Below are 215,276 nucleotides of genomic sequence, written 5' to 3'. Positions count from 1 at the left end.
CTCTCCTGGGCACGGTCCTCAGTGCAGCCACACGCTCAGGAGTCCTCCGCTCCGTCCTCCCCTCGCCAAGCCCCCGTGTTGTGCTTTCTCTTTCTCTCTCCTCCTTTCCCCCTGCCCCTTTCCCTGTCTCCTCCTCCCGGCTATTGTGCTGTCCTCCGGGCGCACACGCTCTCCGGAGCCTCCGCGCAGAACAGCGAGGCGGCGGCGCGTCCCGCGGCGAGCTCTGCCGCTACCCCTCGGTGCCCGAGCGCCCCGCGGCCCCGCGGGAGCCCCCTCGGCGCGGCGGCTGCCCGCGGCTGCCCATCGCTCGGCCCGGCTCTGGCGGCGGCGGCGCCCCGAATCGCAGCGCTGCGGAAGGGGAGGAGAGGAAAGGAGCCAGGCGCGGCGATTGACACGGCGCTGGGGCCTCTTAAAGGGGCAGCCCGGGCCGGCTAAGGGAGGCCTTGCCCACGGGACCCAGCGGGGCCGGGGGGCGCCTGGCCCCGTGCCCTTCCCCACCGCGCCCTCGGAGGCGGCTGCCGGTGAGACAAAGGCAAAACTCGTGTTTGTAAACTCGTGTACGTTCCCGGCTGCTCACGCATGCAGCCACAGGCCTGGGCATCACCACAGATAGACACGAATATGCCTGAGCCTGGGCAAGAACATAGCCTACACACAACCCTGCGTGCACAGGGAGGTATCTATTCTTGTCCATACATCCACACCCTCATATATTATGTACAAACACCAGCAAGTCTTTGCACTCTGTCGTGTTCACAGCAACGCTCTCCCCCAGGCACTGATACAGCTCACCTTCAAAGGTCACGTTTTCCCCCACTATTGTAAGCACTGTTTAGTAGTAAGTTTGTAATTCACTCAATCCATCCTTCCTTGCATATAAATGACAAGCTGGATTCTGAGATGGGCAACTGATGCTCCAAAATCCTATGATGTCAACAGTAAAGGCTGCTTTGGTCAGGCATTAGTCTCACTTTTGTCCTGTATATTATTCTAGCCACAATAACTCAAGAGTTCCACTCCTCAGCTCTGGGTAAAGGGTGGCAAATGACTTAAAAATCTGGCTGCTGAGTATCACTCCTGAAATCACATTACACAATCTTGCTTAAGCCCTGTATCCTTTCCATAGACTAATTCAACCTCTGAAAATGTGGTAACAAATACACCTGAAGTTCCATCTTGCCTGTTTGGATGACAGAAAAGTGACATATGTATGTCTCATATCCCCCACAAACCTGCTTCTTTTCATGTCTGCAGTGAGGTATATCTTTTCTGGTGTGTGTTACTAGAAAAGAGGGTGGGATATAGCCCCAAAAAGAACTAGTAAAATCCTATAAGAATGAAAAGCATAAGTCCACAGGGGTAGCTTTCTTACCTTTGAAATATGTAATGTTTCATAATCCATTAAATAGGTTTTCTCTTCACGCTTTTTATATATGCCAAAAAACACTTTTTTTTATATTTTCGAACATATCACAAATGGCTATTCAGGTATTCAGTTCTGCATAGTTCATCCCTCTTTGTTTTTGTTTCCTGGCTTTAATGTCTTTTCCTCCACTTGTTTCCTCAGCTTTTAACACATAACAGACATTGGCTGACCTATATGGAAAACAGATATAATGTAAATCATGATAAAATCTATATGTTTAGTAAATACTTCTATAAATCTTTCAAGGAATTTCAGCCTTTCACAGAAATAAAATAAAATGGATTTTCACCATTGATACTGTTTGCTATTTGCTTCAGTGCCAGTTTCAACACCAAAATTCTGACACGCAATGTATTTCTATTAACATGAAGCTTAAGACTGTACTGGCATGGTTATAACAACAACAGGTATATTACATCATAGGGATACGTTCTGCAATCACACATTACTTCTACTGAAGTCTCATAGTTCTGATTTTTATGTCTAGAGTTTTTTTCTGACATTTGTGCCCTTTCTGGAAGGAGAAAGAATTCTGATGAGTCAGAACATGGATTTCTCTATGCACACAACTTTTAGTGAATAATACTATTAAACAACTGCACTTTCTTTATCTATTGAGGTACTAACATCAGAAATTCCAGTGGGAATCTCTGAGTTTTTCCTGATACTTTATGCATTCAACTGAGTATTATTTTAATAGGATACAAAATTTCCCTGAGGCTATGGTGGCAGACACATATTTGTGATTTGAGACTGAGAATCCTGTAATAAGTGGGCTAAGCCAGGGACAGACAGCCCAGCACATACCCTCTGCTGGCCTGCGAGAGATTGCAAAGCCATTCTCAGTCGAAACGGAACTAGTACTACAGTGACCACAGAGCACCCTCTTGTGGGAAAGAGGAGCCCGTCGGCCTAGTCTTAAAAGCTCTTGAGCTGTCACTTATGAATTGTTTCTTCTGCGTGATCCCACACGAGAGAATCAGAGGTTTTATAAGAAGAAAAAAACTGTAGCACTTAAGCAGAGCCTTTTTAAAGAGAAATAAAACATGATTTCTGATTAATCTGTGGCTGAAAGTAAGAAACCATGTTTTTGTAGCACATAGCAGCACTCTGGTAGTTTGACAAGGCCAGTAAGTCTTGAGAAGTCCCATCCAGACTAAATCATTCTAGGAACCCAGGAAAATGGGAACTCCCCTTCTTAGAATTCAGAGAATGGCAATTTCTCCCTGTGAGAACAACATTCTGGCCAAAAATACAGGAAACTGATCAACCATCTCCACTACCAAATGCAGACTTGGCTACAACTTCAACTTGCTAAACGCTTTGTTTTAACTTGCGTGCTCACAGGGTGCAATAGAGAGCATTAACTCACCAGTGCATTACATCGTACGCCCTAGAACAACCTCTAACTATTGATGAAAACCTGAAAAGACAGAGCAGGACAGATTTATTAATGAGGAATGGAGTCCAGTCGTACCACAGCAAGACAAGCCTGAGCTGAGAACCAACGGGAAAGATCTGAACCACATGACCTATAAGAATATAAATAATAATATCCTAAGTGTCAAATAATCACTCAAAAGGCAGAAACATCATCACTAAACATTAAAAGGAAAGACTTTTATAGTAACAAATTAACTTTGCCTGTCAAGAGATTGTTTCTTGAATGGCTTCTTATCCATTACCAGTTATTTTGCTCAAAGAAATATGCGTACTTATTTAAACAGGCACTCATTAACACATTAGCTTCTACTTATTAAGACAACAAAAAGCATAACATTAGTACTTCTTTGGGGACATTGATTTTTACAACTGCTCTTTAGCTTTGCTTCGAACTCCCTCCAAATTTTACTTCTCCAGTTTCTCAGCTGCAAATTCCACAAGGAAGCTGGCACTGCAACTGTTGCCATGATTGCTGTGAGGACTTCAACCAGTATAAAAATCAATCTACCTATGTTTAGTGTTAATGCAGTTGGTCCAACACTGTTTTCCACAATATTAGGGCATCTTCAAAGCCAATTACATTGTTGATGAAATGGATTAAATGCCTAGATAAAACATAAACCAATATAAACATTTAAAAACTTGCAAATTTATGTTTATTTTTCCAAAGTTAGTTTCCTTTGTGCTTTCCTAAGCAATTCATCATTTGCAACATGATCCAAGATTCATTTTAGATGATCAGTTATTAATACTGAGTTCTTTGCAGGGGAAGTCTCAGTGGGGCTAAAAAACACTCCCCGAAACCAACCAACCCAAAAAAAAAAACAAAAAACAAACCAACCCACCAGTCTCAAAGCATCCATCACAAAATAGCTCGAATCAGGCCATTCAAGTGATATTGCATTTGTATGTGAAGTTTTTGAAGCTCCAGAAGATACAAACCAGTAACTACATCCAGCAATGTACTGAATCACTAGAAAAAAACCTGTCCCAGTTGATTTTCCAAAAAACATGATTGCATTTGTACAATAATTGAACTCGGCAATGAAAGAAACATTTAGGAGATATATTTTCGGGGGGGGGTGTGGGGTGGGGGGGGTGGGGGGTGGAACCAACCTAGAATCCTCATCTTTTTTTAGATTTGTTACCGAGTTATTTTGCAGCTGTAAACACTAACAACATGTCGGCACTGAAACCTAGCACCTAGCCTAGACAACGTGATTTGCTGCAGTAGAGTGAGCCATATTTCCTACTCATTCAAACTCAGTAAACATGAAGACCATGGCTATGCTGCCCACTCAGTGCAGCACGTGGTAGAAGTGGAGTATATATTCATCATCCTCATGAAACAGATTTGGGAGATGAACAAATACATAGAACATCATAAGGTCAAAATATTACACATTTGGATAAATAACTCCTTACATACCCACACACATTCATTTTCCCCACCAAATGCTACATTTGCATCTTTGCCAACAGAATCTGCACAATTGCCAAAGTGAAGATTGTCTGATAAAAAAAAAGACACAGAGTTCCTAGATCTCTATTCTTCATATTCTATGGAGCTACAACTTATGTCACAAGAAAATAAAATAAAAAGGATGTTTGAGTCCTCTTTACCCACTTTTTCCTATTTTTTATCAAACAATTTGGGGAGAAAATGGGAAAGAATCTAGAATATTTTCAGTTTGATTAACAGTGATTAAGTTTTATTAACAAACATCTTTATTTTCTCAGCAGCTCAAATATGAAAGGTCCCGTTACAATAATTTTTCCAGATACTGTTGTTTCTGTAATGACTGAATGAGCACCTGAAGAAACTAACTTGTAACTGTCCATAGGTTTTCTTCTTTCTCTCCATTTAAAATAGTTGCAGTATGAAATTTAGAGCACTATAGAAGATTTCCCCCCCCCCCCCATGCCAGCATAGCATGTAATGCTGGATTTGAATCTTAGAAGTATGGAGTTATAAGCTGCTGATAGATTTCTGGAGAAGCAGTGTTTCTGCTGTCCTGCTTCGATTCCCTCGTTAATGCTTTCTTTTGAGTGCTTATAGGAGTTTTGAAGGACCATAAGTTTGTATGGTTTAGTGCAAACAAAAAGATTTACAGCATCTCATTTATCTTTAGAGAAACATCACTAACTAGATAGTCAGAACTGAATATTAAAATTCAGCGAGATACTAGAAAAATTAGAGGGAAATAAAATTAGCGTCTTTCCCTTTCACATTTTTTTTGCATTTTTGCAGTTTAAATTTAATTATCATGATTAATCATACTAATACAATTTCACAAACACTGACCAAATATTTGTTACAGTAATTTCAGGCAACATTATTTGTCATTCAAATTTCTGGCAATGTCATTTGTCAGCAGGAATGACTTTTAAAACAGGAGTATCTTCTGGCCTCAGTCATTGTTCCCCCAAAGAGCATTGTAAAGCCACTTTACTTCGATGAAATTCAGTGGTACCCAGAGATAATCTCTCCCCATTAAACAATGGCTGTAATTTCTAAAGAACTAATTGCACAAGGTTATGTCAAAGGGTATTTGAAAAGGGCAAAACTGCAGTAATGGTTTTTTGATCCAGACAGCACACCAAGTCACAGCAACATGTCCAGAAAGCAGGTTCTACCATAAGCATTCAGTAATGACATCTTCATATGGCAAGCGCTTTGGTGCTTAAACAAGCATGCGTCTACTTGGGACAACTCCATCTTTTCCCATCCCTCTAAACCCACATACACTTGCAAGTCTTTTCACAAAATGGCAAAACTATTTGTCTACAATTACTGCTTCTATTAAGCAGTGGAGCCAATTGCCCCCAGCATCTAGTGATCAAATTATCCTGTCCAATAAAAGCAGATAGAGTGACTAGAGTTTAGCAGCAGTATTGAATCTAAATTTACCCACTCAAAGTTCCTACCACAGACAGGGATGAATAAGTTCACAACTGAGACTGCATATGGTTCCAGAATAATTTACATTACTACAAACAAAAAACCTGGTTGGAATAAAATGAAAATGTCATTGCTCTTCGCAACAAAGCAGAACTGCAGTGTAGGCAATATTTGCAAAGTCACAAAGGACTCTGCATCCTTTTTGGAAAATGGAATACATGAAATCTAATTTTTCTATGCCATGCACCTATGTGACATTCTTTCTTATACAAGAGAGTGGAAGAGAATAGCATTCTTATCTGGTAAGAATTTCAAAATATTAGACAGCTGGGATAAAACAACAAAGTTCCTACCTGAACTTCTCCTAGGCTTGGAAATATTTAAACACTGGGCTCTGATTCTCAAGTGGAAAATGAAAAATAATATAGATTTTATGTAACTTTTGACTACAAGTGTTTCTGGCAGACAGGTGAGCACGTGGCACTGGCAATGTCTTCTTGCATTAAGACAAGGATGTCATGTTTCCACTACACAGAGAAAGGTTTATGTAACAATTGTACCATCCTGCACAAGCAAACCTGCAGCAGCAAGGGAACTCGCAGAAAGAAAGTTTTGATAAAATTTTCCTCCCTCACTTCTAAAAATACAACTTTTTATTTCTGGTTTAAGAGCTTTCATTGTTGCAGGAGCTCTATGACATGGCGCCAGCAGAAACAGTTGACACTTAGCAGCAACTCAGGCTGATTTGAGTGTTGCTGTCTGGGATTTCCATCATGTTCTTTTCCAGTTCTGCAGAAACAAAAAAGTTATAAAATCAAATCACAAGAAATGATACCATTCAATACTAAGGGTAACAAAAGCTGAATGCAGCCCCAGTCACTCCTGTATGCTTGAACTCAAGGAGACACTGACACAAATGTGCTGGCAGGTGTTTGAAATAGGCTTTAATGCTTGAAAAACCTCCCCAATCCTTCAGACTGTAAACAAGGAAAATACATTCAAAAAGAAAAACTTAACATACTGATGAGGCTTCCTGCCCCAATTTGGGCCATGTGCCCAGCAGTTTTCTCCACCTCCTTTATCATGGACTGTTCAAAGGCCAAGGCAGCAACTCGGGAAAAGAACTCTTTGACATTTTCCCCTAGGACACAGGACAGAAATTATGTGTTTTTACAACTGCACATCAACACACGATCAAGCATAACAAGCATATCTGTGAACACATCACTGCTCAATACTGGAAGAGAACCGGCCTCTTCAACAACCTGTCCTCCATTCTGATCACTGCAGAGAGAATTTCTCATTTTCTTACTCTGGAATACTGTACCCTGTACCGTACTTTTATTTTTAGTCAGCAAAGGGAGAGAATTAAGTTTGTGGTATAACCTTTTTCATTGCTAATGTTGAGTAGCAGTGCACATGTGTATTTATGTAACTACCTATGAATTAAACATGTTTAGACATTGCCACAGCAGCTGGAGTACTCACAGAAACACGGAATTATCAGAGTTGGAAGGGACCTCTAGATATCATCTAGTCCAACTCCCCTGCTAAAGCAGGATTGCCTAGAGCACACCTAGTCAGCCACCCCACCCAGTTTGGTATCATCAGCAAACTTGCTGAGGATACACTGTCCCCTCATCCAGGTCATTAATGAATATATTGAACAAAATTGGACCGAGTATTGACCCCTGGGGGACACCACTGGTTACAGGCCTCCAACTAGACTCTGTGCTGCTGATCACAACCCTCTGAGTTCTGTCCCGCAGCCAACTCTCAATCCACCTCACTGTCACCTCATCTAGCCCATACTTCCTCAGCTTCCTAATGAGGATGTCATGGGAGACAGTGTCAAAAGCCTTGCTGAAGTCAAGGTAGATGACATCCACGACTTCCCCTCATCCAGCCAACCAGTTATAACATCATAGAAAGCTATCAGATTGGTCAAGCATGATTTACCCTTGGTAAATCCATGTTGACCACTTCCAATAACTTCCTGTTCCTCAACGTGTTTGGAGATGACATCCAGAATGAGTCGCTCCATTACCTTCCCAGGGACAGAGGTTAGACTAACCGGTCTGTAGTTCCCTGGGTCCTCCTTCTTGCCTTTTTTGAAGATTGGAGTGATGTCAGCCTTCCTCCAGTCCTCAGGTACCTCTCCTGTTCTCCATGACCGTTCAAAGACGATGGAGAGTGGTCTAGCAATAACATCCGCCAGCTCTCTCAGCACTCGCAGATGCATGCCATCAGGGCCCATGGACTTGTGAATGTCCAGCTTGGCCAAGTGGTCTCTGACACGGTCCTCCTCAACTGAGGGAAAAATCTTCCTCCCTCCAGACCTTCCCCTTTGCCTTCAGAGCGTGGGATTCATGAGGGACAGCTTTAGCAGTGAAGACCGAAGAAAAGGCGGCATTCAGTAACTCTGCCTTCTCTGCATCCTCCACCACTAGGGCACCTGTCTCATTCACCAGTGGGCCTACATTTTCCCTAGTCTTCCTTTTTCTATTGATATACTCAAAGAATCTCTTCTTATTGTCTTTAACTGCAGTGGCCAAGCTGAGTTCTGATTGAGCTTTGGCCCTTCTCATTTTCCCCCTACATAGCTTTGTTATATCTTGATAGTCCTCGTAAGTTGCCAACCCCCTTTTCCAGAGAATGTAAACTTTCCTTTTTTTCCTGAGGTCCAGCCAAAGTTCTCTATTTAGCCAGGCTGGTCGTCTTCCCCGTCTGCTCGTTTTTCGAGACTAGGGGATGGCCTTCTCCTGCGCTTTTAAGAGCGCCTGCTTGAAGTATGCCCAGCCTTCCTGGGCACCTTTGCTCTTCAAAACTGCCTCCCAAGGGACACTCTCGACCATGCTCCTAAACAGGCTAAAGTCTGCCCTTCGGAAATCCAAGGTGGCAGTTCTGCTGGCTTCCCACCTTACGTGATCAAGAATTGAAAATTCTATTATTTCGTGATCACTCTGCCCAAGGCGACCTCCAACCTTTACATCCCCCACAAGACCTTCTCTGTTAACAAACAGTAGGTCCAGTAGTGCACTTCCCCTAGTTGGTTCCTTCACCAGCTGTGTTAGGAAGTTGTCTTCCACACACTCCAGGAACCTCCATGACTGTTCCCTCTCTGCTGCGTAGTATTTCCAGCAGACGTCTGGGAAGTTGAAGTCCCCCACAAGAATAAGGGCAGATGATTGTGAGACCTCTGCCAGCTGCTTATAGAATACTTCATCGGCTTCTACATCCTGATTAGGAGGTCTATAACAAACTCCCATCACGATGTCTGCCTCCTTTCTGTAAACACAACAGTGCAAGCACACATACAAATGTTCAAATAAAATCAACCATTAATAAACCTGAAGTTTCCAATAGCAACAAATGCAAAAGCAAAAACAACTGCATGGGAATGAGGGCATAAGGAACTAACTTCCTCCCACCTTAACTTAAGCCTTCGTGGTTATGCTAATTTACATCTTTTGCAGTAACTTACCTGTTTTGGCTGAAACCGACCAGTATTCTGCCTGCATCTCATTGGCAAAGCGGATGGCATCTAGCTCTGTCCTTTCACACACAGCATCTGACTGAGTAAGTAACATGGAATAACTTTAACATAAGAAGTGTATCTGGGCTGGAAATAACAGAGGTACTGCTAGCACCTATACTGTGATGCTTCCAGTTTTCACAGTGGCCTTTCTGGCCTTGCCTTAGAGCTTGTGCATCACACATGATTGCAAGAATATTCAAGTACTTAGTACTACTGTTTTTAAAATGGAAGTCTACATTCACCTCCCACAGCACTGAAACAAAACAACAGTTAACAAGTGTGACCATTGTATATAACTATATAGTGTGGTAGGGAGCTACAAAGACAACAGCCCAGTTACTGGTATTTAAATTCTTGTCGCCCCATCACTCTCAGCAGAGAAGTTGCAGGACGGACTAATCACAATAATTCTTTGAGTTTAATCTTTCTTCTCTTTGTCTCAGATCCTTTCTTCTACTCCATCTATTTTTACTATGTTGTATTACAACGGCCTTTCACCTTTTTTATGTTTGCTTTTTCTTATCCCTTTTTAAGCCTAAAATTTCTTGCCCTTTCAATGGATTTTGCTTTCTTGCATTTAATTTTCAGGTCTTCTTCCCCTCTCATTTGTTCTTTATCATCAACCATATCAGTATATTGCTATTTGCTTTCAATTTCTAGCCCATTTGTGATGGATGATATCAGTTTTTTTTTGTCTGTACAGTTTTCTGTGCACTGTCTTACAACGGGGAACCCCTGCACAACTGAGAAGAATTCTAAAAATCTGGAAAGAATGACGTGACATCAGGATGAGAAATAGAGCGAACCCAAATAGGAAGATACTGACTTCATACTGAAGTAATACCTAGAACCCACAATCCTTTGCTTTGCTCTTGTCTCCCTTTCAGTTGAAAGTGCTATCATGCTAAAAACAGAAATGAACTTACAGTAAGGAATTCTAGCTTAGACAAGACTTCAGATCTGCATCCTCAGAGGTCTGGCACATTTAGCTTTTACAGCATCTCAGAAAAGGCAGCATAAGTAATACAAAGTACCAGAAAAAGTCACAGACATGCAGAAAGGACTTTTTTCAGTGAATCACAGAATCACGGAATTATCAAAGTTGGAAGGGACCTCTAGAGATCACCTAGTCCAACTCCCCTGCTAAAGCAGGATTGCCTAGAACACATTACTCAGGACTGCATCCAGGCGGTTCTTGAAAATCTCCAGAGAAGGGGACTCCACAACCTCCCTGGGCAGCCTGTTCCAGTGCTCTGTCACCCTCACCGTAAAGAACTGTTTCCGTGTATTTGAATGGAACTTCCTGTGTTCTAACTTGTGCCCATTACCCCTCGTCCTGTTACTGGGAACCATTGAAAAGAGCCTGGCTCCATCCTCCTTCAACCCACCCTTTAGATACTTGTACGCCATAATAAGGTCTCCCCTCAGCCTTCTCTTCTCCAGGCTAAAGAGTCCCAGCTCTCTCAGCCTTTCCTCATACGGGAGATGCTCCAAGCCCTTAATCATCTTAGCTGCCCTTCACTGGACTCGCTCCAGCAGTTCCCTGTCCCTCTTGAACTGGGGAGCCCAAAACTGGACACAGTATTCCAGTTGTGGCCTCACCAGTGCAGAGTAGAGGGGGAGAATGACCTCCCTCGACCTACTGGCCACACTCTTCCCTATGCAGCCCAGGATTCCATTGGCCTTTTTGGCGACAAGGGCACATTGCTGGGCCATGGATAATTTACTGTCTACCACGACCCCCAGATCCTTCTCCTCAGAGCTACTTCCCAGCAGGTCCGCCCCTAACCTGTACTGGTGCCTAGCATTCTTCCTCCCCAGGTGCAGGACCTTGCACTTGGTTTTGTTGAACCTCATTAGGTTCTTCTCTGCCCAGCTCTCCAGTCTGTCCAGGTCACGCTGGATGGCAGCACGGCCCTCTGGGGTGTCAGCCACCCCACCCAGTTTGGTATCATCAGCAAACTTGCCAAGGATACACTCTGTCCCCTCATCCAGGTCATTAATGAATATATTGAACAAAATTGGACCGAGTATTGACCCCTGGGGGACACCACTGGTTACAGGCCTTCAACTAGACTCTGTGCTGCTGATCACAACCCTCTGAGTTCTGTCACACAGCCAACTCTCAATCCACCTCACTGTCACCTCATCTAGCCCATACTTCCTCAGCTTCCTAATGAGGATGTCATGGGAGACAGTGTCAAAAGCCTTGCTAAAGTCAAGGTAGATGACATCTACGACTCTCCCCTCATCCAGCCAACCAGTTATAACATCATAGAAAGCTATCAGATTGGTCAAGCACGTATTAATAGCTAGAGAAAGACAAACACAAGACTCGGAATGGTACAGGGTGAGCATTATAGCCTGTTCTTCTGAAAAATGACATCACATTCAATTAAGTAAGAATTCTTCCCTGTTTCTGAATAATGAACACACTGTCCCTAAAAAAAAAAAAAAAAAAAAAAAAAACCACAACACACAAAAACAAAAAACCAAACCCACCAACATTCAAGATCATTATGTACTCCATTATTTCGTGCAACCAACTTTTCTCTGCCTTTCCAGTTATTTGTATGTGCTTGGAAAATGTCATGCAAGGAATGGAAATAGGGATGTTTCACTACCTATCCATTTTTTCAGAAAGCGTCTTCTTAAATTGGTTCTGTATGTGCTATTTTTTACCTGTGATCTTTCTTTCTGTTTAAGTTTTCCCCACAAGGCTTTTATCTCAACAACACTGTGTACAACTTGTAAGGGAAATCACTTAAGGAACTAGGGGAAATCTAATTTCCTACCTGCATTTTATTTACTCACCACCAAATCTTTTTTTGTTCCAACCAGAAATATGAAGCTGGAATCTGGCTCATTCTCCCTCAATGCATCTTCTAGCCACTGTCTAAAATACAAAAGAGAAATGACAGAATCACTCAGAGGGACTGAGGAATATAGGAGTAAGTGACAGGTAACAGGGTCGCAAGAAAAGTGAGAGGATGAACTTATGTGGGAGTATCAAAAGCTTTTTTGTCTAGATAGAAGGAGACCAGGAGTTATTCCAACTCCTTTGAATACGTGCCTTCCACTAATGAAAGGTTCAAACATGCCCGCTGTAGAGTGCAAATTCAGCAGTGATTTTAGGACAGAGAGAGTATTTATCAGTATAGGGAAGGGGTCAGAGTTTTGAATGAGCTAAGGAACAAGAAAACAAGAAGCAGAAGAAAAGATAAGAACAACATAGCAGATCAGATACAAATGGGAATAAAGAAGGGTGAAATAATCTATTCAGCATTATAAAACCAGCTCCTTATGAAGGCTGCATGATTCCTGTCTCATATGCTTTTGTATTTTTGTTACTCTGGCAATCAACTTCTTGAGTCATCCAACAAAAGTCAAGGAGGGAAGGGAGTGTGTGTGTGGGGAAATCAGGTTCACAGGCTTCAATTATTTTCAGCCAAGCAGAGACACTAATATATATATTATTTTACAAAGTCCTATGTAAATGAGCTAAGTACCACAGCAGTACTCTAAGGGAATAGTCTAATACACATTCAAATAAGACAGACTACAGATTGTAAAGAAACATGTACCTGCATTACAGTCACAACGGTATGTTAGAAATATATATGCTCTGAGCGGTAACAACAATGTGGATCGTAGATCCATGTAGGGTTTTGCAGCGTGCACTAAAAGCAGAACAAGTTTACTCCTAACAATTAGCGTGCTATTGTAACCAAACCATTACAAGTATTTGAGCCAGTAAGTTTAGCTGTATCTAAGTTTAGCTGTATCTACGTATACTTTGAGTTTTTAATTTTCTCACCTTTTTTTGACAGCCTATCTCCCAACAGAATCACTACAGAAACTAGAGAAAGAAAATAATTTTGAGCTAGCAGCACACCTAGAAAACGAGAGGTTCTTGAGACATTATGCATAAGATGTAAATGGTGAAATTTATAAGGTACATCAGATGCCAGCCTGTTATTCTGTTTATAGCAAATGGAGGGGAGGGGGAGAAAGGATGCTCTTAGGGTACACTTCATCTCTTCCCGCATACCTAGTTTTGAAAGCTCTTACTGAAGTACCTTTTTCTCTCCATTTACTATAAAGGAAGTCAAGGGTAAGTAGTTCAAATTTATGCTCTGTATTTTCTTCACAAAAATCCCACCCTATGTAATCCAAACAAGTGACTGTCATACTTCATTTCTTAGCTCAATAGAAAATACTCACAATCCAGCAAGTTTTCAGCAACGATGGGCTATTCAAGGTAATTAAACCTGCTGTAAAAGCTTTAAAGGCTAAGCCAATATACAGAAACTTACTTGGTGTGATCCAGAGTCTGGATATCAGCCAGATCAAACACTGTTATTATAACTGCAATAAAAGACAATAACAGAAAAAAGTAATTAAGTTATAAAGTCTGTCAGAAGTCTCTGCAACTCATCTTGTTAAACAGAGAGAATGTTTACGTACAAAGTGCATGAGCAGATTTAACACAGAGGAGATGGAAGACTATTTCATTTGCTCATTCCTCTTCCTTCTCTAGCACCCAGTAAGACTGTCCAAGTGGAGCGCAGTGATGAGTGGCGTTTCTCAGGGGTCAGTACTGGGACCTGTACTGTTCAAACATCTTTGTCAGCGACAAGGACAGTGGGGTTGAGTGCACCCTCAGCAAGTATGCCGATGATACCAAGCTGTTTGGTGAGGTAGACACGCTAGAGGGGAAGGATGCCATCCAGAGGGACCTGGACAGGCTGGAGAGGTGGGCCCAAGGCAACCTCGTGCAGTTCAACAAGGCCAAGTGCAAGATCCTACATCTGGGTCAGGGCAATCCCAAGCACAACTCCAGGCTGGGCGGGGAATGGCTGGAGAGCTGCCCTGAGGAGAAGGACCTGGTGTCCTGATTGACGAGAAGCTCAACTTGAACCCGCAATGTACGATCACAGACCAGAAGGCCAACCGTATCCTGGGCTGCATCAAGTGTGGCCAGCAGGTCAAAGGAGGGGATTCTGCCCCTCTACTCCACTCTCATGAGACCCCACCTGGAGTACTGCTCTGGAGTCCCCAACATATGAAGGACATGGACCTGCTGGAGTGTGTCCAGAGGAGAGCCACAAGGATGACCTGAGGGCTGGAGCACCTCTCCTATGAGGAGAGGCTGAAAGAGTTGGGGCTGTTCAGCCTGGAGAAGAGAAGGCTCTGGGGAGATCTTATTGCAGCCTTCCAGTACCTAAAGGGGGCCTACAGGAGAGCTGGGGAAGGACTTTTTATTAGGGCATGTAGTGATAGGATGAGGTGGAATGGCTTTAAACTGGAAGAGGGCAGGTTCAGATTAAACATTGGAAGAAGTTTTTCACTTTGAGGGTGGTAAGGCACTGGAACAGGTTGCCCAGAGAGGTTGTTGAGGCCCCATCCCTGGAGGTGTTCAAGGCCAGGCTGGACATGGCCTTGGGCAACATGGTCTAGTGGGAGGTGTCCCTGCCTATGGCAGGGGGGTTGGAACTCTATGATCTTCAAGGTCCTTTCCTACCTAAACAATTATATGATTCCATGAAGTCCTCAGTGTTCAATCTTATTTAGTCTTTACCTGTAGTCTGCAATGCTATTACTCCTTTTATCTTGAGACCACTTTAATCCCTGCAGAAATTGTCTCTTACCAAAGGGAATGTGAGAAGAATTTACTTCTGACTTCAACAATAACCTTAACCCAAACTAAGTTACTTCCCCCTAGACACAAATGCCAATTTTTATCACTGCATCATCAGAACATTCAGAGCTTGCAGGTGTGACAACATATCAATTAATGAGCTTTTTAGTGCTTTCTTCTACCCAATAACAGACAATCCATTCTACCACACTGTGTCTACAGGTACCTTTTCAAGGAGCACATATGCATATACGTTTCCATATAAAGTACAACCTCTTGTCACAGCCAGGATCAAATTAATGTTGTTCTCACCCTCTGCTCCTCGGTAGTAAGCAGATGCAATGCACTTGAACTTTTCTTGACCTGCTGTGTCCCATCTGTGCAATGAGGGAAAAAAAGAAGTTTCAGGTAAATGAAACCCAGTGTCACCTGGGTAAACATGCTAATGAAGCAGTAAACTGGTAGAAGGTGGAGAAGAAAGTGATACCAGAGAAGTGTTACCATCTGGAACATGTTATTAATTAACTATTGATAGAAATACAGTAAAGCTCTATTATTTAATGAGGACATTTGAACTCTGTTTTTATCTTTTTTTTTTTTTTTTTAATACCAGTCATTTTCGAGACACAAGTCAAATATTCATGTTCCGCATGGTAATACCATTTTCTTAAAATATTTTTTCCTCATCTATGAGACTTACATGTATTTCTAGTGCAAACTAATTTTGAAAGTTTTCTGTGCTAATACTAGCTAAATCATATATTAGCCCATATCTTGCAACTGTTGGATATGACATCTGTCCATACATTACAAATTAGAGACCTACAGCTCAGTCCACCAGGTACTAATGACACCATTACAGGAAATAAAGTGCTTCTTATTAATGAACATGATATGCAGTCCTCTCAGCTACTGCCAGTGCTACAGAGATTTGGTTTTTTGTTATAGCCTAGTACTGCCAGTCATGGATACTTGCAAATTTATCTTGTATAGAAATTTCTCAGCAAAAGGGGGCGCTAGTGCTTATCATATGGAAATGTTCTACCCAGACACTGAAGATTCTGCAGATCATACACCTTGATGTTTAGTGGCTCATGAACCTCATTACTTCAGCTGGCAAAAGGATAGTGCCTGGCAGAATTTTCAAGAACACAATGGCACTGAAATCAGTGGGAAATGGATTTCTAAGTATTTTTCAATAAATCCAACTAGCCACCTACTTACATCAATAATATCTCAGAAAAAGCGTGTTCCTAAGTGAATAGGTTTAAGATTTATGCACTAAAATACTTTATGCAAAGCTTCTTATTTCTGTTCTAGGTCACATTACAGCATAGATGATCCAATAATGCCCTCTAGAGAACAATACTGTTAGCCACTGGAAATACCAATTCATTCAGCAGAACCAAAGCAGGTGACAGAAGGATAGGATTCCCACTAGTCTGAAATAAAGCTGAGACTCAAAGATTTTAGATTCCTATTCTAGTAAAAACACTCGAGTCTTTCCATGATTTGGGGAAAATCAGTTAGTCCCTAATCAAGTGGTGCTGAAATCACTGGACACCTTACCAGTAATTCCAATGACTGCAGGAATGAAACCCCCAGTAAAGCCAAATTCAGTGCTCATTGTGCCTACTAAACTTAAATGACAGAATGGTGTAACAGTAGAAGTATATAAGCATTGCACTTTTCTTTCAAGAAACTTGAGTAAAAACCACAGAACTCCACTGAAATGGCGCGAGACATCCAAGATGAATTTTCATTGACAAACTTATAACATTTTTTAGGGAAGAGAAATCCAGGAGAGTGAAATTTTAATGAAACTGCAAGTCCAGCTACAGAATATGTTTTTCAGATCACATTATTCTTTGTGCAGTTTTATTATTTAAAAAAAAGTATCTTTATTCCATTAGTGCCTGCAGCAGTTCAAGCTTTGCTGAGATTGTACTCTGTGCAATACTTAACCATGCTGTTTCAACTTACATTTGGAGATTGTATGGTATTCCAATTATTTCAAAACGTTCAATTTCAAAATCCACTCCAATAGTCGCCTTGTAGTCTCGGTCAAAATTATCTTTACAAAATCTGCAATAAAAAAAAATAATAATGAGATTAAGTACTAGTAACACCCAGCTACAAATAACTGCAAAACTAACACTATCTAGGGTAGGTCTATGGGTAACTCTAAGACGCACTATCTAGGGTCTAGTGGAAGGTGTCCCTGCCCATGGGAACTAGATGGTCTTTAAGGTCCCTCCCAACCCAAACCATTCTATTATTCTATGATTCTAAATTATGAAGAAAAAAAAATAACTTACTGTATATTGCAAAAGCATATATAAAACCACCGAGAAACTAATTTAAAAAAAAAAAAGGAGATAGTGGATAACAAACTAGAACACGTTTGGATTTCTTAAGGAAACACAGTATCATATATGACTGGATAAAAATAGTTCAGAATATAACATATACTGATTGAAATGCAAAAGTGTGACTTTTTGTGTTGGTATATCAAGCCTGTTTTGTCTTTTATTTAATAACAAAACCATGGTTTAAAGCAGAACCATGAAGTACTACCCTGAACAAACAGGAATGGAAACATTTATTTGAGAAAGAGCAGAAACAAACCACCTGCTGAGATATACTGTACCTGTTGATAAGGCTGGTTTTTCCAACATACAGGTCTCCTACCACAACCACTTTGGATATTTTCAGCCTGTTGTAAATATTTGAAAATATTACATGTTTTTAGTCGCAATTTCAAAACTCTCTCTTTAAAAATTATGATTTAGATCCTTAAATTGCAAGTGATGAGCACATGCACCTGTGACTCCAGTTACCTAAATGCCACTGTGCAGCAGGATCAGTCTTAAATTGTAAGAAAGAAAAAGAAGGTCACCAAAAAAACCTCTGGAGCAGAAATAGTCCGTTTCTTACTCTGGATTTTTTTTCTTAAATATAATCCAGTGGGACATAAATTCTATTCTATTCAAACTGCATTCACTACAAGTATATATATTTGGCCACTTGCACATAAGACCATAGAGTATCTGCATCCTTTTCATTAAAATTAATTACAAGTTTTTCATTGACTTTAATAGTACAAACCAAGTTCTAAGTGAAGAAACAAGAAATTTCTAATACTAAAATAACTCACTGCAGAATTTGTCTCTGGAAAAAAAAACCCACATGGTTAGAGGCAATACATTTTCTGACTATCTGGAATAATATTAATCTGAAGCTGGCTTCATGCAAATAATCCTCTTTGCTCTGGGTCCTCCCACAGAATGAAGCAGATGGGCTTTAGATGACTCAGTCTGCGTTCTTAAAATTGAAATGTAGTGTATCTTTTAGGAGATACAGGTGGATAAGTGAATGTAAGTGTATTTGTTGACCTAAACTTGGATTCGCATCTCCCGTTCACATGCTACAAAAATGTCTTAAGAGGTTTAATGTTCTTTTGTATCAAAGAATGGCATTTTAAACAAAGTAATTAATCTTCTGTCAAATACTATTTCTGATTATGTGATGCTGATTCCAAGTCATCTATTCTAAACAGTGTAAATCTTGACTGCATTACTATTATTTCTGAAAAAGGAAGGCATTTTGTGTGCCAGCCAATGGAAGTAGGTGCCCACAGGCCCCTAAACTGCTGACGTCTCTGCCTGATTAACTGTTACTGATAAAATACTGAATAAAATCAATGACCTCAAGGGAAGAGCAAAAAAGTAAGTGATGGTTTAGAGGTGTGTGTTCCATTAACTCATATTGGGGGAAAAAACTTCCTAGATTAGACGATTTAACACATTGATGGAATATCAAAAGAGTCTTAAATACAGCCATTAGCTACTGAATTTCTCAGACTATCTTCGCAAATGACAATGAAATATTTCATTACTTGGAATAATGGAAGAGGAAGACAATGTTTTTTCCTGTCAAACTTTACAATTACTGTACAAAACACTCAGTTGTCTGTCCCTCCTACTTCCGCCCCATCGAAAAATGACCTAATAAAATCATATCTAGACAGCAGTGACAGTAAAGTCGTCTAATTTTATTCACAAAGCCAAAATGTAAAGCTTTTTAGCTATACTGTTACCACAATAAATGAACTGGAGAGTTGGTTTACTCTGGAAGTAAAAAAAAAGCACCAAACAGATCTTGGTTATGGAGGGGAAAAATGCCTCAATTCACTAAAGCATGTCTTGCCAGCAATTTGTCTGGACACTTGTAACAAATTTACATGAAACTAAGACAGTGACTGTGCTTCTAAAAAGCAATAAGCTCACTGGTGTCTCAAGGAGACATATTTTGGCTTTAAATTTTTTTTTAGAAAGATTTGTGCTTAAAGATGGCTATCATGACAAGTCTTGTAATCAACAACTCTAGATTTGAAAGAATAGTGAACTAATTGTCAGTATTCATAGAAGCTCCACTTTATGAAACAACCTTCACACTGCAACACAGGAGTATTTATCTCCAAGACGTACAACTACTTATTTTAATTGAAAAGTGATGATTTCTAACACAGTTTAGCTTTCTTGCCTTGCTTCAGGAACTAAATCAGTACTAGTAACAGTTCTGGGAGAGAGATGATGGGGGGGGGGGGGGGAACCAAAAAAAAAAAAAAAAAAAAAAAAACCACACAACGAACCACAAACAACCCACCCAAACAACTTCAAGATTACTACTAGGGCATAAAACAGTTTATTTGGATTTTTCAATGCTATATATTTACCAGAATTTTGCTCCAGTTTTAAGGAAACATTTGAGAGAACTTCTCAGCACATATACTTCTACAAGACTAAAGCTACATTCTTAAGAGTGTCAAGCAACTTAGAACAAGAGAATACAGCAAGGTTAGATCTGCCCTATTCCTTATAACCACTCTAGAATTTGGTTGCCATACTGATTTGCATGTACAAAATTCAACACTAATTTTAAACTGTCAATTAATCTTTTGAACTATGAGTTTAGTTCAAAGTTGTTTAGCAACAAGGGGTTGTTCAGCAACTCCACTATTTTTCCAATGCTACTTATGCCAGAAAAAGTATCTTTGAATAAAATGCCTCTTCCTGTAAGCATCATTTATGGTCAAACAGGTCAGAGAACTGCCACATGCATGGGCTTAGCTGCCTTAAAACATGCTGGAGCGAGGAAGATGAGGAATAAGGAAGGAAAGGCCTGTGAAGGAAGCAGGCTATAAAGAGTTTAAAATACTTTCTTCATTGCATACTTGGTTTATTATAAACTTACCCAACTGTTCCAGTGCTCTGCTGACAAGCAGTCCTCACCTGCGCATGGAAGTGCTCTTTGAACTGCAGACAGGCCTCAGGTGTGTACCACTGAAAATAGGAGAGAACAGCTACTGGGATAAACTGTGTGATGCCTACTTTGCAAGTCATCAAATCAGCAAGGAAAAAATAGGTAAGAAGATTAATTCAAAAAGTTCGTCAAGCACAGGGATACCCTGGCACAAGAAAAGGGATAGCTTGGGTCAGAAGGCAGTAAGGTTTCCCTACAGTTGTTTGTGAAAATCCTTTGGGCAGCATCATCATCTGACCACCTTTCTGAGTGTCAGCATCCAAGCACTAGCTAAACTTCCACAGCGAAATACATTTGCTCATCATTCTGTACAATAGCAAGTACCTTAAATTATCCCAGTAATCTAAGACACACAAGACAAACATAGATGGGCACACGCTATCAGCAAGTCATTGTTACTATGAAGTTTTTTAGATCTCTTATATGTGTGAAGCACTGTTTTTATTACTAATTTTTAATTAGACATTAGTTAAGAATGAGGAAAATTTTACCTTATATTTGCTTAAAATAACTGTGGTGGTTTCAATAAAATTAAAGGCAAAATATGTAGCTGAGATCAAGCATGGAAAAAATGCTAACACCCTTAAAAGAATCTTTTGAACAACTGACAAAACAGAATGGTAATTTGTTGTCCTTCCCTGTCCTCCTCTTCCATTATACTTCAAGTACAAAACTCTTTGGGGACATGAATGATCTTTTCTGACTGTGCTTCTACAGTGCCTACTACATTTGATCTACTGTATGACTATGGTTCCTATACAAATAGAAAATGAAAATTGCCTCCAATTTCAAATTCTTCAACCAAAACCTCCATATAGATGTAATTAAACCTTTTACATATTTAATATCAGCTATGGTTCTTATTTCCCCTTGGTGTAGGAACTCTTTAAGAACGTAATTATTAATGTTTGGCTGAAATAACAAGACAGATATTACAAGATCACACTTTTGTGGCAAGAGTCGCTTTCTGTAAAGGTTAAAAAAAAGAAATGGAGATTATTATTATTAAAGACATCAGCACTGAATGGGAACACAAAGTCACATTCACCTTTGAAAGAAATCCTTAACCAATTTGTAATTTTAGCAGAAGACAACAACTGTACATTAAAATAAAGTACTATTAGCACAAGCGAAAGATAGCTCAACGTGGTAGGTGATACATACAGTGACCAGAGGGATAAAGAATTCTCACCTTCGGAAAATGGGAGATTATTCTGTCCCTACTCACTGGGGGAACCAAATGCATTAGGTTGGACTTCATCCTCCAAATTCAATTAAATTCTACCAGACAGGAAATATGTAAAGAGAAACATAGTATTCAGGAATATACAGGAAAAACATGATAAAAAAAAATTAACAGTTCTTACAGACTCATCATCTTTCCTTTCAGTACAATTGGCAGTTCTTTGATTTTATTTGCACTAAAGAAAACCTGTTTCTGACATAAAAGGGACTAACACTTAAGTGCACGTAGCTGTAGTAGCAAAAAGTAGCTTTCTGAAACTACAGGGCACCAACTCTAATTCCATGGGAGGGCAGAGAATTGTTCACTTAATTCAACATAAGTGCTTGCAGTTTAGCCCTCAAAGGATTTTGCAGTGTTTAATTTAAAAATCTTGCTCATCATTGTTTGAAATACCTCTGCACTAAGCATATTAATAAATGTTAGGGGACACTAGATTTCATTCGGTCAGAAGAAGAAAGGAGGAAAGGTGAAGTTGCCACATTTCTTGGTACATCAAACTTTCACCCAAGATCAGCTCAGAAAGAATGAAATCAGTAGGTAGTCTGACTTGGGAAAAAAAAAAATGTTCACATGAAAATCACAAATGCATTTAGATATCCCACTTGAGACATATCAATTTGGTTATGCAATGAAACCTCGTGGGTTGTTGGGGGAGGGGACCCTTAATAGGGTACTGATTTCTTACTGGCATTCAAAAGAATGTTTCTAATAAGAATGTTCATCGTGTAGCAAAGTGTAAGGAAGGACTCACCGTGCAGCAGCTGATGCAGCAGGATCCCGGTCACACAAACAGCTCAGCTTGCTGCTTCGTGGCCATAGCAACAGGCTTGCAACAGTTCCCTTCCACCCTTACAGATTGGGAAGGCGGAGTTGGAGTAATTTAACTGTGCATAGGGCCCTAGTCTTAAAAGAACACACTGGTTTCAGAGGCCATACAGATTCCTTTGATCAGAAACTGCTCCTTAATGAACCATATGGTCCCCTAGTACTGTATAAGAAAATAATTCTGTTTTCTTCAAAGATATTTGTATATATGGACACAAAGAGCAGGATTAACTCAGCAGACAAGGAACTAAGACTGGGGAACTGTTGCAGTGCTAATATTAAGCATAGTAGCAATTATAGAGAAATTCCTGAGGGATTTTTTTCAGAATTTCAACTTGATTTCATCTCAGCTTTAGAGTCAGGATGTGCATGCCACCAATGAGACATTCAGAATTATATAAATGTCTTTCTAGCCATTAGTTATCTTGATTTCTAACATAAAAAACACTAAAGACAAGGAATGCAAAATCACACAGCTCTTTTGTATTGCTTAAATATTGTTAATCAGCTTGTTAATTTCAACAGCATTCAGTATGTTAGACTGTAATTTAGGATGCTAAAAGATTTTTGCTATTTATTTCATTAGGATGTAAATTTTCAAATTTCAGGACAAAAGAACGCTCTCACATTCTAATAGTCATATTTTGATAATGCTGGAACACGCTTCAACCTTAGCATCCAGGAGAAAAGCCTCTCCTTTTCCTGCAGCATACTAAAAATGTTAAAGGGCAAATCAATGTAGGCAAGTAATTTTAAACAATGACTAAGCATATAACAAACTACCATTGTGTTTTACAACCCTGCACTAAGAATAATGCTCAACAAAATTGCTAGTTCACTACTTAGAAGTAATGTTTTATTCTCTTTTGTGAGGAATTGCTTTTAAATCACTTCAGGCGCTCATGTGATCTCAACCATACTGAAACACCCACTTCCCCCAAAAGAATCCAGATTTGCAGCTGGCGGATTATTCACTAAAGAAGGTGACATTACAATATTTATTACCATATGCATAGTTCTATTTATCACACTACTTGTGACCCTATAAAACTAGAGAGATCTAGACCCTTTTTATGGTCTGCTCCTGCCCTTTTGGCAAGTTTGAATGATATTATGACAATGTTAATGTCTTAAAATAATAGTTCTGAAAACAAAAAGGAAAACCTTGCCAGCTGGTAAGAGTTTGAAACACTAACTTGCTTTGTCCATATTCTCCTAGTTCTAGTTCAACACATTCTAAGCATATAAAAATGTCATGTGTACACAAGCTGACTCACTGTTCGTCTCCTAGAGCTCAGCTCTTTCACAAACTAAGTTACAAAAAAAAAAAAAAAAAAAAAAAAAAAAAAATCAATTCAACAATCTCAGTGAATCCAAAGTACAGGAGGGACCAAGGCAACCAAACAGAAACATTAAAACTGAGAGGCCACCTTCACTTACGTTTAGTGTATTTAATCTAAGTAATCTAAATCTCACACACACTTAAATATAACCCAATTTACAAAATCAACAAATTAGCCACAGCACTAGAGGAAAAAGATCAATGATTTAAGAAACGCAAAGCTGATAAAAATACTGAGAATGATCGGTACCGAGATCCATATTTTCTTTTCTTACAGAGCTGAAGGGGATTCAGTCACCAGGGAGGTCTGGGAATATAGTGTCTCCATGGCATCAAAACCCTCTTTACATCAATGTTGCAGGAATAGTATCACCAACAGATTCTGTGGATAGACAAAGGATTTGAGGAAGGCATTCAGAAGCTGTACATAACATAAATTAATGCCATGACCACAAACCAAAATCAGTATTCCAGGCTATGATGAAGGACAAGACAGAACAACCCATGCCAAAAGGATGAGAGCAGAGTTAATACTAAAGGACAAGAGGAGTCTCTGATCTTCTCTCGCCCCTTCTACATTGAGAAAAGTTCAGGTTCTTCTTATTGAAATAGTGTGAAACTTTATATAGTCAGGGAAATCTAACATAATTCAGGAAAATAACTTCTACTTTAAATAATCTGCTCTAAAATGTTTCAGAAAAATGAAACCTTTCCAGAAAATGCTTTTTAAAGTAGTAATTTTTCTTTTATCAGCAAACCAGAATCTATTCCTGTGTTTTATTTTAATCCGGCTGATCTGAACTACTTTGGCTTTGTAAAATCCAGTTTAAGAACTTTGATTATTATAATTGTTACTCAAAAATAATGAAAAACAACTCAATGGCTCCTCTATTTGCAGAGAGCTAACCTTTTATAGAAGCTGTTCAGAGTTTTCCTGATACCAGATTACATCTGACAATCCAGAGCACCCTTAAGTTGTGCTAGCAACATTGCAATCTCCCTGTGTACCATCCTCTGAACACTAGACTTATTAGCAGAACCATACTGAAAAAGATGGCTGTCTTGAATACAGTTACATGAAACTACCTAATGATAATGGAAACCCCTGTTACACATTCTACCTGTTTACAGTGACATTCTGCAAAAAAAATAGGAAAGAAAACTTAGTCCAGAGCTACTGAGCTCCCTTCAGCCCTTGTACCTCAAGGCACTCACCTGCTCCATCTCTAACTCAACCACCATTTTGTTCAATCTGAATTTTTTTCAATTCTGTTCAAACGAAACTACTTTAAAAACAGGGGGTGAGGAGGCAGCCTCCCTCCACACTTTAGCAGAGAAGCGAGATAAACAGGCCTCCGCACTGCAACCCCATGGCGGCGTTTCTCCCCTTTCCTCACACGCTCCCCTCCCTGAGGGGCCGCGCCTCAGCTCAACCGCCCGCGGCGCTCCGCAGACTCCCGCGCTAGCAGCGTGCCGGTTTCCAATTCGTCAACTACGCCATTGACGTTACTCTCTCACAGCAGACACCGTCAAGCGCGGCGCTTACGCTCTTGACGCAGGAGCAGACTCGCTATGCTTGGATCCGTAGCTTTTATTCACGGAGCGGGGCGTACGCAAAAAGCTGGTTGCTGTGGCAACCAGAGCACGCGGGCGCGAAAGGCGGTGGCGTAGCTGAGAGGAGCTGTGGAGCGGGAAGCGGGGACGGGCTGAGGCGGCGACATATTGGCGGGACAGGGCCACTTTGATTATTTAGTCTATTTGCTTTGTTTGGAAGAGAGAAGTGCAGTTGTTTAGCAGGTGTTTTAACTTTGCAGCTGGCTGTTTTTGTTGAGCAGATTTCAATACTGGAGGTTGTATGCTTCTGTCAGCTGAGGCATTTTCCTTACTGAGGAAAAGGGGGAGGTCAGCCATCACCGATTCTTTCAAACGTTAATGAATTTCAAGGGCGGGTTTAAAATAGACCCCTTTTAAAAGAATGATTTTTTTGAAAAATGATATTTTGTTTGCCTTTGCTTTAATATTATTTAAGCCAATTCTTTGGTTTCAGGTCATTGGATCATCACTTTAACCCTTTGAAAAACATTCCCTACCTCACCTTGCAATTTTAAACTTTCCCTCTGGTTTTTTTTTTTTTTTTTTTTGGTTTGTTTGTTTTTTTAAGGTGTTCAGTAGAGAATTAAATCAGGTAAGACAATTCAGCTGATCATGAACCATCGTAGCCTCTTCTTTCATAGTTTCCTAACAATGAATGTGCACTGAAATAGCTCTTCTGGGGCACAGAGCACTGTTTAAAGTCTTTTTGTAGTAGTCTTTTTGGTACATTATCTGTCCAGTCACCAGGTACAGTCATTTTGGAATATTTTTAGGGATAAAGGAGAATCCTCCCCAGGAAAATTTGGGATGGCACATGCTCATATCTCAGCCAACCTGCCCCCTGATATAGATCCCACAAAAGCTCCTATTGCATTTGGAAAGAGGGCCCTTCCTAAACTCAATGAGGAGTTACAGTCTCCTGAGCTGCTGACTCAGCAGCGGGCATTGATGGCACTCTGCGATCTGGTCCACGACCCACAAAATATCTACCAGGCAATAGAAGTAGGTAAGTGATCTGTTGTAATAAGTTTTGACACAGAGGGAGAGGGAAAAACCCACTATACTTTTGTGTGCTACTTTTTTCCTTGCAATAGCTTTGATGACACAAAATGACCATGAAGATTTTTTGGTTTTAATCTCTACTTATTTTAATTTTAAAAGGTAAAAAATATTATAATCCTATTATTCATTAACCTTTCAGGAAAAAACCCTAAAGCAGTGAATTTATGAATTTCTAATAACCTAAAACTACTAAATATATTTTGTTTAGAAAAGGGAAAAGAAAAAGCTTTTAGTTTTCCTAGAGCAGGAAAAAAAGGCAAAATCCCTTTTTTTTCCCCCTTCGGTATGACATATGACAGTGGTACTTTCGTGGATTTTTCGTGCTTGAGGTGTTCAAAATACTCATATCTTAGTTCCCACCATAATAACAGGCAAAAAACTCTGATGAACCTTTTAAATAATAATTAATAAAATAATATTTAAATAAGGTTTACAAGTTCATTTGCAAAATCCATGAAGTCATCTTTTGCCATTGATTCCTTCAGCAGTGGATAGCATAGCACATCCAGATATAACTTTACCAGAGAGACAAAACATCAGAGCTTTTTATGCAGAACTCCTCAGAAGTATCTTAGTGATTGTAGAATGAGACTATAACAACAAAAAAAAACCCAACATCAAAACCTGGAACTTCATGAGAAATTAAGATACAAGACAATATAACCAAATTTATTATACTCATCAGGATTATATCTGGCCACCACAATTTTCAAAAGTTGGAAGAATCCTGTGTTTGGCTTTTGGGAAAAAAACACCCATGGAAGCTTATCTTCACAATTTTTAGCAGTCTGTTGTGTATCTACATAGCTCATTATGTAACACTGAAGAAGTCCTTCAGTTTGCCACTGCTTTTTTCTCCATTTACTTCCTTCATGTTTTTTCCTTGTAAGAGATACCGATAATCATGTTCAAAATTTATTCTATTTTTTGATTAACAGTAACTGCTGAAGCAAGGCGAGATTGTTGTTTGGTTGGTTGTTTTTTTTGTTTGTTCAGTGCTATGTGTGTATCCACATAATCATTAAAGGTTCAACAATTTTATTTCTACATGTGAAAAGCAAAGCTGTGTGGTTTTACATATCCCACGCTACACCTAAAGACAGTTTAAAAAAATGTAGGCATCAATCCTGCAAAAACATGGTTTTCCAAAAACATCAATAGCTCCACTGACATTTTTAGAGTTATGTCACTTCTTAAATATTTGCAAGATTAGGATTTAACTTGATACAGAAATCAGCAGCTTGTTTGTAGCATGGCATTTTTGGCAGTAGGCTTTGAAACTTGAAAGTTTCTTCCCTACTTCAGATATGACAATGAGAATTTCACCATCAGGACAAGATAAAAATTCCATTGTTTGCACTTCAGATTGTGAGATAAAACTGGTTATTGCTATTGTGTCTTATAGGATTCCTGGATAACCTGAAGACTTTGCTGCTACATCATGACAGTACTGTCCGTCAAAAGACAACACAAATCCTCTATATAATGGCTATGCATAATGTTGGCAGGTAGGTGTAATTAGAGAGTTTACTGAATGGTATGGGAAGCAATAAAGATGTTTCAGTGAGTATTAAGAACAGAATTTCTAAGTGTTGGCAAGATATGAGCAATGTAAATAAGAGTATTTGGTTGAGTATGTAATTAAGATTAAGCGTCTTGCTAATACATATGAGTTTTATTATGCTTAGTTAAATCTGTCCTACAATGTTGTTTGTAGGCAAGGGTTGATCCAAAATGGAGTAATTTCTGTCCTCGCTGAGTTCTTGGATGATCCAGTGGAAATCTGTCAGAAGAACACGCATCAGATTTTTGAAATGATGGCAAGATTACCTGAAGGTAGGGATTTTTTCAGTAGTTAAGTAATCAAATAGGCAAAGCAAATAGGCGAATTTTCCTGATTCCCTATGTAATATCTTCCAGATTTATTTTATTCCATTAAAACCAGTATCTTTTCTATTTTTGCTTATCTTAATTTTCTTTAGTTAATTATCCTATGAGAATTTATTCTTTGGGTTCTATGAGGAAACTTTGAAAGGTATTACTCATCATCTTTATTGGTGTAGACAACTATTTACTGGAGCTGTTTTTGCACTTATAAAAATTTGCGAATTGCGTAATAATAGTGAGAAATACAGAAAAATGCTTTACATAGATAACAAGTGAAATGCCCTGTGTTAACATAATACATCTGTGAATAGTCCTGGCTATGTACTGGGGGTCTGATCCTGCTACATCTGTTTCTTTTGTTTGGTCTTATGCAACTTACTGCTACCTGCTCAAGATACAGGTTGTGTGGACTGCATGCTTAAATTTGTATTTCAGAATCTTGCATAAAAAATTCACTTTGTCCTCTTCTGCTTGAAATGATGATCAGCTGTTCATCATGGTGTTCTAATTTAACAGCACACAGGGTTTGTTGAAAGTTTTTCTGGTGTTAGGAGATACAAATCTTGTGAAAATTTTTATGCTCTCCCCGCTCCTTGCAAGCACTGGTATAGGAGAAAACAAATGAGCAAGTAAGGGCACCATCCATATAGTGCTCATAGGCACTGTTTCTTAAATGTACATTTTGACATTGCTTTCAGGTGTTGAATTTAAAAATAACCAAACCTGGGGCTGAGGCAAGGAACAATGAAGAAGTTTGCTTTATACAAATATTGTTTGCCCTTAGCTAAAATTGTTAAATGGACTTGGTAAGATATGAAGTTAAAAATGTGATAAACTACACCTAACTTCAGATGTCAAATTGAGCTACTCATCATATACTCTCTGTATAGCAGGAGACAAATCAGTATCTCCATGGGCAAAAAGTCTGCACCTATGGGTGCTTAGTTTATGATGAGATGAGTTTTGCTCTGGTGGTGTCCATTTATCTCCAGTGAGATAAACAGAAGCTGGATTGCTTACATCAGTCAGGCATCTAACTTTTAAATGCGACAATCCAAGTAGAGGAATCCAAGCTGAGAATTTGTCTTTGACTTGCCGTGAGAATAAGTTGTTGTACCTTTTACATGCTTTCTTTATATTTACTATGTTTATTTATAGTTTTCTAAATTTTTTATACACTAAGGGAATTTATGTTGATTTGTTACTTTTATTTCCAGATTCTATGATTATAATTTCAATAGTTTTGTAATATGAACATTAGTATTAAACTTTACTCTTCCAGTTGATGAAAATTATGATTTTGAAATTAAAACTTAAGTAGATAAAAATTATCAATTATAAAGCCATACTACTTAAATTTGTGGGAAAGTATCTTGCCTGAGGAATTATGTTACATTACTGGTGCTTAAAAAAGAATTAAATGAATGCTTGAAGCCTTGCTGAGTGTACATGAATTCTGAAAAAATAAAGATGTATTTTTACATTCATGCAATCCTTTTTAAAGTCCTAAATAATTGAATACATATGAAGGATATTAATATGGTGGGTTAAAAAAAACACACAACACCTAGCCATTTTATAGATTTTCAAATCAAATGAGACAGGGACTTGGCTTAAGTAAATTTTGACCTGTCTGACTGCCTTTAAAGAATTCTGTCCCTTACCTCTGTAGACAGATAGATACCATCCTGTGAGTATGTGGATCATAACAGAAACTTACAGGAGAAGAAAACTTAACAGAAGCAAATAAATGTTGCCAAATTTTTGCAGATCACTATTAATCATTCATCCATACTGGCTAAGGCCTTCTTCTTACCCTTCTGCATAATTCAGTAATAAGCCTTGCTGTTCAGTCCCTGCTGTACTGAGCTTTATTATTAACTCTAACCTTCAGATGTGGCAGATCCCTAGTAGGCTAATGCAGGAGCTTACCACTTGTCTCCTTTTGCTGATGCAGTTTGCAGATGTGTGTGTGATGCGTAACTTGAGTTAAGGAAACTGAATCAGGGTTTAGTGGATGCTGTATGTACCATTTTAGATATGGATTTGAGACTTACAGATGTAAAGTACAACTAATGTTACATGTTACCACCTGCCTGCTTTTAAGTTCTATCTTACAACTCAGAGCATTTACTAAGTAGGTTGGAAGTTTAGCTACATAAACAGGAAACTTTCACTGGAGGGTGAATAAAAGTTCGGGGGGGGGGGAAAGCAATTAAAAAAAAAAAAAACAAACCTGACATGAAGTGAGGGTTTGGGTTGTTTTTTTTTTTCCTCAGTGTTTGCAGTTAGATACTGTCTAAAAAGCAGGGGCTGAAACCAAGGGTTATATAGAAAGCATTTTATTAGAACCATCATTTCTACTTAGAAACTTAGTGTAGCAGAAAGCAATGTTAGCTCTTAGTGGTGCTAAAACATAAAGTGTTGCTTATTAAGAATTCCACATAAATCAAGATACATTGCCCAAACAAGAGGATATGTAATTATTAATATAATTAATAATAATATGTAACATACTGCCACTCAGGTCAACTACCATTGTTCCATCTTTGTCCCTGCAGGCATCTGAATATATCATCTTAGGTCAGGAGCCACTGGGGAACTGTCACAACTGTGAAAACAGTTTGGTGATAAGCAGGAAATGCGAGATTATACTATACAAGGAGAAATCAAGTTGCCTGCTGGAGTGGAAGGATTATCCAACCCCTCCTGAGCTGAGAGCTCAGCAAAAGCTGAGAACCAGCTGCAGCAGTGTCTCTCCTCAAAGCCTTGCCTCTGATTGAAGGCAAAGGATTCACAGCAGCTCTGAAGTGAGCAGGAGCTTCTGCCAGACAAAGACCAAATTCTGAATCATGTTACAGTCCCAACTTAGTGAAAGTTGCCTATATTTACAAGAAAGACTACAATCCTCTGAGTGGTAGCTGCTTTTCAGTGAGGCTTCTCTTGAGCTAAGACTGATACACATTTCTTCACTTTACCTCTCCCACTTCAGGTACTGGTTGCAGATAAGAATCAGGTTTTCCAAATCAAATTAACATTGAGACTTGTGGGGAATGGTTCTGGAATTTCGTCTCCAAAGAGCAGAAAAGGGCAATTGGTAGTATGAATATTTAAATAATTGTAAAACTAGTTATTTGGCAAATTCTGTGCATCAGTGCCTTCATTGGAATTTCCTTTTAAATATAAGTAAGGAGAGTTACTTTATTAGAAATCTGATATTATGTCTCTCCTGAATAAATTGTTTTCCATTCATTAATTCTCAGCATTTAGTGTAATCCTAATATATTTGCACTGATCATGCTCTGTATACATGTAGGCCAACTTTTTTCCTATTTTACCCCCGTCTTCTATTTATAATAAATTAAAAATTAATGTAGAGGAACTGTTTACATCTGTGAAGCAAGCAGAATTTAATCTTTATCTTCTGATCCTATATTCACATATCTCAGATAACACGATATGTCTAGCAGCCTCTTTATAGCTTGCTTGAGTCATACCTTTCTAGGCGAAATTCTCTTCCAAAGCTTAATTTCTTCAGCTATGAAATTATGCCAGATTTTGACCATTTCCTCTGTCAATGTTTGTGCTATTAAAAGCCTGCAAGACTCATTCAGGATAGAAGACCTTGACTAGATTAAGTTAGTCTTACATAACTTTCTACAAGACCAGATTTTCATACAGTGTCCTTTGACAGTTTGGGAGTGAGGGGGGGAATATGTAAAACCTGTGATCCTCAACCTGTCAGGTACATATAGTATATAAGATCAGTAGTGTAGAAGCTGAGCTAGCATTTTTTTTGTGAAATTATCTCTGAGTAATTATTCTTGGAAAAAGTTTTTTTCTGAGTCATGTATTCTTTTTATTTAGACAAAAATATAACATATATATAAAAATATACATGCCTGTATATATATATAGGATTTGAAGATAACTCCTTGAGCAGAATTGTGTTACTGTAGAATGGACTCACATACAGATGGCTACTTACAAGAAAAACAGAAAGGTGCTAAATCCGTTTTCTTTGCTATGAGACAATTTGGGGAATTATCAGGAAGAGCAGCAAATATTTTCCAATAGGTAGTAAGAGTCACAAGGCTCAATGTAATTCACTTGACATATTACAGATATAGAAATAGTCTCTGCTGGTAATTCAGCCTTCTTCAGCTAGCCAAGAAACTGTCTGTCTTTCTCGTTGTATTTACTTCTACACCTCATATCCAGATAATGAGATAGGATGTACCTTGTATCAGCTGGAGGAAGTCAGCAACTAATATACCATTCCACAGCTAGATTTCTGATGTTTTCTAGAGCTGAGGTAATTTACAGGACCAATAAAGCAATACCTTCCACACTAGACAAAAGAAACATAAACCGTACAACATGCATTTGGCATGAAGTGTCGTTGCTATTGTTCACTGGGACTGTGACTCCAGTTAGCTCTATGCCAGGCCACCTGGTCTTTCTCCGAACAGGAGTGATTTAGGAAAATGTGGTTATTTTAAGCAAATCCACTTGCAGACTATTTTTGATTCTTAAATTTAAGGATGTATATCAGTATCGTCCAGGAACAGTGGGATCATTAAAATCCAAAAGGTGGGAAAATACAGAGAGATTGGGAGAGCACTGAGGGGTAACGTTTCCAGAAGAAACAAAAACTTAGTGGCAATAATTAATGGGCAGAAGGAGGACCAAAACATGATAGATATATATATTCAATAGACGATAGAGAGAGAAGAACCAGCAGCAGGAGAAAATTAAGAGCATTGGAAAAATTAATAGCAAAGCTTTCACTCTTTGTGAAAACACTTCGTTGACACACAATACTTAACAATGTTAGTGAAAGGGTGTTATGCCGTGATAAATGACCTGGGCAATAACAACTGCAAAAATAGTTCTAGGTTATGGTTAATACTAGAAAAACATAATAATTCTTACCTGTTATCTGTCCTATCTTTTATGGGTACTTAATCCTTTTAGGCAAAGACTGAGGTGGATTGAATGGGGCAATGGATTTTTAAGCTTGCCAGAACCTCTATTTGGGAAGAGTCCAAGAGATAATATTTCTCCTACTTTACTGACCCACAGTGTCTCCACTATTCCACCCTTGAAAAATCATAACCAATCAGATCTGTGGATAAGGACCATTTAAGGATACCTCTTTCCCTTTGAAATTAGTTTGGCTGTCTGGAGTGCAAATGATAAAAGGACAGATGGCATTCTTATTGCAACAGATGGAATATCTCTTCTGTGAATGTCATTGTTGCCCAGGTGAAGTGAAATCCCAGCTGTATTAATGCAGTTCTTTCAGGTGGCAGTGCACTGTATCACTGATAAACCTGAGAACTGAAAAAAATAGATGCAAATTTAGTTGCATTATTTATCCAGGTGGATGACTAACAGTCAAGGGATTTCACTTCAGCACTTGTCTTTGGCCCAAACTTTTTAGTTTTATCTTCCCTGTGCCTCAGTTTTCTTAAACAATCAGAAAATAGAATTACTTCTGTGTAAAACAATTTATTTTAATATCTTGAATTCTTCAGGTAGAAAACAGAGTAACCATGAGTTACTCAGAATACTAAGATAAAAAACATCATATGAATTAAATAATTAGAGAGTTAATAGCAAGGAATTGCTATTCAGAGAACCTGATTATGTGAATTGATTATTTAAACTTAATTATTTACTGCTTTATTCACCCCTATACTTTTCTTCACCTAAGTAGGAACACACAGCAGTGCTACGTGGTTTTTTTTCTCTTTCCCAAGATAGCCTTCATTCAAAGAGAAATTTAACTGACTCATTTTCTTTAGAAACACCCCTAGGCCTTTATTAAAATATCCTAGGTTCTCCACTTCTATTGTAGGTTGCCCGTAATACTCGTATTGGAAGGACCTTCTTAGTTGAATAAAGATTTGATTTTTAATATAAAATGTCTCTTGCCCTCCTCATAACTGACTACACTTTTGGTTTTGGTTTTCCTAGCCAGCTTTCCTACCTAGAAGCTATACTCTAATGAATGCCAGTGCTTTCTTGTCACATCTTTCACTAGTCTGAAATGGCCATAGTACCGTGAAAGCTAGAGCTGAAGGAGGCATAACATCTAATAGTCCACTCATTGGAAAAAGAAGCCATAGCTCATTTTATACCTTGTTCAAAATTCAACTAGCTAATAATCAGGTATTAGAGTATAGAAGCAATTTAGACTCGAAATACTGTGCAGTTTCTCAAGTAAATGATAGCACTTTAACGGTAAACAAAGTTAGAGGATCCTATACTATCTCTGTAGACTGTACTAGCAATTACCATATAGAGCTTTGAGTAAACTCACCAAGTCAAGCAGCTTGAATGCAAATATCACAAGCAGGCAATAGCATCTTCTCATTACAAGTAAGACCTAAATACTCCCTGTGTGGTATGACAAACCTTTTATACCTTCATGGTGCAGCGTCATTGGCTCTTTTGACTCTGTTCTTCAGGTGTAACCATTGACAGGGAATGCTTAAAGGGGCCCTGTGTCTTCAGCACCGTACATAAAATACCTCATTCAAAATTACGTTGATTTTTCCCCATTATTGATTTTTATCTGCTCTGAAGAGTTTTGAAAGTCTTAACCCATGACTTCAGCCTCAGAGAATATATTTGGTTATGGTTGCATTGTCTAGCAAGGTTGAAAATCATTATTGCTTGAACCACTACCTTCAAGAGTATTGTAGTTCTCTTGACAGTCCCAGCTCATTATTAGCTTAAGTCTCCAGGTCACTTAGAAAAATCCTAGCTTGAATTTAGATATCCTCAAAGAGGTCAAAAGAAGGATTCTTAAACATAAGGTAAGAAAGATTAGGACTTCTTGATGCATTTTGTAGAAATGCCAAGAAGCAAACAAAGGAATGAAACTATCCAAGCACTATCAAATATTTTCAGCTGATCTCAGAAACGATTAATGGGCTGAAGGATTCTAAGTCAAATTCTGTTTAAACTCCAGGGATATTATTTATCTAGCATCCTCTAGCAAGTTACATTTATGAGTTTATGCTGTTTGTACAAGAGTTGCACCTTTTCTTAATGTACATCCAGACTTTTAAAGAATTCAGTTAGAGGATGTTCTAGAACCACCTTGTTATAATACAAATGGATGGAATTTTCAGGAAAACTTCAATGAGAAACCATCAAGAAGACTTATGCTTATAGATCATCTTATATGGTCACTTCTAAAAAATACTTAGATTTTTCTTAAAGCTTAATTTTTCACAAACATGAGCCAGACAGAATTTTGTATTGATTTTGGAGGCTTGCTGAGAGCTCAGTAGTACAAAAATGTGAACATATTTTCCAAGTTTTTTTTTCAATCTTTAAATACAGGTTTAGGAGACTAACTTCAGGTACTATTCAAAAATATATATACGTGCTTGTACCTAGGCATGTATTTCTAAGCATAGACATCTGTGCAAAGTACCTGATTGTGTAAGACAATATGCAAGTAGGCTTCTTATGTATCTTGCAGATAACATGGAAGTTTCTTTCCTGGTATTTCCTATAGATCTTGATCTATAACTTCTTTCCTAAAATTGCTATTAACCATGTCCCCCAAAAATATAACAATAACATGCATTCAGAATTTGTAAAGATATTAAATGGGAACACATTCCTTAAATCTGAGTTGCTAAAATGTAATTGCTTAAGACTGAAATTGCTGAATGTTGGTGAATAAACTGATGAAAAAAATCTTGAGCAAGTAAACAAAAGTCAGCAGTCTGTCATAAAGGAAAGAAAACTTCACAAACATTATCCAATTAAGTAACTGTCGTAACGCTAATTAATGAACACTCTATAGACACATTTAGTATCATTTGAATTATTTATTTTTTTTAAGTGGACAATTTAAATGTTGATGTTATTAACCATTTTCTTTTAAATTTCTTAGAGCCCTTGGCTGAAATTTCTTGCACTAATCATAGTACATAGGGGGAACAAAAGTAGAAGGTTATTTTCCAGTGTGCATGTGTGTCTGTGTCTCTGTGTACGTATGTGCTTTACAGTTATCAAACATATATTTACACACCAACTTTACACTGAAGTCTTTAAGAAGTCTTTTCTATGGCAGGGGAAAGAATCAACTGACCAAAGATTTAGGTCTATATGATCCATTTGAGATTTTCCAGTATAGTCCCACAGAGCTTCTTATGCATTCAAACTTTTGCCGGAATGTTACTTCATCCAGTAGTGTTTCTTTATGAGATGAAACCTGGAGCTGAGGAATGCATCTCTTCAGTTTCCTTAACTTCACTAAACTGTAAATAATTTTAATTATTAAATTGAAATATCAAGACATTTAGTTATTGTTCATATCGCTCATCTTTAACCTTCCAATAATACATCACATTTTTAAAATAATTAGAAAAACAACAAAAAAAGACTTTGGAGGCTATATACTACACAATCTCCATGGCTCCTGCTTCTTGGGAAATCTGTTACAATATTACAATTCCCAGAATGTATTTGGAGCGGTGGAACAGAATTGTCCGTTGGCAACTTTCACATTCAGCAATCCAGACACTACAACAGTAATTTAAAAAATTGCCTTGTGATTTATTTTTTATCTGTATTAAAAAAGGAACACTAACCTACTTCTTAAATGTAGTTTGGTTTTTGTGAAACACCACAAGATTTGGCAAAAAAAGATGTAAAAGAAGACTGTTTTGATGTATAAAACTCCTTATCAGTAGAAGAAACACTGACCTTAATTTGGCCTATTCATAGATTCATTTCATGTAGTTTTGCTGCATATTTGAAGCCTTAAAGACCAGAAAGAGCTGCTAGTCAGTTTGGAAATCACACAACAGTTGCGCACCAACAATTCCTTTAACAGGCAAGGTGTCCATGATAAACAGTAAAGTAAAGCAGAAGTGTGTACATATTATATGCTGTGAGTCATGTGCATGTGCATACATGATGTATGTGTATATGCTGTTTGGCTGTGTGTACCAATATTGTGGGTGCATGCCCATTCTCTACAAATTTAAGTAGTATTTTGCTTAAACTCTCCTGTTCTGTAGCTTCTGGTTTGAACTCGCTTTTCTCTCCAACACAACCATTCTGCTCCACACCCTGCAAACAAGTTCATCTGTCACTCACCAGCTTTATATCTTCATGTCAGTAAAATTTTAGGAAAACTGGATGAAGAATTATTTCTTACATAGAACATTGGTAACACACTCATACTGTAGGAAATGGAATGAAACAAATGGAATAAAAGTGCAGTGACTGTGGTGAAAACATCTCCACAGAGTTATGCCTCAATCTCTTTTTTTGTTTTGTCTGGGTTTTTTGAGTTGGTTTTTTTTTTTTTTTCACTGGGGTGTGTGTGTGTTTTTTTTTGGAGAGGAGGCTTTCACTCTCCAGAACATGTATTTGTGGAAAATTATATAGCAGGTTAAGGGGGCATAAGAGGAACTGTGTACATACATCAGATTTCCCCTTTTCTCTCCTTGGGCTACTAAGCATTGCCCCATTTTCTTCCACTAGCAGTGGAAGTGGTTAGCCCCTTCTTTATCACTTCAGGAAAACAGATTAAGCCCAAGGATTCTTAGCAGAGGCCAATATATTTGAGATTGTTCTGAATGATGACATCTGTCACTGCATCAAAGACAAATTGTATGTTACTGGTATCAGTGGCGCAGGTGAAGTGTGAGTAGATCTCCTTGGTCTCCTTGTTGCGATTCAAGTCCTCAAACTGGCGTTGGATGTAGACTGCTGCCTCCTCATAAGTGTTTTGGCCTTTGTATTCAGGAAAGCAGACTGTTAAGGGAATGCGTCGGATTTTTTCTGCCAGCAGATCTTTCTTATTCAAAAAAAGGATGAGGGAAGTGTTGATAAACCAGTTGTTGTTGCAGATGGAATCAAAAAGACGCAAACTTTCTGCCATTCGACTCTGTAGGGGAGGAAACAACAGTGTCAATAATAGCGTTTCAGCATAACTGTGCAAAGCACACAAAATACATTATTATGTCTATCACTGAGCAAAATGTGCTTTTAGAAATAACTTTTTTTTTTATTTAGTGACTGTCCTTTTTACCTGACCATGAAATTTCAGAGATCTTAATTTACTTATTTTGATACATTTCACCACAGACTCTCTTCTTTTATTTTTTAAAATGCTTTGCAATGATGGAGGAAAGTCTAAAACTGAAAATTTAGAAACAATAGGTGTAACTTGGGAAAACATTGTTCTGTTCAAACTTAGGTTAACACTATAAACAAATTTTTTAAATAAAAGGTATGACTAATTTATAAGGATTTCACACTACAGAAACATTCTGCTGTTAACTTTTTTTTTTAAAGACAAAACTACTACAGTACAATTGTAACACTGCATCATTAGATGTGTAGTTTAGCACACCATACATACTCAGAATTTTTTCCTTGCCTTAATTCTCCCCATTGTATAATGGTAAGCTTGGAAGAATACACAAGAACCACATTCTACCATGGTGGGACAACTTGTATATTTATAGGTGAAAGCTGAGTTTAGCCAGACATGTTTTAACATTGTTCTGTTGCTACCCTGAGTAGGCAAGCTCCATTTATGAAAAATTTAGGGTGACCACAACAATTACATATTTGGAAATAACAATCCAATGCTGCTATGAACTGAAAGGAGAAGGATCCGTTAGAAGAAATTAACGAGCATCTTGAATTCTCACGTGTTGCGGCTGCCACACACTCAAGCTGCAGTTGGAGCTGTCCATAGTACCGACTGCTCCCGGAAGGCTGAGTTCATTGCTCAGTTACAAATGTAATCTTTTGCATAGAAAATATTCTAGAAGACTAAAATAAATATCACTCAAGTATTGTCAAAAAGAGATACTGAAAATATCTTAATCAGGCATTTTTGCTAAGGTCAATGTTTTCCAGCATGTTGCAACTTAGGTCTTTATTTCTGTTAGGTTTCATTGGCACATCAGCATTATCATTATCTGAATAACTTTAGTCACATATTTGTCTAACATGAAAATTTTTTGAGGTACACACTCTTATTTTCTACTTAAAGGAAAACATCTATTTTAACCAAGTCATCCTATTCGTATTTGGAGAATGTTGATAAGCACAGCATTTTACAATTAAGAAACAAGTTTTCATTCCAATCTTTTTCAATACCCAGCAATAATTTTTATTAATAAAGCTATAATTATTGAATAAGCAGACCTTTTTTCTGTCCCAGTTCAGATGTGTTCATGTACTGCTGAAAGTAGGAAAAGGATATATGACTGAAAATTTGGAATCAGTTTTTTCTGTACAGCAAATGTATTTAGGAAAAAAGTGCAGAAACAAATATTCATAAAACAAGGTACATTTAAAAAAAATTGAAATTATATAGATTCTGAAGATTTTGTAGGCTTTGAGACAGCAGTAACATAGGCTGAAAATTGGAATTCTTGCAGTGATGTCTATTTAATTTCTTTAATTTTTTTTTATTTTAACTAGAAGAGAATTTTAGCTGTGTGCTGGATATTCTCTTCTTGAAAATAAACATCAACTAATTTTTCAGCTTGGTGATAGTGCTATTTTGACCTCTGTGGACCACTTTGATATCACATTCCAAAGCCTGAGTTACACTTTTTCATCATTGCCATCTAATTCTCTTCAGATATGCTCAAAAAATTTTTGCAATTTTTGAGCATCTTTAAAATCTCAGAACACTGTAAGGCGTATCTCTTTCTTGTAGGCCTGATCCAATACATAGCTCTCAAAATCATTTCAAGTAGGTAAACCGATGTGATGTGAATCACAGCATGAAATTCAGTATTCTTACTCACGTGCCCAGATAAATTGATTTTGTATGGGAAGCATTTCCGTAAAGCTTTCAGTTCTCAGCCAAATGACAGGGCTACAGTTAGTATTTAACCTACAGCTAAAATATTAGCTATTGTTCCTTCTCACTTTTTTGTTTTGTTTTGTTTAGGCTTTATACTGCTGAAAACATTGTTGTGAGGAGTCATGGTTTATTCCTGTTTTATCTTCAACAGTCCTTCCCACTGTTTTGAGATAACACCAAGATTTATTCCAACCTGGTCACAAAGTGCAAAGAATCCTTGCACAGTCAGCTATATAAAGTCTGCTTGCTGATAAACCATGGACAAAATATGAAGAAAGCTTTCATGTACAACAGTATAGAGGATAATCTTAACTTCCTTAAAAACAATAACCAAGCTAAATATCTATGTAAATTTGTTCCTTGTTAAGTTTCATAAAGAAATGCATATATTCAGATGAGTATTCTTTAAACTGATCTCTACAAAAGCTGTACAAAAACTGTTCAGATCACTGTTTCACGTATTTGTGGAGTCTGGTATTTTTAACTCCATGTATCTTTCATCATTTTTTTCCCTTCAGACAAAGTCAATTTGCAATACTGTCCTGCTAAATTAAGAAAATAAACCCTGTTCTTGTTTAGAGTATCTCTTACTTTCAGTATTCTCAGATCATGAGATTACATAAGGTTAAATATGATTTCTTCAGCTTAGTCCATATAGCAAATTTAATTAAGATTAAGCATGATTGATCAGCATAGGGCACGATGGAAAGGAGGGGTATTGTGAATGATGGTCATCGTTAATGATATATCAGGATACAGTTCCAGTTCCTCTCAATCTCTTGTCTTTAGTCCCACTTTGTATCACAGTGACATAGTGGATGGTTTCATAATACGTACAGATCATTAATTTAGTGACTTCAGAGGAGACATTGAAGGAAGAGCAACTTTGTGTTTGTTGACTTTTTATACAGTGGCATGCCTTGCCATCTGAAAGAAGAGCTGCCAATTTGATATTTTTTATTTAAATAAGAGAAAAATAATACTGAAAAATGTCCGTTAAAACTCTTGGAGATTACTTTTACCTTTTCACAGAACCTCTCCGTTCCCACCTGTTGACTGATCTTTCAACAAATAAAAACACATTAATCAAAAGCTTCTAATTACTAGGCACTGATCAAGATTATTTTCTTCAAGAATATGTTTTGTCTGATTCCTTGGAGCACAGAAGCAGTCTTAAGTTTTTTTCACATAAGACCATTCAATTGATGACTGACAGACACATTTCAACCCATAGGATGTTTTGGGGTGGCCAGTTTTAAAACCTTTATTGTGCATTTTCCTATGTCCTGTTATATGTGCCCAGATCCTGGCATTAGTTCTGGACGCTGCTGTTAGACCTGTCCAATTCCACAGTGATGCAATTTGTTTTCAGAAATACCTCTTGTAACAAAAAAACAAAAGGAAAGTTCGTTTGACTTCTTGCATTTATACCTGATATAAAATACTAGCATTCTTCCCAAGTGAAAAAAAAAAATTTGCTTTTTCATGGACTTGGTATTCTTTTGTCATATGTATACAAGGAACATAAATTTTGCAAAAGTTCACAATAGCTATATATTTTATCATTCTGTATAAACATATTACGTCAGATATATTGGTCAAACACATTTAGAGAATCCACATTTTCTTTTTTATAATTTAATAACAGAAGACAGTGAAATTAAGGCATTGGAGATGATACACAGAATTCTTTGTGGAATTACAATGTGTATCAAGTAATATATTCCTTCTACTAAACACATGTGCCATAGCACACAGTGGCAGTGTTCTCACAGTACCAACAGGTACAGTACTTTGGACAGTGATTCGATAACCACTATGACACTTCACAAATTTCTAACATTCCCACCTATTCTTCTGCATAATTGACTCCTTTGATTTCTTCTAATGTTAACCTGTAATGAATTTACTGTTTTGAACAGCATTTCCCATATAGATTTTTCTGCAAGTATTGCACTCCTTTGTATATGCAGTATCTTAGGTTTCTAAAAACCTTACGCGTACATCATCAGTCACCTCAGTGGTCCAGAGTAAGTGAACAGAAGGGATTTGTGATATGAAAGAAGAGTTCATTTTGTTTACAAGATTATTTGCAAATATGTATGTGTTCCATTTGTCTGACTTGTGTTCAGATGGGATGAAAATAATCTAGAGACTGTGAAGTACTCTAGCCAGTTTTCCTGTTTGGAAAGTGGAGGTGAGAGGATGATTTTGGCTTTTAATAGAAGTAGCAGTATTTTGGGCCTAATTATCCTGAAATTTGTATCAGTTGTGTCTAGTGCATCTCCCTTGACTTCACTAGAGTCACTTCACATTCCGACTAGTGAGATGAAGAGAGAAGAATAATTTACTGTTTATTACCTGAAAAGTAATATGAAAATATAATTCATTTAAAATTTATTTTTATTTGGTTTTATTAGAGAATTAAAATAGATTTTATTGTTATTACTTCAAAGGAAATCTGCAACAGTATTGATCATTATTGTTACACTAAAACAGTATCCTGAAAAAAATTACCTCTTAAAAATGCATGGTTGCTGAACTAAGAGACGTCTGTTGTACCTAAGCTTTTCAAATTACCTCTTTTACTTTCCTTATTTTATTTGTGTTACTATTCTTTTTCATTTGCTATGGATTGACTTGGTCAGAATTGCATCCTCTGTTCTTGGAGTTCCATGAAGGCATTGATTTATTTATTTTAGTGATTAATTCTATGTTTACAGATTAAAACCATAGACCTTTGGCAGTTTCTGGTCATTTCAAAAGTCCCAGGAGCACCGGGGTGCACCATGATGGCTGGCACTGCCACAGCAGTAGTATGTAGCCATGTTGAAAACCAACTCACAAGCCTCTTAAGGCATACTGAAATATAAGCAAAATTATATAGTCCCTATATTTGGGGGTTTTTGTTTACTTCTTCCTTTGTAAAGGTGGGGTCATCTGACTTTTGAGCCTACTTTATATACAGACGGATTTATTGGTGTAAAAATGTGGCTTTAAAAATCTGTTTGAGGGTTTATTTTTTATTTTCACAATGCAAATCCTGACACAACAGATAATCTCCTAAGAACATCATAGGTCTATTTCCAAATAATCACTCTCTTCTTTCTTTCCTTGAATTTGTAGCTGATAATAAAACCATGCAAGAAATTTTTAGCTCAGTTGAAATGCTTTTGCTAACTGTCTGGAAAAAAAGTGTTTTAGAATTAATATAGATTTTTGGCCAGCTCTCAGAACATTCACGCCAACAGGATATTGCATTTTAAGAGGTTTGTGTTTATTACTGTATTTTGTAGTGAATCATAATACTGTCCCTCTACTACCAAATCTTCAGTTGTATTCTATAGTTTAAAGACAAAATCAGAGAGTTAAAACCATTCCATAAATTGTGAAATGTAACGAACACGTACAAGAGGACTGGCAGTTTTAAATGAATGTAAACTTGGTGATCTCTTCCATGATGTAAAGAAAGAATTAGTAAACTGTTGTAGCAGACACCAAAGAAATTTCTTCTTCAATGTAACATCATTATTATAATACTGGTGGGTATTTGAAAGTCATAAAAACCTTAACTAAACTAAATGGAATTACTTTTAGTTAAAATGCAAAGCTAATCAGGAATCATTTCCAACAAAGATGCATGCTATATTACACCATTGTGAGACTATGGTTGCATGGCATAAATGATGATATACCTTGGGAATTGAACCCCAAAATTCATTTCATAATTTAACTATCATAATAAAAGTAGGAAAATGTATCACTTGACAATGAGGAAATTTATCAGAAAGGAAAAACCAAGTCTTCAAATAACAGTAAGATGTCATCCATGTAATTGTGAAAACTTAAGGGAAAGAGAAACAGGCAGCACCTACTTCCATATGAAGAACAGAAAACTAATTGAAGTTATTCTGAAATTTTTTTTTACCTGTTAACGTGGAGACATGAAACACATAGTGTTCAATCTCACTTTCTGAATTCATTTAAATGACAAACAAGTAAATCCAAACCTAAGAGAAAACCATATGCATAGCAAGACAAGACCTTTATAGGTGGCTTATGATTTGTGCAGTGTGTCAGTCACATTTGAAACAGCAATGCATTACATGGCTTTCATTTTTTTATAGCCAGATGACATCTTGATATATCTGAAAATCTTAAATAAGAAGTGGTATGTCCACAGTTCTAAGATGAAAGCTGATGCTGAAACTGAGCCTAGAGATACATGATGTATCCACTCATATACTCCTATCTTAACACAAAAGGCTCATTTCTGGTTTCGTCAATATTGTAAAACTACTGTACTTCTATATAATAGGAGTGAACTTAAGAGGGTAATGGCTTATTATAATAAAAAAATAGAATAAATTATTGTACAACTGCCAAAGGAGTTATAAAAATTTTCTGTTAACATGGAGGGAAAATACAGGTAGGAAAAGGCATTCTTCTTCTCTGCAGTGTCTTTTCCAGTTCATGAATCCTGAGTGGGGTAGCTAGCCAGGTGGTTAGAAAAAAAATGTGCTTCTGTAATTTCATAATTATACACAAGCTGGGGTATAAGCAAGATAATGCCAGTGCCTTATCCAGATGGCCCTGTTGGGGGCTAATTGCAAATTCTTCTCTAAGCATGAGAACAAGGAATTAGTTGCTTAAGGGAAAGAACATGCTAAGGAACAGATGGCTGCTTCTGTTCTTCCAATAACTTGCAAACATACAAACATCCCTGGTCATCCTCTGGAACAGTAGAGGTGTGCTTAGCAGCATAGAGTTCCAGAACAACTAAGACTTTTCAAAAGGGAAGACCCTGTTATCAAGATTGCAAGTAATTTGAAAAATCACTCGGGAAATGGAGCCGAATTGGAATGTAGTACCTCCTCACACCTTTCACATTAAAGCTTTCTGGTCGCAGTTGGGAGAGCTTTGAACTTAAAAATGAAAAATTATAAAGAGAGAAACTATCACAAATAAGGAAATTAATGGCCATTTGTACTAAATACATTAGAACTTTATCTTTCAATCTTTATTTCTCTTCCATCATTATTTTAAAACTGGTAGGCATTTAGGAATTGTGAAAACCTCAGCTAAACTAAATAAAATTTATCTTGTGTAAACCATAAACGATGATTAAAATTGGAGCAGGAATCGTAATGTTTTCTTTCCAGAAAAGCTGGAAAATCTTTAAATGTCAGTAAATCTTGGAAGAACCAGTGGAAGCTGTTGCTATTTTCCTGTTGAGGCTTTTCCTTGCGATAATGGCTGGCATTTAGCATATGCTGGTAGCTATGAGCTATTTCACAAAATGGCACAAATCTTTTCTTTCTTTTTCAAATGTGTTGTTTAGAGATCCACAACTTAAGACCTTCTAAAGAAAGCAGGTGAAGCTAAAGTATTTGAAGAAGGGGTGGTGCGGTGAAAACGGGATTGAATCTGTTGGATGTAAACATTGTTTTTTCCTTAAGATTACTATACAAAAGAAATTGAATCTGTTCTGAAATAATGACAGTCTACAAAATAAATTGAAGGAAATACCATTGCCCAAGACAGTCGTAGTCAAAGCAATTCAGGAATTCAAACTATGTTTGAGAAAGTGTATAATGAAAGGCAGGGGGAAGCAGAATAATTTTGCAGAAAAAATACAGATGATGCAGAAAGCAAGAGATTGCCTGGATAAATATAAAGAGATACTTTTTTCTTGTAAAAAAATCCTGAGTGCTAGTTGAGTGCTAGTTGAAAGGTCCTTCCTGTCTAGGAGTTAGTCCTTTCTGTTTGAATGCTGGACGAGAGAGACTGGATTTAAAAAGAAAAAGACTATTGTATGATTCATCTTTTATTCAAAGAAAGAAGACTCCTACAAGAATGCATAGGATCAGGTGCCTGGGGGTCTAGACAGGGAAAGATGATGTTAATTTCATGAGTTACAAAACATAATTGCTTTCATCTAAAAATCAAAAAGAAGAAACTATCTGTTGGAGAGAAGTAAACAGACTTAATCCAGTTCACTTGATATCTCTCTCAAATAAAGAAATTAAGAACCCCACTGAGGCAGGATTAAACTGGGATAAAACACTTTACCTGTGTTGTCCTGTATATACCTGTTTTGAGCCTTGGCATCTCCCTGAAGGGACAAGGTAACCAACAGGGGTTTGATTAGACAGAATTGTTTTGCCTTTCCAAACCCTTTCTTTCCAATCCTAGGATCCCAAAGCTTTCCTATAAAATGTTGGGAATTCTAAAATGTCAAAATTAGAAAAGGTGACACAGAAGGGTAAGTCCCATTCTGAATTCATTAAGAAGTATTCTTAAGTCACTTAGCAGCTTAACTTATTTTACAAGCAAACTCATTATCCCATCACCAAAGTAATGTTACATTAGTCTAAAATCACTGCAGGAATTCCTGACCAATTATGTGGTAAACAAAACAGGAAGGAGGTCAGGATAACTAGAAGCAGCTATGTCAATATAGAACCTATCCTCTTGATATATACATGCACATGCCATCTATTTCTGTCCTTCCTACCAAAATTCCTTTCAGTGTCCTGCATATTTAAGAGGAATGTGAAGGGCAGAAAGGTGGAAAACTAACATAGCATGTTATGTATATACTTTATGCCACACCAATAAAGGGAAATTGAAAGGGATGATAAAAGAAGGCTATATATTAGAGGAACCTTAAGTCTTTACTATGAAATGAGCATACAGAAGGCTGAGAAACATGGATGTTATGAAGTGGAGCCCTGAAGAAATCTTGTGTAATTTTGGATAGGGAGATACATATTTATAGTGGGGGGAGGGGGAATGTATTAAGCGTGAAATAAGCTTACTTCCAGTTTTTTAAACAGATTCATCCTCAAATCAGGAGAAAAAATTACACTAGCAAACAAAATTTGTAAACTAGCAAATCAATTCCTCACTATTTTAAAGATAATTTCATGTAATTGTTTATGCTTACAGTTTGTATGCGACAACATAGAACAGGTAGAGGAGGCAGCAGTCAATATTTGATACCTCTTTTTCAGAGAAGAATGGGAAAATGAACCTGACAAAGTATATTGTCTTCCTTGATTATTTCCTATGGAGTATTACTACTGTCTTTACAGAAAATTCTGCAGATGATAACTGAATTTGGCAATATGAATGAGAATTACATGGGGACCTTTAGTCTTGGCTATTGTATAGGATGACAATGAAAACATTAATATTTTATCATATACATCCCTGTGACTGGAAAAGAATTGTGGTGTTACTAAGGCTTACTGTGGACTAGACTAGACAAAGCAGATTTAACTGGGGTATTACTTTAACAGAGTCCTGAACGTTTGTCTTTGAAAATTGATCCCTGCAACCTTTCAGGTGTGCATGGAAACAGAAAGTCATGTCTGTAGGAGTACATGACAAGTTAAGCATTGTTGTGTAGAGCATTGTTGTGTAGTAGTTACACATGGGTGCCAATGACAGACTGGGGTAAAACAAACTTTAATACTATATATCAAAACTGGTTTATATTCCTAGATCAGGAACAATACAGATTTTTGTAATCCTAATAAGTACAGTCTGATACCAAGCTATAATTATACTAAGGAGAATGCCTGAGCTGAGAAAGAAGTTTGATTAAATTTCCTGACAGGAGGGTTAGATCTTGGGCCAGGGGATTTCCAAGCAAAGGAATAGGACAACAGGTGCTTCTGCTAAGACTTATAAACTAAAGGAACCTAAAAAAAGGATACATAGAAAACTCTTGGAAGAGCAGGGGAAAAAGTCACTGAGTTCATGGGTCAGAAAGAGTGGAGCACTTCATGATTTAACAGAAATGCTAGAAGATGCAGATAAAGGCTACTCCAGTATGTCTGGCCAAGGTATTAAAGGCCAGACATGGACATGGAAGTGGGCAGAATAAAAGTGGAGAAATACATGTAGATTGAGTTATTGCTTGTGACTAACTATACATATCTTCTAAGCAAGCTGAAGTACAGGAAAATTATATTTAGAAGTCATAAAATGTGCATGTGATAGGTGCTATATTTATTACTTCTCATAAGAGAATTACAAGTCCAGAGGAAAGCTCTAGAAAAAGGTACGTTCAGGAGAATAGAAATATGGGGCAGTCAATATTGGTCCTATGCCTGATAGAACAGCAACAAAAGTCAGTATTTTTAGGAATGAGCAAAATAAATGCTACTGCAGCTGACGCAGGCCAAAAGAAACTTAAAGTCACAATGGGCCAACATATTAAAACCTACACATTAGATAGTTTCCAGCCAGGGCAGTGCTGCCAGGGCTGTAGTAAAAGTACACAAGATAAATAGTATCATAGAATATACCTCTTTTCACAGGCCTCCATTTAATCATTAAAGTGTGTGGGTAACTTGTTTTTTCTCCTTAAAGGAAAGCTTGCTATGTTTCACTTGCTCAGCGAACAACTGTTAATGCTCTCCTTTTACCACCTCAAAGGTCAACAGAGCTTTATGCTATATAAGCCTCTTGATATAAGAGTTACAAGAGCTTGCACTGTGCTTCTCTGTGTATTATTTTGGGGGACAAGCAGTTTTAAGAGGGCAAATGTGCCATAAAAGGAATACAAGAATAAATCTTCAGTGTCTTTGACAGTGCCAGAAAAATAGGATTTCATGAGTACAAATTAAGATAGTTCTTAACTTAGTTCTAAGAAGCAAATAGCAGCATATAATATCTATGCTTGCTTTGGGGGGAGTGTTGTTTTTTTTTAAGCATTATACAGTATTCCAAGCAAACTGCATATTTCTGGAGTTTAGGAAAAAAAAAAAAATCTAGTTTAAAACCATTCATTTGTTAAAATCATATTGATTCAAAATCTCATAGTTCTTTAAAATATATCCAAGGTAGCATGAACACCCATACTTTAATTGTAAAGATCTGGATGTTTTATCCTTAGATTGAGTTATATATATGGTAATAGAGGCCAGCTTTTTCATTCCTGGTAAGATATTTTAATTTATTTCAATGCTTACTCATTGTTTCCAAGTGGGGTGCGGTTTTTGTTTTATTTTTCTTTCAGGCCTTTAGAATAGTTGCTTAGCTCAAGGGCACAAGGAGCATTTCAAGTACACATTCAACAAAGCTGGAATGTTGCATAGTTTTACACATAAAGTGGTCCAGGACTTTAACTGTCCTTAATTGAGACCTTTAAGCTTAATGTCAGCCTTCTGTGTCTAGGCAATAAGTAACTTAACACTGCATCGACCTACAAGGAGAGGCTGAGGGAACTGGGCATGTTTGGGCTGGCAAAGCAGAGGCTAAAGCATCACCTAATAACAGCCTACGATTACTTGAAGCATAGTCACAAAGATGATGACACTAAACTCTTCCCAGCAGTATCAGATGAAAGACTAAGTGGCAATGAACACTAATTGCAGCTTGGGAGGTTCAGATTAATGTCAGGAAAAAAAATTCACTAGCACAGCACTGGAACAATTTGTCTAGAAATTTTGTGAAATCTCCATCCATAGAGGTTTTCCTCACTCAACTAGATAAAGCCATAGCTGGCCTGAATTACTGTTGGCAATAGTCCAGCTTCAGCTGGGAAGATAGGATAAGTGACCTTCAGAGATCACATCCAGCCTTTGTTTCTATAATTCCATGAATTGTAAAAACATATTTATAGTTGAATCCATAAAGGAGAATTCAATTTTATGCATGCAGTTCTGAGCAGATATCAAACTCCCCATCCCGATGAGGTGAATTCAAGCGTAAGGGCTATCCCTTTTGATGGAAAGAGTTATACTGCACTGTCACTATCCTGTTGGTAAGGCAGGATGAAATGGAAATGGTCAAAGAATGGAGTTGTGGCCTTTGTGGATTACCCATTTTTTATTGATTTCTGTTCTTTCAAGCTCTCTGGACCTTAGGGTATCCCCTAAGCTATTAAAATACTGCAGAAATCTGCATGAGAACTACATGAGAATATGCAAGTGAAAAGAAAAGTGTTTATCCACTGTTGCAAACTGTTTACTAACCTACCTTTTGAACAGTTTACACATAACCCAAGCTCTAGCTGATAGGTTATGTGTAAAGAAACAATGCTTTTCATTGCACCTTCTTTGAAGTGTGCATTTTTCTAATACATGAAAGGTGTGGGGAAGGGTGTCAACACGGTGAATATTTGTTTCTGTCACACAGACAATTGTTTGCCTTAATTGAAGTGAAACAATATATTGCAAACATAAGAGAAAATTATTTTTTTAAATGAAAGAACTCCATTACTTTTTGGCAGTAGTATGTCACTAGAACGCACTAGCAAGCTTAATAATTTTGTGTAACAGTATAATGGCAGGGGGACAGATCGCAAAATCCAGTGCCTGTGAATGCCCTTTCTCTGGATAAAAAAAAACATTTGAAATCCAAAACATCAGTGACAAGAATCCAACCTGATAAACTATGATATAAAGAAAAGAGGACTTCTCAAGTAAGGAGGTTTTTATTTCAACACAATCAAGTCCAGCTTTAAAAACAGGACTTTCTGGATATTTATGAAAGCCAATAGATATAAGTAAGATGAAGGATCATTTGCAACAGTTAGGTGGATTAGAAAACACAGAGAAACCCAGCAAGAATTATCACAAGTATGGAATGACTGTCATATGAAAAAAATTAAATAAACTAGTTCTCTTCAGCCTGGAAAAAAAATAGCTGAGGGAGAACACAGCAGAGCTTATAAAATCATGAATGGTATGGAAATGGTGAATAGGGAATCGTTTTTGCACCATTTCTTACAATGCAAGAAGTAAGAAACATCAAATTCAGTTATCTGACAGCAGACAAGTATTCTTTCTGTGTAATGCATAATTAAATGTAAAACTCTGTCATGAGGTGTTAGAGAATAATAATAGTAAGAGTCATAAAGGTGTAACTGAGTTCAAAAAGCAGTTAAAGTAAAAGGGCACTTAGGCAGAAAGATGTTGATGCAATCCTTGGTTCAGTTATCTGGTAGGGTATATTGCAGGAAATATCAGCGTATGCTTGGCGAAAAATTCTCCTTTACATAACCCATGTAAAATTGCCACAGTTCACAGATAATTTTCCCCTTCCCATTAGTCTTGTCCAGTTTAAAAAAAAAAAAGTTTGTTTTACAAACTTCACCATCATTTGAAGCAGTGACTGTTTCTCAGAAGAAAAAGCAGGCAAAGGTCTTGGAACTAGAAATATTGACCTCTAGTAATTTGCATTGTCCAAAAAAAAAAAAAAAAAGGAACGAAAACTGGCCCACATTGGTGCTAAACCAGTTTTAACCAGAAAGTTGGCCAGTAGTTTCATTCTTCAGTAGTATCTGAACAATAAAAACAACCTATTATATAATAAATGGTAAAAACACTATACTCTGAAATTAACTACAGGGGAGAACAAATGAATACCCACAAAAACTGAGACTATTTCTGAGACTGTATGACATGTGGAGGAGGCATTTTGCCCTCACAGCTGTTTAAGCTTAAATTCTTGCATGAGCTCCAGCTTTTCTTTTTATTGCATTTTTGATGATATTTTAGGTAGGATGCTTACAGAGTTCAGCACAGCTAGGGCTCTAGTGGGAACAATGGCTATCTTCCCTTTTTATCCCATCTATGTTGCAAGACTAACATAGCGTACTTCAAGAGCAAGTGGTTATTTCAGATCTTTGAGCAGCCTTGCCTATAATTCTAACATAGTTCTTGCCATCATGCTGGTCTTGAGGTTGCCTCCTACTAACCTAGAAGAAACATGAAGGCTGTAGGGCACACAGGTCAGTGTTCAGAGAAAGAATCATAAAGGAACAGAGAAAGAAAGCTAAATGAAAAACAGCAAAGCAGCATCAAATAGAGGGTCTAAATCTGGGTCTGATCTTGGCCTTTTTTGCATAAGCCAAGAGGTGTACTGAGGAGTACAAAAGCAGCTGTTTAGCGGCATGGAGAAAGAAAGAATCTTGTTTTCCCTTTCAATAAATTATTCTGGTTTTAAGCGGCATTACTGGAATTTAGATCAAATCAGTTTCAAGAGATAATTTCCATAAAGTTATTTAGAATAATGGGAGAAGAATGAAAGGAAAGAAATAGTGACATATTCTGAAAAAATGCTTCTCCCATATTTGTCATGAAAGTTCTAGTCTGTTGGACTGCAGACAAAGAAATAAAAATAATTTTGGTTGATCAATTTTAAAAAAATTTTTTAAAAATTAAATTTTAAAAAACAACAACAACAAAACATAATGTGGTCACATGATGTAAACTGCCTTCTTGGTATAAATCCCTATTGCTAAAGTTGTTCAGGAAAAAAAAAAAGATCCACTTTGATGTGGAATTTGTTCAGACTTTTGGTGGATCATTGCTTCCACTTTGAGTAGACATTGAGAATGATCCACACACTTTTTCATCAGACCCAGTGCTCCAGTACTAAGCTCTCCCAGTGTCTCAGCCCTTACTTTAAGCGATTTCCGTATATGGGTGGGTGCTCCCTCAGCAGAGGGTTAGCTACACCACTATCTGGGTTATCAGGCCATCTCCCCTTTTTTTAAACTATTTCATTATATACTTTACCAAATTCAACTGAAATGAGCAACTAAGTAATCATATCTATACATCTTCAATTTTTTTCACCTGGCAAAAGGCAGATATTCACTATTGCCATCTGTCCAAACAGATTTTGAGTCTGTAAAATAGGTGGAAGGAATCCATCAATTAAAGGAAAAGGTAGAATAAGCCCATTTTGGTTTACAATTACACTGCTGTAAATTTGGAATATTTCTAGTGATGTTAATCATAGAATCATAGAATCATAGAATCAGTGAGGTTGGAAGGGACCTTTAAGATCATCAAGTCCAACCATTAACCTACCCTGATAAAAACACCACCACTCCTAAACCATGTCCCTAAGCACCTCATCTACCCTTTTCTTAAACACCTCCAGGGATGGTGAATCCACCACCTCTCTGGGCAGCTTATTCCAATGTTTAATAACCCTTTCAGTGAAAAAATGCTTCCTAACATCTAATCTAAACCTGCCCTGACATAACTTGAACCCATTTCCTCTTGTCCTATCACTTGTCGCCAGGGAGAAGAGGTCAGCTCCCATCTCTCTAAAACCTCCTTTCAGGTAGTTGTAGAGGGTGATAAGGTCTCCCCTCAGCCTCCTCTTCTCCAGGCTAAACAACCCCAGATCCCTCAGTCGTTCCTCATAAGGTTTGTCCTCCAGACCCTTCACCAGCTTTGTAGCCCTTCTCTGGACACGCTCCAACACCTCAATGTCCTTCTTGTAGTGAGGGGCCCAAAACTGAACACAGTACTCGAGGTGAGGCCTCACCAGTGCCGAGTACAGGGGGATGATTACTTCCCTCGTCCGGCTCACCACACTATTCCTGATGCAGGCCAGGATGGTGTTGGCCTTCTTGGCTGCCTGGGCACACTGCTGGCTCATGCTCAGCCGGTTGTCCACCAACACCCCCAGGTCCTTTTCTGCCAGGCAGCTTTCGAGCCACTCCGCCCCCAGTCTGTAGCGCTGCATGGGGTTGTTGTGACCCAAGTGCAGGACCCGACACTTGGCCTTGTTGAACCTCATACCATTGGCCTCAGCCCATCTGTCCAGCCTGTCCAGATCCCTCTGCAGAGCCAATCTACCCTCAAGCAGATCAACACGCCCCCCCAGTTTAGTGTCGTCTGCGAACTTACTGAGGGAGCACTCGATCCCCTCATCCAGATCGTTGATAAAGATATTAAAGAGAACGGGCCCCAGCACCGATCCCTGGGGGACACCACTCGTCACTGGACACCAACTGGATTTAACTCCATTTACCACCACTCTCTGGACACGGCCATCCAGCCAGTTTTTTACCCAACGAAGAGTATACCTGTCCAGGCCATGAGCAGCCAGTTTCTCCAGGAGAATGCTATGGGAAACGGTGTCAAAAGCCTTGCAAAAATCCAGGTAGACAACATCCACAGCTTTTCCCTTGTCCAGCAAGTGGGTCACCTTGTCATAGAAGGAGATCAGGTTTGACAGGCACGACCTGCCTTTCACAAAGCCATGCTGACTGGGCCTGATCACCCTGTTCTCTTGCATGTGCCGTGTGATGGCACTGAGGATGATCTGCTCCATGACCTTCCCAGGCACCGATGTCAGACTGACTGGCCTGTAGTTCCCTGGATCCTCCTTCCGGCCCTTCTTATGGATGGGCGTCACATTTGCCAACCTCCAGTCAGCTGGGACCTCCCCAGTTATCCAGGACTGTTCATAAATGATGCACAGTGGGCCGGTGAGCACTTCCGCCAGCTCTCTCAGCACCCTTGGATGGATCCCATCCGGCCCCATAGATTTGTGCACCTCCAGGTGCTGAAGCAGGTCCCTCACCATTTCCCTTTGGACTACAGGGGCTTCACTCTGCTCCCCATCCCTGTATTCTAGCTCAGGGGTCGGAGAATTCAAGGAACAACTGGTCCTACTGCTGAAGACTGAGGCAAAGACGGCATTAAGTACCTCAGCCTTTTCCTCATCCTTGGTTACTATGTTACCAGCCCCATCTACTAGAGGACAGATATTATCCTTGGTCCTCTTTTTATCGCTAATATATTTATAGAAACTTTTTTTGTTGTCCTTGACAACAGAAGCTAGGTTTAGCTCTAGCTGAGCTTTGGCCCTTCTGATTTTTTCCCTACATCGCTTTACTACCTCTTTGTAATCCTCCTGGGTGGCCTGCCCTTCCTTCCAAAGGCCGTATATCCTTTTTTTTTCACAGCAGCACCACAAAATGAAAACCATCAGAGCATGGCTCTGTATAGTACAAGCAAACTGCATTATGAGTCTTAAGAATCACAGTTTTATCTGTGAGAGAAAAGTACATTTTTTCATTTACAGTCACCATAATGTATGCTATAAGCATATTGGAAAGAAAAATTAAATTTTGAAGAATATTAATAGTAAAGAATTATATAATAATAACAGCTTCTGCAAGAAATGCATATATCTTTTAAAATTAACTTTTTCTAGACTTTTAAAACATTACACACGCACCATTTTGACTAGAAAATTTCTTGTAACGAGTCCTCATATCAAAAATGTAAGTTCACAGTCATGTTAGAAGTCCACTATCTAGTAGCTGTTCAACAGCTTTCATCTTTCAATCCTAGTCAGCACAAAAATCTGCAGTAGATTTCTGCTTTTAACACTGACAATATTAAATACTCAATTAAGGTGAAGATTCATCTTCAGTGTTGTCAGATTTTTCATCACAGAGTGTGAAATGAACGTCCCAGGAACTAGTGACCACCACAGGATATAAACATACAGAAATACATAATATGCCATGAAGAGACAATGAAACAAAATTAATTACATGTGGCATGTATCACTGATACTCTAAAAAGAATTACAATTTCAGTAAGAGCCTATTTACAGGAACTTACTCGAGATTGTACAAAACACAATGTAAATCTCATGTTACATGAACACAGTTTTTTCTTCATGGAACCCTGTCTCATTCATCTTGCAAGATGGACAATGTCACGTGCTAGTCAATATTTTTCTTTATTGTCACAACTCAATTTTTAGACTCATGCTTTCCTATAAACTTACTATTTATGAGCTGCTCAAAAGACAGAATTACTAGTTTCTTCTTAAGCTTGTAATTATTGTATCTGAACATTTCATTGGCTACATTTGTTTTCACAGCATGTTGCCAGATCAAGAGGTACTGTTAAAAGCAACTTTATTAAATAGAGAATGAAAATCTATACAATGAGAAAATATAGTTAGAAGGAACCCAGTAATTCTAGACACCCAACCTAATTTTCTAGAACCTAACTTTTCAGCGCACGTATTTATTTCTTTGACAAAGTTTAATAGGTTTTTCAAGCTATCGTTGATATCTGGTCTAGCTCTGAGTAATCAGACCTGCTGCAAATCAAATCACAGGATCTCAAATTAGGTCTCTCTGAGAAGAGTAAGGAAGAATGTGGGATTACCCACAAAAATTTTCATTTAAGAAACTAATTTGGAACCAAAAAGGAACATGGACCTATGCCAGGATCTAGTACAGATTTTCAGAGTACCATTCAGCTGCTTTAGCCATATGAACTTTCTCTTTTTTTCCTATAATCCTATGTTCCATTCATTTCACATTTTCCTCCCTCTGCAACAGATGATGGCAGTATTCATACAGTTGACAGTCTTATTTATCACATAAGCCCTCATTAATCATAGAAAAACCATTATATTCATTGAATGAAGCAGAAAAACCATAGAAAAAAACATCATTACTGTAAAGCCTGAATCAAAATATACAGAAACGAGACGTTCAAAATAAGGTTACACCAACAATCTTCTCCATTTACTAACTCTTGGTTATTTGATTTCACCAGATCACTTAAACCCCACTCTACCTCACATTCCACCTACACTGCTTCACAATCTAAACTTACTGCCAACTTTCTCACTCTTCCAGTTCTGTTTTCCTCCTCAAACTTGTACATTCCAGATGTGAAACAGTGCTTATATAATTTTGTACCATTAGAGCCTGGTCAGATCTCCCTAATGATGGTCTATACAGTTCATATTAGCACAGGAATTTGCACAGCTCAAATTAATTCAAGCTTGCAAAGGAATGAAAAACACATATATGTGAGACAAGGGCCTTTCCAAATATTAAGGAGATTTTGCTAAAATTGTTGGATTTTTATTATTCTTCTTTCTTAATAATAGGTGAAAATATTTTTTCCCCTGCAAATGGATAGCTTTAAAAAAAATCAACATAAATTATACTATTTGCAAAAGGGCAGAATGAGTGTCTTCTCTCCCTAGCTTTCTCATCTCTAAACTGGTACAATAAGGCTCCTTAGTCGTTTTGGTGTTTGCAAGTGTGTCAGCATCTTGGATCTTGGCTGTAGCTAGTTCTAAATTGATCCTACTGTACTATTCTAAAATTACTTCTCTCCTACATTGGGGAAAAGTTCTTGTGGTGCTTTACATTAATCCTAGAATTTGCAGTGGTAGAAGATAAGGCTGTTCCTTTTGTACATCCATTCCCAAATTTTATCATGCATTATATACACGGATTTTATGTAGTCTGAATATTTTTTTCCTAAACTATGGGATTCCACATACGTCTGAGTATACCCCACTATTATTTTTCTTTGCCATCTAATAATTCCAACTGAAAGTGATGACTGAAACCAAGAGGGATGACAGATGCCCCAAGACTAATTGAGTTACACACAGTGAGGTCCTGTTCACAAAGGAGTGTCTCATGGGTCTCTCCTGATCTCAGGAGACAATAAAAACAGCGCTGTTAGCTTATTTCAAAAAAAATTACCCTGTTGCTTGGATTGTTGCTTGTGGGATGGCAAGAGGGATTATGGTCACATCATACGAAGTGCTGGTAACGTAATGACAATTTGGGTAACAGACGGTATAGAGGAGTAGGGGAGAAAAAAGGAAGCTGTTTGAGCATCTGATCTTTTCTGTTATTACAGAATTACAAGTCATACTACCTTTTTTTTTTTTTTTTTTTTTTAAGGTTTACTCAATGCTGAGAACTATGCAGTAGTCCTAGCAGCCTGCCTGATGTCTTTTCTGACCAATCAACTTTTAGTGTTATCTCTGTAAAATAACTGCTGTCTGGTTGGCGAGATCTCAATTAGTAGTTCTTGGATTGAATCAAAAAAGAGACATTCTAAGCATGAGTTGTACCCACAGGAAAGAAGAGAAAAACTAACAAAGTTACTAGCTTTTGAAGTCTTGAAAGGACTTTTCATTTATTTGCATGGCTGCTTATCACTTGTCCATTTCTTTGATGTCTTAAAGACATGTAGAATGATTTTTCTATTCAATCCATTAAAAGGAAGAAGGTTATATGTTGATTTTGGTTTGTGTACTGCTTCTCTGTTTTCAACTTGGTGATTATACATTAGGTCAGAAATATTATAATTCATTTTGTACGTGATTATACAGAGAATAATTTTGGTCTAGCAAGTCCTGAACTTAGCCTAAGCACATTGAGAATTCAAGATGCTTTCTATGCCAACCTCTGTTTTCCATTGCATTCATTTTAAGTTCCTCTTCAGGTTTCCATGGAAATAGCAGAGAAGTGTGCTTATACTGTTGGCATTAAAATATTCATTAAAACAGATAACGAGATGGTTTATATGGCAGATACTGTATTGCTGAAGCAGGCAGTCAAAATTAAGCTGATTGTATGTAAATGATCATATGCATAAGTGAAGGTATTCTGGGGAGAACAGGCCCAGAATGTATTCTTCACAGGGAGAGAAGGAGGAATAGGTAGCAATCATCTGACCTGCAGAGAAACCAGGAATTTCTATCTGAAATGCCTGACTTCCCAGAACAGTGCAAAATAAAATGATGCTAAGATTTCACCATTAGTAGTTGAAATCTTTCTCAAGGGAATAGAAGATGATTTAAACTTGCTACAGAGGCAGATTTTGTACTAATGATCACAAAATCTCTTCTCTAAAACAACTTGGTATGTTTCTAGAAACAGAAATTCTCAGGTTGCTGTCAACAGCCCGTATATTGAAGTCTTTAAACCCAATGTAAAAATCTAGTTTCTTCGTAGAGAAAATAATTTTATAAACCTGATGTTTGAGCAGACCCATGAAAATCACATTAACAGCATTTCAGATTTTCCAATTTAAAATGGGCAAGTAGCAATTGCATTTATTTAAAAATAGACAGAAGCAGACTTTGATTAAAAATGTACATCTAGTTGTCCTAGTAGTTGCACTATATGTGCTAGAAGGGCTGTGAATTATATGCTGAATATAGGACTGATTCCTCTCTGAAATCTAAACACTTTAACTACTTGTCATAGATGCAAGCCCACATTTACATGTCAGGACGAAAAGTAAATTGTGGGCCATGCCAGAATGATGTCTTTACTATCTCTGAATGCAGAATCGCACACTCACCTTTCTTCATTATGGATGTAATAGGTTGGATCAGTCTGCCATTCATCCTATATGCCCTTGCATTACGCAGGTAACTTGAAAAGTCTGCCTTAAGCCTTTCCTGCGTGATTTCCAGCATTGTCTGCCACAAGGCCAGATGAGATTTATGGCAGGAGTCTGAACACATACAGCTGGCAAGGGCTCTTAAATACAGTGTAGACTGTCACTATCATCACCTCTTGGCAGTCCTGCCTCTCTAGCACCTAATGGAATCTTGAGAAATATTCCAAGACATCATCTATTTCCTTAGAAGTGGAAAAAAATATATTGCCATTTTCAGTCTCAAGTCTTGCTGCTGTGCTGCATGTGTGTAAATAATTGTTGAAATCTACAGGTATTGCAAATATAACTGTACGGCACTTACTAAAATTATCTGAGATTTTTTTATAAGTACAATAACCTGTATCACCAAATGCTGTTAAAAATCCTTGATGAATACAGTATTAACATTAAGAAAGTTTAGCGCATAAATCCATGCAATGTCAATCATGTCAGCACACCTACGTTAGAATTCCCCATATTCAGAATTATATTTTGAAATTCAAACTGCTTCTATATCTAGTAGGTTTATATATGTATATACATACACACGAACAAAAATTTATTTTATCATGTATTGAAATGGAACTTCAGGAGTAATTAGTTTGACAGTGGATAGGAGAAACAGAAGAGAAGAACTTAGATAAAAATTAAAGGAAGCCATTTTCTCTGGCTGCAATATTCAGGGAACAGTATATGAAATGTCATTTAGACATAAAGCAGCATAAATTTTGAAGGTCATAATACAATTAGAAGATGATAAAAATTATAGATCTGTAATGGTGCTAAGGATAGTCTAGATTACTTTTTAAAAACTTGTTTACATTTGTGTGTTTCAATGATTTATTTTTGATTGAAATTTTTTCAATAATATAGTTATTTATCCAGTTCAATTGAGGTGTCATATGAGGATAGAAATTCACTTTTCTTTCATATTTCTCAGTTATAAGGGTCTGATGGAATTTATATATAAATTGGATTATAAATTTACAGAATGTTGAAAGAACAAATATAAAGTCACAACTGCCAGTTTTCTAAAAAACATCCTTTTTTGTCCTCTTGCTGTGATATACTTATTTCTGACTTTCTTAATTTATTAGCATTAGTTAATACAGAGTTTTGCACTTTTGAGCAACCACAACACTGTACTCTGTATCCTAGTTCATTCACCATTTTCCAAAGAGGCAACAAACAAGGAATGCATATATGCACATATATGCATTTATGTATCTATTTACTCACTTTATGACAAGTTTCCATACTCATTTTCACATTCAAACACTATTCTTTCTGCTTAACTTCTGCCCATGGATTTAATAAATATCTATATTCATATCAGATGCCATTGTCAGAAATCAGGCCTTAAAATAATTACACAAGAAATCATTCACATATTCTGGAGGATAGCAGCTAGAGCTCTGTTTTTCCATTTACTAATATAAGTCTATTCCATTCAAACTAACAATGACTCTATTTATTATTTTGGCAAAGTTTTTGTCTTCTAAGCTGCACCACTGTAACTTCACCAGCCCGGTTCTGCACATTTCTAAAAACTTCAGATGAAAATAACTTTTAAAACTCCTAACAAATAAGGTAACATCAACAAGCAAGTACCTGAGCTGGAAGTCAAGTGCTGTCACCAGCACAAAATGGATCAGATCTATTATTATGCAGACCAATTTGGATTTTTTAAAAAAGGGATAAACCTATTGAAACAAGCCCACTTTAGAATAATGCAAGCACAACGTGGCAGAGAAAAGAATCACACCTCTTTTTCCACCCAAAGAAAATATCTGAAAGCATCCATCCTGATTTGAAAATCAATATAACAGTCACCTGATCCAGTGTACAAATGACCAAGTTTCATGTCTTGTTTCTGATCTAGGTTTTTTTCAAACCAATTTTAATGTGCATGCTAGCCTTCCTGCTAATCATAAGGAGGAAACAGCAGAATTATAGTCCCACTTGTAGATTATATCTCCTGCAAACCTAAACCTGATCACAGTGTACCAACATTTTATCTATACTACAGCATCAAAGTAATACTGTCCGACGTAAAATATAGCAGAGCAGCAACATATATTTTTGCCTCTCAGAACTGCAGCGCTGATGTAATAATGATCTGCTCTGTGCAACAGTCGAAAACTATTGACAAGGAAATAACATTGAATCCTGAGTCTGTCACCATGCCTTTATTTTTAATGTTGTCTCATGACAATTTGAAACATGGCACTTTTTTATATTTGTATGTAATATAACAGTATTATGCAACTTCAAATTACACCTATAGTTGTCAAACATATCTTTGATCTCTTGCATCTTATACTTGGCACTTGTTGTGACTATATATAGATAAACATATATATCTGCAGTAGCATAACTTATATTTATTCCTATCAAGAAAGTCTTATGATGAAATGGTACGGTACATTTATTGTATGTCCTATAGGTATAAAGCCTGGAATTCTTCACAGAGCTTTCCAAGAATATTAACTTTTTTTCTTTTTTTTTTTTTTTAAGACCTCAAATAGGCAGTTTTGAAAATCCAGTTTAAACTAGCAATAATCAGAAACTATAATTTATGTCACTACCTTTCACCATTTATGTTATTTAAAAATTCTTCTTGTTCAGAAAGTAAAGCAAGTGCCTTGGGCACGTACCATAATTTATCTGGGTATCATGGTAGACTCCACAGTAAAGGTTATAACGTGTCTATTTTACACTACTCAGCTTTAAAAGCTTCTACAAAAGCACCGACACTCCTTGTGATCCTTGATTCCAGAGAAATGGTTACAGGAAAGCTTATAATCAATCTGTCTCCAGAGATGCCAGTGGTACAAGAACACCCCTGCATATTTCATTACAAAAAAACCCAAATCAAACCAAAAACCACACACACCCCACCCAAAAACCAAAAAAAAAAACCTCCTGATTTTTTTAATCTTGTATTTCAGGGAAGACCAGTCATTTCAATCTTGTATTTTAGGGAAGACCAGTCATTTCACCAGTGAAGTGGACCTCATGGGATGAGCACTGATTTGCACCTAGATTTGAAATACACTTTACGATAGCAATTTTGCAATCTTTATTTAGTTAGAATTAAGCTTCAGTGCCACCAATCAGGCTCTGAAGACAGATTTTTGTAGCGGTTTTTTTTGGTTGGTTGGTTTTTGGAGTAAGTAGTAAGGGTACTTCTCAAAAAAATTATTTCCTTGAATGCTCTCTTCACTTATTCACATCAGCATTTTTTGTCAATGCATTTTTCTATTTTAAATATTCATGTTTTGAAGAAGGAATTGAATGATTTGTGTACAGAATGGCTTTTGTATTCTCAGAACAAGATGACATTTCTTTGACTCGCTGTGGCCTTTTTGTTTTAAATTTCTTCTTGAGCAGAATAGCAGTGGTAACATTTTAGAAAAGCTGCAGCACTCCTTTTTACTCAGGACACCTCCACCTAACATCTATTTAACTATCACCTCAAAGGGAATTTATTAAATGATTTCTTTACAACTATCATGGATCAGTGTGCAGCTGAAATCTTGTCTCAGGCCAGATCGCTGGATGTATTTTGTGGAATTTAGCATCTGAATGGGAAGGACCCACTTTGGATGCTGAATCCCATGGACTAACCAATTTAGCAGATAGTATCAAGAGAAAAATATAGTAATGTCTGTGTTCTAGTCTGTTAATATTATGGTGTCTACTTGTTGGGGGTGGGGTTTTGTTTGTTTTTTAAATAGATGCCCTATCTTTCTCATTAATACTGAGGAGAGGAGAGGGGCTGGTACATAATAGTTACTGAAGTATACAGCTTATTTTGTGACCGTGTAGTTTGGAAATGTGAACACTTAAGTAGCCTACAGTTTCCCTCCTTCCTCTAGTAGACAGAAGGTATAATTACACTCAGGGTAGTAATAGCTCCAGTCTTGAGTGCAGATTAAAACAGCAAGAGCGGTTTAAACAAGATAACAGGATAAAGGTGAAAATATAATTTAAGCCTGTAATATTTTTATAAAATGGAATTTTTCAACTTGACTGAGAAAAGACTGAATCATTATTTTCCTTTGTATACCACACTTCATTTTGCTATTAAAACTTACTACACTATTTTCTGTCTTAGAAATCCAGAGATCTATTAACCCAATCTACATCTAAACAGCCCCAGAAAAAAAAGTACCTCCTCTATTTCCATGTCTCATTCATAAACCAGTATTTAAATTTGCTATTTAATTAAATTTTGTTAGATACATTCTGCATTTTCCTCAATTTTTAAAATTTTTATTCTGTGATCTTATATTTCATTTTATATCTTTGGAGATTAAATATATCACCATAACATGTGGAAATACACATACATGACATTCAACTTTCAGTGCAGTTGTCTTCTAGCTACAGTCATAGTTGCTCCATATCAAGGACACATGGCTTTGATTCAACATCCTTGTTTTCACAGTATGATAATAATTAATCTTGTATTGCAAAGGTACTGTTCTATGGATGATGCCATCACATCTATTTGTGAGGTCACACTGTAAATATGATCAGTGAAACTGATCAACAAAAAATAGCTCATTTTGGAGAATGTGAGTGAGCAGCGTAGGAAAAAAGAAAGAGGGTTTGGAACTCTAAATTAGACTTTTTACCAAGGCTATGGTAACATCAGGCTACTTCTAAGCAATGCATGAAACAGATCAATACATAGTCAACATAGGATTAAAATCAGGTCTCTGCTATGTTTGTACAGTGCAGTGATAACTGAATTACATAAATAGTCAGCAAAGAGCACAAAAAACCCCTCCAAAACCACAACAACTCACCTTTCCTTCCTCCACCCACATAACCAACAGGATTTCTTCATGCTTCTGAAAATAATATCTGGGGAAAAAATGACCTGTATTCCCACTCTCACTTGCACCAATAGAAAGGATCTATTTAAAAACTAATAGGTTGTTTCTTGAGATCACCTCGCAGTGGTTGTACATGTTAGCTGGCGTGCTGCTCTTCTCCTTCCCCCTACCTCCTGCCTTCAACATCTCTCAAGTCTGTATAATGGGTCCTACTACAATCAGCCAGATTTTGTCTCCTCTTTTAGCATCCACACTCCTTTTAATAATTCTGTTACAATATTTGGCAGCAGTTATGGAATAACTGTATACCTCACTGCACAGACAAAAGAAATAAAATTAAGACAATGAAAAAATACAACACTAAAAGTACTTATAGAATTATCTTTTTTAACTGAAAAAATATTTCACAACTCCAAGCAATTTATTTAAAATTTTAAAGTCTCATGTGTATAAAGCTTCCAATTCCTTTCACTTATAGCAAATAGATCATCTGATACAAAATGCAATTAAAATTTCACCTCTTCAAAAAGACTCATACATTGGAACTGAGTACATTTAATGTTGAAAAATAGCCATAAAACCTTAATATTCTTTTAATCATATAAAATCTAATTGGAAGCAGGAAATACGCTGACTTATCTATATTTTTATTTATGGCTTACTCAGAGTAACTACTTTGGTTATTTATTCATTACAAATATTTAAATCCTGAGCATTACTGAAATTATTCTAATAGTATAAACAAGCATTTATATCCTAGAAGATCAGTTTTTCTGATTAAAAATACAAGCTCCAGTCCGTGAAAGACCATTGCAGACTCTACTATAGCACTTTGACCCTTGAGGAGAATGGAACACAGTATGTAATATAAAGACAATTTTTAAAAATCTATGAAAAACAAACAGTAAATATATGTAACATTTTAAGCCTCACTATTAGAATATTTACTATGTAGAGATTTAGTGTGGTTTTCATTTTCCAAGAACAAAAGTATTTTTAAAATATATGTATATAAAAATAAACACTTCAGTATGTCAAAATAACAGCATTGTCACTTTTAGCTGTAGAAGTCAAGAATGTTGTATTGACTTGTCTGCATGAAGTTATTCTCCAAAAAAAACCTTGCAAATCATGAGGCAGATGACCAGTGCATACCAATTAAGACCTGTCAAAACCTTTATTAGTCTACCTATAAAATCAGCATGGGCTTGGGCATGTTTATTAGTAAATCCTTTTTGAAAGACATTGGAAAAAAAAAAAAGGTAATATACCAGTCTGTTAAACCTATTATCTCAGCTTTGCATGCAAGAAATACCCTGAGACACTTTTAGGCTACAAGAAGTGTTTAAGTAAGTATTTCTTTCAAGAAGGATTTTTTTGAACCATACACATCTGGAACCAAGAATAGCAAGACAGAACAAGGAACATTAAGCCATTGACGCAAGATGATAGAACAATCAAGGAAGAGCAGTTTGAGATGAGGGTTTTATAAAATAGAGAAGTTTAAGAATTGTTGTATAGTTAGTACAGATAAACTATTTTGACAGCATCTTGCTGTGAAGTTTAATAATTAAGTTTTAAAAATAATATATATCCTTTCATACACAGTTCTGTATTATAATGTTGCGATTCAGGCCTCAGCTGTAGGAAGTAGGCTCTGTAATGGAAATGTATTACAAATACCAACACTGAATCAAGAGGATCACATCAATAGGAACATCAAGGATTTAGAGGAAGTATATTTTATGTGTGTAGGTCTGATGAACAAAGAGACAGAACAGCAGGTCACAAAACAATTATTGGAGATAGGATACTTTGAGGAAACATTCTAGAGGATTTAGAAAGCAACAGCTAGATCCTTCTTTCTGGAAGGTGCATTTCTAGGTGTCAGTCATATTACACAGCTGTTGATAAAGACGGCCTTTTTTTTTTTTTTTATAAAACTCTATCTTCTTTGTATCACCGGAAACGCCACATGCCCTAATCATATTCGTACGGGGAAGATGACACAGATACCACTTTACCTCTTTGTTTTAAGAACAGTGAAAGCAATTTATGTCCAGGATCTATTGCCTTGGAAAACCCTTCTGTTTCCAGTTTGCACTTTTGGATTATCATATAATTTCGCTATTGTTCAGAGGATGATCATCTTCATAGCAAGGAAACAGCAGAATAAAAAAAGTGTTTGTCAAGCTGTTCCAAAATCACCAATCATGTCTTAATGAGCACGCCCTAGAATTTTTTGTGTAAAGTAAACTGAAAAGGCACCATGAGAAAGCCCTCAGTGGAGAAAGGATAATTGTTTCTGTAAAATCTTCAGCTTAAGTTGAACCAGCAACTAACTGAAATGATACAATTTGTAAAATCCATTTTCAGAATAGTTCTTAACTAAGTCTCTGACTCACAGTTACCTTACAATGAAGCTAGATGCTGTCAGCTTTGGAGCAAAAGACCCCAAAACATGGGACAGAACTCTTTCAGCAAAAATACAACTGCCTAAATGTTAAACTCAGACTATTTGAGTCTTTCTGCCTCCGGTGCAAAATTTAAAACTAATTTATGTGACCTAACTTTAAACTAATAAATAATAATTTTTTTAAAACAGAAGAAAAGTGAAAAACAAGATTCTTTTAAAGGTTTTATGGATGGGCAAAGAGTTCAGATACCATGCAATAAACAGTGGAAAAATGTTAGCAATCTATCATATGCATGACCCACAAGTTCAATACATAATCATTTTGGTGAGCCAAGGCTTTATCTTATATCCTATCTTCTCTTTACTGGATAGCTTCACCTTACCTGACATTGCACTGCTGTGTAACTGATGCACTTTTAGAAGGAACTACTATCGATCTGTAAACTAAAAAAAAAAGTGACATAATGGTGATATTACAGATTAGGGATTAATTCAGTGTACGGTAGTCATGAAAATAATCATATTGATGAGGAAGATTGGCTTTTCCCAGTTTGGCTGATAAATCAAGTTTTTTCTTCTTCATTTCTTAGCTGTGTGATGCCTTATTTCTCCTGAAATGTCTATATCTTTGATACATTATTAAATATCTTTTGACACTCTAATGATTTTTATTTCTTTAATGTAAGGATTTGATACCATAATATAAACATGGCAGTGTTTCTGCTCACTTATTCACTTGTTGAACAAGTGAAATTGAACTGAGAATTGTTAAGATGCATGTGAAATATATCTTGAACCACTATGCTGGATAAATGCATGATTACTAGTAAATAAAATTTAGTAAAATCGGCACACGATACTGGATTTTTACCACTAGCTAGATTAAAACATTCTCAAAGGATTTTCTTAAGGATAGGGTTAATTTTCCAGGAAAAAAAAAAAAAAAAAAGTGTAGATCTCTAATGAGGCTTTTACAGTGAGTTATTATTGTCCTTTCCTAATCTGTTTTAGAAAACTAAATGAATTGCTTTTGCTATGAGCATTATTTTATATAGAAATCAATCCAGACTGTTAAAGGATCTAGAATAGAAAAATCTCCCAAAACATTTTTTTCTAACATTATTTTATATTGTTTCTTATGAATAGATGGGCAGCAGAACAGATTGACAATTCACACCATTCTAACTGAAGGCATCATCCTATTTCAACTAATCAGTGAACAAGAAAAACTGATATGCTATATTAAGCCTGTTCTAAATTTCTTCACAGGCTAATGCTTTTTTAAGTGCACTTTAAAAGCATTAAATCATTTGAAAGAAGCTCAGTTACTATGAAACAGTATCTGTCATCCAAAAGAAAAGCAAAAAATACAGGAAAGATAGCAATTGAAATTGGCCATATACTTAGAAATTCCAGTTTGATTTTAAATCAAACTGCTGTATTAGAAGATGATGTTTTAGAAGAAACTTGTGGTATCTGATACGATTTTTGTAACTGGAAGAGTGTGATATCGGTTACAGATTTGTATAAGCTTTGCCTAATGGACTGTATGGAAATTGGTTGTAGAAGTCTGTTGCGTACAACAAAACTATTCAAAAAGCCAGTAAACTATAATGAAAATGGAACAGTATTTTGAGAAGAATATACGAAGTGAAAAAGAAGAGGCTGAGGAAATGATATGCAGATCACCAGAAATAAAGACTTCTCTACATAGAAATGATAAGTTCTAAGATTGTGAGTTGATAGGCTTATTTCAATGTACTTTTCTGTGAAGCTGTTTACTCTACTTTCAAAGTGCAGCAAACTTGCATTTAGGTTATCTATTCTCTTTGTAAATATGTTTACAGCTGATGGCTCCAGTGTTTCCTCTGGAATTATGTGACAGTTCAATTTCTCCTTCAATTTATCTTACACCCTACTTCAGCTTAAAACACTATCCTACAAGTCTGCACCTTCTCATATTTTACAAGAGTTTCCCTATCTATATTGTGCCTATACATTGGGCAATACAACAAAATGCATATAAAACTGGTTCCTAAATAGGAAAGCCAGCTTTATGAATCAGAAAACAAGATATCATCCAGGATCTATTTACCAATGATGGAAACAATTGAGAATGTACAGGATAAGAATGTGCAGGATTAATAAGGAAAATGAGTACTAATAAAAATCAGCAATTTCCTCACAGCAAATAATGTATGCAAAGAGCACAGAAGTACAGAAGCATTAATCAGAAAAGCAAAGTACGAAGAATTAAAATCTGCAGCCTGGCTTTGCTCATATTAAAATCAGTGGTAATAATATTCTCATTCACTTTGTTATTTGAAGAATATTGTTATTAAAATGAAATCAGCATCTACAATACAATCTGCTGGAATTCTGTAGAATTTCCCAGTATTTATTCCCCAGTAAAACAAAGACTTCAAATTTTAAGCCACATATATGATGATATAAATATAATTATTTTCATCATCTAATTGCATATTATGCAGGACTGTTTACTAAACCATTCTTTGTTAATACTTTTTCTAATCCACTTGTAAAAAAAAAAATAGTTAATTATTCTAGCATCTACTTTGGGAGTTTATGAATTTCAGTATTTCTGACAATTTCCCTTATCCTTAAGATAGTGAATAATTCACTGTGATAAACACTATAACATTAAAAAGAGCATCAAAAAGCAGCTGCTATTAAATACTGGAATAAGGGAGAAGGCAAGAATAGGAGTAAGAATTAAATTTATGTGCATCCTACTGTGTATCCCTGATCTGTTTCATCCCTGAAAAAATATAGCAGAAATTGACTGAGAATCTAATTTCTGTCACAAAAAAACCCTATGATTCTAGTATTTGAAGTGATTGCATTTACAGAAGAAATTATTCATATGCTACTGACCTATGCTCTGACTTTTACAGATGAAAATAAAAAGCAGCGGGTAACATTAATACTTACCATCTGGTGATAATGCCCTGAGTAACTCATAAAACCTAGCATTCAGTCAAATGCAGATATGGAAGTTTGTGATGTCTTCTCTGTAACTACAATACAAAGTGTATCTCTTTCCTACTTTCTTTCCCAAATAACACACATAACAAATCTTATAGTAAGGTTTGGTTATACAGGATTACTTTAGCTGCTCTTGGTAAGTCAGTTGATAAATCAAAATGGGGAAGTCTAACTTATCTACCTTTTCATTTTCCTCTGCTTCTGGACATGGGATCCTACTGTTTGCCTTACACAGATCTGGAACTTGCTGGACTCCTCCACGAGTGATATACTCAGGATTCCAGCAGAAAATCAACCACATTGAAATACTGGATAATTTTCTGATAGGTTTGTAAGTTTTATCTGTTTAGCAAAGGGCCCAAAGAACAGTAAGGCTTGCACAAGTAATGAGGTAGAAGCATGCAGCAGAGGGAGCAGTAGTTGACTGAAGAGTTGAACAAGCAGGAGGGAGAGAATGAGACCTCCCTTTGTTTCTAAGTGGTGATCTTATAAATGATCTCAGCAGGCTCATATAATTTGATACATACATTCAATATGCATTTTGCCAAATGCATGTTATTCTGCTTTCCATATGCTATGCTGTTTCAAAAAAAAAAAAAAAAACAACCAAAAAAAAGAAAAGAAAGGAAGAAAAAAAAACAGATACAGAATCCCTTTATAAAGATGGGAAATCTTAAAACGGAAGGATTTAGCAAGAGTACATTATTTGATTTGTAAAATAACAAGGCTATAGTTCGGACTTTTATTTCATCTCTGCATAAATAAATATTAAACTATCATGATCATTGGATATTTAGGTGTAACTTCCATTTATCACAACTATGATCATTTCCATCTATTGGATTTTCCCTGTTCTAAGCCTAGTCATTTGTAGCTGTGGATGGCTGTTTGACTAAATTCTGTCTTCCAGAAAACCTCTTTCAACTGGTTCAGCCTCCTACCTGAAAAAATATAATTAAAAAAAAAAAACAAAAAAAAATTCAAGTTGGTATTTATCTGACCTAGCTTCTAGCCATTTGTTCTTATTTTGCCTTTCTCCATTAGATTATTTAAATATTGAGCATTTTTTCCTCCTTCAGGTACTTATATACTAAGCAGGTACTTAGCGATCTTTTTAGCTAAACAAAATTAATTAACCTTTTGAAACCTTTTTAAATGCTGTAAGTCTTAGTCTGGATTTCTGGATAGCAATGACAGCCAGATGCTCTGCAGAACACTGCCTCCGGGACATTTTAGGCACAGCCACACTGTATTTAGTTTTGTCAGCCTTTTTTTTTTTTTTTTTAACATATCTTTAACCTCCTTTATTAACGTCTCACATTTCCAATTCATTTTGATTGTTTTCCTTTTTCCATGTATGGTTTATTGGGGTTTTATTTATTTTTTTCTAATTATTGCTTTCATTTGATCTATGAAGAACAGCAAAGGCACAATGCAAGCTACTATTGGAACCATCCCTTTCTGTATCACTGCCAGAATTCATACTATTGGACTACACCTAATACTAAAATGCATTGTAACAATTAGACTACTCTGACAAGTCCAATGACATCCCTAGCCACAATTATCAGGGCACTACTGTATAAACATTTACACCTATGTAATTCCAACTGATTTTGGCAAATATTAATGGAAAGAAACTCTCAGTGCTATGTCATAGTTGCAGTGAGGAAGCTCAGATTGCTGGAAACACTGCTAGCTTTGGCAGGACACAGCTGAAGCAAAGCTCATCGTCAACTGATATAACACTCCACCATGCCATGTTGCCAGGGAAACAGCAGAAGAAGAGAACATAAGGTTGTTAAACTGGAGGGGTTCTTAAAAAAAAAATTAAAAATGCACAGAGCCAGGCTGTCCTGAAGTAAATGTAGCATATGTATGACATACCATCATGTTATTCTATGAAATTAGTTTAGTCATAAGCTTTCTCCCCATAACTGATGGACTGAAGGTTGCTTGCTTCTAAATATGCTACTTCTATTACATGGATTTTATGATAAATTGTGTTAAACTATTATCAATAATTTATTTCTACTGATGATAAATGGTTAGGGGTTGGTTCCTATTTATAAAGTAAAATATGACCAATTGGTTAATAATGAGGAAAAGTACACGGAGAATGACTGGTCTGTGTATTTTGAAAGCAAGTTGCTTCAATCAGTTTAATAATGGAAAGAAAGGACAGTATCAAGATTAAATATCTAAAAAATAAGTGACAGGAGTTAGAGAGCTGAATTAATTGGAGTAGAGGAGTTATTCATCATCTGCTAATTTTGAAGTATAATCAGGGGACACTGTCATTGGTTGACAGGTTCAAAATTTAACTAAGCCTATTAATAGCTTTAAAAAATGCATTTTGATACTCAAAAAGCTATCCCAAGAAGCAGTCTTAAGTATTCACTCTTGGCAGCACACAATAAAAAAAATAAATCCACGCCACAAGCATATACTGTCTCATCCATTACTTCTCATAAGGAAAGGGGAGAGAGAGGGGAGGCAGGAAGAACAGCCATCCAAGACAAAGATCCATCTAACCAAAAATCCCATGCCTTACACTGGCTAATAATAGATAATTTGGGGAGGGGTAGAAAATTAAGATCTGGGGAAACACAAATACTTCCCTAGTATTTTATCCCTACTTCTCAAGATCTGAACTCAGAACTTCTAAGTCAAAAATATGTCAGGATAGTGCTTTTCTTTTATACATTTTTCTATTCCTTCTAAACTTGTGCAGAGTTTTGGCACCACAACATACTCAGGCAGCAAGCTCCATAATTTCACTATATATTGTGTGAACCTGCGCTGCCTTTACCTTGTTCTAAGGATCTTAGCTAATAATATCATTCAATATCCTTTGCTCTTAAAAGAGACAATAGATAATGATTAGTAATCAATTTTCAGTAAGCTAGTTGTCACTTTATAAGCTCATCATATTGCCCTGCTCTTCTTTCTTTTTTTCTGGGGGAAAAGGTGCCCATCTATTATTTGTTATTTTTATTGAAAATATTCTGTACTTTAGGTCATGCTTGCTCTAATTCAAATACATTTTCTTCAAAATGGGAGAACAAGAATTTAGATAGCATTCTGAAAGCAGACGTGCTTTGCATTTTTTACTGTTTTCTGATTCTTCCTTAGTCCTTTCCTAATCTTGCTTGCTTTTTTGACCACTATTGAACATTGAGTTGTATTTTCATAGACAAAGCTGTTACAACTCCAAAATCTTTCTATGTGCACTGTATGATAATGAGTCAACAAGATACTGAAATGTCTAATAGTGTCTTTGAAGAAATTAAAGTTCCCGTAAAAGCTTTGTCACTCTGCCAGAAAAATGGCAGTTACCTAAGTGTTCTCCATATTAGACAGCATTAATTTTTAGTTAAAAAAACTGCTGGAATGGCAACGCTGTAATGCAAGCATAAAAATATTTTTATTTGTGTGTGATTTCTCTTCCTAGCACCTGACTTCTGTTCAAAAGAACCTACTCTTAAAGAGCCAATGTAGAAAAACCACATGCATCAAACAAAAAAAGTGATGATACTGTAAGAAACATAAGGAATTTTGAGTTCACACAAACAAAAGCACTAACACGACAAACAAAAGCACTAATACTGCTCATTGTATTACTCTGGCAGAGTTGCAGTACTGCCTGCAATGGGCATGAGTGTGCAAGTGGCTTATATGCACATCAACAATTTCAAGGTGATAAAGGTCTTAATAAACACACCTACTGAAAATTTGTGCTGCAATATTCTGGGTTACTTTGCTTCCAGTACTCCTTGCTCTTACTTTCATTTAATTGTGAAAATGTTGTTCTTCTTATTGTGCATTGTTATATGTCTTCAAATTCATGACATTAAAGAAAAACATTTTTAATTTAATGTAGCCCAAAACTTAAGTGGTTTCTTGAATTTGAGATATGAGTTCATAATATTATATCGTTGTGTTTTGATGGTTTATTTGCTTGACCAAGTTCTCATTTTGTGGCATGATCTGAATATAAAAAAATGTGATGACATTGTAATCTTTGATAAACCACCTGTCATCCCTCTTGAAGAGTCAAAATTTTATATTGTATATAATAAAGATCAGGTGATGGGAGGACTTGAAATTAGGAAATAAACCAATTTAGTTAATTTAACCCTGGTCTCAAACAAGGTTCAGTAACATCTTCCAAACATTGTCGTCTATTTTCCAGTTTTACAAATAACTATTTGGTTTTACCTTAACTCTGGTTTGCGTAAGTGTAGTCTTACAGTTCCTAACAGTACAGTAGAACATCATTTCTATAGATATGATAATACTTAAGATAGGGACAGCAGAACACACTGCTAGTGCCCAGGATCCCCAGAACATTCCCCTAGGTCACCAAGGAGTAGGTTTGTTCAGTAAGCTACAGGAGCTAGTAGAACAGGGTAGCTAATGTGGCAGAATCATTTTCTGATGATCCAGTGTGCTGAAGCTCATTCACTGGCAGCCAAATAATACAGCCTGAACTCTGATGAAGTGTGTAACACCATCTATCATATACTGAATTGTTACGAGGGATGACTTTCCAGGAAGTCTCTACATCCTGGCTTTACCCATATGCCTTTGAATCAGGTCAGGTGAACTGTGCATTCCTCTTTCTGTGCCCAGTGTGTTACACAATTTTATGCGAGTCATTTGAAAGTGTCACAGGTATTATATTTACCAAATTCTTCAGTTTTTATGCTGTTTTTCCTCGTTTGTTATGTGGAGACCCTGCATAAAGAATAAGCTCCTAGCTATGAAGGTTATTCCACCTATTGAAAATGGCTGAAAGAGCAGTAAAACAGCAGCGACAAATGCGAAATACTAAATATATGCAAGCGTATAGGCCGATTCTACAGGGATCTGTTCAATGTCAAAGCTTATTTAATATCTTAGTTAATGACAGAAAGAGTAACTATACTCACATATAACACTACATTAAAACATACCATAAACACCAGCCAGGAGAAAGGCCGTAATATAGCAGAATTAGAATTATAAGTAATTCAATTCGGGTATTTTGCAGAATGACAGATATAAGATCCACTTATGATCCTTACAAAGGAAACTCAAGCAAAATGAGCTTCAAGATGGGATGAGGGTTTGCATCCACAGAACATTCTCAATGCAAAAAAGAACACAAAAAAGTTGTACTTGACAAGGCTTTAGTCTAGACTGAGTGCCACTTCAAACTACCCCTATGAGAATTTTACCAGATATGTTTCAGTGGTCAAATATTTGTATTTGCAAAACTTTATAGATTAAAAAAACTACACAACACCACCCTTCCAGCACACATAACAAATACTTACATTTTCTTAAATTGTCAGGTTTCTGTCGGGGGACTAAAATGGCCTCCTTTTATTAACGCTGTCCAATTCAGCTAGAATATTCTAGTAGTATAACCACCAAATGGTTTTGAAAGCAAATACAGAGACAGCAATGAATGTGTTAACTGTATTAATGTTGTTAATTTTGAATTATTTAGTATAAAAGATTATTGGTATAAATATCCTATGCTAGTATAAAAGGCAGTAGATAGAGTTGGTAGTAAAATTTAAAAAAGAGAACACGATCAAGAGGAGTAAAGGCCCAAAACCAGTCCTGTAGCACTCCACAGAAAAGAATGCTCATGAACAATGTTGACCTGACAAGATAATTCATTTGACCTGCAACTGCTCAGCCCCAAGTCCTTCTGGAGGTGGCAGCAGCCAGCTACCATGAACTCTCTCTTATCCTCTAGTCTCACCTCCTCTGTCCAGACATGGCACTGTGCAACTGTGCACAAAGAGAATGCCCGTGCTGCAGATGTCCACTAAAGCCAGCCAGTCCTGGGAACACACAAGGCTTCCTACAAATACATAGTAAAGACCTTCAGCACACGACCAGAATGCACTATACATGCAATAGATCCTTTATACAGCAGTAGAAGGTGGCAATGTTGTTTGAGGTGTAACTATAGATGGCACTGAGAGCCATGAAAGAAAGGAGAATGAATCAACTGCAAGGAAGTCTCTTTGCTTTCTGCAAGTGAGAAGCTTCTGTGCTACTGAAAAAATGAAATAACTTTAAGATAAGACAGAATACCTTAACCTTTTATTCAAGATGATAGCAGAGATAAGATTCTTAAATACCACACTGAAAGACATTAGGCAATACTGAGAAAGTCAAAAGTATTTAAGTAATGATTAAAATATTTATCTAAAAGATTTTCAAGAACATGAATACATATTTTATAGAAGAGAAATGATAAAAAAGGAGAAGATTGAAAACAGGTATGTTTTTGTACAAATAGATATAATTCTCTTATTAATCCTACCACAAGAATACATTTTTAGAAAAATTCTGTTTGTTAAGTGGAGTTGATCAAGTATCCAGGAACATATCTTTTGACAATTTTTGACCTAGTGTTAAGGTTGGTGTTCTTATAAAGCATCATTTGATTACATTCCCCTAAAAACAGAGATTACCGTTTATATATATACTGTAATATTTAGATCTCTTCCAATTATTTTTCTGTCATCATTCATATTTCTATTGTTCTTCTGCCCATAAAATTAAATCAAGTTAGTTATTTCTTAAAAGTATTTTAAAAATTTCTACCTAAAATTCTAAAAGCGTACACACCAGAGTCATGGCAGATAGCTGACATTCATGCTTCCATATTAACAAGATCCAAAAGAACTATTAAAGGTGGAGAAATGGATACAGAAAAACAAACCATTCCTTACGCAAGGCACCATCTCCAAGGACAATAGTGGTATGCAAGATAAACTTATCCAAGGATCTATTCTTTCAGCATGAGAAAAGGAGATACTTCTTCTTAAAGCATAGCACAGAAGAATAAATACCAGTAAAAATCCTACTGAAAATATTAGTACCTTTTTATTTTATTCAGGAATATGTTAACCAGTGTAAGTTGCTGAGCACCTATTGTTCCTCTTCTGTCTCCTTACACTGGAAGAATTGTCCATCAGTTCCTAGTCCTCCCACCTTTAATCAGCTGCTTGTTCAGGACAAACCTTCCCTATTGGTGCAGCCTAGCTTCTCTCAGTCAGTCTTTGCCAAAATCTTTTTTCCAAAGTAAAATGGTTTCAGTATTGAGATTAATCTCCTTGCATACTTCCTCATTTCTTAAAAAAAAATAATCAAAAAACAAACCAAAAACAAACCACCAACGCAAACAAACAAAAAACCCCCCAAACCAAAAACACAGAACCACCAAAAAAACAAACAAAAAAACCACACCAAAACCAACAACCGACCAACGCCCCTCCCTGAGCTATCAAATTCAGAAGGCATGACTTTCCTCTGTAAGAACCATATTTATGTCTGCATATTCCAGTTACTAGTTTCTCCCGGGTTTTTTTTGACCTTTGCACTCATCAAACAACAGCTATTCTTGAAAACTATTTTAAACATGATTACAAGTAATGTGATGTTAGTAGTAATACCTTCAAAATGATTAAGTATTTGCTATTCACCTTGTTGTGCTTTTCAAAAATGGATACTTCGTATTTTTAGATTTCATACATTATTTTGCCTGCTGTACTATTTCACTGTTTTGGTTTCTCTTTGTTACTAAATCCTGTCAAACCTTGTAGGGCTTCTGGTATTCAAGACCACTTCCTATTTTTTCATTTCATGCCACACAATTTTCTTCACTAAAGCTTGTCATATATTTTACCGCTTCTTCTGTTACTAACTTCCAAACTAGATAGTTTTAGTAGATAAACGTTATAGGAGATATTCGCTCACTAGCCAGCATGAACAATAAGTGCTATGGCATTTCAGGAGTAAAATTTCAGATCAACCTTTTGGTTTCTTGCTCTCTAAACAGTAAGGGAGCAACTACACCAAATAACAGCAACCAGAAAAATTCTATCAGCCTCCATTTCAGGATGCAGTGTCTTTCCATACTCAGAGGTAGAAGAGCTATGTCTGATATCTCTGTACTTCTAAGCTAGGGAGCCTTTTAAATTCACACATTAGGAGTAAGGCACGTGAATAAATTCCCATTAGGTATGTTTTTTATGTTATCAAACAAAGCCAGCTGTCTTGTGAGTCAGCGAGGATTTTGGATACACTGAAAAATACATATTGGGAATACATACTGAAGAAGTGTTCCAACAACCTGGAGGGTTTTTAGATTGCCATCCCAACAGTACAGAAAGCTCAGGTGTATGCCAAATTACACTTGTATTACTGGGGGATGTGTGGGGGGGAATTACAGAAGAATATATTTACCTAAAATATGGACTTGTAATAACACAACAAAGTTCTGAAAAACCCACCACCACCAGAACTCACTCTGAAGCTGACTTAACATTAAGGATCCTCCTTATTTGTTCCAGCATCTCTGCTAATTTTTAAGGCTAATTAGAATCCACTGCTTTCTCCAGGGTTGGCATATCACAGTGAGTTCTTACAGCTTTTTGTCTACTTTTTTGTTCAGAACAGTTGCAGAAATAATCTAAAGTAGCTGCTTTTCCAGACCAAGATGGAATTTTTCTACCTTTTTTTTTGTGTGTTGACATGTTCCTATTCCCTGTGATTACTAAGTAGACAACAGTATTATGAGATATGATACCAACTCTTCTCTACCCACTTGATGGATTCTAGAAGTGTTCTGGACATAACCCTCATTAGTCTATTCCTGGCATTGGGCTTCAGAGGGATTTTGGCTCCTTATAATGCAGTCAAGTGAATTTCCAAACTACATATATATCATTGATGTTTCTCGTAATATATCTTTTAAGAGTTATGTTTAGATTATTGCAAAGTTTGCATAAGAAGCCTATTTTTTATCAAACAGAAGTAAAAAGTGATTGGAAACTGCAATTGCCTGAACTATCCCACTCAACTTCATATGCATTAAATTTCAGATAATCTAATTAATTTCCTCAAATTTTCGCTTTAATTCAAGTTTAACTTCAAGTTACTTTAAGAGATATTTCTGACCATTCATGCTTAAAATATATGTCCATGTATCTTTGCATAGCAGGAAATCTCAGAAAATACATGTATTTTACTTGGTAAAATATTTATACCGAATACTGATTACAAACCGTTTCTTGAAAATTACCTAGTAGAATTTTTAAAAAGGTAATTTTAATAACAAAATGCCCTCTTAATACATGTCTTGGTAATTATTTTCTCTAAGCACAGAAAATATTTTTTGCATGTTTATATGATGTTAACAACTGGAAAAAGCTAACACACCCAGTAAATTAATCCCATTGTTCCATCAAGGTCTCATTAAGGTCCAGTGTTCTTAAAAAGTTATTTTCAACTTTGTATTGAATGATCTATGATGGGTAGTTGTTCCTCTGAAGTTTAAAGCTCTAAATGTCCAAGAAGCATAATTTCTAAAAGGCTAGGCCGTGCTTGTCATGTATGCCTCACAGCCCTAAAAATGTGCAGCATTCCTTACTGTTCAAGAGGTTCTACAAGGACAAAGAATTTGCTTTTAAGCAAGTAATATTCAATAAAGTTATCTAGAGAGTATCATGTAAAGATGGCAATTTGCTACAGGAGAACCTTGTATTGCTCTGGTGTATTCCCCCTTCAACTCCTGTATTTACCTTATTATAAGAAGTGCTCTAATTGCACTTTTATCTTTTCTATGACAATATACTTGGGAAGAAGATCGTGACTTTCCAGCCCAGTTGAGAGACTGAGAAATTCAGTTCCCTTCCTTCACAAATTGATTCTTTATCAAATAGATGCTATCCAGTTTATACGATCAACTTTGCCCATGAAACTGATATGTATAGGAGGTGCTTTCTGCACATCTTGACTAAGCTAACTGGACAATGTCAGTGGCTTTGCTACTGACTCATTACAATTCTCCAAGTGCTTGACGGGTGTCTTGTGCCCATATATACTACTCTAGTGGCTCATTCAACCCTGTCATTAAAAGCAAGTTTTACCTACACACTAGATTGATCGGCATTACTGGAATTAAGTTTGGGGTTTTGTTTGGTGGGGGTTTTTTTCCCCTTCTTTTATAGTTTGGGGGATGGTAGTGTTACTGAATAACTGAGATTGTTCCTGTAAGTTCTGTTTATTTATCTGTCAGTACCCATATCTCTCCACTTAAAGGCTATTCTGAGCCTGAAAGTTATGGGACATTTAGGAGTATTCTGCCACTCCTGATGTCTTAGTATTTTATTTACCTCCATACTGTCTTGCTCTGAATTAATTTAAAAATCACAGTAAACCACCTTACCTAGTCTAGGAGTTTTGAATACAGCCAGTCACAGAGACCAAAAAAGATAGTTATATCATCTTTCAGGCATTTTTCATAGGGGAATTTGAGCCTTTCCCTGCAGTTACCTAGATACGCAGGGAAATTTAGTCATCTAATTCAGACGCAAGTATGACAACCAATATTAGATACCAAAGCAGATGAATACTACTCAGTAGGTCCATTGCAGGAACACTGCAGTAACACAGCAGTACTTTCATGCCATATATTTCCAAAATAGGTAAAAGTCTTCCGGTTGTTTTCTCTCAGATTTTTTTTAATTAAGCCCACTGCTCTACAGTGATAAAAATATCTTCTTTATCTTCAGGTTTCAATACAGCTTTGTCTTAAGAATTAGTCTATCAACATTAAATAGATAAGCCTCACAGCAAAACTTCTCAGGCTTTTACCATCTGATACTGGCATCTTCATCCAATCAAACAATGCCATTAGAATGAGTATTTTTTTTTGTATTCCATAGTGTAAAGCATTATGATATTTATGAACTTTTTATTTTTGATTATCATTCTCTTTTATGTGTATTCATTATTTTACTAATTTTTACATAATGTAGAAGATATATGCTTGGATACAAGTCTTCAGGCTGGCAACTTGATATATCACTATAGAAAATTAAACTTTGGTAAGGGAATATATATATTACTTAAGTGAAAAAAAGGCAACGGTAGAATTCCATTTGCAGTGCTGAAAGATTACACACATGAATACTGATGTCATCTAGGCTTTGCTCCCACACAGAGTTTGCTATGAAATATCTTGAAATGGAAAGGCTTCATAAAAAATGAGAGCACCTGAATGATTTAGGTCAATCTTTTTCTCAGATTCCCAAGAGGCTTAGTTTGTCAGAAAGATGTTTGATGATATGGGTTTTTTACCACTGATACTAACAGGAGCCAAGAGGGCTGTGTATAAAATGTATCACAATTTCCCTTCTATCCTGACTGTTATTAGTATTGCAGGAAAATAGCTGCACGCCAGAAAGGAGTTTTAATACACTGTACTTTCAAAAAGCTGAAGTATCAGGAAAGACAAACAAGCTCCTTAAGTATTTGGTTTCAGAAAAAAAATTAAAAGTTTTGTGTACTTGATAAAAAAGTTCCTGGCAGAAACAGGATTTCTCTTCAAAATTCATACAATTAGCATAATAGAAGGCTCTCCAGGTAAATTATTGTTAGATAATTGAGAGTTTCCATTATGACCCCAATGATTTGTTTTGCATGAGGCTCATTGCAGTCTGAACTGTTTGCTGCAGTATTTTGTTTTTCATCTGCATCTTCCTTTTAACAAGATGCTATACTAAAAAAAAAAAAAGCCTCAAAAAAGCCTAAAATTTCATTTCTCCATTCACTTGCAATGTCTGTAAGAAAGAGAATAAAAGTTATCTAAACCTTAAGTTACCTGCAAGTAGTTTTCCCTTAGCATTCATATTTATAAAATTTTTGAACCAGTGTCATTTTTAGAAAAAACAGCCTTTGCTTGGTATCTCCTGTACCATATGAATCTGTTGCAACTACTGACCTCAGGAATTCTCAATCATACATTCATGTTTAACTCATTTACTTTATTATTCTATCTTTGAAGAATCTTTCTAATGGTCTAGAACCCTGTTGCAGCTATACACTGCAACAGAAGTTGAAAGAAGAAAACTGAAAAATATCCATCAGAATGCATAGCAGGTATAAAACACAAAACAGAGCGCGTACAGATAGACAGATGGGGAGACTCGCAAAGAAACTGCAAGACTACTTTTCAGGATAAGAGGCAGAAGTAGTAACATGAGAGAGTAAAGATTATTTAACATTCTCTAGCACACATTAATTTAAGGAGAAATTTAAATAAAGATGAGACATTTAGGTATTAACAGGTAGCCCCCAAGTGCAGGATAGAACGTGTAAGAAGGCAGAAAAAGAAAAAAGATCACTTGATAATTTAACATTATCAAAGACCACAGATGACATCTTATTATGTAATCAAAGATAGAATGGGTCAATGAGCTGCTAAGGACCATGAAAACTAAGCCAAGTAATTTATTTGATGTAAAGGAGAAGAAATCAGCATGCAGATATAAAAAGCTAAGGCAACCTTCTCAGAGTGCTGGTCAGGATTAATAATCTTACAATAAATCAATAGCATTCCAAGGTATTGTACAAACCAGTTTTGCAACTGTGTCAAAAGAAAGGCAGCTGTTACCTAGTTGAGTCATACTAACTATGCGGCTGGAAAGATAAAGCTATATTTATTACATGTTAGGCAGAAAAAAATGTGTAAGACATCGTGGAAATGAAAACAGACACAGATCACATTTGCAGATAACCCTAGATAAGCAGGAAAAATATTGTTATAGAGAGTGACAAAGGAAAACACACCAGGTAGAGGGGGGGAAAAAGAAGTGAAGAATTATAGTTTTCACTGCCTTGCTCTTTAGCAAGCAGCTAAATATCACATATTTCAAACAGACTAGTCAAAATATTGGTTTGGCCAGACCTGCAAGGTGTTAACTTCGGTGATTTTGTCTCTGCACATGGTGTCATCCAGAATAAAGCATACCAGGAGAAAGACAAAGGCCCCAGAAAAATTCTGTCTTACCCTTCTCTCATTTGTTTCCAGGCAGTATAAAGTTTAACTTATTTTGTCTCTTAATATTACGTACAAAGGAAAAATTGTCCAGGCAGCGGATAGTTTGGACATTATTTTTGGTTGCCCTTCTGCTCATTGGTGTCACTGCAATACTCTCCCCCTGAACAGACTTCACGGGTTAGCTATATTTGGGACCTACCAGCATACAGAACTCATTCTTCCCCTCAATTTTTACCATATCTGTCAGTCGTTATTTTAACTCATCTTAATAAAGACAGAGCTTATGCATAGCATCTATCCACTGCTGTCAACAGGATGCACAGAAGCTGTCATATTCATATAGATCACTTGCTCAACTTTTGCAGTTTATAAATCAAGCAGATGCTTACGCGCTCTGTCAAGCAGTAAGTTATGTTTGACAGTGGATTAGTTTTATTTAATAGTTCTCTTCACCATAGATACTACACCAGGAGGCATTTTAGACTCAGCAACACTGTTATTTGTAGAGCTTTTTTCATGAGTGGCAGTCTCAGTGTTGCAGTTCAAGTGATCTACCAGTGTAGGTACTTCTCATAGTTTAGTTATCGGTGCTGTGTAACACTGTATTATTTATTCAGCAGACCTGGAACATGCCATACTCTACACAGTAAAATTATGGATGTATGGATGGATGTGTGTATGGATGTGTAACAGCCAAAGAAAGATGGATCAAAGATAACCTGTTCTTTATGATTATACAGTCAGGTTCCCCCTGAATTGCTATTAGTGTCCCTCTCCTTTTTGCCACAGAAGTGGGAGCTTGAAGAAGATGACTGTTCTCAAATATTTCATCTGTGTTCAAATTTCTTGACAGATCATAAAAATATTTCTGTAGAATTTAATTTTATAGATTGATTTTTTCTTTCCCTTTGAGCTAGTTCTTTTTGATTTTTAAATCTGAAGACCAAGGCAGGAAAAGTCAAAAGAACTGCAAGAAACCAATTAACTCCCAGACAGGGTGTAGATATAAATAAGATACACTTTTCCTAATGTCATTGAAAGCAAAGAGAAAGAATTAGGGGCAATGCTTCTCTCATGTCAAGAGGAGGTTACTAAACAAAAAGCAGATATAGAAATCTGTTACAACAGGAAGGCACTAATGCCAAAACAAGAATATCCAGATAATGAAGCATATGTCCACGTGTAGGACAGTGAGTGGTGAATCAGTGTAGCACAGAGAAGAAAATGGACAAGCTGTAAAATCGCTACATAAGATAAGAATAGGGAAATATTATATATGTGATAAGCTATACCAACAAAAAAAAAGGGCCAATTCAAACAGTACCAACAAGGATTATTGGAAATATTTTTGCAAAAGTCATTTAAGAGAGAATTCTGTACTCATAGAATAGCCTCAGACACATGGAGACAATGATGGAGGCACAACAGAAAGATCTACAGAAACCCGACAAAGCTACTAAAAATTAGGTAACAATCTCCACCCCCCCTTAAAATAAGTTTTTCTGGTCTGATGCTTCTCATGACCTAGTATAGCTGCTTCTCAAACTTGTCACTTAGCTGTCTTCTAATAAGAAAAATCTTTGTAAAAGATTTAGTACTCATAACACTTACTTCATTTGCAGTAAAATTCAAGTATGTCTGAAAAGTTTTATCAAAATTCAGCTTAGGTGAATGTTCTTGACCATAAGGTTTTTTCCCCTTGAAGAATCATAGAAAGTGCATGCAAAAGGGAGTCAACCATATAAGGCAAGCTTGTAAAACAAAGGGAATATTTTTGGAAACGATTTTGTAGTCTTGGTTCAAACCGAAGCATAATTGCTTCTCAAACTTACCACTTAGCTCCCTTCTAATAAAAAAATCTTTGTAAAGCAACTTATTAGCAACCAAAAATACTGACAAAGGAATTAAAAGTAGAAATGAGTTGAAATAATTTCACATCACTCTACCAAGAATGACAAAGGATTATATGAAGCAATACTTAAAGAACCCCTTTCCTACATGCATGGAATGTGAAGGGAAGTTTCACATATTTTCTCTGGTGATGATCTTGTCTTATACTGGTTTGGAGGGAAGGAGTTGGTTGCAGAACCCAGAACTTTAACAGGCAAGACTTTACTGAGAGGCATGGCAGTAAACACAAGCAAGCAAACAAAAAGCCAAGGGTGAGAGTTCTGGGAAGTATTGCTCTACAGGTTGTGTCTTGTATTTTTTTCTTTTTGGTTTGTGCATTTTTCATACAGCTTGGAAGGAAATATTAGCATGTTCCTCCAACTCTACCTCAGTGACTGCTGCCAACTTCCAATACAAACTCTGGAAAATACATCAGAAGTATCACCTATGGAATCCCTTTCTTTAACCTCTTCCATCTCATGGAGTTTCTCCACCTCAATTGCTATAAATTGCTATTACTAGAGCTGTGGAATCCGCTAGGTCACTTGACAATATTTTAATCTGCACTGTGATTCTATGATAAACGATACTGTATAAACAGCAGACTAGATAGAAGGCACTGAAGTTGTTTCAGGTACCGATGTAGTTCACCTTGACTCAGGGATCTGGTGAATGGCATGTGTTATATAAAATGTGTAATGTTTGGGAGGCTTTCACATTTAGACATTAAAGCCATTGCAGTTATTCCAGTCATTGTCAAAACCATGAACACGTAGTTGGCATCTTTAAAGAGCACAGGAGCTCTCGATAAACAATTTTTGATTAAAAAATCAGGTATGCAACTATGTTGACATTACATGAGTCCAGTACAAAATAAACAACAGTGAAGAAGGTCACAGTTGGCCCCTTCTCCAGGACAGGGGAGTGAGTGGAGCTTTTCAGGGTAGAGGAAATTCACAACAGAGAGATCTGCACTGCGACAGATATCTTATGTAGAGCTTCAGTACTCCCTTCCACTGAGTCTGCTTGTGGAGGAAATTCCCCTTTCTCCCAACCTGTTCCCCCACTTTATCATTTTAAAGAAGTCCATACAAGTTGGTAATCAGTCATGAGAGTTTCAAGGGTTCTTTGAAATTATTATTTTAGGGCAAAAGGGAAAAGGAAATAGACGGCTGCATACAAAGTGGTGTCACACCCATACAAGCACTAGAGGATGTCACGCAGATGATACAGCTCTTACCCATACATGCGCAGTATACTACATTTGACTTAAGATACTCTGTAGAGAAACTTTAATATAGATGTGTGTACTACACAGAAATGGGGGGGAGGAGGGGCGGTGTCTGATAAGGAACAACAGTTAAGTGATACTTTTCCATAGAGGACTGCCAAAACCAGATCATTAAACCTGGCTGAAAGATCCCTTTCTGTAAACTTATTGAGATCCAGTTAGATTTGAAACATCGTATAAAAATTTCTTGGAACATGGTGTCCAAATTAACCATCCCTATACACCAGGATGTGACTACTGTCTACCTTTTTAAGTGATGTTTGGAGTAACATTGGAGTAACCAGGCAAACATTTAGCAAAAAGGCACACATGCACACAAAAAAAAAAAAAAAAAAAAAAAAAAAATCTGTCATGTGAAGAGCACCTCCATTTCCCAAAAGTAACATTAAATAAATAAATAAATAATCTGTTGAGAGGGAAAAACTAACCAAATAAAGGAATTGTAGCTTCTGGCATTTTACTACAGATTAGGGGTGAGAGGAAGGAAATCGCATTTGGGGCTGGGACCTCAGGGATTACTGCCTTGGGAGGATAGGAATATGGGGGAGAAAAAAAGGCCAAACAGTGGGTTGGTGGAAAGGAAGAGAAGGAAAGATAATAAGAAGCAGAAGGCACACTTACTGTTTGGTTATCTTCATACAGCTTCAAGTCATATCCACTCAGCTCCACACAGAAAATTATTGCTGTAACCCCCTCGAAACAGTGGATCCATTTTTTGCGTTCAGATCTCTGTCCACCCACATCCACCATTTTGAAAGTCAGCTCTTTGAAGGTGAACTTATTTTCTACAATCCCTGTGGTCATGTCCCGAGAACGCAGAATATCTTCCACTGTAGGGATGTAGTCCAGTGCTGCAATCCTTTCTAGGTCATTTAAGTAGTATGCAGCATTATCCTCTAGGTGGTACTCATTGGAGCGGCAAAAACACTCCTGCACGCCAGGGTCTGCCCAGAGCCGTTTCATGACTCCCAGAAGCTCAGGGGTAATCTCACCTTTGCTCTCAGCTGGGCCTGTCAGGGCAAAAAGCTGCACAGCATCATATGCTCTGTCAGGATTATGAAATTCTATCTTAAGGGTGGCTAGAGCCCGAATGATACGTGTGAGGGAGTCAATTGCATTGTAGATAATCAGAGGTTTGTATTCTTTGCAAGCCTCCAAGTTAAAGCCACCACTATGAATGATTTTCATCTGCTTTACAATAGTACTCTTCCCAGAATTGCTGGTACCCAGGAGGAGGAGTTTAATCTCTCTTCGTTGTCGCTGACTTTCAGAGCGCAGGTGGCGGTCAATCCTACGGGACCGCCGCGCTGCCTCTTTCTCCTCAGAGCTTTGCCGACATCCCATGGTATAGCAGGCAGTTACAGAAGGGAAAGGTTGGAGATTGTCTCACTCTTCTTGCGCCTCTGAAAAAGATCTGTGGTGTCTTGCAGCTCTTGTGCCAGGTACCCCTTGAACAGAAAAAAAAGTCGCTATCCAATACCTGATGATCCAAGACGCCTGTACCACCTAATTCAGTCCCAGCAGGGGTGCAAACACATGTAGATAAGCAACCACAGAAATAGTCTCTTCAATAGGTCTCATGGCACTCCCCTTTCCAGTGCATAAACAGTGGCACATTCCTATTAATGAAGGGACACTTGCCTTTGCCACAGTTTGGCTAGATCCTTCAAATACTCTTTTCTGTTCTGCATAATTATTTTGCTGCCTTCTGTCCAAAGGTAAGGAGCCGCACTTTCACTTTCTCTGCTCTTTAATTGTATTTTCTGGTTGCTGTGGTGATGCTGCTAGATAAAGCTGAAGCTCTTTTCAATGGTGTTGTACTTGTTTTGTTTCTCTTCCCCCACTTCTTCAGCTGATCCAGTTCAGCTCTGTAAATCTGTGCTTTCCACCTGCCAAACAATGAGAAGAGAAATGAATGAAATGAGAGACTCTGCTTCCTTGCTGCAAACCACTCACTTTCTCCTCCTCTTCTAGACTTCTAAACCTTTTATTATCCCAAACAGAAAATACAGATGGAAAAATATGTAATGAAAAGCAAAAATGTAAAACCCTTGCAAAAACGTAGGGACAGCTGAAGCTTGCAGAACTAAGAAAATGTGGTTTCTGAACAATAGTAAATCAAATCTCCCTTTCAGCCTTCTGTGTTTTATTATCTAAACCTACATGAAAACAAACAGTGCTGAGCTGTGCCCCAATTTCTCCCTCAGCAAGAGCTTATGGCAGTGCTTTTCCTGCACAGTCCTGTTCTGACTGGTTTTCCTGAAGTAGAAAACGAAACGGGCTCACAACTCCTTTTCCCAGTCTCTCTATTTATATCAGTATCTTGTACTCAGACAGATGTCCTCCTGAATTTTCTTTCATCTTTTCTGTTTGCACTGAACATTTCAATAACTAAATTAGGAAGCAAAAGGAGGTGATTATCTTTACTTCATGATTTTGTAAAAGCGAGAGTTACTGATCTTTGCAGAATACAGTAACAGGTCTTCTTTCCTCTTGGAGAACAGTACTGTTAAACATACTACCTGCATCCTGCGTAATCAATACAGTGATGCACTACTACAACAAACTTTGTAAGCTTCTTCCCATAGCCAAGCTAAGTGTTATTAAACCTCCTCTCTCGCATTTTTAATACAAGTGAACAGTTACTACAAGGCAAATGTTTCACACGAAAAGCACAGGAAATGCTATCCCAAGCAAGGGCTGACAGCTTTTCAGTGACTGTTAGAGCAATTATTCTTTCCCAAATTAGGGGTTAAGCCTACTGGTTGGAACTCTGCAGAAGGCAACAGCAGGAAGCAGTTACCTCTCACAGAGGGAAAACACATTACTAATAGCTGATTGGCGATAACTTGCCTCTTTTCCAGGAAGGGCTTGCTGCTCCCACTAAGCTCTAAGCACAGTGGGCAGCAGAATCACAGATGTCATGGCTTCCTCATCATATGCTGGCCCCAGCCCACTTTGGCACTTATATTGCTGTCTGTTTACTTGTGTCTAGAGGGTCTTCAGTGAGTATTTTTACAAACTAAACTACGTGCCACTGAGATATCCTCAGAGGTAGGCTTAAGAAAAAATTCAGAGCCTACTAAAGAAACATAACTTATACTACATTTTAATAAGACTAAGTTTCTCAAATTCCACTTTCAAAGCTAACCTAGAAGTCTTTGGAAAATTTTCCCTGCATGAACTTACTAGCATTTCAATGTAGACGTGACAAAGCATTAAAATACATATTGAAGAGGATAATTCCACACTACTATGAGAGGGAAAGAATGATCCATGCCAGATGTTAAACCTCTGGCTTTTGTGAGACAATAAATTAAACTACAACTACTTGCAGCCTTATGTACTTTGCTTCCTCTCTTTCTTAAGCATCACAGCAGAAGTTTTAGTGAACAAAAGATATTTCAGCACTGGATTTACCAATATGTATTTTTTCTTTCCCCACATCACCTACATCATAGGATAAGATTCACTTAGATACACAGCAGGATGGTTTAGGTCACATTCCTACTTGGCCTTACTGCTCTAGTTGAAAAATATGAACTTATATTTACATGCCTTCTCTTTTAGTGTGTAACGTGTATGTATTAATGTGTATACATTTAATAGTACATGTTTTATAAGATACTGTTTTATTTTTGAGGATTTCAACTCTTGGTTTTGGTCTTGCCAAAAGTCATTACCAGCCAGGGGTTTCAGCAAGAATCTTGCTTTACCCTACCAGTAGCTGTCACGGTAGTAGAAATTAATTACACCAAATAATAGTTTTAGCTAACCTTTAAATAACGTTAATTGAGGTATAGCACAGCATAAAAACTTTGAGGCGGGTGCTTCACAGATATAGATAAGGACGATTACATCAGCTGCAGCACTGAAGAAGGCTTATATGGTTAAAATAAAGAATAAAGCTCAGCTTTTTGTGTTTCTTAGCATCACACATTTACATGAAAAACATCATTCTTAGAAGGGGGGAATAAATTATATATCTAGGATTTCATTCCTCGGGTGGTAGAAACAAATGTAATGATCTCATACTCTTCTGTTTAGCAAGAGGCATTACTATTTTGTTATTTGTACATTCTTTGTCACAATAGCATATCCTAATCTTAGTTTCTGTATAGCCTTATCTCTGAACATGTTTAAACTCACTTAAAGATCTCTTCTGATTTATCATGGGCTGACAAGTGGAAAGGTAGAGTATATGTGTCTGCTTTCAGATCCAAGTCCCCACTGGTATGCATCTCTGAGGTCTACAATTCTGTAACAGCATCTCGGCATTAGGCAGGTTCTTGCAACACACTGGATCTGTTTTCAGCAGTTTCCAGTACATAAATGTGAATGTATCTGGGAATGTGAACTGTGTGTGTATGGAAGCACAATGGCAATCATTGTTAATCCCTTAACATCAGAGAAAAAGGTATGGAGACTGAACAGACTCAATGCATGACAGTTTTACACATTCATTCCTGAAGTTTCCTGGGATGTTAAACTGGGACAGTTGAGCTTGCAATCACTTACTCTTAAATACTTTTACTGATTCTATATTTATCTTTAAATCCCTTCCTAACTCTAACCCTGCTTAAGGGAGATACATAGTTGAACCAATGTAGACCTGGATACAATTCACAACTACCAGGATGAGTTGGTATAGGTCAGGATTGGTACTGGTGTATTGTGTATTATATTTTAGTTAGGAGAAGATAAATAGATTAGTGGAAAATTCCACAACTGGAATTCTGACCACAAAAGAAAGTGAACACTCAAAAAACCAGTATGTGCAGTATACTGATTAAAATGTGCTTTGATATCCGACTCATTCCCATCTTTCCTTCGTTTCCCAGAACATTATTAACATACTCATTTTCAGAACAGCAGCTTTTACTCAGTTCTGAAGATCTCCTATATGGTATTTCAACTTCCCCTCTTCTTTCTTGCTCCTGTTTAAACCTGCTTTCTCACTGCATTCTTTTAATCTCCATGCTCTAACACCTGCCCGTAAATCCATCCCAAATCCACGTGCAGAAAATTAATTAACTAGAAGAGGACTTCTGCAATAACCAATTCCAAAAACTAACCTTGACAATCTTATTCTCAGTTGTTCTAAACTAGTTATCCAGTCAGTACATCAAGTCACCTCAACATTATTTTTTTGCCTCGGTCTTCACCAACAAGTGCTCTAGGCACATCACCCAAGTCACGGAAGGCAGAGACCGTGAGAATGAAGAACTGCCCACTGTAGTTGAAGATCAAGTGTGAGACCATCTAAGAAACCTGAAGGTGCACAAGTCCATGGGACTTGATGAAATACTTCTGTGGGTCCTGAGGGAACTTGCGGATAAAGTTGCCAAGCCACTTTCCATTATATTTGAAAAGTCATGGCAGTCTGGCAAAGTTCCCACTGACTGGAAAAGGGGAAACATAACCCCCATTTTCAAAAAGGGTAAAAAAGACGACCTGGTGAACTACAGGACAGTCAGTCTCACCTCTCTCCCTGGCAAGATCATGGAGCAGATCCTCCTGGAAACTCTGCTAAGGCACATGGGAAATAAGGAGGTGATTGGTGGCACCCAACATGTCTTCAACTAAGGGCAAATCACATCCGACAAATTTGGTGGCCTTCTGTGATGGTGTTTACAGCATTGGTGGATAACAGAAGAGCAACTGACATCATCTACCTGGACTTGTGCAAGGCATTTGACATGGTCCTGCATGACATCCTTATCTCTAAATTGGAGAGACATGGATTTAACGGATGAACCACATGGTAGATAAGGAATTGGCTGGATGGTCGCACTCGAAGAGTTGTGGTCAATGGCCCAATGTCCAAGAGGAGACATGATGAGTGGTGTTCCTCAGGGGTTGGTACTGGCTCCAGGGAAACCTTAGAGCAGCCCTCCAGTACCTAAAGGGGGTCTACAGGAAAGATGAGGAGGAACTCTTTATCAGGGAGCGTAGCGGTAGGATGAGGGGTAACAGTTTTAAACTGAAAGTGGGTAGATTTAGAACAGATATTAGGAAGAAATTTTTTACTGTCAGGATGGTGAGACACTGGAACAGGTTGCCCAGAGAAGTTGTGGATGCCCCATCCCTGGAGGTGTTCAAGGCCAGGTTGGATGGGCATTTGAGCAACCTGGTCTAGTGGAAGGTGTCCCTGCCCATGGCAGGGGGGTTGGAACAAAATGATCTTCAAGGTCCCTTCCAACCTGAACCATTCTATGATATATGGCACTTCAGAGTGCTTATCTGTCATCTTTGCCTGTATGGACCACAGGGTATGCACAGGCTTGTAATTTAAGCATTTTGGGTACTTAAATATAAAGATGGCTGAATCCTTTGCCCCAAATGCACTGTGTATTGCTATTACCTGGTCTAAAATTCTACAAAAGAGTCTTAATATCAGCTGTATTATCTTACTTCACTTTGCACATCAGGAGGACGTTAGCACATGAAGATCATATTAATCAGCAGAAAATTAAAATAATAGCATAAACATTAATAGAATAGTAATTAGTACAACTTCACTTACTCTAGTACATCGAAGATGTGAAAAACCCCCAAAATAAGGAGTTATACTTTCTTCAAATAATTGGCTTTTTCCAATGGTCATAGAAGATAAAAAATAAGAGTTGAGGAAGCTGTTTCTTAATGAGTCTCTTTCCAGCCTCAGAGAGAGAATGAAATTACTGTATTAGATATCAGGCCAAATTCTTGTTTTAATTATATAAAAATTAGAGTTGGCTCCATTAATCATGCTTATTCTGGAACGTTCAGAACATTTAAAACTGGTTTTCCTTTAAGTCCTGATCATTGGACGCTTCATTTTCATGTCATTGATTAGACCGCTGGTCAAATTCTTTGTGACATTTTCTACAAATCTCTGTGTCAAAGATTAAAAATTTTGCAGGAAGCACAGATGGGTCTCCCTCTCCTCTCTTTATTCAAGTTTCATCTTGGAAAAAAAGACGCTTGCTAGACACAAGAGGATGCACATTACTTCCAAAATGCACCAGTAATTATGATAAATCCGGAGATTTTATGCCCATATAAGATAAGCAGATCTTTTTTAAACTTAAGCGATTGTTGAGGCCAATAATGTAATGACAAACGGTTTGGCAGAAAGACACTTTCAAGAAAAAAATATTCTTTTCAGACAACTTGTACATTCTGCAGAGTGCATATTTCTGCAACACATTCAGATGCATCATTCATATCCCAGTGTTTTACATATCAGCTATCCTGCTTGCCATTCATTAATATGTTTAACACAGAAAAGGATACAGTAGCACCTCCTTATTGAAGGGAAGATCAGAAGTATGTAAACACTGTGAAAATGAGTTTACACTATTGATTTTACATTTTTTTGGCTTCTAGTCATTCCTATTGCATATATGGCAATGATATTTGGATGTCACTATTTCAAGCAGGAATATGATGTGGTGATTATATTACTGCTTTGTAAAGCAGAGTAGTAGATACCATTTCCAAATAGTTCACAACAGTAAGAAAGTTTGATTTATTTAAAGAGGTTTTCCCACATACACTGAAAAGCATCTTTCACACTCATGGTCGCTCCTTTTTAAAGTTCAGGAAAAGAATAACTTTACAAACTATTACGTTACTACATTTTACTGTCCTGGCTACATAAAGATAAACTTCCTCTCACCAGTTTTACTTTGTCTTGGAACACACTCAGAAAATAAGGCAATGTAGAATTTGTTCTGGTTTTTTAGATCAGATTTCATATTAAAAATGTAAGCGTTTCATGGCTGTAAGGTTGTAATTAGATAAAAGTCTTTTCAGTTAGTCTAATGGAAAGCCCTATTGCTTCCTTTCTCTGTGCACGGTTCTCTCTAAACTTTGTCTTAAAAAAAATCTTATCCTGTGAATGACCACATTATACTGCATATGTGCATCTAAACTAATACATCTGCCTTCTCCTGACAATTGAAGCTGCTCAGAATGTTAAGAAAACGTATTTGTCAAATCTAATTATATATATGGGCTATCTTGTCGTGACTAAAATGAGTAATTCTCCCCCAAGATAAAATTAACATGCCCAAATCCTGAGCTAACAGTTATCTATTTTGACTATCGAAGAAGTAATGCCAAAAAGTTTGGGTTTTGGAGTGGGAAGGATACTTGAGCAAAATTCTGCACTGGTTTATTATATAAACCTGTTGAAGCCCATTTAACTGAGCAGGCTGTTTATTACTAGCACGTTCTTCTGTCCATACTTTTATAGTCAATAAAACCAGTCATTATTTTTGGTTTCATATCTAGGCTTGCTCTTTGCCCTCACCCATCACTACTGTGTTGCTCATGCTGATCTGTGTGTTTGCAATCATAAACACTTATCCCTTTTCTCAGCAGGTCCCCAAGTAAGAGGGCTGGGGAGGAAGGAGAATGACACTACAACACAATTCAATTGTAAAAATTTCCCTAAGGAAAGATCCGAGTATTGTTGCTAGTTTCATTAGCTACTGGCACGTTATTGTGGAATGCAGAGTTACAGAATCTGCCTTGAAAGATGTTCTCCCCCCCCCCCAAGATTTTATTGAAAGAAACTGGCTCCTAGGCTGAGAATAAAGCCAGTTGCTGTGACTATAACAGTCAATATAGAGACTGTGCGTACAGTGTGCTGCTAGCAGCAGGAATTTGAGCTGGCCTTGTAGGCACAAAGCTATATTCTCCCTCCAATGCAAGTGGTACCAGTAGTCTAATAATTTAGCTTCACCACCACCAACCTGCACACACAGAGCTTTAGAAGCCTAATCTTATTCAGCTCTTTACAGTATTTCCATCCTACTAGCCAGACTACACATACAATTTTTCCCCAGTAGTACCCAATTTAAGGAAGTAAAATGAAGTTCAAAAGGTTGCAGCAAACTTTCCACAGCAGTTTTAGCTGTAGTTGCCAGCAATCTTGGTTAATTCAAGACTGATATTCTATGCATCATTACAGAACATATACTACCAGAGGAAGAAAACAAAACCTTACCCAAGCTGTACTTTCCCGGCTTATTGGTTCCGATTGCTTCTTCTCTCTCTTTACTTATCTGAAAGTTTAGAGGTAGTGGACCTGCTTGTTTGAGCACTTACCCACATAAAAGCAAATACAAGCAAACCTAGCAAGAAACAGCACAGCACACATCTAAGACTTACAAGCCAAAGCTAACCTAATGTAATCAGTTTCTAATGATTATACGCATCCACAGGGGATTCCAGTACTTTAACAAAACCTTATTTTTCCAGGGTTTAACTTTCAATCACTTCTTACACTATTAATGAAAGAGAAGAAGACATGAGGGAGTATGATATATAAGGAAATACCCCAGGTGGTTTACTGAGGAAGAAGCCAAGCGTTCTACTAAGCAGGCATCACTTTTTTTTTTCCTCTTTTTGAGAGAAAGGAACCGAGGCTAGTAAGGAATGAGGAAATTGGTTCAGAGTTTTGCATCCAGGAAAGCAACAAGAAAGAGTCCTGGAAATGCATGCAGTATACATGAAAGCTTGAAACAATTTCACAGGAGTTAGTTTAGTGTATGGTGATTAAAGTGCATTTATTACAGAATAAAGTTATTTTAGAACTGTGGCCACAGACATTACTAACATTCTCTTTAGACAATCATTGAAATCTGAAAGAAGAGGAAAGAAAAAAAGCTCACCAAGGAAGAAAAAAACTGGATAATTTTTTTTCTTAATGCAACCTCTTAGTTGGTAGTACAGCTTTTTGTTGCAGTTGAATGAAAATATTATTTATGTTGCTGTTTTCCATTGTTTAAATCCTGGGAAAGTAGTTACATTGAAACTATCTCCATCAGGTACCTATCTCTAAATAAATGTCTGGGGAAATTTTTCATACAAAAAACCAGCTTGGGCACTTCTGAACAGAGCACTTGAGGAAAATTAATTGTTTCATCCATAGTAAAAGAAATTGAAAACTTTTCTTTAAAATCCTGCTACACCTTCAAACTTTGAGCCAAGGACATGAAATTCAACAGAAGATGAGCTTTATGGTGTGGATGTGCATTTGTCATTCTCACAAAACAAGAAGTTTAACTTAGAGACTTTGAGAAATTTTGGTTTTAGCTAGAGTAGAGAGCGATTTCGCCTCAAGAATCCACTTGCTAGGCAAGGGTAATTGGATGTGCTGGTCTAGAGGCTTAGGAGAAGGGAATAGAAAGGGAAAAGAAAAGATTTTATATTAAGGAAAACTAGAAACAATATGTATCCACTAGAACACCCATCTCTCCAGAGCCAGAAGCATAAACCAAAGTTACAAACCTGTTCATGAACTTTCTGCCTGTAACTGTTTGTGGAAATCTCTGGTATTCCATCTTTCTTTTCACATATAGGGTATTGGTGTCCACTAGCTAAGTATATCACCCAGTCAAAATTTAACATACAGACTTGATCCCAGTTTCAGGAAAATGCAAGAACCTATAGTGAAAACAAAGTATTCCTTATAAACCAAGCATTCGACCCTTGCTTTTATAAAGATAGATTTTGATCTTTAATTAGTGGCATGGACGTTTGCACCAGCTCAGCTAAGATCCAGACCACAGCAGAATACAAGAACCTATTAGTTATTTTTCTTTTAACTATGCACACGCCACTTACTTCAGAAAGATGGAAACAAATCCTATAAAGACTTAATATCTAAATACTTGGTAGGCATTTAAATATGAGCTGTTTTAGCAACATCCACAAACTAGCATGAAATAGTGAGAAGAAGACACCAGTACATAATACCGACCCATGCTTGAGTAGAGCCAAAAATACAACAGTTCTATTCTGAGTTGTGTTTCTGAAAATCCAGAGTTGTGTCAGTGACTGCATATGGAGTTGCCCATGGTCTATAGTGATTTAACTAAGACTAGAATCTCCCACGGCAGTCATTTTGGAGGTGACCTTTAGACTTCCATAAAGAATGTAATACTACAAGAATATTACAGTGGGTCTAACAGTGGGCGTGCAGAAAAATCCTGACTGCTAGACAAGGGCGAGGAGAAACAACACACATAGCATCTGCTTTAGGGACATACAAACATGAGACTCATTTAAAAATTTGTATTAAAGCAACAAACAAAACACAGTACCCACTCAGCGGGCACCTCAGGTGATGACAGTAGTGTAGGTTATGTCTTCATCAGAGTTGCTGTTTAGCTTTTATCATCGATGTTACCATAGTTCTTATGCAGGTGATTCATGAGCTAAGGCTTACATACCACAGGGTTGCTCTTTCACAGGTCTTACAGAGCTTAAAGAGATGATTTTATTACATTTTATAAAAAGCTAGTAAACATTAGGTTTGGTCACAAATATACCAGCAAATTTCCTATCATTCATTCAACCTTATTCCACACAATACCTTATGAAAGCATAAGGAAATTTTGGTAGTTATAGCAAAAGAAAGTTAAAGAGGGATTTGAAACAGGATAACAATGTAGCCTTGTAAAAGGAAGTTTCTCTTCCTGTGCATAAAAGGTCACACAGCAAAGCACAAACATGCTTGTTTTAGACTGTTCCAGTGACAAGTACGAGCTAATCAGAGGTCAAAATTAGAATCTTTGTGGTAAGAACCCAAGAGCAGGGGTACAGATAACAGTGTCCTGAAGACAAGGAGTTTGTTTAACGTGATAAGGAAAAGCAGCCAGTGAAGACTCAAAGATTGAAGCTCGAGGCCAAGCAAGAGGCAAGGAGAAGATGCTCCAGTAAGTGGGAACCATGGAAACAATAGACAAGTTTTATTTGTGATGATGGACAAGAAAGCATCTTTGAGACTCTATACAGAAATAAATCACAGTAATTCTGCTTGCGTGTTTTAAGGGAAAGAACCAGAGGAGAAGCAAAAATTAAGGCAAAGAATGAGAATAAAGTCACAGAAGCTAGATAAGATTTCTAGGGTAAACTGAAAGGGTATATAAATACAGGAACCAAAAAACTTCTGCATCCATGAAAAGAAAAGGGAGTGGATAGCAATAGAGGAAAGAAAGATGAACTGAGAAAGCAGATGGGCACATCTTACTATATCACATTGGCAGAAATCAGCAGAAATCTATATAGAGAAGAAAAAAGGCCAGTGGGAGAAGATCAACTCAGATATTGTAAAGATGGGTCTACACATATGGAATTTAATTACACTAGGGGGAAAAAAAAAAAAAAAAAAAGAGGAGAGAATAAATCCATGGTGGAAAAAGTCATCTGGGTCATCAGTTTTCCACCGGAATGGCTTTGCTAGAGAAACAACATTGTCAAGAGTGAGTCAGGGCTAAAAGTTGGCAAGACGGACCTTGCAATGAGAGGCAGAGCAAAAGGTTTTGGAAGGAGGAAAGCAAAATATGGGAAACAGTTTCAGTAGAAGTGATGAACACTGAATTCACAGAAGGGTGTGCGAAAGCATGGGAGGAGTGAACTGGCAATGGGATACTGAAAGTTGGGAAATAAGGAACAGAGAATGAGTAATATTTCAGTGAGAACAAATCAAAAGAACCTTGGCGAATGGAAAAACAGAAAAACAGACATAGGTTGAGTGAGTACGTGGGAGCAGCAAGTTATCAACATGAAATAAAGTCAAGAAATAAATATAGGAGATTTCATGTGAAGAGAGGGAGCATAATGGAGTTCAGAGACTGTAGCTCAAAAAAAGCACAAGAGGAAAGAGCAACATGATGCAGGAAGAACATCAAAGAGCTGGTCAAAATTGAAAAGAGTAGGAGAGAAAAGCAGGACTATGAAAGAATAAAGCCAGTAATTCTCACTATGAGAATTAGACAATTATGAGATGAGATTAGACAATTTAGGGAAGGACAAAGAAAGCATGACAAATCTGCTGAAGTTACCCACCTCACAAGACATAAATGCGGATTAAAATGTTGGTCCAAATACAACAAGAGAAAGAAAGGAAGAAAGAATATGAACATCTGCGTAAGAGGCAGAGCTATTATTGGGAATAAATTTGGTAGGTAGGGTAGAGAGCAATTTCCAGCCTTGGGCCACATATAAACTTAATCACGTGAACTGTGTCAGAAGATATCTACGTTAGAACTATGAATTTCCTAGGTTCCATCTTAACAACTCAAATTAAATGTTATTTTATCCACAGAAGGGGAGATGAGGAGTAGAAGTAGTATTAGACCGCAGCCTGGAGAGGGGGAGACATATCCCAAGAGGCTAAACAGAATCCACAGCATTCTCTGAAGTGTGATTCATGGGAGAGGACTTGTATGCTACCAAGCACAGATTACAGCTGCAGCCTACGCCTGGTCTCATTCTGCTTCTCTTTTGAAATTCAGAAGCTTTGACAGTCTTACAATCCTGCTGCATGCAAGAGCTTCAGCAGGTACATCTCAGACAGCTGAGCCATTGTCATAGTTACTCTCTAATTCAAAGGACCTCTTTATAAGCTGAATATGAAGAAATTTGTTCACATTCTGATTTTGATATGAAATTGCTTTGGGCCCAATCAAAAAAACATAACTGCAACCAGAAGCATTTAAGTACAGCATTGTAAAATGGCTAGTTAGCTCCTGGTTTCAAAAATCTAAGCTAATACTTTTTTTACAACATTTTGCGATCTAAATATATTAGCCCAGTTGCAGCTAGCCTAGGTAACTGCATTCAGCACTACATTGCACGGCATAGATGCATTATTTGGTACTTGCAACAGAACTTAAGCAAACTTTTGTTGTCTATGTAAAGAACTGCAATTCTACCTTCTCATCTTCCCTGTGTACTCAGTAACTCCCTAACCCTAGAAAAAAATCAATTAATATTTACATTGTTGGTCTGAGAATTCTTAAGCAAAACAGTACACCGTGATCTACTTTCCCCAAAAGAGCCCTTCCTTAAGCTGCTAGAGGCCTAACTTCTTCCTAAATTGCACAGGGAACCAGAGTGGCACCTTTAGTCCCTGTCCCCCCATGTTTCTCTGTGCTGGCACAAAGCACCCCTATTTCATACCGGTGAGATAGGACACGGTTGTGAGTTTAGGCTAGGATCCTTTCTGCTGAAAGTTGGTTACGGTGCAACAAGGAACAAAAGAAGTATGTGGCCAGAAAAAGCAATTACAAAAGCACATGAGTCTGCAGTTTAACAGATTAATTAATAGCTGGACAAGCATAACAAAAACAAAACCCAAAACTTCAGCTCATTTTACATATGAAGAAGTACTATAAATGTGTTTGGTCTTGGATGCTAAAGGACAATGAGCACCCTTCTGGCTTAAATACAGTTCCAAATTTTCAACTGCCAAAAGATCCTCTTTCTCAGTTGTACAAATTAGGAACACCTTGCTGAGCTCCACGTATTTTTTTCAATCACACAGTCTTCACTGGAACTAGAACTTATCACATCATTCGGGCTACATGAAGCAAAGAGTGAGAGTATCCGCAGTGATCTAGAAACAATCCTCCATCGCTTCTCTGCACTCCTCAAGGTTTTGGTTTTGTCCTTAAGATCAGAGACACTGATGATTTGCTAATACCTTTATTCAATGGGCTCTAAATATAGAAGTTGTGCATTGGTCTCTAACAAATCACATTTTTAATAACTAATTGGAATTAAAAAAAAAACACCACACACAAGCTTAAGACGTTCTCCAGTTTTCATGACAAGCCTGAAAGCTCTGATATTACATTCTGTAATTGTCATCTAGAATTCCAGTCTTGTGCTACATTGCTTTTTTTTTTCCAGTAAGCCAGCTTAAGCTGAATGTTTACAGTTGCTTTCACTAAATTCATAATTATTTGCTATATCATTTCATGTCACACACTACACTCAAAAGTTGTCTAGTCATTCAAAAGATAAAAACCTGTCAACTGCTATATGTTAGATACCTGCTTGAGAAGCCTTCTACACACAGGAACTGAAAGACTATTGCCGCAAATTGCCATCGTTAGCAATAATAGCCTCTCTATTGAAGTTCTGTACAGACCTATGTAAAGTAAGTGGGTTTTTCACTCACGATAAAGCGAAGAGGCCTTGGTGCCCTGATACATCAACTTCTTTAGCTACGATTTTCCCTCTACCAACACCCCCTTGAGAAAGAAAAAGAAAAAACAAAACAAAAAACACACCAGCCCAAAAAAAACCCCACACCCAAATACCCAAATAAACCCCATAACCACCACCAATTGCTGCTAACGTAAAGAACCTAACATGCTTTTTAAGTTTGGCAGCTACTAGTATTTCTCTTCAGTCTCTCCAATTCGCTCTCTCCGGAGGGATGATCACACCTTCCTTACACCCCAGCTGCAGTTACTGCAGTTACACACCCACCACCACAAAGCCAGAGGACTCCAAGTCGCTTTGTGCAGGCTCCTAACTAGGGACTATGTGAAGCCCTGCTAGCTTGTGGTGTTAAACGTACATCCAACCTTATAGAGCACTGGAGTGGTTAAATTCCTTTCATCAGACTTTAAAAATGTCTTTTAATAAGCAAGTTGTTGTGGATGAAGTGAGAGAAGGTGCAGTTTTAATTATCTGAAGAGACCGAAAGCCTAATTTATCCAGAGAGCTTAGTTAGAGCAGCAGAGCAAGCATCTCTAGCAATACTCTTAGCATGTTTTTCACTGCTTATCCTCTGGAGAGATTGAGTTTCTTAAATAATATTAGATTTTTCCTCCTCTTCAACCTTGTTTTTTCTACTGAGATCAAGAATACTTCTACTTGGCACTAAATGAGATTGCAATATGAGCTAGAGGAACTCCACTTCAGTAGTTGTGGTGAACTGGCAGCCTATGATAAGTGACACTTTGGTGTGAGAATATTCATAGTTCTTCCTAAGCAGGTAAAAATAAGAATAAAAACTCCTCAAACCCCATGAAGAGCTATGGCTGTGATGCACTTAAGGGAAGTCTTAGTTGACTTCAGTAGGTTTTGAAATGAGCCTGTATCCTGTTTCGTATGGGATGAAAGTAAACATAATGTATTTAAAAGCAATGCAAGCAGGATACCTAGCTGCCAGGAACATAGTTTTACTGACGAAAATTTAGTATTTGTTGCATGATTCATACTCCTACAGCTGAAAAATTCTGGAAGAATAGATATAGAATCATAGAATGGTTTAGGTTGGAAAGGACCTTGAAGATCATCGAGTTCCAACACCCCTGCCATAGGCAGGGACACCTCCCACTAGACCAGGTTGCCCAAGGCCACGTCCACCCTGGCCTAGAACACCTCCAGGGATGGGGCCTCAACAACCTCTCTGGGCAAAATGAAATCAAATAGTCTAACTTTCAGCTCCCTATTTTTATACGATCTCATCATTACTGTATTACTAGTAGATACTGAAGCATGATCAGTATCAGTGTGTTTTAAGATTAGTTTCTTGCCTACGTGCACACATTCCAAGCCTGGCTTCTGTTGGTATTCACTATGTATGTTTGTTCATAGGTCTATTCACCCTTATAAGAACAGAAGCCAAATTTGACCACATAGATTTTGAGTCATACTATGACAAAACCTAGTCAGGATGGCTTCACGTATTCATAGGGCTATACAGATTTTGTCAGTATTGGGGATTTCTTTCATATCGTTCTAAGAATAGATTTTTGCCTATAACAAAAATAAAACAGTACGTATTGTATATTGCTTAATATTCATTCTTTGAAAAATGCACAGATAACAAAATGAGCTGCTTTTGTTGTTCTACTAACGCTGCTAGTACCTTTGTGTGTATATGTGTGTGTGTGGAGAAAGAGGACTATTCCTATTCAAGTTTTTGTTGTATATAAGGACATTTTCAGCATTCAGATTTTTTTGCCCGATTACAGATTTTTTTATTCTCTATAGTCCTGCAAACTCCCTAGCTATGGAACCACAATTTCTATATTTTTACTCAAACCTGTGACAGCATTTTTACTAGTTCTTTAGACCTTAAATTCTGTCTGCAAATAATCTCTCTCTCCTGTTGTACAAGTTCTTCTATGTTGAGGTCAGAAAAGTTTCCCTTTTTAATCACACCTCAACTAGAATTGTCTCCTCTTCTTTAAGGTACCTAATTAATTAGATCACCATTTTGTGACCCTTATTGTTTCATTCATTTTGTTTGAAATAGGCTCTTGAATCAAATATTGAGAACCGATATGTTGATTTATGCTACTACATACATGATCCACTGCTACTGTTAATAGTAATAAAAACAAATTTTGCAGGTTTTTCTGCATGAGGCAGTCCTAACAGCTTAAGTGAGAGTTTCACAAACCAGACAAACGTATGACAATAACCACACAGTACAGGTTTAACAGCAGCATTTCAAATGGTTGCTCTTTTGTTCTTTTTACTCTCGGTGACATCTCTTCTTGACTCAAATAGCTGTGGCACTAAAATTATCTTAAAGCTGAAAGGTGCTAATCGAGCCTTTAGTTTATTCATTATTCAGCAACAGATCCTTAGTTATTCATTTCTAGTATTACCAGAAAAAAATACTTATGGTAACACTGTATCCTACTATCAAGATGGCACATAAAGCTGAAGTTTTACCACCGATAAGAGGCCATGGATTCCTAACTATTCTAGTTAGCAGTCTGCATTTCGCACACATGAGATATGCAGGAAAAAAAGCTGATAACTTACCAGTTTAGTTCTTTTTGCTCACTAAAAATCTGCCGTTTATACTGTTGAAAAACAATTATGAGAAACAGGCACAGATCTGGGATAAGAAATAATGTATTTGGTGGAGGTTACTCAGAACACATCCTTACCTCAGGGGAAAGGTCATACACAAATTTCTCAGCAAGGCATATTAGATCAAAACAGTGCAGAAGTTATTGGGGCTGGATAGATTTCAGCTTCCAAATTCACCCTGAACTCACAAAGCAGATTTACCAAGTGGGGGCCAATAGCCACAATGCATAGCAGAACAATAATTTGTCTTGAAAACTTTGTTAAAAGAGCATGAGGACACCTCTGAGACCTCTCAGATTACTCAGCTAGCAGAGGTGAGGTGTGGGGTTCTGCATTTTCAGCAATCTGTTCTCAGGTACCACTGGTTAAGTATCATACCATTTCTTGCCTGATAACTACTTGCAGCCTTCCAGGACAATTGTGCTTAAAAACATAGGTTTTGATATGTTTTGGTTCATTTACAGCATACCTCAAAACTTTTGAATTGAGGTATTGGAGTCAGTATTGTAACTAAGGAAATGTGACGAGGGTACTGCCTCCTAATGCCATCTGTGACTTTTAAACAGCTTTTGCATCTTCATTGTTGCAAGGCTGATAAATTCCCCACAGGATGCATCTTAGTAGTAAGAGAATAACTCATTATCTAACATCAACCCAAGAAGCTACAGACATTCCTGAAAGCAAGGCAGATAAAATTTCTTACCTCTCAACTCTAGGAGAATGCCTGATAAGATGTCTTCTCACCTCTACCAAAAGCGCAAATGAAGGCAATAACTAAAGAGCTCACAGCTGACTTAGCTTTTAGCCCAATCCACCTTAAAGCAATTTGAATTTTGTTTCAATTTCTTCCAGCTAGCAGCAATCCCATTAAGATGCAGCCCTACTGACAGACACACTTACTACCAGTCTCCTTCTCCCAAATTGTATTTTGCACAGAATACTTCAGGGGAAATAATGCAATTTGTGTCACCTCTTTGCCCATGGGAGACTCCATGCATTAGGAAAACATCCAGTAAACATTTTAACTAGTTTTGCTGTTTTAGAGCCACAGGAAGGGCATAGAAATAGCAGAACAAGACAGTAAATTATCGTCGTAATACTGATTGTGTCTCCTTGACTTTTCTGAGACCTTTTTTTCCAGTTCTTAAGAATGAGCTACAATGTCCTACCAAGAAGGACAGGGAACTGCTGGAGAGGGTGCAGCATAGGGCTACCATGGTGATTAGGGGACTGGAACACCTCTCTTATGAAGAAAGACTGAGGGAATTTGGTCTCTTTAGTCTGGAAAAGAGACGGTTGAGGGGGGACCTGATCAATGCTTATAAATACTTAAAGGGTGGGTGCCAGGAGGATGGGCCCAGGCTCTTTTCGGTGGTGCCCAGTGACAGGACAAGAGGTAACAGGCACAAACTTGAGTATAGGAAGTTCCACCTAAACATGAGGAGGAACTTCTTTACCTTGAGGGTGGCAGAGCACTGGAACAGGCTGCTCAGGGAGGTGGTGGAGTCTCCATCTCTGGAGACATTCAAAACCCGCCTGGACGCATTCCTGTGCAACCTGCTCCAAGGTGGCCCTGCTCTGGCAGGGGGGTTGGACTAGATAATATCCAGACGTCCCTTCCAACCCTATGATTCTATGATTCTCTATGATTCTATGATTTTGGTTTGTATTTAAGATTCTCATGTCTGTAGTGTAAATGGATGCCCTGTACAAAAGTAATTTTAACTGTCCATTCCCATCTTTTGTGTTAGTTGCAGGAGGGAGCTCATCCATAATGGTGAAATTTCTAAAGGCTTTTGTAAACGTTAAAAGCAAGAGCCAAATTGTAGAATTTTTGCAGACCTGTGATATTTTCTGAAATATTTTAATCTTGACTTTCTACTGTTTATATTCTGTTGATCTCCACTTGCCTCTGACCAATCCTAATATAAGCTGAAGAAATGATTTGTAGTGAAAAATAGTATTTCATATGGATTTTTATAACTAGATAACTCTGAAAAAGATACATTCTTTTAAATTAGATCTTAGAAAATATGGAATCTATAATTGATGGTTCTGACAAAACAGATGCAGACACCAAGTAAACAATGAGACTAATATGCTTGTAATGTAACTCCCTCAAAAATAAATCTTCACAATGTAGGTAAAGACAGATAATAAACAACATGTCTAAGAAAAATTCTATTTGCACATCGTATCTTGTAGGTGAATAAGAACAATGCTGCATTGATTGACAGCATTCCACCTGGCCTCCTTTAAAAAAATGTTTACAAGCACTTCGTTATTTTATTGAATTGACTTGTTTATGTAAGCTTTTGATGAGTTCTGTGAAAAATTCTTGATGGATAAATCATGAAAACATAAAGTATCCAAAATCCAAAGTTACAATTGCATAGGTAAGTTTTGATTAATCACAGACTACCTGTATTTGGAGAGGTGCAACACCAAGAATAAGATACTGTACAACGATACCTAAATACTGTATTTTGCCAAGACAATAATACATTAAAATACATTCTCTCTGCTAATATTGTCATGTTTTACCACAAAGTAGGTGAAACCAGGTTAATTTCTGGGGACTGTGCACATTTTCTGTATCATTTACTCTGACATGTAGAAACCAAATGCAAACATAGACAAAGCAAGTTCAACTTTTATTTAAAAAATACTTTTGGAAATAATTAAGATATTTGCCTACTGTTATTCTGTAATATTTTGCTGCCCATATAAGTTGGTACACTTTTAATGCTAATTTTATTAGTTGTGATCAAAAGAAAATGTTATTCAATAATAATTTTACAGCAAGAAGAAGGAAAGTGTCTCAATTCTTCCACTCCCAAGTTATTTTCAGTAAGGAATAACAAGTCATACCATCAGCAGGGGTTCCTACGTTCTTTCAGGATTTTAATAAAATTTAGCCTTTCTTGATTCTGACAAGCAAACTCATCACTTGTCTCCAGTCAGCTCATTTAGGTAGTCCTATTCAGAATAATGTAGGAAGGCACTTCCAGCCTAATAAAAAATCTTTAGTTCAGACTTACAGGCTGAGTGTGGAATGGGAAGTATGTTGGTTTTCACGGACAATGACATGTGCTTTCCCATTAAAGGAAAAGAACTCCTGCCTTTTGCAATTCGCCACTGCCCTGATAATACAAACTAAAATTACTTTTTAAACATTTAAATACAGATATTTTCTTGAGCAAGGTTTTTTTCCTGTATTTCAAAGGTATACCGGGTCATTGTTAATTGCTTGTCTATCTTATAGGTCCCTTTTTGTGGAATACTATAAAATTCTATTTGGTCAGCCTTTTCCATTTGATTCTTAAGAAAGACTGGTGGAGAAGTATAGAAGTCATGTAGAGTATAGGATCAGGCAAAAGTACCTTACTGTCTTTGTACTCGAATTTCACTTGTCTGAAACTCTCTCAAAGTAAGATAATATTATTTGTAGAACTACTCTGAGAGGTAAGAAAGAAGGTAATTGCCCTGCTCACTGAGAAGGTCTCCCACCATTTGTTAATTATGTCCACAGTACTTAAAAGTATTCCCCGAGTTCCATGTGATTGTGCACCCAACTTTCCCTTTAATGTATACTTTTGCTACAATAGGCATCACCCATTTCTTTCAGATCAATTCTTACAAAAATTATCTTGCCTAAATGATTTCCAAATTAGGATACTGCAGTATTTTCTGCTCGGGGCTCATTGCTTTCCAGTATCAGCAGACACAACTAGAAAAGCAACATCAATTACTCAAAAATACAGAGAAACTCAGTCACTCCTAGTCTTGATCCGAATAGGGGATCTGAAGTTTAAGATCTGAATAGGGAGAAATGTTTTTTTGTGATCCAGCCTTCATTGTAGAGCCAGGTTGGAGCTGCCTAAATTTCAGCATGAATTAGAACAGTTTCCAGGTATGATCCCAAGAGGCCACAATAGTGGTGGCTGTTCTTGGTTTCCTTGGCTGCAGAAGTGAGAAAAAGGGTAGAGTTGCTAGGCCAACGACACAACAAGGAGAGAGGCTTCTCTCGTTGCAGACCAGGGTAATATCCTCTGTAAACATTTCATTTTAGTTTAGGACCCGCTTGCACTGGCAGAGAATGGGACTATAACAGAACCAACAATCCGGTTCTTTGTCTATGTGGTAGGTTATTACTTTATCAGTGTTTTAACTTCTATTACACAGAATTGCACTGTTCAGGACTGCAGTGTACAATCAGTCCTCTTCGGGAAAATGGAGAATCGTAATTTGCAGTGTTAGAAGTCACAGATTCCTACCTCTTGTTGATGTTGATACCTGACACTTTGATTTCTTTAGACCACTATATATTTACGTGGCCTGTGAAATCAAAGAATACTGTACTGATATAATAAGATAGTAATGTGCACATCAGCCTGAATTCTTGCCACATTTAAAACAATTTCTAATCCCTTAAATTAATACATTGTTGAAGTTAGTAGCCAAGAATTTGTTCCTGTAACTTAAAAAAATTACATGAAGTTTTCAGTATTCTATTTCTTTTTTGTGAGCATGCTTGCAAAAAGCAAACTTGACACACCTATGTAATCACCGTCATGAGGCAAAGTTCAGATTTGTTTTTGGGAACATTCACAGCAGGAAACATAATCAGAGGACTTATGCACATCTAGTCAGGGCATAGAAAAAATATGATAATAGAACAATTGTTCAAATTTGAAGTAGGCTAGCCTTAGAATTTTAAATACCAACATAAATGTCACTGAATTACAAATTAAGGTACGTTTATCTGTTCATGGACATAAATGGATTGAAAAAGAGGTTAAAAACATGTCTCTGAAATGACTGATTAAGGTGAGATTCTACCATTACTGAGCAATACAAAATGAAAGCTCAGTAAGTTCTTAGCAATTGTAAGAATATATAAATATCTGCCCGTTACAAAATGGCTTCTATTATAGCACCCCGACTCTGCCAAATTTAAAAGGCCAGGCACAGAAAGGCATCTTGAGAGAAAATCTTCCTGCCAATACTCAGTTGCAACAAAGCTATTTTATGGGACACCATCAACTCAGTGGCAGTACAGAGAGATGTTCCAGTTCAACAGTGTTTATTCTAGTATATTTTAGTTTAGAATGGATTTGGTTAGTATCATATGCATTAATTTACTGATGAATTTTAGTGCTTTAAATGATACAGAAAACACTTTTATGTACTACTGGTTTGAATCCTCTCCCATATCATAAACTTTAGGGAAGGTCAACAGCTAATATTGTGGACTTTCTTTCCTCATAAGATATCCAAACCGAAAAAACACTCTCATTCACATATATGTATTGGACTTTATATATCCAAATGCAATCATATTTTGTTAGTACATTCCAAATATTTGGATTATATGACTTGGGCTGGTAAATATCCAGGGAAGAAACTTTTTATTTAAAAAAAAAAAAAAAACAACACAACCTAATAACTCAATAACTCAAATGGTATTATTCTCAGAAAGATGTTCCCTTGGGTGATACATAAGTATCCTTTTGAATCATACATATATTTCTCTTTTGAAGGAAGAAGGATAATAACCAGGTGCATACCCCATCTAAACAGCAAGCCCCACCAGAGCTAAACATCCAGCTGTGTTTTTGTTACTATGCCATGACACTTCCATCTGACTTGATTACAATTCAGTTGAATTGTGTTTTTTCCTTCCACAACACAACTGTGTCAACTGTATTTGTGCATCAGCACTTGATATGCTGTCTAATTGTATTTGCATTGAGGCGTTTTGTGAAGATAAAGGTAGTTACTCTACATTGTCTCAATACGGTTTGAAAATATAGAACGTAGGCACACAAAATAAGGGTAAAACAGACTTGGAATGTGTTAGCTAGAATACTGCCTGGAGTGCTAGGGAAAACTGGATAAAAGATTTGGAGTACTTGTACTGTTTTAGTGAATTCTTTCCTCTACAGTACAATAGCGTTGTTAAGATACAGTTAGAGGAAGAAACCAGAGTGCTAGCCTAGTTACTATCAAAGAAAACAGGGTTGGTAGGTAGGGAGAAGCAATTGTATTATTACAAACATTTATGGTGAATCGTAAAAATATCTTCATAATTAACTAGGTAAGATTGGTTAAACATTACAATATAGACAGTAAGAGTGGGATTCATCTGTCCAGATTTAGCATATGCATGTAGGTGGCTACCTCTGAGCTAGCCGCTCAGTGCTCCCCTTGTAGGCAGTGGAGAAAAATAGTCATTTCCAGAAGTCAGTTCATCTCAGACTAAGGTAGCGGTCAAAAAAAGGTCTGATGAGTTGCATTGTAGGAATCTCTTTTTCTCTCCATCAACTACAAGGGAAGCCTTAACAACTACTCCATATGTACATGTCCACATTATAGGTATCTAAAAGTGATGAAAATAATTCCTCCCAACTGCCAAGTCTGTGGAATTACTATTTAGTAAATCTACTGTAAAAAGATCAGATTAACAAGTTGTAGTTCCTATGAAATTGTTATTCGCTTTCTGGTCTTTATCATTCATGCATGTGGACAAAATGAATACTTAGAATTTGAATTCAGCTTTTCAGATTTGCCTCTGTATGTTTTTCTATTGGCCAACATGGTCACTGGTAATTTCATAGGCTATTTCTGTACCATAGAATTGTCTGGAAATGTTATCACACTTGTCTTTTTGATGTGATGACTTAGCAATCCAGGGGAGAAACAGCCCTCTGATATAAGGGGCTTAGAGGGCAGAGGAAAATAGGATTTGTTGGGTAAAACTGTGTTCTCTAATGGTACATTGGATGTCCAATACTAAGTAATAAAATGGGATTCTGGGGAGAGCTGAGTTTCTGCTGAACCACAGATAATACTCGGAACTACAGAAGTAAAAAAACACATGGGAAGCTGTTACCTTCTGAAATTTTGCATGTGTTTTGTTAGCTGTGATTTTAAATGTATTCAATAGTAACAAACGTGTGAAGTCTAGGTAACATAGAAATGATGGCCCACATCAATAATCTGTTCCTTCCATCCTACTTCACCAATGCCCTTCAGCGTTAGTGAAAAGCAACAGTTGACACAGAAAAATATTTTCTTTGTAGCTTTCATTACAAGGGTTAAATTCTGTCCGTGATTACACATGGATAAAGGTAAAAGAACTTAAATTGCTAATATCTATCGACTCCAGATTTAATAACAGAATAAAAAAAAAGCTGAATTTAGCCCTTCTCCGTCATGTTGTGTATTCCACATACCTTAAATTGCCAGGGGACTTTGAGAAGACAATCAATTTTAGTTGTTTTGGATCGGCCTAGTTTTTCCCTTCTGTGATTATTCTTCCATCAATATGGTAGTTGAAATTTGGACTTCTTAATCACCACTCTTAGGTTCTGGAAAATTTAATAAGAATGTAAACTTTGAGTATAACATACAAAGAAGAAGTCAAATTCTCTGCTCAAGTAGACTGAAGGGACTCTCTTGTAACTATTAATGGACGTGGATTTATTCTGGATACTTTGGGGATCACAAGGAACAAAACTTAGCCTTCTTTTTTAATAAAAATAGGACAGTTTTTCTCACCAAGTGTAAATAATACAATTGTGTCTAAGTATGCCAATTTTTTGATTTTGAAAGGCTTTGGTTTAAAAGTTCTCATAGGTAAAATAAAATAGTTAATTGCTTGAATAGTAAGCTGTTGTTGCTGAAGGTGGATAACGTCAACCTTAGCATTCGTGGGAATAACACTACAATTTTCTCAGTAAAAAGAATATGATTACAATCACTGGTAATTTACAAATTAGAGTTTGTGATGCAAGTAGAGAGTTACTGAATTTGTCATTTAGACCATGACCTCACTGAAATTAGCTATAAAACTGTTTAACATTGTTGTTCCTGGAGGGCATGGGAGAATCTGATCAGTGAAACTATGTGTGCTCGCATTGAGCCTGGGCTCTCTCCCACTGAAATTAGTGACCAAACTTCTAATGACTCCTGTGAAAGCAGGACAAAAACTTTAACCAGAAATAGTCAGATTCAACTCTTATTTTCCATTACATAAATCTGGAGAATGTCTTCTGAAGTAAGTGGAATTACTGTGATTTAACCCAAAGGAATTGAGAGTATTTTTCTTTAATTCACGGGGGGCGGGAGGGGGAGAAAAGACATATATTGCCTCACCACTGCATATCAACCAAGACTCTGTCTGCTGTCAAAATACTTATCTGCTTAAGCTGGAGAGGAAGAGCTGACTTCACCATTTAAGGATTTAAGCTTTTATTGTCTACTGAATTTTCTGTTATCCTTATCCCTCTACTTATCCCCTTCCCCACTGCTCAGCAGGTAGATTTCTTAAGAAGAAGGGGCAAATTTATCTTTTCTGGTTTTGTCTAGATTTCTTAAAATTTAACGTACCTTATTCCGTCAATGTGTAATCTGAACTGAGACAACCAGAACGCTTTCACTTCAGTCCTTCAGAACTACCTGCCTGGTTATTTTTAGATTATCGTCGTTAAATTCAAAGCCAAGGCCTGTAGCTGAAACAGAGCTGTACTGGAGGCTTATTAAATTCAAGGTAATACCTCCAGAAGAGTCATTCAACTCTGTTCACCAGTGGTCAATGAAGTGACAAGCACATAATCCTCAGACAGAGGTGTAGCATTCTTTATGTAGCATGCAGAGTTTATTCATCTCTGTAAGGTCCACTGTCAGAATGAAATCTCCATGGCCTTACACAGAATTCATCTGCTTTTCTTTCCTTATAAGCATGCATATGCACACAGAAGTGGATTCTTCTTTGAAAACGCAAGTCAGTGCTTTGGTAATGGGTGATATTGTGAGATTTTCTCCTAAATATGCCATATAACTAACATGTTTTCTTTTGATTGCACCCATCACTGGCTTCTTGAAGACTGGAACTTCATTCTTCTATACCCACAGGCCTATTCTGTAATAATGTCCTCTATCCAAGGACAGGGATCTGTTCTTTTTGCATGATAGCTTCCAACCGAATGATTTGATGGAGACAGCCAAGTTATGGCAAAAAAGCTCTCTGTTCTGCAGAGCTGTATCTTCAGCAAGCAAATACGTGCCCTGTTGAAGAAAAAACACTATTCCTGTCTATAACAGCACCTAAGCCATCAGCTCAGACTTCAGATGTCCATATCCATACAGTCAGAAGCAATTTCCCCCAAGGACGTACAAAATACACACTCATTTTCACTCCTTTGTGATCCACAAGTAGATGTTCACAGTACTGCGGTTTTCTACCTGACCTGCTGTTGTAACTTTTGTAGATGAAATTTTGATGGCCACCTGAAGGGTGTGACCCACAATGGCGCGAAATACGGAGCCAAAATAAAAATCAAATTGTGGGCATAAGAGTATCAGTAAATGGATATAAAGAAATGCTGAGGTGAAAATGAGTGAATTTTTCTCAAATCTTGCACAGGAAAATGTTGTCAAGATGGATCAGTAGCCTCTAGAATAAACACTGCAAGAACACACATTGAACAGCTTCTACGGTGAAACATCCAAAACCAGATCAGATTGGTACTATAAGCAGAAATTAAACTGACATATATGTGTCTGTAGCTCTCAGCTAACATTGAAAGGTTGGAGTTTTTGTGTATGAATCACTCACCCAAAACGCAAATGCAAAGATACCAAAAAACTTGTGGTTCACAACTGCAGATGGGAGCCGGCCACAGGTGCAGATTAATATAACACAACCTCCCCATTCCTTCGCATGCCTGAGCACACCCGAAGAGGTAGGGCACCCGAGCTCCGCAGAGCCACACATCCTTCGAATGAGCAGATGTGAGGATTTATTACAGAAATTCAGCAGTTAGGAGCCTTTCTGATGGAACGGTAGTCAGCCTGCATTTCCCTGGGAGGAGGTGCTACATAGCGTGGAGGTTCTTCTCCCAACAGGCGGAATCTAATGGATTATCTTTCTGAATCATTAAGAGAACGCAACAGATCTTAGTAAGGCTCAGGTATTGGATATTAACGGGTTACAATCCAGGCAAGGAAAGGGAGATGACTTAATTTTGTGAAAAAGGGATCCAGCTGAAGCAGCAGCTGATAGAAGGCCAGTATCCCTTGAGAAGGTCATTTTCACTGTATCAGCAGCCTGCCACCCCTTACTATTTTTTCTCTACACACACCAAAATATTTCTACCTCACAGTGACATTCATCTTCTCTTTCATCCAGCAAAAGCATAGCTTATTGTTTCAAAATGATATCTTTTCCTTCTTGCTTTAGAAGTCCCTTTTTATTTTGGAAATACGTGGAGAGGGAAACGTTCATCGCTAAACTGATTTAAGAGAGAAACAAACGTGGAATATTTCACTCACCTCTCTGGCACCAGGCAGGCAGGCAGCCTCCACCTCCTCAATCCATCAGGACGAACGCTCGCATCCACTGACGCTTCTCCTCTCTGCTTTGGCCCTTTTTCACATCAGCATCTATGATGTGCAGCGAGCAGACACGCCGCGGCTGCAGACGCTACCCCCACAGCCCGAGCGGCAGAAAAAACCTGCCCTTTCTCATTTTCTCCCTAGAAAATAAAATGTGTAGAAAACGTTGGGTTTTGTTTGGGTTTTTTTTTTTTAAAGGCGCTAACGGCAACGCTTGTCCGGTGGCCCCCGCGGGAGCCAGGGAGGTGCTCGGCGATCTCGCCGGGAAGCCGGGCAGGGGGAGCGCGGGGCTGGCTCCGGAGGAGGAGTCGGAGGCTGCCAGCCCGTTTCCACGCCAACGGCGGGGGGTACGGCGGGCGGGGGAGCGGCGGCGCGGCCGGCGGGCGGCTCCCGGGGCCGGCGGCGGCTGCCGCCAGGGGGGCGGCCGGGCCCGCAGCCCCCGCGCCCCCGCCCCGCTCCCGCGGAGGCTCCGTGGCGCATAAGGAGCTCAGTGTTGGCGAGGGGGTTTGTGGTGTTTTTCCTCGTCTTGCACGGCGTGTTGCACTCCCGCATTGCATAACGGGCATGCACATACGTGCGCCTTTCCTTCTGGCGCAGGCTTCGCCTCTGCACAGATGCGGTTATCTTCTTGGATTTGTTTAGCGGGTCCATGTTTTCTGCAGTAGTGCAGTTCACGGCTCTGTCAGGATTAGGATTTTTATTATTAATTTCGCAATGCATGCCTTAGGGGATCGATGGAGTAGAGGGAGCAAGTCATGTTAGAATGATGCAATCAAGGGTAAAGAGAGGAAAAACGGTTTACTCGGTTACATGGAATTTATCTACTCTTTGCATTCCACTTTTTCCACCACTCAATTGCTCCTGGTACTGTGCATATATTTTCTTCTGCTTTTCCCTTTCTGCCTTTCTCTTTTCTTGTCTGTTGCATTTGCGAATGGGTAATTTACTACAGCTTTTTTTAAGTAATGATGAATATAATCTTTTTATCTCATTAATAGATTTACTCTATTTATATTTTACATTTTTTCTACTATATTTTTCCTTTTGGCCATAATACAATACTAGTTGCATTGTTGAATCTGCAGCCCTCATCAAATAGCTATGATTTCTCCCTACACTGCTAATTTTATAAACGTAATTTGTTACTGATACACTTCTGCTGGAGATAGCAATAGAGACTTTCAGACCTAGACAGAATGCAGGCATTTTTTCCCGCAACAAGGCTAACATAATACAGTGCAGAAAGCACCTGATTCCTGTAAATGTTATCACTTCCACTACTGATATTATCAGCAGAGCTGTAGCATCAATGAATTATAATAATGAAATATTTTAGCGTAAGACACAATGTTACATCATTATTTTTCTTGCACAGAAATAAGGGCCACGAGTCAGTATACCACGTGAGGAAAATTTTGCTGTAAGTAATGAATCTTAGGTCTTATTCACACTAGAAGAGTTTGCCAGTGCACCTAGACTGGCAAAGTTGTTCTGGTAAACTCCTACCATTTAAAAAAGAAATGTCATGTACATAACTTGCATTGTTCTCCCAGCAAAATGATAATATTCAAATCATAAATCTTCCCAGCTTTAATAAAAAAGACAATCTCTACAGTTTTATTTTGAAATTTTAGCTTTCAATATATATGCACATACGTCTTTTGGTGCATTTATATGATTAGATGCTGGTCAATTTTAAAATTCTAATAGTGTTTTGTTTTTCAAATGTAGTCTTCACTTGCAATTGCATAAATCCCTGGTACAGTTATGCTGGCAAGGGAATAGAATAAAAAATTGTATCTGTGGTAACTGAGTAGTCTAGATAATAGGATAAAAGAACAATAACAAGGTGTACAGGTTTAATCTGCTATTCCGTAAAGAACAAGTAGTTACTATAGAAACTGTCACATTACATGTATCTTCAGTATAGTACTGCAGACGTGAGGAAAAGCATCTTCCACACATTAACCAACTCTGGCAGAAATAACAGCATCAACTACCATCATCCTGGGTAGGAAGATCATCATTCACGTGCTCTCTACAGATTTCATCACTTTTAGGTATTTTCAATTGCTATAACAAAATGCTTTCTTGCTTGCTGTTTCGAGGGAGGCACCTAACTGTAGATCAAACTTTGTCAGTGAAGGAATTATGAGCATGCTGTACGTGAGTAATGGAACAGGTCTTTCTCTGACAAGTTTAGGAGTTATTATTTCAACACCGCAGTATGGGAGCTTGCTGTTGATTAATGGTAGAGTAAAAACCCAACTAATCTGAAAAATAAATCAGCAGATACGTCTAAGTTTTCTTCAGTCTCACCTTGTCCTGCATCTAGAACTTCTCAATTAGGGCCTTTCAGCATGCATTGATTGCACTACATGTAGCTAAGCTCCCGCAGGAATTTAAAGAGAAATACATGTCTCAGAATAGTATATACAGGTGATAGAAGTCAAATCTCATATAAAAACAGTTCTTTAGCTCAGGAGTCTAAATGTTGTTCTTTGTATATGGATAGATTGAAAACACACAAATACATATTGAAAGTTAATAGTTTGCATTACTTTTTTTGCCTCAAAATAGTAAACTAATTTGAGAGAAGCGTGATGATCTGACTGGGTTCCTGCTGCCTCTTCCATGTCAAGCAGGTCACCGTTTTAATCTGAAGGGAGCAGCATTTGACTGTTGAGGTGTAACATCTAATACACAGTTTACTGGAACCCTTAACTGCACAAATTTCACTCAACTTGCCAGTGCTATTCATTGACCAGAAGCCAAATCCTTGGTTGTTTAGTGTTGCTTTCTGTTTGGGATCAATCAAAATAGATGCATTCATACATGTTTAGTTTGAAGACAATAGTGCTAAACCAGAAATGTGCTCTTAAGTGGAAAATCCCATAGGGATTTTTCTAATCAATTACCCTTTATTATACCATGACAACATCAAAATATTTATATGCACACATGCAATGTTCTTGGTGAATATACATCTCCAAATGATAGAGGGTAAATTGAGAGGCCACATCTGGTCTGTAATAAAAATATAATAAAAGGCATTTTGTATTTCATTCAATTTTCTACCAAACACCCTCTTTTTAACAAGCAATTGTAGATCTGGGTTAGATATTTATAGACGGGTCTGTGATTCTCTTTGAGCATGAAGAACTGAACAGAACATTTAGAGAAGAATAAAAAGGCTCTATTTTTATTTTTAACCATTTTTCTCACGTGGAAGAGTTTAAAATAGCATCAAGTACAGATGACTGGGATCTGATATTTATAACTGTGGCATATTGTTGCTTTGTACCAGTGACTGTGAGATGGTGGGGTAAAAAATCATGAATGCACCTTCCAGCAGGTGGTATCAGGCTGACCTCATTTGGCTTTATCATTTAGGATGAAAATTCACTTTCTACCAGGATTTCACCCTTTTATCTTCTTCTCGCATCCTTCAAGTAACTGAGCGTTTCACTTAATATCAACTATTTACTCTTCCTATGAGGTCAAATCATGGGAGACGTTTGAGACTGTGAACCCAGGTAATGAGTTACAACTAATACTACAGTCAACTAAAGAGAAGGACTCCTCTAGTTTTTCAACAGACAAAATTTTTAGAAAGAAAAAAACAACCAAACCCTAAAAATGTTAAGTGCCTTACATACCTTCATTCACAGCTTTTCTGTATACCTACTGTATTTGCAGCTCACAGTCATTGGCTCAACTGCTGCATCAGCAGTTGACACTGAAGCCAAGTTTAGAAAAACAAGTGTTAAATCCAGCAGCTGGTGGACAGCTGCTTGCAGGCTTGCCTGGAGCCCTGAAAGATACACTGGTTTTCCTGCGCAGTTAACTTTACATAGCAATCCTCACTTATCTTAAGATTTGTGATGGATACATGGACCAGAACTCCTTCATAGCCTCCATGGGAAGAGAGCTACAGACAGAGATACCACAAAATAAGATAAAAGAATATAGTTCTTTGTAAAGGACCTATCCTTCAAGGCTACATTATTATTTTTAAAAATAAAAAATGGAGAATGGAAGTATTCCTTCGTCTTCACTACTAAGGGCAAAGGAGTGGGCAAAACAAAACAAAACAAAACACCCTCAAACTTTAACCCCAAAAGAAAGCGGGGATTATTTAGTAAAGTATACAACAAAAGTGAAGTGTGGGCAACTGACAAAATCACTTGAGGTCAAAATATATAGATTCTTTGGGAATTACACTTAAAGCAATGCAATTAAGCAGGGCCAGGAATTTTTTTAAACCAAAGCTTTTAAAACAAAAAGTACCAGTTTCAGATCTGGTAATGTGGTCTGAGCAACAGGCTATTGTTTACTCTTGGGATACCCTCTTCCCTCCAGCAGCCTTCCTGTTTGGAGGTTTTCCACTGTGTGAGAATGATTAAATATCCATTGAAGCAATGAGTTGAAAGTACGTCTCTCCCACTTGAGGATACAAGTAGGCATTTAGGTTTTGTTTAATTTTTGCAATAGCAAGCAAATAAAAAGAAGAAAAGTATTGATTTAAAATATTTTTGGTTTTGTCACTTATGTTCTTGCTTGCTGAAGAAGTATTAAATTTGGGCCTCAAAAGAATGATATATATTTTCAATAGATACTTAGAAAAAACATTGTAGTCAGGTTTCACATTTCCTTGTATCCTTTACACTTGATAATTCTACTTCCCGTAGAAGCCATGAGATATAACTACAATTTTAGCAGGCACTATTATTTGTCCATTTTATTACCTTGTGTCTGATTAACAGGAATAAGAAATTGGTATTTGAAAAAAAAAAAGACTGAAAACTTTGTTTGAGGACACAAAGGTAATTCTGGGAAGCTATGGGAGAGCTGGGGACATTCAGGTAGCTTTGCTGTGGGGACTTTAGATGCCAGAGCAGTTCTGTAAAACTTTTGAATACTGCAGTCAGGTCTAAGTAATTAGTTTAGATAATTGAACACCTATTCCATGTCAGGCCTGTGGCTAATTTTGTATCTACATAAACAATAAAGGTATTACATACATACATCTACCAACTGCTGGTCATTTATGAAGTGCAAAGTAGATATACGAAGTGGGAGCTTTAGTCAGTTCTAACTGATCACTACCTCTTTTGTGAAGCATTTTTAGACAGAGGGGTGAAAAATTGTACAAAAGACTGTTTGGTCTATGATTACGGTAGTGATAATTCAATGGAAAATTGCATGAATGCAACTGCTGGGTTTTGTGATTTACCACTCCTGTTTTATAAAAGTTTTTGCTCTGTCAATGACACACGCGATCAATTCAAGTAACAGTGACTTAGGAATCAATTCAGCCTCCAGACGTAAGTCTCTAGGACCATTTTCAACTTTCAAGGGTATCCTGTCTGGCCCCCAGCTGCATCTTCAAAATGTCCAACTGTCCTGTAGGTCTTAGGTCATACCTGGCAGTCCCAAGTGATACCTCAGATGCTAAAATGACATTAGAAACCTACATTTAGCCATCTGAATCACTTTCTTACTGGGTGATGGAGTCCATGAAATGGGGAAAACACATTGTGCTAACTTTACCTAGCACATGAACTGATGAAACGGATAAACATTTTATCAAATCTTTCAATTAATGTAGTTTTCAGACTTACTTATAACAATGTTATTTTTAAAAGCATATTAAAGTGTCAGTAATTTCTATCAGCTGATGAAATATTTTCTGGTATCTAATTGTTGCAAATATGATTCTCTGTTTCTGTGTAAGTGTTTTGAATGCTCTGTATGTAATGTTCTTAAAGATAAGCACATTAGTAGCACTGTTGAAGTGCCTATGCTTAATCTGGCATGTTTACAGAAGCTGGACCTAATATTTTAGTCCCGGTTAAGTAACAGGTTCATTTCACTGTTGTTGTGGCTTGGCTCCTACTGCACTAGTTGTTTTCCAAATAAATGATAAAAAAGGTCTTTTTGCAAGAACACCATTCATTCACTTAGAGAGCCTCATTCAGGAATGCATCTTTAATCAGAAAATATGTGTACTGCTAAGACATGTGCCTATTTGTGATAGGCTCCTTTCAGCCAACGTCTGTGATTTACAGCTCAGTGGAGTGAGGCTCTCAACCTGAAAGCAGCATTTACTGGGGAGGCTCTTCAAAAAACAAATCATCCTCAAAGCAGCCGAAACCTTGGCAGTCTTGTATTCAATACAGGTTTTGGAATTTTTCACTGCTGGAACTAAAATATAAACTAAAACATACTGGAAAGCACTATTGTAGAACCTCATTCAGAACAGAATGCAATTTTCATTCGGTAGGATAAGTAGTTTTCTTTAAGAACATGGCTTCCCATGGAAAACATAGAATCTGCAAAGCAGCAGGTCTGGGCGGAAAGTGGAGAATCAGCCCGCCTGTCCATACAGCTCCACTCGTGTTGTGCAGCCATCTGGGCCTGTGGTTCTAATCAAGATGTGTTTCTTCTACTCTCATTTCAAACAAAATTGCCGAGCCAGACCATCTGAAGCAGAAAAGAATTTCACCTGCCTCTAGTACAGTATTCTTCTCTTCCTAGAGATTTTATCAGTTCTAACCATTCAGCTGTGCTCGGCTTGGCACCAGTGTAAGCAGCGTGAACTGTAGGATAAAACTGACTTACGCCAGGTTTGCCAGCGTGCTAGAGCAGCAAATATAAGCAGTAGATTTGTCAACACTACAATTTCTCCAGTTTCTTCTTCTTCAAAAATTCTATCAGGTCATTTTTTAAAGTAGCAAACAAATAAATCTCCCACCCTTCTATCAATGAAGAAAACGTAAAAAAGAAGTGCTTATACAATGAGACTAAATTAATATTTCCTTTAACCTCCTCCTGGTGTCTTCTACCACTATTTGCAGTCTTTCAGTCTGCTCAATTTTCAGTCTGTGCAATGATTCGTATATTCAAAGCAAGTTCATGTTAATTTTCAAGATTAAATTCCTCGATATCTGACATCATTAATTCTAGATATTTTGTTCCTTTCAGCCTCTTATTTATTGTTTGACAGTGGTATAATCAAATCTACATAGGAAACTTTCTCTTTCATACACCTCTGTTCCTGATTGATTGTGATTCAGTTACACTATAGAAGTTCAGAGAATATTTTCACCATCTTAATTATACATTTCTTCTGAGGAACAAAACTGACAAAATGACTGCTCTTTTACATCTGAGCACGGGTGAAGTTAATTGGCTAGTTGCAAAAGGTAAATGTTAAAGGTAACCAAAGTGGTCATTTTGCTATGTAATGCTATTTTGTAATGCAGAATTTCAGTTGCACAGATATAGCTTCCAGATACAGAAATTTAAGATATTTAACAAAACTATTTCTTGAACTTCATTTACATTGCTTTATTTTCTTGGCCTTCTGCCCCAAAAGAGGAAATTTAAAAAAAAAAAAAAAAAAAGCCTTTGTGACAGAGCAGACCTTCTTTCTCTGTAGGAATCTCTAAAATTTACTACAATGTAAGTAATAATCGTATAAACATTTGTTTAATAATGTCGTGTTCACCTTACAGTATTAATTTCTCTGTGACAGACTTGCTATAGTAATTGTTAACAGTTTCTACGCTCTTGATGCATATGCTTGGTATAAACTATAAAATCCAATATTTAAATTAGTGTTTGTGAACGCGCCTGTCCAGGTTCTCATCTGAACACATTCTCGGTGTTATGCACACTAAATTCACTGTTTTCTGTGAATGCTGTATTTCACAAAAGGTACTTGTGGAAGCAGAAAGTCAGCAATCTTTTATGGTTAAGGGCTGCACTGGTCCCTTTTTAGTCTCACCTTGTAGCTACATCTCCATTGCTGACCAGCAGAAAAAAAGGACAAATTTTGACCTGGAAAATCTGAACTGTGGTAGCAACTCAGTGGCTGATGCTCAGCTTTTTGGTAGTAGTGATCTCAAGGCCTTTATTTTCTCTACAGTAATTGATCTGAGAACTTTGGCACAAGTAGTGCATGTGTCAGATTGTTTTCCTTCCTTCATGCATTTTGGCAAAGTCTTCCCTGTAGAGGAAATTAATAAATTTCAGGATGACATTTCCTTCTTCATCCAAAAGAACAAGGAAAAAAAAAAAACCCAACCCTCTGGGTTATTTTCAGTCTTTAATTCTTACAATTTAAAAAAAAAACAAACTTTCTCTGAATAAAGGAAAGGTACTTCATCAGAGAAATAAAAGCCAAGATATTTCCTAATTTATGTGACCAATATGCATGCAAGATCAGTTGAATGCATGTCATACATATCCACATGTATTCACGCGCTTAGGTATATAGGATGACCGTGAGTGTACCTATATGTGAAGTAAGCTACAAATTTAGAAAACCTAAAGAAGACTAATTATACGGGAAGTGCAAGCAGCTAGATTTCTGATGGGCAAAATAAAAACACTGCAAAAGATATCAATGCTTGTACTTCAATGTACAAGCTGACTGTCAACAATTAGAGCTAGGAAAAAATATTATAAGTCACTATTACTTTATGACTTCTATTTCACCTTCATTTTGATTGTTTGCTTTCTTGTATATGATAATGTATGAATATGGTTTTATTAAAAGAAGGAAAAGTTGCTTTCATTTTGGAGACTACATTCTGATGCTGTATGAATGACCAGCAATCCACAGTTCGTGGATTATGCACTACTACAACAGAGAGCATATTTCATTTTTCTGCCATAGTGGTTTTGGTGATTTTATACAAGGATGAGACTGACATCAGTCAGAGGACGGGTACTTGTCTTGGTCAATTATTGATCTCACCCTGTAGATGAGTTTTGCAAAATATCAGAATCCAAAATTTAGTTTTCAGGTTCAGAAGCGTCTCTATGTGAAACACAAGTCTACTCTAATTCATGCCCAGGATTTCTAGAGATGCTGTGATAAAAGACCTGTAGACCAGAATCATTAAGTTCTTTAGATATTACTTCTCTTTTCATAGGGCATAAATTATTTAGATGGTTAAACCCATTGCTTTCAAGGAGAAGGTCACAGGCAGTCTTATTTGCTACCAAATTACTTTTTCTTTTTAAAAAAGTTAATCTGTTTCTTGGATTTCTAAATTATGATAGAGAAGCTAACAGAGATATATTAGTTGTAGTTTCTGTGTTAATTATTTTCAGTGGTGGTTTGACATTACCATTTCACACATGCTAAAGCAAAGTTTCTAAACATGAAAACAAGATATGCAGGAGTGTCTTTCATTCTTTTCTTTACTGAGGACTAGGAACCTCTTGTTTATCAGACCAATCTTTCCTCTTCCTTGTCAATGCTGGAAATATTTTTGAATTTTTAAAGCATCCCCAGAGACAATCACATTATGTGCTTCTCCAGTGTACTGCTGACTTTTTAATATTTTTATAACCTTAATATCTATTTTGTCTTTCATTCAGATAACATTCCAAAATCCTTAGTATTGGAAGAATTCTCAGTGGCTTCAAAAGCCGATCCCATAATGGTTTTATGAAGTTTACAGCTGTTGTATTTTTAGTGAGGCTATGACAGACACTACTATTGAGGTTGTGATTTTACACTTGGTATACCCTAGGGCTGACACCAGATAAATGCATTTAGCCAATGCACAGATTTGAAATGGTTTGAAATAGAGTTGTTTGCTCTTTCTAGTCCAATACCTATATCTGCAGTGTTTTCCTCAGTTCTCTTAATATCCTAGTAGCTCTTCGGTTCATTTAAACAAGGACTTTCCACCTCTCAGTCCTTTAAGATAAGACATACTCTGTCTCTAAGCATAGGTGTCCTTTGGGACACTACTGTTTACTCCTGTTAAATTACCATTGAACGACAGAGAATTATCGTTGCAAAGAAGAGGAAAATATCCTGACTTTCAAAGATGTCAACAGAATTTTCCTCTTCAATTAGAAGATTTGATAAAGCTGACCAGGTATAGGCAGTGAGTTCTGTTTCATGTAATGTGGTCTACCTCCTGCTCCAAACTTACCAGGAAGAAATTTCAGCCCAGTTTTATAGCAGTACCATATTCAATCTACTCCCTGACACAGCCTTAATGCTGGAAGCACCGAGACTTAAAGTGCTGAACCTTAGTGTTAAAATAGCTACTATGGGGTTCTCAGAGTATGCTCTTGTGACAGGTGACTCAGAAATATCCTCAGGGAGTCTAAAGAATAATTATTTTTTTCCAATTTAAACAGTAGCGAGCAAGGAGTTACTAAGGAAGGCATGCCAGGGAAGGATCTTCCGTGGTCATCTTTTCACTCAGAAAGGAAACATTATATAAGCCCTGCATTTTTATGTATATATGTGCTAGCACTCACTAGTTTAATAAACACTTTGTTACCTCTAAAACAGTGCTAAACTATTGCAGTGCTATCCAGAGAGCTGCTAGGTCTAGAAATTTTGTCAGGATCGTTCGGTTGCTCGCAGTTAGTGAGCTCCCACCCTGGGATTTCACAGCTGCTGTGTACTGGACCTGTTGATAGCACACCATGACGCTAGGCAGCATTCTCCCGATTGTGTCTGGCTCTGCTTTTCTTTCCCTTGTGTGCCCCTTCCTAAGTAGAAATGCTGTTTCTAAGCATTTCAAATAGTTGTGTGAACATCACAGAGAGACATCTGAGGTGTTAACAAAACATTCTTATTATATAGAATCTGTGTTTACATATTATTTTACTATGTTATACTACAGTGTATGTCACTTTGCGGCCATACATGAGGCACATGCTTCATACTAAACCAAACATTTAAATGGCTTTGAGTTGAAAACTGGCATTTGTAAGGAGAAGGATTCATAATGTGATTTAATTGATTTATGTAATTGAAAACCAAAACAAAACACCACTGTTATGTACTATAAATGACTCCTTTTGTCTTCTACAAAATTTAATTTGTTTACATGCCCTGCAGCCATACTGAGACAACAGAATAAATGGCAACTCCTCTTTGGGCCTATTTGACAAAAAGAGTCAGGAGAGGGAGGATGAGAGTGGCCAGAGAAGGAAGAGATGAGTGCTCAGATAAAAAGCAGCCCAAGGGAAGATTATAAGTTCTCAGAAAAACAGATCAATAATGATGTTAACTATGCAGCTGCAAATGCAACTATTCACATTTTGAAAACATTTTTCCCTGCTACTTCACCATGACCAGGGTATCTAGAACACTCTCTGCAATAGATAAAGCACCTTTGAAAGGGCAGTATTTTAATGAAAAGTCAAGGTCCTGGGGATGCCACCACATTTTTCAGTGTAGGACTACTAGAAACGCCAGCTTACCTTCCCCTCCTATCGCTTGCTCAGTAAGATGCAAGGATCTGAGGCTGCTCTAATTTACAAGTAACTCTCAAACAAACAACTTCCCACTGATTTTGTCTCCTCCCTTTTCCCTTTTACCTCCCAAGACCTTTCACCCTTTAGTTCCCTTGGGAAAATCATGACGAATTTCCACCTGGAAATTTCAGTCTCAATGTTAGGTAGTCTCTTTTTGTTGTTGTTGATGGCCTTTCCTCTCCACCCTCTTTCTCTTCACCACATTGAAACTTTTGACAAGGTCAAACAATTCATCTTTGTTTCTATATTTATATCTGGGAAGCTCCCTTTAGTAGCATGATAGCATTTCAGATAGGACAGCTTGACAAAACAGTAGATAAGAAAGCTCTTGGTACAGAGACCTGGCCTGGTAAAATAAACCACGTTTTTAAGAAAAATGAAAACAGCCCGAGCATTCATACAAAATCAGCACCCACCTGCTACATGGGGATTTCTGACCACAGAATAAATACTACTTAATGGCTCCACAAAATAAAAGCTATCCTAAACAACACTCTGTACATTATCTTGCCAGCTTATTGAAACAGAAAGACATAAAGTGGCTTTGTTGTCTATTTTGCACTCAGGACTGCAGTGCAATAGTAAAGGCTAGCACCAAAAGAAGACATGAAGTGCAAATGCAATGAATGAGGAATGACTGAGTCAAAGAAAGTCAATAAACATTAACTGGAAGGAATAAACTCAAGGGCCAATGAAAGCAGTCTTGTCTAGTTGAATGCATTGGTCGAATATATTAGAAGATAAGTAAAAGACACAGACACAAAGAGAAACCTGAATGCTGATAGTACTTACTGGCAATCTGATGATAAAATGATGAAGAGAATTGAAGTAAGTTAGCAAGGAAATCCTGAAAAAGAGGGAATTTAGGAAACTAAAAATGGAAATGAAGATGATGGGTTAAACAATAGTTACTAAGTAATTGAAAGCAAGTGAAAAAATAGTAATGGAAACCTGTCTGGGAAAGAAAAAAAGTGTGTCTACTAACATGAGAAAGTTAGACAGAATGCTATAGCAATAGTTGTTACAGAAAGATGGAAAGTTAAATTAAGGCAAGCAGGGGCTTCTCTTGACTCAAGCCAGAATGCTGACTACTCTGTGCAAGAACAAGTGTTTGCTTATGAAATGATATTATGAAATGCTTATGGTGTGACACTGTCCCAAGGAAGACAGGTATCAATGTGAATTAAAGCTACACAAAGGGTCTGGAGGAGCATGAAGTTTAAACCAGTTCTTTGCTACTCTTATTTACGTTCAGTATGTTACCTTATCTAGGAAGAATGAAATTACTTCAAGGTCAAGTAGTTCAGGTGTGGTTTTGGTTCAAAAGTGTCACAACTCATCTGGTAAAGCAAGTATACAATAAATGGATGCTTGCTACAGGGAAATTCAGCTTGTAAGTCTATCACCTGCAATTCATTAATCTTTCTTTGAAACTGTACCTCCCAAATTTTGATTTTATACTTATTTCCACAGCATCCGAGAATTTAGAAGTGTACATGGTGACTGTGTGAGCAGTCTGGGTATTCCAATTTCATGCACAGAGACCATATAGTTTCTTTTCATGAAAAAACCTTGGGAAAAGTTTTAAAAGTTGACTTTGAAAAAATCTTGTCTTTCGTAGGCTATTTCAAAAGACCACTGGGAAGCATGGCTAAACCAATTCTGGGTATGATTTACAGTCATCTGAGACTGCTTTAAGCTATTTCCATGGGAGCAGTTCACTGGTGGGTTCCTTACTGCCTTGGGACTTCATATAGCATGGAGTATTCCCAGCCATATCCTTGCTGTTGTCTAACCCACCCATAACCCTTCTATACCTATTATCTACAATCCAAACACCTGTAATTCTTGTCAAGGGAGTTAACACGGGGTGATGGAGTCACCTGTTTTTGCCTTCTTCTCAGGGACCTCTCCGAGAGGCGCTTTTGCCAGACCAATAGTGCAGGTTTCTTTTACCACATCCTTCTATGGAGACAATAAGAATGAGCTAGAGCTGATCCTTGAGAATTTTCTTTTTTTTAGTTTCTCCAGGGGACATTAATGGTTGAGGTTTGGGTTTGTTTTACTATGAAAATGCCACCCCCCCATCTAGTAATACATGCAGCCACAGCTTCAAAGGTAACGCTGTTTTACTTTCCTTTCCTGCTTTGCCTTTCCGGCATGAGGAGAAATCCTTGTTTTTAAAATGCTGTTAGCCTTCGAGAGTGAATGGTCTGAATCTGTTTTTTTCTTATTATTTATTTGAATTCTCACAGCAACTGACCTCCAAATGTCGCACAGGTAGTAAAAGCTGTAATAATATCACCCCCATGTGTTTCTTTGCATTTGCATTAGTAAAGTGGATCCTAATAAGTTAGTAACATAAGAAGTTATTCAATGTCAACAAAACCTCAGAAATATAGACATCCAGATACCCTCTAGATTAGGTTCATGTTGACCTGATGGTCAAGTTGAGGGATTTCTTCCATGCACTGCCAAGGGCCGTTAAAATCTCTTTCCCAGTTGTCCTTTTATCCCTGACTGTGGAGATTGATTTGAAAATACCTTGATGACTCTTATCCATAAAACTTCCTTATCTAACCATATATGAATCACTTTGAAAGGAGCCATATTGTCCTTAGCAACCAAAGAATCAGTCTTAGCAACAAGACAGCTGGAGAATTTTGTTTTCACATAGTCACTTATGGACAGTACGTTCTGCTTTCCCATGGCATTGCCATTTCAGCGTTGACTTAGTAAAGTGTAAGAAATGGTACAAATCAGACGCTTGCTCATAGCAAAGACATCACTTGCAGGGCAAGTGATGATCTTTTTAACTTTGGTGCTATTTCCTTTAGGAGATAGCACAAGAGTGCTGACTGCTGGAAAGCTCAAAATTTAAATTTTCCCCCATGACAGGATTACTACAAAGAAACATATGAGGAAGCTGACAGTTTCCCAAATCTTGACTTCCCCCACAGAAACCATAGCAAAGAATCAAAGTATTAGCTCAAAAGGTTCACATCTCAGCATCTCTTAGCATCTGTTCACGTTGAGAACAGTTAGAAAGGCGGGTATAAGATAACTTTATATATATATATGTATCTGTATATATATATCTCCTATATTTTCTTACAAAGAATAATTTGGGGAGAAATATTGCAGTGAGGAAAACTGGGAACATCAGAGCAATTGCCATTTTTGTTATGGCCTGGGCTGGTGTCTTTACAGGGCTGTGGGGGACGCTTCCTCAGGAAGCAATGCTAAGGTGGCATTTATGAACAGAGCAGTGTTGCAGTAGTTTCCATCTCTCAGTTTCACATCTATGTAAGGAAATGAGTTACCATACGTATTTTGATTCTATTAAGAAATTCAAAGTGCAGGTAGAAACAGTAAATGCACTCATACCTCACCCATGTTCCTTTTCTGTGTCCTGCAGGGGCTGCTGGCATACTGCATGCCGGTTTGATTCCCTTACTTGTATTCAAATTGAAGACTGAGTCAGATGAAATCCAGGAACTAATCCTCGACACACTCTCCAACTGTCTGCGTGTGGAGGCTTCTGAAGCTCTAGCAACTGGTGCCATTACTATCCTGAAGGAAAAGCTCACGCACTCATCAGCGGCCATCAGAAAGAAAGCAGCTTGTGTCCTGTTAGAAATTGGGTAAAGGAAAAGAAATCTGTCTATAATACTTAAGCCGAAGAAAATACTCATTTCGTGAGTGAATCAATGGCATCAGTTTACAGTTGTGTTCTACTACACATTGAAGCTGTCACATTTCACATGTAAAGCAATATCAGCCTGAACGCACACATAACTAGAAGACTTCTAAAAATCATAACTGCTATTAATCACTCAAGAAAGCAGATGCTGATGAGGAAACGTCATTCCTTCTCCTTCTATTTGTCTTCAGTACTGGCAGTGGAATCACAATTTTTTCCTGGTACAGCACTGCTGAGAAAAAACACTTGCATGAGAAATCATGCGAAAACAAGATTCTGACCACTATGGAGGTAGTGAGAAGCTCCCTTATCATTTTGGACAACTGCGCTTTCTCAAAAAATTAAAAATCCTGGGAAACTTTCAATGTGATTGAGGACAGAAATAGTTTTCTGACACAGGCTGCTACATACGTCAGTGACGGATCAGAAAAAGCAATCTTTATATTAAATTTGTGTATCAAACACTGGATGAAAGGAACAACTTAAGTCCACTGTCCTTCAATCACAAAATGTAATAAAAGTGCTCTACAGATGTCTAGTTCTAAAAGGTCTGCAGATCATATAGTTTACATACCAATTGGCACAAAACAATTCCTAGTGTCCTATAACAGAGCAAGCTCTTATAGGAATAGAGACTATAGATAAAATGAGTCATAGAAAGAAAGCAGAAATGCACCTAGAGTATGGACACCAGCTATGTTCTAGGTCCCTGCAGTAGCTGGGCCACATTAAATAATCCTCTCATTAAAGAGGCTGGAAAGAAAGAAAGAAAGAAAGGAAATTGACCTGGGAGAAGAATCAATTGCAGACTCCTAGATTTGCAGGTTTTAAAATCTGTACAGGGTTCAACAGCCAGGTTTCTAACTAAATGGACATTAGGACCACCAGCACACTTAATCCTACCTTCTGTTACATGCTGTTGCCCATCATTCTCCAGTGTATCACAGAAAGTTAAAAAAAAAATCCTAACATCACCTAAAAATAGCCTAAAAATTGTTAAGCCCACACACGTAGGTTAATATGATATCATCAGTATTGTATCAGCAAGTAGATTTAATAGACACCAGGCACAAACAGACATCCCCTTTCTTTTCTTTGTGGCTGGGGAGCAGTGCTTGCCATCTGTCTTAACAGTCAGAACATTGTGACTCCAAAGAGAACAGAGAGAAGGACTGTGTCAGCACTGTTGTCATGAAACGAAGGAGGGCTGCAGGGGTCCAGGCATGGGGAGAGGCTGTGGGTAGCTGCACGGTTGGCAGATGCAGTTCAAGAAAGCAACTTAACCATCTCTTCTGCACAGTACTCATCCAGAGGGCAAAAGCGTGATATGTGAAGATGTTATTGGTGTGCTGGTGAGCCTGCTGGAAGACACGGATCCTGAAGTCCAAGCTAGTGCAACAGGAGCACTGATGTTTGCTACTGTTAAACCGCAGGGTGAGAAACAGAGGCAGTTCTGTCGGGATACTTTCCGGAAATCCAATTCTAAGGCAACTTAGCAAATAAACTTTTACCCCACCCTCCTCCCACCCCCCAAGTCCTCTAGTTTCTGACAGTGTTAAAGCTTTTCAAGAAACTATAAGATTAGACATTTCTTTAGATCTGTTTCAAGCAGCTGTTGTTGCTCTCCCATAGTGTCTGGGGGGGGGCAGTATATTTCACATTTCATTCACCTGAAGTAGGTCAAGAAGTTATTTATCTACCCCACCTGCGCCATTTCTCTCCAGAGTGCTGCTCCAGAGAGGGACCATTTTCTGTGCAAGTACAGACCACGCAGAGATGCACATACATGAAGCCACTCTGAATGAGCGGTCCTCAACAGAGGACCATGGCTTTCTGGAACTCTTTTTGTGGTTAGAGGCAGTTTCTCTCTCACAGCTGGGAGAGGAATGAATATTAATAAGGTCTGTAGTTCTCCCAAGTAACTTACATGACACTGAAAACACTAACTGCTAAATTTTCAGTGTGATGAATGAGTAATTAGACATAAAAGACTCTTAATAACAGCAGTTGTGTTCCAGTACTCCTCTGCAACTGTCCCCCTGGCTTCTGAAGAGAACACAGGAGTGGATCTCAGTATTTGAAGTGTCTTTAAAAATAAAAGAATGGAGGATGTTCTTAAGGGCATCTAACCCTCCCAAAAAATAGTTTATGCTATCATTCAGTGCCTTATTCTTAGATAAGTTGTTGCAAATGCAAACACAATGTGCAAGGCAAATAAAGTTAACCAAGAAAGATCTTTTTTCTCAAAGATAAACAGCTAGCAGCCAGCTTCGGTCTTCCAAGGAAAAGCATGTCAGACCTCTTCGCACTTCACCCTCTGGGCTGTTCAGAGCTGGGAGTATAAAGTTAGCAATTCAAAAGCATGTTGTTTATATGTAATAACACATTTTAAAGCCAGTTTATTTCTCTGCAGGGAGATTCTCAGCCCTACATGCTGAAGCCATTCCACCTTTACTGAAGTTGGTTGCTGAGGAAACCAGCAAAGCCCGTCTGAGTGCAATCAAAACCCTCACCATGCTGGCTGAGCTACCAGAGGGCCGCAAGACACTCCTGGATCATACAGATACGTTTCAGCAATGTCTGAATGATCCCTGTGAGGCAGTGAAACGAGCTGCCGAAATTGCCATCCGTGTCATCAAATGGAAACCTTTCTGAAGACAAGATGTTTCATAGAGATCTATTGCCCTCTGTTGTTGTCTGGCTGTAAAAGTTGCATGATTATGAGACCTTCAAAACCCAAACTCTCTTTCTTGGTTACTCTGGATCAGTTCCTCCTGAAAAGTCATTTGCCAACAGTTTCACATCAGTATTGCAGGTCACAAGCAGAATAATGGGCAAAAAGAAAAGTTAGGAAGACTCAAATTCTCCCCTAGGAGTTATTTCCTGCGTTATCAAGATTTTCCTGTGATATGAGAAACTGTTCCTTTTGTTTTCTTCATAATGTTATCTCCTTTTTTTTTAAATCTCAGCCAATCAAACAATCAATAACTAATTATATTAGAAAGAAAGTTTCGTAATGAACCTCTCCAGCAGTCTTGCCTATCCCGAGAAATTAACCTAACAACAGGAATTTACATGAGTTTTGCTGCAAACATTTGTTGAACATGGGATTAGCTCAGGTTCGGCTCTCACATGGTATTCTTATATCTGGAAGTTACTAAATTGTAGCTACAAAGAAGGTGCATCATCTGTATAAAGGGGTTGTCAGGGCTGCTTTTCCACTGCAGAAACCCACTGTCACACTGCAAACTGTTACCCTTATACAAAGTGTAAACTGATTCTATAGAACTGATTAAAGTTAAAATGTTTCTCTTCCATAACCTAACCAAAGGGTGAATTTCCTCTCCTATAAAGATGTCATTTAAAAGCATTGAGTCAGTTGGATTCATTCCCTCTGGGCAGGATCTTGGAGGAACTCTGCCTTTTAAACACACTTTACATACATAAGCCACTCATATGTAATACATATTGATGCCAGAGTGCATCCAATTCAATAAAAGAGCGCCAGGCAGCTTAATAATAGCGTCCAGTAAAGGACTGGGGAACAACAGAGAGAGGTAGACTCATCTACACTTACAAAACTGCTGCAGAAAAAATAGTTATTCTAGCTCAGTTCCAAAATTCTGTCACAGCCTTCCCCAATAATTCAGGTATCACACTTTAACGAGTTCACAAAATAATTAACTTGTCCAGATGTATACATAAGACCACCCAGACTGAACTGCTCTGTCTAGAAGAAATTTAGCTGACTTGGACCTTAACTACTGTGTTCTGAGCATCTTCCTGATCATTGCTTTAAAGACAATATAAGCTGTTTCCAAATAAGGCTCTATATGGTGTCAATGTTCTTGTCTTACCTACACACACAGTGCAGAAATGGGGCAGAGCCTTAACTGAACTCTGGAATACGGACGCTAGTGGTACCCAGCAATTCTTTGACACCATTACATCTGACAACATAAAATATGATATTTCAATCCCAACAGTAATTCCATTGGGCTATATCAACCACGTACTGCCTATACAAACACCAGAATTCGAAGTCTGCATACAGAACAGCCATGAATATTTTTTTATTTTTTTTTAACTTATACAGCTATATTTACTAACATAAAGGCTGCAGATATTGTAATTCAAATTCACATGCTCTGATGTGGTGCAGCTTCCTGCGATTTATTGGAAGGACTGCAGATGATAAATGTTTGCAGGAGCACAGCACAACATATGACGATGATAGCAGAGTTAAACAGCCTCTGTGAAGCGAAGGACACTACAGAGAACACAGCTAATGCAGAAATAATCCTATTTATTGCAGAACACTGTTTTGTAACATCTGTGGTGTTTCTCGAGCTGTGTTAGCTTGGTGTCTCCTGTTGGGTTACACTGCAGGAGGCCAGTGCAGGAGAGGGCACAGCACAGGCACGGTGCAGCAAACCCTGTCACAGCGTGGGGGACAAGGGAACCATGCTCAGATATACCTGGTGGAGCAGAGACACATCCCACTATCTCTTTTGTAATCCTGACTATACGGAACCTGAATTAGGAGGTAAATTTTTATTCTACAAAATAATTTTTTGAGGTGTATTAAAATGTAACACACAATTGCTCCCGTAGTAATATGCTGATTCCTAAAACTCCCCACTAAAATAAGTTTCTCGGGCACGATTCCACATCTGAAATGTCCCTTCACATTCTTCATCAAGACCTTTGAGATCTCAAACGTCATTGAAATTAGTCAAATAGGTAAAACTCCTAACTAAATGTCCCAATGTGGCTTCCCCCCCCCCCGGGAAAATGTAGACATGCTTTCTTTTATTGTTATTTGGCAGGATAACATACCCTGTTTTATCAGAAGATACAACAAAAAGGAAGAAATATAATTTTATAGGGCTTATACTATAGGTCACCCATATATTTAGTAATAAGGCATAAAATCAGCATGTAGATATCAAGACCCTACACCAATATTAACTAAGATGTCCAGTAATTTTGGGGGTATGTTTCAGTGTGTTTCTGAGTCTCCCTGTTAAAGGGAGGGACTATGAGATGGGAGATGAGATTACAGCTCTGAAATAGTAGCTGAGAAATCAAAGCAATCAAGATAAGCCCTTGAAAAAGTTCTCACAAATAGAGAAACCAACGGTGAAAAAGGAAATATGCAGATTGACCCAAAACACATTTGGAAGAAAGACAAAAAACAACTCAGTGGCATAAACAGAAATATAGGGTAAAAAGAATTGAGTAGAAAATATGCAGCATAAGCCTGGATTTTTAGGCTTGGAATTCTCAGTACTCTTATTCATTCTTAAACTAACTTTGATTATATAATTTAGCAAATAATAATTTAACGGATTTTCATATCTAAAAAAAAAAATCCTTAAATCCTTATGACTAAGGATTTTCTTTTTCTTCTGAGGTACACTAAGTCTTGAAGCAAAGGAGAACAAGATGTTCTGAAGTTACAGTTACACCAATTTATAAATCAGGTTGGAGTTAACCCAAGATATCCTTTGGCCTTAGCAGTAGTTTGACTTCTATCAGTTATTACTTAACTGCCGAGTACAGCGTTGCCCTGCAGACAGTGCACAAAATGAAAAACGCATCCTAAAATTCTTCTCATACTGACATTCTGATAAAATGAAAAGGTCACCTCTCCCAGCAAGTCCAAGGGCAGGGACAGGTTGGGTCGTGTTCTCCATGAACGTCACCAACACCACAATGATGCTGAAGATGCATGACGCTGAACAGGCACCCTGCAGTGCCAATAGCTTTCTGTGGGCATTCTCTCCTTTCTCAAACTAGGACGTGTTTTCTGACCCAAGTCACAGCCGTAGCGCTGGAGACGTGTGTGCTGGCTTTGCAGTGGTCTTGGTGTTGAACACTCACTCGACATGCAGCCAGCTAAGGACTAAGGACCAGGGAAAGTACAGAAATGTAACGTGTATGGGGAGTGCCACGACTGTCTGTAGCTTTGGAATGAGAGACAACAGTCCCTAATTTGTGAGGCTGGGCAAATAATTAGCACTCTAGGTGTCAGTAAAACAATTAGCCAGATCAAAGAAACACAGCTGACGAATGCTTCCCCTCGGACTGACTTAGCTTTCAGTCGAGTACACTCCATAATAAAGCTGCCACAGACTTGGTCACAAAAATGCTAAAGATCCTTTTGAATTGCTTCATGCACATTATAAATACTTAAATTAACGTGTCAGGATCTGGCATGTTCATACACTATAATTAAACCCATTGTTTCAAAAGAAATGCTGTGTACACAGGAAGTCTTTGTTTTTAGCGCTATATGCTCCACAGGGCTCGACACCGTGATGACATTAGCACCTAGGCAGATTTTGAGCATCAATGAAAAATGATTCGTCTTTTTAGCTTGAAGCTAATAATGATTAAGGCCCACACATAATTAATGTGGTCCTGGGTCAATACTGGAATTAATTCAGTTACACTCTACACAGACTAAGTTTTCAAATCAGCTGCCTAACAGTTCTCAGCAATACCAGGGGAAGACAAGACGCCTGCGTTCATGGGAAACAAGACCTTCTCACATAAGCCTTGTGTCCCACCCAGGCAGAGCTCGTTTTTTGAGGGCAAAGGTTTATATTAGTTTTTTCCAACAGTTTCCAGAAGGTTAAGTATATTATGGCTCTTTGTTCTTGCACCTACAGACTTATTTCCCTGTCCCCATTTGCTTTCAGAAGTCCAGGAGTTGGAAACCATTCTGTCCTGCTCTGGAAAACGGCAGCTTGTAGTTCTATCTTTTCATGTTCCAAAGAAGGGAGCATTATTGCTTCCCATGACTACATTTTCTATTTAAAAAATAATAATAATAAAAATCATATTAAAAATGCATAGAGCTGAGATATTTGTCTAAGGACAAAATAAAGAGTCTGGGAAAGTCCGATTGGGCTAATTACATTAAACCAGAAAGTCGGAATGTCTCTTCTGTGGCTACACACAAAACTAATACACTGAAAAGTTCAAGCACAGGACCTATTTTTAGCAAGACAAAATTTCCAGTTTGGATGAATGAAAGCCATTGTAATAATTTGTTTTAAGATACCTTGAATATAAGCTAAGTTTTTAATGTTATAGGCTCTGATACTGTAAATAAAAATGCCGCACAGAGTAAGGATGAGCTCACACTCACCTCAGCTAGGAGTTCCTGCAGGTACCTTAAGAAAAGTAGTGGAGCTGCTGGTGGAGAGCAGGCACAGCTGCTGTATCCTCAGCGCTGCCAGGTGAGCAGGGGGTGGGCACGAGAGCTCCAGGAAAATTCTTTTTCTCAGCTTCCCGTGGCAGATGACAAGATGGCATGTTCTTCAGGAGGAACCAAAAAGGCAGCCTATTTTATTAATAATAAGGTAATAACCTCAGGCACTGGTGCTGGTTATACTGTCTTTCATCAAAAGAACTAGTAGATATTGGAGCAACCAAAGTTTTACTCCATCCTTTAAGTTCTCTAGCACAGGCCTGCAATACACATGCCATGAAAAAATGCCATGAATCACCAAGTAGAAACTGGGGGGGAGGTTGCATTTCTCATCTTGCTTAGTGATGTATCGCCCTCTGTTGTTTAATCTGTGATACTGACTTTAAAGTTTAGCAGAAGGCAAGTTCTCTTCCCTGCTCTCTCCCCTCACTTTCTTGCTACCACATAGGAAGCTGCAGGACAGAGACCTGCAGCTAGAGTGTAACATCATCAAATAATTTAAAAAAAAAAACAACAAACAGCCTTTCTTCAAAACAGAACAGCTTTGCTCTGACCCCACAGCCTGTGAACAGCCCTTCTCTGGGCATTGTGACTGTCTGTCCCCGGGAACATCAATTTACAACTCTCCTCCAGCTCCATGCCTGAAACCGATGGATCCAAGTGTTCTTCAAAGACAGCAGGCAAGGCTCTATAGCTTTTCTCTCAAATGCCGGTCACCACTGGTGGTGTATATATTTATCATTACTCTCTGCTCCTCATTTTTGTGGGAGCTTTTACTTCACATAAAGGTTCCTGATTTTGCCAGTTAAGAAAGTGGTCTGAGCAGGAGTTGAGCCAATTAGCAATCGCAGCTGCTGATGGTGTTCTGACCCTGATGATCGCTTGCACCTGAAGAACTCAGCCTTGTGCTGTGTCCTAATGCACCGTGTACAGACAGTTTGGTTAAAACCAAACCATGGTTACGGCAGATGTATTCCAAATTAAGCCAGAGACCTTCCCTCCCCCAGCATTTCAGTGCATGAGCTTTTTCAATAAAAAAATAGGAATAAAACCAAATTCTGAGTTCTAAGAACAGAGTGTTCTCATGATCATTAATAATTAACATTTGTGAGATACTTGGATACATTTGTTATGCGTGATACAGAAAAATGAAAACATAAATGAAGACTGGTTACCCTTTTTCAGGACTTGGCCTGAAAATTGTGTAGTAATTCTTAAATGGAAGATCTAGTTTGTTTACTGTGTGTTCTTTATATATCAGTGTTGTAACTGGCTTACAGTGTTACTAGGTGGATTTTTAATTTTATTTTCTTTTGTGCAGTTCATTTAAAATAATTCTGTATATCTAACTAAAGACCACTGTGTCTTACCTGACAGGATAAACTGGGATGCCTCAGGATGACCTGAAATAGAGTTGTGTTATGCTGTATGTGCCATGCATGGATATTGTGCTGTTAGGCAGAGATATACCTGGAGTCTCTCCACTAACCAGCAGTATTTCAAATTTACAGTCAGACATGGGGAACAAGCATGTGCTCACTGTTCCCTTTCTAAAGCATGAGAATGTCTGGGACAGCGTAAGTTACTTTTTGGGTTTTGTCTGAGAGGGTCGCACAAGAACAGCTGGAACACAGAGTTCCACTGAGAACTGAAGAAAAGTCACTTTCTTCCTTAAAATCATGAAAGTGCCTTTGAATGCAATAGCTACCAACCTGAGGTGGCATTTAACTACTAATCTAAATACAAAAAGTTTTATCAGCTGTCCACAATATCACACAATTTTTCTATTAAATTTTACAAAAATAGAGGAGTACTCTAAGCAGCAGTCAAACTTTATGTAAACATTTGAGCTCTGCCCTCTACAACATCCAGTTTTCAGACCGGAACGAAAATAGGTTGCTGAGGACGTACAGTGAATGTCCCTGGGAAACTGTGAGTTAGTTTCTCAAAATTCTTTAATACTGGAGAGGAAAATGAAGTGAAGGTGCCTGATCAACCAGGAGGTCATCGAAAGGCTGCTCAGCCTGCCAGGAAATCACTTGCGTTATTTGTCTTTATCCAAAAGGCTGTATAATTTCACCATATTTTTCTTTTTGTAACAAGGCACGACAAAGAGGGATCCAGGCAATCCTCATTAAAGTCTTTCTTGTTTGCCAACTATTACTCAGAGCCAAAATCTAGACACCAAGGTAAGTTTCGCAGTCTTCCATCATATTATATAAAAATCCCGTCATTTTGTGGACACAAAACACTTTAAAATATACAAATATTTTAATACATACAAGTCTTCATAGTCCATTAAATATAATTAATTCCATGGTCTTTAAAATACTCTATCACTGTATTAACCGTAAGAAAAAGGTTTGCACTGGTATCTATATAGTATTGATTTGATCTGGCCTATGCAAAACTTTTCAGTAAACTGGAGGGATTATACTGAAGAGCAGCAATTCTACTAGAACCCAGAGCATTTTGGTTTGGATCCAAATGAAGAAAAGATCCTGTTGGAAGATTATGAAGTGAGAGTGATTAAAGCTGCAGGAGTCAGCAGCAGTGTGGTATAGCACATACAGAGAGACCGCACCGGTATCCTGTTTAGATGCGCTTATTGCAAGTCTGGTGCATCCCGCTGTAGAATCACACTGAAACGCTTTGAGACAGCGCAGAGTCCCACGATACGTGTGCAACAGGAACAAGGAATCGTGGTGCAGCTTGACTACCGCAACCAATGTCTTCTTCTTACACTTCATTCCCCAGGAAGCTGAAGTGGATGATAAGGAGATCTATTGCTTTTTGCTTTGAAGTGTTAAATCTATCTTTTCCTGTATCTCCAGCTGGTATCAAACTTATCAAGTGGAGACAATCAGAGTGGTTTAGCTGATATTCCACAGCTGTGACTATTCTTCTTCATGAACTGTTAACTCATACTGTCATACAGCATGAATTCTATTTCTCAATGAAATCTTCAGAAGAAAGACTTATAGCTTTGCAGAAAAGCAGTACAGAGCCCTCAGATGTACTTGAAAGAAAAATGCAAACACAACATTCTGATGCTTTGGACTTTTAACCACGTGCATGGATTGTTTTGTAGTATGGTCCATAGCAAGAGGCAATACAAACACCAACCCTACGATAATGAGGTCCTAGTAATTGTGGGTAGAGATTAACTTTGACATACCAAGATGGAAACTGATCAGTGAGAAATAAATATATATATAGACACACACATACATATATATTTTAAGTATACATAATATATATAGTGCATATATATAATGTATTGTATGTGTATATATAATATATGTATTTTGTATAAAAAAGCTTCACATTCAAGTATAGATACATATTAAAATATAAAGAGAGGACCATTTGAAGTTAACCTTCAACAGAGAATCTATCATAAGCAGAATTCTTATTAAGATCATTGAGACATGTTTTCCCTAATTTCAAAATGCGATCAATTCAGATAGTTAGTGTTCCACTGATTACTGAGAAACACAACGCAATGAAAAGTGAGAAAAAGGGGGAAAAGTTATAATAGAAAGTTAGATATTGTGTGAAATACATCAATATATACATAAATCCTTTACTTAAGGTATCCCATGCTTGGAGGGAACAAAAAAGATTTTTTAATTTGAATTCATAATACAGTCCCTCGGTTGTTGTGGGTTTTCTGTAATCAAATCATCATAGCCAAAAGAGAAAGAAATTTGAATGATCAGAAGAAGAAGGGTTGAAAATCAACCTTGAAAGGTAGTTTACAAACCCTGATATGAAATATGGCTCATGCAGCCTTGTTCTGCACCTAAAATATGAAATGTATCACAAGTAGAGAGAATACTGGCTGGAAATTCTGAATCTCTGTTAGCCCCGGACTGATTCAATGTCTAAACAGAAATTCTCTCTCTTGAAATCCCAGTGGCCTTCATCTTTAGATTGTTGAAATTATGATCAGAAAATCAGCAGAGTAAATCACCCTGATTTTTTACATAGACAATGAAAATACTAAGTGTATCTAACTGTAAATCTACAAGTCATCGTTTTCGCTTGACAATACAGTACAATTCAGAACTGTAATTAGAGATTTATGCAAAGAAGGCATGGCAAAAGACAGCCACAGTCAATAGGATGATGCCATTGATATTCACAACATTTCTCCAAAGTGGCACTTCGCTTGTGTCAGTCAGTTTCTTCTTCAATGCTTCCTCTTCCTCCTTGCTCAGTTTGGGTCCTTTTTGTTGATCTATGCCACAGAACCAGTTGTACGCTTTCTTAAAGCATCCCGGTTCTTCTTTATTTTCCTCGTTAACTGGAATGAATAACACACTGGTCATGAAATGTAAGCATAGACCACTGCATGCACCAGCAGATCTCTGCAACTGAGGACATTCCGATGTTTAATACAGCAGCTCTGATTTATGGTCATAGTTACATGGAAACATTTTAGTACAAGGCAGCATATTCGCAGCTCGCCTGGAAAAAGAGTGATTTTCTACATGTTGAAAAAGAGCCTTTTGCAGAAGACACTTGCACCTTTCACAGCCTGGAGGCTTGGTTCTGGTATTGGAGAAGCAAACCATGCTGCAAAGCTTAAACTCAATTTTTTCAATAGTTTTTACACTTGTAATTAAAAGACAAATAAATTAATTTGAGGATACTTATGAAAAGGAACTTGGCGGCAGAACCAGAAACCCAGCAAAGAGAGCAGGTGGTTTTGCCTAGATGGATGTCTGGCAATTCGCGTTCATTCTGCCTCGCACCAGATCATTGCTCCTTCAGTCCTGGCTACTACCCACTGTTTCCAAGTGAATCCTCATTGTTTCGTTCCAAGTGCTGGAGTCACACGCAGTTCTGCCAATGCACACCCCCTCTCGCCTAAAGTATCTCCATTCTTTTAGTCCCAGAACTGCCACTGAGCTACCTAGAGAAGCTACCTAGAGAGTTTCTCCCTTCAAATCCACTTCACTGCTGATTTACACTGAGCTTTACAGCCTGGTAAAAGGCAGCTCGCTGGCCATTTCAACATGTGGGGTTTGAGGTTTTGTTGTTGGAGGGGAGGAGGATGCCTCTGAATATCGAGCGTGTTAATGTTTCTTCAGGAATGAAATAGGGATACGCACATATATTGTTAGTATCTATAGATATTACAACAGTTACCTGATTCCTCATCCTTTTCGTCAGCTTGGTCCTGCTCGTCATCTGCATCAAGATCAATACGTTCTTCTTTGCTGTCCCGCAAAGACCAGCACAAGCGGTAAAGCTGCCATGACACAAAATGAGTTTATAAATCTACAATCTTACTACACCGAGATAAACCAGCCTGGCCAGCACATGAACAAGCTCTAAAACCATGACACCCCAAATGTCTGTTAAGTCAATGTCTAAGATTATTAGGAGTCACTGAAGATTTGTGACAGATAAATGAAGACGGTTTCCTTTGCTTTCTTACAAGTGCTGTGTGATGTGGGTAGCTGAAATGTCCGGAGGTAATACACCAAGCACCAGTGTTTAAAACTAGCGGTTTCATTAAGTTCCCTTTGTTGAGGAGCAGGCCCGTAATAATACTCACATGTACGTCGGGAATGGGCTTAGTCATGAAGGAGACTGCCAAGATGACAATGGCGGAAACCCCAAAGAGAATCATTGCAAAGTAAAGGTAGTGAATCCCACAGATGATGTATGGGCACTTGGAAGGGGTCACACAGTTGCCAGTTCCGTAGGCAAACTCTGCAATCATCCTACCGAGTCCGGCCAGCAGCCCGACCATCAGGCCCCAGAAGGCACCCTGCAGACAAAGTGACACAAGTTACCAACGTGAGTCATTTCAGGCATGGGAATAAGTTCTAAGCTCTGAATAGCTGCTGGAGGAAACACGGAGGTAGCTGTGTGTTACGCTGGCTTTGGCACATGGGTTTTAACGCAGATACTTTCAGTGACCATATTTACAGCTCCGTGTATTAATACAACTGAAAGGGGCACTGACCAGCGTCTCAGAGAAAGAGTATAGAGAACACCTTATCCAGCTCATTTCTCAAAGTTCATCTGTCTCCACACAATGTTCTCCTTATACAGGACAGGCTTGAGCCACAGGCTACGCATCCCAAGGGTTGTTCTTCTATCTTTTTATCTTTGAGGACTAAATCCCTGATGGATGGACAGATGGATGGACCTCCTAAAATATGTCTGGTTTATCTTCTAATGACCTTGTTAGCAATTAGCTAAAAGTTAATTCTCAATATGTTTTGTGGATGGTTTGCTGCTAGGTATGTATCCCTCTAGCCCAAGGATAAAAGACACACAGGTCTTTTATCACAAATTCAAACATGGGAAATTCGGTTTAAACATAATTTTTTTTGTTTTACTGTAACGGTGGTTGAACATTGGAACAGGTTGCCGAGGGACATTGTGGAGTCTCCATCCCGGGAGATATTCAAAAGCCAACTGGGCAGGACCTGACCATCCTGCTCTCGTTAGCCCTACTTTCAGTGGGGTTGTACTAGTCCAGAGTTGCCTTCCAATCTCAGCCATTCCCTGATGTTGGTAACACAAATTTATAAATCCCAATTAAAAAATATTCTAGGTTTAATACTGTGTTTAAGAACAAAACAGTTTTAATTATTCAGTGGTCAAAGTTACAAAAATGTTTTGTAGTAGGACAAGATAGTTAATTCCATTTCTGGCAGAAAGAAAAATGATTCTGAGCAAGAAATGTTGATAGATCTTATAAGTAATTACTGTATTGGAGTTTATCTTATGCAAGGCTACAATTCTTCGAAGCTTTGATGTTTGTCTCCCCCATTTACCCAAATTTAAATTGTGCAGTGTGCACACACCCCCAGGGATTATACTGAATTCTTACTCAGGTAAAATTCCAGCTAAAGTCAATGACAGATTTTCATGAAGGGCACAAAGCTTTAATCCATTTGTGAGGTTTAGCCCTATTAGGATGGGAAATGGAACATCCCTTGTGTGTAAAACAGGTTTTTCTTGGGTATACACACAAATAACCACTCAACTGGTCTCGAGAGAAAATAGCGAGGAAAAAAGTTCAAGCCATATTCAAAAACCCTCACTCTCTAGGCTTTCTCACTGAACTCATCCTCTTTGGAGCAAGCCTGAGCAATAGGCAAGTGTTGTTATTCCAACACCACTTGTTAGAATAGAACACTTGTTGTTATAGAAAAGAAATGGAATTCCTGAGTACTGAGTTTTCAGAATGTCTGACACCCCAGTCACCGTGACTGGCCTATGGTCCCATCAAAGCATGTGACAGACCTCATGCCTTCTGCGTTACTTACAAAGGCTTAAGTACAATATTTCTCAGTTCACTGCTCTAAGAATCAAAATCAGTGATTCCCAGACTAGGTCCTAAAAGCAACGGGAAACAATGCATAAAACAATAGTATGTTTATTTAGAACAGCATTGATATAGTGGTCAAGAGGAAGGTGCAAGGGGATATGTTTCATAAAGCAGTATGGTGACCAATATCCTAAAAGATTACTTTCAAATATGTCTCCGTAAATTATCCATTTAACACACTTCTTGGCAAAGTGATAGATAATGTAGGCTTCAGAGCTATCTGGGAACTCCTAGGTGACTGTTTATCTATCAGATTAGCAAAGAACTTTTTCAAACTCATCTCTGAAACCTCAGGCCCTGGGGTATGGAAGCACAGAATAGGGCCATAGTAGGACTAAAATAAACAGGGAGAACCTGCTAATAAAAGACACTAAAACAAAAAAGCAATTCTCCTAAGGTCTAAAGGAACAAGTGGCATATTTGTTTCCTAATTTGCACTTACCTGCTCATTGACACGCTTGCAGAAGATGGCAAGCAGGAAGACAGCAGCGATGGGAGGTCCCAGGTAGCTGGTGACTGACTGAATATAATCGAAGAGCTGCCCATTTGAAGCAGACTGCACCACAGGAACCCAGGCAATGCTGATGCCAATTAAAAGCAACATAAATGCCCTGTAAACATAGCCAGATATTCAATTAGCCACCTGCTTAGAAGCGTCTATCAGAAAGAAAAAAACAGCAATTAATCAATAATTTTAATGTCCATTTTGTATTTCAACCAGCAAAATCAATGATAATGGCCAATTACCATTGAACAAACAAAAGAAATCCAAGCTGGATATTGTGTCTGTCAAATATCCCTCAGCATACAGCTAAACATGCAATCAAAACATAGAAAATCACTTTTTTCCTTTGTTTGTTACGTCTAGAGACAAATCAATAGCAGATCAACTAGAAGAACTAGTTCACTGATGCTGTACTATTGTGTAGCATAAAGCCTAGGAAGATACTTTAAAATAGTTCCCTTTGAATAGCAGTAGGAAGTGCTGAGAATTAGTTCAGCTACTTCATCCGCTGCTGTCAATGGAATTGGAAGCGAGGTTGGGGTTTTTTCCAAAAGGAAAGTGTACGGTGGGACAGCTTGTCTGGCCACAGGAGGCCACTGCTGCACTGCCCGCACACCCGAAAGCAGGTTTCACCCAGGTGCACTTTTTGGAGGCTGCAGTGTGTAAAGCCTCTAGTGCTGGTGATGTTTGTATGGCTGCGGAAGACTCGGCTGCATTTACCTTCCAGCTAACATAAGCTCTTTCTCAGATGGTCGTGATCGAATTTTGGTGTAAATGTCCATAGTGAACAAGGTACTAGCACTGTTAAAAATGGAAGTCAGGGAGCTCATAAGGGAGGCCAACATGACGGACAACATCAGACCCCGCAGACCTGAAATACAAAGATACGGGAACCGGGATGAGCATTGCGTGAAGAGTCTCAGTACGTGACACCATCCATAGAGCCTGTCCGACCCTTTTGAGTCAGGCAGCTACGAGCAGCTGGTGCCTGCCTGACTTTCTCTTGCCATGCAAGCAGAGTAACGTCTGCTGAGCTTCGGAAAAGCTATTTGCGGCACTGACAGGGCAACTCTTGAGCTTTTAGAACATAGGTTCTTCTTTTGTGAATGCTGTCTGATTAAATGCTGAAATAAAAAGAAAAAAAATCCTAAGCAGACTTTCCCCAACAGCTGTAAAGGTAATTTCTCTTGTTTGCAGGCGAGTGCTCACTTGCTTGTGGTATATTTGTAAACCAGTTGTTAGGCAAAAAAAAATGTTTCTTTTACTGTTTGAAAATCAGAGTAAGCCACTTTTCCAGACGGTATGATCTAATCAACACGGTATGGGGAAGTACCGTTGTATTCTGATAATACTATGTACAACAGTTATAATACAATGGGGAAGTACTAAAGGTATCAGGGAAGTACCATGGTCTGTATAATATCATAATCTGTCTTTCTAGCCTTATGAACCAGCTCTGTGGTTTTCTGCAGAAGTTTACCTTCTATGTATACATTGTCCTCTCCAGAGCGGTGCCTTATTCTCTCATTGAACGTGTGTCCTATGGGACAATGTGTACATAGAATATTTTCTCCTCCCACCTCGGTGGATTTAGCAGGACTGCAGGTGTATGCCTCCAACTCAGAAATCCTGGCAGAGACAGTCTTTTATAAATCATTGGCAAAGTAGGGGTTTTTTTTACCTTGACAGAAAGGGGTCTCAATTACCATTTCATCACCCAGTATTTGCCAGCTGAGAACTGACATTGCCAGCACGTAGCTACTCTGCACCTACAGCTACAACTAGTTCAAACTACCCCTTTGATTAATAGTACAGAGTTCTAACAAGAATTTTTGAACTAAATATGGGACTTGGGCTCCCGCTAACACCTGCTTTTACAGTCTGGCAGCCTCACCTTTCCTAAAACAAATAAACAAACAAATACAGACAGCGTCTTACCATTTGGCATAAGCTCCACTACCATTTTTGGATAAGCAATATTTGTACAGCCAACTGAGGTGCCACAGTACTTTTCACAGATTTCAGGCACAACACAAGCCACCACATCTGAGTAGAGGATAAGGAGACAGGGTTAGATGAGGTCATACAAACAAAATATTGCACCTAAATTCATAGAACTTCTAAAATTTATCTCTGTGCTGAACCACTGGATTGACATGCTTGATACCATCCTTGGTCTGCTGGCAGGGAGGAAGGTGATTCTAAGCCTCTATCCTTCCTTTCCTCTCTAAAAGAATACTGAAAAGTGCTGCAGGTCAAAAAAAAAAAAAAAAAAAAAAATCAGTGTTAATTTGTCAGATTGGCACTGAACAACACAAGCAGAGCAAGTAGAAGAACAAGCACAGGAACAGAAAGACCCCCCCCTCCAACCTGAACATCTCTCCTCTGCCTGCTGTTAAACACACGGTTGGTTAGAGAGAGGGGAGATTGGCATTTCCCCACACAGCACTCGGGACTGTCCATGGCCCAAAATATTGCTGTCTGAGACTGATGACTCTTCCTCTACTTGCAGCAGGGTATCAGTCCTGGGCAGCATTTTCCACTCATTCAGCCAGAGCGGGGCTGTAACAAACAGACAACTGGGGAGGGACACCGTGGAATTTCTCTCCCCTAAAATGAACGGCAATAGCATTAGCAGAAACCTGGGATCAGGGAAAAGAGGAAGACCTGTGACTTCTTACAGTGTAGTTAGTTTTTGTGCATACATGTGCCTGGACAATTTGGATGACAAGATGACAATCTAACAGGTATTTTGAAAGGGGCAGAGGATAGGAAATTAAGAGACACTGGCAGGGAAAGATAGGCAGCAAGAAGAAATTTGCATTTCTGTATACATAGGCATACCTGTATACAAAATTCGGCTGATCATTCCAGGCATCACTATGATAAACATGGGCAAGAGTTTCAGGTATCCACACATGATACAACCAGCCTTCACGTGGGACATGTTCTTTCCAGAGAGACATCTTTGGACAATGACCTGTCAATGAGACACGGCAAGCATGCATGAATCCGCCAAGAACAGCATTTCCATGAACACACCGTGCCAAGGTCCAGATGCAAGGTACTTCACCTCTGTGACAGTGAAAAAGCCTATTCACTACTTCTGTCACCAGAAAAAATAAAATATACATGATAATCAAAGGATATATTTGAAATAAATAAAGGAAAATATCATTTATCTAGTGTATGTTTAAGAGGTAAGACTCTCTCACAAGATGTTCTTAAAGCAGATAGACTAAAAAGCCAAAAAGGAATAAAATATTGAGCTGAGCAATAGATACAGTTACATTGGGGGGGTTGTTCATTTGTTTACAAGTTGTGAAGATTATCTTCCTCACAATTCAGAATGCAGATAGATCACTTGCTAGAGATTGGACACAATCATGCATCGCAGTTGCAGGAGCACATTTTGCTCTACTCATGTAAGTGTGATCTCTTGGGGAAACTGGACAGTAGGTTTTAGGGAGAAGGAAAGAGGATTGGGGAAAAGTCTCCAGACTGAAGGAGCTGACGTATATAGAACATCCTCCCAAGACTGTGTATGCAAATATGAAAGCCGCACAAATAGGAAACAAGGTAGTACTACTGAATGGGGAATCGTATGTAGACCCAGTCTAACAAGGATCGTTTGATGCATGGTTTCCTAAGTAAATGTTGATATTACAACCTCTCTGTGTTTTTACGCACAGTCACACACAAAAAATAGGAAAGGAATTATACACAGTATCTGTTGGGCACAATGTATAAGAAGAATTGAAAGAACACTCGTTCCATTTTCTCACGCGTGGGAGGGGTTTAGAAACCAGAAACTGAAAAGTCACTGACCAGTCTTGAAATGACTGCCAGTTCTGTGACCCAGCTTTGAGTTACAGTGGGGGAAGAGTACCCCCAGCTCACACTGGACTGAAGAGTTTTGTGTTGGGCATTTCCAAGGTGTATGGCTTCCACATTACCTGATCCGTGCACCAGTACCACAAAGCAATGATGCTCAAACCAAAGACGAGCCCTGGCCACGGCAAATCTCCAGTGATGGGATCTCGGAAGATGTGAAAGGAATCCTCCCGAGGAGTGTAGCAGTCTGAATCAATTGTAACATTCCCATAGGAGGTATTGGATGGAATTGCATTCATGTACTTCTGCATGAAATTATCATACCCTCCTACTTCAGAAAATGCTGAAAAATAGAAAGTAAAAATAGCGATAAAGTATTTAATACTGAAATCTCAAATAGAGCTAGAGAATGCGAGGAGAAAAACGTCCTTAATATGGATATAAAAAACCCCCAGAGTTCCACACCACAGGGTCCATTTCCATAGCCCCTGTGGGATTTGTGGCTGAACATTGCAGTTTAATTCATCTGATTTACTTACCAAATCCCATGAGAATAAAGGATCCCACTACCATGATAAATGTTTGTAAGGTGTCTGTGTAAATCACAGCTGCAAGGCCACCTAACGGCAAAGAAAAGTCAAGACAAATAGGTTAGCCCCTGTGCAAATGCCTCAGTGGAAATCTTTTCTTCCCCTTTTCTCACGACTTCTCTCTTTCAAGCAAAAACCACTGTAAATAACTCCTCTTTCAGGTTTTCCTTTCTCCCCTCTTACCTGCCTCCCCTCTTCTCTGTTTTCTGGGTTCACTAACTTCTTTGATTTATCAGACTGCTCTGCAAACTCACCTGTGATGGTGTAAAGAGCAGTAATAGCGAGCAGGATAATTATGGCCAAATAAAGATTCAGCCCTATGGCCAGCTGTATAAATACAGCTCCAGAGAATATGTCTGCCTATAAAAGAAAAAATGATAGATTAAGCAATGTTTAAAATCATGATGATGGCACATTACACATTCATGATGAGGGTACTGAAATACACGACTTCCCCCTTACAGTACACACGCCAAAAATAGGTGCAAAATTAAAATAGAGACCCTTTTAGTACAACTGCCAGACTCCTCTCAGTGCCGTGCTGCTTTCAGTACAAGAGTTGCAACACTTCTCAAAGAATTTCCAAGTTTTTTTTCAATGGCTCCTTTTAGGTAGACACAGAGCCACCTCACTACTCTGTGCTTACACACTGAGACACAGCTTAATAACAAATCACTTAAAACTCAGGTTACACTGGCTGCTATGTGCAGGGATGGACACTGACACCTCCAAGACATGGCATGGTTCCCTTCATTTAGTGCTACTCTAACTAACAAGTCTCTTATTTTTTCTTTACTGCTTGCATACATGTGGTATAGCTAGTCTTGCTGGTTCAGGACAAATGATGATTAAAGGCAAACATCCTATATTATCTCTATTTTTAAGTTGCTGTCAGAATAATTGACATCAGTTGGCTAACAGAAGAGACCTTCAGCTCTTGCGTAAGAAAGGAATTGTTCCGGTTTCAGAGTAACACTCTGGGATTTTAAGCACGTTAAATCAGTTCCCGATTTAAAGATAATTTGCATCGATGTTATTTATCCAGGTTTGCAATCAGAATCATCTACCCCAGTGCACATGTAATGCGTTACTGTAAATTATGGTTTCATTAGAGGTTTGCATCTGTACCTATCCTTGCTCCTAAGCATCCAGTTCACAGGCTCATCTCCAATCCCACCTGTGTGCCTGCTTTCTGTATACATGCTCTATTCAGAGACTCCTGTCCTCATTTAACAGCACAAGTCCTCGTGGCCCTCAGCAAGCTCAGGAGCTGCAAAATGCTGCAGTAACTGCCCATATGTAGGGTCTGAGAAACAAGGACAAACAACGCTACATGTATCCTGGGGTAAAGCCTGCACACGGAATTACCGCCGGGCAGCTGCTAGGTGGCAACTTACCGGAGGAGCGGGAGGTTCCACAGGCCAGGCTGCGGGACAACCAGAGTCTCTGACCACAGAACAGGCACTTGCATCGCTTTTGTCCACAGCTAGGCTGAGGTAAGGCAGGGCAGATATACTAATAAGCAGTTGTGCAGTCTGGCTAGCCAGGAGATGCTGGATGAAGAAACCCTCTTCATTCCAGAGACACTGAAACCGAGACTGCAGGGTATGATCTCACCCTTAGTTCACTCCGGAGAATGAGGAAGAGGTATGGACCTCTGCAGCAAGAGGTCCTCCAACCCTACTGCCCCTGTTACCTGTAAAAACACCCTGACGTGCAGAAAACATCTGTGAAGCAGAGTGTGAATCACATCAGAGGTCCAGCTCCCAAAACTCTGCCTCTGGAGCAGCTTGAGATTATTTGATTTCTTATAGGTTAGTATGGAACTGCGAACCAGGACGTTTAGCTCTTAACCCCGGTGACTGTTAGACCATATCCTTTGTCCCTTCTCTCTATGGGACTACTTTTTTTCCTATCATCTTTTCACACCACTGACCAGCTTATGTCCGTGATCTTTCTTTTATTGTTCTTGGCTTTAGTTTAGCCTACATAGCATTAAATATTAATGGTCCTAAATTGACCCCCAGAAAGACCTGTATAGTTAATTATTTAGCATCCTGAGCAATATATCAGCTTCTTTGAATTGCTGAGTTACCGTTACCTTCCAACTTCACCGCTCCTCCCTCCTAATCAGATTATTTCTTTTCAATATTTCCTTGTTTCTCTATTAATACCTTTTTATGGACACTATTCAGTCCTTATCTTATCTCTGAATAGAGTAAAGCCTTTACATTACAAGCTACCTCTACAAAGCCATCCACAGATCATGCAGGAACAACTGGCAGAACACATGCCAGTTGAGTGAATCCAGCTGCAATGTTGATGTGGGAGTCAGGGAGTGGCACATACTCTTTACCCCCTACACCATGCACTCCTCAGAGGCGTTTATCCTTCTACCTCCTCTTCCCCCGTTAAGTCTATACCCGTACATTTACTACTGAAATTATGCTCAATGAATGTAAAGAAAATTTAGAAATTCCAGTTTACAATTTCTGATTTCTTCAAAAGCATTCAGCTCTTAATTCCCTTTTGTCTTGTCATAATTTAGTCAATTACTCTCCATCGAGATTTTATTTTTACTAGGCCATTTTCTTTGGCATAATGACCAGTATCAGCAACACTAGTGGGTAGCAAGCCCCTGAGAGCTGCTATAGGCATTACTCACAAAATACTGCAGGCTTAGGAAGGATGTACATGTGAGGCACCTGCCCAAAAGAAATCCTTTGAGCTCAAAGATCACACGTGTCCTGATCCCAAAGATCAACAATTTGCAGCACGGCCTTGTCTGGCAAGTGGTTGATTAGCCACAAAACAAGGTAAGAAATAAAGAAGAAATAGACAGAAAATAAGCAGGAAAAGAGAAATGGTAACGACCTTGTACGGGGGTGTGCAAAGGGAATCTGATCATCACATGGTGGTGTGCTCTGTGCCAGAAAGAGCATACCACGGGTTACACGACCTGACGTATTATACTGTTCATTGGAAAGCACCGTAAGAATGATATTATTAAGAATGGTAGATAGTATTTTAACACATCAAGGAAGCAGCACATGAAATAACTACCCCAGAAACAAGATGCCACTTTTCTGCAAGGATAAGAGACAGTAAGTATTGCTGCCAGCCAAACTGATAGGTGTGACTTCCTGTTAAGGGCAGGGCAGAAACCCGTCCTTCTATATCAAATCTCAATAAGCCCCAGAGATCACAAGGGACTGTTTGCAAAGGCAGCAGTCAAGGAAGTAAAATGCAAATCTCCAAGATGGCTATGGCATGGATTGTCAACACGTGGGTATGTTTGGATACAAACGTGCCTCTGGGAAGAGAGACCTGCGCTAGCTTCATGTAGCACGTGTGTCTCTACACAGCACCAAGTCAGCTACAGTCAAGGACGGAACAGCCTTTCCCTTTCTGCTTCTGGAGCTGGTTCACCTGGAGACAATGTGAGCATGGCGTTGGATAGCACGGTATAGAAAAACCTCCTCTGACTGTACCTGAAACCTCCAAGGACTCTGACTGTTCTGCCTGTTCTGAATAAGATATGGCAAGTAGATCAGAGCTGGGCAAATCCTGCCCTACCAAACAGTGACAGAAGACAAAAACGGAAAAGAGGTATTTGTATACTACAGAAACCTGAGCCACATTTGTACATGGGACAGACACTGTTAGAGTTGTTCAGGGCGGTTGGGGGAAACAAGAGAAATGGTTAGAGGAACTTGTGCACCAGATTTCTCCCCTGCATGGCACAGAGTCCCAGCTCCATAGCAATTCCCCACACACATCTGGAATAATTGGGTTGGTGGGAAGCTGGGATGGGCCACTGGTAGAGTGGGGCCTAGGTAATCTGCTGCTGTATGGATCTCTCAACTATCGCTTTGCTCCCTAATAAAACAGGACCACAAGGGCAGGAGGGGGTGCTTCAGCCTCATGACCACACTGGAAGCTTAAATGGAGGACCTGTCTTGCCTGGAAACAAGACACTCCAACTGAAACGGTGTGAAATCACATAACCAGATCTTTCGCATGATAGAGGCCAGAAATAAAAGACAGTGACTTCAGAACCTGCATAACACCTTGATAGGCTCGGTACAAACACGTGTTGCAGAATAGGACTCTGAGTCATCTGACTGGAAGAGTTTCTCAGCTGCTGGAGCTGCCAGAACTCTGTGTCATAGCTGGGATTTCTGATGATGGTAGTTAAGCACAACAGCAGCAAATTAACTGATCCTTTTAAAAGGTATGGAAATTCAACTCTGAGGCCACCTCCACAGCACCAGCCTGTTTAATTTATAACCTTTCTAAGTATCAGTTATCATGAAGATGTGAGAATGAGAGCAAAAGGCCAATCTTTTAGCTTAAATTGCACTATTATCACTCAGCTCCCATTCAGAGGGCAAAGAGTAATCTGCCATGGCAACTTCTGCAAAACAACAGATTGAGGCATGCCTGAACTGTGGACTTCTTCAGAGGCTTGATAGTTTCAAGATATATGGAAAATACCAGCTCCCTTCACTACTTCACAGCAACACAACCACTGACTTAATAAACATTAACTTCATAGCACCTTAAACTATATGCCAACCACTTGCCCATTAAATGAATCTCTCCTCTTCCCTCCTTTCACCTCAGATGTTATCATTTCTCTCCTTTGGATTTCCCCACTCTTTATTTTCCAATTCCTATTATTCTCTTTTTCTCCATAGCCCTCTTGCTCTTTTCCATCATCTGTATTACTGATGGCATGTTCATCAGAGTATGCTAAAACAGATAAATATGAAGTTTGGGGACAAAAATTCCTCCTCCTTGAGAAGACACTTTTTCTTCTGGAACCAAGGAGCACTGTTTATTCCCCTTAGCAGAAGGGCCAGGGGGTTGGAGTGGGACATTGAGTGCCCAAACCAATACTACAAAGTTTCTAAAACTACGTGGTTAGACAAGCAGCAGCTACTATTTCTCATAGAAGTGAAGCAGACAAGAGGGTACAAACTGATAAGTTGTGACCTTTTCCTCCACGTGTTTCACAGATCCCTAAGATAATAGACTGTAATACAAGTTTCCCTCCACTATGACTTGTTCTAGAGGAGAGCATAAGTAGAAGTTAACCTTAAAAACCTGAAAAAGAAAGAGAAAGCACAACAAGCATCAAGAGACATTGCCAGGAGGGCAAAAAAACTCAGACTGCAAAACAGATCTGGATACACAATCTCACTAGACAAAATAAAGAAAATACAAAATCATATTTTTACATTGACTCCTTAACGTAGGAGTCCAAATCCGAAACAATTTACCAACTATGTGAGCAATATTGTAAATGGAAGTTTCTTGTCTTTAGATCAATGTAGGATGGAAGAAATTATGTAAAAGTTTTACTTACTGAGATCTTTGTGAAAATATACAGGATCAGAGAAAGGACTGACAGGTAGACCTGAATCCGTTTCCCACCAAAACGCTTCTTCAGATACTCTGGCATTGTCACCACCTGGGGGGGGGGGGGGGGGGGGAGAGGTAGATAAGGTTTCAGATAATGGGGACACATACAAAGCAAATTAGAGGAGGTTTTTTTGCTACTCAGATACCATAAGAGAGGACAGCAAAGGGAGGGGAGCTGCAAATACAGTCGCAAGGAAGAGCAGCTCCAGGAATCAAAGGAGAACAAGGAGAGAGTACCACGTACTTCTCAACTCAGGTCTCAGAACAGAGAAACCTCACTTTTCAAATATATACAGACATAATCTAGTACAGCTCTAGCATGCTCAGATTTTATGCCATTCATAATGGCTCTGCAATATTCGAGACCTGATCCACAAACATGAGCAGCAAAGAAAAGCGTAATGTACTGTTTTGACTTACCCCAGCTTTGACGTAGATGGGTACAAACAGCCATCCTAGAACAACCACAAATATCAGAGCCTGCAACCAAGACAACATCAGCTGAATTAGCCTCCTCTCTCTAGATAGCACTCCCGAAGACCATTTATCAGACCCAATAGCAGCTAGAGACCATTGAACCACATAAAACTGGATGTTGCGAGGGTAGGGGGGAGGAGGAACTGCTCTGTCCTTTGATTTACGGTTGTAAATTTGGGAATGAAATCTTGGCAAAAAAAAAAAAAAAAAAAAAAGTCAGGTATTACATAGCCTGGATTTCATGCTAGATGTCCCAGAGAAGCACACATGATAATAAGAGATTTTCTAGAAAAACAGCCAATTGCTGCTCACAGGATTGCCCTCTAGTATCAAAGCACCACTCCACTAGCAACACCGGACCATCCCAGCCAACTCCAGAGCAGGCCCAGGGAGCCTGGTTTAAGGACGGTCAAAATGCAACCAGCCCACAAAGCTACCATTTCTGGGAAACATTACGGAAGGTGAAGTCTGCTACCTGAGACCCATTTGCTAGCATCCTGATTCTAGAGCCACTGATGTGCGATACTTTCTCACTCAGAGTCAGGTACGCTGCAACGGTATGTTGTGACGCCTTCAAATTTCGGTACTGGGGAGAGTAGCACTTCTTGTGATTACGATTTTGAACACTGACTGCCTTCTGCACTGGGTCTCTGTGAGACAGCCGTGTGCTTTACGACAATCCCACATACTGTACAGGATGTACCACATGCATTTAGTAAAATATTTTGTATTTTCACATTACCATTTCATAATGTATTTTGTGTTACCATGTGTAATTTGTGAACTATAGATCTTACTGTATTGCAGTGTCACCTTTTTCTGACTTAAATCACTAGCAAATGCTGTCTGATATAGAGTTGTAAGTATTTAAATTGACAAATACAGAATAAAATCCTGCTCTCAGAGCTGCACTCTGCATTTATTCTGTCTACAGGGCTTGGAGGGCATTTTTAATGTATCTTTTAAGTTCTGCCCTTAAATAAAAACTGTAAGACGGACAAGAAATACTGGGCCAGCTTCTGCTGTCACACTAATACAAATTAGAAATAATTTCAGTGGAATAATAGAGATACACAAGCAAAATATCAGCCAAACAGTATTTCTTTCAAGAGGAGAATCAGATTATACAGTCAAGAGCAACATTTCCACCATGTCTATTAACCTGTACACCAGACCCACTATGTCATAAGTAATGAACTACGTAGTGTACCTGCTCAAATATACACATGCATCATTGCTTCTTCCTAAACAACAATTGTTGTACACTGTGTATTGATATTAGTCCACAGAGAATCTCCCAGGAGATGAACTGGTAGAGGTGGAGATGTTTGAAGAAGGGTATGGGTCCTAGAGGTTTGAATACCGTGCAATTTCAAGCAATACTTGTTCTGCTTTGTTTTGCTTAGTTTTGGTACAAAGAGAAGGGGAATCAGGTTTGTTACAGGACTAGTGTAATCAAATAGAGAAGGATGACAGATTAACTGTGCACATCTCATAGAATTCATTTTAGCTTTTACCCTTCTTCTTAAATATTTATATCATATCAGTACTTGACTATTTGCAGCAACCATCTACTTGCTAAGGAAAAAAGCCAAATCCCTCAGGGTGGTACCCTTCTTTCACTGCACTGAATTAAATGCAAGGAAAGTATTCACTTATGTACACTCATTAAGTCCTTTGTGTCATAGTATAATCCCTTTCATGAAGGTGAATAACACAGAAGAGGAGCATTACTATCCACACCCACAGAGTCTACAGAGAATAGAAGGAAATGGACTGAATTAGTTCATGTGAATCTCCATGCTGTTGCAGTTGACACTACTCCTGGTACCCCAAGTAGTTCATTTAATGTCAGCTTGGATATCTCTACCCTATACTGCAACCATAAGCAAACCACACACATAATTAGAAGAAGGAGAAAGGAAAGAAGAAACGATTTTTGGAAAGCAGGTGGGTTGTGAAGGATGTCCAAAATTTCTCATAGCCTGTGAAGAAATCACAACCCCTTCAACAATTCCTAGATAGCAAAATGCTGTAAAAAATACTATGGATTACGAAACTGATAAATTCTTCCCAACATCATGCAGTCTGAAACTGCTCTTTATAGATACTTTAAAAGTAATCAAAAGATAGAGAAGAGAATACACCAATTTATTTGTTCCAAATACTCTCTAAAAAGCCTCATTCAACAGAAAAGTGTCACCTTCTCCCAGCGGCTTGGACAAGGACCAAGGAGGATGAGTTAAATAGTAGATTACCTTGGCATTTACTGGTCTGTACAGAAAATAAGCGTTGCCAAGCACAGACTTTGACAGTCCTAAATTATTAGGCAATGTTATTTTGATTAACCTCTGCAGATAATCCTGATGTCACAAATATGTTCACTTGAATGCATGCCACTTACATTCCATTCATATCCTCCGATGGCAATTCCTCCAGCTGCTGCTGTTCCTGCTATTCCCACAAAATGTCCACTGCCAATGTTACTGGCAAACAGAGAAGCACCAATCTGGAAACAGAAAACACAATATTTGGCTCTTAGGTCCTGTTCATGGTAACTTGAAAAAAAATCGCATTCGTTTGGTATTTTGAACTCCTGCTTATCTATCATGAGATGGTGATGACTGACAACCAAGTTCTTGGACAACTTTCAAGACTCCTTCTTATTGTCGCCCTCAAACCAGAGACTCCAGCCACCATATCTACAACGATGAGAGAAAGAATGGGATGTTGCATAGACAATGTTCTTCCAGTTGGTCAAACTGTTTATGATACCAATATAGATTTTAAAATATTTCTGTAACTTGACTAACTGACATTTGGGTGATACCCAAACAATTAGGGAAGAAGACTGCGATCTGTCTTGCTCAAGGAGGAAACAGTAAGTGCACACCCATTAGTCAAACTGGCACTCCCTATTTCATATTCCAGAGTCTGTGCAACTAAATGTATCATCGGTGAGAGTTGTACAGATTTTGTACTTGGTTCACTTTTAGTCAAAAGATACTCAATTACTCAGTTAAATTCAGAAAGCTACATGGCAGAAATATCTGTTGATAAAGTGCTTCTGAAAGATACAAACAATAGCAAATCAAGGAATTGTATTCAAGAAGTGCTGGGTCTCTAAGACCCCCTAATACTGCACTGATCATACAAACAGAACAGTGGGTAGAACATAGGAATTGATGAGCAGGGAGAGATTAAAAAAAAAATGAAAGGTTTACGTTGGATTACAGACAGGCAGGAGCCGTTCATAAAACAGACATTGTGCCAAAAGACCTAATTCTTTATTAAATAGCTCAGACAATAAAAAAGATTAAGAGAAAAGATATGAGCTTAATTTGCTCAAAATGAAACCATTAAAGGCAGCAGAAAAGCCTACGATAATTTACAAAGTCAGACGTTGAAGGATGCAGGGTGAGAACTCGAGCATGAAAAAGTGGTGTGATTGGCTATTGTAGGCAGAAGACGTGAGCCGGAGTAGTTCCAAGGTGAAGAGGCAAGTGAACGTTTTGTTATTCACCTCTATTTTTACTTTATGTTCTCTAAGAGTTACAGAGAAAAAAAAAAACAGTGTTAAAAATAAAATTATGTAGACTATAGGCAAAAGACCTCTGCTGACCAGCTTCTAATGCTCTCATTTGAGGTAGACCTCTCACGTTGAAAGATCCCAAGGTGCTTAAAAATGGTGTTTTAGACATACAAATGCAGGACCTGCATCCGGCACATTCTCTTTACGTAGTTCCGAAGTACAGGTGGTAAGAATGTATTCAGAGTCACCTTACAAAAGGGAGAAATATTTCTTGTCTGCAGCTCACTAGGTGATTTTTAGAGTCCTGAAATGTATATAAAGGGAATAGTTACAAATTTCCAGGTTTCCAGTCACTGCAGTGAGTTCTTTGAGTAGTAGTAAAAATTAAGTCAATCTTTCTGAGAGCACAGGCATGATTGCCTGAGATTCGGGAGGATAAAAGGGATTTCATCATAGAAATCCACCTCTGAAGATTAGATTTATTCTATAGAGCTGTGCCATAGCCAGGAATAGCAACCATGCTCTTTAATGCGCAATCTTGATCTCTAATCACAAAATAGATTTTCCTCCCCCATTTTTTATATGCAATATACAAATAAAATTCAGAGGTTTCCACTCTTTCTTTTCCAAGCTTACTTTTTTCTTCTTCCCTCATTTCTCCTGAGGGAATCCTCCCTGATTTCTTCTAGTCTTTTTGCAGGCAAACTGTTCTTTTGCTGTGTCAGGAAATGTATGTCTCTAAGTTCGCTCAGTTCTGGATTTTATTTTTTTTTTTTTTACATACTTGGAGAAGTCAGTTATGCCCTACAGAAATGTAACCTGTTTGTCAGATGACAGATATTTCTACAGGAATGATAAGTGTCGCAACAAGCATTAGCACATAAGCCAGAGAGATCACCGGTAATAAAGAAAACTTTTTCTTCTAACTTCTTTGTGACAGCAACAGTGTTTCCCAGCAATGATTTTGGAGAAACAAATATCGTTTATACCAACCATCAGCACTGTTGTCCAGTGCTTTCCCTGGAGATGAATAATTAAACTTAAATCTAGGTTACTAGAAATGCAATCACCAGAAAAGATAACCACATTAATCTCCGATTTTATTTAATGTGTTTGCTCTCCTGTTTCAAAAGCTTAAAATGTACTGCAAGCAGACCCAAGTAACAAAAGCAGCTAATGAAGAACTTTAAGAACTGACAGCTGTAGTAAGCTTTGGCTCAGTGCCTGAAACCCCGGGACATGTCATAGCATCCAGTGACAATGCCGTGTTCCCAACTTTACCCAGAGTACAACTGTACTGAAAGAAAAATACAAAACCAAAAAAAAGCAATGCAAAATTACCAACATATTTGGGGCCAGCGCAAGGACAAAACAATGTGAACGCAGATACTGCCTTCACTTTCTAAATTTTCTTTTCTGAATTAGGAAACACCCAGTGCAGCGGAACTGCATGATCAACACGTACTAATAATGGATGCAATCTAAAAAAACCTCGTTTTTTATTGTTATGTATACATGGAAAGGTATAACATGGTTTTATAGCTGGGAAAACGCATACCACCCTTAGAACTGCAGCGTGGTTAAAGCAAGAGGAGTGTTTACCAAATGTGCTTGTGCCCTGTCAGCCGCTGGTGCCAGAGGGGAAAGAGAAATTTCCAGTCTGGCACAGCAGCTCTTTAGGGATGAGGGAAGAGGGCAGATGGGCTCTGGGCCCAAGCTGTCCTGCTGAAGAACTTACTGCTGCGGTGGTTTTGTACTAAAAAGGCCGATCAGTGAAATTGCTTGATTTGCCATCGGTAGATGCTGCGGTACACTCATGCATGACCTAAAGAACGCTGGGCTGAATCGAAGTGGGTGATGACAGAGGGAAACAATCTTCTAGAAGCATTAACTGTTCTCAGAGAGTGTGTTACTGAATTGATTTTAAAAACAGATCTAGGAGGAAAAGTAAAGAAGAAAGTTGATTGAAAGGAACAAAAGGTGTTAAGAGGGAAAGAGAGGACAAAAAACTAAACTAACCTGAGGCAAACGTGGAACATTAACTCTTTTAAAAACTTTTAAGAGGTCAGGTTTTAACAAGAGTACTCTGTTCAGGAAAAGTACCACCACACTGCAGAGAGGTGATAATCACTATGTTTTTTCCATGTTATTCATTAACCGTTTCACCTTGCTCTTTTCATTAACTTGCGGATGCACTGACATCCCGGCGCTTGCGGTTCCAAACCATATATGACGTACTCTGCAAATCAGTGACCGCTGCAGTGACAGTGTACAGACTTCACAGCCTGTGGCTTTTCTGCCTGCCAGGACCTGCTAGTACATACCCTGTGCCCCTAATGTCTGCTTTCCTGTTTGGAAGTGTTTGCTGGGTATCAAACTCTGTTCCCCAATCCCAAGCACCCCTTGCCTGTGGCCTTCAGCCCCTTTACAGAGAACAGCAGAAGCTCCCTCACACCAGCATGAGGCCACCAGCCTTGCCCTGAGGTATCGCTCCTCCCATGGGCCACCTGCAGAAGCTGCTTCTCAAACCCCTCTTCCTTGGAGACATTTCTCATTCCCTAGTTTGAGAACTACTCCTTGACACTATCCACGCTTGTCTTTAACTCACAACTCTTTCCCTGCAACACATGGCTTTACCCTGACAGAAGGACGTAATTTTTCCTATGGGAGTTTTTTGGGATCACCCTTACTCTGGAAAAATCAGTACACTGCTTACAATGCAGTATTCCTGCCACGCTTTCAAGGTTCTGAGACACTTCTTGTGTAGGATTTTATTCTGCTTTCCCAATTACTCTGCAAATTCTGTGTAATGCATTACTGACAAATTAAATCACATTTATACACTTCCTAATTTTCTAAGCAAGAGAGAGGGATATGCACTGCTTATCAAATGCGTCTCTGTCTTCCAAGAAGCCCAACGGCTGTTGGAGCAGCACAGTCACAAGCAGCCTGATCTGGTACCTTTCCACCTTTGTCTTCTGAGACAGAAACAACACCTCCTGGCAGGCTGGAAAATTCTGATGAATTCTGTAGAAATCTGTTTCACCGAACGTTTCATTTTCTACCAGACTACTTTATTATTCTTTTTATTCTGAAAACTATTAATTTCACACTATTATTTCCATGGAACTTGACAAAATTAGTTAATTTCTTATTCCACTTTACAAGAAAAGGAAATACAAATGTTATTCATACCAGAGTTGTCTTTCCTGGATCCTCACAACAGTGTCAGATTCAGCAAGTGGGGAGATTTCTGAGAATATGTAAAACATAACTGGATGCAGCCATCAGAGAAGTCGTGCCAATGGTCAGTTCTGATGGCCTTGAAAATAAGCCATGCAGAACTCAAGCAAAAATCTGGAGTCTTTTTTCCTTAATTCTTATCTGTCTCACAAAGATCAACATGTAAGTGACAACAAACGAGCTGAGTTACATTTCTGTTTAAAGTGTAGTATGTCCTTGACTCTGCATGCTTCCTACTTACTCTTCAGTAAATCTTTCTAACCGTAGCTGGACTTCAGATGCCCAGCAGATACTCTTTGTCCTATTAGCATTTATGCCTCAGGAACTGAGGTATGTCAGGTAACCCATAATTTTGTGCAGACATCTCTGCAAAACTACAGAACCTGAAGAACAAAATTCAAAAGCAGGAAAGCTTCAAAATTGAAGTAGGTTTGGGGTTTTTTTTTTAATTGTGCATGAAACGCTGTTAATCCAGTGAGACCAGCTGCTACCAAAGCTGACGGTTCTCCAGGAACAGATACTTCATTGCCTACAATCGTAGAAAGTACTTGGCTGAACCTAACTCCTTCATGTAACAAGAGAAGCTAAAGTTCAGTTTGTAAGGCCCACTGTTACAAAGCTGTCGCTTTCCCTCAGCTTGTCTGTGTCTTTTTGGAAAAAGCAGAGCTGGTTTGGAGTATTTAAAAAGAGACATATGTGTCTTTCCTGAAGACATCTCCCTCAAAGCCCAAAAGACCAAAACCAGCTTCTTGAAGATTCTTCTCTCAGTTTCTGTAGAAAGACGGTGGAAAGGGCGCAGCTTTTCATACCATTATGATTAACCTACGATGGATTTCAATTTATGGCAATCAGTGACAATGTAATTATATACCTTGATCCCTAATTAACTGCTGGAACTACTGAGTCGGCTCATCCACTGCACCAGGGCAGTGATTCCAGTGAACTAACACAGAAGTGACCTATTACCTCCGCAGAAAAGCCAGAAAAGACTAGCTGTGGGCTTGGTTCTGCAAAATACAAAGCAGCCTTCATGGATTCTGCTGGAGCCAACAATCAGAGCCAAAGTTGGACAGATCTGGCCCACGATAACGGTCTTGCTCCTACTTTATACGTTGACAAATTGAATCACAATTAGGCAAAGTAACTGACAAACATGCAAAAGCCATATCAAAAGTGGACTAACCTCCAGGACTTGATTGCCAGAGCCTCCTCTAGTCTACTAAACCACAGCTATTATATCATTTAAGTGAACAGAATCTCTTTCCCAGGCTTGTCAGCAAGAGATCCCAATACACTGCTAATGAGCCTCTCCCTGTGAGGTCAGAGAAGCCACTTATGGCTGCCCTGTAGAGCATAGAACATAGCACAACCACTGAAAATTAAAAAAAGATTAAGGGAGTTAAGTTTATAACAAGTTTGTGGAAGGGTTTTTTTGTTTTGTTTCGTTTTTCTCAGTTTCAGAAAGCAATTACATGGCAAGAGTCATTATCCTGAAATCGCAAGGAAGAAATCTGATAAATAAGAGTCCAATTACATACAAAACAACTTCCCCCACCCTGTCTCTCATCTACAGTCTTTGGAAATGTATCTGGGTTTTCCAGAATCATGATGTGGTCCTGACATGGCACAAAAGAAAAGTCAAAGCGCAGAAGTAAAAAAATACACACAGCATTAGCTGTTGCAGAACTGAGATCTCATCTTTGACTGAACTTTCTATACTTTCGTTGGTTTCCTAGTCATTTCAGCCCAGTTTGCCAAACTGTGGGAATAAGGTGTTTTGGAATCACTTTTTATCCAAGGCAAACTTTCCAAGGTGGTGCTGCTGACATGGTATTTAGTTTGTGGTTTGAGTGCTTGCCATTTGTTTGTTTTGAGTGATACCAGGAAGAATAGCAAGAAGGGTTTATTTTTATGGTGCAGAAAGACACTCCTGGCATTCCAAAGGGAAGGATCGAAGGGGTAGTCTAGGACTCCACTGATGACTAGAACTGACATCCATGCTGAGCTCGCAGAGTTTTGGAAGGAGAGAGAGATGATCCTAGCACCAACCACTGCACTGTGGGGTCATCCCTTTTGTCTTCCCACTGGAGGAAGGGAGCCTGCTGAATCTTTTGGGTTCGTGTTGGCAGAGAACTCAGCGTTAGATAATTTTCCCTGGGTCTTAGGGAAATCTTTAGGAGTTCTCAGTGCCACTGCAGCAAGACAGAAGTTTTTTATGGTGAGTCCTTCCTGCCTTGTTTCTCCCACCTCCATTTACATCTGCACAAAAGGGCATATTCACCCTTGACAGGCATAGACAATTGCTCACGGTTAAAAGCAGCCCCCTGATTAAAGTGACGGTTAAGCAGAATAATCTGTTTGGGTTTTTTCCTCTCTCCCTAGACGTAGAGGATTTATCTTAAAATAACTTGGAAACTTTCTCTTTCCTCAGTTTTCCAGTGGAACATGAATTTTCTTAGATCTACTGTACCAAATGAGGAAACCTTTTACTGTCGCTAGCCTTCAATCTTTTTATGTCATTAAAGAGGCAGTCCCAATCTTTTCCAAAGGCAGGCAGCAGCTCCCAGAAGCACTGAAGCAAGATGACTGGAAGATGTGTAGGTATTTCTGCAGCCTACTTTAAGAAAATTCCTACATTTTTAGACAACAAATATTTACTCTCACTCTCCCTGATCCTGTAACTGAATCCGTGTGGGTGAAATCTTGAATCAGAAGTCTTAATGAAGTGCAAAAATGTTTTTCGAGACTGAATGCGAGATCAGGAACCTTGAAGATTTCCATTCAAGCACATGGAAACATGTACAATGCAAGTAATACAGAAAATGCAGGTTTGTCTAAGTTTTCTGCTTTTCCAAAAAGTCAACCTATACAGACTGTATGGTCTAGAAGAAACAGATAATTGTTTCTAATATCACTTCTGCCAGAGGCCTGCTGGATGACTATGAACATATTTTGTGGCTGTGACTCCTTTTTTCCAATTTGGAAGAGTATATAAATCCACAGAACACAAACAACATAAGCCACAGATAATGTTGAAATAAATTTACACTATATTTTACCAATAACTTATCATAATATTTCCAGGATTCTCTCCTTGTACAGACCAGAACTTGTTACCAAAAGTGGAAATAATAGAACAATATGAGGAAAAAAGTCAGTAAATTGATTCCCTGTGATAACCGCAAAATGAGCCAGCTTCTTTGAATAAAATGAAAGTAATAAATTCAAAATATTAAGAAGTTTTAAAGCAGGCTGAAAGGCAAAGCATTGGATTTGTCTACACTGACATTACCAATGTACCTATGGTCAAACAAGTTGGTCACATAATCAAGATAGCTCAGACCTCAACCCGGCCAACTTCCCCAACCCTTTTCCCTGCCTATCGGTGGCTTTTATTGTGCAGTTTGCTCTGTATCACCACGGCTAGAGAAGGAGTTTGAAGTGCATCTACACAACACAGCCATTACAGTCTTGACAGTATTGTAGAGATACTTAATATATAAGGACTAGACATAGTCATACAGAAGTGGATGCACGTATACACACATACATTTTATATAAACACACAATATATAACACTCACTGGCCACCAAACCATGCTTCGTCCAGCCAGGAAGAATCCACCTACTGTCCCTCGGTTGGTTGAGTACATAGCCTGGGAAAAAAAAAGAAAGAAAGAAAGATGGAATCATATTTTAAGTATAATAGGGAAGCTATACACAGACTAAGAACAGCTAGAATGGAGGGATACAATACATGGGGAGAGCAAAGTGAAGGAAATAAACAGCATGGCTAAAACGAACAAGCTTATGATGAAGAAAATAACACAACTGAGCAATGATTCTTGCATCTAGGTCTACGTTAACCATTCAAGCTTCATTGCATTACCTTTCATTACAAAGCAAAACATTAAAATAAAAGTAAATTTAACCAAAAAATTGATCACTCAAATAAAACTCATATGAACACTTCATCAGGGGTGCAATGCCTTTGATTTCAGGCATCAAAAAATAGTATAAGTTGCAAGTTCATTAACAGAAAGTGTGCAGCTTTTTTACTCAATACTATCCAGCCCAGCAGATATCTACAAAAATCTGTTTTCTTGTCATGATATCAGCATTGTAACCATTTCTCTCTGAAGTTTAAAAAAATAAGCCAACTAAAATTTCCTTTTCACACAATTATTTTGTATTTGTCGAGGGTTGGGCTTTAGGAGGAAGCTTCATCCAATTTTTGTTAATGACCCTGATCCAAATATTGGATTCCCATTGTCTCCTCTGATGGACTTTGAACAGGCAAATAAAGAAAGGCAACTTAGGAAAATTAGCCAGATCTTTTCTTCTGGTGCAGAAGGCGGCAAGTAATTACAATAGATTTACATTTAACTACACACCACAAATGAATAAGTATTTGTCGCTCCTGCCTGCAAGACAGCAAGGTGTTCAGGTGTGCTGGGGGCTTCAGTTTTTTGCTAGGCTTTTAGCATCTACTACCACGGCAAAGAGCTAAAGAAAAGGTTGTGTCCATTTTTGGTGCTCTTCGAAACACTGCCAGACTGGTAGAAAGGGAGATTTGTTTTGCATCTGACCCCTGGGATGCTCCCGGGAAGCACAGGATTACTGAGGGACAATGCCTCCTCTCCACTTGTTAATGGTCAGGTGTTCAGGTGACCAGGAGAGCTCGCCCCAAGGAAACAGAAATTTAGTGACATTCCACTGTTTACAGCTTTGTAGCTCATCGTAGTGGCCTATTATCTTCAAACATTTTAGCATGGAGTTTCCACCAATAGGACAGTATCTGCCTTTCTCCATCAGCTGTGAAAGCACTGGGCTTTGTTTTCGGATTAGGCACCGAGTTTTCCCTTGCAGTGCTCAGCACATTCAGCATTGCCAGGGTGAGGGCAGGAGGCACCGCTCTGCTTAGATCACCAACTGAAAGTCATTGCCATCACTTGCCACCCCTGAAACTGTTCCTTCCTCATAGTTTCAACGGCACTGCACCCTGTGGTCAAGGTCCTACTGGCAAAAAAAGCCACGACAGTGCTGTCCTCAAACGACACCTACAATCTTGACCCATCTCGTTCCTTTGCTGAGAGTGCTCTGCAGTCCCTGGTCTGTCACACAGTCACAGCTGCAGCTTTACTGTTACACCACCATACTGCCCTCCCTGCACGTTGACTTCACCTCTTCTCACTCCTCCTATGGCATCCCCTCACACCACCAATTCTCACTGCAGTCCCTGTGCTCCGCAGAGCTAAACCCCAGCTGTTCGCCTCTGCCTGCCTTCTGACAGGGGCTCTAGCTGCCCTGGTCTTTACTGATCAGATCGCTCAGCTTCTTCCCCACACGAACCTCATTACTCCACCTTGCTCACTAGTTCCATTCATCCGCCTAAACAGATTCCTCTCCCAGTCCCCACATTTTCTGCACCAGGCACTTACCAGCTATCTCAATTAGGCACCAAAATCTTTATACAATTATACATTTTCATTTACTGAGCCATTTTCCCAGGACCCCATAAACTACCTGCTCATTAAGTTAAAAAAAATAAATAAATAAAATAAAATCCCAACCTACCCATAGTCCCACTGCCAGGACTACCAAAAAATAGATGACAATAACAGAGATGTCCGCAGGATTGTTGATCCTTATGTCGGATTCCATCCTGGCTGCTTCCCTGGCTTTCTTCTTCTTTCTCCCCTTATATGCTTCTTGCAGAGTTCAGGTTAATGATAAACTGCTGTCATCCCCTACGTCTTATATAATATATAACTTCAGATTCACTCGTCTCCTGTGGGACACAAGTTGAAGCTGCTGTTTTTCCTCGGGAAACAATTCCTTCCCAAATATTGCTCCTCTGCTACAGGTGCTGCAGATTTCAGAGTTCAGTGCCCCTGCCAAAGGAGCTCAGGGTTTTAACATCTCCGAGCAGATGTCTGAGAAGGAATGAGCACGGAAAGGAGTGGCTTGGCTGCAATAAACCCGCATATTTACCTCACTGTGTGTGAATACTTTTTTTTTTTTTAAGTGGTTGTACCTGTAAATCTAGTCATGGAAGATGTAGTTCTTTTAGATGATGATGATGGTAAACAATTATCTGTGAGGAGTGACCTGACACATGGGAAAAACCCAGGGGTCCAGGAGCTGGGACACCCTCTGTGTCATCTCTCAACTCAGCAGCATTACTCAATGGAGAAACAGCCCTGTATTTCTGGGAAGGAGACAACCTGAAGATGCTTACATCTCTCACACGGATACAGGTAAAGATGCATGTGAACCACAAGACTCAGATCCAGGAGCTTACTGTGCTGAATTTCAGGATGTTTAGACCGTGGTGTTCGTTCTCTCTATTGTGGCTAATCAGCTTCACATTCAAATGAGTTCAAAGTTCATCAGAGCTTGGGTCTGCTCTCCCTTTATTTGTTCCTCTGACTTTAGAATCAAGCTAAGCAAAATAACTGGTCACAAAGATGTGGAACAGACTGATTATAGACAGATCTTCACAGCTTTTAATAAGGAAGCTTCCCCAAATGATGCCTGCGATCCTCTGTTTGAGCTAGAAGAGCTCAGAAAAATCCAGGATACTTAGAACAAAAGATGCAGGTGGCAGGCACATTTCTGGGCTCTGAGGATACCAGAAAGTCCTATTCTCTGTTTGATACTCAGGAACCATTATTCATTTACAGCTGACTAGGCTGCCTTTTGACAGTAAAATGTTACCCTGAAGTTACGCTGAGCAGAACAGGCAGCAGAGTACATAGAAAGCGCAGTGGTTTGGCAGGTCTTGCAGTGGTTATTTCCTTGGGAGTTGAAACGGAGGTCTGGTACTGTGTTCGTTGGCAACTAATTTTTCTTAGGTAAACTACCCTTTGGTAACTGTGGCTAATAAAAAGCATCAAAGTCTAAGAAGCTATAATAAAGTGTGATTACCTACAAGAATAAAATAAAAAATCTCACTGTTGTTTGAGCACCTGTACTCTTATAAAACAGTCTTGTCCTCTGATAGTTTAGGCATCTCTCCCAAAACACATTCTTCAGTTTGTTCTACAGGACTGTGAAATGTTAGCTTTAAATCCAACAAAGAAAAAATTAACCCTGGGAGTTGCTGAGCATCCAAAATTCCCATTAGCTGCAACCTTCCCTGCTGTGTATTTCAGAGGAAAATAAAAGACTTATTTACTAACCTTAATTATCAGGAAACAGTTTGCCTAAGATAGGCTGTAGGTGGCACTTCTTTACAAAGATTGACATAGATTCCTATGGGTCCTTGCAACTAACAAAAAGTTTGGTTTTCATTAATTCCATTTCTGTGTCACTCTACAGAGGTAAAGCAAAAAAACCAACAACATTAGACAGGAACTTGTCTACTATAATGTATTTTGTGTTCTCATCCAGACCACTGTAAAAAAGAGCTAAGAGGCTGAGAAACACTACAGCCTCCTGCCCACATCAACAAGACTCCAAGGTTTGAAACAGTAATGGAGAATCAGTCTCTAAAAAATAATAATAATGCAATTCCTATTTTTATATACAGTGGAAGCAAACTTAATTCCATTTTCTCTCTGAAGGCCACAAACCCAAACCAAACATTCTCTACAGGACTGTTAAAATGGGGAGGCATCTTTGTTGAGGCTCTTAATCTTAATATCTCATCTCCACATCCTCATATCTGGAGTCCAAAGAGAAACCTAGAAGCATTATACTCAGCAGATTGTTGGTGTAGTAAATGAGTCACTTCATTAATTGAATACATATAAATGGTCTCTGAAAGGTCAGCCAAGTTGCCAGATTTGAAAAAGGCTGAACCTACCTTTGTATTAAAGCTTTCGAAGATAAGCATGAGTAAATCTCCTGATGTGAAGAGTGAACTTCGCATCAGGAGACAATGATAACGCCCAGCTAGCAATGTGCTTCAGCAGGTGCTCTCATCATCCTGAAGAGTCTGGTCGAGCAACTGTAGGACTCCAGTACTAGACAAAATGACAAATAATTCAATATATTGAAGGAACTTCTCTACTCTTTCCTGTGAGTCAGGCCAATTCATTGAAGCAAGAGAGATGTTATTGGGAGTGAGAAAAGCAATTAGTCAAAGCAGCACAACACAGTGACTGTGATCCATGCCTATAACGATTGCTCCCCTCTGATGACATTTAACTTATCATGAATATGTCTGTTCCTACCTGAATAGACAAAACAGACAATGGACAGCACAAACAGCTACAGAATGGTGTGGTAACTTGTTCAAAATCACAGACCGGGTTACTGATGGAAACCAAACAGAATTATGTCATGGATTTGCATACCCAACTATAAAACAGCAACGGCTGACAGAGACACCACTGTCTTACGGGACACAGGGTAGGTACGTTACGTAGAAGCTGCAACTGCTCTGTTGTCATTAGAAAATGGGGCTGTAGCACAGAAAATTTGAGAGTTATAGCCCTTGCTGCCACTTAGCCCAGTCTCTTAAAAACTTGTAAGTCTTCCTCCTGAAGATGGCAAATGTTTAAACAAATAGTAAAACAAACAAACTACAAACAAGGAGAAAGATGCATTAGCATGCAAACTACCCCCCACAGAGGAACTTCTCTAATCTTTTCTCTGACATTCCGTGAAATTTCTTTACAAAGCCATCAGATTTCTTTTTGGGATGCTCTTCAGAAATGCTAATTTATACACAGGACCCTTTGTACAACTAATGAAGGACAAAACCAGACAAAAATTTGCAGTTTTTCTACTTGCAGAAGGCTATATATTATGTTAGTAAAGTCTCTCCCCTCCTTTGCTGGTTCCCTAACCACGAAGTATGAAGTCAGTGAGAAAAGAGATCATATTTGCCAGTGGACAAAATAGAAACTCAAAGGCTCTCAGCAAAGTTTTCATAAAATGGTCATAATAATAGAGAATGACAGTTACAGTAGGAGACTGGAAGATTATTTAGCACGTTTTGTTTGATGCCACAAGTCCTTTCTCTCTTTGTGCAATCTTGCTTAAGTGAGCAAAAGTTGTGTCTGATTAGAAGAATTAGTCACAGAAGGATGACAAAAATATTGGCAACTAAAAAGTGGAATCCATACAAGAGGAATTACTGAAAGGAAAAAAGATCCAAGCTCCAGTAGGTATGGCATAGATAGAAGTAAAAGTTGGGAGGAAAATGGGTGCCGTCCTAAAAGGTTCTCAGAAAGAAAGCAAGGTCATTCTATTCTTATTCACTTAGAGGATCAGAAAAATGAACCTTATTTCTAGATTAATTTTCTAATTAGTATCTCTACGGAGGAGAAGCAACAGAGGACATGAAAACAGGTTTATATGCAGTTAGACCAACAGAACTGAAGCAAGTAAATCTATTCAGTTCTTCAGCAACCAATTAAATTATCTCTGTGTGAACACTAATCATGCCCAGCCCTGCGGTATCTAAGCATTGTCAATGCTATAAAAACAACAGTCCAAGGACGGTACTCTTCCTACAAGATAGGCTAAGACAGCAAATAGGGTAACTTGGGTTCATTTTTGGTTTATTAATGTTTTATTCCTTCTTATAATTCAGGAGATTAATAGGGGAGGATAAATGTGAAGGGATGGGTTTGACATTTCCATCGGAACTAATAAAGTTGATAGCAGATTAAAAAATACTTCCCAAAACCAATGCAGACTGTCACCAGATTCAGCCACCTGACCGTGGGACAGATTGTTCCCCACAAGCAACTTCTTAATTAAGTAGCATTCTCATTAAAACAGGAGTATGATTATTATCTCACTGACTGTATAACACACAACACATTTATTACCCTCATGATTGAATCCATAATATTTTGTATATGTTAGAGGCTTGCTAATCCTTCTTGGGAGCTTCCTACCTTTTTTTTCCAGAAAAATATTTTTTAGAGGTTGATGCATGCTGATTTACCACTTCTACTATAGCTAAAATTAAATAATAAAAGGAATTATCCAGAGTGGCTGCATAATCGTGATCACAACCCTCAGAAGTATTTTTGCCACTCATGTTTCAGAGATACTTTATGGAAAAAATATCTCAATTGCATAAAATACAGGAGAGAAACAAGCAGGAGAAGAGCTGCTGATGCCCCTTCCACTGACATGATTCTCCAGTTTTTCAGGTGGCCTAATGAAACCCCTAGTTGCTCGTACTCTATTTTGCTTGAAATAAATGTAATCACTCTTGAACTATGGAGAGCCTCAGCCTTTCTGGATATGTTTTGATTGCCCTATGGCAATAAGCAGCAACAAATTTGTAGCAGTAGTAGTATTTCATAGGTTAATTTGATTAAAGAAATCTAAGTGGAGGAGGGAAAAGGTCATAATCTATTAATGTAATAGCCTAATATATATGTCCCATTTGCCCTACCTGGTCCCAGAGGCTCCTCAGTGAAGCCTCTTGCTTGCAGTGTTTGGTTGGAAAATTAAAAGAGGAAAAAATCTGAATAATACTGTACAAAATGCAATATGAAGCTCCTGGAAAACCAGTAAGTACAGAAAACATTGTTGGAGAGAACTCAGGAATCTGGGCTGAAAGAGATAGTATTTGCATTCGGTACAAACACATTTTAGCTATTGGAGCAATAAATTGAACAGGAACAGTGAGACACGGAAATCCCTGGTCGAGGTAAAAGTGAATAGAATTACCTGGAAACGCTTCCCTATTAGGGGGAAGGAGAAGCTAACAAACAAAAAAAAAACCCCAACCAACACTGAAAAAGATCATACACAGATTACAGCTGAAAAAAAAAAATTGAAATAATGAACATCAAGAGCATAAAAAGTATACTAATATTATCTAAAACCAAATAATATTGCTAAATTACCAGATACACTTGTGCAGAGGTGTCTTCTGGCCAGACTTTGAGTTCTGACAGAATCTGGAACAGAACAAAGGACATGAGTTATTTTGGCATGACATGGAGCTCCCTTCTAAAGTGAGATCTTAGTTATCTGCTGACTTATAAAATCTCAAAACCAAAAAATACTTGTTCTATAGTTACAATCTTTTAAATCAACTTAGCACTAACCATTGAAGTTATTACAAAACTACTACTTTTGACATTAAGGCAGCAGCCTGCATCTATTTCCAGGAGAAACACTAGCCTAGTCAGGTATCTAAAAAAGTCTGTAAACTTTCCTGGTAGATATCAAAAGTGGTCTAGCCATGAGCTACGCACCCTGAACTAAGAGAACACAGGATACAAACTAATGATAGGTCTTACTTTAGTAATCATTGAGGGCAAGACAGGGACAGAACTTGAAAACTTCATAAAACACGATGATCACAGGAATCATCGTAACTGTATATCACATCTCAAGATTCGGGTAGCTCTAGTTGAACTCCAGGACAGCACGAATGGAAGGAACACTGCACTGACTGTTAGAGTGAAGCAATAAGACAACTGCAAGGTAACTATGCCCTTCCTTTTAAAAGACCCATCCTTCAATTTCTAAGTTCTGTGGAAATGCAAACTTAAAACGTTTATGAAACTATAATCCAGAATGGCAGGAGATGCTCATGGCTAAGCACAGCAAGAGTTAAATAGCTCAGGAGCTGTAAAAAAGTTATCACTCATTCATATTCAAAGCTTTGTTTTAGATTATTGCTTCACAACACGTGTTTTTGCTAGCATATTCTTTTTATTCCTATCATCATTTTAATGACTGTACGTGCCTGATCAAAGCTACATCTGGTTATGAGTTTTACAGCTAGTGTGGTGAACAATCAAATTCAAGTAGCTACATACATTCTGTTTAAAATATCTCACGAAGCTTTCTGATACTGTGCTGTCAGCCACAGCAAAACTTTGTGACTACTAAAACTGACACCTCAATATACATGGATTCCATAATTTTATTGGCATTGCCAAAATACATGTGAAGGTTTATCAAATGAATTTAATGTTAGACATTCACCATTTAAATCTCCCCCATAATCAGTGTGATGCAGTCTTTGGACAGATTTTAATTGTTCTTTTGTCGAAAGCTGAACATTTCTAGAAGGCATTTTAGTTCATGGACCTCACCAATTAATAGGTTTATAAATTAGAACTATGATATTTTAATCTGTGTTATATATGTTTACCAGTACAGGTAATGTGTGTATTCACAAGCGGATTTTCCCGTGCGTATCAGAACGTCAGTGCATGATGAAAAGATGACATATTGATGGGTGTGGATATTTCCGGGATTTTGGCTGAGGCATAAGCTGGTCACTTACATTTTTAGATGAGTGTTTGATGACACCAGCACATAAAAAGAAAATAAACCAAACCCGCTGGATCTTTACAGGTGCTGTGAAATTTGTTTCCTCACATTGTGATGTAAGGAGCTAAACTAGAAGGACAGACAAACTGATAATTAAATGTAATAGTCTCCTTACAGTAAGGAAACTCTTTGAAATGTCTATAGCTCTTGCTAAGACAAATCAGCCGTCCCAATTTCAACTGTTAAATGCCTCAGGTCGACAAGTCGCCGATGTTTTGGACCTCACGTTTAAAACTGTGCTGAGAGAGCTTTTAATTTGCAGGAGTGCTTAAAGCAGAGGCAAGAGGCACGAAGACATTAGCATTCCCAACCTTATCGACACCTGCCGCCTCCTTTGTTAAAGGGAACAGAGAGGCCGATTACTGCCCAAGAATGCACTACTCAGGCACAAGAAGGAAAATATTTAGGAATACACTGGCTTCAAAAGCCATATCTTTCCTGTTATCTGACAACTCAAAACACCAGAAAGCCTGACTAACTGGATGAGCAGGTATTCTCCAAACCGCTACAGAATGTAGACAATACAGAAGATGAAAGTGATGCTCAGTTATGGATGTTCTCCATGAGAAGAAATGTTCTTCTGGGAGAAAACCTCCTGGAGCTACTCTGTGCATTCCTGAAACAGCCATCCCAGTATTAGCATAACATAGCTAAAATATCAGCATTGTATCCTTCTTTCTTTCTCTTCAATGGTGTCAGGCTGTTGCTCCAAGATTTGATAAAAAATTAACATTTCTACCAAAACCAGTCATTAGAGTAACATTTTTCATTCATCCAATCCACTGCACAATCTATAGCTGAGACCTAGAATACACACTTAGTACCGTGTACCAAATTATTTGGTTCAGCAGTGTTAAATGGAAACACTAACATATCCATGTACAAGACAATTGCGCCAATACTGAAAGAAGGGGAGAAAAACTGCTGGAATGTTTTTCCTTTTCCTTCCACCCCTTCCAAAAAAACCCATAAAAGTTGTCATATTGGTTCTATGGGGATTCAACGTTTCCAATTTTCTTCTTTAAAGCCAGAGAAGGATACTACCAGCATCCAGGAGTGGGAAATCGATAAGAGCCTAAGAAAGAATGCTTTTAGCAGCAAGACTTCATCTATGCTCCAAGTAACACTGCTGAAAGAAAAAACTCCTATGGGCTTTGATAGCTTTTTGACAGCCCATTTAACTTCCAGAAAGCTCAGGGCCCGGCATGATCTGTAATGGAAACATAGAATAGGTCATAGCTAAATCCAACTTATTCAGCAGCTATACTTATTCTATTACTTATACTTGCAGTAATAATTTCTATGCTTTTTCTCCACAAGCATGCTACACTAATGCAGCATGTAAAATCCATATGTGCTAATCGACCAGAAATGAGGACCATTGAATAAAGCTTTTGATAGCCTAGGACGTACTAAAGATTGTCAACATGAGCTGGGAGGTAACTGGGCAAGGAAGTTCAGCATTGATGACAGGTTCTCTGCACATGCTTACAGCAAGAGAAGGCAGTTAGCTTTAAATTACCCTTTACTTTCACAATACTTCAGGTGTGGAACTTTGTGATTCAGGTGCACTTGCAAAGTGTAGTACACTATGTTTAAGAAGGGTGTGTAAAATTTGGAACATATTTTTCAGCATCAGTTAATAAGTATCATATTATTAGGACATTGCTTACTGGAAATTCCGCTGAGGACTGTAAGACTTACCTGTGTAGATCAGGTTGAGTACTGAAGTGACCCCAGATAAGAATGTAGCTCCCACTGCCATCCAAACAGATCACATCCAGAAGGACTCTACAACAGTGGAATACAAAGTCACAATCTACTCTCAGAGATTAGACCCAGAATAGCAAAAATCCCTTCTAACTCCTCAAATGTCAGTGATCCTCCTTTAAGCTCATGCAAAAGAAGTGTAAATGTTTTGGGAACATCATGCAAAGATCACAGATAGAATAAGAGATTCACATTCCACAACACTCTGGGTGTAGCCCAGAGGGACAATTAGAGTTTGAGTTTCCATTTGTGCTCACAGATAAAATTTGATCTGAATAACTTTAGAGAGTAAGCAAACACACATTTATTAAAAAAAAAAAAAAAGGATCCTGAAGACTACACAAATTAGGTTTAGGTTTGGTTGTACACTACACAAATTATGCTTGGTCGTCAGGAGATATAGCATGTGTGTGAATAAACATGTATGTTTGCTAGAAAAGTGAAGATTTGTAACTTGTTGGAGTTCTTTCCACATCTAGAAACATTCATTTTTACACTATATTTCCACCTAGAAAATTTCTAAGATATTTCCTGCATATCAGCAATAGGAGTTTCTATAAGAAAGCTGAGTCTACAAACTAGAAAACACATAAAAAGCTATTTTTACATGATCGTTCATTACAAATTACCTCATTTGGCTTAAATAGGACTAAGTACTAGTACCCTTCTCAGAGATCACAACGGGTAGAGAATGCTAATCGCTCTTGTACAATCACAGGATACCAAACTGATTAGGAGTGGCTATTATTCTACTACGTGTTAATGGTTTCTTAAGAGTCCAGAATAACTGGCAATAACAGAAAGGACTCATTTTACCATGTAAGAGTCTCTTCATCATGGTCAGATGCTTCAGTGAATCTGAACATAGGGTGCCTCAGACCATGTCAGAACTGAGGTGACACTTCTGAGCAAATCACTGCTAAATAAAATCCATGAAGACATACTTGTTCAACATTTTGTGGATAGGAGAGGACAATTTTCATTGTCAGACATGACAACAGGAAAGCTAACTCCCTACAGCTACACAAAGGAAGCCTGCTACTAATACTTGTGCATTGTGCATAACAACGGGCCAAGAAATTTCCACATGGCTGGTGTCACCTCCTGCGTTGTGATGGCAGGATTTAAGTCCCAAATTGCCTGAAAATAGAGCAATGGCAGTCCCAGCTTCCAAGGCTCCCCTTCTCCCTGCTCAGTGCTGCTCCTTGCTGGTGGCTGCTTTGCCAAATAAGCATTGGGCTGCCCACCCAGGAACATAAATGTTGTCTCTCACACTCCTAAGTCCTGCTTCCACCGGTAGTCTCTGTACACTTACAGAACGATCCTGTACTCTGGATGCTCCTGTCAGACCAACACACTGTTTAGATTGACAAATTGAAGCCCTTCAGGCTTGAGTCACATGTCTTGTCAGCATCTGAAAACAGATCTGTTGCACCTCCCCTTCTGCCTTTTTTTCATTAGATGTATTCCGCGATGAGCAGGAACTTGCGTTCTCAGCAAAAGGAGCCTGCGTGCATCTCTGTTGCTAGCTTTCAAAGGAAGAGAGCGTCGTGTAGGACAGCTGCTGGGCAGTTTCAGGCTGCTTTTTGCTACAGCCTGGCAAATTGTGTTTGAATGGTAGATCACAAATGGCACAGTATCCAGGCACTTATGAAGCACAAGTGTCCTCACAAGTAGCCCAGTGTTTTCCCTGACATTGATCCTAGAAGGTTCTGCTGTCAGACATGCACAGCTGGGAGATGGTGTTCACACGCCTGAGCCACATCCGACTTGAGCTGCCAGTGATCCAGCCTTACCACGCATCAAACTTACAAGAGGGGTAATTCTTTCTTAGGACACCAAGGCAGAATTTTCTAAGTCTTTGACCAACTTGCTGCTGCAGCTTTAATTTCTGCTACTGAAATTGGCTAGGAGCACACTGTAAAACATAGGAATTTTCCTTATTTGAAGAGGAACAAGTCCTCCCTGAACCCATTTCCAGGCCCACAAGGGACAAAAAAAAAGTGACTGAGAACAGCTGTTGCAGATTTACCAAGGGAAAATTTTGCCTGAGAAACCTGACTGCCTTCTACAATAAAATAACTGGTTCTGTTGGCATGGAGTAGCAGGTTTTTGACATGGTCTCCCACAGCATCATTATATCCAAACTGGCGAGGTACGGAATGCATGAGTGAGCTTAAAAGGTGGCTGCACCATCAGGCTCAAAGGTCCATGGTTCAAAGTCTAACTGAAAGTTGGTTACAAGTTCTATCAGGTTCAATACTGTTTAATATCTTCATGAATGACCTGGACCTTGACAATAGGACAGAATACATCGTCATCAAATTCACAGCTGACATCAAATGCAAGAGACCAATTCACACACCGGAGGTCAGGACTGAAATTCAGAGGGACCTCGACAAGCTACAGGAATGGGCCAACAAGAACCTGGCGAAATTCAGCACAGGCAAATGCAAGTTCTGCTCCAGGGACAGAATAAGTCTGTGAAACAGGCTAGAGGATACTGGTGGAAAGCAAACTCGGCATGAGCCAGCAATGGCAACGTTTCTTTGCGATGGTGAGGGCTAAGTGAGTACAGGGTTGCATTAGCAAGAGCACAGCCAACAGGCTGATGGACGTGAACCCCGCTTTAGACTTGTGAGGCGGCACCTCAAACACCGCATCCAGGTTGGGCCTTTCAGCACCCAAGTGATATTGATAAACTGGAGAGAGTACAGTGAAAGGTCACTAAAATAGTAAGTGCCTGGACCAGACAACATATGAGGAGAGGCTGAGGGACTGGGTTTGTTTAGCCTCAAGAAGAGAAGGTTTGGGAAAGGAATTCAATTGTCATCATCAAATATCTAAAGAGCAGCTACATGGAAGACAGAGCCACTCTTCTCAGAGATACACAGTGAAAGGACAAGAAGCAATGGTCACAAATTGCAGCAGGAGAAACTGTGACTGGATATAGGGGGGGGGAAATTCATTCTAGATGGTTAAGCCCTGAAATAGGCTGCCCAGAAAGACTGAGAAGTCTCTGTTCTTGGTTTTCATGGCCCTGAGCAACATGATCTAACTTTGAAGTTAGCGCTGCCCTTCATGGTCTCTGGAGGCCCATTTCAAACTAAATTATGTTATCTGGAGATCCCCGACACGTTTCCTGTTATTCAAAGGCCACCTTGTTACACAAGGCTGTTCGCGAAGCTCATCTCTGCATTCAGGTATATTGTCATAGGCTCACAAACCAGGCTTTTGACGCACATTCTCACAATTATGCCACTAAAAAGGTCAACAGTGTCATATGCTAATTTCTTAGTACTCACTGCCAAATCCTTAAGGTTCTATCAGGCAAACTCCCATAAAACCCTGGAGAGAGCAGAGTATACTTCAGTGCCACTACTTCATTGTGACTTATCAGAACAGAAACTGCATGTGAGCTAACTGAAACTACATTAGGGCTGTGGGGGCAAAGTCTGGAAGCTCCTAATCACTATTTGTTCAGTTCTTACATAGACCTCTTTCTGGAGTTGGTGCCTGAATAAAGTCTGAGCAAAGCTGACAATGGACTTCACCAGTTGACTGCAACTGAGTCATTACACTAAACTGTTGGTAGATGACTTGCAGCCTGAGGTTACGCATCCCAGTATTTCACTAGTCTTAGCCCACTATAATAAAATCAGCACTTTTTTTTCCAGACAGCAACATTAATTCTCCTCTCAAGGATAGTTCAAAATCAGTGGAAGAGCTGAGAATAAAGGGCCATAATGACTTTGACTTCCCTTTGACTTCTTGATCCCAGAGCTGAAAAGGGGTGATCGCAATGTGTCAACAACAATGTAGGCCAGCCTTGGGGTCGGGGGTCCCAGATCACACTTGGGAGTGGCAACCGTTTAGAGCTGTCAAAAACTGAGCCAGATTTACTTCCCTCCTCATGTTTTTGCTAGAAATACTTGCTAGAACACAAGCACAGTGGAAGTTTGGCGCAGAGCGGCCTGCGTAGCTGCAGCAGGTTCTTCGCAAGAAGTTTTCAGGTGCTTTTCACTGTTAATATGAAAAACGTAATGAATCCAATGTAATTGCTAGAAAGAGAAGGTTGAAGAGGAAGTAAAAAGATTGTAGATTTTCAGAGCAAATTGAGATTGACAGGGACACAAAAATAAAAAAATCCTACCTATAAGCACATTTTGCATTAACCTCATTGTGAGTTAGCTAATTATAATGGAATACACATATTAAATCCAGAGAAGTCAAACTGAAAATGACTAAGATAGTAAAACTTAAACCAATAGAAAATACCTCACCATTCCCTTTTCCCATTCCTAATTTGTATTTCCATATTCCAAGCAGACCTCTTGGAAAACATAGGCCTGATCTTGCTTTGCTTGGCAAAGACTTGCCTGTAATGTGATTTATAATATACAGTAACACGAGTAGGATAAACAGGTGCTCTGTGGATGTCAACACAAGAGAATAAAACATACCCAGTCCTGCAATCTCATTACCCTGGCCATACTTAAAACTCAGTGAATTGTAATTCTTTTTTTCACCTTTTCATCCTCCAGTGATGTCATTTCCATTAGCTAGGAGACTGCGAGGCTATTTCATGCAGGTTTCATCGTACTAATGGAGAAAGTAGATGTTGATAGCTAATATTTGTTTCTTATGAATTATGCTTCTGGGGCTTAATCGCTTATGTTTCCTTGGCAATAAACACATCATGTGATTTTTAATAAGGTTTGCACATGAGCTGTGTACAGGACCATGCCAGAGATCCCAGCTGACAAGGTTTCTAGAGCATTCTGGATTCAGAAGAGTGGATCTACTCTTTCACAAAGCGAGGACTGCACTGGTGATTTGGCAGAAGAGCGAGATCCTTCCCTGGTGTTTATAAAATTGCTCAGACTGCAGTCTCCCACTTCTAGTATCTGTAAGGTTCATACTGCGCATAAATCAGTGATCAGTTCTTATTCAAGCAAAAGGCAATGTTGTGGAACTACCCTTACTTATTTGACATCAGTATAATTTCATTAACTTCCTTGTTATCCACCTAAATATTCTACAATGAAAAAAAGCAGGATGATATTCCAGAAATTAAATTTGGCCAGTAAGGCTGCACGTTGGTTTATCCTGAAGAAATCCTGGAGAAAAAAAGCTGCTTATTTTGTTTCATAGTTTTCAACAGAACAACTTGTTACAGGAAATAGGCTGCAGTCTTTTTCAGAACTTCAACATGCTTTGTGAAATCTTCTAAATATCATAAGAGGGTATCCCACATCCACAGAATACAAATGTTAAACTACATAAACCATACTGATGAAAAAAGACTTCTGATGACTATGCACAGATACAACTAACTCTCATGTCTGAAGTCAGCAGGGATCATTAAAGTGCCACTCTTACATGCCTCTGACACTCTGTTTCACACCAAATATAAAAGCTCTGTGTACAAGTCTGCAAGGAAAAAAACTTGGAGTTTGTCAGAAAATTACGGTTATTTGCAACATTTTGAAATATCCCTTAATGTTATTTTTAGGCTGTAATTTGTACATACTTTCAGTTTTCCTCTTCATAAAAAAAATAATCATACATTATGGATATTCTACTAAAATATTCCATAGCTTTCTTGTGTATTAAAAACTGGAAAGGGTAGTCACGTCTTAGTCCTAAAAAGCAGAGCCCCCTACACCAATACATAAGCAACTACTGCTTTTTCTTTCTACTTCATGAATAGCTTCAAGCCTAACTTTGCCAGGTGCCAATCCTGGCAGAGAGAAAACTCAGGGTGCAGGACTTTCCAACCCCAGAGAGACTTGAACCAGGGTAGTTTTAGTGATGAAGGCTATTGGTCACAAAAGGATGTGGATGGCTACTTCTTTAACGGGCGCTGACCAGAAACACTCATTGCTGTACTGTTTACAACACACTGATAAACCAATTACTTCTTTGATTGGCCGATGACTTTGTATTTTTCAAGTACTTTCCTCTTAAACCCAATGAAAGTAAAAGGTGGGAAATGATGTTGAAAACATCACTTTTTTTTTTTTTTTTGTCATGTCCCTGGGAATAAATAATCTAATTAACACCATATAAACCTTGGCTGGCTCCAACCCTCATAACACTACAAAAACAGCAACAGGCAAAAAGGGGTGGAACACTGAACCTGTAACACAAAGTACCAGATAATTAACTTGTTTGTATTCTTAGACTGTCATTTACATAGTATCTGATGTAACTACTATAGCGTACAATCACATGATCCATAAGCACCTTAAAGCGTTTACAAACAAGTAATCCACACAGCGCTCAGAGTTAAGGGAGGCTACAGAGAACTATATCCCATTTTGACATCGATTGGCAGCAGCATCAGAAATAAGAGGAGAGAGAGCTCTGCAGAGTTAGCGCTGGCTTCTACATTCTACATCTTCACTGATAGCTTCAGGCACACAATAACAAGACCTTAGTAACTGAAGTGAAGTTAAGGATGATTTATCAGTCAACTTATACAGAATCCTGTGCTACTAAGTCTACTTGTGGAGTGAGGGACAGAAGAGAAAAACAGATGGGTGCTAATGATCTGCTGCACGGTGACGTGAGTCAGGCTTATTCTACAGGTGTCTCTAAAGCGTCTATGGAAAGCAACCAGATGAAATTTTCAGTGCTAAGAGGTGCTCCAAAATCTACAACACGAGGAGGGAAACACTGATGCAGTTCTAGAGACATGCACTAACAGAACATGGAGAGACTCGGTAAAATAAAAATAAACTTCCTTTCCTGGTTTGAGAAGTACTTTTGGTGCTATAAAACTGCAGAGAGCAAGAGAGGTTCTCTGGATGACGCTGAACACGTCTCACTGACAGTCTTGAAATGTTCCTCAGAGAGGACACCACAGATCCTTTCTTTCCCCTCCACATCTTATCTCTTGTTTTTTGATTTATGTTCCAGAAAGAGAAACTCGCCTCTTCCCATTGTTACAATTGGCATTCATCTGTTTGGCTTGTTTATCTAAAGCACTTGGAAACTTCGGAAAGAAACAATTCCAAACATAGAAAGAGTGCTCCATTGTTCCATCTGAATGAAGAAACACAATGAAAGGATTATGAAACACGTGGAAACAAGATCTAATAGATAGGGAGAAAAAAAGAAGACGGAAGCAGCACCAAAATATACAATGGAACAATTTGTGTGAGGGACATCTCTACAAATCATATTGAACAGAATTGAAATGAGTAAATAAGGTGCGCACTGAACCACTACAGGTGGCATAGGGAAGAAAAGAAGATAGCAAAACAGTTAGATCAGGTAAGCTTGTGTAAACAGAGAACCCTGTTTAATTCCTCTCCTTTGTTCAATCGCATCACGCGAGATCACTGTATTCAGGACTCCCCAGCTGCTGTTGCACCAAGCTGAGCATAACTGACCATCAAGATTATTGAAATGAAATTGCCTCTGCTTGCTCCTTCACAAGACATAACGGAATGATATTCAAAACCAACTTTGACACTGTACAACAGAGAATCACAAAAGTGCAGAGAAGGCAACTTCTATAAAGCTTGCAAACTAGTACGTCAGTCACTGTTTTACCAGTGAATGTTGCCATCACTGCATAATTAAACCATTGGAAAGAAATCGTTATTCCCTGTTTAACAGAGCAGCCGACGCATAGCAACTTTCTGCTTCAGAACAGAATTGCTCTCTGCTCCACCAATGACACAAAGGTAGAATGCACGAGGCAGTCATGAATAACCAGCTGCAATGCTCATTCTCGAGGAACTGAAAAGTAAATTGATTTCCATGTGACTCAACCGCTCAAATCAATACCTACCCCCCCTTCCTCCTGTACACACACAGACACTTTTCTTCCTTTAAAATAACCAATATTATCTCAAAATCTAAGGAGCATCATACTGTGCTTAAAATTGTATAAGTAGATTTTTCAGGGGAAAACCACCCTCTAACATTTTCTGTCTGTTACTCTATCCAATCAAAAATTTGCCATCAGTTTTTGTGAATCTGGTCACAGACAAATGTGGCGCAACCGTCTTGTACTCATGTTATTAATCTACTAGGAAACATGATTTGAATCGGTCTAGCAGCATAACATCACAACATCCCTCTGTTTACAATCCCGCAACGTGAAGGACATACAAAAACATGATATGCCACTGTCCAAAGTTACAGAGACATCACGTAAGAGGCAATTGAGGCCACTCTAAGTAGATTCCTAATGAAAACTAAAAGTTGTAAATTGGCGACATTCTAAATGATTAACAACTTTCTGAGAAAACTATTTGAAGCAGCAAGAGCACATGTATCCATTAACAATGACAGTAAGTAGCTCCATCTCAGCCCCAAGGTAGCAAAGAGAAATTAAAGCCCATAGCGGACAGTGGACAGATGTGCACGTGCAAGTTACAGTCTGCTAAGGCTCTGGATGGTATGTAAGCCATAAAGATACTGACAGCCAAAACACTATGAGGATGAAAGCACACACATCAGCAGTGGAATGTGCTCCTGCATGGTCATTCAGAGAAAAGCACTTCTCCTGCCTTTATTTGCATATATAATACAGTGGACTGGCAGGTGTCGGGTTGGTTTTTTTTTTAAACTCCAAGAAAATCCTTTTAATAAACTACAGCAATGGCAGGTTCAGATATTTCTACTCCTGCAAATGAAGTAATAACACAAGGAAAATATTTTTGCCTCTGGGCTCCACATAATTTCTTAAACTGTGTATCCAGCTTAGTTAACCCTACTCAAAGGTAGCTTCTGATGGCTGCTAAGGTAAATAGCAGTTATTTGTCCACACAAATTATGAATTTTGGACACAGAATACAAGCTGCCTAGCAGCACTGATCTGTTTATTTTCCAAAAAGCGCAGAAACACTCACACAGAGGATCGATTTACTTATAAAACACGTAGTATCATCAATGGAAGATATCTTTATTTTTCCTTAACAGTGGAAGAACAATCTATGCAAATCTAAAGTCTATACTTCCTACTATTCTCATCATTTTAAAAACATTAAACCCCTAAAATCCATTCCCGTGTTTTGTTTTTGAATACTGTTCCAACTGCCTGCTTAAACCAAAGAACACTTGGCATGGTTACTGTATAATTACATAAACACCCAAACAACGTAGCACCTTATCAAGCACAGGTATTTCAAGACGCTTAATGGTAGCATAAAATTCAAAAGCTGATGTATTTTACGGAATTAGTTATTGAAGGTTAACAGGAAGAGCATGTCAAGCTTTCACGTGAACAACTGAAGATGCTTATCTCAGGGTAATAACAATCTCAAAGGGCACAGAATTGCATAGATTGCAGGTAGGCAGGAGCAAGGTGGTCTGACATCACGTCCTTTTTATAAAGGCACTGCACTAAGTACTGTTTATTTATAAAAATATAAATATCACAGAATCACAGAATTATCAGAGTTGGAAGGGACCTCTAGAGATCACCTAGTCCAACTCCCCTGCCAAAGCAGGATTGCCTAGAGCGCATTACTCAGGACTGCATCCAGGCGGGTCTTGAAAATCTCCAGGGAAGGGGACTCCACAACCTCCCTGGGCAGCCTGTTCTGGTGCTCTGTCACCCTCACCGTAAAGAAGTTTATGTTTAATAAATAAATTTAAATTAAAAATAAATAAATTAGCTAAGTATATTATCTTCATATAGGCTTATACTATATACAAAAATGTATATAGTTTGTATAAATTCCTCTAAAATTATTCCTTTAACTAGTACATCTAGTCTTACATATAAGCTTATAAATTTTAAATATACTTTATCATTTACTTTCTATATAAATTTACAATTTATATCTAATAGAAGCACATTACATTTATTTGTAATACGACTATATGAAGTCCAAAGGTGCTCTGATATTATTACTTTTAATAACACTGTCATAAATAGCAGTAACACAGAACAAAATCTAATAAGTGTCTGAAAATGTTATGGTTTGGGGTAGGGTTTTTTTTATTTGTACACTTTTCCTACAAAACCTAACAAGAATAATAAATAACAAAAGGATAGAGCAACCATTCTGTGCTGTCCTTTCAACAAATCAATGTATTCATAGGAAAGAAGAATCGCTCATTAAAGAGAGAAAGGCAAGCTGAGAAGTACTATTAGCTGGGCTACAGGTAGATGTCTCTAGAAACAAGTTTATCCAAAATTCTCTAATCAGACACTGCAAGGAGCTCAAAGATCAGGGTGATGCTAACAAGAAAAACAGAAGCCGCTATTTGTCCTGTTCCTTCTCTGCACCAGTAGAGGAGTCTTCCATTCTACTACATGACAAATCAGTGCTGATTACAGCAGCGCTCGCTGCTTCCACCCACCAGTGAGGCTTGGGAAGCATTGGCAAAGACCCTGACAGCAGCGCAAGCGATGCTGAGCCTTCTCTTCGATGCTAACATGACACATCATGTCTCAATGGATATCTGCCCCCAGCCTGTTTGGTCACAAAGTGTAAAGGGGCAGTCCTACAGCCTCTGAAGTCTCCTACTGGAAACACTATCCTGTGTCACAAGTCACAATATCACCCGCTAGGAAAATATTTGTAGATTCTATAATTTATATGACTACTCTCTTAGATACTATATTTTAGAATAAAACAGAGTATTGATTCAAGACGGGCAATTACACATCTTTCAAATGTAAAGCTATAGAGCACATGAAAGCATTTGGTGTTAGCTCCTTAAAAACTATTTTTATTATACTATTTCATAATTAATAAAACTTTGGGGGTTTAATTAACAAGACTTTGGATCTCTTGACTACAGTACACAGTGAATACTGTGAGAATGTAGTTCTCCAGTAGATGGAAGCATTAGTCAGCAAAAGCTGAGCTCACACAGCTCATAGGATTGTCTGTCCTGCGGCACTGCATGCTGCCTCCCCTACTACGCACAGAATTTTACCATGTAGACACCCCAAGTAGTTGACACTGGTGGAAAACAAATCTATCATTCCTTATCATTATGAGATCTCCAGTACTGCTATGTCACAGCATACAATTATTATTTAAGTATTCACAAAAACCTGACGTTGGCGAAAGATCAGAGGCAGGTGGCTGGAATATGAATTGTGAACCTGACTGCAGATTCCAGGTAAAATTTACCAAAAAAGCATGAGGTCTACCAACCTTTCCCCATACCTCCCTGACAGTTAAACAAACACAGTCCAGCTTCTTGCTTTCTTTCCATATTTTACCAATAAATGTGATCCAAATGTTAATGTTGAAACTGTACTTAAGTACAATAAACTCAAGTTGCCAGGTATAGTGCTGAAATAAAAAAAAAGCACAAGTTCAGGGGTCACTCTGAAGTTCAGTTAACAGGAAAAGTAACACAAGTGGTCATCAATAGTAGGATCAAATACCCCCTCAATTACAGATTCAACAGTATCCCATACTAGTAACTCTAAGATTGTTCCAGTCCATTAGAGCCCAGGAAAGCTGCTTGATGGTGACCCATATTTCACAGTGATGCAAGTCCCTTAGCTCAAAATGAACACGGCAGCCTGACTTGCAAACACCACCATTGCACGTTGATTAACTAAACACTGTTATCAAGTTATAATTTAAGGATTTACGTACAGGTCTGAAACACAGGCCAGTGACTATTCACATCCCTCACCAGCCTGTTAGGAACCCCTCAGCGCTGCCTGGCTGCTGCTTTCCACCTCCGTTAGCTGTTCTGTCTCATTGCCATCTGATCTCTTGCAACCGTTGTTCCCTGCAGCCCTACCCAGTTACAAGACACAAAGCGCAATTTTCTTTTACAGTTACTTTGGCACAGAGGCTGAGATTACTTTGTGCAGTACACTGAACAAATAAACAGTCAATCAAATAGTACTTTTAAGGTATGAGAAGGGAATCCAAAATAAAACTCTAATAAAAGTTTTTTACTACTTCACCCCAAACATCGAAAAAAACCAGCCCTTGCCCCTTTGTTTTCCCCTATAACTAAGTCCGGAAATTCTAATCCCCACCCAATGAAGTTACACTCTCTCTTCCCAACTCTTCACCTAGTCCTTCCAAAACAGAGATGTTACCCCTATTCCAGCCTCCTCCCAGCATCCAGAGCCCTGGATTTCAATCAATAGTCCAGACACTCCAAAACTCCCAGTCACCTGGCCTGCCACCAGCACTCTCCACATCTTCTTTGATAGCATTCTTGTTATCAGCTCCACAGTAACTGTAAAGTTTTTAACCCAAATCATGATTTCAATTTGAGGATGACCACATGCAGGGGGCCAGAGAAGGACTCATTTCATGGTTAACTAATGGGAAGTTTGTAACTATAGTTTCTAGTGAACCCTAGAGCATCTTCATGGGTACTGAGAGTAGAGACTCTTTATTTGATATGCTTACACATGCATCATTTGATTAATATACCTTAGGCATGTAATTCACTCAAAATGCAGAAAGTCTGGAAAAGCCATTTTTGTAAAAGCTTATTTATCCATAGAGCAATTAGATGTATGTTTATACACATACACAAACTCCACCAGAGCTACTGGTCTGCATATCACACACAGACTTACTAGACACACAGTTCTAACCATTATTGACATTCCCCCATCCTTACACAAATCACGGCCAACCTCACACACATGCTTACGCTTTGTTCTGTGCACTCAACAAAGGCTAACAAATTTGTTCTTGCATACCTTTCTAGGTCTTTAATAGCTGCCTCCTACTTTTTATTTAACCTCTGCTTCGCCTTTCACATTGGACTTTTCTGGGAACTCCTGGAATTATTAGAACACGACGGGTACATTTCAGCGAGGGTGAAATAGAAATTGGAAAAGCCAGGAAAGAAGTGGAAAACAGATTACAGATACACACAGAGCCTGGTGCAGATGAAGCGAGCTCAGGCGTGTGACATTCAGCATTACTGTATCTCTGACATCTGCTGGGATAATAACTGGGCTGGGTTAGTCCTCACAGGCACACAAGGAGCCAAACAGGAAAGATCAAACAGCAACAGCAGGTGGGAATCCATCTTACCCAGAACCACAAGACAATGCAGCTTTTTCCCCATTTTATTGTGGCTTGATGTTCACGATAGCATTCAACAATAGAAACAGGTGAGCGAGATCACACAGAGAGCGGAAAGCAGCCCAAACTGAGCACTTTGTATCAGAAAAAGAAATGGGGTCTTTGAATCACAGGCAGCCCCCTCTAGAACATAGAAATATAAATAAAAGTCTCTTCTTTATTCCCATTAATGGGAACATTTCCTGGCACTGGTCAGATGACAAGCCCTTTTTTCCCAGTTACCTCAGCCAACTCCGTAACCATGGCAACTGTCTCCAGTGCAATGACATCATACAGTTTCCTAGGCAACCGTTCCCAGTGCAATGACATCATATGGTCACCATGGCAATGCTCCATGAGGCCAGGAAGAAAGTATTTTAAGTGGGAAGATAGGTCAGGGAGGACAAGAGAGAACGCAGGGAAGAGCAAGATTAAAAACAATGGAGGTAAAAATATGAGCCTTATGATAAGGATAGACACAGGGGAAAGCAATAGGTGGGCAGGGTATAAGGACAGATAGGAGACTGGGATAAAAGAGAAATTTTGAGAAATTTCAACTACTCTTTGTTAAAAGAAAAATAAATCGTAATTCTATTATCTACTTTAATAATATATTAAGGTCAGGGATGCTGCACCACAGCACGCGTGGTGCCATGAAGCTCAGGCACGGCTCAGATGCTGATTTGGTAGAGAGGCTTTTGACAATCCATAAGAAATTGTCAGAAATCTCCAGAGAGACACCAAGTGAAACCACACTATCTAGCATATACTAGGTACTTTATCTAATACGAGGTACATTTTCTAATATATTTCCATCCTCTGACTGACCAGTTACTCGGGGGCTGTGTCCCAGCAATGCCAGTACCCAGCCGTTACTGCCACGCCTGTGCAGGGCTCGAGGAGAAGGTTCCTTTGCCCTCTTTACTCTGCTCTTCGTACTTGAGAAGACGACGAGAACCTGGCCAACTGACAAATGAAAATATGGCTCCCATTGATTGAAAGCTCCTTCAGACCCTCAGCAAGACGGAAGTAGAGTGTCCCTTCCTCCTTTTTAATTTTCTCGATCTTCTTCCAATTCTATTATACTTTCAAATGTTTGAATTTGCTGAAGAGAAATATCCTTTCTGAATTCAATTGTCTTTTAATTCCAGATAGCCTCAGCCAGCGGACAACGTTACCACCAGCTTTATGTTAAACGGCTATAAAACCCCTGGGAAAAAGCTTCTTGGCAATGAAAGGCTGGCATTATTGATACATAGTGTTTTATCAGCATATACAGCCTCGAGTAGAAGATAAAGTAACAAAAAGCAGTGCCTTTTGAGGACAGCTTACAGTCTAAAAGCTTAGGACAATTCTCTTGAGGACGCTTCCAATTCTACCACACAGTATTCTTCTATCCAGCAAGGCATCTCCACCTATTGTCTCTTAAGCAAAACCTTCATTTAGTTTAATTAGCACAATAATTGCCCTCCACCATTCATTTCAGAAGGAGTTAATGTAGAATCAGATGTATCAATTGTGATTGTAACATAGCAATTAAGCAAGGTAATGTTATAGCTGTGACATCTACCAAAAGTGACTCGCTCTTTACAGTTGAAGCTGAGATGAACCTCAGTTGGTTTATTGAGACCCAAAAGACAAATAAAATGAAGTTCAGAAACCTGTCTAATTTGAGCACAGCAGTAGACGCAACTTTTGCGTCAGGCTAGCCCGCAAACAGCAGAATCTCAGAAGTCGATGGTAGCGGAGTGTCCCCCGTTCAGCTGTCTGTGCGTCGCAGCAGGAAGGAAGACTGTAGTTTTCTAGATGAAGGATTTCGTACAGTTTGTAGCAATTAAATATTTTTCTACTACGAGACCTCATGCAGATTGTTGCTGATACTCAGATAGCAACGGTGCATTTAATATGCCAAGCACTTCCAAAGTTTTTACAAAGACAGGCATTCAGGTACATAAATTCTGGCTCCTTCAGAGCAGTGCGTTTCAAGAGGTGGCCTTATGCAGTAAATCTCAGGGGAGTTTCATTGCAAAGCTCTGCAGCCATCAGCCTGGAAATGTTCCGGGTGCTCAATCACAGGCAGCAGAGTGAGAACAGAGAGGGAGAGAAAAGAGAAATCTCTGTGATAAGCAGCACTCGGAAGGATGTGGTGGCTGAGGGAGAGAAACAGGAAAAGGGGAGGAGGAGAGGGAGGGAGAAGAAATATCTCACGCTGTTGATGAGCAGAAACGCAAACAGCGACGAGAGGGACATAAAGCAAGGCCGGCATCAGTTCCCCAAAGTTATTCCTCAGTTTTCATACTCCCTAAAAGAAAAGATATGCACAGAAGAGCTAACTGTGCACATCTCACACAAAAATCAAGCAAAGCTGGGCATTCCCCTACAATCATGAGGTCCGACCCACCACTTACATCTTCATGTAGCTGCCAAAATGTGTTTCTTTAGGGAGAGTGGGGGAGGCAGGATATATTGGCTGGGTCAGCACAAAACGAAGGGAAAAGGTTGCTAGAGAACAAAACAAGTGGGAAATAGGTGGTGGGGAGGATTGCTTTGGTTTGTGTTTTTTTTTCAGGCTGAGCTGTGAGACTGAAACATCTGCATTAATGAAGCTATGTTTCAGGCTGCAGTCTTATTTCAAAAAATAGGAATTTTTAAGAAACAGTGGTTAAATACGAGGTGAATTGATAATGCCCTTCAGTTTGACTTCTGATAAATCCCTTTAATGAACATGCCAATATTAAGTGAAATAAAATGAAATGCTGAGAGTTGACTTGAAAGAAAGAAAGTGGGGAAAATAGAGTAATGACTAATGGCCAAGCAAAAAAAAAGGAGGGGGGGGGGGGGGGGGGGGACACACGGACATGGGAGAAATCTATTAGCTGTTTTAAACTGTCTTCCCTTAAGTCATGAAGAATAATATGCACAAATATCTAATTCTTTCATTACCACAGTAAGTGCTATGCTTTACAATTGCACGTACAGGTGTTCTGCATTCATTAAAAATACAACAAATTCTGCTCCGGTTAATAAAAGACAATAAAGCTCACAGGTATAAGAAGCTGGGGTAAAATGCAGCTCACCAGTATGGACAAAGTAATATAGTGAGACATAAAAATAAAACCTTGCAGATAGCTTTCCCAAAAGCTGTCAAATGCTTCAGCTCTCAGCCCAGTTTAACCCTGAAAAAGTAATTGATTTTTTAAAAATAAACATTGACATAACAGAAAGAAAGGAACCCAAAGTAAGACTTGTTTCCATTAAATAAGAAATAAATTATAGGAGCAGAAAATATATTTATCATCAGGAATTGCAATAAGTGTTGAACAAAATATCTCCTGGGTATTCTTGACTTTGTGTCAGCCCATCCACCTGCTAATTAGCTCCAAGACATTATTGTGAATGCACTAGGACAACAGGATGAATAATTCATAATACCTTACCCAGAGATCTGGCACATCAGTGGTTCTTAATCAGTTCCTAACCCCAGGATTCAGCATAACTTTTATGGCAGAATTAACAACATGCATACACATACAATGTATTTAGCAAAAATTTTAAACAATTTTTTTAAACTCAATTAACACTGGACTACTAAGCTCAGCTAAAGCTGGGCTTTACTAAACTAAAAATAATAGTCAGTTCTGTCCACTAGTCAAAAGTACATATCATGGCACTAATGTTGTGTCAGGACCCTCAACTGTTGAGTTTTTAATTCCCAGTAAAATATCAATGGACAATTTACTGAAAATTCCAAAATTCCTACATCTCTTCTGTGGACAATATAGTGCAATAGAAGCTTATAGGACAAATCATTTAATGACAGAGTATTGAAGACAAAATTCTAACTTTACTTACAGTACGTTAACGTTTATCTACAAAGAAAATTTTATCAAAACAGCTGCTTTAGAATAACGGTTCATTCCAATCACAAGGTTGCCCATGCTACATCATTCTAGAATAAACATCCAAGGTATTCATCGTGGGTAAATGTATCATATGTTTCCAAGCATAGAAAAGTTCTCTTAGTGTGGACTGACCGCATTCACCATCAGAGCTGGTGAACTGGACATCAGTGATACAATTAGTCTAGGAAAAGACTCAGGTCCTAAGGTATCATTTCCAAATTCAAAGAAAAGAACAACAGTAAAGAAATTTCCCTGCAATTCAGTATGTGTGGTTTAACAATCTATATCAAATATAGTTCATTAAAAATTAAATTAATTTCTTAATCCACCTTTTTTTTTTTAATCTCCCTTTGGATGAGAACTTCTTGACTACTTAGTTTCTCTCATTTTTATAGCTAACAAGTCAATTTTCTTTTACCTTGTCAGATTTAACATAATAATGTAATATTTCATTTGCAGAAGAAGGAAAACACAAAACAAAACACAAAACTAAAAAAAAAATAAACCCAAACAAACCCAAAAATAACCCCTCCCCAAAACCCTTGTACAAATTAAGAGGAGATTAAAATAATGATTTCTTAATTTAATTTTGTGGAATCTTCAGTCATTTTTTTAAACAATTGAACACTGAAATGAACGAAGTTCCAGACAGGACAAGCAAGCTACCTAGCAGATGATTGGAAAGATGAGAAAATGTTTAATGGAAAGAACTATTCCCACCGTTGGGATTTTAGCTTTCTTCTTCAGTGAAAAGATGTTCAGCTGTCAAAGAAGACCAAACAGAACCTTCAAGATGAAATTTAGATGAGCAGTTTATAGAACTTGCACCTTTTTTCTTAACAATATCAAACATTAGGTCAAAATACAGCTCATGCTCTAACAGGTAGCAATATTAAAATCCTATCAAGAAATCCTATCATTTGCTAATGAAGTGAAATGTTTTTCCCCATGATATTTTCCAAATCAGACTTATTATAAACTACTAGAAATTTTAAATGTGTGCTTTTATAGATTGCCATCCAACCCAGTGGCTTATAAGAACTTGCAACATGAGGTACTTCCAAAGTTAGAGTACCATTTACTTCTTCTTATTAAACTATTTTAAACATCTGTAATTAATGATGTTCATTGCAATGTTGCATACTTTGCAGTGTACAAAACTGAACATTATTAACACAGAAAAAGAGAAGTGCAGAGACAATCTCAAAGGAAGGATGTCTCAGCTGTGAAAACCAGGAGAATGAATCAGCAGTAGTACCAAAGCATTCTCATCTATTAACGATGTTGGATTCTTGTGGTACCGATGACAGCTAATGTGTCAACTTCCCAATCCTTCCTCACTGTTTTACAGCCCAGAGAGGCTTAATAGGACCGGTTTCAGAAGAGGCAAGCAGCAGCCCTTAAAAATCTTGAGGTGGCACAAATGAACAAGAAGAGATCTTCCCGCCCTTTAAGAAGGTGCTGAAATCTCAACAGAAACACCCTGACCCAACAACAAAGGCTTGGAGAGAGCAGTGTCGTTCCCTGCCTTAGGCCTTCTGCTTCCTTGGGATGTACAGATAGGAACGGAGAGGACGGCTCCAGTACGGCTCTGGCTGCCATGGGGACAGGAAGCCACTGCAGATGGTCCCCAGCCATGCCGGATTGTCCCAGCACAGTGCACACACCTCCGCAACACACACCAAAAATTCATTTATTCTCGGTGATGTTTTAAAGTCCTAACACCCCTAATTCTCAGCCTCTCCTGGGCAGGTATCTCACTGAAGTAACGAGGAGTGTACTTCAACAAAAAAAATAACCACCTCGGATTTGGAGGTTTCTGTGATCTGAAACAAAGTAAACATGGGACAAACACAAGTTCCTCATTGCAGAGAGAGAACATTCTCCATTTTACTCAGCAGGGAAACCAGTTACTCCGTTACTGTGTTACTACACACATCCACTGGTCTCTGCCCTCTGCAAGAGTCAGATGTTCTTTTGCGATGCCGAGGACACAGCAGCACTCAGAAAGCCTGCTAGCAAAATGCTTTTCTTGCCAACCCCCTACAATTCCCACTTCCTTCCAATGTGTGCCGTACATGCCCGGGAAAGAAATCAACACTTCAGTGCGATCCCGCCTCATTCAGTAACCTCTGCTTGAGAAAACTCTCGATAAAGCTCATTCCTCAGGGATTCAAACAAGGATGCAGTTCTCCAAATGCCATAGACTTTACATACAATTACTGCAAATATAAGTGGGTTTCCTGCACAACGTCACTGGAAGTCATGTGGACAGTGCATTTTGATCTGTTTCTTCCCTTACACATGTTGTTAAACCAGATAATTCTTCAGAGATGGAAGAGTTCAGCTACTAATAGATTAAATCCTAAAGTGGAATCGATCACATTATCAAATTATGTCAAAATAACTCATACTAATTTAAGTACATAATTGTACATAAATGATTTCTTAATGATTACCTCCATAAAAATGTATTCACTGCTGGAATACTCACAGTGCTTTGCCTTAATGTACTCTAGGGTTTACAGACACACACCCAACCAAATGAAGATATTTCATCTGGCTATGATGTTTGAGTTAGGACAGAACAAATTGATTTGTAATCATTAGTTAAAATCATTTAGACTAAAATAAGACAGCAGGTAACACTGACGATTCAGAAAAAAAGAAATATGTATACTTGAATTATCTATATTATAAATAATAAATATATTACTATATGTATAGTTGTGTAAGAATTAGATCATAATTGGCATACAGGAAAGAGTTATAATAAATGTATTTAACCTTGTGATTAACAACAGAATGGAAAAAGTACTTGTCACTGCAATACATGGACAGGTACACAGCTCGCTCACAAAGCTACACACAGTCTTTGCTGCCTGCAGTTTACAACTGCGGAAAACCAAATTCTAGTGATAAAAAAGCATCTTGCTGACAATAGCCAAAGAGCACCGATATCCACACTTATACTGAATTTTTAAAGAGGGAGGAATCAACACTTATCCTAAATTTTTAAAGACGGAGGTATTGCGTCATTATTCACATAGTCTTAATCGCCAAGCATCTTGACCCTACAACAACAGTGAAAAATTACAAATTTTTCCTGCAATTTTGTTCCTAACAATTCTACCTGTTTCTCTCAAACAACCTTTAGCTCCTTTCATTCCACATCTCTTTTTTTCTCAATTGATCCACATAGCTACTTTCCCGTAAATTCTTCTCAACGCTCAAAGTTAGCTGTGATATAAGAAAAAAATCTGATAGCGTATAACTCAAATGGGGAGTAACTGGGGAAAAGAACCAGAACACGTCATTAAAAACCACATATACAATATACATTTTTGAATGTTTAGAAATAATCAGTCCATCTCCATTTCCCCAGGTTATAAACTCTTCAGGGCAGAGTGCTTTACAGTATATTTATAGTTTAACAATGTACCCACCCTGACTGTACCTTAATCCCAGTGAAGCATTGATATTAAATGTTTCCCCACTTGATTGCACTCACCATGGCAGAGAGACATACTATACTAGACTGTTTCCTCCAATTGGAAAAATGTGTTCTAATTACTGTGCCATATGTTAATTGTATTGCTTTTAATATGCGGCTTTCATATTTCTAGGAAATACTTAAGCATCTAATTAAACTACCCTAAAAATAAATCTTAAATATTCATGAAAATTTAAGGCTGACAATGTATTCTGCATAATTGCCTGATGGAATTAATTTATACTATGCTACCTTGAAATCAATTTGTACTAAATCTATTTGCACAAAGCAGTCAATAAATATCCCTCTGCACAAAATCTATAGTTTTTCATAGTAGTCAAACAGTATTTTATTTTCATTTTGTAACTATGCAGTGAGTACAATTAGCTGATCAGACTTCATTATTATTAGCTCATTGCGTACCAGGCCTTATGCACAGGGCTTAAAACTTGCAGACATTTCACACAAGGCAGATGAACTACCGACTGCCAATTTCAAAGACAAAGCAGGTCATTAAAACTGATGGAATTCACTGTATCAATTTAAAAGAAAACAACCAAGCAAGCAAGCAAAAAACCACCACCACCAACAACAACAACAAAAAAAACAAACAAACAAACAAAACACATTAGAGCTGTTTAGTGAAAGTTCAGAATACATAGCAAGTACATATGTGTACTGTGGTTTTTAAGCTGTGTTCACATGTGTTCCTAAAGAGTCAAATTTTATTTTTATGTATTAGGAACGTATGAGTTAACTTTAGTTAATACAACAGCAGAAGGAAGTGCAAGAAAAACAACTGATAAGGTGGTTGTGTAATAAAGAGGAAACACACTGAGTTTATTTATGCCTAGGTCATACTTCTACCTAAACCATCACCATCGCTGAAATAGCACACAAGCAACACCAAACCCATTAGGTGTCCAAAGAGACCGGCACACTACATATGAGTAGGAGATATGGCAGTCTTCACGATGAAAAGTATACAATTTAAACAGATGAAAAGGAGATTAAAAAGTAGGTATAGATATAAGCACGATGTAGAATGTATTACTTATCGATTGGTACTGATTTTCCAAATGGTATTTAACTTAAACTTGGAGTACAAAGACTCCTTATGTTGGGAATGAAGCTCCTGTGTGGATTTCATATTGTTCAGTAGAAGAAAGCGCACACTTCAGCCTCTCCCATAACTCAGCACTAATAGGACCTCTTTGCTCTACTCAGCCACTTTGTACAAATGAGATTTGAGGGAATTTAATCCCTTTGAGTCTTTTATTTGTCTATAAAATTTGGTTCAAATAGACTAGTGGTTTCCAAAGCAAATTCACAGCGAGGATTAAACTGTAACAGTAGCACTGCATTAGCTTTAGGTTTTTGGGGGCTCAGTAGTCTCTATTTGATGTTTTTAATGTATCAACAGTCAACAGAAAAAAGTTTCTGTGCACTCAGAAATGGAATCTGATAGGACAGCTTCCTTCAGAAAATTTCTTAATGGTCTCCACAGAGACAAAATATATGCAGATTAACAGAACTTTATTTCAAAATATTAGAAAAGTAAACCTATGCCATCTTCTGCCCAAGCATAGTGACCTACTGCAGCAATTGGGTGACACTAATGATTGGCAATCTCTTTCAATAGTCACTGAGAGCAAATATTTAACAAATTGCCTTCTTCGTGGCCTTTATTATACTAGAGTGGAACAACAAATACATCCAAGAACTGAAATTAATTCCAATTTTACTCCAAATGATGGTGCAATGGCAAGAGAAGACAACACAGCTTATATTGCATTGCACTTCTGCATAAACAGATTCTGACTTCATTTACAGGAGTGACTCTCCACCAATTCCATCAAATTCCATCAATGCCCATCAATTTAAGGGCTATTCAAGGTCTGAAGGAACTATAAGATACATACATATACGTTATTTACTACTTTTACTTACTGTTACTTAATAGTTGTATATAAGTAACAGATTATTAGAGTATTACATTTGTAAACCTTCATTGTCAAGCCTTTAAGTTTTCAAAGACAAGCTTTCAAATTTATTTGCAAAACACTTTTAACACTAGTTATATCTGAAGAGTTAAATCAAATCAATATTAAGGGCAATCACTTTATGCAAACATAAACCACAGTTAGAATAATAGTTCTTTACAAGAACTGCTTTAATTTGTGATGTCTTGCCTCCTAGCCTTTGACTTCCAGTTGTAATGCTTGTTTTTCAATAAAATATTTTCAAAATGTTATTGGTTTTGAATATAAAATTCAGTTGTTATATGGAATGAGAGATTAGGTTGTCTGCAGTTCCCTCTAAGATACTAATCTATACATTTTTCAATCTTAAATATGTATCTTTCAAGATAAATTATGGAAAACAATCACACAATAAGTCAACTTGGATCACAACTAAAAAATGTCTTTGGAGAACAGGAAACAGAATTGGCACAAGGGTTAACAACGTTTTGCAGAACAATTAAATATGCTACAGTTTTAAATTAGCCTTCTACCATGAGTATTACCATATTAAAATATTAAGACTATTATTTTCAGAATACATAGAAATCTATTCTGTATTATCAGAATATGAAGAAATTTTATGTTGACTATACTCTAATTCTGAACATGTGACCATTTCTTGCAAGAGCGGACATTGAAAAATTACAGATAAAATTGTGCTCCAACTGCCCTGTATAATTTGAAGAATATGGCAATGTCCAATATAGGCTCAGGGATACAAAATGAGAGAGCTCTATTATATAGTAAGACTTAATAACCATTGAACATTAGTTCTGCAATTAAGAAACAATGTTGCAATATATTTATTTTTAAATATTTTTTAAAAATCAACCAAAAAACCCAACTAAATCTTTCTTCATAGCATAGCAGATCAAATTCTAACTAACTTCTAGTATATTTTAAAATATACTTACATTTAAGCGTTTGCAAATACTAATTTCAATGGGATATTAAATTAGCATGTGGTATGAAATATAATATCCTGAAATGTAGATTCTAAAAACTCAATCTAAAACAATAAACAAAAAGCTCTGGAACAATTTTTACTGAAAGCAAAAATAAAAATTTTTAAAAAAATTTTTCAGGAGACTAAAGGAATGGTAATACAGTCTAAAAGAGATCAGTTCTCCCATAAATAACATTACCGTTTTAAGGCCAAAGTGTAAGTGTGCTGACTTAACTCTCAACCTGTAGAAAGTAAAATTATCAAAAGATGATCAAAGATGAGAAAAAAAATAGAGAACAGCTCATTCTACATTTTTGTTGCTCCTGCTGCTATGTAATTGTTGACTCAAGTATTTCTTTTTCTCAAATGGTGCTTTGTTTTTCTGTTTTGTTTTTTCATTCATTGAGAACAGTAATAGTGAAAGTCTAATATTTTTTTATATATGCTTAACTAGTGGAAGATGACTATTACAGTATTAGTAATCCAGAAGCTTGCATATTCTAAATCAGTTTATAGTCTTGAAACAGGACACGTTCCTTGCTATTCATGTGTGACATTTTATTACTTAATAGAACAAAACACAGAATTAGCTTACAAAAGGACTTTCAAAAGTTTTCCTTGGTAGTGTATGCTTTCATGGAAACCTTGTTTTTTAATTTATCGTACTTCCCTTAAGCTTGTCTTACCTGCTTGCAAAACATTCTTATGTGAAATAGCTCTTTTCTGAAGGTATTTCACAATATTCCAGTGATTAATCTTGCTCTTTCACACACAGAAGACAAACTTCTTTAAATTCTAAGGTGTCTTGCCTCCTGCAATATTTCCAGAAATATTTTACACTTATCTATTGGCTTCATCCTACACAGACACAAGCATAAAAATAAAACAAGGAGCCTGAATAATCGTACCTATAGATTATTTTCTTACAGATGTGGCAATGACTATTAACAACTACGCAGAAGACCAGTTACCTGGGACTAGTTTGGGAAACGACCTGCTCGCTTGGGGGCACGCAGGTAACGGTAGCGGGAAGCCTGGCTTACTTTATTTCTAACAGCTCAATTTCTGACACTAATTAAAAATCTACCTGGCCTGACCTCAGTGTTTGGAATACATCTTCATTTATCTCAGAAGTCATTAAGATTCAGAGACTAAACTATCTGCATCTATGTGGAACTTCAAGTACTTTGGGTTTGTTCAGAACAAGATCTAAACATCCTCTATCAATTATGTGTATAATTAACTTCACACTCTTCAAAAAGTGCCACTGATTTCAATGAGCATCTTCAATGAACCTAAAATGTATCCAACAAGTTTTTTCATGTTGTTGCACTGTTTTTCAGTTAATTTTGCTCGAGCAGCTATGTTAAATTAGCTCAAATATATGGTGTGGATAGAATTAAAAAACAGGAATCCAAAGCACTGAAATATTTTTCCTGTTTTCTCTCTGTCCTTAAACTGGTTTGTTGAAGTATTTCAGGTTGCTCCCGTGCTGATACAGAATATTTGATTATGTGTATTGACAATGGGTTTCACCCTTCTGACTTTCATTATTATTAAGTCATTCTCATGTATGACTTAAAATACAACCAGTCTTTTCATTTCCCTCAACCTGAAGTACCATAATTTATTTTCTAGATTACTGTACAGCAGCCTATTGCAGCTGCTGGAAGAAGCCAAGGGAGCAGGGCAGGAACTACCTTCATGCTCCTTTGGAAATACATTCGGCTCTAGAAGTGAGTCCATCCAACTCACAGATTTAGGTCAAAAGTGCAAGTACTAAGGATGGAAAACCATAAACAAAAGTTATATACAATGAAAAGGCCACATGGAAAAACTATTTTCAAAACTATAGTTATACCAAAGTAGTCACTAGAAAAAACATTTACTTACCAGAGTAACTGTGGTTCTTTGACACATTATCCACGGAGATCTCAATCTCATTACTCTTCTCAAGGTTTCTTCTTGCCTAAAAACTCAGCGCTCTTCAGTGCGATCGCTTGCACTGTGTAATAAGCCTCTTATTACTTACAGCCTAAGAAGTTTAGTTTCCCATAGCATTGGCACATTTTTTTCTAGTATGGGGTTTAAAAGGGTGTAGGTGTGTATATACTCTAAGAGATGAATGCAATCATTTATATAGAATTTGAACATATTTGAGCAGATTAGGACATAAAACGGAAAGTATCTCTGTCCCTATAAAGAACACACTATTAACTTAAGGTCTGACTATCCCTTAGCTTTCAAGATCATATAGTGTCACATAAAACTCTGCTTTACTGATAGCAGCTACCAGGTTGCTAAAATTCAAGGATAGCCATATACCTTGCTAATATTATATCAACACCTTCAGAGTGACTTAACCTTTCAACAAAGTTTGCCTGTGAAAGGCATGGTAAAGATTGGGTCTGCACAAGAGTATAGCTCAGATGGGCCCTTATGGAATCTCACCATGTCAAGACTAGCAAGCAGCTCCCTGGGGTGGGAGGGAAAAACGTCATTCAATTTTAAGTCTTTCCATTGGAATTACTCCTACTTCAAAGAATATCATCATCTTCAGCTAAGCACTTTCAGTGAATACACCCAGTGCCTTCAAACAATACATCGGGTGTAGCCTAGGATTCTATTTTAGAGACTGAGAGAGAGAAGATATGGCTTGAGGGTCACCCAAGAGAAATACCAGTTCCAAAATATCTGAATCTTATGGTCCACTGAAGAACACTGCAATAAACAACATGTGCTATCCATCTGGTTTTGTTTCCTCCAGATCATTGTCACGATAAAGATTACAAAAAAGCACATAGCAATCCCAGCGCCCAGAAAATTAAAAAGCTTCTGAAGTGGAAACAGGAACATGGATTGCATTGGAGCATTTCTTTTTCTTGCTCTGTAGAATGCTCTACTCTCTACTGACTCCTAGCAAAAAACAATCACAAAAACATGCTCTCTGTGCCACTGGATGATTCACTGACAACTGGAGAACATGGGAGAAATATCCACTCTCCTACTGATAACGTAATGTACTGCTACCGGCAGATGCAGGCCAAAGAATTTATCTTAGAAGACTTCCTAAGACTCACTAGATGAGCAATAATCAACTTATGTGGAGCAACCGTGTCTGTCAACACTTATTTTATGAACCCCCAACAAGGACAGCAATGCTTTGTATGCCACAGAGAACCCAGAGCAATAAGACATTTATATTTAATGAACTTCCTGAAAAAAAGTAAATATTATTTGAAGATTTAGGCAAGCAATTCACCTTGTCCTCAAGGAAGCATTCACTGCTACAAAGCTAAAAGGCAGATTACACAAAATAAGGGTAAACCTAAGTACAGTCAGTCTTTCCACAGTTTTAATGAAGTCAGAACTTCTGGGATTGTGACCCTGTGCACAGAGTTACTTGACTACACCCAATGATTTCTTCACTTACCTGCCTTTAAGTTCACCACCCTCAAAAGAACTTGATCATCAGCTGTACTGAGATTGTACCTTGAAGAATCTTAAATCCACAGGTGACCCAGCACAAACACGTGCCACCACTTGCAGGAAGACATACCCTATCAGCTATTCCTCATGACAAATTTCAACTCTTCCATGTTTCAGAGGGAGCTAGTCTGTAAACTTGAGAATCTTTTCCTGTTCACCAAATTCTGCTTTGCTAGGATAATAAGCTGCCTGCATCTGATAGTTCACTGACAAACTTTATGTCATTTTGGTGAGTTTTATGTCAGGACATTCAATTAGGAAGCTCTTGCTATTCCTAATTCTTTGGGATAGCTCCTCTGAAGATCCTAGCACAAGGTATGAAATTCTTAGAAGGCAGTTGCCACTTTCCAACCGTGTCTACTTATGCTATTCCATCCTGTTACCTGGTACAAAGCCTAGTTTTGAAGTATCAATCACCTTTAGACAGAGCCAGCATACCAAGTGCAGTACGCGATACCCCACAGTTAGCATGCCTAATTTTCCATCACCTCCAGGGTCATTTTGAGGGTCTCTACATCCATAAATTGCCAGAATGCCTTCAGTCAACTAGAGAGAATGTGTGATAGTGATTCATTAAGAGACAATGAAGAAACTGCAACTTCCCACATAGATTCCTAATATGCAACTATCTTCTTATCTGTTGATACTTATGGCTGTAACAGATTTATCCATTGAAATTTATACCGCTTAGGAGAAAGGAATCCACCCTTCCAGCAGAGTCAGTAAACTATTTCAAAATAGAATTTCGTACTTTATGATACCCAGTAAAGATTCACTCAGCTAATGGCAATACAGATAACTACAACCACCTGGTTGGTATACTTTATAAACTTTCCTACCAGAAATTATTAAAGCACCCACAAACTGTACCATTCTACAGAATCCCTTTGGTTTCCATCCGGGATCTTATGCACCAGGTCAGTAGCTAATCTCCAATTGCCCAGTCCAGAGACTCAGAGAGCTGCTGACTCACTTGCAGGCTACTTAATGCTCATAGTTTTGTGACAAAGGATCTGTGCAAGACAGTAACTACAATGAGAAAGGACTCCTTAGCTTCTGAATTAAGAAAAGGACAGTGGTACTTCTATAAACAGGAAGAAAATAAACCTAGTGATTGCCAATAATACTATTAACCAGCCAGTGTGTTTCAACATAAAAAAGCAGTCTTATTGCTAAGTTTTACCTTGGTTCTACAGGGGCAGGTAAGCAGATCTGAGGGAAAGGAAAGGAAAAGAGGTATAGGAATGTGGGAGATAGGTAAAGCCCAAAAGGATATTACTGGCCAGAAGACTCCTGCCAGTTTACTTGCAAAAACAGAAACTGAAAAACTGGGACTTGTATAGTGTTTGACAAAACGGGAGCAAATAAGAAAAAGTGACTTCAAAAATAGGGCCTGTCAGACAGCAGTAATTTATATTAAGTACCCACTTCGAACTACTTTAGGAGGTCAAGCACCTCAAGATTATACAATAGCACATCAATCTTTTTCAGATGTTGCATTAGTCTTTCAGTTGTCACCAACTTTACTGATGTAATAAAACTAGAATTACCTAGATGACAGAACATATAAAGACACACAAGTCTACAATTAAAAATCTTAAACCGCTATACACTTAAAAATAACCAGTGTGCTGCTCTTGAGAAGTATGAGTAGTTGTTGTGGGTATTCAGACCAGTAATATTTACTGTACAAATCAAAGAAAAATAGATTTAGATAAATGAAAACTTACGATGTTTGAGTTAGCTCAGATGCCAGTAGCAGTCTGGATACAGCAACACATAACAGCTAACTTTTCCTGCTTCTGTAACATACCATTACAGAAGTATATAGAGAACCAATAAATATACATAGTACACTAATTGTTGGAAGAAAAAAAAAAAAAAAAAGCAAAACCAACAACATAAGCTTGGGGACTAGGGTTAAGTTAGCAAAAATAGAAAGGCATTGTTTAAGAACAAATACTGCTCCTGTTTGAGACAGGTAAATATCACTTTTTAGTGACTGGAATTTTCATGTGTCAAGGTGATTTGGTGGTTAGCACTTCAGAACAAAAGTTTAGAAGTGGTCAGAAGCAAACAAAAAGTCTCTACATTGGTATAACAACTAACGCTCTTTACAACTTTTCAGCTCTTGAGCAGAATTGCACTACAACTGCTCTACCAAGCAAATAACTAAATATATGTCTCCTGGTTGTCCAAAACACAACAATATACCTTTGGAAACTCCACTTTAACGCAAGTGAGTGATACCATGTTCTAGATGACAGTGGGTGTTTTGGGGTTTTGTGGGGTTTTTTTTCTTCTTTTCCACATACCAGTTTTTTTGGTTTTTGTTTTAGCAAGTGAGGCAACTTCTCATTAAACTTTTGATTAAACATGTTTTAACCCATCAGTGATGTGTTCGGTAACTCAATCTCCGCTTTGAACAAAAGACAGGAGAGCTTACGTAGAGATAACATCCCCGAAGCAGCATTTTATTTTATTCATTTAATTCCAAAACATTTAATTTAGAAGTCTGGCATCTCAGTCATCCATCTTAACATGGGCTAATATTGACATAGTGTTGTCAGAATACACAGACAACTAAACAGCCAAAGAGTTTACAAAAAATAAATTCATGATTCTTCAAAACAATTGCAAAAGGTTACAAGTATCAAAACTCCTAGGTAGATGCACTGCATTAAAAGAAACTGTGCACATAAGTTAGAGGCAAAAAAAAACAAATTGCTGCTGAAACCTCACATTTCAAACAGTTTATTGTAAACTGATGAACAGGGTTGTCATTTCACATCAGCTTAATTGTTTTCATTGACTGAAAAAAATTTGAGGTGGCTAATTTACTTTGCATGCACAAAATGTACTGCTTAACAGAACTGTTAGCTCATTTCAAATGGAAAAAGATTTAACTGGATTCTAATTATGTCCAAATCACTTTCCATTATTTTTTCCCGTATTTTCCAATCAACAGGCAAACTAAAAGTGCCTCATTTACTATGCATCTTTCTGCACTGCTCAAGTGCAACTAAGATAAATAGGGCCAATAAACCAATCAATCCATCAATGCCCATGAAGACTCCTCTGAAACTGCTTCTTGATAAAGTGGACAGCAGATCTGAACAGCTGTACAATACAGATATGCTTAGCACTAGATATTTAGTGTGACTGTGGCAAGGAAATATTGGTGATGAAGGGGATGGTGAAGTGGATGAAAGAGGGATCGGAGGAAAGCTTTTTAATTATTGCCCTCTCCTGCTTCTTCATCTTGCTGGTCACTCGTCCACAGAGTGAGGTTATCGCGAAGTAACTGCATGATGAGAGTGGAGTCCTTGTAGGAATCCTCATTTAGTGTGTCCAGCTCTGCTATGGCATCATCAAAGGCTTGTTTGGCTAAAAGGCAGGCCTGCTCAGGAGCATTCTGGATTTCATAGTAGAACACTGAGAAATTGAGTGCCAGCCCAAGCCTAATTGGGTGAGTGGGCTGCATGTGCTCCTTGCTGATTTCAAAAGCCTCTTTATAGGCAGCTTCTGAAGCTTCCACAACACTGTTCTTCTTCTCTCCAGCAGCAACTTCTGCCAAATAGCGGTAGTAATCCCCTTTCATTTTCAGATAAAAGACCTTGCTCTCATACTGGAAGTCATTGCAGTTCTTGATCAAGTATTTATCTAGCAGAGCCAAAACATCATTGCAGACTGTCTCAAGCTCCTTTTCTATCTTCTCTCTATAGGCTTTAACCTTCTCCAGCTTCTTCTCATTCCCATCTGCCATAGTCTTCTGCTCTATGCTGCTGATGACACGCCAGGAAGATCGTCTAGCTCCAACTACATTCTTGTAGGCTACAGACAGCAGGTTTCTATCCTCATTTGACAGAGGCTCATTCAGCTCAGTTACCTGAAAATACAGACAAAGATCAAATTTAAAGGGTTTGTCTTAGAGAAGAGCATGCTAACTTCCTTCAATACCTCCATCACGAAGCGAAAGATTCAAAATTCCTTCTAGATCCCAGAATTCCCTCTAGACGGGAGTCAATTTGTAACACTGGAAGTTTAAAATAGTTTCTGCAGTCAAGACTTAAGAGTGAAACCCCCACAGTTCTGTTGTAATGGAACGGGTATTTAGAAGCCATTGCAAAGCACATTCACTGAATAAAAGTGAGTCAGGCTTGCATAATGGAGAAGCATTCACAGAAGGAAGGTTCGGGTTTTTTAGGAAGTCTTTGCTATAATTATGTAGACTACACACTTAAGTGATGAATTTAAATGTACCTAGAATAAATACCAGTTTTATGAATCTGGAACACAGCACAGACACTGGAAACTGGTGCAGTTCTTGCATTTCTTTCCCCTGCTGCTTGCTTTCATCCAAGAGCAGAGATGGAAGTGCTGCAGTCATTATGCTTAAACTCTGCATAGTACAAATGGAATTAGTGTTTCATTTGATCTTTCAGTCACTTAGTGAGCAATTATACAATGCAATACAGAAGTTATCCTGATTTCTGCTAACTGGTGGCTGCAGAAAAATTTCAGGGATAGGACATGGAAGAAACTGCATAGAAATAGAATAGGAAATCAAGAAAAAAAGCCAAGATCAGCATGAAATTCCTACTACAGAAAGCTGAGATAGAGGAAGAATAATGCTTCTAATACTGCATTTAGATCTATTTCACTTGCTGTGTTAATTTAGGGAATAAAATCTATCAGACTTATAGCCACTAGAAGTTGTTCTACTTTTGCAAATCTACAAACTGAAATTAAACTCACAGGAATTAATGTAAAAAATTCAACTCCACTACTTCAAGCATACTGCATTAAAATAAGTCACTAGAATTCTAAGGATATGTACTTTGGTGTGAAAGTAAACTTGTTCTTACTCAGATACTGCTAAAATCATTAACTATTTCTTTTAAAATGTGCACATTTATGCTGCTTGACAGGCACCAGAATGTTTGCAACCAAATAGTTACATACTACAAATAATAAAGTCACAAATATTTACACCATCCTGAGACTGCTGGTGTAGCCAGTGAACCATCCAATAAATGTGCATCTTTCCAAGTCTAAAAAATAATTTAGATGAATTATAACTGTTACAATAAGAGAGCGCTTACTTTCAAATGTAGGTTTTGTTCTTAGAAAATTCTATGTCAATAAGTTTTATCTCCAAAATGCCTTTTCCCCACAGGTCAGGAACCCAAACTCCCAAAAGGAACTGCTCTGCCTGGCCTAACACAATTAAGAGACAACCTACAGAGGGCAAAATGAACCGGAATCAACTCTAAGGACATCTTTGTAGTCTTATTCACAGCTCCCAATCAACATCCTCTAACAATCCCTCCCTCCACAATCTCTGCTACGACTCACCTGTATCATCTTCCCTAGTAAAGATATTAACACCCTCAAGATGAAAAGGCTCAGCTAAGAGCTTTTTGTTCCCTACAGTCTATTAGGACAGCATTTGCTTTTACAAAAATAAAATAAGGTAATCCACCAAAGATTAATAATCATTTGGTCATTCCTGCACTGCTGGAAGACTTTGCTTGAAAGTTCACTCCAAGTTCTCATAGTGGTTGATTTAAAGGAGTCAGTAATGTTTCATGAAAACTTAAACATCATTTCACCACACAAATAAATCCTTTCCCCCAACCTGTCCTGTTAATATACTACTGAGCTATATTGCCCACAACAATAAAAAAACTGAATATGGAAAAGTATACAAGACACAAACATAAATGAGGATGAGACTTAGTGGGACAGGACCACAGTAACAGAAATACCACTTCTTAGCTTTCAGCCCAGACTCCATATGAAATTAAAGCTACAAGATGACTGCAACCACAGCTATCCTAATTCTTCACCAGATACATCATCATCTCCATTTTTTGCCTCATCCTCCACTTACCATCTCTGTTCTTTACCCTCAGCTGCTACCTTCACGTTCATCCCTTTCCCTCTGTTTCAAACTAAATATCCTCCTAAATGCTGGTATTTAAGTATTCAATAACTAAAAAAAATAATGCAGTAATCCTAAACCTTGTTATAATTATTTCTTGTACCTCCTTAAGGTGTTTTCTTAAACTTCCTAATATAAACTTTTAGAGATAGACTTTTCCTGTGTATTCCAAACATCAAAATTGCATTTTACAGTACATAACAAATGTCCTGGGAACCATAAAAAAAAAAAAATAATTTGAGTACTAAACCCTAAATTTTTATTATGCTATATAGCTGGTGCATTTACTTAAGAGGAGAGAAATTAACCCATTTTAAAATTCCATCCAGTTTGTCACAAGAGGCAAAATACAATCCTACAGGAATACCACTAGCCTTCAAGGAGTTATTCTAAGTTTTTTTTCTAGTCTATTGTCTCTCTTCTGGTGTTATTCATGTCTAATTGCAGAAAATACATCGTAACACCCATGCTGAAAAAGTTGATTTATAAAGCCCACTTGCACAAGGAACCATTGGCAATTGCAGATAACCTACACTTGAAAAGCCTTTGGACCTTGCCTAATCACAACCAAAATTCAATGCAAGTGTTGATAAACAGCATATTTGCAGAGATTTCTGAAGGTCACATTAACAGAGGAAGGACCTCTTTAAAGTCTAGCATGAACTCTCAATCTTGGCTGGTCTTTACTCAACATTCAATATTAAAAGTACATCTACAGTACAATCTTTAAAATACAGTGTAACTTTTGGAAGCATCTTCGTACTATATTTAGACTAGCCAGTTAAGGTTTAGCTGTTGCATCAGCTTGGGCTGAGGAAGTTTGCTAAAACTCTCAATAAGCACCAGACTATAAGAACTTATCCTGACATAGCACGACTGAGAAATAGCAGGGAATATTCAAGATACATTCATGTAAAACACACAAACAAACAAACAAAAACGCACACAGGAAAGAAGCCATCTCAGGACTAACTGCAGAAGAGTTGCTCAAATGTGGAAAAAGAATCTTAGCTTCTTAATCAAAATATGAAACTATCTAAAAGATAAGATTAAGAGACTTAACTAAGAGACTACTCCAGATCATGACTAGACTGCTGTATAAGTTAATTAAACTTACTTTAATTGACTTAAACTCACCTTGAAATTATTCCTTAAAGTGAAAAGGAAAAATTAACAGAGAAGCCAATTCAACAGGCTTAGGAGATGTTTATTAGCTTAAAGATGCATCAGAAGTTACTGATACGTCTTGGAGAACCAGCAACAACCGTCAACTCAAGTCTACCTCAAAACAACTGGGTTTTTGATAGAGTACAGTCTTTCTGCCAACTATGACTTTCAAAAATGTTTTCTAAACAATTAATGACAAATTAAAAAAAAAAAAATACTGAACTGTAAAGTTCTGGAGAGTAAAAATGTTTGTCAACTGCTTTTCCAAATGCAAGCCTTAACAGTCAGATGGCAAAGCATTGCTATTCCACAATAAAGCTATACAAAGCTAGCATAAAGTACAATCAGCTTCAAAAAAAAGACAGTACACTGAAGACCACCACCACAAGTCAAACAGTAAAGTTTGAAAGCAGGTTATTTTTCATTTGTTTCTTCAGATTTTCTACATTTCTACATTTCCAGTTAGAAGAAAACAGGACATTCATATTTCATCTGTTTTAAAAATTACAAAAGTGAGATTTTAGCACTATATCAAAGGAATTAAATCTTGCAATACAAAAATAAAGCTTTTTGGTTTTTTCAAGCCACTGCAAATGGATTGAAGAAGTAATTTGTGAGCAGCTGCCATAACAGGTACAACATATCATAGCCAGAAGGCTACATACAGCACTGCCAGAATCTTCCAACCACAAAGCGAATTACTTTTTCAGATAAGGTACAGTTAGAATATCAATGCCATGCCATTACAGGGCATAATTTATATTCCCTGGCAGTTTCTGTTAACTTAATCCAGAAACTGGTAACCACTTGCAAAGAAAGCAGAGTCTGATGTGGAGCACAGGAACTCTGTAACAAACTAGTAGTTTTGCACTAGATGTTGTTCTGTGGCAGAAGTTTCCAATGCTCAGAGCGAAGCTCGTTCCTTTCTAATGCCACCTTTCAACATGCTTCAGGATGTCAGTGTCATTTCCCTCCCCCTAATTTTTATTTCTTTAGTCCTGAACTATTTCCTTCTCATTTTGAAGCTGATGATTTCTGAGAGGGAAATGGCAAATTATCCCCCATCCTAGCTAAAAAATGCTGATAGTCTATGTAAATACATCTAAAAATCACATCTACCTCCCTGGTGTAACAGCTATATTACAAGAAACTAGACTCAGAGGAAAGTACATGACCTTCATGGAGCTATCTACTGTTTTATTTATTTCACATACATTAGCAAAGTAGATAAAAACAGACATGTTTCTCTTCACATGAGGGGATGATGTAGACAAAAAGAAAATTTGAAATGCTGAAGGAAACTTATTTCTTCCTATCTTCCATTTTACCTATAGCCTTTCCTTAATAGAAAAGATCCTGGACTGCAATATAGTTTTACATTTTAGACGTAGACACACTTTCTTATAAGGGCTGTTAGGAGAAACAGAAGGACCTAAATGATGAAAAGCCATTTGTAGTATGACTTCAAAGTAGTATTTATTCACTCAGGCGTTACTCTATACTTTCCATATGCAAACACACCTCTCACACCTAAGCTTTGGGTTATTTTCAGTCCTGAGCCAGATGATGCAATTGAACACACAGGCTACAGTCTGCTAGCAGTGTTCATGCAGACTGACAGTCTGCTTTTTGGAAGAATAGTCTAAGTTCTTTTATTTCCATAATACTTACATGTATCTCCTCCTCTGCCTTACGCCCACAAAGTTCTTTCACAATTTACTGGGAAAAAAACGGGGAGTATATAAAAGGAATCCTGACTATAACCCTGGCATTCCTAACTACACATGCTGATGACTGTGGCAGTACTGTATCAGCTCAGAAACTACTGACACGTGTGTGATCCCACACAGGCCATACCAAGCTGAGTTACTTTCACATGGTAAACACACCAAAGTGGGGGTTCCACAACTGACAGCAGATCTACGATGCATTGTTGGGTTACCTAGTATAATTTGATCCAGGTCAATTGAATGTATGTGATTATACTCCTGTTTTGTTAGCCAGAGCTAGAGCCAGTTCTTAGCAAGCTGCTGCAAAAATGACTGCACCTGAGCCAGTTTAAAGTCAGATTTAATCATTAAAACTCTCCTGATACAAAGTTATACGGTCCATAATTTTTTAACAAATAGAAATCAGACTAATTAATTTAAACCAGATCAGTTTCTTGCATCATGTGGCTCCAATGTTTTGTATCAAACATTGGAAGTTCTATAACTAGATTTACTGTATAAAACCACAGTAAGGAAGGAATTTCACAGCAGGGGAGCACATTGTTTACATTAAAGCCATCTCATTCCCCCCTCTTTACGCATACCTACTTCATTACCCAAACCCAGACACTGATGTGACAGAGAACTCAGTGATACAATACTAAAAATATGGAACATCCCAAACTTTTAAGTCCATTTATGTACACATATATAGCCTACAAATTAAACTAGATCATTCCAAGACTTAAATTTATTTCACGCTGAGTAGTAATATTTCATATGCATGACTAATCTTAAAATTATACATCTCTCATAACTCGGTTCCATCTTACAAATTTTAAAGTGTATATTACTCTCTACCGCTGTATAGCTATACTAGAAAAGCAACATAATACAGCTCCTGAGCACTACCTGTTAGGATTAATACTGTCTGAAATACTAAGGGTTTATACAGCCAAAATGTTTAACCATTTCTGGAACGACCTAAACCCAAAGGAACTCAATGCTGTATTCTCAATGCACTAGAGTATTTGTTCCATCAAATGAGAACTTGTAACACTTACACAAAAAGCAAATTTCTCCCCAGTGTGTTGAGACATAATTTTTTACCTACCGTGCTTTCAGTGGCAGCCTCAAAAACCCTGCAAATATGCTTTCGCTAAAATAGTCTTTGTTACTTTAAGTTTTAGGAGCAACTATCGCAGGCTGTTGGCTATGTTGTATGTTGTGTGTTGTGAAGCGTGATGATAAATATTCAGAACTGAAATTAATTATTCAGATTTCTGTTTACACTGGAAGCACACTATTTTCACATAGCACCTTTAAAAAACATCAGATATGCTGTATTCAGAGATTTAAAAAAACTTTTTAAAAGAAACTTTTCAAATCAAGATATCCTGTATTGAGAATAGATATCCAAGTAACACCACTGATTTCCTCCTGAAGGAAGTCTAACATCTCTGGATTGAGAGATTATTTTGATATTATCCTATATGGATAAAAAGTTCTCTTAATAGCTGTTATTTACATACACTGAAATTGAAGGAAATATTAGATGTGTGTGGACAGACAGCCCATGTATTTCATAAGAGCTTATTCTCAAACCTACAAAATCAACTTCAAACATTGAAGAGCTTTCTGGAAATTACCATGTTAGAGTGAACACCTGTGAAAGCCAAGTAACCAACAGATCCCACATTATAGGCATGCAACAGTATAGGAACAGCTTAAAGTAAGGAAACAATTGCCTTTTAAATTCAGCTTTACTTTTTGTATTGTGAAATTATCAATAATGTAATGTTTAATAAATGCTCAAGACTCAGCTCACTTACAAACGTTCTCAAGCTCCCAATTACAGAAGCTCATCATTATACAAATTTATTTGAGAGTAAAAGTAGCATTACAGATGAGAATACCATGACTCAAGATGAATGACAATTGTATAGTAATTAGGACAGTTTAAAAAGACAACTGGACATACACACTAGGTATATGTACTTTACTGATGTATTTCCTGAAGCATTGCAACTGTATTCTGTTTGTTTCACATATGTTCAGAGAGCCATACATAAACTACAGTTCAGCAATATTTGGAAAAATAAAAAGCTATCCACTAACTACAGCTAGAAATAGTCTTCTAGAGCAACCATGGATTTTAGTGTTTTTTTTCAGTTTCATCTTTTAGAATGAGCAACTGAAAGATTTGAGAGATAACAGAGCTGTTACTACTACATTATATGTATGAAGAATTCTAGTGATATCATGAAAATGCAGGTTATTTTAATGTCCAGTGCCAGATATTGAGATACTCAGAAATGTTGCTGCTTTAGAACTGGACTGGTCATAGTATTTATTATGACACAATAGCAAAAGCGAACAAGAACAGCAAAATTAACTGTCTTTTTACTGCCTGCATTTAAGGAATGTGACATACATCGCAACCCCTGAATCTAAACAGATTGCTTCTACAACAAAAATATGAACTCCATTTGAAGCTGCTCTTTCAAACTAAAATCATCTCATGTCTTTAAAGAGCAGTACTCTCAAGGGAAAAGTGATTCCTCTTGGGGTCTTTGGTGTTCACAAAGGACAGATCAGCAAGAACAAACCAACTGTGATCAGCAGAGACACTGCTAAGCATTTACTGGCATCAACATTACTCTTAAAATTCAGAATATACGAATATTTTGTTTTTAAAAAAGGGACTAGACATAATAAGTTTGATCATTCCGCAATTTTATTATGTATCAGTACAGACAGGTCAGTACAAGTAATTTTCATTGCTTGATTCTGAAAGGAGCCGAGTTGCAACCGTAACTTAGTGTTTAAACACATGTCAGTATTCAACTGGGTAAGGAACGCACTGAGAATTTGTTACCCTACAAAAAAGAGGCAAGAAGGCAACGTTAAAGCTTGGGAAACGCTCTCTGTGCAGCGGGTAGCTGTTATACCCGGATGCAACTACTATACCATCTTTGAGTCAGAGCACTCATGTTTGTGGGTGAGGCCTCTGTTCGTACCTTTTATCGCGAGGCAAAAGAAACGACTAGAAAAGAAAGGGGGCTCCTCTTGCCGCGCGTGGTCTCCCCAGACACCCCCCGCCCTAGCCGCCACCCCACCCGAGCGGCACCCCCAGTCTCTCCTAGAAGGGGAGACGCACCCCAAGGTCAAACCCGCCATTCCCACCGCTAGCGCCCAGAAGCCAGGGGGGTGGGGACAGTGCGCAAGGACGGACCCCATCTTGAGCACGGGTCAGAGAAAGAATCCACTACGTTCCCGCCGCGACGGGGAGAGAGGCGGGCAGCATTCAAACTGCCGGACCGCGCGCCGGATTGGCGGGGGTGGGGAGAGACGCGAGGAGGGCATGGGGACAGCCACACCCCCAGGGCAGGGACAGCCAAGGGAGCGGGAGGGCTGCAGGGCAGTCGTTACGAGGGAGGGTAAAAAAAAAAAAAAAAAAAAAAAAGAAAGAAAAAGAAAAAGGGATCTAGGTCCAGTTTGGACCGGCTACGGCTAGTCTCATCTCTTCCCAAGGCAGGTAGTAACCGGCGCCGCCCCGCACGGCGGCGAGGCGTCCCGGCGGGACGGTCTGGCTCTCGCTCCCGCCCTCCTTTCTTCATCGCGACGGGTGGGACCGGGCGGCTCGCATCCTCCCCGGGACCCAGCTCCGCCTCGGGCCAGCCCGGACTTCCTCTCCCTCCCCCGCCACTACCCACCCTACACACTCCTCCCCGGTTACGACCCGCAGCCGCCACGCTACCAGCCCCACTCACCGACTTCATGGCCGAGGCCATGTCGTCGTATCTCTCCGCCTGCTCGGCCAGGCGGGCTCGCTGCAGCAGCTGCTCTCGGTCCCCCATGGCCGCTTCCGTGGTGGCTGCTGGGCTGGGCACTCTGCGCCCCTCAGAGAGAGAGGAAGGGAGGGGCGGGGACCGGCGCCTCGAAACGCGCGGGCGGTGCGAGTAGGGAACTTGAACGGAGCCGCCGCCTCACGGTCGGCGACCCTCGGGCTCGCCTCAGCCGCCGGCCGCGCCTGCCCGGCGACGGTTGGCGCCTCGCGCTCACGGACGGCGGCAAGGCGGGACAGCCGTGCGCTGGCTGAGTCCCCTCCGTCCGCGGCGTGTGTGCAGCTCGCGCCTCTCCGCCCGGCTCGGAGCCTCGCGCTGCTGCCGCCGCCTGCGCCTGCGCGCTAGGAAGGCAACGAGGGGGCGGAGCTGAGGGGACTGCAGGGGAGGGGAGGGGGCGCTGCTCCCCCGCGTTCTATTTCTAGGTGACGTCACTTGCTATAAATAGCTATCCCGGGGCGCCGGCCGAGGGGGGGTGCGCATGCGCGCTGCGAGTGCTGCATTTTACTGCTGCAAAGGTGGAGGTGGGCGGCGGGCGCTGCGGGGCCGCGGCTGCTCCGCCTCGGGACAGGCCTCGGCGGCCGGTCACCGCCGCGCCTCCCCGGCCTGCTGCCCCCGCGGGCCCTCCGGGAGCGCCTCGCCCGGGGAAAGCGGTGGAGCGCGGGGGCCGCCCGGGCGGTGCTCGGGGCGGGACCGGAGTGCCGCCTCCACGTGTCCGAGCTTGCCTCTGCGCCATGACCGCTTTGTGCCACCGCAGCCCCCCGCGCCAGCCGCGTCCTGCGGGAGTTACACAGCCCCGACCCGTCCCACGGACCTGTCGGGGATCCCGGCCGCTTTGAAACATTCCCAGCTGGGGGGCGGTAGGCACAGGCCAGCTCTGCTACCTCGCCTGAGAGATGCAACTAAAATCAATTTTACTGCGTATTTTAATTTGCAATAGTCGAGCTCCTCTTCCATAAATTGACAAGAGTACTGGCCTTCCATAAAACTGATCTCACGGGAGAAGCATTGCACAATGACACAGCCGCTGCTGGTGGCTGCAGAAATGCTAG

General features: G+C 38.4%; 5 protein-coding genes across 7 annotated transcripts; 1 reads left to right on the top strand and 4 right to left on the bottom strand.

The window, feature by feature from the left end:
• Positions 1 to 6,495: 6,495 nt before the first annotated feature.
• RAB36 (RAB36, member RAS oncogene family) lies at positions 6,496 to 21,566 on the bottom strand (the record flags this gene model as incomplete). The annotated part of the gene is made up of 10 exons (XM_082491859.1): positions 21,468 to 21,566; positions 20,207 to 20,295; positions 17,601 to 17,666; positions 16,934 to 17,035; positions 15,263 to 15,327; positions 13,626 to 13,677; positions 12,124 to 12,205; positions 9,256 to 9,346; positions 6,793 to 6,912; positions 6,496 to 6,560 (listed from the first exon to the last, which is right to left on the bottom strand). The coding sequence occupies exons 1-10, from the start codon at positions 21,534 to 21,536 to the stop codon at positions 6,496 to 6,498; spliced, it is 801 nt and encodes a 266-aa protein (XP_082347985.1). The 5' UTR covers positions 21,537 to 21,566.
• A 4,522-nt stretch (positions 21,567 to 26,088) lies between these two features.
• Positions 26,089 to 131,097, top strand: RSPH14 (radial spoke head 14 homolog; the record flags this gene model as incomplete). The annotated part of the gene is made up of 6 exons (XM_082491823.1): positions 26,089 to 26,287; positions 27,749 to 27,851; positions 28,061 to 28,179; positions 128,158 to 128,383; positions 129,743 to 129,876; positions 130,856 to 131,097. 6 exons carry the CDS (start codon positions 26,089 to 26,091, stop codon positions 131,095 to 131,097), a joined length of 1,023 nt encoding a protein of 340 aa, XP_082347949.1.
• Positions 37,814 to 86,750, bottom strand: GNAZ (G protein subunit alpha z; the record flags this gene model as incomplete). The annotated part of the gene is made up of 2 exons (XM_082491822.1): positions 37,814 to 38,158; positions 86,028 to 86,750. The coding sequence occupies 2 exons, from the start codon at positions 86,748 to 86,750 to the stop codon at positions 37,814 to 37,816; spliced, it is 1,068 nt and encodes a 355-aa protein (XP_082347948.1).
• An 8,614-nt stretch (positions 131,098 to 139,711) lies between the features above and the next one.
• Positions 139,712 to 166,295, bottom strand: SLC5A1 (solute carrier family 5 member 1; the record flags this gene model as incomplete). 3 transcript variants are annotated; one of them, XM_082491721.1, is made up of 15 exons in its annotated part: positions 139,712 to 139,973; positions 140,822 to 140,924; positions 141,234 to 141,449; positions 143,467 to 143,635; positions 144,250 to 144,400; positions 145,468 to 145,575; positions 146,374 to 146,509; positions 147,486 to 147,706; positions 147,903 to 147,983; positions 148,208 to 148,313; positions 153,325 to 153,429; positions 153,801 to 153,860; positions 156,262 to 156,366; positions 164,216 to 164,287; positions 166,209 to 166,295. In XM_082491721.1, 15 exons carry the CDS (start codon positions 166,293 to 166,295, stop codon positions 139,750 to 139,752), a joined length of 1,944 nt encoding a protein of 647 aa, XP_082347847.1. In that variant the 3' UTR covers positions 139,712 to 139,749. The 3 variants fall into 3 exon arrangements, with proteins under 3 accessions (XP_082347847.1, XP_082347848.1, XP_082347849.1); XM_082491722.1 differs by lacking the exon at positions 145,468 to 145,575; XM_082491723.1 differs by lacking the exons at positions 153,801 to 153,860; positions 156,262 to 156,366; positions 164,216 to 164,287; positions 166,209 to 166,295 and having other exon boundaries at positions 140,816 to 140,924.
• A 37,720-nt stretch (positions 166,296 to 204,015) lies between these two features.
• Positions 204,016 to 214,555, bottom strand: YWHAH (tyrosine 3-monooxygenase/tryptophan 5-monooxygenase activation protein eta). The gene is made up of 2 exons (XM_082491645.1): positions 214,153 to 214,555; positions 204,016 to 205,445 (listed from the first exon to the last, which is right to left on the bottom strand). The coding sequence occupies exons 1-2, from the start codon at positions 214,237 to 214,239 to the stop codon at positions 204,789 to 204,791; spliced, it is 744 nt and encodes a 247-aa protein (XP_082347771.1). The 5' UTR covers positions 214,240 to 214,555; the 3' UTR covers positions 204,016 to 204,788.
• Between the last annotated feature and the right edge of the window lie 721 nt (positions 214,556 to 215,276).

This window comes from Vanellus vanellus, assembly GCF_965231255.1.
Source record: "Vanellus vanellus genome assembly, chromosome: 16".
Classification (NCBI taxonomy): Eukaryota; Metazoa; Chordata; class Aves; order Charadriiformes; family Charadriidae; genus Vanellus; species Vanellus vanellus.
The sequence above is the reverse complement of the archived record's forward strand: the minus strand, read 5'-3'. Positions and strand labels throughout refer to the sequence as shown.

Excerpts from the sequence above, each read along its gene's own strand:
- YWHAH (XM_082491645.1), bottom strand. The coding sequence starts at position 214,239 with ATGGGGGACCGAGAGCAGCTGCTGCAGCGAGCCCGCCTGGCCGAGCAG. Across the intron at positions 205,446-214,152 it reads TGGCCTCGGCCATGAAGTCG|GTAACTGAGCTGAATGAGCC; the intron begins GTGAGTGGGGCT and ends CTGTATTTTCAG.